At 41.2% G+C, this 287000-nt stretch overlaps 11 protein-coding genes and 32 non-coding genes across 50 annotated transcripts; 17 read left to right on the top strand and 26 right to left on the bottom strand.

Moving 5' to 3' along the window:
• Positions 1 to 16118: 16118 nt before the first annotated feature.
• Positions 16119 to 28058, bottom strand: LOC115359734 (inter-alpha-trypsin inhibitor heavy chain H3-like). Its single transcript, XM_030052344.1, has 20 exons — positions 27915 to 28058; positions 25936 to 26093; positions 25753 to 25857; positions 25497 to 25659; positions 24831 to 24941; positions 24406 to 24534; positions 23999 to 24115; positions 23168 to 23336; positions 22884 to 23009; positions 22587 to 22768; positions 22269 to 22454; positions 21220 to 21359; positions 20931 to 21091; positions 20627 to 20671; positions 20488 to 20532; positions 20034 to 20147; positions 19754 to 19955; positions 18905 to 19080; positions 18600 to 18711; positions 16119 to 18470 (listed from the first exon to the last, which is right to left on the bottom strand). Exons 1-20 carry the CDS (start codon positions 28053 to 28055, stop codon positions 18332 to 18334), a joined length of 2721 nt encoding a protein of 906 aa, XP_029908204.1. The 5' UTR covers positions 28056 to 28058; the 3' UTR covers positions 16119 to 18331.
• A 782-nt stretch (positions 28059 to 28840) lies between these two features.
• LOC115359736 (inter-alpha-trypsin inhibitor heavy chain H3-like) lies at positions 28841 to 40970 on the bottom strand. Its single transcript, XM_030052349.1, has 21 exons — positions 40860 to 40970; positions 40394 to 40444; positions 39596 to 39750; positions 39140 to 39244; positions 38447 to 38609; positions 38191 to 38301; positions 37547 to 37675; positions 37140 to 37256; positions 36746 to 36914; positions 36477 to 36602; positions 36165 to 36346; positions 35735 to 35920; positions 35457 to 35596; positions 33798 to 33958; positions 33028 to 33054; positions 32887 to 32940; positions 32564 to 32677; positions 32081 to 32282; positions 31583 to 31755; positions 29233 to 29344; positions 28841 to 29064 (listed from the first exon to the last, which is right to left on the bottom strand). Exons 1-21 carry the CDS (start codon positions 40968 to 40970, stop codon positions 28926 to 28928), a joined length of 2727 nt encoding a protein of 908 aa, XP_029908209.1. The 3' UTR covers positions 28841 to 28925.
• Positions 40971 to 45110: 4140 nt separating this feature from the next.
• Positions 45111 to 56758, bottom strand: LOC115359738 (inter-alpha-trypsin inhibitor heavy chain H3-like). The gene is made up of 21 exons (XM_030052351.1): positions 56730 to 56758; positions 56320 to 56343; positions 55936 to 56090; positions 55448 to 55552; positions 54756 to 54918; positions 54478 to 54588; positions 53423 to 53551; positions 53016 to 53132; positions 52622 to 52790; positions 52332 to 52463; positions 52020 to 52201; positions 51607 to 51792; positions 51324 to 51463; positions 49704 to 49864; positions 49001 to 49027; positions 48851 to 48913; positions 48528 to 48641; positions 48038 to 48239; positions 47540 to 47712; positions 45666 to 45777; positions 45111 to 45508 (listed from the first exon to the last, which is right to left on the bottom strand). The coding sequence occupies exons 2-21, from the start codon at positions 56320 to 56322 to the stop codon at positions 45370 to 45372; spliced, it is 2583 nt and encodes an 860-aa protein (XP_029908211.1). The 5' UTR covers positions 56323 to 56343; positions 56730 to 56758; the 3' UTR covers positions 45111 to 45369.
• Positions 56759 to 61053: 4295 nt separating this feature from the next.
• LOC115359733 (inter-alpha-trypsin inhibitor heavy chain H3-like) lies at positions 61054 to 77625 on the bottom strand. The gene is made up of 22 exons (XM_030052343.1): positions 77515 to 77625; positions 77046 to 77096; positions 76641 to 76664; positions 76080 to 76234; positions 70701 to 70805; positions 70019 to 70181; positions 69767 to 69877; positions 68696 to 68824; positions 68288 to 68404; positions 67895 to 68063; positions 67611 to 67736; positions 67314 to 67495; positions 66871 to 67056; positions 66620 to 66759; positions 65793 to 65953; positions 64907 to 64933; positions 64755 to 64817; positions 64415 to 64528; positions 63932 to 64133; positions 63434 to 63606; positions 61568 to 61679; positions 61054 to 61410 (listed from the first exon to the last, which is right to left on the bottom strand). Exons 1-22 carry the CDS (start codon positions 77623 to 77625, stop codon positions 61272 to 61274), a joined length of 2760 nt encoding a protein of 919 aa, XP_029908203.1. The 3' UTR covers positions 61054 to 61271.
• A 6906-nt stretch (positions 77626 to 84531) lies between these two features.
• Positions 84532 to 84603, top strand: trnae-cuc (transfer RNA glutamic acid (anticodon CUC)). The gene has a single exon. It is a non-coding gene; the product is annotated as a tRNA-Glu (tRNA).
• Positions 84604 to 86953: 2350 nt separating this feature from the next.
• stimate (STIM activating enhance) lies at positions 86954 to 102114 on the bottom strand. The gene is made up of 9 exons (XM_030052350.1): positions 101528 to 102114; positions 101019 to 101437; positions 99096 to 99144; positions 98897 to 98992; positions 98459 to 98580; positions 97417 to 97529; positions 95352 to 95429; positions 94960 to 95103; positions 86954 to 89110 (listed from the first exon to the last, which is right to left on the bottom strand). The coding sequence occupies exons 2-9, from the start codon at positions 101239 to 101241 to the stop codon at positions 88997 to 88999; spliced, it is 939 nt and encodes a 312-aa protein (XP_029908210.1). The 5' UTR covers positions 101242 to 101437; positions 101528 to 102114; the 3' UTR covers positions 86954 to 88996.
• Positions 90208 to 90280, bottom strand: trnar-acg (transfer RNA arginine (anticodon ACG)). Its single transcript has one exon. It is a non-coding gene; the product is annotated as a tRNA-Arg (tRNA).
• trnar-acg (transfer RNA arginine (anticodon ACG)) lies at positions 91333 to 91405 on the bottom strand. The gene has a single exon. It is a non-coding gene; the product is annotated as a tRNA-Arg (tRNA).
• On the top strand, positions 93597 to 93668 carry trnae-cuc (transfer RNA glutamic acid (anticodon CUC)). Its single transcript has one exon. It is a non-coding gene; the product is annotated as a tRNA-Glu (tRNA).
• Positions 102115 to 103005: 891 nt separating the features above from the next.
• Positions 103006 to 125845, bottom strand: sfmbt1 (Scm like with four mbt domains 1). Of its 3 annotated transcripts, none has more exons than XM_030052345.1 (22): positions 125691 to 125845; positions 120912 to 120969; positions 120548 to 120642; positions 120174 to 120417; positions 119109 to 119197; positions 117989 to 118241; positions 116687 to 116784; positions 116393 to 116494; positions 115828 to 115987; positions 115143 to 115225; positions 114587 to 114713; positions 112890 to 113003; positions 111623 to 111665; positions 111443 to 111510; positions 111157 to 111296; positions 109778 to 109887; positions 109201 to 109376; positions 108913 to 108951; positions 107718 to 107896; positions 106877 to 107101; positions 106567 to 106695; positions 103006 to 104841 (listed from the first exon to the last, which is right to left on the bottom strand). In XM_030052345.1, the coding sequence occupies exons 2-22, from the start codon at positions 120934 to 120936 to the stop codon at positions 104701 to 104703; spliced, it is 2640 nt and encodes an 879-aa protein (XP_029908205.1). In that variant the 5' UTR covers positions 120937 to 120969; positions 125691 to 125845; the 3' UTR covers positions 103006 to 104700. The 3 variants fall into 3 exon arrangements, with proteins under 3 accessions (XP_029908205.1, XP_029908207.1, XP_029908208.1); XM_030052347.1 differs by having other exon boundaries at positions 111443 to 111507; XM_030052348.1 differs by lacking the exon at positions 108913 to 108951.
• Positions 125846 to 128076: 2231 nt separating this feature from the next.
• Positions 128077 to 153155, bottom strand: LOC115359441 (protein kinase C delta type-like). Of its 2 annotated transcripts, none has more exons than XM_030051942.1 (17): positions 152993 to 153155; positions 140428 to 140557; positions 139391 to 139663; positions 137095 to 137263; positions 135649 to 135680; positions 135465 to 135550; positions 134598 to 134727; positions 134321 to 134421; positions 134092 to 134176; positions 133758 to 133897; positions 132899 to 133072; positions 132533 to 132624; positions 132302 to 132364; positions 131516 to 131654; positions 130877 to 131065; positions 130504 to 130632; positions 128077 to 129517 (listed from the first exon to the last, which is right to left on the bottom strand). In XM_030051942.1, the coding sequence occupies exons 2-17, from the start codon at positions 140534 to 140536 to the stop codon at positions 129359 to 129361; spliced, it is 2070 nt and encodes a 689-aa protein (XP_029907802.1). In that variant the 5' UTR covers positions 140537 to 140557; positions 152993 to 153155; the 3' UTR covers positions 128077 to 129358. The 2 variants fall into 2 exon arrangements, with proteins under 2 accessions (XP_029907802.1, XP_029907803.1); XM_030051943.1 differs by having other exon boundaries at positions 140428 to 140554.
• On the top strand, positions 132786 to 132857 carry trnae-cuc (transfer RNA glutamic acid (anticodon CUC)). Its single transcript has one exon. It is a non-coding gene; the product is annotated as a tRNA-Glu (tRNA).
• On the top strand, positions 139268 to 139339 carry trnae-cuc (transfer RNA glutamic acid (anticodon CUC)). The gene has a single exon. It is a non-coding gene; the product is annotated as a tRNA-Glu (tRNA).
• Positions 153156 to 162123: 8968 nt separating the features above from the next.
• fgd5a (FYVE, RhoGEF and PH domain containing 5a) lies at positions 162124 to 202779 on the bottom strand. Of its 2 annotated transcripts, none has more exons than XM_030052353.1 (21): positions 202562 to 202779; positions 197523 to 200322; positions 190538 to 190655; positions 189137 to 189195; positions 188634 to 188664; positions 185521 to 185672; positions 183954 to 184110; positions 178461 to 178554; positions 178203 to 178253; positions 177443 to 177501; positions 176483 to 176554; positions 175230 to 175298; positions 173079 to 173162; positions 172913 to 172992; positions 171873 to 171969; positions 170286 to 170423; positions 169629 to 169731; positions 169372 to 169508; positions 166587 to 166715; positions 165989 to 166143; positions 162124 to 163054 (listed from the first exon to the last, which is right to left on the bottom strand). In XM_030052353.1, exons 1-21 carry the CDS (start codon positions 202569 to 202571, stop codon positions 163018 to 163020), a joined length of 4632 nt encoding a protein of 1543 aa, XP_029908213.1. In that variant the 5' UTR covers positions 202572 to 202779; the 3' UTR covers positions 162124 to 163017. The 2 variants fall into 2 exon arrangements, with proteins under 2 accessions (XP_029908213.1, XP_029908214.1); XM_030052354.1 differs by having other exon boundaries at positions 166614 to 166715.
• Positions 164753 to 164824, top strand: trnae-cuc (transfer RNA glutamic acid (anticodon CUC)). The gene has a single exon. It is a non-coding gene; the product is annotated as a tRNA-Glu (tRNA).
• Positions 165071 to 165142, bottom strand: trnae-cuc (transfer RNA glutamic acid (anticodon CUC)). Its single transcript has one exon. It is a non-coding gene; the product is annotated as a tRNA-Glu (tRNA).
• trnae-cuc (transfer RNA glutamic acid (anticodon CUC)) lies at positions 165439 to 165510 on the top strand. Its single transcript has one exon. It is a non-coding gene; the product is annotated as a tRNA-Glu (tRNA).
• On the top strand, positions 165823 to 165894 carry trnae-cuc (transfer RNA glutamic acid (anticodon CUC)). The gene has a single exon. It is a non-coding gene; the product is annotated as a tRNA-Glu (tRNA).
• Positions 167401 to 167472, top strand: trnae-cuc (transfer RNA glutamic acid (anticodon CUC)). The gene has a single exon. It is a non-coding gene; the product is annotated as a tRNA-Glu (tRNA).
• On the top strand, positions 168331 to 168402 carry trnae-cuc (transfer RNA glutamic acid (anticodon CUC)). Its single transcript has one exon. It is a non-coding gene; the product is annotated as a tRNA-Glu (tRNA).
• On the top strand, positions 170613 to 170684 carry trnae-cuc (transfer RNA glutamic acid (anticodon CUC)). Its single transcript has one exon. It is a non-coding gene; the product is annotated as a tRNA-Glu (tRNA).
• Positions 171158 to 171229, top strand: trnae-cuc (transfer RNA glutamic acid (anticodon CUC)). The gene has a single exon. It is a non-coding gene; the product is annotated as a tRNA-Glu (tRNA).
• Positions 202780 to 226392: 23613 nt separating the features above from the next.
• On the top strand, positions 226393 to 231538 carry uba3 (ubiquitin-like modifier activating enzyme 3). Of its 3 annotated transcripts, XM_030052318.1 has the most exons (18): positions 226393 to 226441; positions 226565 to 226603; positions 227321 to 227441; positions 227529 to 227609; positions 227722 to 227804; positions 227913 to 227993; positions 228312 to 228355; positions 228456 to 228520; positions 228685 to 228840; positions 228937 to 229039; positions 229212 to 229325; positions 229639 to 229692; positions 230001 to 230037; positions 230143 to 230224; positions 230316 to 230416; positions 230566 to 230629; positions 230768 to 230822; positions 230953 to 231538. In XM_030052318.1, exons 1-18 carry the CDS (start codon positions 226422 to 226424, stop codon positions 231039 to 231041), a joined length of 1389 nt encoding a protein of 462 aa, XP_029908178.1. In that variant the 5' UTR covers positions 226393 to 226421; the 3' UTR covers positions 231042 to 231538. The 3 variants fall into 3 exon arrangements, with proteins under 3 accessions (XP_029908178.1, XP_029908180.1, XP_029908177.1); XM_030052320.1 differs by lacking the exon at positions 226565 to 226603; XM_030052317.1 differs by lacking the exon at positions 226393 to 226441 and having other exon boundaries at positions 226448 to 226603.
• A 1584-nt stretch (positions 231539 to 233122) lies between these two features.
• tmf1 (TATA element modulatory factor 1) lies at positions 233123 to 244226 on the top strand. The gene is made up of 17 exons (XM_030051789.1): positions 233123 to 233258; positions 233355 to 234745; positions 234993 to 235096; positions 235799 to 235925; positions 236164 to 236269; positions 236854 to 236996; positions 237789 to 237955; positions 238070 to 238226; positions 238379 to 238471; positions 238621 to 238777; positions 238920 to 239112; positions 241071 to 241140; positions 241223 to 241315; positions 241494 to 241616; positions 242030 to 242182; positions 242626 to 242751; positions 243051 to 244226. Exons 1-17 carry the CDS (start codon positions 233123 to 233125, stop codon positions 243189 to 243191), a joined length of 3480 nt encoding a protein of 1159 aa, XP_029907649.1. The 3' UTR covers positions 243192 to 244226.
• On the bottom strand, positions 240010 to 240081 carry trnae-cuc (transfer RNA glutamic acid (anticodon CUC)). Its single transcript has one exon. It is a non-coding gene; the product is annotated as a tRNA-Glu (tRNA).
• On the top strand, positions 240570 to 240642 carry trnar-acg (transfer RNA arginine (anticodon ACG)). Its single transcript has one exon. It is a non-coding gene; the product is annotated as a tRNA-Arg (tRNA).
• Positions 244227 to 244687: 461 nt separating the features above from the next.
• Positions 244688 to 280796, top strand: eogt (EGF domain-specific O-linked N-acetylglucosamine (GlcNAc) transferase). Of its 2 annotated transcripts, XM_030052589.1 has the most exons (16): positions 244688 to 244773; positions 245973 to 246222; positions 247447 to 247547; positions 247815 to 247923; positions 248211 to 248305; positions 248398 to 248502; positions 251963 to 252069; positions 252898 to 253001; positions 253786 to 253878; positions 254380 to 254451; positions 255256 to 255342; positions 276858 to 276926; positions 277295 to 277356; positions 278037 to 278156; positions 278778 to 278880; positions 279248 to 280796. In XM_030052589.1, exons 2-16 carry the CDS (start codon positions 246022 to 246024, stop codon positions 279392 to 279394), a joined length of 1575 nt encoding a protein of 524 aa, XP_029908449.1. In that variant the 5' UTR covers positions 244688 to 244773; positions 245973 to 246021; the 3' UTR covers positions 279395 to 280796. The 2 variants fall into 2 exon arrangements, with proteins under 2 accessions (XP_029908449.1, XP_029908450.1); XM_030052590.1 differs by lacking the exon at positions 244688 to 244773 and having other exon boundaries at positions 245897 to 246222.
• Positions 248666 to 248737, bottom strand: trnae-cuc (transfer RNA glutamic acid (anticodon CUC)). The gene has a single exon. It is a non-coding gene; the product is annotated as a tRNA-Glu (tRNA).
• On the top strand, positions 250624 to 250696 carry trnar-acg (transfer RNA arginine (anticodon ACG)). The gene has a single exon. It is a non-coding gene; the product is annotated as a tRNA-Arg (tRNA).
• Positions 252241 to 252312, bottom strand: trnae-cuc (transfer RNA glutamic acid (anticodon CUC)). Its single transcript has one exon. It is a non-coding gene; the product is annotated as a tRNA-Glu (tRNA).
• On the top strand, positions 256014 to 256085 carry trnae-cuc (transfer RNA glutamic acid (anticodon CUC)). Its single transcript has one exon. It is a non-coding gene; the product is annotated as a tRNA-Glu (tRNA).
• On the bottom strand, positions 257158 to 257229 carry trnae-cuc (transfer RNA glutamic acid (anticodon CUC)). Its single transcript has one exon. It is a non-coding gene; the product is annotated as a tRNA-Glu (tRNA).
• Positions 261485 to 261556, bottom strand: trnae-cuc (transfer RNA glutamic acid (anticodon CUC)). Its single transcript has one exon. It is a non-coding gene; the product is annotated as a tRNA-Glu (tRNA).
• On the bottom strand, positions 263359 to 263430 carry trnae-cuc (transfer RNA glutamic acid (anticodon CUC)). Its single transcript has one exon. It is a non-coding gene; the product is annotated as a tRNA-Glu (tRNA).
• trnae-cuc (transfer RNA glutamic acid (anticodon CUC)) lies at positions 264438 to 264509 on the bottom strand. Its single transcript has one exon. It is a non-coding gene; the product is annotated as a tRNA-Glu (tRNA).
• trnae-cuc (transfer RNA glutamic acid (anticodon CUC)) lies at positions 265907 to 265978 on the bottom strand. The gene has a single exon. It is a non-coding gene; the product is annotated as a tRNA-Glu (tRNA).
• On the bottom strand, positions 266897 to 266968 carry trnae-cuc (transfer RNA glutamic acid (anticodon CUC)). The gene has a single exon. It is a non-coding gene; the product is annotated as a tRNA-Glu (tRNA).
• On the bottom strand, positions 267487 to 267558 carry trnae-cuc (transfer RNA glutamic acid (anticodon CUC)). The gene has a single exon. It is a non-coding gene; the product is annotated as a tRNA-Glu (tRNA).
• On the bottom strand, positions 269041 to 269112 carry trnae-cuc (transfer RNA glutamic acid (anticodon CUC)). The gene has a single exon. It is a non-coding gene; the product is annotated as a tRNA-Glu (tRNA).
• On the bottom strand, positions 271154 to 271225 carry trnae-cuc (transfer RNA glutamic acid (anticodon CUC)). The gene has a single exon. It is a non-coding gene; the product is annotated as a tRNA-Glu (tRNA).
• On the bottom strand, positions 272022 to 272090 carry trnae-cuc (transfer RNA glutamic acid (anticodon CUC)). The gene has a single exon. It is a non-coding gene; the product is annotated as a tRNA-Glu (tRNA).
• On the bottom strand, positions 273251 to 273322 carry trnae-cuc (transfer RNA glutamic acid (anticodon CUC)). Its single transcript has one exon. It is a non-coding gene; the product is annotated as a tRNA-Glu (tRNA).
• On the bottom strand, positions 274048 to 274119 carry trnae-cuc (transfer RNA glutamic acid (anticodon CUC)). The gene has a single exon. It is a non-coding gene; the product is annotated as a tRNA-Glu (tRNA).
• Positions 280797 to 287000: the final 6204 nt, after the last annotated feature.

The raw sequence follows: 287000 nt of genomic DNA, 5'->3' as shown, positions 1-287000 counted from the left end.
TTCCACCTGCCTTTGTTACTGTGATTGATTTGGAGACCTGAAATGTGCCTGTCACATTGATCGATCTGTCCACCTGATGGGGGGTTTATCCCTCTACCTGCTGGCACGGTAATAAATGGAGGGTGATGGACGGTTGACAGAGCAGCAGTTATGGCTTCCTTAATTTACCCGACGCCTCACACTGACAGAGACTCATAACAAGGTGACACAGCGCTGTAATGGTTACGCTCAGTCACCTCTTGTCGGGTGGAGAGAAAGGAGGGGGGTATATGGTGTGTGGGTTTTTAGGTTTGTGTGGTTCTTGTATGTTAGGCACTGTGTGTGTGTGTGTGTGTGTGTGTGTGGATAGGCTCACTGATTCGATGTCTCCTCTCCTCCCTCTGGTCAAGGTGTTATTGAGAGTGTGGCTGTTATCTCTCTCCATGAGCTCACCCGCCGCCTCGCTAACGGGAGTACAGCTGCCCTACCAATCCCAGCGAGCCGAGCGGCTTGTCCGGGTGGGTCGCTGTTCACCACGTCCTCCTGGGTGGGCTATAACTCATCTCCAGGCGGGGAAAAGGCCTTATCTCAGCGCCCCCTCTACACAGGCCTACCCCCTCACCCTCTCTGTCTTAAGGAAAAGATTTTCTGGTGCCCCTGTGTGTGAGTTATAGCTGGATTTAAGGTGACTGAATAGGCCTGTCTGTTTGGGGTGTCTTGGGCAATTTATGTGTGCAGGGGCATGTGGGATATGTGGGATATGTGGGCGCATCTGCATGTGTGTCTATGTACCAATAAGGTTTATCTAAATGTACGTCAGGGCATCCCGTAAGGTGCGACGCTATTGTCACAAGTTATTTAATCATGTGAAGGGCATCGCTACAGTTGCATCTGAGTGTGTGCCCCCCCCCGTGCCTCCACCACTGCACACACACATACACACACCCCCTCCACCCACCTACCCCATCCACACCGCCTCTCTCTGTCATCTCAGCCTATCAATCAAAAATGTATTAAGTCCGGAGTCGGGGCCGATCAAAGGCAGAATTCCTGGGAGGAGAGCAGATAAGGCCTATCTCATTAATAAGTGCTTTACCATCGGAGGGGCCTGCGCGCCTCGCCACACCCTGCCTGCCTCCTTTTGATATCTAATTATCCATCCGTTTCATTCTGTCAGAGAGGGAGGAGAGGGACGACTCACAGTGTCATCAGGACCAAATACTCAGGCATGTGTGTGTGTGTGAGTGTGTGTGAGTGTGTTTGTGTGTGTCGGGATCTGGGCACGGGGCTGCACCAAAACATCAGTGTGACATGCAGGAAATCCAAATGTGCAGAGAGTGGCACATGTAAACAAATGCAAATAAGATGTTCTTGCAAAAGGGAACGGGGGCCCACGTTGTATGGCACCCCTCCTTAGAAGCTGTCATGCATATAGCATGGGCTGGAGATGGATAGTGGGATCTATTTTACAGGACGTAGCACCAACAGCCCACTGCTGCTGAGACTCTAAGGCAGCTTACAACCTTCCCTTTTCCAATCTGTAGAAGCAATGAGCCTTAAGAGTGCTCCATAGAGCTGAAGACGGATAAGATAGTACTGGGCGAGGAGAGAAACAAGATATTAAAACATCAAGGTGAGATATTGAGGAAATGGTACAATGGAAGGAGTGCAAGGGTTAAGAGGATTTTTAAAGGAACGCCGGGTAAAGACGGATGGACAAAAGAAGAAGAAGAAATGAAGTAGGAAGGGAGAGGCAGACAGGAGAAATGAGAGAATGGGAAATGGGAGGGAGAGAAAGAGCGGGGCATTCTTTTCCCTTCTCTCCTTGGTTTTCTGTAAGAGTAGCTCAGGAAGATAAGGCTAAAAGGTCCGTCAGTCTGTTGTGGAACAATCCGTTCTGTGTCTCTCTCCCCTCTTTCTCTCTCTCTCTCTCCCTTTCTCTCTCTCTCTCTGCCTTTCTCTCTCTCTCAAGATACTGCCTTTCTCTCTGTCTAATGGCACAACTCAGATTTCGAGTGATGCCTCTTCTGATATGGCTCATCTCTGGTGGCATGGTTTACTGACATCACTTGTCCAATACAATATACTCTCATCTCATATATAGTAAACCAGCCTCAAGCCTAATGTGAAGGCAAAATACAGGAAACACTTCTGGATATTTCTCAAATGAGCCAACCTTGTATGCAGCTAATATTCAAACTAGTGTCATTTATTGATATGAAGGGAGAGTATTCAAAGCTACAATAAAGAGCTGAAATTATGTCTTCATTTAGCCAAGCTGTTCAAGCCCTCGTCCCTAATCACTCAAAGCAGAGCTCTGAGACAAACACAAACCGAGGAGGATTTAGAAGAACAAAACGGACACAAAACACAAGCCCACGTGCCTGACAAAGACTCCAAAGCCTGCCTCCCCAACCCATGTCCTCTTTTAAAAAGAGACCTTCATCTCTTGGCGTTCCTGCTACGAAGAGACTTTCTTTAAGAGGAGAAAGGAGGCGCGTCAAAGACATGGGTCACAATGTTTACAAAGACAACTTTTAATCCAATCACAGCATCCGCCTGCTTTTATTTCTTGTTTCATGGGATTAAAACTAAATGAAACATAATAAAAAAAAAAAAAATTAAAAAATTAAAAAAACAAAATTAATTTATGGCTGAATAACATATTTCCCTGTTTTAAAGTGATGGGTTTAAAGACTGAGCAGGAATCTACAAAGGAAACAATTAAAGTCAAAGCAGCAAATTGGTTTCTTGGACTTTTAAATTTTATTTTGTATTTTATTTAGGAACTTCTGATGCAAATCCACCAAACAATGCCCAAGAATTGTTCCATCCAAATATCCTTCAAAAAGACTTTGGACAAGCCCTGAGGTCATTCCGCTCAGAGGTAGACGCAGCTTCTGGATCCCACCATCTGAAGTTAAGACATCGGTTGATCAGTAAATCGTCAGCTGCTGAAACAACTCTCTCTCTTTCTCCTCTCCCTCTCTCTCTCTCTCTCTCTCTCTCTCTCTCTCTCTCTCTCTCTCTGACCTGTTGTGAAGCTGCCTGAGGGTTTGAATAACTGTCTGGTGCCAGGCTGCCTCACCCTGAGGCCTTGTGGGAGATGAAGAAGAGGTCAGCGAAGGGGGCGGGGGTGGGTTGTGTGTAAAAGTGTCTCTGTATTCATGTGTGTGTGTGTGTGTGCGTGAAGGTATACACCCTATGCCGTCTGTGTGAGGTGGGACGGACAGATGGATGGAAAGGCAGAGAAATGGGAAAAGTGTGTAGCTGGAAAGACATGGGAATAGATGGAGAGACAAGGGGGAGGAATGCAGTCATGGGACCAGAAAGCTCCACGGCAGAGCGTGAACAGCGGAAGAAAAGCATGAGAAAAGAAGGCAAAATGGCTAGTTTCACGTGATATATGTGAGTCTATGCTATGTTTTAATTACATCCCCAAAATGAGAGGTCATGGATATTATGGATTCATATCCATATCACGACTGTGAATGCGTTAACTCGAATACCTTTCATTTGAATCTTGTCACATACGCTGTGCACATTCATGACCCCTAGAGGAAGAATGAAATGAATGATTTTGGTGACCCAGTGACCTTTCCTCAAGCACAACAATCAGGCCAAACTTTCAACTTATGAACATAATAAATTTAGCACTAACGCTAGCAAACATGTGTGTTAGATGTGTTAGATGTGATGACGCATTGATGCTGTTGATTGACACTGTTGTTCACCCTTCAAGTCACTTATTTAATATTTATCCCATGACATGTTTCATTAAGCAGATCCATGGGTGGTAGCACCTCCACACATTTTAATACTGAAATCCAGGGTTTGTCTGATTCTTTGAGTTTTTTATTTGGAGAATATTTGCAAGCCCAAGGCAACCCCCAGCAACCCCATGGCTCCACCGTTGGCCGCTATCATACAAAATCAGAGAGGTTGGCCAAAAATTACTTTAAGTGGAAGCTCTTTGGATTGCTAGTATAACTACCTTGCTAATGGCACTTTGCTCCCCAACCCATGGTCATGATCTTACCCAGTCGAAATGTTTGATATCTGATATTGAGCGTGTCTCTCACCATGATTATAGCTACTGTCGGTTAGTAGACTATTGTCGAAAGGCAGCATCAGCCTACAAAATATTTCTATCATGATGGTCACTGTGTCAGATTAGCCGTTAACAGAGTAATAAATTGTTGCCATGTCTTGGCCAAGAGAGAGGTCATTCTAAATGTTTGACCCTGATCAATCAAAACGTGGCATCGTCCATGACGCAGTGCAATGTCCACGGTTGATCACGGACAAAGGGGGCAAGAAATTAACAATTTGACGGTAAAGTACATGTAGGAGTTGTAACACTAGTTAGGGTTATTGCGACATTGCGTACTCAAAGTAAGAGCGTCATGGGCTGTCCCAGATGACAAATCTCAGTTTTTGAAGTGTCACACTACATGTTTAAAGCTGCTGGACCATTGTTTACCAATTTCATATTCAGGCGTGATGCTGCAACTCTGTCAGCCACAACAAAACTATGTCAAAATCAGACTGAAACTGTGCACTCTGACCTATGTGTAATTTGACTCTGTGATCCAGATGAATAGTAACAAGCCTATTTATAACTGGAAAGAAGTCCCAGATTCCAGCATCAGGCTAAACAAAACAAAACCGCAAGAGTAGCTGCACTGATTACATAACAACACACACACAAAAAGTCTGCATATGCAATGGCCCTGGGTCATGTTCTCCACCTACTGGAGTTGAGACCTTTTCCTTCCAGGGTGTGAGTGGAGAGTGAGGACCCACAAGCAGATGAAAGGGGCATCACCCCGCTGGGATGAGCCTCTGCTGTGGCCGAGCAGGGCTGGAGGGGCTGCCTGCCTGGGTGGTGCTGCCTGGGTCCGTGGATGAAGTGGTCTGGTTGTGATTTGGGCCACTGGATGCTAAGCCATGGCAGTCTCTTCTTCTTTTTTCTTTCTTTTTTTTTTTTTGTTCCCAGGATGCTTGGCTAACACGGGTTAGGAAGGGGTGAGGGAGAGGTCAGAGGGGCTCCAGTCAACTGTGTGCCCTGAGGGGGAATCCTGGGGAGGGATAGGAGAGCGGTGGTTGGGGGGTGGCAGCATCCCTCAGGAGCCTGGCCCCTCCCAAATCAAAACAAACAAACAGAGTGGTGCTCTGATCTAATCTAGCTCGACTAAAGCCATCCAAACAGTCATCAGCAGGCTCCCTGGAGCAGCTACTACACAGGACAGTCCTGGGCTTGTTGCGGTCCCTGACTTACAGCACTGCGGCTACATTCAATTCATATAACTGTATTTCTCAGGGGGATTTCTATGACCCAGGTTCAGTGTGTTGATTTATTGGGGTTTGGGCCATTCTCTGAGAGCTGGACAGGACAACACTGCTAGGGAGCTCTGAGTTAAGCATACCGGTGCATACTGCAAGCACGTACTGTATACATGAGTTTATATTTACTGACATCCAGTCGTACTCACACACACACACACACACACACACACACACACACACACACACACACACATGGCTACTGCCTGGGAAAGCCACCATGTTTGGCATTTTTGAATTCTCACCCTAAACATTCCTTCAGTTTCTGTATTTTGAGGCTTTGCTATGGTTTAGACACTAGACTAAACTTCTCACTGGCTAACTGTTAACCCAACACAATGCTAAACAAATTCCTCTTCCTCAGTGGCGCACCCACCAATTGCAGGCCGGCGTTCTGTCAGCTGACCGACCAGAGACGATGATGGTGAGATTAGACCAATCAGGGGTCAGGCTGAGGTTATCACAACCACTCCAAAACTAAAACAGATGGAGAGCGGAGCGCTGCACGCCTCAACATCTACTGTCGGACTCATATCTTTAGGCAGTGTATTCTCCTGCTCCGGCGGACTGGAAGAATGTTAGACTTAGTTTGGTTTTGAATTCTAGGTCATGTTGTTTTAGCAAAGCAGAAGTGTGGATCAGTGAGTCCAAGGCGTGTGATACGACACATGATAAGACGTGTAAAAGTTATGCAGCAGTTAGTGCTCTCTCTCTCCCTAAGAGGAATGACTGCAGCAGAGATATAACGGAAAATGAGAAATAAAACAAAACAAACACCCTCACACATATGACCGCAAAGTTTATAATTAAGTCTGTAGACTTGTGCTTGTGTGCCTAAACCCAATTCACCCTCCTTTTTACTTGTAGAAATAATTACCCTTTTTTTTTTTTTTTGGCTGACATCAGTTTTTGGAGCCTATATTCACAGTTAGCAGTATCAGAATGTGTGAATATAAAATCTTATAAAGAAATAAAAGCAGAAATTGATGTTTTTAAAGTAAAACTTGATATTTGTTTGTATTTGCTGCTTACAATAATCACAGCTGACCACATTTTTATGAATCACTAGAAGACAGATAACACAACAAACACACACACACACAGCTCTCGCTGTCAGTCTCTTTAGCCCTGCCTCATACTATCTGGTGACATTGGGGAGTTGTCCTGCCTTCAACTGATAGGCCTCAGGGGATCAGAAATAAAACAGTAGAGCCTCCCTAGCATGCCCCAAACATCACTCCTGTCGTCCATCAGTCTGCTCTCGCTTTTTCTTTCATTCTTCCTATTTTAGCATTTTTGTTTGCTTGTTTTCTTCATTATCTTGGCATCTGGAATTCAACTCCCTGACAGTGATAAACATAAGGCCCCGCTCAGTCTCTCTCTCTCTCTCTCTCTCTCTCCCTCTCTCTCTCTCTCTCTCAGCCCTTACACCTAGATGAGATGCAATTGTGATTTAACAGCGGCATGACAGAGGACACAAGACTTACGTCTTGATGGGAAAACAAACAAACAGAACAGATGAGATTAAATGATGGAAATATGTACAGCATCTTATCAGGGATGCTAATTGTTTCCGTGTGGGAGGGTGGAAGGGTGGGGGGCGAGGGGGGTAGGTAATGGAGGGATGGTGTGAAGGAGGAGGGGGAAGAGGAACTTGAGAATATCTTCCTTGTGCCTTTGGCCTGTGCCTGACTTCAGAGCTAAGCCCTCTGCAGAGAGAGAGAAGGTCAACACCAGGTTCAACTTTTCACCTCGGCAGCCTGAGAGAACACACTAAATACCATGGATTACACCACAGTGCACTGCAATATCGCCCTGCCTCGCACTGTACTCCACAATATACCTACACAGCAGATTGAAAAACTGCTAAATTCAACAATGCACTTTCCAAATGCACGTCTGAACCACAATAAAATACCTTGTGCAAAAGTGTGGGTCAGAATAAAATTAAAGTTAGGCACAGATGAGGTTTGTTTTCTGAGGAAAATGTGAGCGCACTCGCTGAAGACGCAATGGTATGAACTAAACGTAATTAGTAGCAGCAGTGGCAGAAGTAATGGTAAACATTTTAGCTCATATAGCTCAGATAACAGTTTTCATTACATTTCTAACATTAGATTACTTGTAGAAAGCATTTACATTTGCATTTCTGCAATTAGATGAATCAGGATTACATTAAGATTACATTTCGGTGGTTCTATTCCTTGTGGATTACATTTTGATTACATTGCTGTGAGGCACCTTGACACACTAAGTCACCAGAACATGAAAAGACAACACCAAAGCCCCATGTCAGCCTTCCTCTGTACTGAGGGGAGTGAGCCGACTGTTGGTGAGGAGTCTGTGACCAGGGTCCTGGCTACTGGCTCTGTGTGTGTGTGTGTGTGTGTGTGTGTGTGTGTGTGTGTGAGAGAGAGAGAGAGAGAGAGAGAGAGAGAGAGAGAGAGAGAGAGAGAGAGAGAGAGAGAGAGCGCACTGGTCAGGTGTAACTGTACAGACGGACCGACCGACAGACGGGAAGGCAGGCGACCGGCTGGCGTCAGTGGCCACACGCTTGTCACGACACACCACACGCCGAGGAGCCGCATACCGCTGTGCCCACACTGCAGGCGCACAAAGAGCGCTCAGTGCCCCGCATCACGCACCAGCGGCAGCAGCAATGTGAAATATTCACACAGGGACAAAAGGTAGAAAAGCAGGCGGGGAAGGGGGAGACCTGGGGAGGTGAGGAAGGAGGCAGGAGGGGAGGAGGACGGGGAGGGGTGGGGTGGGGGGAATAGGGGGGTGGGGGGTCATAAAGCTGGTCAGGGAAAAACTTAAGGAGTGATGTGAGAAAATAATTTTGTGAGAAACTTGAGCGTTCAGACAAACAGCTCACTGCAGCGCACTGTTTGAGAATGGATGTTATGGCGATTTCAACTTTTGCAGACAACCTTGAAAAAAGGGAACATTTGTTCATCAGGCACGACATGACTTTTGGCTCAGTCCAAACGTATTATTATTATTATTATTATTATTATTATTGCCATCATTAGATTGATCCCGACAGGTAGCCACAATCATAATTTTAAATCAATGCACTTCCCTAATTGCAGCGTTATTACCTCCTAAATCCTTATGAAGACATTTTCTTTTTCTTTTTTTTTTTTTACCCTGGAGTAGAACACAAAACCATAATGCTCATATGCTTTATTCCATTAGAAAAATATCGCAAACTACAGTGATCATGGGGGAAATAATATGAACAACACCCAGAACCAGAGTTAATTCTGGGCCCTGAGTTTACAGACACAGCGTTAGATTTGAAGCTCTCTGCCGCCCTCTGGCGGTACAGAGAGAGACCTACATTGACACCTTGACAGGACAGCGCAACCCCGTGTTAAAAGTGCCATTAGGTTACATAGACCTGATGTTCCTTTAACCTTGTTGGGTTATGGGGGGATGAACACCAAAGATATTAATGTCAGGCATGTGTGAAGAAGTCGCTTGTGTGTTTTCTACAAGCGGAGCCCAGTGGAGTACAGTGGGGCCTCTCAAACCGTCGCAGACACCCTGAGCCCCTCACATCTGGTGTGAATCAGCAAGGCTTACACAAACACACACATACACACACAGGGACAGACACACACACACACACACGCAAACACTTTCCTAAAGATCCCCTTAAGAAAATCCCTCTCAACTCCTGAACTTCCGACATGACTGGGGTCAGCGCACTTGCCCTGGATCTATTAGTACACACACCACAGCCATGTAATAAGAGCTGGGGAGCTGTTACAGTACGACGGGTTCTCTCTTTCTCTCTCTCTCTCACACACACACACGCATGCACACGCGTGCGCACGTACGCACACACACACACACACACACACACACACACACACACACACACACACACACACAAATATGATTTAGGGTCATTGCATAGGAGTATGTAAATGTACAAAACCACCCATATAAAGAGAGACACAGGGAAATGACAGACAGAAATAAAAGCTGAATTTATGGATCTGTGTTGAAGTGTCGCTGAGACTCACATTGTAGTTGTCTTTGGTGGTGAAAGTATTTATGGTTCTGCATGGATGGGTCTGTGTATAGAGTGCTGCATAGTCTGTGTCCCAAAGCATTGATACATATGACTGATAAAAATTCAAGTAATCGTGTTTACATTACCAGAAATGATGAGTGTCCATTGTTGGACATGCTTATTGGCATCCAAACTGATATTATGGGAAATTTCTCACCATGAATTTAGTGTCATCTGGCAATCTTTAAAATTTGGGAATGAGTTGTCATACAAGTGAGCATTTGCAAATCTCCTCAGTGCGTCTCTCTCTCTCTGGCTCTATACTGCATACATACATACACTATGAGGAAAAAATCAACCTGAAACATGTGGGAGTGTGTGTCAAAACATGCAACTAACACTTCCCAGTCACTCTACTTAACTACATGCCCTGGATGCTGTGTTCTAAATTATTTGATGTAGTGTCTGACGAATGCTCTGTGGTGGCTTTATTTTTACTTGCTGTGTGTATGATCTGAACACTGTTTGGTTTGAACACAGGATAACTAGTTAAGAGGTGATAGTTTGATTTTGATAGAAAAGTCTGGGGTTTTGTGAATGTAGTTTGAGGCCACTAAATGTAGTTTGAGCCACTAAATATATAATATTTGTTGCATCGTTGTCTGATAGCTTGGAAGCCCAGCCAATGACAAAGGCATCTATGTGAAGAGTGAGAGCTTCAGGTTGTCAGCCTGCCAGTGATTTCTCTCTGCTAGAGGTCTGCTACTCGGACAGCATTGGAAGAATTGGAAGTGTGTTTGGCATGAATGGCTTACCTATAATATTTTATCATTTTCAGTGACATTATATTCTGGCTGCCTTGGCAGAACATCATGTGGCTGTTGATTCTTGTGAAAATCAGATGTGAATCTGCATGAAACTCAATCCAAAAAATAAAAGAGAGCAAAATGAACAGAGAAGTCACAATGTGTAACTGTAACTGTTGTTTTTCTATTTTGAAATATTACATAAAGCATTTCAGACTATTACCAAAATATAAACAAAGGCTAAGACTGGAACCCCCGGTATCGCAAGAGGTCAGACGCTGGTCTGCCCAATCAGAGGCCCCACTACAGGACGCGCTGAGTGACGTAGACTGGGACATGCTTCGGGGGAGCTCGGATGACGTCATCTATCTATCTATCTATCTATCTATCTATCTATCTATCTATCTATCTATCTATCTATAGAAAATCACACACTCATTACTGCAACAGCTTGTGATCATGAATATATTCAACATTTTCAAACTTTTTCAAGTAAGTTTCTCTCTCTCTCTCTCTCTCTCTCTCTCTCTCTCTGTGTGTGTGTGTGTGTGTGTGTGTGTGTGTGTGTGTGTGTGTGTGTGTGTGTGGAATATCTTTATCTGGTTTTGAAACCCATCTCGCTTCATTTATGTTTCCAGCAGGCCATGAAATGGTGGTAAATCCACCTGAATAGATGTGTGGAGACGGAGCTTCTGAGCACTTCGTAGGCTGCCAAGAGGATCATTGCGACCACGATGGAGCCAAAGCCCAAATAATGAACAAGCACCGTGATTCCTGCGTATATAAGAATGTGCTGACCAATTCTCTCCATGAACCTACTGAACGGCTTCGAGATGTTCCGCCACATTCGTGCCGCTGTGCCTTTTATTCGCTGCCACAGGCCGAGCCTCCGCTCGGCCTTGGGCTCCGGGCTGGCTGGGGGGGCGGCTGTGAGATGCGGGGCTTGGGCCTCACACATCTCACTGTTGGTGATGTCGGCCAGCTGCTTCTCATTTACTTCCACCTGTGCGACTTTGTGCAAAAAGGCGTTACAGTGGGCTTCGAGCTCATCGCAGCCCTGTGGGGGCTGTGATGCGGAGTTGGCTGCTGGGGCAGCGGGTCCTCCAGGGTCCTTCTCCATGTCGCTTTGCCCTGTGTCAGGGGGCCTGACAGCGGCTCCACCTGGGGAGGGAGTCCGCCAGGCTCTCCATCTGCCCAAAAGAAGAGGGAGCTTCGATCTCAGCCACTTGAACATTTTGGGTCAGTGAGGATTAGGGCTAGGGGGGACAAGACAAACCTTCCAACCCCTGTATTTATTGACTGTGGGGTGAAGACACCGCTATGATGTCACTGGGAGACGCCTTTACATAGGCGTTGGTCACTATTACCCCTTTTCCACCAAACCGGTTCCAGGGCTGGTTCGGCGCCCGTGCCTGACTTAGCACCAGTTTTTTGGTTTTCCACCGCCCAAGCACCGGCCAAACTGGTTCCAAACCGGTTCCAAGCAAGCACCAATGGCGAACAGGGGCTAAACAGGAGCCAGAGAAAAAAACGATGACGCGGCCCACCACGTCATTGGTGGGCGGACGGGAGCAGCGATCGCTATAAACGTATAAGTAAACATAGTCACCGTTCGTTCCAACCACGAATACGACGGGTAGCCGGCAATAATTGCGTTTTTCACCTCTGGACCGCAATGTAGGCTTGTAAACACACAAGCAGTATTTGCATCGCTACGGTGGGTCGTCCATGTTTGTTGTTGTGATTCCGAGCGAGCGTCTCGTACACCCACGTCATCACGTTTTATGATGACGTAATGACGTGGCTCTGACTTGGCTCCGCTTGGCTGTTGGCCGGTGGAAAAGCGAACCGGTTCTTTGTTGGCACTGGCTGGCTCTAGCACCAGCTCCGAACTAGCACCAGGTGTTTTTTGGTGGAAAAGGGGCATATGACGTCACTAGCAGCCAATGCCTATGTAAATACTCGAGGGCAATGATATCATCAGTGTGTGTGTGTGTGTGTGTGTGTGTGTGTGTGTGAGAGAGAGAGAGGGAGGGAGAGAGAGAGAGAGAGAGAGAGAGAGAGAGAGAGAGAGAGATGAACAGCCAAGTACATGAATGAATTAATAAAAAATTTTCACTTCAATTAAACTTCACTTTGCCTATTAACTCATTCAAAATTCATATGGTTTATGTGTATGCTTTTAACAAATCTAATTAACTCATAAAATAATTTTGCATAATATAATTGATAATTTGCTGATGAAATACTAATGTTGCATGCATTTTAGGAAATTATGGTGAGGCAGGAGCTGTCAGTGGATGAACGAAGGAGAAGAAACATCCTCGCCCTCCACGGCTTGGATACGATTCTCAACTCCCCACCACGGCTGCTCAAGTCTCGTCGAGCGTTAGCACTCCAGCTAATCTCTCGGCTTCGGATAGCATACCAGCTAGCCATCTCCGCTCCTGTCTGCACACCAGCTCGCAGGAATGGAAACCAAGAAAAATCCTCACACCACTTTCACTTTAGCTGCAACTTTTTTTTCCAGCACTAAGAAGAACAACTTAGTCCTGGACTGCTTCACTGTGCTCTTTTGACATTGTTACTAATAGCTGGAAAATTTACTGAAAATAAACAGAAATCCTTTTCAAAGACAAAGCACTAGGAGAAGAAGCAATAACACATTAAGGACTGTATTAATTTATTCCATGTCTGGTATTAGTTATTAAAAGACCAATAACATTTAGTGTCAAACAAAAGTCAATTTCATTAGGCATTTGTTTGAGATGGTGCACAACACCAACTTGTATGCTTTGCAGAAAAGGAAAGAAAATCTGGCAGTGACAACTGAAAAAATGCAGATTTTTCTAGGGATGCCTAAAGAAATCGACTGGTTCTCTTCCCTCAACATTCACTCTCCAGTCTCCTAGAAAAGGAGGCAAGTCTCCATCAAAGTCGTTGCCTTGGACTTTTCATACATATTTGCAGGCTTGAATGTGGGCACGCCGGGCAGGTACCATGTGAACATCTTCCACAGCGCCCTCATCATCCTGGTGTTAGCACCCAATTCTTTTGTTGAATGCCCAAGTACAGACCGGAGTCCATCTTCAGCTCTCAGATATAATATTTATTTGGTCACATATAAAGCAAGGCAAAGCTGGTCTCAAAGTGACAGGGCTCTCGCCGGATCTCTATCAGAATGAGCCCCGATATCAGGAAATGATGCACATTTATGTTCTTGGGCTCGGCCTGCCCCGTACATAGGTTGAACTTAAACGCAACCGAGAATAATTAGCCAGTTACCCGGACATGGACAGGCCAACCACTGTCCATGCCTTGTTTCTGGAATGTGCTATGCTATGTGTGTGAATGCTGACTGGGCGTGTATCTAATGCAACAGACCTAAATAACAAGATAGAGAAAGTACATCTGGCTTTTGCTTTGTCTGTCCTCTGCTTAGCAGTCAAGCTGTCCTGAACTATGTAATACATTGGATAATGCAAGAAACATTGAACTATAAGGCCAATTGTAACAATTGCCCTCATTATTCTGGCCCTCATCATCCTGACTCTCTGCATCTTCTTCATCATCCTCAGCTCCCATGTCTCTATTGTTTTCTGGCAGCCACTCATCATCACTGTCGTCACTATACTCATCATCACTGGAGTCGGAGGGAATTTCCTGAACTATTCTATAGGCTTCCGTATATTTTGCTGCTCTTGCGGTCTACAAAATATGACAAAATAATAAGTGTTACTAACATAAACTAAAACTAATCTGCACAAGAATGTATAATTTTAAATAACTCAAATATAAATGTACCAAAAATACAGTAAATTACAACCAAGATAGTCATAACCATAGGCAAAACAACTACATGACTTGTCCTGGAAATACACTTGGCAATGCATGATGTCTACTTCATTGGACACATGATTAATTGCAATTTACTACTTACATGAAATAAAATTTTCAAAACTAAAAGAAGACTATTGTTACTTAGATGTCCTGCATATCATCATATATATATATATTTTTTTTACCTCTCAGGTTCTCCTGGTATAGAAGGAATGACAGGATATTCCAGCAGTGGTCAACAAGTGTGGCTGTCTGTCGGCCATCTTGGATTCAAAGGAAGTTTACTTGTAGTTACAACAACTAACCACTGAATAAACCTCAATGGAGGGGAGCAGCAGAGAGCATTCTAATGGCTGATGTGCAATTCCACCATAGAAACCATTGCATTTAGGAGAAAATGACTTTTAAACAGCTGTCCACTGTAGTGACCGCTATGCACCAGAGGCTTAAGTGATTTCTTGATTCAACAGGTCTGGCAGTAATCAGGCCTGGGTGTGGCTTGAGAAATTGAACTCAGCTTTCCAAAAAAAAATGTTCTCAGTCACAGTTAAGTCATGATTTACAGTTTTTCTCAGCTGCTAAAACACTAAACTCCATTCTCTAAACCAAATTCTCAGTGGCCTAAACTCATTTTTCCAATCAAACACTCTTTTGGCCAAACCTTAAACACTGTTCAGGTACTTGGACACAATTTGGACACAAATGGGCAGGATAAAAGTCAGTTCAGAGTGCACAGGTGGCACATGTGCATCCATCTACAATGGACAGAAACATACAGAGAGGCAGAGGAGGAAGAGTACGTATGAGAGGTGGTGGACGAGGAGGAAGGGGACGAGGAAGAGGCCAAGGAAGACCAAGAACTATCAGAAATTTGGGCAACTGTTGTGCACCATGTCCTTGTTTATGGGATGACAATGAGGGAAGCAGGACAAAGAGTCCAACCCAGTTTGAGTAAATATTGCCTGTGACGTGGATGAAGTCCTCTGGCCAGAACCCCAAGAAAGACATGATGTTGGAGAATGAATCTCAGTGACTTTGATTGTGCAGTAATGTTCTTGTCATTTAGTTTTATTTTTTTGTCATGAAAGTGCTGAATGTAGTCTAGATATTGCTTTGATTACAATATTATTTTGCTAAATGCATTTACAATAAACATTTTCTGTTAACATGTTTTGGAATTACCAGCTATCTGATCCCATTATTGTTGTTGCTGTCATGAACCAGTTTCCATATTCTTACAGGTACCTTAAAGCCATGACATTAATCGCCTACTAGTCCAAGGTGGGTGAGTTTTAAAGTAGTTTAGTCCAGAAAAGGGATCACAATTGAGCCTGGCTGGTGACTGCAAGTGGGCAGCAGATTCTCAATCCCCTGCTTGAGAAATCTACACCGTCATTTAGTTAAAGTGCCAGATGAATTTCATTGTTTCTCAGGGGTTAATCTGAATTGTTTTCCTTTGATTCCACAGTCCAAGGGCTCATCAGTGTAAATGATACTAACATTTGTGTTCCAAACAATTCTCATTCACAATCCAAATGCACTAACACGACCTCTGGAAAAAAAAAATCTGTCCTCCAAAAATTGCAAAGAAATGCAAAGAACTGCAAAGCCTGTGAGTTTTGTAGTCCAGCATGTGTCACCAGCGTTCTGCCCATAGCTTCCTCTCTCTCTCTCTGTCAGCTACCTAATGCAAAGGAAAGTTATACAAATGAGAACACAACACCATAGATGCGAAACACCACTCTTAATTTGCACCCATGTTCTGAAAAGCAAGATAAAATGCAGCCTGTTTATTACAGCGAGTGAAGGCACACCTCCAGTGCTGCTGGCATCTGCCGAGGAAGAGAGTGACTGAGTTTCATCACTGCACATAGGGTTACCTCGCACCCATAAAGTGTTAGAGGTTGTGATGCAAGCTGTGCAGTTTTAAAGCATGAGAGGCCTTCTGCCCAGGTTATTTTTTTTTTTTTCGATAACAGACCTACTTGGAGTAGATTATCCTGCATATTACACGGCTTTAATACATTGCATACTGTACACACCAACATCACAGCAAAGAAACTACAATAAAACAATGCAAGAGTGGGTGGTGCCAGTCCGTCTTTAGTGAGGTGCATTAATTTGGAACAAACAGGTGTGGTGGCGAGGTCGCAGATTGACCACAGCCTCGACGACAGTCAGAAATGATGGACTGTAGAATGTTTTAACTGAACAATCAGAGTCCAGTATCCAACATAGATGAGTCATAAACTTGGATATTACTTACACTGGGCTAGTAATATGATACAAAACCAAATTTCATCTTATGTCATATCATTTTTGGAGTACTGGGAGAAATCCTGGTGGGCTCCTGTGGGCCAGTGTGACAGTGTGGACAGAGACAAAATTTCTCTAGAGACAAAAGTTCACCTATTTATTTTATGTAATAAATTCTTTAAAGCTGTGATAATACAGTGGTTTGGATAATAAAGCAAAACATGACCACACTTGCTTCATTCATCAAACAATATATATTAGTGCTTAAAAATAATAATAATAATAATAATAAAAATAAAAAATAAATTTTCATGACATTGGCACTCAGTCATAAAATGAATCGCTTCCTTTTTAGGAATTGTCATAATATGTAATTATGGTGAATGAGCGCACAATGACTTATTTCTACAAAAGGGCGAAACAGCACCACCTGCTGGTCAAACTCGAAATGAGAGAATGTGGCTTCTACAGCATTATTTAATTTCAAACACAGAGCATAAACAACCATCAAATACAACCAACTGCCTACATAATGGGGAAACAACCAGTAGGTAATCAAGTGGGTGTCTTGACAGAGGTTTAAATATTTATGGCTTTTTTGACAAGGCCCAATATTCCAGATAAGGCGGTAACTGAGAAGCCCAATCATAATGGTTAAATCCTGAGTATGGCGCCATTCACACAAAAAAATGCAAGGCACACTGAAGACAGGCAACTAGGCATGGGCACAAGAGGGTGGAGGGGAGAGATGTGTTATGGCTGTTGTTTTTTAAGTTCCAGCCCCCTTGTTAATGATCGGTGTCCTGGTGTGCTCTATCCCCTCAAAAGTTTAAATAGTTTCAACTTTTCCAGCTCACACCCTGCAAAAAAAAAAAAAAAAAAAAAAAAAAAATTGCAGCTTTATTGCATTGCCTCACCTCTTTGGCCAGAAAGAGCACACCACTCCCTTGAAATGCATGGGGTTCAAAGCATTTCTATGTCACGACACTTTTCTATGTAAACAAACCCAACCCCCATTCCACTACAATCTAGCAGACAAACCCTGGGAGCTCACTTTTTACATTTTGGTTGTTCATTTTGGCTTACTGGTTAAGGTTAGGGTTGAGGTTGCGGTTAGGATAAGGTCAGGGATATGATTAGGGTTAGGAATAAGTTGGTTATAGGTAACATTATGGGAAAGGCTGTAGAGAATGAATGTAAGTTTACACCATGACCTGCTGACCCGCCTCATCCCAGCAGCCCTGCCCCGATACAAGCTGCCAAAAGGTTGCTGCAGTCAAAGTACACATGAAACACTTTAATAGATGAGAGAAAGTTAGTTTAGCCAAATAGCAATCAACAGAAGCTGGCCAGACACTAAGGTTGTTGCTTTTTATCAATAAAAATCATGATTACTGATGATTTTGTATACTCAAAGCTCGTAGACAGAAACGTGTCATTGTAACATTAATGATGAAAATGCCATAAAAACATGGTCGGAGAGAGAATAATAGATTTTGAGGGAGGTTCTTTCTTTCATTTTCAGGAAACATTCAAAAACAGAAAGATACAAAATAGAGGATTTTTTTTTTTTTTTTTTTTTAAGTGCAAAATCAATCATTGAGCTACTGACCCAATCTGTTTGTTTGTTTGTTTTTGATGGATTTTACTACAAAGTCTATCAAAATTACAAATGTGAACAAAATAAGCCCTGAAATACAGCAAATACAGTTCATTTTCTCATCTTTTTTTCATTGATGTGTTAATTATTCCTTAATGGCTCAATCAGTCAGCTAAAGAATGAAAATATGTCTCTATTCATGATTGTTGTTGTTGTGGCCCGGGCTGTTAATATGAAGTATGAATGCAGATGATGATAAACTTTGTGTTCATTTGCATCTGCTGCTTGGTACTCGGTAAAAGTAGTTGGCCTATTATTGTTCAGTAAATGTGTCCATTAGTGTGTATGTGCTGTGATGCAGACAGGTGGCAGTGTTAGGGGCGTCCATATCTTCCATATTTGACATTCTCATCCTGCACATAGCTCTGAGCCATGTGACCCTAGTGCAATACCATTGAGATTTTCAGTTTAAGAGATTTAAACAGTGTGAAAGAGGCCTGACACGATGTAGTCCGAGGCGCTTCCATCGATGAGGCCCGCTCCATTATTGTGAACGAACCAGCAGGGAACCTTCTCACCATTCTTCACATCCCTGCTGAATTCCCTCTGCAAGTGTCTGTGCAGGAGAGGGAAAGACAAAACCAACACCGAGGTGTGTATGTTTGCTTTTACTGTTTATTTAGTCAGATCTCAAGAAGTTATTACCTAGTGTGTGTTTGTGTGTATGTGTGCATTTAAGCTTTACCTGGTCACATTGAGCGCTTGTCCCTTCACATACATGGTGGCCCGTTGTTCCTCCAGGACTCCACCTGGATGCTGGTTTCCCACCTCAAACTGAATCCCGTGGTAAAACTGACCTGGATAGAAACACATCACCTTTTGAAAACTTAATTATAAAATAATAAGGAACCTCCAGAATTCTATGTGTGTATGGCCCCTGATTTTTTTTTTTTTTTTTTTTTTTTTTTGGTATTTCTTCCAAATAACAACAATAATAAATTGAATTTTGCTACTCCTGCCCCGTAGTGTCCACAACTGCACCATATCTACCTAGCAGGCCGTGAGCAACAGGGGACAGGAGGTGGCTGTCCAGGGTGTAGAAACCCAGGTAGTCCTGTTGGTAGTGGCGTTTCTGCCACACCTTTGTGTGTCGGATTATCATAAATTTGACCGAGTCCCTCATGGTCACTGTCAGGCTGCAGTTCTCAGTCAGTCTGAGGTCCATCCTGCAGGAGAGACCAAAAGGAGTGAGATCCATGACAGTGAGGAATTTCATAAAACAAAACACCTCACAGTCAAACACACCAGTTTAAGTTGTGATTGTTTTCTTTTCTCTTAATGCCACAAACAGGCAATGTGTAAACTTTCAAGCTAGGGAGATGCACAGGCCAGGGTGAGAAACTGCTTGTAAAAACTTTGTTGTATTTCTACGACGTAGACTTGGACAAGTGAGTGGGTCTTTTTTTATTGCCAATAATAATCTAATAATAAGTTAAAATGTTTAAAGTGTGTTTTTGTGAAGCTTTAGTCACTTTTCAGTGTGAACTTCATCATTTGTTTGGCTTTCATTTTTACTTAAAACAATAATAATACAAATATAATTATGATTATTATTATGTTAGTTATTATGATTATTCTTAGCATTATTAGGATTAAGCATTAGAATTAGTAGTATTTCAAGATTTTTTTTTAACACAAATTTTAACATCAAGTTTTACCATTTTTGGTAGGAGTGGTATTTTCATGTCATTCAGAATACGTTGTACAAAACAGTTTTAGTTCAGAATTAGCTTTTTTAAAAAGTCTTTGAAACTTATTTCAGTACATAACAATGTTTTAACAGTTTATTTAGTCTGATTAGTCTGTTTATGATAATAACTGGAAAGCATTGTTACTCACTTGGGCCCTTTCAGAGAGGCTGTATCAGACCACAGCAGCTTGACCTGTTTGCCGTCCTGGGACACTGAAATGTCCTCAGTCGTCACCTCCAGCCTCACCCCCAGAGTCTGATGGATGATGCCAAAACGGCCAAAATAGGTGCTGATTTTTCCATCAGGGTGCACCTTCTTTTTTTCAATGATCTGTCCATTGACCAAAATGCCTGGAAAGAGATGGGCATGGTGTCACCACAGCTGTTCATTCTTGTCTCTGGAAAACTTTGCAAAACAGTGGAACTGACCTGTTGTTGGGTCTCTGACCAGGTTGAAAATGGTTCCTGGTTTGTCATCAATATTGAAGCACAGCCCTTCCTCTCTGTCTGCCAGCTCTATCAAGAAGTGGGGATCTCCATCCACTGTACAGGCATATTCAGAGTAAGAAGTAGTATGCTTGATTTAAATAAAAACAGTGGCATTATTTCTCAATTGGGCCCTGGCTCTATTTGGAGAAAAATATGGGACACTTGATAAAAAGATACACAGCAAATACAATTCTAAAACAGAAAATATACAGATCAAAAAATGAGCAATGACAAAGCGACCAGGTCACTGATTTTTGTTCACCCACAAGGAATATATGTGCATACATCTCACAGTTCCTATCCAATCATATACATTAAGTGGAGAATTCAGGTAAAGCCAGTAGTGTGGAATGAATTCCTGTGATGCTTTAAATGATTATTACAGACAGCTTACCATCAAACTGATCATGGGGCATGGAAGCATGGCTTGAATGACCACCTGTATTCACAAATGGTAAACAATACAGTATGGCTGTAAGTGTAACCAGTCCAAAATCACGAGTGTGAGTATGTTCACTCTTACTCTTCCTTACCTTGCTTGACAAGTGCATGATTTCTCTCTTCACTCTGCCGCTGGTCTGTCAAACAACACAGAGGAAGAAACATTCAGAGAGCCTACAGTGTAAACTTAGATGCCGGACAGCTGGCACAAATCAGCAAAACACAGGCAGAACGTAAATCTTACAGTGCTAAAAAGACTACAGCTAATGTAACCATACATGCAGACAGGGAAAGATATTATCACTAGCTGCCAAATCCTGGGTTAACAAAAAAAAAAAAAAAAAAAAAAAAAAAAAAAATTCACTCCATGCCCTCAACCTGCTCCATCTGCCCTACCCTCGGTTAACTTGTCAGCGATGAGGGGGCTGCCTGGTCCGTCCTCAGCCTCAGGCTTGGTGACCACCATGGAGGTGAGAGGGGTGACGAAGCTGTACTGCAGGGATAAGTCCCGGGCCTTTGCTGTGGCATTTTCTTTATCCTGCTGAGTACCAATCTCACTAGGAAAGAAGAAAAAGGATGTAAACTGCCAATTATATTGCCTTGGTAAAAAAGTACATTAAGTTATCTTTTAATAATGACGTAGATAATCATGTAGATAAGATTGCCAGAGGCCCTTCAAATAAACCTCTTCGCCAGTAATTGTTGGATGGTGAGGTAAGCCCACAGACGCTCAGTGAAGTGTCCAAAAATGTACTTCTGCTCTGGGTAGGTTACATGCCAGTCCAAAGCCCTGGCCTGGCCCTGCACCTGGAAGTGCTCCTCAGGCTAGACGGGGAGAAAAGACAGGAGAAATAATAGAAACAGAAATAACATGAGAGGAAATGAGGAGGGAAAAGGAGAGGAGAAGAGATTTAAAAAAAAAAAAAAAACAGGTCTGGAGGAGAAATACAGTTATTTTGCATGTGGCTGTGCTTCTATGAGGGTGAGGGAGACACAACAGCCTTGGTCTTGGCTATACCTTTACCACCGTTATCTGGTCAAACTTTATGCTTTTAACTTTGCCACTGACTGACCTTACAACTGAGGACTGGTGTCATATGATGCTGAAGCTCATGCTCTGCAACTTTACCACTGGATGTTTGCAGGTGCTTTGTTTTTCCATCATTTTGACTTTTTTGAAAAACCTACTATTTCAGCCTCCTAATGCGCCATATGTCATTTATGTAACAACTGAGATGGGCAATTTTGCCTCTTAAACCAGTGGTATCCAATTCAGACAAATAGGGTCACTACATCATGATGTAAAATTATAAATTTGCACAGAAACTTATGACATGTGGCATATAATCAGGAAGCTAATACTCCATAATGTTCTTACAGGGAGCTTCAACCTCTCAGTTGGTGTTTGCAGCAATATTTGCATTCTGTGTTTGTCCTCTAAGCACAGTGAAAGACTTTTATCACAAATAGATACCACTCAATGTGTACAGCTCAGCACTCACCCATGCACTCAAGGCACTAAGAGGTGTTCTGCGTAAGAGAGGCACTTGAAAAAATGGCTGGACTTTAATTATCTATAAAAGCTTTCAATTGCAATAACATAATCACAGTTCAGTCAAAGGGACTGCCATAGATGCAAATAAAGAAAAAAAAAATTGTGTCAGTTAAGTCATTACCATAACTATATGCTGTATAACTCATGTTTAAATTGATCTCATGTTGTGCCTCTCGTACCCCGTTGGCGAACACTTCCACCAGGAAGTTGTCTATGTCATTGTCACTCAGTCGACCAGCCACCACGATCTCGGAGCCGTTGAACAACTGTCTGAAGTGGTTGGTGCTCACAAACTCCACTGTGTTGTCAGGATAACGCAGGTCCACTTCTGAGAGCAGAGGGCTGGCCACCTCCTCATAGAAACCCTGGATCACACACGCATGCAATAACATATTGAACTCCCTGATGTGAATAAATATCCCCAAACTTCTGCTGATACTCTCTTTGTGATTGACACATCAATATTCTGTGGAAGGTTTTCGGTCCTATTGCTCCACCTGCAGTTGAAGAGTTGCATCCGAGGCCTCGTAGATTCTGCGGGCCACTCCCTTGTTTTGTTTGGCCATGACATCCAGGAAGGAGTAGTCCACGTCGTTTCCAAAGCCCAGACAGAACAGAGACATGTTCCCATTGATAGCCCGACGCACGTTCTCTTGGATCTTTGGGAGACGGCTCTCTCCTTCACGTGCACAATGAAAAGCACATGGATGAAAGAGCACTCACAAATACTATGTGCTTTGGTATACTGTAATACAAATTACTGGACACTAAAATTCCTCAGTTCTCGTGCTCACCTGAATTTGGCATTCCATCAGTCAGTAAAATAATCATATCCAAGTTTCTCTCTGGGACATTATTGTTCTTCCTGTCGTTGATCAGCATCTTCACAGCTCTCAACACAGCGTCATTGATATTAGTTCCTACAGAAGGAAAACACAATGTGGCAGTGATTCTTACATTGGCATGTATGAGGCTGTGTAGTTTCAAAGCATCCATCTCAGTTTTCAATTATCATCTAAAAAAGGACGTGAACAGCGTTACTTGGCAGAAAAGCAAAAGTCTCAAGTTAAACTCTCACCTCCATTGTCACGTATCCTTCTGACATATTTCATGGCTTCAGCTACATTTTCCTTTGTTGCTTTCATAAGAGAAGGCTTCCAAGGAGTAATTTTATCATCAAAGGGGATAAGAGCAAAGTAGTCCTCCATATGGAGGTCTTTGAGGATCTCCAGCAATGCTTCCCGGGTCTACAAATAGTTACAAGGTCAGAGGTCAAAATGTGCACATATGCAAAAATACAAGTGAGCTTCTAAATCTGTTAAAAACACTGTGCAGTGGAGTCTTCTCTTTTCCACAGTGACTTCAAGTGATTCTGGGGTAGGACCAAACACTGAGCCAGCCTCTCTGATCATCTTGTTTATCCTATTTTATCATCCACAGTGATGCTGCCCCATCCGGCAGAGCAGAACATAGAAGAGGACACTAGCTAAGACTCCCTGATTTAAAAAATAAATAAATAAACAAAAACATGAAGAAGCTTCTTGCTGAAACCAAAGCATCTAAGCTTCCTCAAGAAGAAGAGTCTTCATAAAAATACAGCATCAGTGTTCTTTTTCCAGTTTAACTCATTATATTTGTAAGGCTGGACAATTTCTATCTGCTAACCCTTAATTATCTTTAGAGAGATGTCTTCCTTCAGTAATGAACTCTTTGTCTTGGTTAAGCGGACCAGCTACTTAACCAAGACAATAACCTGGCCTACTGGGCATAACCCATGCACTGACAAAAACATCTACTTAGAGATATTTGATCTAATTGAAACTGACTTCAGTGACTAAAGATGTGATTGATTTTTACAGCAATAAATCAGAAGCACATGGATTTTCAAAGATCAGTGTTATGTGCTCACCTGATGCATTTTTGTCCCACCCATTGAACCACTCCTGTCTATCACAAACACCACATTCTTAGGGACTCTGGGTAGATCGGGTGGAGAAAAGAAGTGCACAAAGTATCCGTTCACAATCTGAAGAGAGAAGAATCACATAGTATGACTGTATTTTGTCAAAGAAATTACACAAATCAACTTGAGAAATATAGAACCCGGAGAAAAATTTTTTTCAGAGCTAAACATTAATTTTATGTTTTTGGTCATCATGTTCTCCTTTATCTAAATCTTCACAAGAACTGCAAACTAATAAAGTATAGTTTAAGTGACTCAGCATAGTTTTAAAGTTATAGCCTGATTTAAAAGAGCAGCAGACACAGCTGATACTCCTGTGAGAGCTCATGTTGATGTTATTACTGACAACTGACCTGAATGTCTCCCAGACTTGTTGCCCGGTTCACGTCGTACTTGACGATGAAATCTCCATCGATCAATGTGCCATCACATCCTGGACACTTCCTCTGTTGTTCCAGCGTTGGTGAAAAAGATATGTGTGCCTAGCAGAGGGATTTTAATGCATTCAGTTTCAGCAGGTCAGCTGGGCTGCTTGGCCTCTTAATTTCACTGAGCATGGAGAAAGTGGGGATAACCAGGAACATTTTGAAAATTGGATTCAGGAATTGTGAGACATGGAGCTGAGATTAAAGGAAAATCTTCACCCTCTGCCTTTGTACTTACAACAGTCGTGTCACAAATGTTTCTGGACACTTCTTAAAGCTTAAGAACAAAAAGATAACATACTTTTATCCTTAAAAATATGTAAGTTGAGTAGGAGAGGCTTTTTGAACTGTACCTTGTTGTTTGTGACAGTTTTCTCCACTAGAGGGAGCAGCTCATTGGACAGGAAATTTCCATGGGCATCAACAAAGGCAATGCCCTGAGGCTCATAGATGTCGACCACAATCTGTGCGGACACATGCACGCACACACAAAATTAGGCTTCTTGTGGCAAACCAAATGTAGAGCTATTCTGGGTAGATGATGGCCAGAAATTGAAATGGCTCTTTAATACTGAAGTATTTAAGACTGCAATTTTTTATTTCTAAGGCCTGGAACAGAAGGCAGCGTATTTTGTTTAATTAATGCAAAACCTGAGGGGTATATTTTGTAGGTGTCTGGATTTGGATTTGACTTTGTATTCCTGATTTATTCTGATGTTTATTTTTGTTGTTGTTGTTGTTCTTGTTGTATGTTTGAGCATGGTTTGTAATGTGTACAACAGTGTCTTGTAAGTCCATATGGGCTGGGCTTCTATAATTGAAGCATGACACTTAAATAAAAGAATCAGTCAATCAATCAATCAATCATGTAGAGTCATGGTGGTACCAGATCTAACTTATGTTGTCACAAACCTGTCATAGTTCTCATGCCAAATTATGCAGATCCCAGAAGTTGCGAGTATTTCAAGATATGTATGTTATAACCAGTGGGGGAAAAAAATAATGAAAAGTTGTTCAACCTGAAAGTTCTGGACCAGCTGCTTGGGTTTTACCCGGGTCACAATCTCATACTGGCCCAGTTTCCTCTGGAGGAGCTCCTCATAGGTCAGAACAAAAGTCACGTTGCTATTAGCAGCAATGTTGACAGACACAGAAAACTTCTCCATGTTTCTTCCTGAAGCCCTTTGAAAATGCATCACTTACTTTAATATGACATTCATACCACTGCATCATGGCTACTGTAAGTCATCCTGTAATCTTTTAAGTCCAACATACTTGACCAGTCCAGCAGTTTTTCCTGATGAAACAGCCTTGTCATACTGCTTCTTGGCTTTCTCTTTCTCCTTCACCTCCCCAACATAGACCTGACCTTCAATCTCCCTGCAAGGGAAAAGAACAGTAAACCAAAATGGAGAAAAAACATATAGTATTTCCCCAAAATAAAGCATTTTGACTAACATGCTGAAGTTGGTGATGAAGGCAGTCTTAGGCAGCTCCACTTCAAAGAAGATTTCCTGTGAGGAATTCGCCTTGTTCATAGCCCTGGAGGTCAGAACGGTGTGAGCAAAACGAGATGCAACTGTGCAGGCTACGGTCAGACTGTGCACATCCACTGTCTGAAAGAACGGAAGGAAGCATGACAAGTAAGGACAGGCTTTTGACATTCTTCTACAGCCTGTAAGGGAATACACAGAGTAATGGTGCTATGTGTATCATTTTTACATCGATAAATAACTGCTACATTTATTGGAAATTGCTTTCAGTGTTTCCAGCATTGGCAGATGCAAATGAAAGGTGTGCAAGTGAAAGATCTGTGAGAAAGAGAAAACAAATGTTGTGTGGAAAATAACCTGGGTCACAACATCTGTTTGCCAAGAAGAAACAGATGTTCTTGTCCAGGCGCTGCAGTTGCAGGGTAACAATATAAAGCAACCTTTATGTGTCACCAAGGGCAGATGATGTCTATTAAAAACTGAATTCATGTTTCTGTGCATACTGAAAGGACCATGTTTTCCATATGTAATGGTGCACACTGAAACCTTTGTTTTGAATGACAGTGATTCAAACAATAGCAACATGAATCCACCCAGAAAAGGGACAGTCCTACCCGCAATGGATGACTCATGTGTAGTTGTGCAACTCTTTGAGAGTGGGCACCACATCCTACAAATTAAAAGCTGCAGATGGAACAACATACCCTGCCACCTTAAGATGACTATAAGAATTTGATCAGCTGAAAAGAAAGGGCCTCATACACCCTTCAAGCAATTGTGGATGACAGAAATTGTCAAAAAATAATCTCTTAATCTGTCTCATTACAGGCCCTGCCTCACTTGCATTGTTTCTTTGGTGGCATCATAATCTTGAAGTGCAAGTATACATGTGTACTCCTCTAAGAATTATAAGTGCATATGAGAACATAAGTTACATAATGTCCTGTTTATATGGTTTTATATGTTTTTTGTATGTTAGTTTGTTTGTTGTTTTAGGGTTCTCCTCTGTCAGCTAAGCCACAAGAATAGCACAGAATGACTGCCTCTGTGGTAAGATGTGGTGGAGAGGTGGAGGCGCAGGCATTTTGTGGGACACCAAAACCGGAATTGCACCACCCTACATGTAGCCAATTGAAACTGACCCCTGAGTGCACTTCTCGTCAGAAAAACTCCAAGGAATTACCATGACACACATACAGGCCCCGTGTTGTACGGTGATTTTATTTGTGGTATTTCAAGGCATCAGTTAATTTGACATTAACTGTGGGCTACACTGATGTTCCTAAATGTTACATGTAGCACCCTCAGAAGAGATTTTTCATCACTCTGATATTAATGCATCAGTTACTTCCTTACACTTTCACTGTTTGGACTCCTCTGAGGAGAAAAAGAAAAAAAAAAAAAGAAATTTAGTTTATGCCTATTCTTTCAACGTCAACATCTTTTTGGAGACATATGATGATGTTTGTTTGAGCCAAAAACTGAGTAGAAAACTTCCAATTACAGCACAGAATGAAACATCAACAGGGCAATAGCCTGTAATTGGTTAGATTAGATTAGATTACAGTAGCCTTGACTGTCGCCCTTAGGAACATTTGTCTTGGGTATTCTAAGAGAATGCAGTTGACATAGCAGCACACATAATATGTCTGTTTACATGTACAATCATACACAGATCCATATCCCCTTTTATCCACTGCACAGATGCCCTTCATCAAGATACTGTACAAAATGTCCTACACCAAGTTAGTTTTGTTTGTAAGTACAGTCTGATTCAAGCATGCTTGTATTGAACACAACAGTATCAGCCCAAGAAAGACATACACTCTCACAAAGGCTGGTGCAGAGAGCATTTGAGAGATGCCACCATTGAAAGCCTATGAGAAACGGTCAACAAGGAAACAGCCATTTATTGAAAATCTAGCCAAGGATTACTTTAAATACCTGTGTTGCAGCATTGCTCCCGGAGATGCTTGGAGCTGCCTCGGCCTGATTTGGATGGCAGAGGCAGATACTGAGGCACAGCAGCAGCACGTTCCATGACACAAGAATGCCTGAGAAACATGAAGGTCTTCTTCCCAGCATGGCTGAAACTGAAGTGTGCAGGGAATCTAAGGCATCCGAGCTGGTATCATAACAACTTTACTCCGCCCACATAATGGGCTTTGCTACGCTGTGTGTGTGTGTGTGTGTGCCTGTGTGTGTGTATATGTGTGTACGTCCGTGTGTAACAGGAATGTCTGGACATGCAGTGGATAATTTAATAAACAATGCAACTACTTCATGTTTTCTACATTTGGCTGCAGGCGTTACTATAACTAGTTTTGTTTGTGCGATCTGAACTTTCCCATTCCCTTTTTTCTTTTTCTTTTTTTTCCCAGGGATGTGATCGTGAGAGATTGTGTTTTGTGTGTACACTCACGCATGGTGTGTGTCACAGCATGCAAAGGCTTCCTACATGATGTTTTTTCCCACACTCTATATGTGGAAAATTGAATTGCATCATCAGGTGTTGCAGACATGCACCTTAAAATTGTACAGCATATTAACAAAAATCAATGAAGACATTTCCTGTAAAGAAAGAAAGAAAGAAAGAAAGAAAGAAAGAAAGAAAAAGACCACATGCAGAGCTATTTGGTGAACACAGGACTTCTTTATGTGAATCATTTAACCATGAAGTAAGTTTTCAGTAAGTTCAACAAATTGTGTCAAAGTGGGAGACACTTCTATTTTTTTTATTTGGTATCACCAGGTTCCTACCTTCTAATCTCAAAACTTTTCAAAAGTTCACATTAGCTTCAGTGCCATACTTTGATTTTAATCTATGTGTCTTTGGTAAATGATATTAGTGCATTCACAGTGTGTACCAAATCCAGGAATAATTTTAAACATTATATAAATTTGACATTGGTGATTTCTGTCATAGATACTGATGACATCGTCTGCTACCTATTCTCAGACTGTCTTAAACAGGCCTGACACGACGTAGTCTGAAGCGTCTCCATCTATGAGACCCGTTCCATTACTGTGAACGAACCAGCAGGGAACATTTTCTCCATTCTTCACATCCCATCTGTAATCTTTCTGCCAGCCTCTGTCGAACAAGGAGAGAGACACATCACACAGTGATTAAACTGTGCTAAAATTTGAATGCGATGCAATGTTTTTTTTTTTTTTTTTTTTATTGGAACACACTAGTACATCCAGCAAAACATTTCTCATTGATATGGACATATATGTTGGTAAGGGGCGTGTAGTGTACCTCGTCACATTGAGCGCCTGTCCCTTAATGTACATGGTGGCGTCTGGTTTCTCTTCGACCTCTCCTGGACGCAGGTCTGCCACCTCAAACTCAATCCCGTGGTAGAACTGACCTGGAGAGAGGCCCACCATTGTAAATAAACATCAGCTGCAAAAGCAGAGTCATTCTGGGCCTGCATGGTGGCCAGAGGTGATTTTACAGGGCAGACAGAGCAGGCATTTGCTTTGGGTCCCAGATGACTGACACTTTTGGGTCCACTCTGCTGTTTCAAAAAACTTAAGGGCCCTATCTTGCATCTGTCATTTGAAAACACTCCTGAAACAATTGACTGCAGCTTGCAGGAGTTTGTTTGGAAAAGCACCCAGCGTCAAAATGAAGAGACATTATCCCTCTGGCAGTGAGAAAAGAAAGAGAAAATGCAAAAAAGAGGAAGAGGAGATGAGAAAGCACGACAGCAGAAAAAGGAGCATGAAATGACAATTAAGGATGATAATTGGCATTGTTGTATTAGTAAACCCATTATCAAGGCCTTGAAAACATAGCAGGTGAACGTAGCCATTAACAGTATATTTCAGTAGGTCACATTGAGGCCCCTATTGTTTATAACTCTTTAGCAACTTGCAGATAAAATATTGGGTTTTTGCAATCTATTGCCTTTGCATTTATTTAAGCTACATTTCCCTAAACTGAAATTATGAGTCTTTGGTAAATAGTATACAACTTGTACACTATTTTTAAAAAATATTTGTACTAAGCAGTTATTTATTATTGAAGCTTTTTTATATTTTGTAAAGTAACATTTTATTTGCTATCTATATAAATATTGACATGAGAAAATAAAAATGTGTGCTGTTTGCAAAAGTTATTTGATGTGTGTTTAATTAAGTATGAGTTAGTAACATTAGTGCAATGTATGGCTGCCAGAAGGGCCCGGTGTGTTTTGTTTCTGCCTGGGGCCCAAACAGTGCCTAGAATAACCTCTAATGGTGGCCCTTCACTCCAGTTTGGTCTGAATTTCCCAATACTGGCATGGAAAAAAACTCTGAAAAAGCATATTCTAATGTCTAGTGCAAAACAGGGCCCATGTTATAGGAGTTCACATTTTACAATTGTTCAAATTTGGCTTAGTTCAAGACCTTCAAGGCTTGGGTGAATGAGCTGTTTGCTATCAAAGTCTGTACTGAAGATTTGTGCTAAATAAAAGTGAATATTTAGGTCTTTTACTCAGGATGTGACATTTTGGCTTTTGAGGACTTAAATAATGTTGGACAAATCCTAAGGAGTAATTCTGATGGAGGAGGCTGCCTTGGAGTTGCACTAGGTATCTCAAGGATGCTTCACCTGTGTTTTAACGCAAGGTTAAAAAGATAATAATTAACAACATTGTCATTTTTGAGTGAACTGGTCTTTCAGGTAACCACTCCTTTCTTTTTGTAAACTGCATGTCATTTTTTAATTAAACAGCCTAGTTACCCACCTGCAGCTATTCTTGCTAGCTAAAGTCAAGGAACGTATAGCCACCATGTCACATCAGCAATAGAAAACATTTTTCTGCCAGCCCACAGCTGAGTCGCTGTTAAGCTCTTTCATTAAAATCACCAATTGCAATCAAATTGAAACTCAAATTCAAAGACAAACTCTCTACTCTCCAACCCTGTACAGTGGGAGTGCCTCAAGGATCGATTCTCGGTCCTCTTTTGTTTTGCATATCAATGACCTCCCCACAGTCTGTGATAATGTAAAAACAATAATGTGTGCGGATGACACAGTCTTATTTGCCCATGGTAAAAATCACAATGAAGTTGCAGCCAAATTGTCTAAGGCTATGGACAGAGTGGTGGAGTGGCTTGACCAAGCGTGCCTTATGCTGAACATGGACAAGACAGTGGCTACATTTCTTAACAAACAAATCAAAAAAGGAGAGTATCCAAATATATTTGTGAAAGGTCAATCAATTAAAACTACTGATGAATTTAAGTTAATCTAAGAATTTAAGTTTGCAAATTTCTAAAAACAAAACAAAACAAATCAAAACAAAACAAACAAAAAAACGAATATATACAACTGTTAAAGAAAATCATCATCATAATCATTGGTGAAGAATCAGCTTCCAAAGAAAAGTTACCAACAAAATAAGCACTAACACCTGTTTTCAGTATGCAGATCATAACAATACTACCCCACTAAGGGGTGTCAAAGACCTGATTCCCAGGGGAGAGTAAAAGACACAGGCACTTTTGTAGTCTATTCCAATGACATGATGCTGCTCATTCTGAGGAAATGACATGTTTTGACACCACGACAGCATTTCTAAGGTATATTAACCCCAACCCCCGAGTGTGTAATATACCTAGCAGGCCGTGCACAGAAGGAGAGAGGAGGTGGCTGTCCAGGGTGTAGAAACCCAGATAGTTTTGGTGGTAGGGGTGCTTCTCCCACACTTTGTGTAGCAGGATCACAAACTTGACTGAATCTCTTAGAGTGACCGTCAGGCTGCGGTCCTTGGTCAACAGAAGATCCATACTGGAGGAGGGAGAGAAAGAAGGCAGGGGAGAGAGGAGACATGTGGCAGCCAAGTAGTCAGACTATGGATTTACTAATGCATATCAGCCTGACAGATTTTTTAAACATTAATGCAAGTGAACTGGGGTAAGTAAGCCTTAACTTCTAAGCTACCAAAGCATATTCTGTAGACAATTAAGCAACTAATATTTGTGGTGGACAGCTACAGTCACGGCTGTTGGTGAGAACTGATTGTTAGGGTCCCTCAGCATCAGATATCATAGTGATCTTGTCTGTATCATTGTCTATCACTGACGGAGCTGATGATCTCAAAGCCAGCACTCACTTGGCCCCTTTCAGAGAGGCTGCATCAGACCACAGCATCTTGACCCGTTTACCATCCTGGGACACCAAAATGTCCTTGGTTGTCACATCCAGTCTCACCCCGAGGCTCTGGTGGACGATGCCAAAACGACCAAAGTAGGTGTTGATTTTACCATCAGGAGGAATTTTCTTATCTCCAATAGTCTGACCGTTCACCAAAATACCTGAGCAAGCAACAGGGGATTCAGCATCTCACTTGAAAGTGTGGTCATGTATTACACAGGGGGCGTTATTAGTGTTAGAATGAGATCAAAATAAACACTTTACTAGAATGGCATTTGAATCTAAGTGTATATGATGCACAAATGTGTATTTAAAGCACTTTAGAGGAAAGGAACGTCAGAAAGATATCACCTGCTACTGTCACAACTTATGTATTCTGGTATCCAAAACCTATGATGACAAGGAGGGAATAAAAATATATCATGAATGATAATCTGCTGACCTGAGGTTAGATCTCTGACCAGGTTGAAAATGGTTCCTGGTGTGTCGTTGATATTGAAGCACAGGGAATCTTCTCTCTCTGGCAGCTCTATCATGAAATGGGGATCCCCATCCACTGTACAGGTGTTATCAGAGGATGAATACAATGAATAATACACAGACAAGGTGGACATGACAGCTATCATAGGGATTGGCTGTGTTTTTGGTAAATGGATACTTATATAGGGATAAGATAGTACTTTTTAATATATGACAATACAGTTAATGTATAAAATATGGCACATTACAACAGCACGACATCAAAAAGTACAAGAGAGGAATTACCAAAGTATGTGGGCGCGGATGCATAGACCGGTGGGTGAGTCCTGTGGTAATAACCTGACAAATAATATCCAAGTTACAAACGATCCACTGAATGGACTAGCCATTTTCCTGTTGTTATTCAACAGAAGTTGACTGGCTTACTTGTTTTCTCTGCCTGTTGTCTTTGTTCTGCCAAAACAAACATACAAACAAACAAACAAACATGGGAAATTACATTTAACAATCAGTTGTGGCCATAGTTGCACATAATTTTGTACAGATAGATATAAAGACTCACAACATTGTATGTATTGCTAATGTTTTTCACAGTGTTTCATAGATTTCTTCATTAATTACTTATAGAATAGAAATACAACTGTTTGAGCCATGACAGGCTTTTCATCAGGTGATCTTTGGGGAAAAAGCCATTGAATATGAGGCCAAAAAAATCATATATTTAGAGATGGTAAACAATGAATGGGGTAAAACCAACCCCATAGATCAACGGGTTACTATAATACATAAACGACAGAAACATTCATGGTTGACTGTATCAAGATTTACATAGTCAAGTGATTCATAAGGTGTACAGACAGTAAATGAGCTTAAATCTTTTGCCTTCATATGATTATGTTTCTGTGATGTTTGTATTATATTAAAATGGAGAAGATTAGGTGATGTCTTAAAAAGTTATAAGTTATAGTTTAATAAAGAAATCCATGAAATACATCCTGTTGAAGACTCAGCACACGGAGAAAGCTGTGTGTGTGTATACTGTGTTTGATATAACTTTGTACAACAATGTTGTTGTCATGCAGGGAATGGCTTGACCATATCCAGGTAGTAACAGACTGGGAAAAGCTTCCCTGGGCAGCTCAGTATCACTCTCTACAGCCTTATTTGTCATCCTCTTCTTTTCCATTTTTCCCTACCCTCAGTCAGCTTGTCAGCGATGAGGGGGCTGCCTGGTCCGTCCTCAGTCTCAGGCTTGGTGACCACCATGGAGGTGAGTGGGGTGACGAAGCTGTACTGCAGGGACAAGTCCAGGGCCTTGGCTGTGTTATTTTCTTTCTCTTCTGAGGGGCCACTCTTACTGGAAGAGGGAAAATAGATCATACACGTGGAGTTGTTCACAGCCAAGTTTGGCATTCAAAAAACCGGACTATTTCCAATTCCCTAACTGTCTGAAAACACAAGCTTGTGCTCAAAGACAATACAGTTTTTATCTGGGTTTAAAAATGTCCATACTGAGACAATTCAAATTTAAAACTCTAGCAGCTAGCAAAGGTAGACTGAAATTATAGCAGCTGCGCAGCAATGGTCAGGGCTGGGCAATTTTAGGCAATTCTGAGCAATAAGTGGAGAATAGGAAGATGGCATTCTAATGTGCATTTTACATTAGCTGAGGCTTGAACTCACTATTTCTGGAATGAAGGCCAAGGCTCTATGTCACTGAGCTAATTGGCAAGCACTGCCTCATGTGAGGCTTCACAAACTGACTAAACCAGTCACATGATAGCAGCCGCCTATGCATGGAAAGCCAGATTTCAAACCACTGTAAAAAAAAAAAAAAAAAAAAAAAAAATCAGACATTAAGACAAAAATCTGAAAATACACATATTGCAACTACACAGCATGAGGATGTTGGTAATTTGTTTTTAACAATGATTGATTTCTGTCATGTCATAGAAATTATGTTTTGTTTTGTTATGTCTTGTTCTTGTGTCTTGCCTCGTGACTTCCTGTTTTATTTTGAAATCCCACTCTCCTCTTGTGTCAGGTCACTTGCCCTTCCCCTTGTGTGTTTCCCAATGGTCTGATTGTCTGCCACGCCCTGATTGTTTCCACCTGTTTCCCATTACCTTGTGTGTGTATATATAGTCCATGTTTCCCATTGTCCTGTGCCATTTCGTCCTGCTTTGTCTTGTTTGGTCCTGCTATGTCAAGTGTTCGTCCATGCTTCATGTCACGTCACTTCAAGTCTCGTCAAGTCAAGTCACTTCAGGTTTTGAATTTCCTTTGCTACTTTGTTTTGTCATAGTTTTGTTCTCATGTTTCTATAATACTTTTGTCTTGCCTCTGTTTCCAGCCATTCCTCTTTAAGAGTGATTTTCTGTTGTTACTTTTGTATTGATATTTAAGTTGTTACTTTTCCTTGATATTAAAGGACTTAAGTTGAACTCTCGTCTGAGTTGTGCGTTTGGGTTCAGTCCCTGTAGTCAAAGTTGTGACAATTTCTTCCATAAGTGAATGACTGATGTTTAAGTGTAAAGTGTACAAAGGTTTCTTCGGTATTGGGGCTACATTTTGATGAAAGTTGCAAAGCTGTAGCACATATGGTTGATTCATTCAAAATTTTCAAAGTTTTGAAATTTAGAGGCTTGCTGTAGCACCACGATCAGGACTATTGGCTTGTGTTTGCATCTGAGGTAATCTGGCATGAGACTGGACCTTTGTGCAAAATTCTTTTTTTTTTTTTTTCTTCACACATGGGAAGTAGAACTTCCTCAGAGAAAAGAAAGAAGAACACGCAGGAATACAAGAGGGACCTGGCAGCTTAGGCTGCCTGGCCCCTAATGACCCAGACAGACCTCTTCTCCAGTAGCTGCTGGATGGTGAGGTAGGCCCACATGCGCTCTGTGAAGTCCCCAAAGATGTACTCCTGATCTGGGTAGATCACATCCCACTCCATAGCACTGGCCTGGCCCTGCACCTTGAAGTCCTCCTCAAACTACAGATGAGAACAAAGAAAGGAAAAACTGCATCTAAACAACTAATGAAAATCAGTTTATTTCTTGACCTCAGCATTATCTTTGCACTGTCTATCACAAGCACATGAATTGAATATTTTGCTGTTTTTGCCTCTAACCCCATTGGCGAACACTTCCACCAGGAAGTTGTTTATGTCATTGTCACTCAGCCGACCAGCCACCACGATCTCGGAGCCATTGAACAACTGTCTGAAGTGGTTGGTGGTCACAAACTCCACTGCATTGTCAGGATAACGCAGGTCCACTTCTGAGAGCAGAGGGCTGGACACCTCCTCATAGAAACCCTGCAGTAAATTCATACAGTATTTTCATGATTCCTGAGGAATGGGTTAGATGGTATGTGAGGTTAGTACCAGTTTGTTGGGGGGGGGGGACTCAATTTGAATACATCTTGGTACTTACTTTGTCTACAAACATGTAGGTAAATGAGTCTATACCAAACCAATCTATTTCAATAAGGATGCATCAAAAATGAAAGAAACTGAGAAGCCACCCGTAATTGTCATAATACAGGTGTCCTTCCTCCACCTGCAGTTGAAGAGTTGCATCCGAGGCCTCGTAGATTCTGCGGGCCACTCCCTTGTTTTGTCTGGCCATGACATCCAGGAAGGTGTAGTCCACGTTGTTTCCAAAGCCCAGACAGAACAGAGACATGTTCCCATCGATAGCACCACGTACATTCTCTTGGATCTTTGGAGGGCGGGTCTCTCCTTCACATGCACAGGTACGGGGTGCACAATGAAAAGCACATGGATGAAAGAGCACTCACAAATACTATGTGCTTTGGTATACTGTAATACAAATTACTGGACACTAAAATTCCTCAGTTCTCTTGCTCACCTGCTTCTGGAAGTCCATCAGTCAGTAAAATAATCATATCCAAGTTTCTGTCTGGGACATTATTGTTCTTCCTGTCATTGATCAGCATGTTCACAGCTCTCAACACAGCATCATTGATATTAGTTCCTACAGAAGGAAAACACAATGTGGCAGTGATTCTTACATCGGCATGTATGAGACAGTAGTTTCAAAGCATCCGTTTCGGCTTTCAATAGTCATCCAGAAAAGGACGTGAACAGGGACACTTGGCAGAAAAGCAAAAGTCTCACCTCCTCTGGCAAATAGCCCACTGACATATTTCATGGCTTCAGCTACATTTTCTTCTGTTGCTTTCATAAGAGAATTCTTCCAAGGAGTAATTTCATGATCAAAGGGGATTAGAGCAAAGTAGTCCTCCATATGGAGGTCTTTGAGGATCTCCAGCAATGCTTCCTGGGTCTACAATCAGTTATAAGGTCAGAGGTCAAAATGTGCACAAATGCAAAAAATATGATTGAGCATACAGACATACCCCATCCCCTAGTGCATGAACACACAAAAAAACATCTTCTTAGAGATATCTGATCTCACTTGAACTGACTTCAGTGACTAAAGATGTGATTTATTTTTACAGCAGTAAATCAGAAGCACATGGATTTTTAAAGATCAGTGTTGTGTCCTCACCTGATCCATTTTTGTCCCAGCCATTGAACCACTTCTGTCTATCACAAACACCACATTCTTAGGAACTCTGGGTAGATCGGGTGGAGCAAAGAAGTGCACAAAGTATCCGTTCACAATCTGAAGAGAGAAGAGTCACATAGTGTTACTGTATTTTGTGAAAGAAATGACACAAATCAACTTGAGAAATATAGAACCCGGAGAAAAAATGTTTTCAGAGCTAAACATTAATTTTATGTTTTTGGTCATCATGTTCTCCTTTATCTGAATCTTCACAAGCATTGCAAACTAATAAAGTATAGTTTAAGTGACTCAGCATAGTTTTAAAGTTATAGCCTGATTTAAACGAGCAGCAGACACAGCTGATACTCCTGTGAGAGCTCATGTTGATGTTATTACTGACAACTGACCTGAATGTCTCCCAGAGTTTTGGCCCGGTTCACGTCGTACTTAACAATGAAATCTCCATCGATCAATGTGCCATCACATCCTGGACACTTCCTCTGTTGTTCCAGCGTCGGTGAAAAAGATATGTGTGCCTAGCAGAGGGATTTTAATGCATTCAGTTTCAGTAGGTCAGCTGGGCTGGTTGGCCTCTTAATTTCATTGAGCATGGAGAAAGTGGGGATAACCAGGAACATTTAGAAAATTGAGATGGAGTCTGGATTCAGGAATTGTGAGACATACAGCTGAGATTAGAGGAAAATCACCCTATGCCTTTGTATTTACAACAGTCATGTCACAAATATATCTTGACACTTCTTAAAGTTTCGGGGGAAACAATATTTAAAAGTAGACATGCTGAAGGTAGGATTTGGATTTAATTTCACTGAACATGAAAAAGTGAGATAAACCAGGATCATTTTGAAAATTGAGATGGAGCCGGCATTCACGAATTGGGAGTCTTTGTATTCATGAACATCATGTCACAAATATTTTTAGGCACTTCCCTTAAGCTTAGCAATACAAAGCCAACATACATAAAGTACTTAAAAGTGTATCAGTCAAAGGTAGGATTTGGAAATCTGAGTAGGAGAGGCTTTTTGAACGGTACCTTGTTGTCTGTGACAGTTTTCTCCACTAGAGGGAGCAGCTCATTGGACAGGAAAGTTCCATAGGCATCAACAAAGGCAATGCCCTGAGGCTCATAGATGTCTACCTCAATCTGCACACACACATACACACACACACACACAGAGAGAGAGAGAGAGAGAGAGAGAGAGAGAGAGAGAGAGAGACATTTATCTTTTAGCATCCTCAAACCCAGGAATTCCCACAGAGGAATGGTGTAAACAAGAGCATGGAGTTACCTGAAAGTTCTGGACCAGCTGCTTGGGTTTTACCCGGGTCAGAATCTCATACTGGCCCAGTTTCCTCTGAAGGAGCTCCTGATAGGTCAGAACAAAAGTCACGTTGCTGTTCGCAGCAATGTTGACAGACACAGAAAACTTCTCCATCTTTCTTCCAGAAACCCTTTAAACACAGAGACACCAATGAGACTAATTCCTTCTAATCTTTAACAGCACAGTTCATAAAGAATTAGTACACACAGGAGTGAACTAGAAAATAACCTGCTTTATCTTTTCGACATGACAGCAAAGAATTGCAGAACTGATTGAGATGAATTGACTTGTTTGGAAAAATGGTGATATTTGTAGAGTTTCAAGTCAAAAGAGCTTTTTTGTCATTTCCACATACATAGAAACAAAATAGGGTACTCTGGGTTCAGCAGCAGCTGGATAGGTGATAGAAAATAAAATAAAATAAGATAAATAAATAAATAAAGTGACATGCCATAAAGTGACACTGTTCTAATAAATAGTGAAAAGTATAACAGCAGCAGCAGAGGTAGATTGTAAATGAATTACACATTGTATTGCGCATGTGTTTGTTCATACATGCAGCTGAGGTTGTATTTACATTGACACATGACAGGTTTTGCTTGTGCCTGCATGCAACTCTTTTGTCATGTATTCTCCTTGTTATTGTCCAGTCTGACTTACTTGACCAGTCCAGCAGTTTGTCCTGATGAAACAGCCTTCTCATACTGCTTCTTGGCTTTCTCTTTCTCCTTCACCTCCCCAACATAGGCCTGACCCTCAATCTCCCTGCAAGGGAAAAGAAGAGTCATCAAACACTGAGGGATTTAAATGGGAGTAGGTGTTTCTAAACTGATTGTAAGGTTGGAAAGGAAAGGAAAGGAAAGGAAACAAAACGAAACAAAATGTTAAGTAAAGAAGAACGGTTATTTGGCAGTGTTACATGACCCATATGATGGGGCAGATGTCGGGTAAGCACATACAACACATAGTTAAGTAATGAATGTCATTATTTGTGCCACACTCACACAAAACAATCTGCTTTCTAACCACAGAAAAATACCATTGCATACACAGACAGCCATAATAAAAGCAGGGATGCAGACAAAGTAACTGAAAGGAGGTGGAGAACAGACTAACATGCTGAAGTTGGTGATGAAGGCAGTCTTTGGCATCTCCACTTCAAAGAAGATTTCCTGTGAGGTGTTGGCCTTGTTAATAGCACTGGAGGTCAGAACGGTGTGGGCAAAACGAGATGCCACTGTACAGTCCACTGTAACGCTATACACCTCTACCTGTGATGAGAGAAACAGAGAGAGGGGTAGAGAAGGCACAAATAAAAAGACAAACAGTGACAGGGTAGAAAAATAGGGATCTCCTCCTATCATAAGCCCTGTAGATATATTGAATAAAGGCACATTATTTTTATGTCCTTAAACCCAGGAGCTTGGTTTTTCTATGTAGGATGGTGTGGATATTTCTCATCATCATTATGATCTGAGTTATAGAAGTTTTCTCTCTTACCATTGCATTTGGTATACTTCTTTTCTGTAAGAAAAAGTAAATACATAGATAAATAATAAATAAAAAATAAAAAAAATTAAAAAAAGATGTACTGTTGAGGTCTGAATAGAAGCACAACAATGCTGGTATTTCCATTCAACAGGCAGATTTATTAATAAGAAGATTAATAAATAAATGTTTTACACAGTGAAAAGATGTCAGAGTTTATCAAGTTTATTTGCAACAACAGAATGTTAAATCATCGTTAAACATCAAATTTGTATCGCTGTGGTTTGGAGTGAACATGAAGTTTATGCAATACTGCTATTTAACAATGACAAAAAAGTATAAGCAGCATGACTGCAACTTTGCAGCAAAGTAAGGTCAGCATAGAAACAACAGATTTTGTGTCTGTAAATAATTACTACAAAGCACCTGGATTAATCTGGCGGGTCTCTGGACTGATGTGGGGGCATGTTGTGTCTCCTGGAAGAAACATAAAGCAGGGTGGAAGAAATTAGAAAAGTAAGAAAACAAGAACAACATTATCAAGACCTGATGATGAACATGAAAAGCCACAGTCATAAACTGAAGTAGCTTGTAAATAAAAAAAGGGAAAAAAAAAAAAAAAAACATGCTTGGTTACACACTGCAGTCTGTACTACACACAGGGGAAGGATGAATGCATAGTAGTGATACAGCAGGCAGTGGAGAACAGAGGGTTTAAAGCTACTCTCCTTTTTTATCGTCTCCACAGCATTAGAGCCCATCAGGAAACAAAAAAAGAGCTGACTGAAAAAGCTGCAATTTCAAACTAATAGCAGAAATGATACAATGTCAAAATAAATACAGTGGCTGAATAGATCCAGTGGCTGAATAGATGCAGTGGCAGTGAAGTTACCTGTCCTGCAGCAAGGTGTTGGGAGATGACCAGAGCCCCGTTGGCCAGGCTGGACAGCCAGAGGCAGACGCAGCCCAACAGCAGCAGTCGAACACCCAACGCTCCAGACATGACCAAACTTCCACTAAACACTGGCTGACTTCACAACTGAGAAAAAAGCCCAATCTCCCTGCCCAGGAGGAGGGACAAAGTGTGTGTGTGTTGTGTGTTTTGACCAACAGACCTGACCTCAGCGTGCAGGAGGCCCTGTGGTGGAAATGTTCGTCTGTTGGTGCTTGCAAACCTCCAAGAAAATATCTGTGCTACTGAGGCTAACTGACACAATAAGTGTCAGTTAGACTCTTCACAGTAAAAAGCCTACCTTCTTCATTGCCAGCTATTAAAATCCCAGGAAGCCCCCTTAAGAAAAGGAAGTCGACTGCCCACCTGTGGGTAATTATTACTAAGATATGGAATATGCCTATACATAAAAAAATAATAATAATAAATAAAAAGTTAAATTGATAATCTCTAACTCAACTACAATGTGCTGCACCAGTTAAGTTGTATTCCAAATAGATATCTGTGTTGTTTATCTACATTTGTTTCCAAACCATTTGATTAAGAAGTCAAAGGTCAGTGTTAGTCCATGCAATCTGTTCAGACTGGTAAATAAACCAAGGGAACCACTGTTCTACATAGTAGGCTATCTGCATTAGACAATAATTTTTGGAAAACACAGAAGCATTGTCATCTAATAACGAAAGCCTACCATGGAGAACAGTGTACTGGTTCTCTTGTGTCATCCTCTGGACTTTCTTCCACCCAGCGGCTGTGCTGATGTGTGTGTGGACCAACCAGAACTAACTAACTTAACATATTCAGGCTGGTCACAAACTGAAATGTCAGAAATGATCTCATCAGTCAGAATTACAAATATGATCTACTTCTCTGAGATTAAAAACATTTCTTGTCCAGGTTTCTGTGCTGGTTTGTTGCACAGTAGAAGAAAAATTAATAACTCATTACTGATTTATGCAATGAATGAGACTATTGAGAATTCATTTGGATTGTGCTAACATGGTGCTTGGTTTGGCTAGCGCTGGATGTAGAGAGCGTATGATAGGGATAGAGTCCAAGTCAAGGAGGGCTTTGTGTATTCAATGAGAAACCTCTTTCTTGGCATGATCTGGGCAAGGCTGGCAGGGTCATGGATGAAGGTAATGCATCTGTGTTTGTTTGAGGTTGTGTGGGAGTGCATGTTTACTGATCTAAAAAGCCAGAAGCTTTTTTTTTTTTTTTTTTGCTAAAATTTTGCTCAAGGGGTTCTATTCATTCCTAACAATTAGGAACGGCTTTCATCAATACATGGTGACTGTGCTCTTGTTGTGGTGCACTGATGACACGGTCTCTACACAGAATTAGAAAGTAGTTCTTAAAGAAGAGTCCATTTTTTTTATTAAAAAAATAACATGTAAGACTGTTTTAACAATCAGCAGTGAAACTAAAGCCATCATCTGATTCACTGGCTGTGCAAACAGCAAAGTGCAGTTTCTTACACAACATTGTCAATATTGCACAAACTAGTCCATTTATTTTCACCAACATTCTTCCTTTTGGATTTGTAAGATGTGGTGGAGAGGTGGAGGCGCAGGCATTTTGTGGGACACCAAAACCGGAATTGCACCACCCTACATGTCGCCAATTGAAACTGACCCCTGACTGCACCTCTCGTCAGGAAAACTCCAAGGAATTACCATGGATGACACACATACAGGCCCCGTGTTGTATGGTGATTTTATTTGTGGTATTTCAAGGCATCATTTAATTTGACATTAACAGTGGGCTACACTGATGTTCCTAAATGTTACATGTAGCACCCTCAGAAGAGATTTTTCATCACTCTGATATTGTAATGCATCAGTTACTTCCTTACACTTTCATTGTTTGTACTCCTTCTCTGAGGAGAAACAGAAAAAGAAAAGAAATTTAGTTTATGCTTTTTCTTTCAACATCAAAATCTTTATCTTTGAGTTTTGGAGACATATGATGATGTTTGTTTGAGCCAAAAACTGAGTAGAAAACTTGCAATTACAGCACAGAATGAAACATCAACAGGGCAATAGCCTGTAATTGGTTAGATTGGATTAGATTAGATTAGATTACAGTAGCCTTGACTGTCGCCCTTAGGAACATTTGTCTTGGGTATTCTAAGAGAACGCAGTTGACGTAGCAGCACACATAATATGTCTGTTTACATGTACAATCAAACTACAGTTCACATGCAGTATCATACACAGATCCATATCCCCTTTTATCCACTGCACAGATGCCCTACATCAAGATACTGTACAAAATGTCCTACACCAAATGAGTTATGTTTGTAAGTACAGTCTGATTCAAACATGCTTGTATTGAACACAACATAGTATCAGCCTAAGAAAGACATACTGTTACAACCCTAAAGGATGGGAAATGTCTAGGGAATTTAAGGGAAGCAACAAAGGTGGTTGTACTGGCAAGTACAGACGTTTATTTGTAGTAAACAGGGGTAAATAAAGAGCACAAAAAGTGAAATGCAGGGGAATGGTTACACGATGTAAAACAAAATACACACAAAAGAAACAACACTGGCCTGCTCTATAACAAACAAAACAAAACAAAACAAAAACAAAAAACAAAACAAAACAAACAAACAAAAAAACAATAACCTACCTGGTCAACAGTTCAGCTTTTAGAAAACAGCTGAAAAGATAAACAAAAAGTGCCTACCTGGCTACACTAGTCTTATCTGATTAAAACTAATTTACATTTGGGTCAACACTCAAAACCCTACTACCTTTGAAAAAGAAATGATCAGTGGCTAAGAAAACAAAACAAACTGATGCCAAAATAAGTTCAACTAACAAAACAACGGCATCCAATCAAGTACAGATCGTGAAACAATCAGCCAAGCGAGTAAACACAGTTTACAATCATTCGAGTTAACAATGCATTAACATCCACAACCAGGTGTAACTTACACTAATCATAAAGCACAAAGTAGCCTACAAGGTACCGAGTCAAAAGACACAGAGGCGGACTGCTCACACTAAATCACAGCCGCCCCAGTGGCTGTCACAGGAACGCTTTTATGAGCAGGAGAAGGATGATTCGGCAGGCGATGATTGGACCAGCGACAAATGAGAGGCGGAGAAAACAGCAGGTGGGCAACGCAGGCAACAGCACCAGAGGGCATGGACCCGAGGAGGGAATCCCGGGGAATGCCGTGACGTCATTTCATTCAGAAAATAATACACTGATACGAGGAAAACACACCACAATGAACAGAAACTAAACAAGACAGCGAATGTATTAAATATACAATGAATGAAACTGTAAAATACTGTAAAATAATTAATGAATAATGAGGAGGCCGTAACACATACACTACCAGAAAGGCTGGTGCAGAGAACATTTGAGAGATGCCACCATTGAAAGCCTATGAGAAACGGTCAACAAGGAAACAGGAAACATTTATTGAAAATCTAGCCAAGGATTACTTTAAATACCTGTGTTGCAGCATTGCTCCCGGAGATGCTTGGAGCTGCCTCGGTCTGATTCGGATGGCAGAGGCAGATACCGAGGCAAAGCAGCAGCACGTTCCATGACACAAGAACGCCTGAGAAACATGAAGGTCTTCTTCCCAGCATGGCTGAAACTGAAGTGTGCAGGGAATCTAAGGCATCCGAGCTGGTATCATAACAACTTTACTCCGCCCACATAATGGGCTTTGCTACGCTGTGTGTGTGTGTGTGTGTGTGTCTGTCTGTCTCTGTGTGTGTATATGTGTGTACGTCTGTGTGTAACAGGAACGTCTGGACATGCAGTGGATAATTTAATAAACAATGCAACTACTTCATGTTTTCTACATTTGGCTGCAGGCGTTACTATAACTAGTTTTGTTTGTGCGATCTGAACTTTCCCATTCCCTTTTTTCATTTTCTTTTTCCCAGGGATGTGATGAGATTGTGTTTTGTGTGTGTGTCACAGCATGCAAAGGCTTCTTACATGATGTTTTTTCCTACACTCTACATGTGGAAAATTGAATTGCATCATCAGGTGTTACAGACATGCACCTTAAAATTGTACAGCATATTAACGAAATTCAATGAAGACATTTCCTGTAAAAAAAAAAAAAAAAAAAGACCACATGCAGAGCTATTTGGTAAACACAGGACTTCTTTATGTGAATCATTTAACCATGCACTGTTAACCAGGTTTTCAGCAAGTTCAACAAATTGTGTCAAAGTGGGAGACACTTCTATTCTTTTATTTGGTATCACCAGGTTCCTACCTTCCAATCTCAAAGCTTTTCAAAAGTTCACATTAGCTTCTGTGCCATACTTTGATTTTAATCTAAGTGTCTTTGGTAAATGATATTAGTGCATTCACAGTGTGTATCAAATCCAGGAATAATTTTAAACATTATATAAATTTGACATTGGTGATTTCTGTCATAGATACTGATGACATCGTCTGCTAACCATTCTCAGACAGTTTTAAACAGGCCTGACACGACGTAGTCTGAAGCGTCTCCATCTATGAGACCCGTTCCATTACTGTGAACGAACCAGCAGGGAACATTTTCTCCATTCTTCACATCCCATCTGTAATCTTTCTGCCAGCCTCTGTCGAACAAGGAAAGAGACACATCACACAGAGATCAAACTGCGCTAAAATTTGAAAACAGTACATGCAATGTTTTTATTGGAACACACTTGTACATCCAGCAAACCATTTCTCATTGATATGGACATATAGGTTGGTAAGGGGCGTGTTTTGTACCTCGTCACATTGAGCGCCTGTCCCTTAATGTACATGGTGGCGTCTGGTTTCTCTTCGACCTCTCCTGGACGCAGGTCTGCCACCTCAAACTCAATCCCGTGGTAGAACTGACCTGGAGAGAGGCCCACCATTGTAAATAAACATCAGCTGCAAAAGCAGAGTCATTCTGGGCCTGCATGGTGGCCGGAGGTGATTTTACAGGGCAGACAGAGCAGGCAATTGCTTTGGGTCCCAGACGGCTGACACTTTTGGGTCCACTCTGCTGTTTCAAAAAACTTAAGGGCCCTATCTTGCATCTGTAATTTGAAAACATTCCTGAAACAACGTTGGATTTTACAGTTGTTCAAATTTGGCTTAGTTCAATGAGTTGATTTTTGCACCCAAGCCTTGCACACCCACATTTAACTCAACAGGAACTTAGGAAAAACACACGTACTTTTAATATTTTTCAAAACATGGGTGCTGGTGATCAAAGCTACAACAGTTTGGTAGAAGACCAAACTCTTTCAGTTTGTGTGGGGTCAGCCAATAGCAGGGCCGCAGTGTGGCTCGACCAATATAAGATCTCCAAAGGCCCTCACAGCAGATACTGCATAAGTGCAAAAATGGAAACACGCAAGAATTCATGGTGAGTTTGCATTTTACGACAGAACTCTTGCAAATTCTTGTCAGGCAGAAGGTGGACCTTCAAGGCTTGGATGAATGAGCTGTTTTGCTATCAAAGTCTGTACTGAAGATTTGTGCTAAATAAAAGTGAATATTTAGGTCTTTTACTCAGGATGTGACATTTTGGCTTTTGAGGACTTAAATAATGTTGGACAAATTGTAAGGAGTAATTCTGATGGAGGAGGCTGCCTTGGAGTTGCACTAGGAATCTCAAGGATGCTTCACCTGTGTTTTAACTCAAGGTTAAAAAGATAATAATTAACAACATTGTCATTTCTGAGTGAACTGGTCCTTTAGGTAACCACTCCTTTCTTTTTGTAAACTGCATGTCAATTTTTAATAAAACGGCCTAGTTACCCGCCTGCAGCTATTATTGCTAGCTAAAGTCAGGGAACGTATAGCCACCATGTCACATCAGCAATAGAAAACATTTTTCTGCCAGCCCACAGCTGAGTCACTGTTAAGCTCTTTCATTAAAATTATCAATTGCAATCAAATTGAAACTCAAAATCAAAGACAAACTCTCTACTCTCCAACCCTGTACTATGGGAGTGCCCCAAGGATCGATTCTCGGTCCTCTTTTGTTTTGCATATCAATGACCTCCCCACAGTCTGTGATAATGTAAAAACAATAATGTGTGCGGATAACACAGTCTTATTTGCCCATGGTAAAAATCACAATGAAGTTGCAGCCAAATTGTCTAAGGCTATGGACAGAGTGGTGGAGTGGCTTGACCGAGCATGCCTGACACTGAACATGGACAAGACAGTGGCTACATTTCTTAACAAACAAAGCAAAAAGTATCCAAATATATTTGTGAAAGGTCAATCGATAAAAACTACTGATGAATTTAAGTTAATTTAAGAATTTAAGTTTGCAAATTTCTAAAACAAACAAGCAAAAAAAAAAACTAATATATACAACTGTTTAAGAAATTATCATCATAATCATTGGTGAAGAATCAGCTTCCAAAGAAAAGTACCAACAAGATAAGCACTAACACCTGTTTTCAGTATGCAGATCATAACAATACTACCCCACTAAGGGGTGTCAAAGACCTGATTCCCAGGGGAGAGTAAAAGACACAGGCACTTTTGTAGTCTATTCCAATGAGGTGATGCTGCTCATTCTGAGGGAGTGACATGTTTTGACACCACAACAGCATTTCTAAGGTATATTAACCCCAACCCCCGAGTGTGTAATATACCTAGCAGGCCGTGCACAGAAGGAGAGAGGAGGTGGCTGTCCAGGGTGTAGAAACCCAGATAGTTTTGGTGGTAGGGGTGCTTCTCCCACACTTTGTGTAGCAGGATCACAAACTTGACTGAATCTCTTAGAGTGACCGTCAGGCTGCGGTCCTTGGTCAACAGAAGATCCATACTGGAGGAGGGCGAGAAAGAAGGCAGGGGAGAGAGGAGACATGTGGCAGCCAAGTAGTCAGACTATGGATTTACTAATGCATATCAGCCTGACAGATTTTTTAAACATTAATGCAAGTGAACTGGGGTAAGTAAGCCTTAACCTCTAAGCTATCAAAGCATATTCTGTAGACAATTAAGAAACTAATATTTGTGGTGGACAGCTACAGTCACAGCTGTTGGTGAGAACTGATTGTTAGGGTCCCTCAGCATCAGATATCATAGTGATCTTGTCTGTATCATTGTCTATCACTGACGGAGCTGATGATCTCAAAGCCAGCACTCACTTGGCCCCTTTCAGAGAGGCTGCATCAGACCACAGCATCTTGACCCATTTACCATCCTGGGACACCAAAATGTCCTTGGTTGTCACATCCAGTCTCACCCCGAGGCTCTGGTGGACGATGCCAAAACGACCAAAGTAGGTGTTGATTTTGCCATCAGGGGGAATTTTCTTATCTCCAATAGTCTGACCGTTCACCAAAATACCTGAGCGAGCAACAGGGGATTCAGCATCTCACTGGAAAGTGTGGTATTGCACAGTGTATTACACAGGGGGCATTGTTAGTGTTAGAATGAGATCAAAATAAACACTTTACTAGAATGCCATTTGAATCTAATTGTATATGATGCACAAATGTGTATTTAAAACACTTTAGAGGAAAGGAACGTCAGAAAGATATCAACTGCTACTGTCACAATTTATGTATTCTGGTATCCAAAACCTATGATGACAAGGAGGGAATAAAAATATATCGTCAATGATAATCTGCTGACCTGAGGTTGGATCTCTGACCAGGTTAAAAATGGTTCCTGGTGTGTCGTTGATGTTGAAGCACAGGGAATCTTCTCTCTCTGGCAGCTCTATCATGAAATGGGGATCCCCATCCACTGTACAGGTGTTATCAGAGGATGAATACAATGAATAATACACAGACAAGGTGGACATGACAGCTATCATAGGGATTGGCTGTGTTTTTGGTAAATGGATACTTATATAGGGATAAGATAGTACTTTTTAATATATGACAGTGCAATTAATGTATAAAATATGGCACATTACAACAGCACTACATCAAAAAGTACAAGAGAGGAATTACCAAAGTATATGGGCGCGGATGCATAGACCGGTGGGTAATGTGCATGAGTCCTGTGGTGATAACCTGACAAATAATATCCAAGTTACAAACGATCCACTGAATGGACTAGCCATTTTCCTGTTGTTATTCAACAGAAGTTGACTGGCTTACTTGTTTTCTCTGCCTGTTGTCTTTGCTCTGCCAAAACAAACAAACAAACAAACAAACAAACATGGGACATTACACAATTCCAGCAGGTATCAAGAATTTAACAATCAGTTGTGGCCATAGGTGCACATAATTTTGTACAGATAGATATAAAGACTCACAACATTGTATATATTGCTAATGTTTTTCACAGTATTTCATAGATTTCTTCATTAATTACTTATGAATAGAAATACAACTTTTTGAGCCATGACAGGCTTTTCATCAGGTGATCTTTGGGGAAAAAGACATTGAATATGAGGCCAAAAAATCATATATTTAGAGATGGTAAACACTGAATGGGGTAAAACCAACCCCACAGATCAACAGGTTACTATAATACATAAACGACAGAAACGTTCATGGTTGACTGTATCAAAATTTACATAGTCAAGTGATTCATAAGGTGTACAGACAGTAAATGAGCTTAAATCTTTTGCCTTCATATGATTATGTTTCTGTGATGTTTGTATTATATTAAAATGGAGAAGATTAAGTGATGTCTTCTCGTTTGCCGCGCCCACAGGCAAGCCTGAGTGATTATTTCCAGTAAGAACACCTGCACTGGTTCCCCCCAAAGATCGCCTGATGAAAAGCCTGTCATGACTGGAAAAGTTATAAGTTATAGTTTAATAAAGAAATCTATGAAATACATCCCATTCCCTACCCTCAGTCAGCTTGTCAGCGATGAGGGGGCTGCCTGGTCCGTCCTCAGTCTCAGGCTTGGTGACCACCATGGAGGTGAGTGGGGTGACGAAGCTGTACTGCAGGGACAAGTCCAGGGCCTTGGCTGTGTTATTTTCTTTCTCGTTTGAGGAGCCACTCTTACTGGAAGAGGGAAAATAGATCATACACGTGGAGTTGTTCACAGCCAAGTTTGGCATTCAAAAAACCGGACTATTTCCAATTCCCTAACTGTCTGAAAACACAAGCTTGTGCTCAAAGACAATACAGTTTTTATCTGGGTTTAAAAATGTCCATACTGAGACAATTCAAATTTAAAACTCTAGCAGCTAGCAAAGGTAGACTGAAATTACAGCAGCTACGTAGCAATGGTCGGGGCTGGGCAATTTTAGGCAATTCTGAGCAATAAGTGGAGAATAGGAAGATGGCATTCTAATGTGCATTTTACATTAGCTGAGGCTTGAACTCACTATTTCTGGAATGAAGGACAAGGCTCTATGTCACTGAGCTAATTGGCAAGCACTGACTCGTGAGGCTTCACAAATTGACTAAACCAGTCACATGATAGCAGCCGCCTATGCATGGAAAGCCAGATTTCCAACCAAAAAAATAGAAAAAAGTCATCAAGACAAAAATCTGAAAATACACATATTGCAACTACACAGCATGGAGATGTTGGTAATTTGTTTTTAACAATGATTGATTTCTTCCATAAGTGAATGACTGATGTTTAAGTGTAAAGTGTACAAAGGTTTATTCGGCATTGGGGCTACATTTTGATGAAAGTTGCAAAGCTGTAGCACATATGGTTGATTTATTCTAAATTTTCAAAGTTTTGAAATTTAGAGGCTTCCTGTAGCGCCACCATCAGGACTATTGGCTTGTGTTTGCAGCTGAGGTAATCTGGCATAGGACTAGACCTTTGTGCAAAGTTTGGTGAGTTTTCACACATGGGAATGTTGCACAAGCTGAAGCTTGAACTCGCAATCTTTGACACCGAGGCCTGGCCTCTATCTCACTGAGCTAATTGGCAAGAAGAAATTTCATGTGTAGCTTCAAAAATGGATTAAGCCAATCACTGACGTGCAGGACAGCAGCCATCCATGCATGGAAAGGCAGATTTTAACAGCTGTCAAAAAGTCAGTTATTAAAACAAAAATCTGAAAAAACACATATTGCATCTAGACAGCATGGAGATGTTGGTTATTTGTTTTTAACAATGATTGATTTGCTCAATAAGTGAAAAACTGATGTATAAAAATACCATTCTTGCATTGACTCAAATTGTTCACGAGAGCAAAATTCAAAATGCTACATTTTGGTGAAAGTGCAAAGCTGTAGCACATATGGTTGATTTATTATGAATTTTTAAAGTTTTGAAATTTAGAGGCTTGCTGTAGCGCCACCATCAGGACTATTGGCTTGTGTTTGCATCTGAGGTAATCTGGCATGGGACTGGACCTTTGTGCAAAATTTGATTTTTCACACATGGGCAGTAGGACTTCTTCAGAGGAAAGAAAGAAAGAAGGAGAAGAAGAACACATAGGAATACAAGAGGGACCTGGCAGCTTAGGCTGCCCGGCCCCTAATGACCCAGACAGACCTCTTCTCCAGTAGCTGCTGGATGGTGAGGTAGGCCCACATGCGCTCTGTGAAGTCCCCAAAGATGTACTCCTGATCTGGGTAGATCACATCCCAGTCCATAGCACTGGCCTGGCCCTGCACCTGGAAGTCCTCCTCAAACTACAGATGAGAACAAAGGAGAAAGGAAAAACTGCATCTAAACAACAGTAATGAAAATCGGTTAATTTCTTGACCTCAGCATTATCTTTGCACTGTCTATCACAAGCACATGAATTGAATATTTTGCTGTTTTTGTCTCTAACCCCGTTGGCGAACACTTCCACCAGGAAGTTGTCTATGTCATTGTCACTCAGCCGACCAGCCACCACGATCTCGGAGCCATTGAACAACTGTCTGAAGTGGTTGGTGGTCACAAACTCCACTGCGTTGTCAGGATAACGCAGGTCCACTTCTGAGAGCAGAGGGCTGGACACCTCCTCATAGAAACCCTGCAGGAAATGTGTTGGATGGTATGTGAGGTTGGTACCAGTTTGTAGGAAAAAAAAAAAAAAAAACAACCTCAATTTGAATACATCTTGGTACTTACTTTGTGTACAAACATGTAGGTAAACCAGTCTATACCAAACCAATCTATTTTGATAAGGATGCATCAAAAATGAAAGAAACTGAGAAGCCACCCGTAATCATCATCATAATACAGGTGTCCTTCCTCCACCTGCAGTTGAAGAGTTGCATCCGAGGCCTCGTAGATTCTGCGGGCCACCCCCTTGTTTTGTTTGGCCATGACATCCAGGAAGGTGTAGTCCACGTCATTTCCAAAGCCCAGACAGAACAGAGACATGTTCCCATCGATAGCACCACGCACGTTCTCTTGGATCTTTGGGAGGCGGCTCTCTCCTTCACGTGCACAGGTACGGGGTGCACAATGAAAAGCACATGGATGAAAGAGCACTCACAAATACTATGTGCTTTGGTATACTGTAATACAAATTACTGGAGACTAAAATTCCTCAGTTCTCGTGCTCACCTGCTGCTGGATCTGGAATTCCATCAGTCAGTAAAATAATCATATCCAAGTTTCTGTCTGGGACATTATTGTTCTTCCTGTCGTTGATCAGCATTTTCACAGCTCTCAACACAGCGTCATTGATATTAGTTCCTACAGAAGGAAAACACAATGTGGCAGTGATTCTTACATCGGCATGTATGAGGCTGTGTAGTTTCAAAGCATCCATCTCAGTTTTCAATTATCATCTAAAAAAGGACGTGAACAGCGTCACTTGGCAGTAAAGCAAAAGTCTCAAGTTAAACTCTCACCTCCTCTGGAATTTATCCCTCTGACATATTTCATGGCTTCAGCTACATTTTCTTCTGTTGCTTTCATAAGAGAATTCTTCCAAGGAGTAATTTTATCATCGAAGGGGATTAGAGCAAAGTAGTCCTCCATATGGAGGTCTTTGAGGATCTCCAGCAATGCTTCGCGGGTCTACAAATAGTTATAAGGTCAGAGGTCAAAATATGCGCATATGAAAAAAATATGATTGAGCATACAGACATACCCCATCCCCTAGTGCATGAACACACAAAAAAACATCTTCTTAGAGATATTTGATCTAATTTGAACTGACTTCAGTGACTAAAGATCTGATTTATTTTTACAGCAATAAATCAGAAGCACATGGATTTTCAAAGATCAGTGTTATGTGCTCACCTGTCGCATTTTTGTCCAACCCATTGAACCACTCCTGTCTATCACAAACACCACATTCTTAGGGACTCTGGGTAGATCGGGTGGAGAAAAGAAGTGCACAAAGTATCCGTTCACAATCTGAAGAGAGAAGAGTCACATAGTATGACTGTATTTTGTGAAAGAAATGACACAAATCAACTTGAGAAATATAGAACCCGGAGAAAAAATGTTTTCAGAGCTAAACATTAATTTTATGTTTTTGGTCATCATGTTCTCCTTTATCTAAATCTTCACAAGAACTGCAAACTAATAAAGTATAGTTTAAGTGACTCAGCATAGTTTTAAAGTTATAGCCTGATTTAAATGAGCAGCAGACACAGTTGATACTCCTGTGAGAGCTCATGTTGATGTTATTACTGACAACTGACCTGAATGTCTCCCAGAGTTTTTGCCCGGTTCACGTCGTACTTAACAATGAAATCTCCATCGATCAGTGTGCCATCACATCCTGGACACTTCCTCTGTTGTTCCAGCGTTGGTGAAAAAGATATGTGTGCCTAGCAGAGGGATTTTAATGCATTCAGTTTCAGTAGGTCAGCTGGGCTGCTTGGCCTCTTAATTTCATTGAGCATGGAGAAAGTGGGGATAACCAGGAACATTTTGAAAATTGAGATGGAGTCTGGATTCAGGAATTGTGAGACATGCAGCTGAGATTAGAGGAAAATCACCCTATGCCTTTGTATTTACAACAGTCATGTCACAAATATATTTTGACACTTCTTAAAGCTTCGGGGGAAAGAATACTTAAAAGTAGACATGCTGAAGGTAGGATTTGGATTTAATTTCACTGAACATGGAGAAAGTGAGATAAACCAGGATCATTTTGAAAACTGAGATGGAGCCGGCATTCAGGAATTGAGAGTCTTTGTATTCATGAACATCATGTCACAAATATTTTTAGGCACTTCCCTTAAGCTTAGCAATACAAAGCCAACATACATAAAGTACTTAACCCTCCTATTATGTTTGGGGTCAATTTGGCCCCATTCAATGTTTAACGTCTCTAAATAAATGATTAGCATCATTTTTTTTTTTTTTTTGCTTCATATTTAATGACTTTTCCTAATTTAATGGGTACCACTGGGTAAACATGAAATTCACATGATGATATGTTTTCAATTTCCTGTACACACTTTGTATGCATCTATTATAAATAACAAAAATCTGTACTTAGAAATAATATTAAGCCATTAAAACACCAAACATTAATATTTCTTCCCAATTTTAGGTCAATCAGCGAGGTTTTTGGGTAACTGAAAGGAGGTGGAGAACAGACTAACATGCTGAAGTTGGTGATGAAGGCAGTCTTTGGCATCTCCACATAAAAGATGTTAGTAAATTTGAACATAACAGGAAGGTTAAAAGTGTATCAATCAAAAGTAGGATTTGGAAATCTGAGTAGGAGAGGCTTTTTGAACGGTACCTTGTTTTCTGTGACAGTTTTCTCCACTAGAGGGAGCAGCTCATTGGACAGGAAAGTTCCATGGGCATCAACAAAGGCAATGCCCTGAGGCTCATAGATGTCTACCTCAATCTGCACACACACACACACACACACACACACACACACACACAGAGAGAGAGAGAGAGAGAGAGAGAGAGAGAGAGAGAGAGAAAGAGAGAGAGAGAGAGAGATCTTTTAGCATCCTCAAACCCAGGAATTCCCACAGAGGAATGGTGTAAACAAGAACATGGAGTTACCTGAAAGTTCTGGACCAGCTGCTTGGGTTTTACCCGGGTCAGAATCTCATACTGGCCCAGTTTCCTCTGAAGGAGCTCCTCATAGGTCAGAACAAAAGTCACGTTGCTGTTCGCAGCAATGTTGACAGACACAGAAAACTTCTCCATCTTTCTTCCAGAAACCCTTTAAACACAGAGACACCAATGAGACTAATTCCTTCTGATCTTTAACAGCTTCACCAGTTCATAAAGAATTAGTACACACAGGAATGAACTAGAAAATAACCTGCTTTATCTTTGCAATGTGACAGCAAAGAATTGCAGAACTGATTGAGATGAATTGACTCAGGCTTGTTTGGAAGAATGGTGATATTTGAGCTTTATTGTCATTTCCACATGCATAGAAACAAACTAGGGTACTCGGGGTTCAGCAGCAGCTGGATAGGTAATAGAAAATAAAATAAAATAAGATCAATAAATAAATAAACAAATAAAGTGACATGCCATAAAGTGACACTGTTCTAATAAATAGTGAAAAGTATAGCAGCAGCAGCAGACGTAGATTGTAAATGAATTGCACATTGTATTGCACGTGTGTTTGTTCATGCATGCAGCTGAGGTTGTATTTACATTGACACATGACAGGTTTTGCTTGTGCCTGCATGCAACTCTTTTGTCATGTATTCTCCTTGTTATTGTCCAGTCTGACTTACTTGACCAGTCCAGCAGTTTGTCCTGATGAAACAGCCTTCTCATACTGCTTCTTGGCTTTCTCTTTCTCCTTCACCTCCCCAACATAGACCTGACCCTCAATCTCCCTGCAAGGGAAAAGAAGAGTCAGCAAACACCAAGAGGGATTTAAATGGGAGTAGGTGTTTCTAAACTGATTGTAAGGTTGGAAAGGAAAGGAAAGGAAAGGAAAGGAAAGGAAAGGAAAGGAAAGGAAAGGAAAGGAAACAAAACGAAATGTTAAGTAAAGAAGAACGGTTATTTGGCAGTGTTACATGACCCATATGATGGGCCAGATGTCGGGTAAACACATACAACACATAGTTAAGTAATGAATGTCATTATTTGTGCCACACTCACACAAAACAATCTGCTTTCTAACCACAGAAAAATACCATTGCATACACAGACAGCCATAACAAAAGCAGGGATGCAGACAAAGTAACTGAAAGGAGGTGGAGAACAGACTAACATGCTGAAGTTGGTGATGAAGGCAGTCTTTGGCATCTCCACTTCAAAGAAGATTTCCTGTGAGGCGTTGGCCTTGTTAATAGCGCTGGAGGTCATGACAGTGTGGGCAAAACGAGATGCCACTGTACAGTCCACTGTAACGCTATACACCTCTACCTGTGATGAGAGAAACAGAGAGAGGGGTAGAGAAGGCACAAATAAAAAGACAAACAGTGACAGGGTAGAAAAATAGGGATCTCCTCCTATCATAAGCCCTGTAGATATATTGAATAAAGGCACATTATTTTTATGTCCTTATGTCCAGGAGCTTGGTTTTTCTATGTAGGATGGTGTAGATATTTCTCATCATCATTATGATCTGAGTTATAGAAGTTTTCTCTCTTACCATTGCATTTGGTATACTTCTTTTCTGTAAAAAAAGTAAATACATAGATAAATAATAAATAAAAAATAAAAAAAAAATAAAAAAGATGTACTGTTGAGGTCTGAATAGAAGCACAACAATGCTGGTATTTCCATTCAACAGGCAGATTAATTAATAACATTAATAAATAAATGTCTTACACAGTGAAAAGATGTCAGAGTTTATCATGTTTATTTGCAACAACAGAATGTTAAATCATCGTTAAACATCAAATTTGTATCGCTGTGGTTTGGAGTGAACATGAAGTTTATGCAATACTGCTATTTAACAATGACAAAAAAGTATAAGCAGCATGACTGCAACTTTGCAGCAAAGTAAGGTCAGCATAGAAACAACAGATTTTGTGTCTGTAAATAATTACTACAAAGCACCTGGATTAATCTGGGGGGTCTCTGGACTGATGTGGGGGCATGTTGTGTCTCCTGGAAGAAACATAAAGCAGGGTGGAAGAAATTAGAAAGGTAAGAAAACAAGAAGAACATTATCAAGACCTGATGATGAACATGAGAAGCCACAGTCATAAACTGAGGTAGCTTGTAAATAAAAAAGGGGAAAAAAGAAAAAGAAAAAAAAACATGCTTGGTTACACACTGCAGTCTGTCCTACACACAGGGGAAGGATGAATGCATAGTAGTGATACAGCAGGCAGTGGAGAACAGAGGGTTTAAAGCTACTCTCCTTTTTTATCGTCTCCACAGCATTAGAGCCCATCAGGAAACAAAAAAAGAGCTGACTGAAAAAGCTGCAATTGCAAACTAATAGCAGAAATGATACAATGTCAAAATAAATACAGTGGCTGAATAGATGCAGTGGCAGTGAAGTTACCTGTGCTGCAGCAAGGTGTTGGGAGATGACCAGAGCCCCGTTGGCCAGGCTGGACAGCCAGAGGCAGACGCAGCCCAACAGCAGCAGTCGAACACCCAACGCTCCAGACATGACCAAACTTCCACTAAACACTGGCTGACTTCACAACTGAGAAAAAAGCCCAATCTCCCTGCCCAGGAGGAGGGACAAAGTGTGTGTGTGTTGTGTGTTTTGACCAACAGACCTGACCTCAGCGTGCAGGAGGCCCTGTGGTGGAAATGTTCGTCTGTTGGTGCTTGCAAACCTCCAAGAAAATATCTGTGCTACTGAGGCTAACTGACACAATAAGTGTCAGTTAGACTCTTCACAGTAAAAAGTCTACCTTCTTCATTGCCAGCTATTAAAATCCCAGGAAGCCCCCTTAAGAAAAGGAAGTCGACTGCCCACCTGTGGGTAATTATTACTATATGGAATATGCCTATACATAAAAAAATAAATAATAAATAAAAAGTTAAATTGATAATCTCTAATTCAACTACAATGTGCTGCACCAGTTAAGTTGTATTCCAAAATAGATATCTGTGTTGTTTATCTACATTTGTTTCCAAACCATTTGATTAAGAAGTCAAAGGTCAGTGTTAGTCCATGCAATCTGTTCAGACTGGTAAATAAACCAAGGGAACCACTGTTCTACATAGTAGGCTATCTGCATTAGACAATAATTTTTGGAGAACACAGAAGCATTGTCATCTAATAACGAAAGCCTACCATGGAGAACAGGGTCATGGATGAAGGTAATGCATCTGTGTTTGTTTGAAGTTGTGTGGGAGTGCATGTTTACTGATCTAAAAAGCCAGAAGCATTTTTTTTTTTTTTTTTGCTACTTTTTGCTAAAATTTTGCTCAAGGGGTTCTATTCATTCCTAACAATTAGGAATGGCTTTCATCAACACATGGTGACTGTGCTCTTGTTGTGGTGCACTGATGACACGGTCTCTACACAGAATTAGAAAGTAGTTCTTAAAGAAGAGTCCATTTTTTAATTAAAAAATAACATGTAAGACTGTTTTAACAATCAGCAGTGAAACTAAAGCCATCATCTGATTCACTGGCTGTGCAAACAGCAAAGTGTAGTTTCTTACACAACATTGTCAATATTGCACAAACGGGTCCATTTATTTTCACCAACATTCTTCCTTTTGGAGATGTAAGATGTGGTGGAGAGGTGGAGGCGCAGGCATTTTGTGGGACACCAAAACCGGAATTGCACCACCCTACATGTCGCCAATTGAAACTGACCCCTGACTGCACCTCTCGTCAGCAAAACTCCATTACCATGGATGACACACATACAGGCCCCGTGTTGTATGGTGATTTTATTTGTGGTATTTCAAGGCATCATTTAATTTGACATTAACAGTGGGCTACACTGATGTTCCTAAATGTTACATGTAGCACCCTCAGAAGAGATTTTTCATCACTCTGATATTGTAATGCATCAGTTACTTCCTTACACTTTCATTGTTTGTACTCCTTCTCTGAGGAGAAACAGAAAAAGAAAAGAAATTTAGTTTATGCTTTTTCTTTCAACATCAAAATCTTTATCTTTGAGTTTTGGAGACATATGATGATGTTTGTTTGAGCCAAAAACTGAGTAGAAAACTTGCAATTACAGCACAGAATGAAACATCAACAGGGCAATAGCCTGTAATTGGTTAGATTGGATTAGATTAGATTAGATTACAGTAGCCTTGACTGTCGCCCTTAGGAACATTTGTCTTGGGTATTCTAAGAGAACGCAGTTGACGTAGCAGCACACATAATATGTCTTTTACATGTACAATCAAACTACAGTTCACATGCAGTATCATACACAGATCCATATCCCCTTTTATCCACTGCACAGATGCCCTACATCAAGATACTGTACAAAATGTCCTACACCAAATGAGTTATGTTTGTAAGTACAGTCTGATTCAAACATGCTTGTATTGAACACAACATAGTATCAGCCTAAGAAAGACATACTGTTACAACCCTAAAGGATGGGAAGTGTCTAGGGAATTTAAGGGAAGCAACAAAGGTGGTTGTACTGGCAAGTACAGACGTTTATTTGTAGTAAACAGGGGTAAATAAAGAGCACAAAAAGTGAAATGCAGGGGAATGGTTACACGATGTAAAACAAAATACACACAAAAGAAACAACACTGGCCTGCTCTATAACAAACAAAACAAAACAAAGCAAAACAAAAAAACAAAACAAAAACAAAAAACAAAACAAAACAAACAAAAACAATAACCTACCTGGTCAACAGTTCAGCTGTTAGAAAACAGCTGAAAAGATAAACAAAAAGTGCCTACCTGGCTACACTAGTCTTATCTGATTAAAACAAATTTACATTTGGGTCAACACTCAAAACCCTACTACCTTTGAAAAAGAAATGATCAGTGGCTAAGAAAACAAAACAAACTGATGCCAAAATAAGTTCAACTAACAAAACAACGGCATCCAATCAAGTACAGATCGTGAAACAATCAGCCAAGCGAGTAAACACAGTTTACAATCATTCGAGTTAACAATGCATTCATATCCATAACCAGGTGTAGCTTACACAAATCACAAAGCACAAAGTAGCCTACAAGGTACCGAGTCAAAAGACACAGAGGCGGACTGCTCACACTAAATCACAGCCGCCCCAGTGGCTGTCACAGGAACGCTTTTATGAGCAGGAGAAGGATGATTCGGCAGGCGACGATTGGACCAGCGACAAATGAAAGGCGGGGAAAACAGCAGGTGGGCAACGCAGGCAACAGCACCAGAGGGCATGGACCCGAGGAGGGAATCCCGGGGAATGCCGTGTCATTTCATTCAGAAAATAATACACTGATACGAGGAAAACACACCACAATGAACAGAAACTAAACAAGACAGCGAATGTATTAAATATACAATGAATGAAACTGTAAAATACTGTAAAATAATTAATGAATAATGAGGAGGCCGTAACACATACACTACCAGAAAGGCTGGTGCAGAGAACATTTGAGAGATGCCACCATTGAAAGCCTATGAGAAACGGTCAACAAGGAAACAGGAAACATTTATTGAAAATCTAGCCAAGGATTACTTTAAATACCTGTGTTGCAGCATTGCTCCCGGAGATGCTTGGAGCTGCCTCGGTCTGATTCGGATGGCAGAGGCAGATACCGAGGCAAAGCAGCAGCACGTTCCATGACACAAGAACGCCTGAGAAACATGAAGGTCTTCTTCCCAGCATGGCTGAAACTGAAGTGTGCAGGGAATCTAAGGCATCCGAGCTGGTATCATAACAACTTTACTCCGCCCACATAATGGGCTTTGCTACGCTGTGTGTGTGTGTGTGTGTGTGTGTGTGTCTGTGTGTGTGTGTATATGTGTGTACGTCTGTGTGTAACAGGAATGTCTGGACATGCAGTGGATAATTTAATAAACAATGCAACTACTTCATGTTTTCTACATTTGGCTGCAGGCGTTACTACAACTAGTTTTGTTTGTGCGATCTGAACTTTCCCATTCCCTTTTTTCTTTTTCTTTTTCCCAGGGATGTGATGAGATTGTGTTTTGTGTGTACACTCACGCATGGTGTGTGTCACAGCATGCAAAGGCTTCCTACATGATGTTTTTTCCCACACTCTACATGTGGAAAATTGAATTGCATCATCAGGTGTTACAGACATGCACCTTAAAATTGTACAGCATATTAACGAAATTCAATGAAGACATTTCCTGTAAAAAAAAAAAAAAAAAAAAGACCACATGCAGAGCTATTTGGTAAACACAGGACTTCTTTATGTGAATCATTTAACCATGAAGTAAGTTTTCAGCAAGTTCAACAAATTGTGTCAAAGTGGGATTTGGTATCACCAGGTTCCTACCTTCCAATCTCAAAGCTTTTCAAAAGTTCACATTAGCTTCTGTGCCATACTTTGATTTTAATCTAAGTGTCTTTGGTAAATGATGTTAGTGCATTCACAGTGTGTATCAAATCCAGGAATAATTTTTAACATTATATAAATTTGGCATTGGTGATTTCTCTCATAGATACTGATGACATCGTCTGCTACCTATTCTCAGACAGTCTTAAACAGGCCTGACACGACGTAGTCTGAAGCGTCTCCATCTATGAGACCCGTTCCATTACTGTGAACGAACCAGCAGGGAACATTTTCTCCATTCTTCACATCCCATCTGTAATCTTTCTGCCAGCCTCTGTCGAACAAGGAAAGAGACACATCACACAGAGATCAAACTGTGCTAAAATTTCAAAACAGTACATGCGATGTTTTTATTGGAATACACTAGTACATCCAGCAAACCATTTCTCATTGATATGGACATATAGGTTGGTAAGGGGTGTGTAGTGTACCTCGTCACATTGAGCGCCTGTCCCTTAATGTACATGGTGGCGTCTGGTTTCTCTTCAACCTCTCCTGGACGCAGGTCTGCCACCTCAAACTCAATCCCGTGGTAGAACTGACCTGGAGAGAGGCCCACCATTGTAAATAAACATCAGCTGCAAAAGCAGAGTCATTCTGGGCCTGCATGGTGGCCGGAGGTGATTTTACAGGGCAGACAGAGCAGGCAATTGCTTTGGGTCCGAGACGGCTGACACTTTTGGGTCCACTCTGCTGTTTCAAAAAACTTAAGGGCCCTATCTTGCATCTGTAATTTGAAAACATTCCTGAAACAACGTTGGATTTTACAGTTGTTCAAATTTGGCTTAGTTCAATGAGTTGATTTTTGCACCCAAGCCTTGCACACCCACATTTGACTCAACAGGAATTTATGAAAAACACACATGCTTTTAATATTTTTCAAAACATGGGTGCTGGTGATCAAAGCTACAACAGCTTGGTAGAAGACCAAACTCTTTCAGTTTGTGTGGGGTCAGCCAATAGCAGGGCCGCAGTGTGGCTCGACCAATATAAGATCTCCAAAGGCCCTCACAACAGATACTGCATAAGTGCAAAAATGGAAACACGCAAGAATTCATGGTGAGTTTGCATTTTACGACAGAACTCTTGCAAATTCTTGTCAGGCAGAAGGTGGACCTTCAAGGCTTGGATGAATGAGCTGTTTTGCTATCAAAGTCTGTACTGAAGATTTGTGCTAAATAAAAGTGAATATTTAGGTCTTTTACTCAGGATGTGACATTTTGGCTTTTGAGGACTTAAATAATGTTGGACAAATCCTAAGGAGTAATTCTGATGGAGGAGGCTGCCTTGGAGTTGCACTAGGAATCTCAAGGATGCTTCACCTGTGTTTTAACGCAAGGTTAAAAAGATAATAATTAACAACATTGTCATTTCTGAGTGAACTGGTCCTTTAGGTAACCACTCCTTTCTTTTTGTAAACTGCATGTCATTTTTTAATTAAACAGCCTAGTTACCCACCTGCAGCTATTCTTGCTAGCTAAAGTCAGGGAACGTATAGCCACCATGTCACATCAGCAATAGAAAACATTTTGCTGCCAGCCCACAGCTGAGTCGCTGTTAAGCTCTTTCATTAAAATCATCAATTGCAATCAAATTGAAACTCAAAATCAAAGACAAACTCTTTACTCTCCAACCCTGTACAATGGGAGTGCCTCAAGGATCGATTCTCGGTCCTCTTTTGTTTTGCATATCAATGACCTCCCCACAGTCTGTGATAATGTAAAAACAATAATGTGTGCGGATGACACAGTCTTATTTGCCCATGGTAAAAATCACAATGAAGTTGCAGCCAAATTGTCTGAGGCTATGGACAGAGTGGTGGAGTGGCTTGACCGAGTGTGCCTTACACTGAACATGGACAAGACAGTGGCTACAAACAAAGCAAAAAAGGAGAGTATCCAAATATATTTGTGAAAGGTCAATCGATAAAAACTACTGATGAATTTGTTAATTTAAGAATTTAAGTTTGCAAATTTCTAAAACAAACAAACAAAAAAACGAATATATACAACTGTTTAAGAAAATCATCATCATAATCATTGGTGAAGAATCAGCTTCCAAAGAAAAGTTACCAACAAGATAAGCACTAACACCTGTTTTCAGTATGCAGATCATAACAATACTACCCCACTAAGGGGTGTCAAAGACCTGATTCCCAGGGGAGAGTAAAAGACACAGGCACTTTTGTAGTCTATTCCAATGACATGATGCTGCTCATTCTGAGGGAGTGACATGTTTTGACACCACCACAGCATTTCTAAGGTATATTAACCCCAACCCCCGAGTGTGTAATATACCTAGCAGGCCGTGCACAGAAGGAGAGAGGAGGTGGCTGTCCAGGGTGTAGAAACCCAGATAGTTTTGGTGGTAGGGGTGCTTCTCCCACACTTTGTGTAGCAGGATCACAAACTTGACTGAATCTCTTAGAGTGACCGTCAGGCTGCGGTCCTTGGTCAACAGAAGATCCATACTGGAGGAGGGAGAGAAAGAAGGCAGGGGAGAGAGGAGACATGTGGCAGCCAAGTAGTCAGACTATGGATTTACTAATGCATATCAGCCTGACAGATTTTTTAAACATTAATGCAAGTGAACTGGGGTAAGTAAGCCTTAACCTCTAAGCTATCAAAGCATATTCTGTAGACAATTAAGCAACTAATATTTGTGGTGGACAGCTACAGTCACAGCTGTTGGTGAGAACTGATTGTTAGGGTCCCTCAGCATCAGATATCATAGTGATCTTGTCTGTATCATTGTCTATCACTGACGGAGCTGATGATCTCAAAGCCAGCACTCACTTGGCCCCTTTCAGAGAGGCTGCATCAGACCACAGCATCTTGACCCGTTTACCATCCTGGGACACCAAAATGTCCTTGGTTGTCACATCCAGTCTCACCCCGAGACTCTGGTGGACGATGCCAAAACGACCAAAGTAGGTGTTGATTTTACCATCAGGAGGAATTTTCTTATCTCCAATAGTCTGCCCGTTGACCAAAATACCTGAGGAAGCAACAGGGGATTCAGCATCTCACTGGAAAGTGTGGTCATGTATTACACAGGAGGCATTGTTATTGTTAGAATGAGATCAAAATAAACACTTTACTAGAATGGCATTTGAATCTAAGTGTATATGATGCACAAATGTGTATTTAAAACACTTTAGAGGAAAGGAACATCAGAAAGATATCAACTGCTACTGTCACAACTTATGTATTCTGGTATCCAAAACCTATGATGACAAGGAGGGAATAAAAATATATTGTTAATGATAATCTGCTGACCTGAGGTTGGATCTCTGACCAGGTTGAAAATGGTTCCTGGTGTGTCGTTGATATTGAAGCACAGGGAATCTTCTCTCTCTGGCAGCTCTATCATGAAATGGGGATCCCCATCCACTGTACAGGTGTTATCAGAGGATGAATACAATGAATAATACACAGACAAGGTGGACATGACAACTATTATAGGGATTGGCTTTGTGCCACTTGTTAGTGTTTTTGGTAAATGGATACTTATATAGGGATAAGACAGTACTTTTTAATATATGACAGTGCAGTTAAATATGGCAAATATGGCACATTACAACAACACTACATCAAAAAAGTACAAGAGAGGAATTACCAAAGTATGTTGGCGCGGATGCATAGACCGGTGGGTAATGTGCATGAGTCCTGTGGTAAAAACCTGACAAATAATATCCAAGTTACAAACGATCCACTGAATGGACTAGTCATTTTCAATTTCAGTTATTCAACAGAAGTTGACTGGCTTACTTGTTTTCTCTGCCTGTTGTCTTTGCTCTGTCAAAACAAACAAACAAACAAACATGGGACATCACACAATTCCAGCAGGTATCAAAAATTTAACACTCAGTTGTGGCCATAGTTGCACATAATTTTGTACAAATAGATATAAAGACTCACAACATTGTATGTATTGCCAATGTTTTTCACAGTATTTCATAGATTTCTTCATTAATTACTTACAGGATAGAAATACAACTGTTTGAGCCATGACAGGCTTTTCATCAGGTGATCTTTGGGGAAAAAGCCATTGAATATGAGGCCAAAAAAATCATATATTTAGAGATGGTAAGCATTGAATGCGGTAAAACCGACCCCACAGATCAACAGGTTACTATAATACATAAAGGACAGAAGCGTTCATGGTTAACTGTATCAAGATTTACATAGTCAAGTGATTTATAAGGTGTACAGACAGTAAATTAGCTTAAATCTTTTGCCTTCATATGATTATGTTTCTGTGATTTTTGTATTATATTAAAATGGAGAAATTAGGTGATGTCTTCTCGTTTGCCACGCCCACAGGCAAGCCTGAGTGATTATTTCCAGTAAGAACACCTGCACTGGTTCCCCCCAAAGATCGCCTGATGAAAAGCCTGTCATGGCTTGAAAAGTTATAAGTTATAGTTTAATAAAGAAATCTATGAAATACATCCTGTTGAAGACTCAGCACACGGAGAAAGCTGTGTGTGTGTATACTGTGTTTGATCTAACTTTGTACAACAATGTTGTTGTCATGCAGGGAATGGCTTGACCATATCCAGGTAGTAACAGACTGGGAAAAACTTCCCTGGGCAGCTCAGTATCACTCTCTACAGCCTTATTTGTCATCCTCTTCTTTTCCATTTTTCCCTACCCTCAGTCAGCTTGTCAGCGATGAGGGGACTGCCTGGTCCGTCCTCAGTCTCAGGCTTGGTGACCACCATGGAGGTGAGTGGGGTGACGAAGCTGTACTGCAGGGACAAGTCCAGGGCCTTGGCTGTGTTATTTTCTTTCTCTTCTGAGGGGCCACTCTTACTGGAAGAGGGAAAATAGATCATACACGTGTAGTTGTTCACAGCCAAGTTTGGCATTCAAAAAACCGGACTATTTCCTATTCCCTAACTGTCTGAAAACACAAGCTTGTGCTCAAAGACAATACAGTTTTTATCTGGGTTTAAAAATGTTAAAAATGGGTTTAAAAATTTTCATACAGAGACAATTCAAAAGCAGGGTGCAAAGGTAGACTGAAATTATAGCTGCTGCGCAGCAATGATCAGGGCTGGGTAATTTTAGGCAATTCTGAGCAACAAGTGGAGAATAGGACGATGAGAAGAAAGATGGCATTCTAATGTGCATTTTACATCAGTTGAGGCTTGAACTCAATTTCTGGAATGAAGGACAAGTCTCTATGTCACTGAGCTAATTGGCAAGTATTGACTTATTTTTTTCAGACAAATATGTGAAAATACACAACTACACCGCATGGAGATGTTGGTAATTTGTTTTTAACAATCTGGCATGGGACTGGACCCGCGTGCAAAATTTGGTGATTTGTCGCACATTGGAAGTAGGACTTCCTCAGAAGAAAGAAAGAAAGGAAGGAAGAAGAAAAAGAAGAAGAAGACGAAGAAGAAGAACACGCAGGAATACAAGAGGGATCTGGCAGCTTAGGCTGCCCGGCCCCTAATGACCCAGACAGACCTCTTCTCCAGTAGCTGCTGGATGGTGAGGTAGGCCCACATGCGCTCTGTGAAGTCCCCAAAGATGTACTCCTGATCTGGGTAGATCACATCCCAGTCCATAGCACTGGCCTGGCCCTGCACCTGGAAGTCCTCCTCAAACTACAGATGAGAACAAAGGAGAAAAAAAAACTGCATCTTGACCTCAGCATTATCTTTGCACTGTCTATCGCAAGCACATGAATTGAATATTTTGCTGTTTTTGCCTCTAACCCCATTGGCGAACACTTCCACCAGGAAGTTGTTTATGTCATTGTCACTCAGCCGACCAGCCACCACGATCTCGGAGCCATTGAACAACTGTCTGAAGTGGTTGGTGGTCACATACTCCACTGCGTTGTCAGGATAACGCAGGTCCACTTCTGAGAGCAGAGGGCTGGACACCTCCTCATAGAAACCCTGCAGTAAATTCATACACAGTATTTTCATGATTCCTGAGGAATGGGTTAGATGGTATGTGAGGTTAGTACCAGTTTGTTGGAAAAAAAAAAAAAACAACCTCAATTTGAATACATCTTGGTACTTACTTTGTCTACAAACATGTAGGTAAATGAGTCTATACCAAACCAATCTATTTTGATAAGGATGCATCAAAAATGAAAGAAACTGAGAAGCCACCCGTAATCGTCATCATAATACAGGTGTCCTTCCTCCACCTGCAGTTGAAGAGTTGCATCCGAGGCCTCGTAGATTCTGCGGGCCACTCCCTTGTTTTGTTTGGCCATGACATCCAGGAAGGAGTAGTCCACGTCGTTTCCAAAGCCCAGACAGAACAGAGACATGTTCCCATCGATAGCACCACGTACGTTCTCTTGGATCCTTGGGAGGTGGCTCTCTCCTTCACGTGCACAATGAAAAGCACATGGATGAAAGTGCACACACAAATACTATGTGCTTTGGTATACTGTAATACAAATTACTGGACACTAAAATTCCTCAGTTCTCGTGCTCACCTGAATTTGGCATTCCATCAGTCAGTAAAATAATCATATCCAAGTTTCTCTCTGGGACATTATTGTTCTTCCTGTCATTGATCAGCATTTTCACAGCTCTCAACACAGCATCATTGATATTAGTTCCTACAGAAGGAAAACACAATGTGGCAGTGATTCTTACATCGGCATGTATGAGGCTGTGTAGTTTCAAAGCATCTATCTCGGTTTTCAATTATCATCTAAAAAAGGACGTGAACAGGGACACTTGGCAGAAAAGCAAAAGTCTTAAGTTAAACTCTCACCTCCATTGTCATTTATCCTTCTAACATATTTCATGGCTTCAGCTACATTTTCTTCTGTTGCTTTCATAAGAGAATTCTTCCAAGGAGTAATTTCATGATCAAAGGGGATTAGAGCAAAGTAGTCCTCCATATGGAGGTCTTTGAGGATCTCCAGCAATGCTTCCCGGGTCTACAAAGAGTTACAATGTCAGAGGTCAAAATGTGCACATATGCAAAAAATATGAATGAGCATACAGACATACCCCATCCCCTAGTGCATGAACACACAAAAAACATCTACTTAGAGATATTTGATCTCACTTGAACAGACTTCAGTGACTAAAGATGTGATTTATTTTTACAGCAATAAATCAGAAGCACATGGATTTTGAAAGATCAGTGTTATGTGCTCACCTGTTGCATTTTTGTCCCACCCATTGAACCACTCCTGTCTATCACAAACACCACATTCTTAGGGACTCTGGGTAGATCGGGTGGAGCAAAGAAGTGCACAAAGTATCCGTTCACAATCTGAAGAGAGAAGAGTCACATAGTGTTACTGTATTTTGTGAAAGAAATGACACAAATCAACTTGAGAAATATAGAACCCGGAGAAAAAAATGTTTTCAGAGCTAAACATTAATTTTATGTTTTTGGTCATCATGTTCTCCTTTATCTGAATCTTCACAAGCATTGCAAACTAAAAAAGTATAGTTTAAGTGACTCAGCATAGTTTTAAAGTTATAGCCTGATTTAAATGAGCAGCAGACACAGTTGATACTCCTGTGAGAGCTCATGTTGATGTAAATACTGGCAACTGACCTGAATGTCTCCCAGAGTTGTTGCCCGGTTCACGTCGTACTTAACAATGAAATCTCCATCGATCAGTGTGCCATCACATCCTGGACACTTCCTCTGTTGTTCCAGCGTCGGTGAAAAAGATATGTGTGCCTAGCAGAGGGATTTTAATGCATTCAGTTTCAGTAGGTCAGCTGGGCTGGTTGGCCTCTTAATTTCATTGAGCATGGAGAAAGTGGGGATAACCAGGAACATTTTGAAAATATATCTTGACACTTCTTAAAGCTTCGGGGGAAAAAATACTTAAAAGTAGACATGCTGAAGGTAGGATTTGGATTTAATTTCACTGAACATGGAGAAAGTGAGATAGACCAGGATCATTTTGAAAATTGAGATGGAGCCGGCATTCAGGAATTGAGAGTCTTTGTATTCATGAACATCATGTCACAAATATTTTTAGGCACTTCCCTTAAGCTTAGCAATAAAAAGCCACCATACATAAAGTACTTAACCCTCCTATTATGTTTGGGGTCAATTTGCCCCCATTCAATGTTTAACGTCTCTAAATAAATGATTAGCATCATTTTTTTTGCTTCATATTTAATGACTTTTCCTAATTTAATGGGTACCACCGGGTAAACATGAAATTCACATGATGATATGTTTTCAATGTCCTGTACACACTTTGTATGCATCGGTTATAAATAAAAATATGTAATTAGAAATAATATTAAGCCATTAAAACACCAAAAATTTATATTTCATTCCAAATTTAGGTCAATCAGTGAGATTTTATGGTGATTTGCATATTTTTCCATAGTCGCATAATAGGAAAACTGGATGTATAAGTGTGGGTGTGGGGGGGGTTATGTTTTATTTAAAGGGCTATTTAGGTAGTCAAACATAAAGTTCCTGACACATAAACTTTGGTAACAATTTTAATTATAATAATTTTGTGGAGGTTTAAACTGCTGGGGTCAAATTGACCCCAAACATAAAAGATGTTAGTAAATTTGAACATGACAGGAGGGTTAAAAGTGTATCATCAAAAGTAGGATTTGGAAATCTGAGTAGGAGAGGCTTTTTGAACGGTACCTTGTTGTCTGTGACAGTTTTCTCCACTAGAGGGAGCAGCTCATTGGACAGGAAAGTTCCATAGGCATCAACAAAGGCAATGCCCTGAGGCTCATAGATGTCTACCTCAATCTGCACACACACACACACACACACACACACACACAGAGAGAGAGAGAGAGAGAGAGAGAGAGAGAGAGACATTAATCTTTTAGCATCCTCAAACCCAGGAATTCCCACAGAGGAATGGTGTAAACAAGAACATGGAGTTACCTGAAAGTTCTGGACCAGCTGCTTGGGTTTTACCCGGGTCAGAATCTCATACTGGCCCAGTTTCCTCTGAAGGAGCTCCTGATAGGTCAGAACAAAAGTCACGTTGCTGTTCGCAGCAATGTTGACAGACACGGAAAACTTCTCCATCTTTCTTCCAGAAACCCTTTAAACACAGAGACACCAATGAGACTAATTCCTTCTGATCTTTAACAGCACAGTTCATAAAGAATTAGTACACACAGGAGTGAACTAGAAAATAACCTGCTTTATCTTTTCGACATGACAGCAAAGAATTGCAGAACTGATTGAGATGAATTGACTTGTTTGGAAAAATGGTGATATTTGTAGAGTTTCAAGTCAAAAGAGCTTTTTTGTCATTTCCACATGCATAGAAACAAAATAGGGTACTCGGGGTTCAGCAGCAGCTGGATAGGTAATAGAAAATAAAATAAAATAAGATAAATAAATAAATAAATAAATAAAGTGACATGCCATAGAGTGACACTGTTCTAATAAATAGTGCAAAAGTATAGCAGCAGCAGCAGCAGCAGAGGTAGATTGTAAATGAATTGCACATTGTATTGCGCGTGTGTTTGTTCATACATGCAGCTGAGGTTGTATTTACATTGACACATGACTCTTTTGTCATGTATTCTCCTTGTTATTGTCCAGTCTGACTTACTTGACCAGTCCAGCAGTTTGTCCTGATGAAACAGCCTTCTCATACTGCTTCTTGGCTTTCTCTTTCTCCTTCACCTCCCCAACATAGATCTGACCCTCAATCTCCCTGCAAGGGAAAAGAAGAGTCATCAAACACTGAGGGATTTAAATGGGAGTAGGTGTTTCTAAAATGATTGTAAGGTTAGAAAGGGAAGGAAAGGAAAGGAAATGTTAAGTAAAGAAGAACGGCTATTTGGCAGTGTTACATGACCCATATGATGGGCCAGATGCACATACAACACATAGTTAAGTAATGAATGTCATTATTTGTGCCACACTCATACAACCACTAGGGCCCGACTGATATGGATTTTTTGGGGCTGATGCCGATTCCAATATTAGGGGGGAAAAAAATCTGATAACCGATACATCGGCCGATTAAATTTTTACATTTTTCAATAAAAAAAAAAAGACAAAATACCTGCTTTGGATGGCTTAAACATAGTTCTAAACACTTGTTACAAAGATATTAATTGAAGGGAGAACATTTTACTATTTTCAAATACTTTTATTATCAGAAATTGTGTGGAACAAGCAGCATATGAACAATTTGAACATAAAACAAATCAAAAATATGATGTGCAAAAAGGCAGTATCATCATGTCATCATGTTTAGCTTTAAGGTGCTGCCATAGGTTGGTTGTGTTTTTTGCTTTTAGCTTGCTTGATCCCTGGTTTACAGAAGCTGCACAAATATTACAGACAGCTTCACCAGTGACATCCTTGGTGAAGTAGTCCCACACCATACTGCATCCACCTTCTTTTGCCATCTGTAAAAAAACAGTAAGACATAATACACATTAGTTAAAAAAAAGCGTTACAAATCTGTCTAGTTACGTGGGCCATTTTGAAACTCAGACATTAAGCATTTGTCTTACTTGTGTTCATATGAATATGACGTGTACGGGTAATTCTTCAATTTGGGTAACTTTTCAGTCCCTGGCCTAAAATTTCATGAAAAAAATTAAAATCATATTAGGTTTTGTCACATTTGCTAAGTAGCAATAAAATTAACCCTGAACTTTTTTTATTGTCTCTTTGTCATGTATTTTTATACTTTTTTAAATGTGTTTTATGTCAAATTTTCAGTGCTTTGGCCATGTCCCTAGCCCAGAGTGTGGTACTTCAACTATGTTATAAAGTGAAAAAAAGTTTAAAAATAACTAAATTTTTACATTATAATTCTTCAAAACAAGTTGAATAAATACATTTCACATAGATATTTCATTTTAATGTGCCATATGTGGGTTTTCTCAAACAAAATATGGCTGTCCCTAAGTACTGTGGTCATTACCATCACTTTGAACAAATCACAGAATAATTAAGTTTTTCCAAAATCAGTTCACTTCACTCATCTGCATATGTGAAGAGGCAGATGAGCACATGGCTGTCAAGAGGAAAGTTTGACATTTTGATCATCAGAAGTGTAAGTAAATTCAAGATTTATATAGGGTGACAGTAGAGTATGTTTATTACACGTCATTACCAAATAAGCTTCAATGTTGTTATTTTAGTGTAGTTTTATGAAAATTTGCTCTGTTTGTGTGTAACTAGAGTGCATTTTATGCTAGCTGTTGGGTTAGCCTTGCCAAGTCATACAATGAGCTATTTTTTACCAGGAAAGTAAGAAATGTCATTACCATCACACGTCATTACCACCACACAATAAGCTGTGATGGTAAAGACAAACTGTGGTGGTAATGACATTTCTTTTTTTTCTTGCCTCATACTCAATGATTTTTCCTTATTTAATGGAGATAACTGAGTAAAGATAAAATTCACAGATATACAGTACAGGCCAAAAGTTTGGACACACCTCATTCAATGCGTTTTCTTTATTTTCATGACTATTTACATTGTAGATTCTCACTGAAGGAATCAAAACTATGAATGAACACGTGGAGTTATGTACTTAACAAAAAAAGGTGAAATAACTCAAAACATGTTTTATATTCTAGTTTCTTCAAAATAGCCACCCTTTGCTCTGATTACTGTTTTGCACACTCTTGGCATTCTCTCGATGAGCTTCAAGAGGTAGTCACCTGAAATGGTTCAATTTTGAATAAATCCCCAACAGTGTCACCAGCAAAACAGCCCCCACACCATCACACCTCCTCCTCCATGCTTCACAGTGGGAACCAGGCATGTGGAATCCATCCGTTCACCTTTTCTGCATCTCAAAAAGACACGGCGGTTGGAACCAAAGATCTCAAATTTGGACTCATCAGACCAAAGCACAGATTTCCACTGGTCTAATGTCCATTGCTTGTGTTTCTTGGCCCAAACAAATCTCTTCTGCTTGTTGCCTTTCCTTAGCAGTGGTTTCCTAGCAGCTATTTGACCATGAAGGCCTGATTGGCGCAGTCTCCTCTTAACAGTTGTTCTAGAGATGGGTCTGCTGCTAGAACTCTGTGTGCCATTTATCTGGTCTCTGATCTGAGCTGCTGTTAACTTGCGATTTCTGAGGCTGGTGACTCGGATGAACTTGTCCTCAGAAGCAGAGGTGACTCTTGGTCTTCCTTTCCTGGGTCGGTTCTCATGTGTGCCAGTTTCGTTGTAGCGCTTGATGGTTTTTGCGACTCCACTTGGGGACACATTTAAAGTTTTTGCAATTTTCCGGACTGACTGACCTTCATTTCTTAAAGTAATGATGGCCACTCGTTTTTCTTTAGTTAGCTGATTGGTTCTTGCCATAATATGAATTTTAACAGTTGTCCAATAGGGCTGTCGGCTGTGTAGTAACCTGACTTCTGCACAACACAACTGATGGTCCCAACCCCATTGATAAAGCAAGAAATTCCACTAATTAACCCTGATAAGGCACACCTGTGAAGTGAAAACCATTTCAGGTGACTACCTCTTGAAGCTCATCGAGAGAATGCCAAGAGTGTGCAAAGCAGTAATCAGAGCAAAGGGTGGCTATTTTGAAGAAACTAGAATATAAAACATGTTTTCAGTTATTTCACCTTTTTTTGTTAAGTACATAACTCCACATGTGTTCATTCATAGTTTTGATTCCTTCAGTGAGAATCTACAATGTAAATAGTCATGAAAATAAAGAAAACGCATTGAATGAGAAGGTGTGTCCAAACTTTTGGCCTGTACTGTATTATCAATGTCTAGTACACATTTTGACTATTTTGACACTGGGGTTTTAGATGCGGTCAATTTGGGCCCTGGCTTCTATAAAACATATGTGTCTGTCTTTGTCTGTGTGTGTGTGTGTGTGTGTGTGTGTGTGTGTGTGATTTTCTGGAGGTTTAACCCCAAGGATAATATGTGTTAAAATTTTAAAATAACAGCTGTGTTAAATAACATTATTGAATAACATTTTTCTGCACCAATTCATAAATATTATGTCTGAATATTTTATAAAGGCCTCACGTGTCATTTAAAATAAATTCATACATTTTCTCTTAATAGGCTACAGTTAATTCAACATGGCACCAAAAACAACTGTGCAAAGGTCAAAAACATTAACGTTAACTGTTTTTGTTTTGTAACAAGGTAATAAACATTTTCTATTTCAAAAGGTGGATTTGATTCATTTTTACATTAGCTGTTTGTATCAAATGTCATTACCAAAACATTTTGTCATTACCGCAACACACAGTCATTACCAACACAGCGCATATTTTTTGAGAAAAACAAATTTATTAAATAATTTCTATATATTTATTTTGTATTTGTGAGAATTTAACATTTTTTCTTAACATTTTATCCAAAAAATATATAAATTATTAATGTACTGAAAGCATAAATTTAATTGTCGGAGTAGCATCTAACATAATATTGAAATATCAGAACAAACAACTCCTATAAATATGTTTAAAATGAAATAAAAATCATTCTCAGCACAGCTTAGTCAAAATTAATGTTTGAAATTACATGCAATGTTTTAAAAACACCATATTTTCATGTTGTTTTGAAAAATAATTCACTATTTGATGATGTGATGGTAATGACGTTTTGTCCTGACATCTTGGAAAAACCTATAAATATATTAATATATCTGAAATAAATGGTCACAACCATCCACAAGAATGAATTCCTGAGAAAATAAAAGCAATATTCAGATGGATAAAAATATGTTTCTACAAGTTGTATTTTCTTACAATTTAAGAAGTCAAAAGTTCCCTTAATTGAAGAATTACCCGTACACTCCTGGCCAATTCATTAGACTAAACCTATTACTTTTAAAATGTTGTTGACTGTAAGAAATCTGATCATTCTTCTTTTATGGTTATTAGTGAGGTGGTAGTGGGTGTTGGTGTGAGGAGCATCATATTGAGGTGTCTGATATTTTGTCAAAACCACTTACATGTATCAGAGGGTCAAAATACTCTGAACTCCTCTCAATATACTGCTCTCCACACCAACAGCAACACCCACTATCATCTCAGTAAACATAAAGAAGTCTCTCTGACAGTGTCAACATTTACAAAGTAATACATTTATTAAAGTAGAATTCATCGTAGGGCTGTTATTGGTGTGCAATACATTGCACAGTGTCTAATTAAGTGGTCAGTCAGTGTAATAAATTACAAATTATTAATAAATTATTATCTGTAGGTAATAGGTAGGTGGATAAACAGCGTCATAAACTAGTAAAACATGATTTGAAATGCCCCTCTCTGATGTTCTCTAAACGTGCGTTCACATTTTCTTTCCTCCATGAAGTTATAACTTGGACCAGAAACGCTTTTTTCTTCCTCAACGCCATAAGTTAAAAAACACAGTTGGTGCGCTGCTGTAAATAAATGCAGCCCACAAGCACGGCGAAGACGCGTTATCCTAATGTGCTCCGGTCTTATCTAGTCTGTTAGCATGCAAAGTGCTTAACAAGGTAATATTTAAACTAGGTTATCCTAACTTTAGCTTGCTAACATATCAGTCAAGCGTGACAGACACAACGAGGCACGCCATGGGGAATAGGAAACTTATGGAGGTATTGTTTATTTCACAAACTAGTTATAAACTTACCATTGAGGCAAACCGCTCGGCTCAGTAAATGCGCTGTGGGCTCTTCAGGCTTCTCTCTACTTCACTCTGCTGTGGGGTGACTGTGGAGCGGGACGTGAAAGGAGTCGGAGCGCCCTCTACTGGATACGTAACGCACATTACTTCTAAGAAAACACCATATTCCCTGCATTTTACTAGTGGAAAAATAAGTGTTAACATCGGCGTCAATCGGCCAACTTTTGGCCGATTACCGATTATTCCCTAATCATTAATCATTAATCGGTCGGGCCCTAGAAAAATACCATTGCATACACAGACAGCCATAACAAAAGCAGGGATGCAGACAAAGTAACTGAAAGGAGGTGGAGAACAGACTAACATGCTGAAGTTGGTGATGAAGGCAGTCTTTGGCATCTCCACTTCAAAGAAGATTTCCTGTGAGGCGTTGGCCTTGTTAATAGCGCTGGAGGTCATGACTGTGTGGGCAAAACGAGATGCCACTGTACAGTCCACTGTAACGCTATACACCTCTACCTGTGATGAGAGAAACAGAGAGAGGGGTAGAGAAGGCACAAATAAAAAGACAAACAGTGACAGGGTAGAAAAATAGGGACCTCCTCCTATCATAAGCCCTGTAGATATATTGAATAAAGGCACATTATTTTTATGTCCTTACAAACTTATGCCTCCTTTTGCTACTTGGTACAGCCCAGAACATGTTGCCCTAAATGGTGCCAAAGAAAATTGTTTCAGCTTTGCTCATAAAAAAAAAGAAAAAAAAAAAAAAAAGAAAAAACATTATGTCATTAATTCCATGTCTGGGCTGATGTGATGAGACTTTTTTGGCGCCTAAACCCAGGAGCTTGGTTCTTCTGTGTAGGATGGTGTGGATATTTCTCATCATCATTATGATCTGAGTTATAGAAGTTTTCTCACTTACCATTGCATTTGGTATACTTCTTTTCTGTAAGAAAAAGTAAATACATAGATAAATAATAACTAAAAAATAAAAATAAAAAAAAGATGTACTGTTGAGGTCTGAATAGAAGCACAACAATGCTGGTATTCAACAGGCAGATTAATTAATAAGAAGATTAATAAATAAATGTTTTACACAGTGAAAAGATGTCAGAGTTTATCAAGTTTATTTGCAACAACAGAACGTTAAATAATCGTTAAACATCAAATTTGTATCGCTGTGGTTTGGAGTGAACATGAAGTTTATGCAATACTGCTATTTAACAATGACAAAAATGTATAAGCAGCATGACTGCAACTTTGCAGCAAAGTAAGGTCAGCATAGAAACAACAGGTTTTGTGTCTGTAAATAATTACTACAAAGCACCTGGATTAATCTGGGGGGTCTCTGGACTGATGTGGGGGCATGTTGTGTCTCCTGGAAGAAACATAAAGCAGGGTGGAAGAAATTAGAAAAGTAAGAAAACAGGAACATTATCAAGACCTGATGATGAACATGAAAAGCCACAGTCATAAACTGAGGTAGCTTGTAAATAAAAAAGGGGAAAAAAGAAAAAGAAAAAAAAAACATGCTTGGTTACACACTGCAGTCTGTACTACACACAGGGGAAGGATGAATGCATAGTAGTGATACAGCAGGCAGTGGAGAACAGAGGGTTTAAAGCTACTCTCCTTTTTTATCGTCTCCACAGCATTAGAGCCCATCAGGAAACAAAAAAAGAGCTGACTGAAAAAGCTGCAATTGCGAACTAATAGCAGAAATGATACAATGTCAAAATAAATACAGTGGCTGAATAGATCCAGTGGCTGAATAGATGCAGTGGCAGTGAAGTTACCTGTCCTGCAGCAAGGTGTTGGGAGATGACCAGAGCCCCGTTGGCCAGGCTGGACAGCCAGAGGCAGACGCAGCCCAACAGCAGCAGTCGAACACCCAACGCTCCAGACATGACCAAACTTCCACTAAACACTGGCTGACTTCACAACTGAGAAAAAAGCCCAATCTCCCTGCCCAGGAGGAGGGACAAAGTGTGTGTGTGTTGTGTGTTTTGACCAACAGACCTGACCTCAGCGTGCAGGAGGCCCAGTGGTGGAAATGTTCGTCTGTTGGTGCTTGCAAACCTCCAAGAAAATATCTGTGCTACTGAGGCTTTACAGTAAGTGTGTGACCATTAAATTGGCTTTGTGTAACCCCTCTCAGATGTAATTAACTCAGTTAGACTCTTAGTAAAAAGCCTACCTTCTTCATTGCCAGCTATTAAAATCCCAGGAAGCCCCCTTAAGAAAAGGGAGTGGACTGCCCACCTGTGGGTAATTATTACTATATGGAATATGCTTATACATAAAAATAATAATAATAATAAAAAGTTAAATTGATAATCTCTAATTCAACTACAATGTGCTGCACCAGTTAAGTTGTATTCCAAATAGATATCTGTGTTATCTACATTTGTTTCCAAACCATTTGATTAAGAAGTCAAAGGTCACTGTTAGTGCATGCAGTCTGTTCAGACTGGTAAATAAACCAAGGGAACCACTGTTCTACATAGTAGGCTATCTGCATTAGACAATAATTTTTGGAGAACACAGAAGCATTGTCATCTAATAATGAAAGCCTACCATGGAGAACAGTGTGCGGGTTCTCTTGTGCCATCCTCTGGACTTTCTTCCACCCAGCGGCTGTGCTGATGTGTGTGTGGACCAACCAGAACTAACTTGGACATATTCAGGCTGGTCACACATTGAAATGTCAGAAATGATCTCATCAGTCAGAATTACAAATATGATCTACTTCTCTGAGATTAAAAACATTTCTTGTCCAGGTTTCTGTGCTGGTTTGTTGCACAGTAGAAGAAAATTTAATAACTCATTACCGGTTTATGCAATGAATGAGACTATTGAGAATTAATTTGGATCGTGCTAACATGGTGCTTGGTTTGGCTAGCGCTGGATGTAGAGAGCGTATGATAGGGATAGAGTCCAAGTCAAGGAGGGCTTTGTGTATTCAATGAGAAACCTCTTTCTTGGCATGATCTGGGCAAGGCTGGCAGGGTCATGGTTGAAGGTAATGCATCTGTGTTTGTTTGAAGTTGTGTGGGAGTGCATGTTTACTTATCTAAAAAGCCAGAAGCATTTATTTATTTTGCTACTTTTTGCTAAAATTTTGCTCAAGGGGTTCTATTCATTCCTAACAATTAGGAATGGCTTCCATCAACACATGGTGACTGTGCTCTTGTTGTGGTGCACTGATGACACGGTCTCTACACAGAATTAGAAAGTAGTTCTTAAAGAAGAGTCCATTTTCTTTTATTAAAAAATAACATGTAAGACTGTTTTAACAATCAGCAATGAAACTAAAGCCATCATCTGATTCACTGGCTGCGCAAACAGCAAAGTGCAGTTTCTTGCACAACATTGTCAATATTGCACAAACTAGTCCATTTATTTTCCCCAACATTCTTCCTTTTGGAGACAACTGTTTGGGGTACAATGCCCTTTTTTGCCATCCATGTTATATTTACATTAAAACCCACACAGTCATACACATACAGATTACAAAATTCCAGTTCATCTTCCAGCGTGTTTCCTGCTTTTTCGCTGTGCCTACTTGTTGAACACACTGGCCCCAGGAGCTTGTGCAGGAGGCTGTGTCAGGGCCGTCTCTGATCCTGATCTCACATTGCTGAAGACTGACGGAGCCACTTTGCCCATGCGTTCTGGAAAGATAAAGAGAGACACACAAAATGTCCTTATGAAATGTGTTAAAAATAGGAGAGTGGTCCCTCTCACCACCTCCCAGGAATAACCTTCCCAGATTCTTATCTTACGCCTGTTTCATCTCACATCTTGGACTGGACATTTTGTGTGCTTGCAGTAACAGTGTATTCCCACTCACTTCAAGCTCACACATTCACCATTTCACCATTCACTGGAATGTAGCAAGTGACCCAGTGAAGCTGTATTTGCAAAATAAAATGAATTATCTGGATGGTTCAATTTATAGGAACAGTACTCCAAAAAGGCTACCTGAGAGACCTGAGCACCATGGCTATTTCTACTGTGAAACGCTAAATATGGATAGGAGTTGCACAAACTGACCAGTGGAAAGGCCACTGGTGTTAATGAATGCAAGTCATTCAAGGCCAGCAGCAGATTACTCGGTATTTGTGAAGTGAGCAAGAAAATAACAAAGATGAAGGGATAATATTGTAATGCGGGCAAGACTGGACTTGAGTTGTGAGCTTATTTATTAACTTAGTAGCGTTTGAATAGCGTAGGGGAAAAAAAATGTTATGTATTACGCTGCCATCTAAGTTCAGTCATTTCAACAGCCAGATCCATGGTGCAGCCTGCTTACTACCAACAAATCTGCACAGCTAGTGTAAACATTAGGCCATCTGGCCGGTTTGTTTTACTGTTACTTCCTTGAAGGCTACATGTTTTGCTGGGCTTATCACTCTCTAAAATGTAGTCCATCCCTATTGTGGACTTTACTTTGTCTGGAGCTTCGACTCCATCAGGATGGACTAGAAGTTAGTATGGGAGTAGGAGAAACGTCAACATGGCAGGCCAGCACATAAGTCAGTTTCTCATGTTCTCATGCTACTTTTAAACTGGTGGGTGGCACTACAAACAACGTTAATAATCCCGCCTGTTTCTAGGTCGCATGAAGTTAACATTAGAGAGCACAGCCATCAGGAAAGTTATAGGGAACTACCTCAGGTATACTATAGTTCCCTGGCACTGTTGTAGCAGAGGCTCATCATGGGACAGAGGCAGTTGCTGATGGATATCTCACAGGAGGAGAGGTGTGCAAGCTGGAGATGTAAAGAAAGTCAGTGCCAAGCTGCACAGAGCTGCAGTTTAACCAAAAAGATGTTTTTGTTGTTGTTTCGCCCCCCCCCCCCCCCCCCCCCCCCCCCCCCCCCCTGCCACTTTTCAGAGCCCTGATTACTTCATTTCTTAAATCTTGGACCATTTTCAGTGCTTTGGGTCATCAGTGCTTCCTGTTTAGAGCCAGGTGGGGAGCAGGAACACACTGAATACACTGAGCAATCTCATATGGCAACTTCTGCTGATTTTTTATCAGCCAACAGCTACGTTCTTATGGGGGGGAAGCCAGTGCCAGCTTAAGACAATGGCTGATGTGCTCAAGTAAAATAAAATAAAATAAAATAAAATAAAATAAATTTAAATAACCAAATAAATAAATTTCAGATTATTTCAGGCATTTTTGTGAGACTAAGACAGATTATTTGAATAAAATGAGGCAAATATTACAAAGTAAACAGCGTAGACTGGAATAACAAAAAGAAACAGCCATTAGTGCATCAGGCTTTGTAGTTCGTTCTGGAAAAATCTCAGAGATGTCAATCCAGATAATTCATTCAGGCAAACTCAAATAGGGGCAACACAAACACAACATGCCCAGACCGGAGCCATCCTGGTGTGTGGAATTGTGCTGTTGGCATCTGAATTGTGTTCATCACTACCCGCTGAACAGCAATTTGAATTTCATGAGACGTTTTGTGATATGATGTTTTTCACAATATCATTCTCAGTCATTTAGTACTGTACGGTAATGCGTTATCACATGTTTGCAACACTTCAGTGTGACAGTTTTCTTGTGTGTCTGGTGGTTAGGTTTCAGCGATTTTACCCCTGTGTTGATTCCAAATAGAGAACTACTTTTAAAAAGCCAATATCCTGGTGCCATTATTAAAAACACAGGATCAGTATTGTATCATAATGACATAAGAAATAAACAGAATGTCAGATGATTACTGCTGGTCCCCCTTCTCTCACTATAGAAGGAATGGAAAATAAAGCAGAGCAAGCAGTGGCAGGCGCTCAGCTGGTCACACTACAGATAGCCTTTTAAAAAGGTGGAAGATATCCTTCATATCACATGACTGAATGCTTTGGTCCACTCCCATTACACTTGTTTACTGGCCAGTGATGAGTCTGACAACCTCAGGCAGCATGATCTTCTGTTACCATCTGATCACGCAGCAATAGACACATTATCTGGGTCTGTAGGCCCAGAAGGAGCATAAAAAAGAAATTATCTATCAAGCAAAGAATAAAATTATAGGGAGGAAAGGCACTACTGTCCCTACCCTAACACTGTACATTATGTTCTATCACTGTGTTCCCAGGCTCACAGGAAACAATAATAAAAAAGGTTTTTACTCACCACACTCCACCATGACTTCATAAGTCTTACTCTTGACCTCGCCCTTCAGCCCCAGCTTACTGCGGGCCCCTTTCAGGTCCTCCTCCTTCATCACTGGACGCTTCTTCTTCTTCACCTCGCCTGGCTGAAGCAAAGTAAGGAAAATGGGGGAGAAGGTGACTGATTTATGAAAAAGAAAATAAGAGGGGAAATAAAGGGTGAAATTTCATATACTTTTAACATTGTCATTTGTATAAAACTCTCTGAACTCAAGGTTTGAGGCACTGTGTAATGCTATACCACACTAAAATCAAAGCAGCATATTGGTCCTTAAATAACTCACCTGTGACATGGTGAAAGGGGTTGGTGTGATAATCCCAGAGTCACTAAGTCCCCGTGTGATAACGTGGCTTTTTGTTACTCTGCTCTGTGTCTTTGTGCCCCAGCCCCCCAGCAGGATTGATCATTATATAGGCCGGGGCCAGACCCTCACACACATTTCCTGTCAGTGAGTCAGTTAGAGCCCCTGCCCTCTGTCCCTCTCTGTCTGTTGTCAGTGTGTATTATTAGGTGTGATGTGAGGGCTGATGCAGCTGGAATGGGTCTCCCGTGCTTTACGATGGGCTTAAGGAGCCAACAGCTGATAATTCACAACACAAGGCGCCAAGTTACTACGTTCCCTAAACACCGACTGCGGGCTGGTGAAGGCCACGCCACCTCCCTGACGTTCCAGTGGCTGGGACTCTGACTCCTTTGCTGCAACATGGATTTAATCCAGTTTAATCCAAGTTTTTTTTTTTTTTTTTTTTTTTTTTTTTTTTTTGGTGGGTGGGGGTGTGTGTGTGTAGGGGGGGGCGGTTCTTATAAAAAGCATCGCAGGACTGTTAACTGTTGTGTTTGTTTCTTAATACTTTCTAGAGTTATAATGAGCAATATGTATTCCTATCAGTGATGGCACCACATTCTGTAAGACCCTTTATCACTGGGCAGAACAATTATAATGTAATTAGTAAATGCAATGTATTGGCAAGGCAGGGCCACATTATAACAAGGCACATGCACAAGAAAATGAATTAAGATTTCTCAACTATGACTGGCATCAAATACCCAGGATCCCTGTCATGTTTTTTTTATTTGTTTGTTTTGTTTTGTTTTTGTTTTGTTTTTTGGTCATTGCCTGTTTTTACATGGATGTTTTCCCCCCTCTGGTTTATATGGGTTATTGTTACCTGTATCAGACAAAGTAGTGCAATGCTTCGTTTTGGTCCATGAAATCTTACAATTACACCAATTAGACACCTTGCTTTAAATGTTACACTGTTTATGCAACTGCTAAAGATTACTGTAACATTAATATTCATATAAAGAATGTTTTGGTCATTCAAGCACACCTAAATTATTACTTTTTCATCACTGTCATTATTTTTCCATTTGCATTTCCAGTTGAATTTAGTCTAATCTTTCTGTAGTTCCTACATTAGATTGTCATGTTGTTTATTGCATTTTTGTTACATGGTATTATGGTGTGGTTTGGAAAAAAAGAGGGTTGAAGAGAGAGTAAGTAAGCAAACAGTTTAGTTGATACTTAGTCAGAAAGCATGGCATCATAATCTGAAATCAGTGCATGGGTGTTACCATGTCTGAAAGAGATGGAGAAATTGACTCAGTATTTTAAATAAGAAGCAGTGATACAGAGAGAATCCCAATGCAATGCCAGCAGTGGCTCGGGCCTCATTCACATTCACATTCTAGACAATCTTAAGGTCTGAGTATAGGTGCTGAATTAAGAACATATATAAAAAAAACATGATCACTTTAGAGGAATGACTAAGAACTGACACTTTAGTCTTCATCTGGATGATTATACCTGGTGATTCTCATCAAGAGCTGTTAAAAAAAAAAAAAAAAAAAAAAAAAAGTTCTGTGTCTGTAATGGCCATCTGTGACACCGCAAGTAAATGTATGTTTGTGTGGGTGCAGGAGCTTTGTAAGTACAGTATGTAGTACAAAATGAGCCTCTGGCAGACCTGACTAATGCATGATTGGCAGGCTCAAGGTAGCGCCCTTGTTGGCAGGGGTGGACATTTACTTACATAACTGGTTATAAACATCCTAATAGCCTTAAGGGAATTCATAACACCACAGCCCTTGTGTATAGTTAGGGCTCCTCTGGTGCCATTTGTAATCATACTACAGGAGTTCATGGTTACTGGGGATAAACCAAAAAAGCAATCAACAAAGCAAATGATATGTTTTGCGTCAGGCGGGGTATGAAAACACAGCATGCACGGTGAAAGTGACAAATGGAAAATGGGCGTTCTGGTGTGTATGAGCGCTCAGTGAAAGCTGAGTGAGGCTGCTTCCCAAGAGCCACACTTCTTACTGAGTTCGTCTCTTACTGGCATCACTAAATATGTGTTTGTGTATGGATGCTTAGGATTTTACAGTGGATCTATTTCACATCTCATAATCATAATTGCTGTTAACTTAGATGAGACTAAGGTCAAATAATCTGGATGAGCCTTTCTCCGAATCTGAGTCAAAGTGCTGCGTCAAGTGGCAGGAAATAGACGATACACTAAATCATGCCCAGAGAGACTTCTTTTCAAAACACATTCTTCCACACCCCAAGGCGGTGCCAGAAACTTCTTAAGCAGACACAAAATGGCAATGAACAAGATCCCTGGTGGTCTAGTGGTTAGGATTCGGCGCTCTCACCGCCGCGGCCCGGGTTCGATTCCCGGTCAGGGAACAGACCTTTTGATCGCTAAACACTCCGTGAAATATCTGTTTAATTAAAGATGGATTACGAACTGGACCCGTCGGACCTGAAGTCAGGCGATTCATGTGGCTTCAGCCTGTACTCCCAGAAGACAGTCCACTGTGATTGGGCAGAGTGAAAGGAGCCCTCTGAAATATGAGAGGGACAAAATAAACAAAAGGCTGGCATGTATAAAGCTGCGCCTGAAGTGCACGTCACACTCTGTTACTTGGCGATACACAGATCAGCTGTACTGCACTCAGAAAATGCTTATTTTAAAACGAAAAGTGAAACTTAAAATTCTACAATAGTATCTAATGCTCCAAACACAAACTTTTTTTTTAATCATAGATATGTGGGTAGGGTTTGAGTTATGTGGGAGCTGAGTTCCCACAAAAAAGTAAATGTCAAACACTGTAGACCTACCCTGGTGACCTCTCTGATCCCTATCTTGTATTCCATTATTTTAATCTCTGTGATGGCCACATGCAGCCACACATGGTAACACTGCCGCATAACTCACACTTTCTCACCAAATTAGTTTCAGTATAGTCATTATTTTGTTACTCGCACAGGTTTATTTCATTTGCAGGTAACACCTCAACAAAGTTTGTTGGATTTAGGATCTCTTTATTTATTTTATAACCGCACATTGTTCTATATGGAGCGCACACTTTTACAGTGTAGGGTTATGAAAAGCAGTAATTCGTTATATTAATCATTTGTTTCTTTGTTTGAATTACCGTGCTGCTGATGGAGGATGCTTCCTGGTAGAGGAAAAGGTGTGGCGCGCATTAGTCGATGTAAGGGTACCAAAAATGGCGCAACATACACCCGAGATCAGTTGATCGAATCCCGTTCGACCCGAGCGCGTTGCGGTCTCTTATTATGACCACAGTACACCCATATTTTTACTACTAAAGCATTATAAGGGAGTGATACATGCTGTCACTAGTATTAGCCATAAAATACAGCAAGGTACAACAGTAGGCCTACAACAAATACTACGCTACAGTATATGTCTAGTATATTATACCATAATATATAGATATATTTTACAGTAGGTATTAGCTGCACCATTATACACAGCTTTTGTCCCACCAGGGTCAAAGAAAAAATTTTTCAAGTAAGTAAGGGGTAACTTTAATAGTGGATGAGGGGAAGGGGACCTGGACTGGAGCGGCCACCTTCCTTTAAAAACTTCTTTTTGTCTGCTAACATATTATTCATCGAACTATTTATTCATTCATTTACAATAAACACAACAACTTCAGGAGAAGAAATAAAACGAAACAGTAAAAGTGAGCCGGGACTTTTGCCCCAATGGCGGCCACTGATTGGTCAATTCTTGGTAGTCGCTGGGGCAAATCTTGGTAGCGATACGGGCTGCGATTGGCCGCAGCCTCCAATTCCTGGTAGATTCTTGGTAGCGATAGGAGCACTGATTGGCTGTCGCTACCAAGAATGCGCTTGACTCACGGGAGGCTGTTAATTGTTGAAGCCAGCTGATTGGACACAACCATGAGCTGCAAATTTCAGGAGGAGGGTTTGGGGTTTTGTTGGTTTGCTTTGCATTTAGATATAGTTGATGTTACTTGTGTTCACCCCCTTGTCTGTTATTTGGTTTGGCCAAGCCACTATATATGTTCCCTCATGCATTATGTTAGGTCCGTTTTTTTTTTTTTTAGTTAACATCTGGTTTAGTTGCAGTTATTTAGTTATGTTTTGTGGCCCTCTTTTATAGGACTAGTGTTTAAAATCTTTGGTTTGTAATTAGTTGCATTTTTGGGGGGGGTAAATAAAACCCATCTTTTCATTTACAAATCGTGTTTCCTCATGGCTTTACTGCTTGGTCCTTCACAATCTCAATCAATGCATTTTTCAGTGTAATGAGTGTTATTTACGTTAACAAGATAAATAGGCTAAAAGAAATGTTTTCCAAAAGAACTAAACACATCATATTTTGTCTTTCTTCAATTTTCCCTGTTCAGCTGAGAGGGTGTCGTCCTGTTTGTTGTAAACATGTTGTGCAAGGCGCAGTGCAAGGACTTGGATTCCCCTGCATACAGCTATAGATTATACATAGAAATAAATTAATTAGATAGATACAGATATGTAGAAATACATTATTGAACTTAATACCCATGACAAGCATTAGTGGTCTTGTGTGTGCTTTTAAATGGAGGGGGGCTGGCCTGAAAAAAATGCTTGTGCCCTGGGCCTCCATCAAACCATGACACATCCTTGGGTATAGTTATGTGAAATATTTGTTAAAAAAAAAAAAAAAAAAAAAAAAAAAATGACAACAAATAAATAAATAAATCAACCTGCCACTCCAAACTGTTTTACATACTTTATTGGAAAAGCATATATAATGATAATTTACGTCCATCATTTGTAAGTAATTTTAATTGTTTATTAGTTTTATTTTGCAAAATACTAAAAGCCCTCGTTGTACTGCTCGAGCTGAGGGTTACCATAACTATTTCATGATGCTGTACCTTCCTCCTGTGAGATACACACCGTCATTTATTCCTTACTAATATGTCAAGAACATCATACTGAAATCATTACCAGCACCACAGTCATCGCAGTCACAGTTTATGCCACCCTCCCTTTACGTTTAAGGACCAGTATGGTATTCAACCACACACACGCACACACATACATACAGGTGTATACATTATATATCTATATTCTATATATCTATATCTATCTATCTATCTATTGAGCCGACCTATTTTTATCTATACACATACACACACACACACTCACACTTTTACTCTCCCATGTCTGGTCCACAGTCACTAACAGTTTAGAGGTCTGTGCTTCTGTCACATTCTCAACATCAGAGCCTGCTGAATGCTGCTTCATGCCTGAAGATCTGGGGCTCTGGTTGAACAGTCAAAAAAACCCAAAACAAACAAACAAACAAACCAACAAAAAAACAACACTAGTTAATTCCACTCAGGCACGTTATTGGAACAAAGAGCAAATGGAATAAACCGCAAAAACACAGGAACGTCACACAAACAAAAACAAAACAAAACACTAACAAAGCCGTGATGAATGGGAAACTGTTTAAGAAATGTGAGCATCCCATATCTATTCTGTGTGACAGAATAAAGACCACTTTTGGAGCAAGCTTTGTCACCTTTTTGGCCCGAAAGTAACATTCAAAATGTACAAAACAAAATAAAATAGGAGTAGAAACATTCAAAGACGAAGAATACACAGACAATCAGAGCACATCAGGAAAACGGTCACGGACAAATAGAGAGAGAGAGAGACCGCGGTCTTATGCCTACAGAGACGGACAGCGCTGGCTGAGCTGATGTTGATGATCTTGCTGTGGTGTTTGTAATCCTTTAACCTACAGGTTTAACAGGGGGAAAGGACACTACAAGAAGAAGGGTTACGATTAAAATTGTTGTTACCCAGCATTGCTGCTCTCCCTCTGCAGCCATAACACAGGCTTTGACATGATTAGCATCACATACAAGATATACTGTATAGTGTATAACTGTGCTGGAAAGAGATAGGGTCACATCTATACAGCAATTCAAACTTTTGGAAATAATGCTCCCCAACATAGAGCATGCACGCATGTTCACAGGCACTCTCGCACACAAACACACACACACACACACACACACCAGAGGCCATGGTGGTTAAGCCGACATGAGGAAACAAACAAGACATACAGTTTATATGGAATCTGCATTATTAGGAATACAATCGTTTTTGGGAAAGGAGAGGCGGCGTTTCAGAGTATCAAACGTATCAAACTGTTTGGATAGCAGGGCTTTATATGATGCTTTGTCTCTGTTGTGGCCATTTGCATTTGTCAGACCGACATGACCCTAGACCACTGCATCACAAAACCATACTCATCGCCACAGAGTCCAACCATTATTAAAACTGTGTTAACGTTTTGTTTCTTTTATACTTACATAAGTGGTGCAATACAATTTTCTTTAATGAAAGGACTGCCTTTCCCAAACAGTGTCTTTGAACCGACACTCGTAAACTGAGTGCCATGTCAAAATGCAACAAAGAGCCACGGTGCGAGGTTAGCTGCAACAAAAATGCCTCCCAGTGTCTTAAATCTCAGCTTGTGCATGAGTCCTCTGGGAGTCAACAATAAAGGGAATTTGATGCGTTTCATTATGTGTTCAAATACTCCACACCTCCTTACTCCCCCACACAGATATCCATCCACCAGCAATGGACACCCACTGTAAGCTTTGGGGTTTCAGAGGATTGGGGTCGACTCCTGCGGCTGAAATCAGAATCTGTGGAGGAACAGGGAATGTGCGTGGGACTATGAGGTGAATGGCTACCAGAGCGGATTAGACCAAAACAGTCAAGCGAGGCACACAGGTCAGACGGGGATCCCCATGCGATGCTTCTTCTTCTTCACCGTCTTCAGGCCCGTGAGCCGACGAACATCATCCTCATCTGAGTCATCCATCTCATCGTCTGCTGAGAAAAGGATCTGAGAAACAGAAGCGAAAGGGGATTATTGATTATTATGGCACTAAAAAATTAAGAGACAACTGAATTAAGTTTTATACACCCAGTTCAAGTGCTCGGCACTCCAGGAATAACTGTACATACATGTAAAATCTGAAGTCAGAAAATTCAGTTTAGATCATTTTAGTGAGTACTTCAGTACCAGAAAGTATGAAAACACCAGTGGAGCTGAAACATTTCACCTCACCATACCTCAACCAATCAGCAGTACTATTAAAAGAGGAAACAAAATAGTACTTCTCCCCACTGAAAGCATGCCCCTTAAACTGTATTAAACTTAGTTGACTTCTGTACATTTTGCATTGCAATAAAATTTATTTTGTTGTTTCCTAGTAATCCCAAAACATTTTGTATTTTATATTTTAATGAGGCTTTTTTTCCCCCCATATCAAATTAGGGCATGAGGTAAAATTGCCTGACTTTTAGCATAACTGCACCCTACATGTGGTGGCTCATCTGTGTTCTTTCAGCTCAGAGGAGTCCTGAATTAATAATAAAAAATAAAAAAAATCAAAGCCAGCCTGGGATTATATCACTTTAATTCCTCCTTTTACCTAACTAACAGAGACTTGATTTATCAGAAGCACAGTGTTTTCCACCAAATAAATTGCTTGATGCTGCTCTCATTCAAGGTAAACTCCATTTTGCCCTGCTGTGGAAAATGGCCACTGCCTGCAAGAGTGGTTGATAACCACCATTAAATGCGTTCATTATGTGTGAAACACGCTGGAACATGCATGCCTGTAGATATCAGGTCAGTGACCCGTTCGTGACATTCCAAGATAATTGCTGACTTCAGAGAATTTATAAAGTGGAATTCAGCTTTTAAAATTAAATATTCCAGAAATTCTATGAGTAATGCTCAAAGGCACATAACTATGCTGTCATTGTACCATGCATGTCAGCATGCAATATCAAACAAGATCTTTCCAGTATGGCTGAATGACTAATGCTTGTACTTTCTTTTAGTCGGTGAACAAAGTGAATGTGATCCTTAGTCTCTGCAGGACAAAACTCACAGTCTTTCTCTAATGCAAACAGAGCGGCTAGAAAAACGAACGAGCCAGCCAGGAGTCGAACCTAGAATCTTCTGATCCGTAGTCAGACGCGTTATCCATTGCGCCACTGGCCCGCTGTGCTTCAACTGCTGCTACTGCAACCAATAAATATGCTGCTGCAGCCGCGCAGCCCAACCCCCACACACGTGTCAGCAGCCTGAAGCAAGCACTTCCCTGAGCGCAAGAGCACGTGGTGTGACAAACTATGAAGCTGGCTTTTCTCAGCACTGTTTACACTGTTCAAACGTTAGAGTCCAAGGAAAACAAGTCTTGCATTTCTTCAAATACCTACTAACAAATGGGCCATTGACAAAGAAAGAGTTCTGTTACTTAGGAAAGGTACAAATTGTGTTCAGAAAAGGTAACCAAGCTGTAAACAAACAAACAATGCAGATTTCACATGACATTCCCATCAGTCCTAATTCCAGAAAACATTTTGGGGCGATTTCCCAGACAGGGAAGCTTATTATTATTAAGCTTAGCTGCCCTTTTAAACTGGGATTACTACAATTCACTTTGTGAGTCATGGATTGAAAAAAAGATGACCCAAAAATGAGCAAGAAATTAGTAACAAATTACAAGAGAACCAGTGGTATAACTTTAAATTTATAAAATATCACACAACTGGAACTCGTATTCAACAGATGCGTTTTAATGCCTCTTGAATGCCCTCATGAATACGAAGGTGGGTGCAAATGGCTTGAGGTCATCAGGGCTCTGTTCTTTTCTTTTGGGGCGTGTGACACTGTACTTGTGTTTTCTTTAAGGCAGCACAAATGTGCTTTGTCTGTTAATGTGAGTACACATTGCATTTTCTGTGATTTACTCTCGATTATTCTATGCTTTACTCACAAAAAGAGAACTGATAAATGCATAAATGCATAAACAACCAAATGAGTGCTTAGGGGGAAAAGGGACAAACACCTAAATAAATCTTAACAAAAACAAACGAGCACAAAGTTAGCAAATAAATCAGAGGAACACAAATCCTTGTTCTAGCAGTCATCTTCCTAAGCCCACAGTTTGGTAGGTTTGTTGTTGCTGCAGCCCTACAACTGGAGTATTTAATATAAGGGCAGCCATAACCCTCTTACCAGAGGAAAAAAAGGAATGAAAAAAGCAGAGACGAGCCAGCCAGGAGTCGAACCTAGAATCTTCTGATCCGTAGTCAGACGCGTTATCCATTGCGCCACTGGCCCGCTGTGCAGCTGCAGGCTTCACACAAAAGACAAGTGTGGTGCACAAAAGCCAACCTCGCATACCTAATTACTTCCTCTTCACCTCTCTCTGGCCCACGCTTCTAATCTGTGACTCATTACCCCAACACAGGAGGGACAGAACACAGCGTCAAAGCTCATTCAAAAGCATTTAGAGACCAGTGAAGCATATTTGACTCATCATATTTATAAATAGCCTGTAATAAGTGAGGACATGCCTGTGCGGTTGCAGTACAATTTATTACCATGGAAGCCAGCCACTTCTCAATCTCCAACTATGTCTCATACTGAAATGGCCCTGATGACAGCCTCTCACTCCATGCACCTAATTTCATTACATTTAATTTGCAAATATTTCAATATTCATGTTTTATGAAGCAGCATGAACTCCCCTACCAAGTTACTGATGAAGGCACATGCCATAGTCATATTGAGCCTATTGTTACAACTCCATAATACTGGTTTTAGACTGAATTTAAAATTACACTGATGACTTCATTATATCACAGATATTTTAACCCTTCATGAGCCACATGACAGCCTGAAAAAAAGGAGAAAAAAAAACACAGCAGATGACATGGCAGCCACAGCACAAGTCTGGAGTCAACGCAGCCGTCTACCAAGAGATTTTAGAGCCCTTCATGTTTCTGCCCCCTGAGAAGCTTCATGGAAATGCTAATTTCCTTTTCCAGCAGGACTTGGCAGCTGCCCACAGTGCCGAAACTACTAGTAACTGGTTTGCTGACCATAGTATTACTGTGCTTGACTGGCCAGCCAACTCGCCTGACCTGAACCCCATACAGAATCTGTGGGGGTCAAGAGGAAGATGAGAGACACCAGACCCAACAATACAGACGAGCTGAAAGCTGCTATCGAGGCAACCTGGGCTTCCATAACACCTCAGCAGGCTGATCACCTCAGTGCCACGCCACACTGACACAGTCATTTGTGCAAAAGGAGCCCCGGCCAAGTATTGAGAGCATAAATGAACATACTTTTCAGAATGTCACATTTCTGTGTTATAAATCCTATTTTTGATTGGTCTTATGTAATATTCTAATACTCTGAGAGACTGAATTTTTGATTTTTCATGAGCTGTAACCAGTAATCATCAAAATTAAAACAAAAAAGCTTTCAATATTTCACTTTATATATAATGAATCTAGAATAGATGAAAGTTTCACTTTTTGAATTAAGTTGCAGAAAAAAATGAACTTTTCCACAATTTTCTTATTTTTGAGATGCACCTGTATACACACACACACACACACACACACACACACACACACACACACACACACACACACACACACACACACACACACGTATAGGCTATACATAGACACACCACACATATATTTATATATGAAATGTCAAAGATTGTATACATTTTTGTAGATTGCATTTATATTTTTTTCCTCATGTCCTGTTTTGCAGGTTTTCCTCTATGTAAATTTTTATTAATAAACAATTTCAGCTACTTAGTCATTCGCATGGTAGTGGAGCATTCTCTATATGAAGGCTCACTTTGGATTACAGAATGAGAGGCAGTAACATCATATCCTGTGTACTGATCAGTGCCATATTATCCCAACATGTCCTCACTGCCTGCCGCGCACTTTTCACTTCTACAAGGTAAATCTAATTTCAAGCTCCTGCAGAAAGTTGGCAGCCCTGGTTCTGACTCTCAATTTAAGTTGCCAACTCTTCTCCCACAGACATAAATACAGCTCAAATTGATATGAGGAAATGCCTGCCTAAAGCTCAGTGCCTGAGTGAGTTATGAATCTAGAACACATTTTTATTCATGGATTCTGAAGTGAGCAGCTATAATCTATTCAAGCAAATGGAAAACAGATAGGTAGTGTCAGAGGAAGGGAAGTTACTCTGCAGCTGTACAATATGTTGGCTAGACACTGCTATAAAATCAGACTCCTTCATGCTGTCAGCCCCACTTGATTCCTTAGTGCCTCATGAAAAGGTCTTCACCTCAGTTATTAGGAAATTTGTAAAAACAAGCATGACAACACATCAGTAGATACTGGTGGTGCTCATGTTGGAAAAAAAAAAACAAAACAAAAAAACTTTACCCTAGAGGAAGTGTGGGGCACAAAACTCTTTCAAAGCGTCTCTCTCTTGTCACAAGAGCATGCCTCTGCAGACACCCCACACCTCCCTGGTGGTCTAGTGGTTAGGATTCGGCGCTCTCACCGCCGCGGCCCGGGTTCGATTCCCGGTCAGGGAACAAGGTTTTTCACAACATATTCTACAATTCAGCAAAAATGGGAAAGCTCCACAAAGTCAACTACTGCAACTTAGACACAAAGAACTATAAAAACATCAACAATCTAATCAAGCACAAACACTCATCAAAGAAACAATGAGAGTTGTTTGAAACCATAATGCAGTGCAAATAAAAAAAAAACTAACCAATACTGACTCCATTCTATTAACTTCTGCTCAACAAAAAAGGTCCTACTAATCACCCAGAAGTACCCCTCAAAGTGCTCAGTTACCTAAAGGTACTCAAAAGTTCCCCAAAGTACCAGAAGCAGCTCAGATACCCAAATGTACAGACCCAAATTACAGACAATAATTCAAATGTACCCAAAAGTACATTTAAGTACCCACTTTGTCATACTTATGGATAACTGTCTGATCACTTTGGGGTACTTTTGGGTGGTTACTAGGATGCATATTAAAAGGTCCCCTTGTTCAAAGCTGACTGGCCTTATGACATCATCTGTCGTGGACGAGTGGTGTGGCTGTCTGAGCTCTGTGGAGCGGAGCACTGCGTAAGACCCAGCTGCTTTACAGGGCTATAATGTCACAGGGCATGGCCACCACCTAGGCTGACTAACGGCTCCTGCTCAGTCCGTGTGAATGTGAGTGTGTGTGTGTGTGTGTGTGTTGAAACTGTACTAAGTTTATCCATGCCAGGTGTTAGTCAGTAGAGCCAAAGGAGGCCAAGAACAGTAGACAGCTGAACGGTTGTTTCGTGCTGAGACAACACGCACAGCCTCAGCAGCTCAAAAGAGGGAATTTGGGAGACGGCTGTGCCATATTCAAGGGGTATTTACTCTGAGCTCACTCCTCAGGGATATTTTCTTCATATAGGTCATCTTTAAATGTGCACTGAACTCAGTAAAGCTGGGCGTTACAGTTGAAATCAAAACCATGATACTCATAAGAATTATTTTCTGCATCAATGTGTGACATGATGTATATCATGATATAACTCAATATGTGAAAATTATGTTAATTATCAAACTAATGTTAGTTCCAATAAACCATTTTAATATTAGGTCTGATGTCCAACTAAAGTAAAATTCTCAAATATTTCTTACAATGTTCCTTGCCTGTTCTTAAATAAAGGATATGCTTGTTGCCATCTGTTTGATTTTGTCAAGATATGAAAAACAAATACATGATAACACTGAATTATCACCCAGCACATGCCTCAAAAATTAAAAGGGACAGTGTGTTGCTTGGCACCGGTCCTGGTGTCTACAACAATAGAGTCGCTGTGGCCTTACCTCTGACTCAGAGTCTTCATGGGAGAGAGCCCGTCTGTAGCGCACTTTGCTGTTCCCCCGTGAGTCCTCCTCCCTCTCCTCCAGCTTGGCTTTTGTCCTGTGTTTCTTCATTAGGAAATTATCAACTACCCAGAACATGAGGGCCTGAGGGAAACAGAGAAAAGGCCTTGGTGACTGATTTTTGCCTCATGTGCAATTAACAAAGGCAGTTTTAATATTTTTCCATGAGAGACAGAATTTGTCACATTCATACACATTAGACATCAACAATGGTATAAACAAAGCAGACTGACTGGGGTCACCAATGATGGATTCTCACTGAGAAAGGCATATTATGTTGTGCTGCATAATCAAGAGGGCATAACAGAGACATATAGGAACAGCAGACTTACGTTGATGAAGAATGGAACGATGAGCATGACGATGGCCAGTTCCAGGTCAGGATTTTCTATGGGGTTGAGGAGAGCCAGCTGCGACACACACCCACGCCGACACACAGACACGTACAGACGTAAGCATACATGCAATACCTTCAGCCCGAAACACAGACATTAGGCCTTGCCTTAGACTAAAAATTAAGCTCAATGGAGGTCTGCAGTGTAAAAGAGAAATTAAAAAGACTACACAATCAAAGCCTAGGCTTGCTCCACGCATTGAAACCAGTCCTTTGGGGTAGGAGGTTTTAAAAAAGACTCAGGTTAAAGCTGCAGTAATCAAAATTGTCAAGGGATGTCAACATAATGCATGTAACTTAATGACCAAGTCACGCCAGTCACATTGTTACTCTTCTTTAAAAACCAACATAAAAGAAAATGGCTGAGCAGAAATAAGAGGCCTAATTTACACATGGCATTAAAGGGATAATCCATCAAAAATTTTAACTTTTGTCATATACTCAAGATCACTGCATTTGAAACAGCTGTGATACTACTATGTCAATGTAACACAGCGCAGAGGCATCACCAGCCAGCTTCTATGTAACCCTCTCAAAAACAAATGGAGAGAATGGAAACATTTCTTTAGAGCTCCAAGAAAGGTACAAAAGTCACCATAAAATTACTTCAAACAGCACAATCCAAGTGTTCTGAAGCCAAAAGATTTCACCGGTTCAAAAGTCTGTTATTGACCTCACAATCTCGTTGACTTTTCCCATTTGCTCTTTGTTTTGCACTACACCAAATGTGGCTACGGCAGCAAGCAGATAAACTTGCTAAACTATCAATTACAACACCGATGTGAATGTTCTCTTCATTCTGCTGGTGTAGCAAAAAGGAGGTACCACCTGGTTTCTAAAACAAAGTCTTAAAAAAAAAAAAACAAAAAAAAAAAACAGCGTATTTTGTTTCAGGGTACATTTTGTTATTCTTGACTAAAAACTGCCTGAACACACCAGTATTCCCAACAGCATCTGAGAGCAACGTCTGCATACTAACTGTGGTGATTGTTGGTGTGGTGCAAAATATGAGCAGAAAATCAAAGAGATAATCAAATAAATAGTGGACTTCAGGACACTTATTATATGTTTTTAAGTAATTTGAATGGCAATTTTTCCTCTTTTTAGGACTATAAAGCAAAGGTCTCCACTCACTCTAGCTGTTTTGGTAGAAGCTGATATGGACCAGCACCAGAAAAAAACCTCACTTGCTTTGTAACTTCCATGTGAATTATTATATTATTTATATATATATATATATATATATATATATATATATATATATATATATATATATATATATATATATATATATATATATATATATATATATATATTTTATTCTTAGAAGGGATAGCAATCCATTCACACATATTCACATAAAAATCAAGGTGCAAATGCAGCTTATGTCAAACCACAACACAGGAGCCAGGCAGTTTGACATACAGTGGCCCTAAGTTAGCCAGATGGAAATGGAAATTTTTCTGCAAGCCACATATATTTAATCCCTATACTCCTCCAAAAATGGAAAAAAAAAAGTGAGGAGGCAAACACTGTAAGGCAACAGGTAAAACCTCTACCATTGCAAATGAAACAGATGTTTACTGCTGTCCTCGGATCCTTTTAAGTACTGCAGCTGGTTTCTCTCTCCAACTTTAATTAGATCCAACAAAAAAAAAATCTGCAATTCTAGGACCTACTATCTATCCAGATTGCCAAAGAGGGAAAAGGTAAAAATACACCAAATACCTACTGTCTTGCCGTTAGTTAAAAGACAAAAAGGATGAGTAAAAACAAGGCCTACATTCAGGAAAATACATTTGCATATTGTAAGAGAAATTGCAGGGGGAGGAAAATTGGATTTTGGCTGCCGGAGATGCATTTTTGATAACAACTGTGGATAAATCGACTCAGAGTTCAATTTGGATACACGTCACATGAAATGCCAGGTGTAAATAGGGTCTCTTTATCTGTCTGCTGCCGTTCCCCTCTGTACCATCTGGCCAAGCCTTAGTGATGCTGACCTTTTTCCACTGGGGGATGAGGAGGACCAGAATGATCAGGACTTTCTCAAACATCATGATGAGGATGTAGAGGGCACACTGGCCCACCCATGCTGTGCACTGCACTGGCTCTCCTACACACACACACACACACACACACACACACACACACACACACACACACACACACACACACACACACACATACAAGAAAGCAAAAAGACAGAGGACTGACAGTTAAATATCTGCTTAGTTTTATATTTATGGATGGCAGCACATTATTAGATTTGTTTCACCTCTAAACAAACTGTTTTGGGACAAACAAAAACACTGGCAGTGCAAGAAAACAAACTGTATTACGCTGCAGCATTTCAGTGGTTAGGGCAGCCACTGCCCCCCGTTGGACATTACAGGTACCACCATGTAGACGGTGCTTGAGCAAAGAGGATTCAGGGAGAGGGTAGAGGTGTAAGTGAGGTCAAAAGTATTGAGATGTGATATCCTCAACAAATTAGCTGCTGCCCATTATGCACCTCATATACAAAACCAATGTTAGCTATTCATGCTGTGGGCATAATTCTGTTACCTTATATAAATTTAGTAACAGGTGATGATATATATCGTACATATTGTTGTGCTTATTGTTATTATTAGGAAAAGCAAATGCATCCCCTTCATACATGACACAGAAAACACTTTTACACCAAAATGCTTACTAACTCACTGTTTAAAGACCAGTGGCTTAATCATCAAGTCACACACACTGATTTTTTTTTTTTTTTTTAAAAGATCCACAGAGTGAAGGCCTGAGTAAAAACAGCCTGCAACATTGATGGGATCATACATACTTCAAATATGCTGCTCAAACATAAAAGCCACATACACTTTAACTGGTAGAACAAAAAAGTACATCCAACACAGCTAAGTTTTGGTGCTGAGGTCTGCTCATTTTCTCAAGACATAATCATGGAAAAGGTCAGTGAGTGAAGCGCCTCAGTGGCTTTGCGTCTCTAACACACAAAAATACACACACACACACACACACACAAATAAAGGTCCTCACCATATTCTCCAAAACGCAGAGAGTCCCACTGCCTCCATTCCACTATAGCACTGACGGCTCTAACTCCGGCATAGATCAGCAACATGCCCAGAGACGCATCCAGCAGGAAGTTAATGAGGTATCTAGAGGACAGAGAGAAGCGAGTGAATTCTGGATGGGGGTGCACAGAGTGTAGGAGGGGCCTGACCACTGGCCAAGCAGCCATCCTCCTGCACTCTCACTACCACATCAGATTCAGCTCCCAGACAGCCAGTCTACTTTATCATGCTGTATGAGTTCAGATTTAAATAATGAAGAAATGAGGTAGACTAATTAGCTCATCCTCTTGGAATAAGGTGGTGTACACAGAAGTCACTCTGCAAGTGTATCTGTAACATGCTGCAGACTCAGGCATGGTCAAAAACATATGACCACACACAATCAGCAGGATGGACTCACAGTGAGCAGGGGTCCTCCTCTGTCAGGTCGGACAGGTAGACATTGGCAAAGTGGATGAACAGCATCCCTATGGCCTGTTTGGAGGTGTCCAGGAACCTGCGGAGGAACGGGAAAGTTGATGCGTCTCCAAGTGGAATTCCCACAGGATGCATTTGAAGCATTACGGAGAAATGAATTTGAGCCGTCTCTGCCGCCTTACCAGATCCTCCAGGGTCTCCTCTCATGCTTGGGCTCCCTGAAGCGCTTCACTGTGGAGGAAACAGCATGTCTTATTATAATGATGGGGATTTACAGCAGTGCATGCAGCGCAGGAACACTCAGGCACACACTGATCAAACAGCATCGCTGTGCTTTTCATTCAACTGAATTACAACGCTCCTGAGCTGTCCACGGTCCAGTCTACATTTTAATACAGTTTTGTAATAGCTTCTTTCTACCAGATAGATGGAAACTGAGTTGATTTCCTTCACAGTCTGATTAAAAGTCTTGTCTTGAATTACCATAATATATTTATGACTGGAAATGTCAGCGGACTTCCTCTTTCTGAGTATTAAACTGTCTCACAACCAAGCTCACATGTGACATATCAACAAGTTCCTTATCTGATCTACAATAAACTGTTGTTTACATATTTGAGTTAAAATGAGTAAGAGATTTATTGCCTGATACAGGCCAAATCTGCGACTGTGTAGCTGGCATGAAGAGGAAGCAGAACTAGCAGACCAGTACCTAAAAACTGCTGATAGTACACAAAACAATCGTGATATGAAAAATCTGATATTCTAATTTTCAGCTTGGCAAGGCAAAGGAAGAGCATGGAAATGTTTCTTTCAGACTTGGCAATGGAGAGATGTGGAAGCAGGAAATAGATTCTCAAGTGTTTGAAGTCACGGATCTACCCTGTCATGTACGAGATCAAGAAATCTACAGTGTTAGAAAGTAGTAACACAGTGGTAAAAGTAGAATATAAAGCTGTCTTGACCAGAATCAACATGGCAGTCACAAAAACGTGCAAAGCTCCGGCTCCCCAGGTATAACAAAAGATTGCAGCTACCTGTCAGTGTGATTGCTACGCTGGGCCTGTGAGTTACAGGCTTTTTAGGAGTCTTCTCTTTAATTAATCCCTGTGTGTATGAGTGTCTGTGGGGTGTGATGCAAGAAGGCTCGACTCTGAAAGCAGAGTAATGTCTAACACAAATAAAGCTCGTGCTGTTCCTCACAATAGTGGCTTGTTTTCTATGGACCCCCCCCACCACCACTACCACCACCACCACCACCACCACCGCCATCATAACTCCGCTGACACAGGGCTGCCTGCAGGGTGAGAGAAGTGCTTCAATGCTTTATGCCTTCGCTGATTTAGTTCTCTTATATTCATTTTGTTAGTCAAAGCTGTGATGCCTCTGTTGGACAGTTACCCGTTACTTCTATATAAGTTCTATTAGAGCGCCAGAGACCACATCAAACATCATCTTAACAGTGGGTTCCCTTCCTCAGTGGCGCTATGTTGCCAAAACAGGAATACACTAAGGGCTTTTTTTGTATTTTTTATATGGGACTGTTATACCGCAAGCTGTGACCTCTTTCTGTCCTGAGCACAAGCATGACTTCAGACTAGACACACCCAGAGTACAGTTGGGTGTGATGCAGGCACGGACAGAGGCCTCAGCCTGCTCTTCTGCCAAGACAGCTGCCTCAGGGCAAACAGCTCCAAAGTGCAGAACATTCCTCACCGCCGTGAGGATGCACTCTGCTCAGCCAAAGCCGGCAAGACCTGAGACACTCAAGCTGAAGCTGTAGTCATTACAAAGGTCAAACAGCTGATGCTTTTGTGTCAAAACCTGACTGGACAATGGAAAATGGTTCAATTTTGAGTGCTTTTGTTAATCTTCTTTGCAATGTTGTGCACAAACTCTGCCACTTGCAAACTGAAAAACCCTTTGAGAGAGCCACAACATTCATCTCTAAGGTATTTCCACAAGGACAAAGAGGGTTTTCTTAAGAGGTGGCAGCGGCTTCTCCCAGCTGTGATCAATACTGCTGTGATTACCAGAGTGATGTGATTGGATAATTGCACAGTTTACATCGTCAGCTATCTGACGTCACCTCTTGACATACTCACACATCAACGTGCTGAAGGCGACGACAGCCAGAAGCCCTTGTAGGAAAATCCCGAAGGAGTCCATCAGGGCGCCGTTCTCGCAGCCCCGGGCATCTGGACCTGTCGTGGGGCTGCTGGACACCGACGTGTTGGCTGAGGACATGGCGGGCAGCGCTGCTCCTCCGGGACCTCCTAATGCCACGTCTCCGACCTGGTAAAGCAAATTCACCCCACTTACTGACATGGGGCTGGCCACTCTCACGAAATGTGGAGTGGAGTGGAAAGTAAAGCTGAGGTCAGTTGTTTGCTGCACACAGACTCTGTGGGCGCCCCAGTCCTCTCCAGCAGATAATGGTCAGCTAGCAATCAATATGTTGAGCAGGACAGTCTTCTGAGAAAAGTAGTGACATCCTCCGGCTGGCAAGTGCGGACTCATTCTCCTGGTGTAGACATCCAAAGAGCCATGATGCACTTGATATTAAGAGGCAGAGGGGTCAAAACGGATACTGGAAGCTGAAATTACGTTTTACCTCACTGCAAGTGGCTCCTCTACTCGGTCTGAACCCGAGCCGCAGCATTAAAAATCCCTGGCTGGTTTGCAAGGGGGAAGCAAAAAATTTCCTAGGTCATCCCGGAATTTTCTTCTCTGCAGGCGAAGCTAGTCCGCACGCAAATACACAAGCTAGCGTTAGTTAGCCCGTGTCAGATATTATAAACTTGAACCACTCGCATACACACAAAGACACTTTCCAGTATTGTAACTTCTGCTAAACGCTGTCCTGCTGTGCGGGCTAATAAATGGGAAATTGTTTATTCAGCCGACCAGCCACCATAGTAAAGCGGCATCAGCGGCCAGGATGCTGCTAATTTTACCTACCTAGCTTACAAGCTACATAGTTCGCCGTAGCTAACGCCAGGCTCGTAAGTTTCAGTTCCAAGTACAGGCAAAATATTTTTGGCATGGACAAAATGCATGACACCGGGTTCTCACCGGGTCTGGAACAATACTCGGTTTATGTGCCAAAGGCGGATATGAAATAAAATCTGCAGGTCGCGAATAGCGCACATCCAGCTGCTTCTCTGCCCAGCAGTGCCCACTCATGTTGACAGACGCACTGTCATGTGATCGACGTATTACAGAGGAATGCTGGGAAATGTAGGCCTATTGTGGGGGACCCTTTCACAGTCAGTGGCGTATCTAGGGGGTAGTAAGAGGTGGCAGGTGCAATCCTAAAAAAGGCCTGGGTTTTTTTCGCTGCTACCCCAGTTTTGGGCAAACGAAAAAAGAAAATGTGATACCACCAAAAGTCCAATGTCCGAGTGCAAGTGAACGCAGCATGGTGTGTGGTGATGAGATTGTGGTTCTGCATTTTTCTAAATTCTAAATTATTAGAATGGAGAAAGGAACTGACATTAATTGATAACATAGCAATGGAATGGGAATCAATCATTTTCTATGAGTGACACATTGTATATGCAATGGATCAGTTCATGCAAAGCCTATGATCATAAAATTTGAGTCCAAAGATGTACGAGTGACTGGACTATTACTGTTGTATCACCGCTCAATAATTATAATGAAAACATTAATATAAGATAACATGAAACTGATGGTTGTAAAATGATGGCAATCCTTTTAGATTTCCACTCACGTTGAAAATAAGTGCTGTTGACTTGTGGCATTACTAGAGGAAAAATGTGTGTGTGTGTGTGTGTGTGTGTATAAACCCTGAGTGATTCTATTACTAATTATGACTGCTGTAACACCAGCTCTTGGTCCTGGTTTGCATTCTTTGCGCCTCAAGCTTTCTGTAAAGAGGTTCTCCAAGTCTGTCTTTCATTGAGAGGATTTCTTGTGTAGAGCTGTAGGTAGTTTTTATTATTGCGCCTCTCAATCTAAGTAAATGAAATTAATTTACATTACGTTGCTTCATCTACCCACCACACCGAGGCACTCTGTCAAAACTCCATCCCACCACTTCGCAAAAATTTCGAGATCCAACACTGGTTTACATTTTGTTGTTCACCGGTTTTATTGCAGTTTTCTCTTAAATAACAATTCCCAAAGATGAAATAAAAATCAGTTCCATTGTTTTTGAGTATAGCTTCTACTAAACAGGCAAATGAGCAACAAATACTGCAGTTTTCTCACACAAAATCAATCACATCACAGACTACAATAAATTGGCAAAAGAAAAATCAGATGAATTGATTCACAGAAGCATTTTATGTAGATCCATTTGCTTTTAAGACTGCCCATTTACCATTACAACCCAAATGGTCTCTATAATTAAGTTAACTGTTATAAACAGACAATTCTTTTATATTGCCTACTTTAAAAATTAGTAAATGATCTTAAACTGCTGAAACAGTATTACTCAAATGTGGGATTATGCTTCATTATGGTTATGATGCAGCAGATTTATTATTATTATTTTTTTTAACCCCTGCTAAAGATAGCCTGTCCCGAAGCAGAGGCTGGGAAATGCTCTGTCAAGTCTGCATCCAAATTAAAACATTTAGGCCTATGCTTTGCAAATATATGCCTAGGGCATTACACAATGCTTATGGAGAAAGTTAATTGCTCAATAGAAAAATCTTTTTAATCACCCTGTTGCACTAGAAGATATTTGACTATGTACACTATATACAAACACATGCACTGTTATATACACGTTGCATACCACCATACAGTACATGGTTTTGCTTGTGCTTACATTATAGAATCCTTGCATTGTCAGCCGCTCTGGAGTCGAAGAGGCCTTATTAACTAACTCCTCTGATCCCTTTTAAAAGAGTAAGGCCCCTTTCACATCGGACAGTGACGTGTCTGGACAACATTTACACCCGGCATCAACAAACATCTCCGCTGTACACACTGAAATGGCTAGTTTTAGGACAACTCAGGAAATCGCACTGTTACATATACATACAAAACATTTTGATGTCCACTTTTGATAATCCACCATTAAATTCTCCTTTCACTGGATTTTGGGAGCATTTCCCGCTGGATTTTTATGTGGTTCAGCTCTATACAAATCAAATTACAGCCATGTATAAAGGGTGGGCTGTGTACGTTAATTTGACATGGACTCAATGAAAAATATAGCAACAGTATTCCTCTTAAAAGCAATTTTTAGACTGTTACGTCTTCGATCCAGGACTGACCAGTCTGCATGTGACTATAAACTGCTCTCCAAAACCAAGAAACCACAGAAATATATATTCTTTAGATACTGTATTGATAATAATGAATGAATTGATAATGATGTGCCCTAATCCCCACTGAAAATCATTGTTGCCGTTTCTCAGGCCATCTGGTTTTAAATATATTTCTATGGCTCCAGGGGGAAATAATGAATATTGACAAATCAAATGTTCTATGTCATGGAATAGTGACTATTAAAAACTGCAATTTAGTGATTCCCTGTTTAAGACGGCGCGACAGGTGGAAAACAATGGAGGGACACAATGTCAGACCACTGGAGCTGTAGTACTGGTGTTCACGTCACTCTGCACAAATGGATAAGTCATGTTGCTCCATCCATCTCGTGTCCATGCATGACGCTCCCTCGCTGTGGTGTATGCAGGATTCTAAAGGATGTCCAGTGGTAGAAAAGTGAGATGACTTTTTTCCCCCTCCCCCGCACAGGATTGATACAGTGAGCAGGATGTAGTAATGTCTCTTTTCATTCCCCATCAGCTACGTAGCAAACTGCTGATAGAACGCCAGCTTGACCCTCTCGATGTGGTGGCACAGTTTGATGGCCGGTCCCAGCTTCAGGTCCATGCACTCCTGCACCGTCGGCAGGTTCAGCAGGAGCAGGGCCTGCCCGTCAATCTCCTGCAGGTTACAATCAGTATGTGAAATTAGCTTTACGGCTCACCTGCCAATACCTGATAAATTAAACTTTTATTTTTCATATAAATAGAGTAGGAAAGTGCGTTATGAACACGTTTTGGAAGACATGCTCAATTCACAAACTTTGAAATGCACATTTTAGGTATTTCTACAGATCTGTGGTTTGCCATTGACTCCTACATTATATACTGAAAGGCAGTATAGCCAGATATATTTTCTCATTGAGTTTTGCCAGTTGTTTTGGAAGCAACCAGTGATGATGACGCTACTTTCTCACTCTTTATGTCAACATGAATGCTTTTTTATGATACACAATTAGGTGCTACATATGTGATTCATTAAATTAACAGGCAAAAGCATATATCAGGAGTGATGCACTCAATTCAGAATTTGTTCTGCTTCACGATAACAGGGTTTGGGGTTTGACGTTCTCACCATGTTTTGAACAAAGTGTTAATTAAGAAGCTTGCAGCCACTATTACAACTTGCTACTTGCATTGTTGCGCTTTATTTTTTTAGTTCTGTAGATGGTTTAATAAACTGAATGCAGCTCTCCACAATGTGCACTGTGACACGTGATAACACACATTGCCAGATTTTATTTTAAGTATATTGTTACACCCGTAATATCTAGTGATTCATTTAAAACTTGCTCATTGACTTTACGGGCATTTTTTATTTTTTTTGTCTTATATTTTTCGTTTTGGTGTCATAACTACTTTCTGATGCCACAGGGCAGTAACATTAAGTTTCAACTATTGTTAGGCTGGTTAACATCCAGGCAGTGGTGAAAAAGAAGTTAATATGCTTTCTCTTCAATGAAGTAACCCAAGAACTCATCTGCCGACGAGATTATTGCTCTCTCAGAGCTAATTATCTATTAGTCTTGTTCTGCAGATAACTAACGTTTCCCCTTGTCTCTGTGTGAGTGTGTGTGAATGGTTGATGTGTGTTTTTCCGAGTGCGTGCTCTGTCTTTTATTGACCCAGGTCATCATGGTGTTGGTGGTTGTGTGGCTCAGGTCCTTGGCTGCTCCAGTACATCTGGCTTCCCTCGGCATCCTCATTCCTCATCTGCCAACTGTTTTTACCCTACTTCCTTTACATTATGCATATATATCTTTTGTTGTTTTGTTTTCTGTGCTTACAACATCTATTGCACGTCTGTCTGTCCTGGGGAGGGATCCCTCCTCTGTTGCTCCCCTGAGGTTTCTTCCTATCTTTCTCCCTGTTAAAGGGTTTTTTAGGGAGTTGTTCCTCATCCGATGTGAGGGTCCAAGGACTCTCACATCGGATGAGGGTCCATGTTGTATTTCCTGTAAAGCCCTTTGAGACAAATTTGTAATTTGTGATTCTGGGCTATATAAATAAATAAAATTGAATTGAAATTGAATTTCTCTTCTTAATGAACCTTGTTTGTTACAGAGCCATTATTTTTGATTTGACTGGCTCATGGTCAGAGAGTGCAGTGGTCCGCAAAGACATTTTTGTGAACATGCAAAGAGAAAATATTGTTTGTAATCCAAGCTTCACTTGAAATAGTTCCCAGCCAGCGTGTGGTGGCTGACCCTTTCTGATTTGTCCAGTAAACACACATTTTTACCAGCATGTGGCACTTGGCAGTTCAATTTCAGTCCCTGGATGCAATGCAAGTGTATCAGGCACTTTCTGCATGGAGACATATGTCTGTTTGTGTTGTATTTGCTACCTGATCCAGGAAGATCCGTGCAAGAGGAGCACAGTCAGTGGTCCTAATGAAACGAACCACATCAGTAACGCTCCACTCCAGGGGGCTGGTGTCCAAACACAGCTTCTGAGGAGTCTCCGTCTTTGAGGTCTATAAACACACAGAGTGACAGTCAGACAGGCATCTCCAAGCCACAATGGCACAGCTAGCAGCTTATTTTATTCCTGACAACTAATGCTGAGTGGGGGATTAGACGTAAACATGTAATGAACTGAACACTCATCTGAGCTGCTAATTTCCTCATTATTTTCTTCTACATGCACATAAATACCTTTGGTGAAGGAGGACGGTTCTCATCATCAGAGAAAGAGGGAGAGCGGGGTTTCCGGCGCCGGCGTGTAGGCCTGGGTGTTGCTGGTGGGGAGGGGGACGGCGTTGTGGGCTGAGACTTCCCAACAGAATATTCCGAGTCATCCTGGAGGTCGTCCTGCAGCTCAGAGCCAGAGTCTTCACTGAGGGAATCATCCTCGTCCAGATCTTCCTCCTCTCCACTGCCCTGTGGTCCAGAAAAGGATGGAATACAGTCCATGAGTGCAGAATCAAGTAAAGTCTGCTGGGCGATAATACAACTTTGACCTTGTTTAATTTGTTAGATACGGAATAGAAGACAGGCATGATTCGAAGAAAAGTTGCTGGATGCTGTTAACCACAATTAAAGTAAATTTCAAATATCATACATTATGCCATGCGATAAGCTTTACAAAGAATTTTGTAAAGGTTACAAAGTTTTTGAAATTTCATGAATCAAACAGTTACATTTTTGATCAATTAATTGCTTATTAAATCTATATTGTTATGAATGTAAACATAAAACTTTTTTTTTTTTTTTTACATTTGAGATCTCTGATGGAAAATTACAACCAACTTAAGATCTGAAGGGTCTAATATTTAGTAATGAGATGGACACAGCGTGCAAAACTGTTCTTGTCCCACTGTAATTTAGCCAATAATCAACATTAGAGGGTTAGGGTTAGGGTTAGGGTTAAACAGGTTTGACTGAAAAATAAATATACTAAATATCCAACATTTCTATTATTGATCTTTGATTAATCATTAATATCCCATGTGTGTGTGTGTGTGTGTGTGTGTGTGTGTGTGTGTGTGTGTGGTACCTGTGGAGACCCGGCAGGGGTGTTGTCCAATGAAGCAGAGGAGCGTCTCTTTTTGTGGACAAACAGCTGTTTCCTCCTCTTCCGCCTCCTCCCTCTCCTCTTCACGCCTCCCTCCAGGTTGGAGTGGCCCCCGGGTGGGCGGCCCACACGTCTGGACTTCTTCTTGCCATAGTAATACGCTGGTGAGAAGACAACAGGTGTACTGTGTTATGTTGCACCTGACAGGTCTGATATGCTATCAAGTATATTCAACACCGAAACATTCTTAAGGATTTTTAACAATATTGTGATGGATGGACGTTTGTATTATGTATAAATTCTACAAATCAAGTATTTATGAACATGTGTGAACATATGAACATGTTTTTTTCTTTTTAATATGGGAGCACTGATTATTAATAGGGTGTGAGCGCATCTGAGGGTAGGATATATACTGTCTAACACGATATGAAAACAAAATAGACAGAAGAGAAAAGAGAATCATTAGCCTGTTGCTATCAAATTGCATCAGTTCAATAAGCAGAACACTGTAATGCAGCAGCAACAAGCAAACATCTCTCAACAAATCCGTGACTGTGTGTCAACTGAGTAGTTCAGAAGAGAGTTGAAAAGGCCAATTTCTGGAACTGATTTTTTGCCAACCCCACCTGCTTATGCATTGCCTGTGGCAGATTATACCAGTTTATAAATTGCTTTTCTACCCGTCTACTTCACAGAATTCCTGTTTTTCTTCAGAGAGCATTTACATAATAACTGATCATTTCTACATCCAAGGAAAGTTCAGGAATTACTTTTAAAGTGTACAATTTCTTATCAAGGGATTTCCAGATTCGTTTATCCTTCATATCCACATTTCCATATCGAAATCCATAAATGCATACTATGTAACAGGGACATCTTGGGTTAAAATCTGCCTTGAGACCTTTGTTTAACTCCACAGTTGAATATCTTTCTGTTCATCTTTTATGACACTAGACAGAAAATGGACTGCTTTTGATTATGTATGCCTGTATTTTTTCAATGTATTATGGCATGAAGAGAAAAAAAACTACATTTTCATGTAGATGTTATTGGAATTAATGACTGATGCTCTCTTATTCTGCAATTAGTGAATCTAAAGGGCTAAAACGCTGCAAAGTCCCAAATAATCTGGAATCAGAGTGAAGTGAGAAGCGAGCGGGAGATATTTTCCTACCAGTAAACCCACTGTCCGACGAGGTCTGTTTCCTTGAGCCTGTCGGCAGCATAAGTACAGCGGCAGTTGTAAGTTCATAAAATTGTACGAATGTACGTAAATTACATACACACAAGCAAAATAGTGATAAATGAGGCTCAATGTTTGTTTTCCATGAGGCAAGTAATCAGTTTATCATGTCCACCCATTATCATCCGATAAAACATTTATTTTGAAAGAGGAAATATCTATTTCACCGAAGCCTTATGGGTTGACTCATAGTGAGACAGAGTACTCCAAGCCACCTACTGTATTTGGTTTTGGTGAGGACGGAGCAGTTTTCCGAGCAGCGCTCCAGAACCATGCGAGGTCCGAACAGGTTTGGGCAGCACTCAAGCTTGATGCAGGTTTTCCTGCAGAACTCGGCCACTCGGTCTGCAGTGCGGACGATCTCCACAGTAGCCCGGTAACTCTTCCCTTTGTACCTGATATTCACAGAGAAGTATTGTTGAGCTGATCATGTACATATTAACAATCAAAAAGATGCAGCCAACAGAGAGACATGAGTTAAAAAAAAGGAATATTTGAAGTCATTCTCAAACTAATTCATTCCAGCTCCCGTTATTTTATTAAAACAATGTTATATCCAAGAGGAATAATTCAGTTTGTAAGGTCTCTGTTCAACAAGTGACCAAGAGACCCTGCCGGCTCAAACATTGCTTTTATCAAGTATCAAGAGCTGGCACTGGGATCCAGTGTGCAGATATCTCTTTCTATTTGTGCTTCAAGTGCATTTTTAGTTCAGCGTCTGGCCCACAACAGGCTGTTTGTGCACACTTCTGCAGGTTTTCAACGGGCCTCAGGATTAAACGGTGCTTCCCCTCACTTGGCTTTGAGTGTCTCTCCATGGCCTTGCCAGCGGCCTTCCTGGTCCAGCTGCAGCTCTCTCAGCACACGGCTGGGCTTGTAGGCTGAGTTTATCAGCAGAGTCAACACCTACATACACACAGCACAGAAAACCATATCAGCTTAGAGCTTATTTAGTGCATTGATGTTTTAATATAATGAAGCACAAAACAGTGAGGAGAATCATGTATACACACAGTGGCCACTTCCGTCAGTCCACCTGTACAATCTAATGCAGTTCAGAGCAACAGCTCTGCCATAAATTCTACCTTTAAGAAAGTTTATAATGCTCAGTTTTTGTTGACATTGTGGAGAATGTGTAAATTTAATTCAGTGTTTATTATTGAGGTTGTAGTTTGCAGAGGTCTTATACTGGACTATGTTATACTGAGAGGTGTTTCTATTTTTTTGTTCTCCCTATTTATGTACATGAGGGGGGCAGAATAGTGGAAACACCTCTCAATAAAATGCAGTCCAGTACAACAGCAGCACTAACTATAACCTCAGTGTCAAACATAGAACTGAATGAACACCTCTCTTACTGTGACAAAAAGAAAACCTGAGCATTATAGGCTTCATAAAAGTAAACTTTATGGTAGAGCAGTTGTACTGGACTGAATTACACTGTGCAGGTGTACCTAATAAAGTGACCACTGAGTGCATGTGTGCTACATGTTGGATTATATTGTCGATAAAACCATTGCCATGTTAATTCTGAAAAATTTCTATAATCACTGTAAGAAAATGAGACCATCATCTAGAAGCTGGGCTGCCTGTACACTGTATTTGTTTGTAAGGGATGATACAATTTGATACCAGTGGGTATCAAAATGGATTTCACGATTTGTTACAACCACAATACGATATTATAGATAAAAGTCTGATGACAATAAAGTACGACTGTGAAAGATTGTTGCTAGAATGTAAACAGTTTTGTGTTATTACAAAGCATGAATGACAATTCTGATGGAGAGCTTGTGAAACTGTAATGGGTGCGCACTCTCATTTGTGATTGCAACAGCGGAATAAAACATAGCTAATTAGGATTCATTTTTCTGCACCACGATAGGTATTGTCACATTTCTTGGACTGAAATATACTAAAATTCGATGTATTTTCCCATCCCTAATCCTGTCACAAAGAAAATGTTGCTACTTGTGCAAATTCTCCTTCCTGTGTTTGTTTTGAACAGTAAGCAGGATAAATGCCGATTGCTGACAGTTTTACCAATTAATTTGACAATGATGTATCGATGCTTAAAAATGTGGCATGTAGCACCATTAACCTTTTAAAAAGACATTATGCATGTGTTTGCACTGGTTTTATTCATAGAGTGAATGGCTGCTCTAGCTCCCTGACCTCTTTGAGAACGAGGACACAGTTCCCAGGGCCAATAAACTGAGGCAGCTCGGCGATGCGCCCCTTGTTGAGGTAAGGCCCAGAGAAACAGCGGTGGTTGAAGTAGATCTTGGGACAGCAGTACTTCCCGTTCCCCTGTCCTGCACATGGACACATAATATGACACCAGTAATGTGCTTTGGAACGACAAATTAAAGAGACAACACAGACTGTCAGTACCACAATGTGGGATCACAGGAGTATCACTACCACAAATGTCTTCAACAAGACCAGCCACACCACTCACCTGTCTCCGACTGGCTGGCCACCTGCTGCTTCACAGTATCAGGTGATGAAGACTTGGGTGGGGTTCTGCTGTGGGAACCAGTGATGATTATTCAGGGGGTGTAGGTCATAGGATTTTATGCAGACAAACCACTGAACCAATGAAACCGCCCCCTACCCCTTCCTCCACGCTCATACTCACTGTTTCTCAGGCTGCACCACAGCGATCTTCCTCTGCTTCTCAACTAAAAGAGAAGTAAAGATTAAAGACACAGTTCACCTAAAATACAAATCAAGACGTTTTCCCACTAGTGCAACCTGTCCATTTAAACAGTTTGTGTAATATGCAGCTCTGGGACAAGATGCCATTTTGAAAAACTGACATATTGGGATTAGATTATCACTAATTATCAATATTTGTGTTGCATTTACAGTGTTAAGTCATTAAACCAAGTGTGTTCAATTTCAGTTTTGAAAACAGAACTTCCTTGCTCTTCTGGTACAAGTGAAATATTAAATGGCTTTCTATCCGCAACATTAATGGACAACCTATCTACTACAACGGTTTGCTTCTGTTTAGTTTCCTTTTGCATAAATTTTAGTTCCAAATGACATATTTATTGATACAAAATAATATGAACAAAACTATATGTTTTGTTTATTGATTCACTTATCCACATGTTATCAGTAAGTGGTCCCAGCCCTATTGATCTGATGAGGTTTCCACTCTGCTGTGATCTTCCATGTATCCCTTCACGTCAATATAATGGGGCTGGATGAGTATTTGTGGGGCCGGATATTATAATACACAATCAAATATCATCTGGAATTTCGGATTCATCATGATATGATACGGATGTAATTTTCTTAACTTCTTATCCTGCTGTTGCTGTTCTCTTACCTGTCTCCACCTGCTTGGTCAGCATATCCATGTCACTAATGACTGTTTATCAAATCTCGTGAATATAAATATCTTATGAAAGCAGCAATAGCCACCCCTTTGATACTGTCACAATATTGATACCGAGGGATTCAGTCAAAGAAATCTTTTTTATTATCAAATTAAATTTTATTAAATTTTGTTCTTAATGCCCAGTCCTGGGTATTCCTTTGTGAGGATCAAACCATCAAAAATTTACAATACCCATCCAGCCCCACTGCACTGAGGTGCTGGGAAACAGGGAAGACGGCAGACTGGAAACCTAACAGACACAAACTGGATGGGTAGACTGCACGAGGTTTAAATGGGAAAATATGTTTTTTGGTATTCTGTTTGAACTGCTCCTTTAAAGCAACATAACACAGTAAGTGTAATCAACATCTTGGCAGCTTGGAGATTAGAGTCATAAAACAGCACTAGTAACGGTAGCATGCAGTATCGTCAAGATCATCATGTGACGTGTGTCTGAGTTGAATTTAATTACTCCATTCTACAGTGATTCAGTGTGGGCAGAGGCTGTGTGGTATACCCGAGGGCTTGATCGGGTAGACCAGAGGATATCCATTTGTCTCACACCAGCTGACAGGGAAAATGTCCAGGGAGTCCACATGAACAATCAGCTCTGGCATGGGCTGCTTCAGTCCTAGAGACAGACAGACACACACACAGAGATTCGACAATCATATCCACTTCACATTCGATGAAACAACAGCTAAAAACGGATCCCATATAGACAAACATACATCTGAAATAATAACAAATTCGACAAACTGCTCTCTATAAGACAGCAAAGATGCCAAATTCAGGTTGAGCGAGTAGAAGTAAGATACAGTAAAACTTTAACAAGCTGACTCCCAATTAAACACCAAGTCCCTTTTATTGACTGAGTATGACTACATGTTTTGATGCCAATAAACGCCAGTCTCTAATAGAGGCTGGGTTACAAATAAACACATAAAATCTCAAAACCGTTGTGGTGCGTCAGGCTGTTTAACCACCGCTGCAGATGTGGGTTTTCCCCATCACATCCTGCTCACTTCCCTGGGACAGAGACATCACCAGCTGAGGTAACAGGATGATTTAGAGCTCATAATTCTCAAGCCAAACCCTGCCAAGCTCAGATGATGTCATTATTCCAACAGGTATGAAGGGTTGGGCTCTGTGCTGCAGACCGCAGGCGGGCGACGTCACACTCGGCAGCGCACTTCCACACTTCCAGAGTGTGGGTCTGATGTGTTATAGAGTGAAATACAGAGGGAAACGAGAAAAAGCTAGACTCTGTATTTTTTTTCTGAGCAACAATTCTGTGCAAATGGAAATAAAGGCAGGTCTCAAATACAGGCTGGTTGCTTTTAATGATTAAAAGGAAATAAAAGTCAAGGCTAATACTGATGTTTTATGGTAGTTCACTCCTCTACACCAAAAATTACAAATCTTTTATTGTAACTACAATTTCAATCTGAAATATCCTTATGCAACTGAACTGATAATTTCACAAGACAACTTATTTACTTACTTGGTTCTTCATTCATCTAAACAGAAATTTTCTGCCATATCATGATTTATGCCCATAGTCCATATATACGGTTATACAACACCTGCTCTGACATTTTATAATGCAGAGTGTTGCTTAAGCAGTGCATGGAGATCACAGTCTTGTAAGAAGGTAAAACCAAATGTCACACGATGCACAAGTATATGTCAGGCACCACATTATCACCGTGAACTGTATCTGTCACAGCCCGTGTTAAAGACGTCCACTAATTTCTAATTGTGTAATCTAATAAATGCTTTTCAGTCTCGATTAATATCTCATGATTTGAACAAATACACAAATATTTTAAAAGTGTTTAATATTTTCACACGTATTTCCATTTGCATAATCATATAACCTTAAATGGTAACTTATTAACATGGCATCTGACATGTTATTTGCTGCACTGTCCTAATATTTGTTTTTTTTTCCTTCCTTTTCGTTATGTTCTATGTGGCAATGCTTTTATTTCTATATCTCATGTAATGTTATGTTATCTGTATTATTCCTGTTTTCAGACTAATGGTTAGTTGGGTTTTAATGCAATGGAATTACTGGTTAATTTTAAACTAATTGACAGCTTTTTAAAAGTGTTGGTGCTCCATGTATTATCTTTTTTTTTCTTTCTTTCTTTTTTTTTTTTTTTTTTTAATATGTACTGCACAGACACATCCTGCCGCCTCCCTTCTCACCTTCCAGGCTGAGCCAAACGTATTGCCCTTTGACCTTGGTGACTGTTGCCACGTGAATGTTCTCAGGTGACAGCGGGTTGACAGCCTCCAGTTTCATGGCCTCTTTGAAGCTGTGGTCTGACTGCTCCTGGATGGAAAACAGAAATGACTCTTTCAAGGACAGAAAAACTTCATTCAAGAAACTTTCACAGCTTAGGATCTTTGTGCTGTGTGATTTTTGTTTTGTTTTGTTTTGTTCTCTTCTCTGGTAAAAGGAAACAAATGCCGATAGGTGAACCACCTATTTCTAAGCCAGCACATTGCAGAGACACCCTGTCATCACTGGTGAGACGTGTGGCACTCTGTTATGCTGACAGTCAAACACACTGCATGCCATTGTTTATGGCAGACAGGTGTAACAGGCAACAGTAAAAACACTTCTCATCGCACAGCAAGATTTTTCTCTACTAAAGTGACAAAGTTACAAAGTCACTACCAAAACCTCCAACAGTAATCCATACATGTGTGCTGTATTACAGGGTGTTAACAGTTTCAAGGGCAACAGTGGGTAACCTACAGTGGGGAAGCAATGCTGGGGAGCCGCCTCGGCCTCACACTGTTTCAGGTAGTCGGCCCAGTCAAAGTCTGGACCCTGGTATCCTGTACAGAATAAATACAATAGGCAGTGGTAAACAGACTGGGAGATAAGGGCAGATGAAATAAATAAAATACGGAGAAGGTATGAGTGATTTCATCAGTGTCACAGCATTTCCTGATAGCCTCAATATGAGGGGATTAGGATTGCCAAGTCAGTTTCTTCTACTAAATCTCATATAAAAAAATCACTTTTGTTGGGCTCCTCCTTTCTATGACATTAACTTACCCTGTCCTACGCTTTATCTGTTGTTGTTGCATCTCTTGTTTGCTGTTTTTATCTGTTCATCTCCTTTTTTTTTATTTTAAATCTATCTTTTCCATTTGTTTTATTGTATTGCTACTATTTGTTAGGACTAGCAAAATAACCCCCAAAATTTGATTTTATAATGATTAAAAAATGTGAAAAAGCAAGCAAAACGTAGTATCTGTGGGTTATAACACGCAGTTGTTTGGCATTTTTACTTGATAAATGGCTACATCGAAAACTCAGTTATCAAAATTATAATAATTTTCTATTAATCAACTAATCTAGTCTTACAATGAAAAGCTCTCTAAAAGGTTTATCATTCCTCTTATTATCATAATTATTATTAGACACAGCTGACCTGGTGGGGGGCTGAGTGTGACCCCGTTCTTGAGGCTCCACTGAGTGGGGAAGATCCCTGGACTGTCCCTGTGGCACAGGAACGACCGGCCTGCACTCTCTGGCTCATCAAAACCACAAAGATCGTCCATCTTGACCAGGAAGTACTGCTCGTTGAACACCTGAAGTGGAGAAGAGGCAGTTTTGAGTCACCTCCAGTCATGCTCAATTAGTTCAACGGCTCTGAAGTGGTCTGGGAAACCCTCTGTTCACCATCTGTTTCCTTTCTCCAAGTCACACTCGAGGCAGTGTCAAGCCTTCCAGACAGGTGTCAGCTGCTGGTAAAAGTCTGGGAGATCTGCTGGGCTGTGCAGTTCAACTGCAAAAATCTAAAGGATAGAGTTTCAGCTATGTTCACATTTCTCCAAGTCTTTTTCTTAGCTATTGAACTGACTAATGAGAAAGGTAAAGACAATTTGGTAAACAGAAACCGGGCAAAACTAAGGAAAATAATCAGCAACTAGAGCAAAACCATTCAGACAACTGCAGAGCTGGAGAGACAGAGATTCGATGGGGAAGCCTGTTACCTTGGTGACAGTGGCAGGTCTGATAGAAATGGGAGCAGCAGGGTCAACAGCCTCCAGTTTCATCCCTTCCTTAAAACAATGAGGAGTGATGGCAGGGTGATCCTGAAACACATAACACACACACACACACACACACACACACACACACACACACACACGGTCAAATAGCTTCAAATAATGTTTCAGCATCCAATTCAGAGGAAGATGCCATAACTCTGTGACATGATTACCAAATCTAACCTACTGGATAAACAATGACATTTTTGGATCAGGAAGAACAAATACGAGCTCTACCTTACTGAACTCCTCAGTAAGAGCATCATCCTGAGGCAGCTCACTGATCCTCTGTCTCACTTTCTCCCACTCTTCCTCTGTCCGCAGCGCCAGCAGCTCTGGAAAAAAAAAAAAAAATACAAGCAAATCAGCTGATAAAGAGCAAAACCCGATTCCCTGCTGATTGAGTGTATTTGTATAATTTGAATATCAAAGGGCAATCTAATCCAACCAAACACAAATATGATCAAATTCTACACTGCATGATATTCTTATTTGAATGCACTAACCCTTTAAGCCATAACAGGCAAGATAGTCTGTGAGCAAAGTAGCAGACTGGGCCCAAAATAGGCCGACACAATAAATCAGGGAAGAAATTGTAATTTCATTGTCCTCCTCTATGAATTCCAAAGCACAAAAGGAGGAACCTGTCAGTGCATTTAAACTGAGCATTAGCATTTCCCTCTCATCCCCCTTTTTTTAATGATGAAATACATATTGACTAACTCGCTTATTCTAACCCTAACTGTCAAAAGAAAGTCAGAGTTACAGCGAGCACAACTTGGCAATACAAGTCCTGCATAAGTTGTTGGTGGGGCTTGTCATTGAAATTAATTAGCAGTGCTGGATGATCAGCTGCAACAGGAGAGAGAAGCGGTTTATGCTTAATAAGCTGCTTCTTAATATCTTACATATTAACAAATTTTATTGAGTGGCAGTCTTTCAGCAAATACCGGCCACAAAAATAATGATCTATCCAATCCTATGTGGAAAACCAATGTTAAAATCCTAAGGGCTTCCATGACATTTTGAATTCTAGCTCCTTATGTTTCATCCCTGGGCACTTGTCACAATACAACAAAAATGTTTCTGCTGTGACAAATGGCAAAATGGAAATTTGTCACAAATGATAAAATTCATCTCATGTCATCTTTAGCTATGGTTACAAATTCATTACATCTGAACCAATGACTGATTGTGGATGATGCAGTACAGTGCACTCTAAAAATGAAAGGTCCTCTGTCTGTCAGATTATTGCTGCTGGTTTCTGGTAATGGTGACATAATTTTAAATTTTAAGCAAAGGGTTACACTACATGAAAGGACATGAAAAAACTTGATAAGGAAAAAAAACAAAGGAAAAAATAACACCAACACACATGCAGCTGTGAGTTTTTCATGTCGTCTTCAATTTAAAATGATTACTCATGTCTACTCTGGCAGTGAAACTCCAACAGACAAGATATCATTTCCGTAAAAAAAGAAAAAAAGAAAAAAGGCCTTGTTTCTAAATATAAATCCGACCCATGTCAGTGCCGCTGACCTGCGGGGGGGCTGAGGGTGTAGCCGTGCTCTTTGGCCCAGCCGAGTGGGTGGAGGCGTGGGTGCAGGTAGTAGAGCCAGAGGGTGGCGGGTGTGTCCGGGAGGCCCTCGGTGCCCACCAGGCGCAGCTTCAGCCGGCCTCCGACGTTCTCCTCCACCTCAGCGGCCCAGGCCAGCGCCGGGTCGGCGTTGTCCTGCAGCTCCACATAGCAGCCAGCACACAGGAGCTCCACGGGGTCCCTGCCACGCTGAGGCTGAGGGGGGGAGGGGCAGCGATGAGGGGCAAAGGAAAAGTTGATAACACACACACGCCCTAGCAAACACAAATGAATACACGCCTAGGCAAGAAAAGGAATTTGTATTGGTGAGAGAGTGCGCTGCATGACTAAGTGGCAGAAGTGAAGCATAGTCATTGAGAGCTAACTGATGGCTCCAAAGAATTTCACACACTGTTCCTAGGGTGACTTTACTTTCAATAGCATCCCTGGGTACGGTAAACAAAAGCACACAGCTGCTTACACTTTAGATGTGGGGCTTCATGCAACATATCCATTGTTGCCTTGATTTTTTTTCCATTTCTGTCACGCCAAATTTTCTTGTCATGTGCATTAAAAAAAGTCAGCACATCTGTGGCCTGGCTCTTTCTTATGTAAAATAGGGCACATACACACAAAAATGTAGATTAAATGCTTGATGCTTTACACCTGCTTCACAAGGACATTAAAAAACAGTAAAAAAAATAATAATAATAAATAAATAAATAAACAACAGAACAGTCCTACTGTGTGTGTGTGTGTGTGTGTGCCAGACTGCACTACACACACTGTTCATGATTCTGGCAGCCTTAAGGTAAAAACTGTCAAGTGGGTGTCACCTCTGTTTACCAAACTTACACCGCCATCTTAACCATAATGGGAAAAGTCTGACCTTACTCTGGCATTCTCAATGATTTTATGTACACTGTATGTGTTGATGTCAAATAAATCAAAACAAGACGGTGATACAGCAGATTGTTCTTGGCACAGACACTTGAAAAAGAGACAGCCAGAGCCTCATGTTCAAAGAGGCCCCACCCTTGGTGTGAGTTTCATAAGGAACAGGGCTCTCTACCCTGACCTTACCAATTCCAGCAGGTTGGCGGGCACACTGCACTCCTCAGCCAGGGCCTTTTCCAGCAGAGCCTCCCAGTCCTGGTGCTTCTCACGCACACCTGAGGTGCAGCAGATAGACACAGTTCAGTTTATCAACCAGGTCAGGCCGGGCTGATGGTTAGACAGGCCGTCTCTCAGCAACCACATCTCCTGCTGTCCTTGTTTGAGACACTGAAACCCTCTCAAAGTTCCCCGGACTCAGCCAAATGCCTAAAATGGATATCAGCTTTTTCAAGCACGATGGAGAAAATGGACATAATTTGTGGCCTGTGTGTTATGATGCCAGATAGTGTTTTTTACAAAGACCACCAACTAAATTTCAAATTAGTTTTGATGAAGTTGTAATCAATATCTTACATGTCTCACACATCTAGTAAATGTGGTATATCATTAAGCTAAATGAAACAGTAGTGGAGGAGGAGAGTTACAGGAAAGCTGAAAATCAGTTAAACAAAACAACAGCTAATAACAACATTTCATCACCAAAAACCAGGTGGAATGCCCTGGACGACACAGATTTAGGATTTGACATGACTTTCATACTAAGAGCAACAGGTAAAGCTTAGACAGATCTGTCTTAAGATAACTGTTTTTTTTTTTTTTTTTTTTTTTTAAACAAAAGACCATGTTAGTTTAACTTGTTAATTTTACAGCTGTATTAAGTGACACTCTCTCAGAGAAAAATGTGCCAATTTCAACATCAGAATCCATGGCAAAAATAATGCTGAACCAACAACGAATATTCATTTTTATGATCATCTTGTCCCATACCGACAGTCTGCCAACTTCTCTATCCATACCTAATTTCTGTAGTTTCTCTGATGATGTGTACAGATTTAGGAAACTTTAAATGGCCATTGTTCATGAGATAAAACAAAGTTACTTCTGGTGACTTGCTGACTTGTTGCTCGCAGCCTGAACACCTGATCATGGTGCGAGGATATCCGAGGATGGATTATCATTCTAATGACACCTTTCACACCTAACAGAGGTCAGCTAAATAAAGCACCACGCTCGTCCCCAGCCATGCCTCACCCTCAGGGGCTCTCATGGTCTTGCCATGCTGGCGGCTCCAGCCTAGAGGGTGGAGGTCTGCCGTCATGATGTCACACCAGAAGTCTGTGCGCCGGTCATCCTGGTAGCCCTCGTAGCGCAGCAGCAGCAGCTGGCCGCACGTGGTGATGATGTTGGCCACCCAGTAGGGACTGTCAGACTCAGAGCGCACACACACCTCCAGCTTCATACCTGGAGTCAGGCCCGTCTGCAAGCCCTGGTCCACCTGAGACAGGGAGGTGAGGAGAGAGACACTTGAACACTGCTACCCGGATGTGAAAACTCACAAATAAACTGCATTTTTTTTAATTCATGCATGGCAGTGAGAGTGAGCTGTGCAAGTTGCCAAAACTCACATGCTTGAAGGCGTGATGGGGCACAGACACAGCTCCGTTCTCCTCCAGGTAATCATCCCAGTTAAAGTCAGACACATCCTGACCAGAGTCCCCATCTGGAACACACACACACACACACACACACACACACACACACACACACACACACACAGTTTTCCAGCCTGCTTTCCAATATTTTATGCAACTCATTTCAGCCTTGTGATAGACTGGTGACCTGTCCAGGGTGTTTTCCTGCCTTCTTTCCAATGGCTGCTAGGTTACACTGAACAGACACCCCCCCATGACCACCACTGCCACCACCAAAAAGAAAAACAGAATGGATGAATGGATGGATTTCATGCAGGATTCATAAAATAGGTCTTACCAGACTCCAGCGACTCCTGACTCATGTTGCCGCCTTCTAAAGGCCAAGTCTAGATGCTCTATGGAGAAACAGAGGAAGAAAATTATTACTTAGCAAAAACAAATGAATGAGCACTGTTCCACAACTGTGGCAACAAGCAAAGATACCAGGATATGAAGGGAGCAAAAGCGAGAAATGAAACTGGTGTCAATGAGGAAGCTGATATGACATCAGCTGTAACTGATAAAGTATATTAAAAAAAAAAAAAAAAATACATTTACCAATGCCAGGGATTTGATGTTGCAATAGTGTCACAATCGCAGAAGCATGAGCATTCATACCAATTCAGATCTTAAAAGGGATGATGAACTGAGGCACAGATGGTGACTATACACGATATCAGGCGACGTCTTCATGAAGGGCCATCAGCACCGTTTACCAACCACATAATCTAACTTTAAAAAGGGTTGAGCGTCTGAGTGTGGGAATGTCACTCGAGTTGTCAAGTGGTTGCCTCACATTGCAGATGCTTCGTTAAATATGGCCCACAACACCTTCAAAAGGCTCGACAGCACACTAAGATGCTGAAACAATTAGCTGGTTAATATTTGTGTCGATCAACAGAAAATTAATCAGACGCAATTCTGACAATCAAGTGATCATGTCAGACATTTACCAAGTAACAACTTGCTGGTTGCAGCTACACAGATGGTATGGTTTTGCTTTTTTCCCCATTTCATGTCAATGATTTTTTTTTTTGACCAATGGTCAGAAGAAGGAAGCAACTTAAAGGCATCACTTTGGGCACTGCTAACTTGTGATGGGAATCATTTTTGATACTAATTAATAAAAACCTCAACAGCTTAATCAACAGTGAAGGTAACTGTTAGTTACAGATTCATTATATATGCTCAGGCTTACGCTTCCCAGGATTATTCAATAATTTCTGAACCTGCTGTTCATTGAATACATAAACTGATGGGATGGCTGACCATGGGAGCTCCAGTCCAACTCAGCAGGTTACAAATTGTATCAGCAGGTAATGATACCAAGAGCTGGGAACAGTGCAACACACTTTGTCATCGCATCTATACCATCTATTTCACTTCAGTTAATGTCTATCTGCAAGCAGGATATCAGCTGGCATACTGGACAGCCAAGAAAGACACCCATACTGCTTCCAAAGTCCAATTATTTCTGAGAGGAAAAATAATGAATTTTAACAAGCCTAATCTGAAACTTACCGACAGCAACAAACCCTGCTTCAAGGCCACAAGGATTTTTTTTTTCCAGATTCTTGAGCCACACTAATTCTAAAATTAACATTAGCTGGCTCTCTCTGAACTTAATAATAAAACAGCCCAGAAACCAGAAGCTTCGGGGAAAAAAAAAAAGTTCATCCATTAATATTCAAGCTCCCCCATCCAGCCGAGAACTCAAATCAATAAAAAAAAGATCTGAAGCAGCTAATAAACTCAGAAATTACACGGTGCATATCTATCATTCATTAGGGAGGCATAGGCTACCACCTAAGTGACACAGCAGATGGTTTGTAGCTGGGAACCACATTAAACCATGTTAATCTCATCCAGCTCCGGAGCATGTAGCATTTCTACTTGTGAAGCTTATTTGGGCTGAAAACTTGCCTCTGCATTGATTTTTGGAGCGAGTAACCTGGCTTTTAAACATAAGCTAGTACCTAACACTACCCCGGAGTAAAGATTTCAAGCGGTTCCCCGCCATGAATGCAGATACACATTGAGGTTTGACACATCGAAGTCACTCCCCACCCTCAGCAGCCCCCCAGCGCCGTGAAAAGACGATGAAATAAGTTAATGCAACAAGAGAGACGGCATTTGTAAAGTGTCTAGGAGGGAGCGCTGGGTGTGACAATGGTCCAGAGTTCGGTGTGTGGGATGCTGAGGGTAGCCGCTCTGTCACGGCAGCTCCATTCAGCCAACCTGTCAGGCCTGTCTTTGTCATGTCTGACGGCTCTATTAAAGACGGGGCCGCCATCAGATGGGACCCCCCTACACACACACACAACCCACCCCTCCTCCTCCTCCTCCTCTGGCCACCGGACAGCCGCCACAACCCCCATGCTCCACCAGGATCAGCGCCGCCTTTCACCCACGACCCTGACGCCCTGCCCCAGGCTCGCTCTCCCGCTCCCTCTCTCACTCTCTCTACAGCACACAAACACAAACCAGAGGGCCTCATTGTCCTTGGGGTCACACTCACAAACATAAGAGCGAGGGAAAAAAAAAAGAAAGGAGGAAAAAAAAAAAAAGAGCAACGCAGACAATCCCAAAAGCCCAGACCGTGAGTTAGGAGGCTGCATTCTAACACCTGATGCTGAGCTTTACATATATTTTACCATTCGTGACAGCATGATCGGATTTTGAGTTGACTCTGTCGCCTTCTTCATCTTGGATAGTAGGTTTAGCCACAAGCCCTGTGGAAGCTTTTTCCAACTGCACGATCCTTTTTCATTCCTTTCTCTATTTGTGCATGTTTTTGTGCAAAATCAACAAAATTAAACCAAATTTGTCTTTAAGATATTCATAAAGGAGTAAAACTGTGTCTGGTCGTTATATGTGGTGGTAAATATCATAACATTCTGGTGATTCTCATTCCAAATTTCTGGGGATGAGCTTTTGAGATCTGGTCTCCCATATAAGCTTTCTGGTATTGCAGCACTAAACTGAATATAATCGCATGGCCCCAGCTAGCCTTGTACAGACAGGAAGACAAGCAACTTCCCCTGTTTCACACAAATGGGCTGCGCAGACCACAGCCACCAGCAGTCTGCCCAACTCTTTCTTCACTGACTGAACCTGAAAGAGAAAGGGCCAAACATGCACACACCCACGCAAATGTACACAGACAACTGAGATCCTCGCTGCATCCTCCTTACATGCACTTATTGAAATCACATTTTCATCAGCACTTAGCGCGCTGTCGAGCCTTTCTGCACCGCTGAGGTTCCTGGGCAGGAAATGCAATCTGACAAAATATACATTCACAAACAAGAAGGGCATCTCCAAGAAATAGAAATCCAGGCAATTTGGATTTCAATGCAAACTACGCTGAGGACAATGTTCACTCAGTTTGGCACTTAGTCATGGCATTGCCTTGCAAAAATAATGAAAGCAGCACTGACAGGCTGACATTTCCCACTTGGTTCTCTCTTAAACACAAGTTTATGGCTTAATCACCCACTGATGATATTACATAATAATTGACTGTGTAGTGGGGGAAAAAAAACAGTGGTTGAACTGTGACTTCCAGATGGTGATCACCATAAGGCAGGCATCCACTGACATAAACAAACATCCATTATATTTTCAGAAAAAATGTTTATTTCTGTTTTTTTTTTTCCCCTTTCATATAACTTATCATCAACCTGCTACAACTTTGTGTGGTGTATGTTTGAATGAATGAATGTATGCAACATGTCAGCCAAAACAGGTGGGTACACAGCATTTAGGTGGGTTTACTCTTCACTACATACCCAATATCAACATGATAAAGTTGAGGACACGGTGGCAACTCTGTGGCTGTCAAAGAGGAAGACTACTCAACCTCTGGTGCTGGGTTCTTGGTTTCAACACACATTGCCTTTTTTTTTTAAGTCAATTTAAATAAAAGAAACAGCAATAATATGGGTTGGGGTGTTTTTGTTGAGGGTGCCAACAAAGAGTAGCATTGTAGCCAGTGTCAAATAGAGGGAGCCCACTACTTGGCCTGCTCAGTGGATAGTAATCCACCAGGCTGACCTCTACTTCTGTCAACCTTGCTCAACCGAAAGCAAATGAGATGCCGAGAAAAAAAATAATAATAATGAAACAAAAATCCACATGTCGTGCACACATAATTAGAAAACACTATCCCATCGCATCGCTCCTTAGTCAATTGCAAAAACGCTGGTTGTTGCCATTGCACAGCGGCACGTCAACCGGAGCAGCGCTGCCAGGATCACTCAACTTGCACAATAGGGAAGTTAAGAGCCAGCAGAAAAATAGGTTGCAATAAGCCAGCGTGGAAAATGGCAACAAATAAGTGACAACCTTCTGAGCATCACCCACCGACACCTGCCCTTTCAATTACACTAAAACCAACGGCGTTTATGTGAACGACGGAGTTTATGTCGCGTATTTATTGAACGACATAAAAAAAAAAAAAAAAAATTAAAAAAGAAAGAAAAGAAAAGAAAAAAAAAAACACGAATCGGCTGAGGTCGAGCAACCTTTATTATGTAAGACTTTGACATGTTGGAAATATAGCGAGTTATTCAAGGGCAAATGAATGGAAATTTCCACGTAACATTAATCCTTGAACGATAGCTTAAGATTGCTTGGCTTGTACAGTTACTGACTAACCGCAGCATTCAGCAATAGAGATGGGCCATCAACGCAATGGCTTTGCAGAGAGACTACAGCGCCAGCGGTCCAACTTTCACACTGAGGAGAGCATGTCAAATCTCGACAAGGGGGGAAACAAATAAATAACCGTCTAAGGGATGTAAATGCGGTGCCTGATGCATATCGCTTGTAAGGGGACTCACCGGGCACATGGTAAAAACCGCCTGTGTCCAAGTCAAGTTACTGAACGTCACGGCTTGAGCAATAAGAGCAGGCTGGCGAGCAATAAGGGCGCTTACACTCGACCGAGCCCGACTCATCTTTTTGAGAGACGGGAAAAAAGACGAACGCAGCACCAAAATGCAAAACACCGCGCGCAATCCATAACAAACAACATGCAGCATGTGAATATTTGGTCGCAAAATTCGTCTCTTACCGGTAAATAGTTTTTCCAAGTCGGTTTTTAGATGCCGTTCTTCTCCGCCTGCTCGTTCATGGCAGCGTCAAGTCAGCCCGAGTTAAAACCAGCATTTCCGGCGGGGCGTTTCAAAATAAAAAGACGGTTGGTGAGCGCGAGCCGCAGCGGTGGTCTAGGCGACAGCGGGGGTTTTCTTTTGAAGGTAAAATCGCGATACTTCCGTTAGGCGCGTGGCTGCCTCGTGTTGGCTTGACGCAGTCCTCGTTCACGACCTCATTCCAATATGGCACAAATGGCCACTGCGCATGTTCTGCCGCCTATATGCTCTGAGCCCGGCTACATCACACTGCCGACTTCCATCTTCACACACACAATAAAATATCACACATCAAAAATAAAGACTAGCATTTATAATCTGCGTGAGGTGAAAAGAAAGAGAAAAATGAGGGGAATCCCTACTTTCTGTTATTCTAACAGGAGAATATTGTCCCGATGAGTCGTTGCAAGGTTTTATTTTGTCCAATTCCCAGTGGATTCAACACTTAGTTAATGGTTCAACTAGAATAGATTGCACATATAATCGACCCACTTTGGTTAATTGGCTTTTTTGCCATTGAAATGAAATTCGATTTGACAGTGAATGCATCTTAATGCCGTCCGAGTTGCTTAATTTTTCTTCCCGGTATTATTTATAACTAAATACAATAGCCATACAATGCGCAATCCAAAAGGATGAAATTTTAAAAAAGGTTAGTTTTTAAATAAGTGCCTGTGGTGCATGTTCAAGGCTGGAAAATAAATGAATATTTCACTGCTCGGACTTCATGTTGTTAAATCTCACTGACCAGGATCACAAGTGAATTTTTTTTTTTTTTTTTTTTTTTTAGGAATGGGGGAGGGTGGGGGGCGAAACTGCTAGAAATATGCGCTGACAGTGTGTTTGTAAAATGCCCAGAGTCTGTCTCTTGTTCATTAAGACGCATTACCTTTGTGACAGAAACACATTCTCGTTTTAGGAAGCGTTTCTAAAAGCCTACAAGGCTAATCCGTTGTCTGAAACAGGTTTTGCCTCTCACTTGGACCATGTAGGCTTCTGCTTCAGATAATCCCCCACAATAGACCAACCCTTCGCATGGCTATTATAACAAAAGAAAAAAAAATATCCACATGTCCTGCATTCTGCACTCGCTCAGATGGAAATAATTCAATAAAAACGGGCTACAGACAAGCGATCGGAGCTTGCTTGAATAGTCGAAACATTACGAGATCTATGAATAAATCAAAAGGAGGGCAGGCATTTACTCCCGAATTCACACTGTCGCTTTACTTGCCGAAGTGTAGGTGCAGGGCTGGCTATACGTTTTCATATAGGAGACTGTAAAACTGGTAGTCGGCAGTTACCGCTTGGCAAGTAAACACCTACGAATGACACAAGCAGCCTATATTTGAAGACAGGATTTTTTCCCCCCTCACACGGACAGAATTATTTCATCAGGCAAACAGATAAATGAGCGAGCAATTTATTCTAAAAAGGTCTACAACTTTAAACCTGCGTCGTGCAAAAAAAAAAAAAAAAAAATCGATTTGCATACAGGCAAATGTCCCAACTACTTGAAGAGGTTTATCGCGCAGGTGTAGGCTTTTGTCTGTTGCACCAGCGGGGGTTTGCTCACTTTCCATGTCCCGCAAGCTGACGGGGCAGCTGGGCGGCTGGGGTGGACGGAGGACGGGGACAGGACACAGACCGTGCGCACTGCAGGAATGTCTCCTCGCTTCTGTCACACACACAATGCACGGGAGGTGCAGTTCTCCTACCTGACCCCTAGATGGCAGTAAAGTCCGGTACCTCCCATAAGCTACTACAAGAATCAGTACAGGCAATTGTTCCTGTGGTAGTCTCGTGGTACTTGAAGAATGACAGGGCAGCTAAATTATGTGGAAATGTACTGCTAACGCTAACACATAAAAACAAACACTGACATATTAATCATAAAAAAATACCATAGAAATATCACAGCAAAGTGGTAACAGCACAGGAAACACAATGACTTCTGCAGAAATGTCTATGGCATGTGATCTTTTTCAAAAAATTAAAACATGTTTCAGATTTAGAGGGCTTACTAAAGTTTAGTAGTCTGTTTTATGCCATTGGGAAGTGAACATGTATTTGTACACAATAGAGCATGAACATGATTTTTTTTTTTTTTTTTTTTTTAAATCAAGGCAAGCAAATTCCCATGATATTCCATTTGTCCCAAGAATTTATTAAATTCCCTCATGTTCCCCTGTGTGGAATAATCTTACCAAAATTTCATGACCTGAGGGAAACCTGTTAAATCTAAGAAAACCCAAATCTAAATGTATGATTAAATGTAAGGCTCGACTATGTGGACACAAAGCATTTAAGTTTAAATGCATTTATTTATAATCAGATGTAAAAGATGGGGAGAGTAAAAAAAGTACACCCATAACTCACCAATAATTCAGGGTAATATACATAGTAATTTTCATACACAGCACTATTATTTTCATGTTAAAATACCTACATTCAAGTAATATAACACATTTCATTACCCTTAGGTTGACATGCCCCTCCCTCTTACAAATAATAATATCCTTCAACATGTACATGTACAGGCAGAGTACCATACCACTGCTACAAGTCCTTCCAGTACGCCTGATATGGTACCAAATAACTGTGGTGAAACAGGAATTCAATGTGTTGCTTGTGCTACGCATCAGTTGGATGTAGGGCATGAGAATTGACACCAGTGGCACACAAAATGAAGCATGTTGACTGTCATGAAGTAATCCATGCTAAATATAAAACAGATTGTCTTGTTTGAGGATAGGTGAGCCTCCTGGGCTTGCGACATCTCCAGTTTCCCAAGACAGTGCTGTCAGTGTGGAGAAAAAAAAAACCTATTCAGTGCCAAATTCACCTCTCTTCCACTGAAAGGGATTTAAATTCGCCCTGCCTTCCTACTACAAATCTCTCTCTGGTACCTATATCTGGCTGGCTGAGGGATCAACCGGGGATTCATTCACCAACAGACGAAGTTAGTTAAATACAGTAGCACCATTTGCATCTAAAAATGCCTGCACACACCCACACACTCATATGCATGTGGTAACACACGCAGACACAGACACGCAAATGGGATGCAGGAGGCAAAACACACATGGAGCTAGTGTGGATCTGTACCACTGTGTGCAGGTGTTGCTGTGCATGGGTGTGTGACAAAATAAGGGTGGCATCGTGCGTATTAAAATTTCAAGCTACAGTACATTCTATGATTTCTATAGATTCAAGGTGTGATCACAAGGAAAACAAAAGAGAAAACTAACAAAAGAAAGATTGTACTATTGACTATCCTTTCAGCAGTGATTAATGTAACACTGGTTTCTTAAGTATCTCCCTTCATTTCCTGGAGGTTTATACATGTTAACGTTTAGACAGTTGAGGCAGGGTTTATCGGCCAACCATTCCAAGCAAACATCCTGGTATCCATTCTTGTATCCTCCCATCTTTTCATCTCCTTAAAGGCCTGGAGGAGTCATAGTGGTAAAGGAGCCTGAACCTGTTTTCATTTTACCCATCCAGTTTGAGCTTAAATCACACGAAGAAGGAAATAGGATAGGAGTGCTGAACTTTGACCCTGTGCTCGGGAGGCCATTTTGTCCCTTCATTTGTCTAGCATGCGTTCCAGTTTGGGGTTGATGAAGGAGAAGCCAGCGAAAGCCGCCTGGTCCATGGAGTCGATGAGGTTCTTGTCAGCGTGGGAGAGGCGCGGCTTCTCGCTCAGGAACTCCCGGTCAAAGTTGCTGCAGTCGTTGGGGGCTTTCTGTAATTGTTAGAAATATTAGTAATAACATTATCAGTTAACAACATAAAACCTACATTCACCTTCACATTATGACATTTGCACTTTCCATCAATATTCCTGCCTACTGTTTTGTATATATCATACTATAACACTTGGCATAATTTTGTACTATTGGCACTATAGTATTTTGCACACTATACTTGCACATTTTACAGCATAGATAAGCTATTCTGCACCTCCAACACCTAATCGTGTTTCATCAGCTCTGTATTTGTACTCTGCACAGCGACAATAAAGATGAATGTAATCTAATCTAATCTAAACGTACAGTATATGTACTAGAGGTGAGCTGGCTGTTCAGATAATCTGACTATCTGACTGCAAATGGTGCTTTATAGCAAGTTTTATTTAGCATTTATGACAATACATTTCCTTAAACACCCACATCGTTCTGCTGCTGGATTACTAATGCTGCGTTCACTGGAAAATGGACCTTGGAATATCCATCTTATAAATTTGAGACCTGTGACAACATGGTGTTCAATGAGTCAACTCGGGATAAATTAATGTTTATAAGAAGAGCAAACTCTGAATTTTTCCTCCACAGGGGTATGCCAAAGAAAAGATCATCCATTTCTCTGAGCTGACATCATGAACGTCACGTTGTCGAAATTACCAAAATGGTCCAACTTCCTGTGAGCACGCCTTCGCTGTTTAGCTGCACAACAGTGTGGGCATGAATTTATTAGGAGTCAGATGAACTCATCTCCGCTACAAAACAAACTAAAAAGCATGGCGTTGTCGTGTCTGCTCCCTTTAAGTGCCAACTAGAAATACACACCACCCAATCTGTCCCCAACTACGCATACCAACTTATCAATCGGGGCGGGGCTTCCTGATACAGATCCAATTACAACTGTGACGTCGTTGGCTCAGGCCTGATATTTACACAGTTTGATATGAGTGCAGCTACTCTTTAGTTAAACAGGATCACAGGCTCGTACCACTTTGGGCTTGAAGGGGGGTTCCACCTCTCTCTTTTCCAACACCGGCCAGTTGACAGTCTTGAAGAAGGAGTGTGCGCGGATGTTGCCCACCACACCTAACCTGCGACTGGGGTCTCGCTCAAACAGCTGGAGTGAGGGTGGAGGGAAAGAACACTGACAGTGTCAAAACATTTCCATTACAGAAAATAGCAACAACATAGTGGCTAAGCTGTGGATGGGTGTGTGAGGTTAACTTTTGTGTTGTCACCAGGAAGAATGCAACTGACATGTCGTGTATATAATGTGAACACAGTCTTGATGAATGTGAACGAATGTGTCCTTGACAATGTATTTTATTTATTTATTTATTTATTTTTGTTGTTGACTGCACCTTTTCAAGGAGGTCTTTGGACTCCTTGGTGATCCAGCGAGGGTAGTGAGGTACATCCATCCTGATGGACTCAAACAGCTCATCCTCATCATCACCTTGGAACGGCGACTGGCCAATCAGCATCTCATAGACCAGCACGCCAAAAGACCACCAGTCCACCGAGAAGGTGTACTTCTGTCCTAGCAGGATCTGAGAACAGACGGATGAACATCAGCCATGTGGGATCGCGCGGGCAGATAGAGAATAATTAAAAACAGAATACCGAGTTACAGTAAACAAAAAACATCCAATCTCTTATAGATAAACAAAAGAAATGTGGCCTAAACTTTACGCCAATGTGTTGATGTTGCCCTTTCAAATAATATTATTTCTACCACAGATACAAAATGGGATATAGACAAAGGAAAGAAATTCTGCACTACAGATTAAAATTAGCCTCTCTGGCTAACTCCGGCATATTTTCAGAAATGAAAATATGCGCGGTCCCTCTCAAATCAGATAAACTGATGAAAATTTCTGATTCTATTATTTGAGGAAAGAAGTTACTGATCACAATACACATATGTTGTTCAGGATTTTTGTGGAGAATTATTGGTATTAAAGCACAAACTCCGGTGCCGGTCAGGTCCTGAAGCTAACCTCTGGTGCGATATAGTCTGGTGTCCCACAGAAGGTGGTGGCTCTGGTGTCTCCAAACACGTTCTCTTTGCACATGCCAAAGTCTGCTATCTTTATGTGTCCGTCCTTGTCCAGCATGACGTTGTCCAGCTTCAGATCTCTGAGGCAAGATGGGGGAAAAGACCAATGTAATGTTCATACTATGTTCTATGAAATCTCAAGTTTTTATCCCAAAGAAGGCAATATGTGCCAAAATGTTGATGTTATTTAAAGAATAAACAGCTTCGGATTAGTTTTAAGTGTGCAGCTTCCCTCTTCTCCTTATCAATCCAATAAGCCATCACCTCACTAATTCAGGTGTGTGTTTTTCCTCTCCTCTTCTATGCATTCTAAGGCCCATGTACAGGCTCTTTTTTTTTTTAAAACATTAAACATGAGCAAAATCAGTATTTTCTTTTAAGCCACTTCTTAAACCACACTTTTTATGTTAAAGCTTTTTAAAACTAGATTTACTGACTTTTCTAAATTTCATTTTTTTTCTATCCAATTATCTTTGATTATTTTATTCTTTTTTTTAATTTTATCGATGACAATTTTTATTCAGTCACGGCTTAATCAGTATGCTGTTGTTTTATCTCTGTCCTATAATTTAATCATGTCCTCTTGTGATGTATGTCTTACTGCTACAACTACTTTACTGTACTTTTTATCACCACTGTGTGAGGAACTCTTTAAGCTCTGTTTCTGCACTATAAGTAAGGTTTATACTATTATTACTATAAGTATTATCATTAGAGGGTGGCTTACCTGTAGATAATGCCCTTGGAGTGGAGGAACTGCAGTCCCACTATTATCTCAGCAGCATAAAATCTGAGGCATGAGAGGTGCAAAACAACCCGTAAACATGGTGCCATTATAATGAAAAACAAACGTTTCCAAAACTGAAAAAAAAAAAAAAAAAATTGTTATGGGCATATTACAATGTTCCTCAGGGGCAGTGAGCCAGTAGTTGTGTGTATAGCAGCCCAATATACTCACGTGGCTCTGTTGAGATCGAAGCGGCCTTTGTCCTGAATGTGGAACATCAGGTCTCCTCCATTCAGGTACTCCATTACAAAGAACAGGTGCTCCTAGGCAACAACACACCGCTGTCAGCTCATTATATCATAGACAAATGAACACAGAGAGAGAGAGAGAGGGAGAGAGAGAGAGAGAGAGAGAGAGAGAGAGAGAGAGAGTCATAGGAAGAGTGCAGGGTGAGGGGGAGGGAAAGTGGGACATGGGACACCACTCCCTGGTGGTCTAGTGGTTAGGATTCGGCGCTCTCACCGCCGCGGCCCGGGTTCGATTCCCGGTCAGGGAACATCTTTTAAAACCTTAACACTAAGACGTGTGTGTACTTACTTTGCTCTGGAAGGTGGAATAGAGGTGTGTGAGGAAGGGGTTGTCCCAGGCCAGGGCCAGGACTCTCTTCTCCACCATGGTGCACTCCACATCGTCATCCATCAGAACCACATCCTTCTTCAGAGCCTTCACTGCAAAGTACTCTCCCTTCCCCTTCAGCTCTGCCAGCAGGACCTGGGGTGTCAGAGTTAGTTTCACTGAGTACACTGATGATGTATCAAATATCAAATGTCTTAAGATAACATATCTTTATGTGTTAACAGGAAATTTCCCTAAACCTGAAAACTCTTTCCCATTCCAACCTGGGTGAACACCAGAGATGTTTTAAAGTATGGCTGCATCGGTTCAAACAGCCTTTACTTGGCTGGGAAAGAATCTGTTAAATCAATGCAAGGCCAATATTCTTCTTAAGCACCTAATAATATCTAGGGTTGCAAAAAACATCTATTTTCATTGTCTTCACTGAATGCATTAACTTCAATGCCACATCTTTTCTCTTTTCCTTGATAGCTTCATTAAGACATTTACAGATATCCCTAAATCAGAAAGGAGCAACATTTGTGCATATAATGAAATCTGAAGTGAAATTTCATAGTAATTACAGCACATTACATTACAGCACTGCATACTGACATGCAGTGATGGTTTTGGTGCTGCTGGAATTTTCTTATTAGTTCCTTATCATAATTGATAGGTTGTAAAACAATTTCAGAAGTGTGATTTATTACTGGAAACATATGGTAACATAAGCAAAGTTTATAAATCTCAGAAGGGCACACAGTTTTCCGTTTTAGTGAATACAGAATCATTTCATGTTGAATTCGGGAAAGGTTTTCCACATGACGACTATGGGGCCTACCTTGCCAAAGCTGCCTTTGCCGAGCACTTTGTGGAACACCAAGTGGTTGATGGTGAGGTGTCTCTGCTGGGTATGGTTTGTAGGCGTGGGCTGGGCTGGGCTTGGGCTGGAGCTTTCGCGCACAGTCCCATTTCCCTGTGCTGCAAACACATGCACAGACAGACAAGTTTGCACATGTAAAAAATATGCAAATATGAAGTAAACATGCATGCAAACTCTTACAACAGTGGGTGAAAAATTAAGGATGGGAATGAAGTTGGACTGTGCCAACAGTATTGATACAGGTGTGAAGTAAAACTTGTTCTGACTATGTCAAACAGTGAACACTTCTCACCACTAGGGTCTGCTCCTGCACTTCGGATGTCTTGGTAGATCCCTATATCAGATGCATTGGAGTTGTCAGACTTCTTCAGGGATTTCTAAGGTGGAAAAAAGGTCTTGTTGAAAAACTGATAACATACATGTATCATCCACATATTTTAACACAGACTGGTGTGAAACAAATTAATATCATTATATTTCATAAAAACTGAAATAAATTGTCAGTTTGTCACTGTACAGACCTGAGTGACTTGAGACAGCGCCTCTGCCAGTAGTTTCTGGTTGATCCCACACAGGTTGGCTACTTTCTTTTGACAGTAACTATGGACGTTCATGCCACAATCTGGACAGAAGTGTGAAAATGGACCAGATAATTGTCATGGAGAAAGAGTACACCAGTACAATTAAAGGGTGAAATGTCAATGGCATGGGACAGTTAAGAAGACAGCAATAATATTACAAAGAAAGGAAAAAAGGAGCATAATCAAAGAAAAGAAAGAATCAACGCATTGGACTCACCTTCACATTTAAGGCCCTGTCTGTAGAGACCCCACAGCAGACTGCCACAGTGGTCACAGAAGGTGGGGCTTTTATAGTTATAGTACTTGAAGCGGTGTGGCATATCAATCTTGAAGCGCTCTTTCTGGAACTGCAAACACACAGAAATCCATCATTCTGATAAAACAGCAAGCCACACACATGTGGGTCTTCTTCAGCTGACACACAGATCTCTCTCAGCTACTTTTGGCCGGCAAGGAAAAGTCAAAACAGAATTCCACAGCTTCTATGTCAGCACACGTCTCTTGATTTCAGCAGATCAGCTGACCTGATGTCTGACAGACCATGTTATTTACTCTGCCTGCAACCTTGGGCCTGACCCCATTTAGGTGGATCTTTCACCTGGATTGTAAATGTCCTACACACATCATATCAAATAATGAATCAAAATGAGACAAATAATGAATCAAATGAGACAGATAAGGAGGCCCTCACGCCTCTCTTCCAACAAGGCAAGGAGAGAGGATGCAAAGAGCCTGGGAAAGACTTTGGAGATATTCTCAGGTGAACTCTCGGGTGACTGTCCTTGAATAGAGGCAGACTAAGAAAACCAAGTCTTCAGAGACAGGCTTGGGAGAGCTCTGTTAACTATGGAGTAGTATGACAAAAAAATGTGCATTTTCTGAGGAAGGAAAAACAAATATATTGACCAAATTATTGATTAGCGGAGGCTGTTACTAACAACAGTGGTCTGAGTCAGCCACAATTTAGAGCATTAAATAAAAATGAAAAATAAAATGAAATGAAAATGAAAGAACCAAAAATACTAAAAGTGTCAGATCAGAGATGAAGTTTTGCATAAAAATTTGTAAACTCCACAATGCTCACCACAGTGTCTCGACTGTTGGCTGCTGTTCCGGTGCATTTGCCAATGATTTTGTCGATGCATTTCTTGTGAATTGCTGCATTGCATTCTGGAACAAAGACATTACAGAACATTGCATCAATCATGATGTTTTGATTGGGTGAACTTAAAAACGTGTTTCAGGGTATATACTTGTCAATCACTTACGTCTGCACTTGTAGCCTTGCTTGTTGAGCCCCCTACATGGTAGATAAGCAACTGAATTAAACACTTGTAACAGATGATTAACAATGAAAACATGTTCCCTTTGCCTGGTACTATAATGAATGACTGCTGACGTTACAGAAAAATGTATTTTTGCAGGTATAACAGTGACGCAGCTGGGTTTCACAGTAAAGAACTGAAGTTTATTCTGGTCTTTGTGCAACAATTACCAGCCTATCAAGTCCGTGTGAAAGATTTTCTTCAAAGTAGTCTTGATACAGTAGATAAAAAAAGGAGAGAGCAAGAAAGAATGCTACCTAGTTCCTTGGTTACCACAAGAGTTGGCATAGCAACAAATAAAAAGCTTTATGGTAATTATGAGCACGGCTGGAACGTTCAACCAATCAGATAGTGTGACTGAAACTGTCCTTTGTAAAGATGTTTGGACAAAAAGTGAACGAACACACACACACACACACACACACACAAAGTGACATCAGTTTTCCTCCAGCCAGTCTCGAGAGGAGACTGATAATAGTTTGGGAGGGAGGGGAGGGGCTTGGGCAACAGGCGAGCGCAGCCGACATTGTTGGAACATAACAAGACGGCTCTGTGGGTTTTCCCAAGACAGTGACTCATTCTTGCAATAACAGTCCTGCCTCCATTACAGTTACTGACCCCACTGGACTGCTCCATTTAGGAAACTAGAGACTCTACTAATTGGTCTACGGAGATGGGCCCTGCGGGAGCGTTCTTATTGGACAGCTGATGTTTTTGTCTAATTTGGTACCCAGAAAACGAAAGTGACAACAAAATAGCGGGGAACTATTACATCTGCTACACATGAGTAGCATCTTAATCGAAATGCACAATGCTGAATTCTAATGACAGTGTAGAAAAACAGGCAAATACGTTGGTTCTGGGTAATTCATACTTAACCAGGGTTATATCAAAAACTGCTGTGTCACTGTCACCCACTGGAAATCAGCATGTTAACTCACAAGAGTGAAAACTGAATCTGAAAATCCTGGCAACACAAGGTTTTGAGAGAGTAACACACAAAGAGCATAACACAGAAGTAATGACATCAACATCATGGACATCTGGATATACCTTCTTGTAAACCAATCTGTTTTTTGTTTTTTTTCGTTTTGCTTTTGCTTTCTCTTTGTCTTAATTTGAACTTTTTCTTCTTCTTTTTTTAGGACATGTTAGTTTGTTTAGTACACAGTATGTAATGTTTTTGTATCTATTCTGTGATTCTTGATGTTTTTGGGGGCACATCCACTGCATAGGCCTTCGACTGCTTGACCTCTTCTGTCACACTGGTTATCCCTTTATTTTTTGTCTGATTTTGCCTGTACAAACTAACTAAACTAAAACTAAACTGAAGATATAGTGACAGTGAGAGCTGGTGTGGTGCAATGCAGGATCGACTTGGCATCTCACCAGAGGAACTCCCTGCAGACGGAGCAGAAGGTGGGCTGACCAAAGAAGGTGGCGGTGAACTCGTGGTTCCTGATGAAGTGAACCTTGGGCTGTTTGAAAGCTCCTCTCCTCCGGTTGAGGGTGGTAAGCCCTTCCTCTTGAGCAGCCTTCACAGATGGCTTGCATGCCGCTGAGAAAAGAGAGATTCATTTACATCATGTATAAATCAAACGACTGCACTTTTATTACTTCACACTATTAGAGCGCAGTACGAACCAAATGTATTTATGTTATTTATTTCCAACGGCAACAGAAAATGAGAATGTGAGCTGGGAGTTCTACACCCTGGGGAAATTTTGTTAAATTAAATCTCTTTTTTTTTTTACCTGCCTGCTTTTTTTTTTTTTTTTTAACTTTCCAGCTTGTGTGATGTTATTGAGTTACAGAGAGCTGTAAATCAATCATCAGGCAAAAAAGCCGAGGGGCATTTATTTAAAAAGCCTTATGTTTGCTACAGTTTGCTAGAAGGAGGCCACAGGCTGTCCAGTGCTAAATGGAGGGTAAACACAGAAAAAAATGTCCTCTGGGATATGTGGCTCCGGCTGACGTAAGACAAGGGGGTGGGGTCAAAGGTCACCCGGAGAGGACGGCGAAAGAGGCGTGAGAGAAGTAAACAAAGAAGGAACAAACTCTGTACTGGGAGAGGACCAAAATATACGGTGGTGGGTGGTGGGAGGGTGACAGGGTGGGCTGAGATGAGGGGTGATGGGTGTTTAAAAGGGTGGGGTGGTTTGACAGGACAGTATAAAATAGGCACAGGAGTCTTAAAGAGACAAGTGACAGACAGGGCAAGGAGGGAAGACTGATGAGGTGAAGGAGATAAACTAATTTCCTCTCTGTCACTCTACTGACAGATGTTTATGTTTGGACAGTGCTTCACTGAGCCATGCCAAGACAGTGGGTGCAAGACATGGAGGGGGAGGGAGGGAAAGCAAATCGGCAGACAGAGTTGGGGGGGCTGTTCATGCAAGCCTAAAAATATTCAGGGCTGCTTTTCAGGAAATGTGGCGTGTGTAGGAGGAGCTGATGGATGCAAGGGCTCTTTTAACACGGTAGCCAACTCCTCTCGCCTGACCCCGTCTGACCCAGAACAGAAGACCCTGACTGGGCTACTCCCATGCAGAAACTTCCTGTGAACAACACGAGGTTGTAAAGCTCAGCCACTCCCTTTCCCCCTTGGCAGACAGCAGCTACTCGCGTGGGCTGGCTTCAATATCTGTGGTGGCGAGCTGGTAGGTGAACACAGCCAGGCGAGCCAAAACTGCCCTGCTCCAGTTCTGCTTGTAATTGCTGCACAATGTGTCTGACGGATTAATGGCCGACACTGATAGTTTTATTTTTTTAGACTGATGCTGCCAATTGCTGACGTTATGTACCAATATTCATTACAATTAAAATTTGACCATTTCAATACCAAAAAAAAACAAAAAAAAAACATGGATTCAGTGTTTGTTTTTTACATTTGGTTGAGTGTAAAAGCATCTAAAATGACTCTGAGGCTCTAAAATTGCCCACTGAAACCCAGATACTGTATATAAAGGGGAAAAAAGACAAAAAATGAATGACTGACAGTTGTGTTTTTACACTGTTCTTCAATTACTCATATTCTTAGTTATTTTTATTCATAAGATCATCGTGGTTGCTGGTTGCTCTCAGTGTTTTAGTTGCTTATTGTAACTGCAACGTGTCCTGAGGCCAAATTCCTCCCTGTGACCGAGAGGGAATCCTTCTTCAGATGCATGATCACACATGACAAGCTCAATAGGAGCTATAATGACACGTGAAACAGCACACAAGTTAACCAGTAACCTGTGACAGCCAGCAGGTAGACAGTTTATTGCCGGGCAACTGGACTTGAAGATCACAATTCCACAGTCGTCAGTGAGATCTTCGATGATAGGGTGAGCTGTGCAAGGGGGTGCTGCATTTTTACAACCAGTAGAGGGAACTATTTACTAACAGTGGTACAGTTAGGAACGAGGAGCTTGAAAGTGCTTTCTCTTTGGGAGAGAGAGAGAGAGAGAGAGTGAGAGTGAGAGGTTTGTACACTAAGAAGAAGGGTTCAGGGAGTGGGGGAGGGGTATTTCCCAGGCACTCTGGCCAGCAGGCTATCTTCTTTCAAGTGTTGCACCACTCCCTGGTGGTCTAGTGGTTAGGATTCGGCGCTCTCACCGCCGCGGCCCGGGTTCGATTCCCGGTCAGGGAACAAGCTTTTCGAGACCTTAAGATGGACATCAGTGTGAACCTGGAGTTTTACCTGAATCACAATCTTCCAGGAAGAACTGCACAGCCATCTGGACCTTCCCAGAAGGCTGCAGGTCCACCCAGAATTCAGCTCGTCCGTTGTTCTTGGCCTTCTTACAGCGTTCTGCCAGCACGGACACGCCCACTGTGGCCTCAGCCAGTGGCTCCTCGGCGGTCTGCATGAGGACCACCTGTAGGACACGCCCCTCATAGATGTGGGCATCGAAGGTGGAATTCCAGGCTGGGTACATGGTGGGCTTCCGCTGGACCAAGGTCTTTCCTCGCTCTGTGAAATGGAAGAGGGGTGAGGTTGGAGATACTGTAAACAATAACAAAAATATAACAGACACCTGAAAAGCTTTCACTTTTCTCACATTACAAGATCCAGCCTACATGTGACACAGATCTATTTCTTTCTGAGCAGTGTGAACACAACAATCAAATCTTTCATATGTGTTTCATGGCCGTTGTACGAATGGTCAAATCAGAATTGTTAGTTTTAGTTTGTTTTTTGTTTTTTTTTTCCACTACACACACGCACATCACTATTAGCTTGTCATCATTCAGTGTTGCCAGTGGCGGGCCAAAACAAACGGAGAACAATAGCAACAACAGAGGACAGTACAAATAATGAGGTTGCAAAACGAACAGATACACAAGAATTGTGTCAATCCAAGCCCTTTTTCACTTTCTCACCCTCAACACCTGACAAACTGTCCTCCGATTTGTTCATACCATTCATATCAGACATGGATCATACATAAACATGGGTGTGAACAGTCAAGGTGAGAAATGTGATCGGAGATTTGGTAAGAACTGAGCGCTAAGGTCTGGAATGTGAACATAACCTTAGAGCACAGGGTCAGCGATGGTGCAATGCCCCTGGAGTTAGAGCGTCAGTGTTGCTCAAGGACAACTGAGCAGAGCAGATGCTTGTTGTTACGGCCATTAAACAAGAGTCCAGCTGACACACACTCTCCCTACTCACTTCACCACCCTTCTGTCAAGATACATTTATGTGTGTGTGCGTGTGTGTGTTGCTGTACATACCTGTGTTGACAGACTCCTTCATCTTAATGGCACAGATGGGCGGGGCAGAGAGAGGAGGCAGTGCCCCCACATCATAAGCATTGAAGGCGATGCGCAGGAAGGGAGCCATGGTGACCACTCACCCGGCCTGCTGAAACACAGACACAGACCGACAGTTAGACCATCTCCCTCTCTCTCTCTCTCTCTCACACACACACACACACACACTCAGACAGACAGACGTCCTGTACTTGCAATTGCTCAAGGTCTGTACTTGAAACAAGAAGGAAGAGAGCCACCAGCTCACAGTGGCCTCAGCTGGGCAAGGCAGAGGAAGTAGGATTTTCCAACACAAAACACACACACACAACTTCAGAAACTACCTGTCATTAGCAGGAAAATAAAACAGGAAGTGGTCATAACGCACTGTGTGGATAAAATCAAGATGAGAGAGAAAGAGAGTGAGGAAACAAGACAGAGAAACGAAACAAAAAGTCAAAAAGATTAAATTTCATGACATAAAAATTAAGACAATAAAAGTAGCAATGAAATACAAATAAAATTAGAGTTAGATGAGAGAGATGGAGGCGAACAGAGATGGAAAGAAACAACGTGAAGACTCCATATTATGCTGATGTCTTCTGTGGTGATTTAGGTTTAAATTCTGTTTCATTTTAAATGTGTTGTTATGCACCTTTATCCTGTTTGTCCATTTTAAGCCCTAGCTGTGCCCCCTTAGTTGGCTATAAACAGTATCTGTGCCTGTCACCGCCTTTACCCGCTTTTTGTTTAGCTGAATATTCTGTGTAGTATTTTTCTTTTGGGGACGGAGGCAGGTAGTCCAGTTTTCACTTTGTTTGGTTTGGTGTAGTATTTCCCTTATCTTTGGTGGTTTGGTCCAGTGGCCAAGTGCATGGTTGGCCCAGACACTTCCAAATCCTTTGTTTTGTTTGGCTGTTACTGACCCTTCAGGTATTTTTGTTTTCTTTAGTGTTCCTGAGCTATGTGTTTGTAAAATAAAATAATGGCTTTCTATGTCACTGACCTCATATGTTGAGCCTTGGGTTGCAGAAGTAACCACATATTGTATGTTTATAGAGTCTATTTTTATTTGCAAATGCATTCATCTGTGCTGATTAATTTATCTTCATTTATGAGCTATATCTGGTACATCTGGCATTGCAACAAAGGTAAAATACAAGTCTACAGTCACATTAAAGTAGAAGACATGAAGTAGTCACAGTCTTTCAACCTTCCCCTGTGGGGAATTCTACAACTTGTCAAAGTCAAAGAGTTCATTTCAAACAGAAAATGCTTTTTACAAAAGCACTGACCCCCTTGCTTCATCTGAGCTACATTGCTAAACTAGCAAATTTGTTCAGCATTTCTTTCGGAGTCCTTTACACTTCCTCTTTGGGTGATGCTTTGAGGTTTTGGACAGTACTGCTCTCAGAGTCACTTTTCATCTGCCTTTCCTCACTAACAGGTCTGTCTTCTACACATTTTAATAAAATTACGAGGTGGACGGGCACAGTGTTATTAGATGATTTCCTTATAGATTCCATTTATGTCAGTTTGTGAGATGTATGATTGATCATGATTATGCAACACCAAAAAATGCGTACAGAGTCAAAAGAAGTGAGTTCTTTTTTGGGGGACAATGCCAATATTGTTTCTTTACACTTTACACAATCAGTGCATTCACTTCCGCGGTCTCTGATGATGCATCACAGCATTCAGTACGGCAGAGTTCACTGATGCACATTTGCCTGTCATATGGTGCAACAACAGCACAACTGAAAGTTCAGGGGAATTTCCCTTTAAGAGGGATTGGCAATAACAGGGATTATGATGGAAGAAGTATGTACTTGAATGTCTTAGGGGAAAGCCAGTCATGTTGCATAAGGGAACTGTAGTCCCAAACATTAATCAGTGAACCTTTCATATTATCAAGGCTGTTAAACACCAAAGAGGGCCACATCTGCTACGTCACACAAGCCAGCGGGACCAAGAGGGTGAATTAGCCTACATCCTAATTCCCAAAGCAGCAATAAAGCCGCACCGAATTCCTTCAAGAATTTCCACACAGCACTTTTTGTTAGCTTAACTTGATCTCTTGTAGCTCTAGCGTCTTGCTCTATTAACATAATCTTGGCTTAGCAGTCATTTCAGAAGCATGCTACTACTGTGATTTAAGGCAAATACAACCTCAGTTTAACTACATAATGACGTATGGCTGCTCTATAAAAATGACATTTCTCGACAGTAATCTCCAAATGCAAAACAGACACGCACACAGAGATGTCATCTTCTTATACGTGAGCATTGGAACACACAGAGAATGGTGCATCCTCGCTGTTTGTGTTGAAAAGGTTAATCGTTTGGAAGGCAAGACATGTTTTGTTTGTCTTTACGCTCTCTTTCACATTACTGCACGAGGGCCTGAGCAGCTGGAACAACGTGCGCTGTCTTGATATGTACTGTTCGGCCTGCACAGGTAGACCTGACATGATGCTGAGCTCTGGTTGGATCCAGATCACATTGGCTGGTTTATGATTTCTAACTCCCCCGACTGGATGTACTCAATGCCATGGAAGAGTTTTGGGGGAACAGAGGAAACCACCACCTTTCTGAAGCTTTCCCACAGTGAACAATGACATACTGTAAGTATAATTGCACCAGTGGAGCTGTTTAATATAATAACAAAAAGGATTTTTCATTAAAATATCCATTTCACCATTGGGATTGCAGCAGGGGCTGTGGCCTAACACCCTTAATGGACCACACGCCCCTGTATGCAACATATATAAGCACATTATGTAGGGTGTCACAGTGACTCAGCAGGTAGCACCATCGCCTTACAGTAAGCCCTTTCAGTGCAAATTTTGCATGTTGTCCCTGTGTGTGACTGGTGGTTACTCCCACATTCCTATTACCTGGACGTCAGATGAAGTGGAAACTTTAAACTGCTTGTGGGTGTTGTTAATTGTTTGCGGTGTGATTGATTGACATGGGTGTCGTCCTTCTGTCTTACAAATGTTTGCTGGAATAGGCTCCATTTGAGCAGGAATAGTTGGATAAAGGAAATAAACAAGGAAGGCATCAATAAAAAACATTAGGGAAAGTATGTTGTGGAAAGTAACTGCAGTGAACTAACTGAGATTTAAAAAAAAAAAAAAAAAAAAAAAAGGATGAATGCAGAATATCACCACTGTCAGGTGGAAACTTTGCACCTGAACTTTTCAGGAAGAAAAACAAGCTTGCTTTTAGCTTGAGGACTATGTGCTTTAGAGGTTTTAATGGGTTTCATAAACCCTAGAGTTCCCTATATGAAAAGTGTCTAGTTATGTACACATGTTTATAAAAACAAAGATACACCTTGTTAACATATTTATTAAACAGATTAAGGTAACATGCATAACATACATAAGGTGCCAGTTCGGATATGTGATTAGCCAGCAGACTTGCATGTTGTGATATCGCGAAATCACAATATTGTCAAAATATTATACCGGTTATACTGAATTAGCACCCAGTTCTGGTGCAAATGCACAGAAACAGACAATGTAGAAAACATGCGTTACTATTTGCCTAGCACATGAAAGGAGGTAGAGTATGGACAGAAAAAGTTGTTTATTTGCTGCCACATACAAAGAAAATACAAAGAAATGCGTACAAACCAGAAAACTGTGTGAGCCAATGCTGTTGGAGCTGACTGGCCTGTTCAAAGGCTCCAAAAGAAATGACGTTTTTGAGCAAGGTCAAGAGGGTTAAACAACTATTAAAACTCCCACACTGCCTGCGCGCGCGCACACACACACGCACACACACACACACACACACACACACACACACACACACAAACTGATCGAAGTCATGATGCTTACAAAAGCAGTTGATGTACAACTTTACAAGATCACGCACACACAAACACACAGACACTTATATAGACACACACATGCACACACATACAGACATAAATACACAGAAAAAGAGAGGCCTTGTTTCCCTGGAGAGAGTGGAAAAAATGAGCACAGGCAGCTGGGGAAGGGGTGGGCAGAGGAAAAGAGGGAGAGAGAGAGAGAGAGAGGGAACGAGAGGAGATGGACAGCAACCTGGAAGGCAGAGCAGTGGACATGAGGGGGGAATCAAACTCAATGATAGAAGCAGACTCCATTCGCTTTGGCTGGATCTCACCATGGTGGAGCCAACTTCCAGGGAGCAGGGGTTGGATGTGAGTGTGTGTGAGAGAGAAAAAGAGTGTGTGATCTTAAGGGAACCGGCTTTAAGAGCAACAGGCCTCAAGGAGCTATTTAGTTGCTCTCAAGTGAGCCTTTAGTGTTTTGTCCTGTAATGAAAGAGCTGAAAACTGCCAGTAAATGTGAGACTGGAATGTGTCCCTGAGGTGGATGTGTTAACTTTTTGCAACACACACAATACAAGTATTCATAAATTAGGCTATACAGTAACTGGAAAGAATTTACAGTATGGGGAAATCTACACAATGACAGCAGTGTCACTGTGGATGAACTTAAACACGATATGAAGCTAAAACCAACGTTCAACTTCAACACCGGACTCCTCTTCGGTATTTCAACCTCACGAGAAGAATGTCAACGCTGAGGAAGTTGAGACCCGCGTAATCCCCGAAATGTATGTTGAAGGAAATCCATTTCAGAGTCAATGTTTTAGTTCCTGGATCCATTTAGCCCAGCACGTGCAGGAGAGCAGATTGTAGATCGTAGCAATTAACAACAGAAGTTTTTAAATTGATATGGAAAAACTGAAGAAGAGCTGCAACACCTGGCATTCATGACGTAAAAGAAATCTTCTCCACCCTACCTTGCAATCAGAGGACAACAACAGCAGCAGCAGCAGTAGGCAATACGTGAGAGACTACAAGAGATAACTATCATTAAAGGCACACTCAGTGGTGCATCACAAACAAGTTTAATGTTTGGTATGCGGTGTGACCAAGCAGGCCCGGCAGGTTGGACAGCTTGTCTATGCGATCCTTTTATCAACCGGCTTGGGACGGAAACAATGACAGTGCCAGAAACCATCCATCATGTAATGATCAAGAATGGGTATATTGAGTCAGACTATGTTCTACTAGGCTAATGGCAGCGCATTTACATGTTTAATCAACTATACCAGTGATTCTGCAGTTTTATCGTGATAGCTACAAAACGTATATACTTCACGTTTCTCATCTTTTCCCGATGCAAACTTGATATCATTTCAATAGCATTCAGATTCCATTCATTTCACTATGAAATGAAAATTAACTTTCAGGGAGTTCAAACGCCAACACGGTTAACATGTCTTCCTAAAAGCAGCAGCACTGTTGAGTGTTTTGGATGATTGGAAATTGCATGGGGGGAAACCTGAAAACAGTCCCCAGGGAAATGTTTGCTGTGCACAGCAAATTAGGAATTCCACGGTTTATGAATGGCAGCAACTTTGTTAACCGCAGAAGCAGAAAATTATAAAAAGGTGGGTGTTTCAACTAAAAATTCTAATTTGAAAATGGAGGGAGATATGTTACATGTTGAGAAATCTCTGCGTAATTTGCAAAATGGTTTGCTGCAATGTAAAACATGGGCAAACTATAATAAATAAGCCAAAAATTCAAAATCACTGGTATGGCCTTTTAAAACTGGGGAAATCCAGAAAGCAACAGAAATGAAGTAATGTGACATGTCATTCATCCCTGTGGGGAAATTCTTCTTCTTTAGTCAAAGGAACAGGGTCAGCTGCAGAAAAGCTCACAGGGATACAGTGTCTTGCTCAATGACACTTACGCTGGGTGGATGCTTACCAACACGGGTTTTGAACCCAGGACATCTTGAAACCAGTCTTTTTAACCACTAGGCCAACATACTCCCAACAGCATAAAAAAAATGTTGATGTAGAAGTAACTAAGAGGGTTTTCAAATGAACAAAGGACACAGAATAAGGTCTGTGTAAATAAATAAATAAATATCAATGGACATGGAAAGTTGTCCACTGATTAAAAACTTCTCCAATGAAAATCAAGTTTTTAACCTTTTAATGTTTTCATACGCTAAAAGACATCAGGAGTGAAATAAGCAGTCAACACCATGGGTTTTTTCGTCTTTGAAAATGCAGTGTACCAAGGACGGTCTAAAAAAGCCGGATTCAGACAGACACGATTTATGACGTCATCAACCGAAGGAGCCAATCCTGTCAACAGACGGGGTGGTGGTTTCCAGATTATTAGCACCAGCCCTACCGGTGGCTTTGAGTGTTTTATTTTCAAAAACTCAACGGGACCAACTCGAAATGGCTGCTTCACATGAACAATATTAGTGATTCACTGAAAAAAAAAAAAAAATACATTTATATTTTTAGATGGATAGCTTAGCAAATACAATAGAAGGTATGTGCTGGTGTGCGGGCAAGCTTAGGGTGGATGGGGGCTATGTGCATATTCATACGTGCATTTTTAGCTAGCTGTAGAGTTACAGCGTTAAGGGATGTTTTTTCATGGAAAAATGCCTTAATATGTAATATTGATAAACAGAGATTATTTTTTAGGGCAGTTAATAAATGGCTGGAGGGAAACTTTAAAAATAGTTCATGGCACTCTGGTACAACAATTAGAGCTTACCGTAAGCCTCTGCCTTCACTTGGAAATAATGTCAGCCTTTAAGTGACAGAACAAGGCCTAGGGCAATGAAAACTGGCCAGACAAGATGCTAAATAAATTGAGAAGTGGAAAAGTAGAACTACGGGAACGGATTAACCTGTTCCGATTGTTGACATCATCTATCCGTCTATATAATGGAAATGCAAAAACAACATTCTGCTGGTTAAAACCCCTGTCAAACAGACATGCTGTATTATTCTGTGTGACTGGCTGCAACTAGGAGCAGGTTTCAGTCTCTCTTACCGGTACCCTGAGGATGAGGTACACCCACACCAGGAAGCGTGTGACACGTTCCCACACAAGACATTGACTGTAAGCAGTTTCAGGAGAAATGGATACGACAGGTTTGACCTTGTGGAGTCTTTCTAGTGGCTTTGTCGATAAAACGCTCCATCACACGCTCACGCAAACATTTTTAAGAGCTGTCACACAAGGTATGTCTTTCTGCCACAATCCATGCATCCCTGTGCCTGTATGATGTTGGGTACACTTGAAAAATCTCCGTCTTAACAAGCCATTTGGTCTCCTATTCAGTGTTACAATCTTGTTTTTTCTTAGAGTAAGTAGAAAAAAAATCTGCCAGTGTTTCCAGTGGTAATAAACTTGTTTCCAGAATTTTCTTGAATCAAGCGTCATTTTCTTGATACTAGTGGCCTGATCTCTGCCTTACTCTGCCTTGTTGCAATGTACTATGAAAAAAAATGCTGAAAGTAGAAGTGGAAAACCAGTGGAAACAAGTGGAATTATCTTACTCAACTGATTTTTTTTTTCATTTCATTTTTTTTTTGTTTTAAGAACAACAACATTTTAATACTGAATGATATTAAATAAGACTTGTATTTTTTTTTTTTTTTTTTTTTGCAGAGCATCCTTTACTACAACTTCATTTGGTTGTGAGTACTTACTTGTACTGAGTGCATCATCACCAAAATTAAGCGTAAAATTGAATGTAAACAGCAGACCTACACCCAGGTAAATTGTGAGCAGCAAGGTGCAAGCACAACTCAGCATTTCTTTACTTCTTTAGAAATGTGTTAAAGAACATTTTCCCCGCTTTACACTCTAAAGAGCCAGTCTGACTGAGAGACCCAGAGGTCCACAACAGCTCTCAGATCAAGCTGCGCCGATGGAGCCAGGCCAGTCAGTGGCCAGCAATTAGAGCTGAACAAACACACTCCACACGACTATAATGAACCTGAACAAGCATAGCCGGTTTCAGACAGGCCTAGTTTATCCCTAAAGCTAATAACCTGGTGTGTGGCTGTGTGTGCAAACAGGTACTGCATCATGAAACTCTGCTTTATTATAGCTCAAAGAGGAAAAATATCCCTCCACGGTAACTGCTGATTGTGACCTCTTACTGAGATCATGGATCATGGAGTCCACATCAAAGGGTAATCACTTAAAAGAGTAACACAACTGTGGTTTAACTACTGATTGTATAATATCACCCTTTGACCGGTGAAATACTACTTTCCACGATACAAAGCTCATATTGTACATACTGTGAATAACACATATGGGGCATAACTATATCTTCTAAATCTTCTAAATTTGCACATTGACCTACCTCTATGCACATTTTATACACCCATACACACGTTTTTTTCTGGTTTTTTTGTTGCACATTGCTTTTTGCACACTGGGTTGTACTTAGGTTATTCTGTTGTACTCAGATCTTATTCTGTTATACTTAGATCTTATTCTTTATTTCTATTTTTTTTTTTTTTTTACTTAATCTGTAATCTGTGGATACTGCTGAAGAAAATGTGAATTTCCTGCGGGATGAATAAAGTATCTACCTACCTACCTACCTAACTTTTGAGGCTGACAAATCACTTGATTTTCACTTTCACTTGAAACTTTGACAGACAAATTCATGCAAACAATGTTGTTCTCCTTTGCTGCAGAAGAAATGCAGTAGATTTACAACAAGGAATACCAAAACTATCACGGATTCTCCCACTGATGTACAGTGGTATGTAATATTACCACATTAACACCGTCTCTCAGGCTCAAGCACACAAATGTACACACACACACACACACACACACACACACACACACACACACACACACACACACACACACTAATAACCTTGAACAAAGCGGCCTTTAATGAATTTCAGTAGAGACTAGCTTGAAGGAATCAAAGCCTTCCTTTCTTTCCCTAACCAAGGTTAATGTCTAACCCCCAACATACACACACACACTCACACACAGATACACATGCACACAGAGGTCATGTCAACAGACAGACATGGTGTACATAACTCTGTTTGGGCACACACCAACAGAGACAAGAACAAACCGAGAAAAGGTGCTTTGAGCTGCTCTTATGTGGTGTACAGTACAAACACACACACAAGCATAGACAGCCACACATACACATATCTGGTCAAAGTATGACAGGCAGAGGAAACTGAGAGAGATCTGAGTCAGAGCGAGAACAGAGCTGGGGTTACTGGTTCAAGGTCAGGGCCAGATGAATGTCTGCTGTGATACATTTTATTCCTCCAATATTGATCGCTAATTTCACTTGGCGGCCAGAACCAGTCCACGGTGAAATCAATACCGACTGTTTCTGAATGCTTGTAGAATGCCAACTACAGCAAACACTCACACAATCCTTCAAACTTCGGCATAACTGAGCCTGAGTGATGACCTTTTGTTCATGTAAGGAGGAACGGGCTCAAATGAGCGCAGGGTGTCTGTCTCCAGGGTTCGTTGAGCCTTTTGGCACCGCTTCAAACCTGCTATACCTGCAGCCAGCAGGGAATGAATCCCACCTCTGTGTGTGTGTGTGTGTGTGTGTGTGTGTGTGTGTGTGTGTACCCTTTCCCCATGCAGAACGGTGTCCATTTCTGCCTAGCTCACAGTTCACAAAGCCTTGGTTAACACAAGACAAAATACAGTAGCACCCAAACAGAAAGAGCCACACAGGATAACTTGATGTGGGGAGTAAGTGTGTGTGTTTGTGTGTGAGAGAGAGATACTGAGCTGAGGCCAGATGTAAGCAATGCACCAAACTGTCACCAACCTAATAAATAATAGAAAACCAGAGCTGGTTTATCAAATTCATGCCAATTACCCATGTGTTTGTGTGCCTGTGTATGTGTGGTGTGTAAGGCAGGAGTCCTCTGAGAGAATAAGCATATTCCCTCTGTTATAATAGACAACAAAAACAAGAGAACTGTAGCGCAGAAATGGAGTGTATTAAACAGCACTGGAGAATATCTCAATAGGTTTGGTGATTAGTGGACAATATTTAACTTGACGTTTTATTTCCATGAGGTAAACCTTAGTCATACTCCCTATGCTGCGTGTCTGCTTGGTCTATGCTAGATCGACCTCTGCAATCCTGTCTGGGATTTTGTATGTCGTAAAGTTGTGATATGACATATGTGTTGTCTTTTTCTTTGTTTTAAAGGCTTCATGAGTAAAGGGATGAAACTTTCTGAACTTACTGACTGTTCTAGCTGTTGTAGTATTTGCTTCGACCTGCTTGGTTGTCATATTCACGACTGTGTCAGAAAATCTCTTGTGGGTAAATATCTTATGACAGAACCGATAGTCATCCCTACAATATTGTCACAATATAGATGAAGGTATTCATTCAAAGATATTGTAATATTTGATGCTGCCCTCCTTTGCCACACCATATGCTGTGAACGAAGCGCCCCCAAAAATGTGGTTTTGGGAATTGTCGAAATTAAGTTCTCAGAGATCACACAGACAAGATAATTCATACACTTGAGTACATTAGTCTCTGTTCTGTGTGTGTGTTGCGTATTCTACATGCACACACACAGTAGTGCATGGGGAACTCTTCACTGAGCAGATGTCACAACCATGTCTTGTAAGCAGCTCACGACACCACAGCCAATATTGACACACCGGCAACTGCAGCCAATGCGGATAGACTTACCCGTTCCACAGAGCTGCATTTGCTCCATAGGAAAACAATGGGATACACAGTCTTAAAACAAAATGCATTAATTGTTTTCTAGGGCGTGAAACGAGACTTTGGTGAGCGGTGGCTTTCTGCAAGGAGTATTTCAAAATAGGATCATTTGCTTGGTGTACCTGAGGAGCGATGGTTACATCAGGCGCTGCGGAGGCAGAGGGCCGGGTTGTTTTCTGCCACAAGAATGCAGGCTAATCTTCACACACGCTTGCTTTTATCAAAACACAACCATGATGGCATGTCTTCTTCATGAAGAACAAAAGACGCCATGGTCCATGACGCATGCTGGGTCAAGTCAGTGACTGTGACACACATACCAGTTGTAAAACACAATGTCAGACAACATATTGTGCCAAAACAAAGAAAGAGACAAAAAAAACAAGAGCTTATGTGTGTCAGTAATAGAAGGGTGACTAAGTGCAACTTCAGTGCCATTAATCGTGAGACAGATTGCAGTGAGAGAACGAACACTATATAATTTCAGTGTAATGGACTTTGGTCCTCCACTGAACAAGACACACACACACACACACACACACAAATCCGCTTCCATTCAAGACACAGAGTGCTGTTGTTCATCATCTGTATTGTCTTTTTTATGACCACGACACTGACAGCCTTCTGTCAAACCAGACCACAAACACATGATGGAGAGGGAGATTTGGTGCAGCGAGAACCCACCAAAACTCTGTTTATCCTCTTTCCTTATTTGAAGAGAAGTTATCCACCTTTAAAAACCTTAAATCTTTATGATGTAAATTCATAGTGAAACCCTAACAAAACCCCACTATGTCAACTATGGTGTGTCTGTGATTGGAACGTCATTAAAATTTGTGCACTGCAAAAATACACGTTAAGAAGTCATTTGGTCTCACATTCAGTCTTCACATTTTGTTTGTCAAGAGAAAAAAAATCCACCAGTGGGTTGAGACAATCCCACTTGTTTCCAGTGCAGTTTCACATGCATTCAGTTTTGTTTTTTTTTTTCAAAGGAACAATAGCAATACAAATGCTGACACTGGGCAGAATAAGGCACGTCAGCCCACTAAGATCAAGAAAATGACACTTGATTCAAGAAAAATCTGGAAAGAAAGATTTTTTTAAAAAGCAAGATTTAAACACTGAAAGTGCTGAATGTGAGATGCGTTATATAAAATGGAGACTTATTTATTTATTTTGCAGGGTTCGTTAGATCCATACACTATTACAACAGAGGTGCGTTTTCCCATGATATCTCTCCTTATGTGATAACTATTGGCATCGCATGGAGAAACAAACTGAAACAAGTCGTAGACTGTGAAGGCAGCATCTCCGTTAGGGGCTTCACAGTCTAAACTAATGCTGTTTCTCAAAACACTGTTTATTCTTGCTGGTGGTCAGTTTAAGCCTGTTTGTTTTATTTCCTAGGCTAAATGCTTCTTGATGGAACTGCTATCCTTTCGGCTGCTGTTTTTCTGGTCTACAACACTTCCTTATGAGCATTTATCAAGCACACAAACTGGCTTTCCGGCGGCAGTGTGGAGATAGAAAAGTTTGTCACGACCGGATCTGCAGGCACACACTAACTTATCGAGAAACATGGCTTACATAACGACAACACAGCGCGAGGAGAGGGGAGACATTCCGCGAGAGGCAGTCGAGTAATGCAGCCTCTCTCTCTCACACACACATGCACACACACACACACAGGACAGGACACCCATCACCTCCAACCGAGCCCGTCCCTTACTACTTCTGCTATCAGCTGACGTTTGCAATAGCTCTTCTTTTCTTAGGTTTTCTTAGCTGTTGGAAAATGTTAGCGAAGCAAAGCCGGGTGACTTTTGCACACACTGCCCTTGAAAGGCTGTCCCTGCCGCTGTCACAGCGAGTTCAAGTTTTTTTTTTTTTTTTTTTTTCCAGGCGTGGAACAAGTTTAACCCCCTCCAAAAGAAACTCTCACTTACCTCTTCCGGCGAGTTAGAAACTGTCTTCTTGTTTTGTTGCGAGTTTTATACCGGCTGGAGTTGGAACCGCGGCGTCCTCGAGTTAAAATCTTTAAAGGATTTGAGGAAGTGTTCAAGTCGGCTGCTGCTGTTATTCTCTCCCTCCCTCTCCCTCTCCCTCTCTCTCGCTCCTCTGTCTGGCTATGTACTGCGACTCTATGGCAGCGCGATGCGGAGGAGTGAATGTGTGACGTCGACCAGGTGAATTCCCCAAATAGAGAGAGAGAGAGAGAGAGAGAGAGAGAGAGAGAGAGCGCTCAAAAATGACATTTGATAAAGTCTTTGATCGTATTTACTAATGGGATTTGCTTTAAGAACAGCTTTTCTCTTTGTATTTTGCTGCTATTGTCACAGCCTAATGATTTTGTAATAGGCCTAATCATTTTTAAACAGTACAAATGAATAGCGGTACTTTATATGAGCTTTGGCAATAAGTATGTTTGAATTTCATACGCCCATTTGAATCATAGAAACGGAACTGAATTCAATTCAAACCTGTGTATAAATTCAAGCGAGATGAGGGGCTTTGTGGTCCTTTACTTTTTCTCTGCTCTGTCTCACAGCGGTCAGTGGCCTTTCATGAACCCTGATACACTGTATCATTAGAATGCAACATGAGACACACATGAACTGATGCATCATATAAGCACTGTATCAATTCACACAAAGCTTAGAGAAAGACAGCTGTGAGACAGAAAAAGGTGTGCAGTACTGTCTTGTGGACATCAGGGGCAGTACTGAGCACTTGCTAAATAAAGCAGAATACATGGTTATCAATGGGGCTAAATTGCTATGTAATGATCTCTACATTTTATTCCAAGTATTTATGATTTATAACTGGACTTTTACTATTAATGTTATACAGCCCAAATGCTTGTAATGAGGACATAATTATAAGTTGACATGAAACTGATGGTTGCAAAATGATGGCAATTTCAGACGATTTTGGCTGAATTTAGACAGAATTCAGTAATCCAGTAGAAATGGACCCGGCAGAGATCTGTAGGGTGCCGGCAGTGCATGCCTCAGGGTGATCTGCCAAACAAACAAACAAACAAACAAACAAACAAAAACAAAGCTGTTATCTGGGAAGAAGTTGAGCCAAATTCAACTTTTCCTGAAATGCAACTTAACCTCACACTCTGGTGACCAATCACATTAGCCAGCAATCGGACCGAATGGGCAGAAAGCAGACAGACAGTTCATGAAGCGATATACACACACACTGCTTGACAACATTGTGGCAAATTTGCCGGATTCTGTGTGAATTCTACCTTCCACTAGCACGCAGGATATGTGCTGTTGACTGGTGGCATAACCAGAATAAAAATATTTGTTTTTCCTAGATGGTTTGGTATTTCATTCATCTAAAATTTTGAATATCTTCTTAACCACAGTCCAGACCAGTTTTTCTGCTCTATGTTGTCCCCTGCAGGTGGCCTCAGATATTCTTACAGCGTTTCCATTTTAGTGTTTGTAATCCAAATTAAAGATCTGCACTGCCAGACAAAGACAAAAAAAAACGGTGTCCTGTCCTGATAGTTTAGGCTTATCAGAGGTAACACACAGCATTATGTCACATTGTCTGTCATGTCACTCACTGCTCTACATTTTATTTTCAAATATGTTGCCCTGATCTGTTGTTACCGTCAATATACTACGTGCCCGTCCCTGATATCATCGTTCACATCAGTGTTGAAATGCAAAACAAGGAAGTTAGCAGTTGGTGTTCTGCAGTTGCACTCAATGTTAATGGTATTCGTTTCTCTCCAGGAAAATGTGGATTTGGCGGGAGGATCAGCACACCAGGAAATCAAGGCAATGTGTGTGTTATACACAGTTGGCCGTGCACACAGACACACACTCTCTCTCTCTCGCTCTCTCTCTCTCTCTCACACACACACATTATCTGTGTCTCTCTCTTTATCTCTCCATGTCTCTTTCTCTGACACACAGACAGACAGGTTTGGTGAGAAACAGTCATGTATTTACACATTGGCCCTGCCCACTGTTAGTCCATGTATGCTGTCAGTCCCTGGTGTATGGCCCCATTCCCAGCCATCCCTTCCTTTCCTGCCTTCCTCCTCTCTCCCCTCTCCTGTCTCTTCTCTTCTCTTTTCTCCTCTTCTTTTCTTTTCTTTTCTCTTCTCTCCTCTTCTTTTCTGTTCTCTTCTGTTCTCTTCTCTCCTCTTTTTCTCCTCTCCTCTCTTTCCCCCCCTCTCCTCCTTCTCCTCCCCTCACCCACACATGGCAAATAGATCCACGTGGTGCTGAATCATCAGCCCCCGCCCTGCTTCTGAGGCTATAAGAGAGAATGGACCGGTAAATTTAGACAATCCGTCTCACCTCCTATAGGGCTATTTATAGCTCTAATCAAAGTGTCGCCGGCACACACAATGTATGAACTGGTCTGAATGCTGATAGACAGTTAATGAGTCAGAATAGAAAGAGTTACTCATCACCTCATCACAACCACAAACCATCACGTCATCGTGACCACAAACATTTGGAACATGGTATTATTATTGAGGCATGTTGGGGACCAAAAAGCAAATGAACCCTTTCCCCCAACACACACACACACACACACACACACACACACATACACACACACACCACCACCACCAATATTTCAACTCTAACTCCAACTGAAGTACAATATTCAACATTCAAGAGACTCACAATCGTTTATCATTTCTCAATACACAGGTATATTGAAGGAGAATGAAATAGTACAGACTACTTAGTGGCAGCAATTGAGAGATTAAGAGAAAAGGCACAAAAAACTAGTGCAATAAAACAGCAACTAAAAGCACACAGCATTAAAATAAGCATTCACATAAAGTACGTAAAAATGTATATATACTCCAATAACTGTTGAGGAAACCAATGAAACCACTGCACTCTGACATATTAAGTTTCTCCTCTGACACGTGGTGCAGTAAGTAAATAAGTAAGTGTAAATATACCCACGAAATGAAAATACTCGAAGCTGTACTAAACCACTTGAGTAAATGTACTTAGCTGCTTTCCGACTTTACAGCTTGATAATTTCAAGGTGTACTAGGAAAGAGTTTTGTGTAACCATACAAGGCAAGCCCAGCAGTGGTTGGACTTCCACTGTAGCTTGCATCATCAAAACTGAGCAACCTCTAACATTAGTCAGAAATTGTTCAGTCACGTCCCCGCAGTTAAAGTCCATCAGCAGTTTTTGCTTGAGGTTCAGTCCCGGGAGCAGCGGGAAAACGACACAACACTGACTCCTAGCTCCCAGAATGCAGCATTTCATCTTCCACGGGCTCCTGAGACTGGAGTTTTAAAGGAGATTTTCCATTAGAGCTGTAGTGACGCTGTTTTAACGCTGTTGGAGTGTTTATTTGGCTTGGCTCTGCTTTCAGCACCAGTTGTTGCCTGACCAGTTTGTTCACTTTTAAAATGGATAACTATGACTGCTGTTGGCACTCCCATGGTTATATCATTTTAATATAAGAAAAAATGGTAGTAAGTCGTTATGTATTTAGTGTGTGAGTCAGACAGTTTGTTGTATCTTTTGTGTGAATAAAGTTTGTATGATCATACAATGCTGTCACCGTGAGTCTATTGGCAGCAGTTGACAGGGCAGGGTACCCAGACGGTTCCTGTCGTGATGCCCGTTTCTGCCATCCCAGTGGTGCCAGGGCAAACATCAGAGTGAGTAATGAGAGGAACAGAGGGACGGAGGGAGGGAGGGAGGGTGGAATGAAAAAACAACCCCCTAAAAAAGGAGAGAAATAGTGCTTTCATCAAGAGACATGCCACAGACTAAATCTGCCTTTCTCTATCTGTCCTCATTTTTCTCTGGGTCTCCCTCTCCCTCTTCGGCTTTTAGCTCTTACGCTGCCTTTCTTCAGCCTCCTCTTCGCTGTTTGCCTTTTCATGTTTCAAGGCTAAGGATTGCAGGCACTCAAACAAGTATACTTCAGCATTGAACAGTTTGTTTACTCAACAGTTTACTGGCCAGCAATAGGGCTGATTTTACCCATAAATGGTGACATGAAGCTGGTAAACCATTGGGTGGGTTATCTTATTATCTTTTCCTTTTTAGCCACTATCAAAGTGCATTTCTTCTCAAGCTGTGATTAAAAACACTAAAAGCATATCTACAAGTGTTTTCACAAAGTATTTTTTTTCTGACTTAAAATGTTTCTCCAGCCATCAAAACAGATAAGACACATCGGCGGCGGATCAGCAGGGCATGGGTACATTCTGTTTTGAAACAAAGAATGTTTACCAGGATATTTCCAGCTGCTTATTTCACACTGGCATTTGTATTCATCCCTTGCAGAGTAATGTATCCTACATTTCAGCATCCTGAATTGGAACATTTCACAAAAAAGAGAAATCAGATGACATGTTTCCTGTTCAAATATCCCCAGACTCCAAAGTTTGGTCAGGTGTTTCCTGTCTACGGCATCCAAATGGAACAAGATTTTAGATTACAGCATGGAAAGTTACTAACCTAGCCGACACTGGCCCTGTGTATAGACTCCTAGTCAATGTAGGCTACTCAGCCGGGGAAGAATGATCCCATTGACATTCTAGCAAAAGTATCACTTGAGGGACCTTTTAATGTAATTAAAACATTAATCAGTTTTTCCAATTAAATCTCACCTCGCTCTCTTTGTCCTCTTGGCCTTCTTCATCCAGTGAGTTCCCCATTATCCGTTTTCTCGGTGCTTTCCTAAGTCTGAATATTATTGTCTGCATAGGCTTGGAGTTTTTGGCGCTGCAATGAAGCCACACTTTATTCAATTCTTGATTTATTTTAGGTCTCCTGGATGACGATTTGAAACTTTCCAAGGATGGATAAGAAGGATTTGTCTTTCCCTATTTTTAGAAGTCCTTCTATTACCTTTTGCCGAGCCTACAAAAAATGAGGCCTATTGATTTGAGCACGATGGCGGCAATCTAATCACCCCTTGCATCTCTGGTTCCCTGTTCCCTGCCTACTCAAGGAGAGGTTTTGTGTTTGTGTGTGTATGTGTGTTTGAGTGACTGTATGATTGAGCAAGCGCAAAGTGGAACAAGGTGCCTTTAACTTTCAGGTACTTAAAGGGAATTAACAACTTTCCCTGCTTTGAGTGTCTCTTCTGTCACGCTCCTCTCTCTCTTTATTGCTACTAACTTATTGGGTCATTGACGCTCCTGGGATTGTGTAATTGGAGCAACCCCAATTTTCCTATTTTTTGTTCTGCCTATTTTTTATCTGACATGCCATCCCTTCATCCTGATTCATCCATTTGGACATGATCTTTTAATCTTCATTTCTGTGTACAAAAACAGTGTCCTCCCCGAGCCTTCTCCTCTATGTTTTCTAGCGTTCCCTTTGTTTATTGGTTTATTTTTGAGGGGCAATACATATTAATGAACAGTTAAACTGTAAGTGAGTCAAAGTTAGGCGGAGAGGCTTGTTTTCACATGCTGTCACTGGCCAGAGTTTTAAAAGGCAACCTAAATACAGATTAAAATGCATGTGTTACAGAGATTAAAATCTACATAATTATCTTCAGAGGTACAGTAACACATACAAGGCATTCAGCAGATATGTCAGTTAGTCTATAGTTAGTGGTCCATAATTGCTAATGTTCAAATCAAATGTCAGTTTTTTAGGTTTTAGGGGACCTGTCGTGGCCACTACATTAAAATGAAGGCTTTTATTTCATTCTTCAGTAAGTTCTCACTTTGGGCCTGCTCTCTTTAACTCATGGTCATTAATATTGCATCTGTCGAAAAAGAAATAGGCCAAAATGTTTTGTGCTGTTTCTTTATCTTTAATTATTCATGCCAGCCACTGCCTTACTGGACGCGCTCCGCTGCCATCTTACTTGGTTGTTTCGGCGCTGTGGATCTCTTTGATATAACTAATTAACTTATCTGACCTGGGTTGTATTACCCAGCTGGCTGGGTGTAGCCAGGAAGCGGAGACTGGAGAGATAAAGGACTAATGATGGCCTCAATTTGAATATGTGTTACACGTTGGGCCATGTGCTCGGGCTACTTATCAACAAAACACATTTAAAACAAGGCAACAATAAACATGCCATCCCCATGAGTGATGCAGACTCCCTTTGGGCCAGTCAGCAACAAATATGTCACCTTGATATGATATCTGTGTAAATTTGCTGGATGTTTCTTTAACCCAGGAAGCAGTTGTAATTTTGTGGTATGGGTGCGCACGTATGGGTGTTAGTTCACCAATAACATGTTACAACTTTTCTGAGAAATGACGTTCATCAGTCTCTCCAAAAGCTGAAACAGTAATCTCTTGCTGCAACAAAGGTTCGCTGCTGTGCACAATTGCTGAGGGCAGCTTTAATCTTTAATCTTTAAATTAGAAGCAGCATTGTCTACCATTTGAATTCCAGGTCTGTTTGTTTGATTGATTGATTAATCTGGGATGGCACCAGTTTTTCCACTTGTAAAAGGGATAACGTTGATTACTGTTGTAATTTCAGTGTGATAGTGGTAGTATGTCACCACTCATTTAGAAAATGAGTCACACAGTTGGGCTCATATCTGCTGCATGACGTGGGTAAGGCCTATAATCCTCTGACAATTTTCCTGATAAAGGGTATTGTAAACTTTGTAGTGCAGAACTTGGTGAGGTGATTGTACTCCAAAATGGTGTATTGATTGCTACCTGGTCAGGTGACCACTTGTTAACCAAAACATAACGTCATTCATAGATCTTTCTGTAAATAAGTACAGTGGGCAGGACACCATTCAAGAGGTATTCTACTTTGATTTGACCTAGAATTACAGCACCTCTCCTGGGCCAAGCAGTGTAATTTTGAATATGATGGACGGTAGTGGAGAGACATGCCTCCCAATGGTGGAAATATGGCCCTGTTGAATTCTTTATTACATTAGCAAAGTTTTATTCAAATATCATTTAACTGTGGTGTCTCGTGACAGCCTTGGACCCTCTGACTACAGGACAGTCCAGCCAGTCTATGTCACCATCTCTCCTTCTCTCCCCAGACCTTTTCTCCTGATAACCTCACCACACCATAAAATGCTCTTAAAAGCAAAAGTACTTAAGGCCTGTGTTTTGATGGAGTCTTCTAAACTGCTTCCAAAATTAAATTTAAAAAATCTGAATTTCTAGGCAAAGCAGCCTTGCCCATGGGATGTCCAAGAGGGTAAGATTCCTCCATTATACCAAAAAGGCTACTGTGCTCATCAAACATAACATAACCATAATGGCATCTAAATTGAAAACATGTAACAAATGTAGGTCTTTAATCAAATCATTTACTTGGTATCAACGATAATATTTCAAGAAATACAGGCTAAGAAAACTTTAGAGTCAATGATCAGGAGCTTTTTTGAGAATAGTTGGGTTACGGTCTGAAATCTCTGCAGTAAAACTGTCTGCTGAGTTATGACAGGCTGTGTCAGGGTTATCCATTTTAGAAAAAAAAAGTTTTCTAAAAAAGTCAGTGAATTTAACTTAAACAGAGTTCATTTTCGTATAAACTGATGTGTATCTTGAATAAGATTCCTGATCATTCCAACATTTTCACACTTCTGTCTTTAGATATTGCAGTTTTATTACTTTGCTTTATTCCCATGACAGCCTTTGACCACAGGTTTGATCATCACTGTGTGTGTTTTTGTATATATGTATAAAGTGTGAGTTCCAGTGCTGCTGCAGGATAATAATGATGGATTTGAACATGTAAATGATCACACCACAACACTAGAGTCCATTATTGCATTCACGATCCAATTCATCCATCAAACAGCATGCATTAGATTTAACATTTCTTCCTAACTTTTCTAACTGTCTTGCATCTTGAATTTATCAATTTATAACACACCAATCAATGACTCCAGTTGCATTGTGGGTGACAACTGCAGGTATGCAAAGAGAACGAACATGAATGAAATCAGCCCCAGACACTTTCTGATAGACATGCCAGTCAGGAAAAGAGGTTGAAGTTATAATCAGGATTAGGGATAGGCTTTGTCTTATGGGAACCTCGAGTGCCAGATACAGTATGTGTGAAATGATGCGCTGCTGCCCCCTGTTGGACAAAAGACACGTGGAGCAATACTGTGTCACCGCTTAATGACAGCACAGAAATGGAGGTATGCTTTTATTTCAGGGACATCCTAATGTTTTTCCACTTATCTTTCACTTGTCAAATACAGAGAGAGAGAAAAAAAAACACTTTCTTGTAAAGTAAAAAGCATCTTTGTGCCTGTTGTTTGATGGGGAGCCTTATTGTGGAATCACAGATTAAATAAACTTTTCCAAAGAGTTTATTTTTTTTAATATGTATCTATATACATAAACATTTACATTTACAATGCACTATATGCAAGAGGTACAATCCATAATATCACTACAGGTATGCCCCATAATTAACACAGGTGAAATGCCAAATAGTACTTGATGGACAAAAGAAAGTATGCTTCAGAAATTACGAAATTTAAAAGTGTATAGCTGCATTCTCAGTGGAGCATATACTGTTTTTGCGTAGGTTATTTAGGAGAAATTGCTGATGTCTAATGTTAGATCATTGGATGGATGAAACTCTTTTGGCTTCCCGGTTAATACTGCTGAGGAGACAAGTGGCTCAGTTGGCACTAACACCCAAAGGTCATAGGTAGTTTGACAGTAGCTTTTTTTCAGCAGTTGTCATTGGGTCCTCGTGGTTCCAAGTACAATTTCACACAGCAGTATACTGTATGTACATCATGAAAAAGGCATTAATAAACAACGGCACGATAGTATATTCTTATGAGACTGTAACTGAAATAGTAAGCTCTCACTTTTCAACATAGCATAAGTTTAAAGGATATAAGAACAGGAGGAAAGCAAATGTTAGCATGGTCTCTTCTGGGACATGACAGTGATACAGTACTGTGATGACATAAAAATTTATGAGGAGTACAATTTCATGTCAGGCACATTCATCTCTACAATTGCAAACTGCGTTGCATTTGATTGGAGAAAGAAATAAATTGGCACTTCAAAAACTGTATGACAAATTCTGAAAACGTTTGAAAACCTACAGATTTGAATACAAACTTTTTTTTTTTTTAACTTGTCAACATCGTAGAAATACTGTACTGTTAGTTTGCATGCTGAGGGTCATTTCAATACAAGAGTAACATTGTGTAAAACTACACAAGAAGTATAATGTACACACACCGTGATGATTAAATGACCTGTTACTCAAAACATCATGTAACATCATTTATGTACAAATAAATCATATAACTGACCTCAATATCTGCATTGCGTACTTAACAATATATATTCAAAATACCTAATATCTCTTAGATATTCTAAAATGGTGGCAATTAATTTTCCCTTATACTAGCTGTAAATACTAATATGGAGCAATGTTTTTTCTAATATTTTTGCATTTGTGCTGCAGCAAAATGCAGTTAAATCTGTCACAGGACATAAAATGACGTTGCATGTACAAACGTGAAGGACGTGAAGTTTTCTTCCAGGGGAAAAAAAGACGCAGAGCATCCTTAGTAGCAGCTGCATATGTGAGACCGATATCGAAAAAAAAAAGAAATGCAGCTATGGCACTAAAATTTACTAATCACAGGATGTTTGATGAAACATGCAGTATGTCCACGCTGATCCTGTAGCAGTGCATCTGAACCAAAAAGGTATTATGTGGTAGATCACACTCCAATAATAAATTTCCATAAAACACTTTCCTCTCCACTCAGTTGCATCCACAGGGCTCCCTCCACCATGGTGTGTTCACCACCCTTCTACCACTAGGCGGCAGGTGTGGCAGGCGTGGTCATTTAATCCTCACATAGTAATCCACAGCAGGGCAGACTCTGTATCCTTACTGATGTTCTCGTTTCAGGTGCAGCAGGTAGCTATGTTGTACTCCACAGGGGAGAGGGGTTGAGTTCAAGCAGTCATGGACAGCAGGGCTTGTGCATTTAATTGGATACTGTAGGTGCTATAAAACGGTCGCCTCCTCCATGGCATTGACCCATCTGAAAAACAAGAGAAAAGAAACGTGAATGCTGCTCAGAAAATGATAAATGGGATATATTAGCTGCGAGAGAGTATCTAAAGCACATACAAATCACTTGATTTTACAAAGCAACCTTGAAAGGAAGGGAAAGGTATTGAGCTACAAAAGTGTGACAAATCACTGCATGTTTCAAATGGGGTTTTAAATTAGCTTGTGTGAGGATAGCAATTTCCTGAAAGCCATTTCAAAGATCCCGTATGCCTGAAAATAAAAAGCTATGAAATAAAGCATTTTTGTGCCAACAATAATTGCAGAGGGCTATGAATTACAAATGACATGTTGATCTTCGGCGATACTTTAATGACAACTAAATAAACAATGTCATTTAAAAGCAGAGTGTGTGGGTGAACTCAGTGTCCATATACAGGTACCTGGACAGAAAATACAGTAATAGGAAATGTGTTGGCTAAAAATGCTCTGTAAATGATACAAGCTGGCCTCAGCATATTTCACCTCACTTTACCACTATGATACATTATAAAGTAGCATGGATAAAACTCACAAAATATAGCCCATCTTGTGTTTGCAATTTGCTCCATAATAATTTACCAGGACAATCAAGACCTCAGTGCGCTCCTTTCAGATGGTGACGACAGTAAGTGATAAATCATTCCACACTTATTGTGATGGTTGGCACTTTTTGTGTAGGTTAGATTCAGTTGGAACAGATAAACATGCCCTTACATAAGAATTATTCTGTCAGCTTGATGGTTTACCAGCAAAATTTGAATGCCACTATTGATTAAAAAAGTACAGAGTCAGAGGCTTATAAAAATTTTTATACAGCTACAGACTTTCAACTTGATTCTGTCAAATCAAATCAAATCAAATCAAAGTGTTTCTAACAAAAGCGTCCCAGTATAAAACAACAACACCACCAAACAATACCAATGGAAAAGAGTAAGAATAAAAAAAACAACAACTCAAATTTCAACATGTGGGACCTGAGGAGGAAATTAAAAACTGCAGCAATTTTGCTTTTTGTCTTGAGAAATCCGTCTTGGAAGATGAGGAGGCCAGTGGAGTGATGAGTACAGCCACAGCTGCTCAAACCCCAAATGGAGCACATTACGTGGCTCCATTTACAAACTAAAGGTGTTATGAATATCGTCGTATCATAAAGATGCATTCTCATGACATGATGACAGTCACTTTCCCTAAATTACACAGGGTATTGGCATGGGGGAATTTGCACTATAATGGCACGCAATGTGTCATACACCAAATAGTTTAAAGGAACAGTTCATACAAAATATAGAGTATGATATTTTCCCCAATTTTTACTCATTGGGGACAGATAAGTAGAGTCTGCTGGTGCTCCTCAGCAAGAAACAGTTTGCCTCCAAGGACCGTGGATTATCCCAGGTATCTGCGTCATTGTTTTTGGAAAGAGGTGTTGTGAGGTGTTGCTGTGGTTGAGTTTTTCACATAAACATTGATGGCAGCTCCACAAAAGAAAACCCATCCAGCCTCTTTGTACTGGAATGCCAGGAAATTTCATGGCAGACTACAACCCTCACCAAATTGCACAGATCTGGATGGATTGAGGAAATATATTCTTTTTGTATGTTGGGGGTACTATTTCTTTTAACCTGTCTACCTGCTGGCACACATAACAGGCATGCCAGGCATCAAGCTCCAGAAACTCCCTCACCTCTCCCTGGTGGTCTAGTGGTTAGGATTCGGCGCTCTCACCGCCGCGGCCCGGGTTCGATTCCCGGTCAGGGAAAATAGTTTGTTTGTAGACAGATGATAAACCCCTTTGTTCATAAGAATCTGGGCTCTTAGAGCAGGGGTGCCAAACTGGTGCCCTCGAGGGCCAAAAGGCTGCAGGTTTTCATTCCAACTGAAAACTCCACCAGGTGAATCAATGAAATCACCTGGAATGAAAACCCGCAGCCTTTTGGCCCTCCAGCGAAAGAATCCAGCCTCTTATGAGTAAAGGGGTTTATGGTGTGTGTACAAACAAACTATTTTCCCTGACCGGGAATCGAACCCGGGCCGCGGCGGTGAGAGCGCCGAATCCTAACCACTAGACCACCAGGGAATGGTGTGGAGGTTTCTGGAGCTTAATACCTGCCATACCTGTTATGTGTGACAGCAGCTAGGCAAGTTTAAGGAATAGTACACCCAATATACAATAAGAATATTTTTCCACCTAGCCCCAGTGCAATCTCGCCATCCAGAACGTGAAATATCAATTCTGGATGGCGAGATTGCACTGGGGCTAGGTGGAAATATATTCTTATTGTATGTTGGGTGTGCTATTTCTTTTAACCTGTCTACCTGCTGTCACACATAACAGGTATGGCAGGTATTAAGCTCCAGAAACCTCCTCACCTCTCCCTGGTGGTCTAGTGGTTAGGATTCGGCGCTCTCACCGCCGCGGCCCGGGTTCGATTCCCGGTCAGGGAACATACCTTTTTAGAATTAGTTTGCAGCTCTACCATACAAAAATAAAAAAAAAATGCTATGCTTATATCTATATATAAAGACTTAATTAAAAAAAAAATGCTTATACTCACAGAGTATAAAAGTCTTGAAAAAACTGAAAAACTGGGGATTACTGGGCTGAATTACATTAACTTTATCCCTGTTGTCATTTGAAGGGGAGCCTCTGACAGCAGGTGTCATCAGGATCAGTGGTAGGACTTTTATCACAGTATGTCTTAATACAAAGGTGTAACAGGTATGGCAGGTATTAAGCTCCAGAAACCTCCTCACCTCTCCCTGGTGGTCTAGTGGTTAGGATTCGGCGCTCTCACCGCCGCGGCCCGGGTTCGATTCCCGGTCAGGGAACACACCTTTTAAAAGCTCTAGGACCCTAATATACAAAGATAAAAAACTCTGTGCTTTTATCTATCTGTATACTCTAATGAGTGTCATTACTAACCTGCGTGCAGTGTGTTGATCGTCTGCTCTGAAGGTGTAGTAGAGTGTTTTTTTGTGGTAGAGCTGGAACACATTGCTGCTCTCCTCTCCCTCTGGCCTTTCAGACAGCTTGACAGTGAAACCCTGCAGAGGGAGACTCTCTGAAGCCACTTTATCCTGAGGAGACCAGGGAAGAGTACAGACATCAAGTACGGGCCTGACATATAAATTTAGAAATCATGTTATGTATACAGCATGTCAGTTACAAGTATTTCATGCTTACAAAAAGAATAAATAAAAGAAAAGAGCAGTGCATGATTTCAAAAACATACTTGCTAAAAAACAGAGAGAGCACAGAGATTCCCCTAATTAGGAAAGTAATTAGTGTTCTGCCCAGAGGGAAGGAAAAGACAATTGGGTTGTGGATGAAACTGCAGAAGTGTGAATATTAAAAGTGTTTTCAGTTTTGTGCTGTATTAGGCAGATTTCAAAGTAAAGTAGGAAAAGGGATAGACAGAAGTTGTGTCAGTAAGCGAGTGTGTGCAAATGCCTCCCTGAGTCAGTGATTATGAGTGAGAATATTTTTTGGGGCTGGTGTGGGAGACTCTGTGCCCCCTCACCTCACGGGCTGTGAAGGTGTAGAGCACCTTGTCTTTGAGGAGGAACCACAACCGCTTCCACTTCCTCTTGCTCTTCTTTCGGCGCTGTAGGCTGCCGCTCATGGTGGAGCCCTCGGCCCCCAGTGACACCTGGTGTTGTACATGACAGATCAGATATATGAGCAGATATAAACCCAGAGAGATATCTAAATAAATCGACAGATGGTGCACGCAACAGGCAGTAGTTTTTCGCCACACACTGGGATCATTACTTCTTCCTTGCTGCTATACATGCCTGAAATTCCAGGACAAAAGCTAACTGGTTAGGATTTGGTACGCTCACTGCCATGGCCTTGTTTCAGTTCCTTTACTTTGGTTGAACAGGCAAAAACTTATTTGTTCGTACAAGACAAGTTGTTGGATTTACATTGATTCACCCCACACTGACTGTTTCAACTGCAACCTGTTATCAGAGGCTTGGTTGGGACCAGTGATGGGACCATTGTCTTAAGCACCCAAACCATCTCAGACTGACCTGATAATACATCCAACATGTTTGACTTTCACAACTTGAAAAATGGAGTGACCAGTTGAGTCAATGCATGCGGCTCCATTTACAAAGCAAAGGCTTAATTAATATAAACTCACGTGGATGCCTTCTCTCCAAAAACTATGTCAACCATTTTCCCGAAATTATACAGGTCATGTGAGACTGGGAGGAGAGTTCACTCTGGTGGCAGAGTCCTACATGACACACCAAATAATTCAACCTTCCTGCATGCATAGCAGGAATGCCAGCCAGCAAGCTCTCAAGCTCCCCTCACCTCCTCACCTCTCCCTGGTGGTCTAGTGGTTAGGATTCGGCGCTCTCACCGCCGCGGCCCGGGTTCGATTCCCGGTCAGGGAAAATAGTTTGTTTGTCCACACACAGTTGGCTGAATTAGACCAGGTTTGCTGACACTGTGAAATGGAAAGGGAACCCCTGATTTCAGGCCTTGGCAGGGCCACCTGTTGGTCTAGTACAGTGCTTAGTAGCATGTGCCCTTATGCAGGAGCAAACCTGGTGGCTTACAAACACACCTTATTATCATTGTATGTTACAGTGACTTTAATTTCCTGGCAATGAAGTGCTATTTGAGCAATTCTTCTCTTATAAGCTAATTTTTTTTAAAAAATCTTATTTTCGTCCAATAACTCCAGACTATCTCCAGCCAGTGATGTAGTTGTGTTTCTCTTTGATTTGATACAGGTCATAGAAACATGCAGGCTCCCTGGTGGACTAAAGCTTTGGCATTCTCACTGTTATAGCCTGGAAAGAACTGTGATAACAGGGAAAAAAATGTTGTTTGTGCAAAACTAGAGCAAACTTGGGGACAACATCCTGACAACTAGACTTCATGTGAAAGCTTGTTTGGGACAAATAATTGATTGAACACTAAGCTGACATGTTTGATCTTCTTCAGTGCTATCTAACATGTTGACCAGTGGAGTCACCGCTCACACCTTGGATCCACCGGTGCTGAGAGAACTCATGTGGCTCCATTTACAAAGCAAAGGCATAATTTATGTAAACTCACATGGATGCATTCTCTCCAAAAACTATGACAACCATTTTCTATAAATTATACAGGTCATTAAGAGACTGGAAGTAAAGCGCACTCTAGTGGCAGAAAGCAACACTACACACCAAATAATTCAACCCTCCTGCCTGCTGTCATGCATAGCAGGAATGCCAACCAGCAAGCCCCAAAGACCCCCTCACCTCTCCCTGGTGGTCTAGTGGTTAGGATTCGGCGCTCTCACCGCCGCGGCCCGGGTTCGATTCCCGGTCAGGGAACAGGCCTTTTTAGAATTATTATTTTTTTTATTTTTTTTTTTTAAATGCTTATACTCACAGAGTATAAAAGTCTTGAAAAACTGAAAAACTGGGGATTACTGGGCTTAACTTTATCCCTGTTGTCATTTGAAGGGGAACCTCTAACAGCAGGTGTCATCAGGATCAGTGGTAGGACTTTTATCACAGTATGTCTTGATACACAGGAACAAAGCTGGGGCTCACAAACTTGTTACAAACTTATTATCTTTCTTTCTTTCTCAGTTACAGTAATATTACTTTTAATGAATCGCTAAGTCATTTTTAAAATACTATTATTATTTTTTACCCAAAAGGTATTAATTTCATTTATTTCAAACCTGAGTATCCCCGCTCAGGTAAATTTAGTCATTTCTCTTTTATCATTGAAGGTGATTGAAACACACAGCCGAGTGGTTAGGAATGTCACCGCCAGGACCCTGATTCAATTCCTGGTCAGGCAGAATGTCGTTATTTACATATGAAGACAAAGCCCATATTCGTTCATAAAACACAGGGAATGTTTGAGGATTATGCATTAGGGTTGATGTACACCGGGTTTTCCCACATTGACAACTGGAAGGGAAAACCCTGGTTGAAGGCTTATTCAGGCTTATTGACCAACAATAGTCAACAACAACTGAGATTACATAAAATGAGGTGCAAGTATTGTACTAAAAAGTTAGGTCCTTCAGGCCTTCAGGCCTTTTATTTTCCTGGTAAGACCTTTTCAGCACAGGTCATGTTGACTGCAGCCATGGCTTCAACCTAACTCTCTTTTACATTTATTTTGTTTTTGTTTTTAGTCATATGTCACATAGATATGTGGAGTTTAGGTTCATGTTTCAGGAGTCATCAGGAAAATCCCAGTTGCCATGCGCAGTTTTTGATACCTCAAAAATTAAACGTGTATGGATCATAAGTAAGTGTATGACTTTTGGAAATGTAGTTCACCTGGTTGAGAGGTGAAGTGCTCTTTCTGCTCTTCCACAGACTTGGGGGCTGCAGACTCTGGAAGACAGCGGAGAGAGGACGGCTGGCCCGGTGAGACCGAGGGCTGGAGTTACCACAGGCCCCCGACACACTGCCACCTACAGAAACACAGACACGCACACACACACACACACACACACACACAGTTACATAACATAACAAAAAGAAGAGTTTCTAGAGAAGAGGAGGACTGAAACTGAACTCAGACACTGACTCACCTCTTTTCCTGAGCTCAGCGTAACAGTGGTCACACACTTTGACCACCCTGTCTTTGAGGTACTTCAGTGGGTATCTGTTCCTGGAACAAGCACGGCACACCACCTGCTCAGAGAGAGAGAGAGAGAGAATACAAGGAAATTTGTAAACCACAGTGAGGCAAGTTTCAGTTTCCTAAATAAAATTATCAAAAGTACAAACTAAAACACAGTATGGCCTATTTAAAAGGTGAGTAGGTCACTTTTTGGCTAACAGAAAATATTTTACTAACCTGATAAGCAATATTTAAGTGTGTCTGTTCAACTTCATATTATGATTTTATTCCAAAACAATGTATATAGCATTTTTTAAATTTAAGCTCTATTACAATGGCTCTGATTATGCTATAAATAATGTGAATTGCATACATTAGACTGAAAGAAAACTAATAAATATAATTTAGAAAGAGTTGGTTCTATTCTGCATATTCTTACTGTGATGTGTATGACCTTGAGTAAGCTACATGTGACACAATGGTTATTATATCTTATAAATCTTGCAGACTGAAATATCAAAGAACACCGGTACGATTAACTGCAGTTTAAGCCTCCAGCCTCTTTCTCATTTATGGATTTTTTAGCCCCGTTTAGAGGCATGAAGGATTGGCTATGATGTTTGACCTTGCCACAGGCGTTGCAGTGGTGTCTTCTCAGTGTGAGGCTAAAGTCGGAGGTACAGTTCATGCACATCATCACATGGGACACTGGCACCAGGACTGGAGCTGCCTCGCCCAGAGCCATCCACAGCTTCTCACGGGCCTACAGACACAAAGTGGACACCAAGTCAGCATGATGATAAGATATGAAAACCACACACTGATAGACACACAGACAGACAGTGCACCCTAGTGGCAGTACTTTGCACTACACACTGGGATCTGTACATCTTCCTTGCTTCCATACATGCCAGACATTCCAGAAGACAAGTCTGCCATGGAAGTGACCAGGTCCCTGGTGGTCTAGTGGTTAGGATTCGGCGCTCTCACCGCCGCGGCCCGGGTTCGATTCCCGGTCAGGGAACAAATCTTTGTTTACATAAATAAAATCACTTGCTCAAAAAGACTTCTTGATGATTACTGGGTTGAATTACACTAGATTCACCCACATTGCCAACAAAAGGAGGAACCCCTGACTGAAGGACTAGCTGGGATCGTTGACTGGACAGTAGTTTGTGTCAATACCAACAAAGCAGGAGCTTGAAAAATGCACATCTTATTATCATTGTAAGTTACAGTTAATTTCAGCAATAACTGCTCTTGTTCACTAATTAAAAAGTATTCATTTCCACAATCAATAATCCACAATTAATCCATCCATCCATCCATTGTCCAAACCGCTTATCCTCACAAGGGTCGCGGGGGGTTGCTGGAGCCTATCCCAGCGCTCATTGGGCGGAAGGCAGGGAAACACCCTGGACAGGTCCCACAATTATTCATATCTACCAATTTAGTCATTTTTTCTTTCAGCTGATGCAGGCCTGACAAGTAACCAGTTCCCTGGTGGTCTAGTGGTTAGGATTCGGCGCTCTCACCGCCGCGGCCCGGGTTCGATTCCCGGTCAGGGAAAGAGTCCTTGTTTACATACACGGGATTAGAGGCTGAGCATACAAGGGTTGGGTTGAATTACACTGAATAACAAAACTGACCAACCATTGCATGGCCCCTTATGGTAGTGTGTGCCAATACTGGGTCAACAACATAAAGCCTTGTGTTGGTTTCTAATAATGAATAGTTCTTTCAGTCTCAGAAATAACATTGTTGTTGACTGCTCAAAAAATACTGAGTCATCTCACTTTCACTGGATGCAGGCCAATATGAAACAGCTCAGGTGAAAAAAAAAAAACATTTCTACTAGTGTGATTTAAACAAGCAAAAAGAATGACAAAAATATTTGACATCAACGCTATTTAGTTGCCCTGATCATTCCCACAGAGTCCAAAAGGAGTTGTCTTGATTTTTTTTAATTAAAAGATGATACAACCACCAATTTTAGTGTGTAACAGAAAAGTAATATTTTATCTACTGTAAAAACTTACTGCTTACCAGAGTGTAAGAGGTAAAGAAATAAAGTAAAGGCTGAAATGAGTATCAAATCATAATAAGTCATAAGCTGCTTGTTATCATCTAGCAGGTTAAATGGACTGTTTTAATTTTGGAGCTACAGCATTTTTTTTTAAATCATAATCTACTTAACATTTCTCTCTCTTACCTCACTGCAGGGTCCACCAAACGTACAGAGTCCTGCAGCGTGGTCCGCTATGGCTCGACTCAGCGTGTGGAACCAGTCTTCCCTCTCTCCGACTGAGCTAAAGAGGGACACACAAACAGTGTTGGATCTGATGCCTCTGAAAAGCTTGAGACATAACGTGTGAGCCCTTTGCACAACAGTAGGGGTAAAGGAGTCCAATACCAAAAGGGACAGCCAGCTGCATCAGTGAGTAAATGCACACAGATCTTTGAATTCAGTGACTTGGCAGTCAACCAGTCTATGGAGAGGAATTATGGCCTTGTTGAAAAGCAGTCATTACAGTGGAGTAAAGGGAAATGCAATGCACAAATGACATTACTTTTCATTAGTGATATGCAGAAAAAGTGACAAAATGAAAAGCAAAATCATTATTGTTTTATTTAATCTCATCTCTGTGGATTTGCTTTTAAAGAATTAAATATGAGATCATTTCAAACTTGAAAGCAAGCCACCTTGAAATGTGATCTACTGCTTTAACCATGATCGAAACTAAATACTAAGCTCATCGTTGCATTTCTGCAAATGTTTTAGTTGTCCTCACTGCATTTCACTCAAACCAATGCAGCAGTTGAGCCAAAATGCAATGCAATCACAGTTGCATCACAGTTTTCTACCAAACTATGGGTGTGGTTGGGGTTACAGGGCTTGCAGAGGTTCCCTCTGCGGCTAACTGAGCTGTCTCTTGTTGGCTTCAGAGACATTACACATCTGAGAAAATAATCAAATTTGATGAAATGCTATGAGGATAGTTATTTTTACTGAAAGTTATGTCACCAGTAGACAGGAGTAGATGTTTAAAAAAATCCCCTCAGATTGTTTTTCAAGGTAGAGATAAAGTGACATGTAAAACAATGTAAAGAAGATTTTGCTATTCATTTTTAGCCCATTTTCTGCACATCAGTATTGAAAAGCAGTTCCATGTGTGCATTATAATGCCTCTTGTTCCACTCTAATGACTGTAATTCAGTGTGAATCCCTCAACCTCACAGTCAGATGCTCACCTGGCAGAGAGTGTGATGGTGATGTCAGACATCTCGATCCTCAGACAGTTCAGCACGTTGTCCAGGACGGGTTTGCTCACCTGGGGGTGGCAGGGCAGAGAAGATGAAGGGTCAGAGGTCATGTGATTAGTCACGTTTATCAGAGAGGTGAGAGGTCGGTGTCTACCTTCATCCCGGATAGAGACAGGGTGTTCTTCAGCCTGTATTTCCCATCCTGCTGAGGGTAGGTGTACAGCATTATGTCATTCATCTGATGGGGGAAACAGAAGAGAAGACGAGACAATTCATTCATTCAGTCATGCATTCATTTTTACATTCAAACGCGCTTCCACACTCATGCGCGCACACACGCTACCTGCTTAATGCCTATAAATGAGATTAAGCCTATTTTTACAAAACAATCCTAGAGAATGTAATAAACTAATATCACCACAAGGGGGCGGTGTTACCCTGAGCAAAATATTGTAAACCCGCTTTGGTCTACAAATCTCCGTGTTTAATCCTTGAAAATTACTTGTTGGGCCCGGCTACTGGGATTATGTTTCCTTTCACACACCACTGTGCCCTGGTGCAGCTACTGATTCCCATGTAAGCACACAACAAAGTCAGGCTTTCAAAAAAAAAAAAAAGCCCCACGTTTATTTGCTTGTTAGACCAAAACTATTGTGATCCCCAGAACATACTTAGAGTCCATTGTGTTCTGAGAGGTATTTTATTTTGGCCCAGACAAAAGAGATGACATCATTGGTCACACCTAATGTGTGCTCTAAACATCCGCTGGGGCCGTAGACGCAGCATCCAGGAATTCTCCACCCTGCTCCAGGCCTCTGGCTCCGGGCCGCCCCTCGCCCTCCCAGCCTTCCAAGGCTGCTGTGCTCTCAGCTCAGCTGCTGTGAGAACCAGAGCTGGGTGGACCCGCTCTCCTCCACCACAACAACAACACAAACAGCCACAGTTACTGGTTCACTTGCTGGCTGGCTGGAGACAAAACAGCACATGATCACCAGGCCTCCCAGCTCCGACCACGACCTCTGGGCTGTGGCCGCCACTTTTCGTCTGGTCTGCCCGACGCTACTCATTTACTCTAAAACTCTTTTCACCGAGTGCCAACAAAATTCACAAATTACTTTTCCAGAGACACAAAATGTACCTTCTTGACCCCATGGCGCATAAGACATTTATTTTTTCAGCAATGCCTTTTTATGTCAGCCAACAACCCTTCACCTCCTTCACCTGCCTCTCTTACTCATTCTCTGTTTCTCCTGGCAGTTTTCTCAATCTCCCTTGCATCCTCCCTTTAATCCCTTTCTTCACTCACTTATCCTTTCTCCCTTGCTTCTATGAGGCCAGGCCCTGACAGTGGTGTGAGATGGGTGTAAAGTTGTAGCTTCTTTCTGTTGTTGAGGTGAATAATGGCTTTCATCTTCGCAGTTGTTTGGATTCCCTTTCCTTAAAAGCCCATAAATTACACCTGACCCTCAGAAGCCATACACTTCAAGGGAGCAAATGGCTATATAACTCTTATAGGCTGGGAGTATCAACCAGCCGCCGTTTTCAGCTATTGCTCCACTATGAATGAAGACAAGGATTGTGAGAAGGATGGAGTGGAACACAATAAAAAAAAAAAGAAACCACAGAGCACCTTGATGTTGTTTTATATTAATTATAACACCCAAATCATAACCCATATATACCTCAAATGTAATTCATAATATGTGACAGCACAGCTTTTGCATGTAACAATAGAGTGTGCTTGTCCATTTCACATTATGTGTTTGTGTAACACCACACCTACACACACACACACACACACACACACACACATCCACCTCCTCCTCCCTGCATTCTACAGGGTGTCTGGCCTTCACTTTGCTGTCAGTCCCCTCCCTCATACACAGGAAGCCGGCATCCAGTGACCCACACCAAACATCCTGTAAGGAAGTGGGGCCCTGGAAAACAAGTCCTGAGAGAGGAGGAGAGGAGAGGAGAAGAGAGGAGAGGAGAGGGAGGCCCATGCTGGATGGGTGTGGTGTGTAGTGCAGCTCTACGGCCTTGGCCTCCTGCCCCCACCCCACCTACCTCACAGGGTGACCTCCACCCAACATTCCCCATATTTTCATGTGTTTGCGCTATTGTTTCGAAATGATGGCAGGTGTTTTTTCTTTCTTTCTTTTTCCTTTTTTTTTTTTGTTGTGCTGCTGTACTCGCTGACCACTTAAAACCCGCAGATGTAACAGTGACATAACAGCAACTTTATGGCTTGGCGACACCTCTGGAGGTTATAGCAATACATCAGCGATAAAGTAAATAATATTACCAGAAACAGATGTCGGGGCTGCCTGCTTTTTCTTGAGACCTTCATGAGCGTGCCCTCTTTGACAAACACCTGCCAAAAGATTGCAAAAACAGAGAGAAATGTAGAAAAAAAACAATCAATACTTAGAGACCAAGTCAATACTAAAAGTTTGAGAACAACACCAACACCAACACTTTTTAGTATTGACTCAACTTGCTACCTCACTCTGTAACTCAGTTACTCGAATATAGCCTTAGACTGTGTGCATAAATACTGATCTCTCTAACACTGCATTTGTTGTTACAGCAGTACATTTCATGCAGGTCGTCTAATTTGACATTAGTACTTTGTTGGGCTGTTTTGTTTCCTACTACTTGAAGGCTAAGGGCCATATTTCCAGTTTCCAGTTTCAATCTATTATATTCTACATTCTATTTTATTGTTTTTCATCTTGTTTTTTTTTTTTATATTTTATTCAGTATCTTATTCTTGAGTTATTTTATTATTGCTGTGTCTTTATTGTTTTAAATAATTTCATATTGTTTTTACATTTTTATTCAGTATCTTATTCTTGAGTTATTTTATTATTGCTGTGTTTTTACTGTTTTAAATCATTTCATATTGTTTTTAGATTTTTATTTGGTATCTTATTCTTGAGTTATTTTATTATTTCTGTGTCTTTATTGTTTTAAATCGTTCCATATTGTTTTTTATATTTTATTCCGTATTTTTTTTTTTTTTTTTTAAATTAACTATATTTTATCAGCATGCATCGGTCTCCTTGTCCTTTCACTTCTTATTTTATGCGTATTTGTCAATCAAGATGTAAAGCACCTTGAATATCATGCATTTGTTTGAAAGGTGCTATATAAATAAAATTTGATTGATTGATTGATTGATTGATTGATATTGCACCTGTAACTTAGTCTAATGCAGCCTCAATATAACATGTTTATTAAATTGATAATGTTTAAAGTTTTTAAATAAACAAGTGTATGCTGGGATGGGATTTCTGTTACTGCCATGGTATCGAATCAGATGCCGAGATTCGTGGGATTTCACTGCGATTGGTATCAGCTGCCAAAATACTAGTATCGTGACACGTACGTGTTATGCACACGGTCAAAATGCGTTCAGCATGCGCTCTGGGTCATCAGATCCTTCGTAAGCCTATAAGGACTGCCACTCAGACAGCGTTCGAGAAACGTGCTGTTGTGTTTTGATAGTAAAACAGAGTGACACTGTCCAGACACAGCCAGCTGGGGCTCACTCACCCTTCCAGGCTTCAGGAGGTCCCTCTTGCCTTTGACACTGTACTCTATGTGCACCAGACGCAGCAAGTTCTCCTGAGAATGAGAAAGAGCGGGGTTGGAGGTTTGGGCAGAGAGATGGAGGGTGATTTCCCGGTGATGTGACAGACACAAGGAGAGAGAGAGAGAGAGAGGGAGAGAGAGAGAGAGAGAGAGAGAGAGAGAGAGAGAGAGAGAGAGAGAGAGAGAGAGAGAGACTGTCCCTGTTTGTTTGTGAATGAAAGGGAGGGAGGCCGAAAGGGATGTGATACTGGAAACTGAATAGGGGAGACAGAGATAGAGGGAGCCTGTGTTTCCACTGTTTGTTAGTCTGTGTGTGTGTGTGTGTGTGTGTCAGCAGTGCGTGTGCAGAGACGAGTGCACATTTTAAGAGAAAGACAGAGAGTGTGATCAACAAAAGAGCCAAGTGACTTGAGGCAAGGGGGATCTTGACAGTGAGAGGCGAGACAGAAAGGCTGCATGCATGTGTGTGTGTGTGTGTGCATGCATGTGCATGTGATTGCGTGTGAGTTATCTCAATCTGCGTCAACTGTGCATGTGTGAGGGGAGTGTAAGTCTTATGCACCCTCTCACACTGCACCCTTTGTGTGATGATGCACCTGGGACGTTTTGATGACATCATCTTTCCTCGCCCTTGCATTAATCAGCAGGCTTCAGAGGCCAGTGAGAGAGAGAGAGAGAGAAGAGGGATAGAGCTCTCCTTCACTTCACCACAGACGGCCATCCAGAAGAGGGATTTGTGCACAGAAAAATCTCTGCTGTCTAACTTCTTCATGCTTGAATGACATCCTCAAATTGCTCAGTCATTTCCAAGCAAAAAATAAAGATATGTCTCAATAACGTCAACGCCATGTCGTGAGCAGATCAAACTGGAGCTAAACAGCCTGAATCTGAACAAATGGGGTGTATCCAGGCTCAGCTTACCCCCTGTTTTAGATTGTCATTGGCCTGGTCTGCCACTTCAGAGACGATCACCAAGGCAGCTGCAACACAAACACAGACAGAGAGAAAGAAAGACAGACAGAGAGAGGGGGAGGAGGGACAGATTTATGTGCAGCCCTGTTTAATGAAGACAATCTGTGACTGTGTCTCAACAACTGGCCCCTCATACACGTCTAGCAGCTGCAGTGTTTGCGTTTGTGTGTGTGTGTATCTTTAGTTACTGAAAAATATCAGTGTTATGACAACTTATGACAGAACACTGCAGTGTTCCTAATAGTCCAGAAATTTTAGGCCAAAATTGGGGTCAACCTAGGACAAATTGCAAGAGAAGCAAACTCAACTCATTTTGTATCCTCAGTTTGTCCTGAGTGAGGGGAAAAAAAGTCCCAAGAAATCCCATTGGTGAAAAGTTTTGAAAATCACCTATTTATGACCATATAATACCAAAAAAACGCCCTTTTTAACACACAGGGGAAAGAGGTTCAAAATTTTGCTTTCAGATATCACTATAAAAATTCACAAGTTGATTACACACACAAAGACAAAAAAAAAAAAAAAGTCAATTACAAGTTCTTTGAATTATTCTGTTTACACACATATTATCTGATTTTTCCCTCACTCAGGACACACTTAGGATACAAAATCAGTTGAGTTTACTTCTCTTGCAATTTGTCCCAGGTTTTTTCATAAAATGACTGGACTCTAAAGCAGAAAAGTAAAAGGCTCAATCCCACAGGCTTACCTTGTGTGTCCTCATATTCTTTTGAATCAGGAGAGAGGTTGTTCAGGTAATCTGAATAAAGAGGGCGACAAGTGAGTCAAGTTGTGAAAATATAGTAGTCAAACTGATGCCATCCAATGCAGTCCCACTGTTTCATGTGGAAAAACAAACTGACTTCATGTTTAAGCTGAAGCTAAAGATTTTCTCATCACACACACACACGTGCCCCTCCCAGGGCATGTGTGTGTGTGTGTGTGTGTGTGTGTGTGTGTGTTATACCTGTAAGCAGCATGCGGTATTGGAGCACTCTCACTATAACCTGCAGCAGCTGGTGTTTCAGTGGGACTGGGTCAGCTCCATCTGGACCCTGTGTCTACACACACACACACACACATACACACACATACACCATCAGTTTGATATAAAATGAAGAGTACACAAACGTGCCCTTAAGCAAATATCTGTTTGAAAGGTGTTACAAAATCACACTTGCACAGGACATACGCAACATGAATGGTTGACACTGTTGGGGAAAGTCACTTTTAAGGATAACCGATTACCACTTTTTACTGAAAGTAGCTCATTAGAGCACTTTTAACCCTTTGGCGCATAGCGGTCACTACAGTGGACAGCTGTTTAAAGTCATTTTCTCCTAAATGCAATGGTGGAATTGCATATCAGCTGTTAGAGTGATCTCTGCTGTGCTCCTCCATTGAGGTTTATGCAGAGACTGTCAATTCTTGTTGCTGAAAACATATTAATACTAGTATCATGACATGGTAATACCAGTCCTCCATCCTTAAAGAAGTATGGAGACTCACAAAAGTGTTCATGCCCTAAGAAGAGTAAAAACACATAAGAAAAAAATCTTGACTCAGGCTTTCATAATTCATGCATCAAAGGGTTAAGTTACCCACACTAAACAGGGATTTTTAAATATACATTTTGGTGATTTCATCGTTGCTGTTGAGACAGAAAGTGCACTATCAATTCTCGGGAAGACACACTGAATATGCATAGAGTAAATACTATGTGGCACAAGTTGCTGCATGAACCCCATTTCTTTTTTTCTTTAATTGGTGTTGAATAACAACTGAAACCTAAGATTAGAAAAACCATTTTTCATTTGCCCAACTGGGAACCATCCTAGTGAATAAAATTATGGAGACATTAAACTATTCCTCATTTTGCTGAGGATCTCACAAAATGCTCTCATGGACCTCTGGGTGTCCCTGAGCCCCACTTTGAAAACCGCTGCTCTATATAGAGTCTAAATGAGGGTGACCTCTACTTAAATGCTGTGTGTCAAGGTCAGAGAGGACAAAGGCAATGTGAAGATAACCTTGGCAGGCTTAGTTGACCTTCACACATTTCTCCTCCGCACAAAAACCTCCACAACTCCCATTGTTCATTTGCCAGGTGAAAGGGGACAGAAATCGGCACAATAAAAGAGAGATCTGGAAAATCAATCACAATCTAATTGTCTCTGACAGGTATTTATGCCCCAAGCGGCTGCGTAGTGATGGGGGACCAGGCACACACACGTACGTGCACATGCACACACACACACACACACACACACACACACACAGGCAGAGTGTTTTCTAATCCAATAAAGTCGTATCCTTCATTAGAGAACCACAGATAGCACCCGGCGGGAAACAGCATCTTCATCTCATTTATACAGCACAAATACACACACACACACACACACACACACACACAAGGACCCACATGTACATGCACACATGATAGCTATGACATTCAATCCCACACACATTCACAAAAACTCACAACACTGAAGTGATGTTCACAAATACATGCACACACGCACACACACGCGCACACACACACACACACACACACACACACACACTTGCACGCACTGAGACTCCAAGCTGCTGATGAGATAACACTGATGGCCCTGTGAAGAGGAAGGATGGGATGTGAGTTAAACACAGCATTCTTTGTCTTCATTATCACAGCAGATAGTCAAAAATAAAACAGTCTGGGGGGCCTCTAGGAACAACTGTTGCCTCTTTTAATGAATAAGCCTCTGTGAAACTTTATTCGCACTTCTTGTTAAGCTCTGTGTTTTTTTTTTCCACTTGCCATCATCACTCTCTCCTCACAGTGCTGTATCTCCACTGGACTCCTCCTCCGCCTCTGTTTGAGTGCCCTCTCAACTCTTTTCTTCCCTCTTCCCTCTCTCTTTCTTGCTCTCTCCTGATCGGTGAGTGATTCACAATAGTACAATAATAACAAGCTCTACATCATTAAGCATCCTCCCTCTGCTGGAGCATCCACTCTCCTCAAGTATGGCTTGTAAATTGTCATCCAATTGACACTTGTTCACAGGAAGTGGCATTCTGAGGCACGCCAGAGATGATAATTACAGTGGGGTTTGTTTGGGTTAGTGAGCCAAGGAGAGGAGAGAGGAGAGCGAGCGCGATGCCTCATACCAGGAGACGAACGCACACACACACACACGTGCACGCACAAACAAACACACTTCTCAGTCACGGCCAGCACGCACAACTGATCTAATTGGGGAGTTGTAAAGGAGACTGCTTCTCTAATTAGCTTCTGTCTGCCTCATTGCCCAGCTGCCTTTACAGGGAATTCACTCCATTCCTCTCTCACTCTATCTCTCGCTGTCCACCTGCTGCACAGCGAACTAACCCCCAAACACCCCCCCCGCCGACCCACAATCCACCTCCCCCGCTCTTCCTCGGCTTCTTGCACAAGGGAACATATACAGGCTTTACACAAACATGGGCCATGACATGAATATAAATCCACACTGAAGTGGTTTGTCAAGATATCGATATCAACCCTTTCACACAGACCCACACCATTTGTGTATGAACATATCAATGCAGAGGAAATCTCAAAAAAAAGGGCAATTCCACACAAACACACTCATGCTTACTTCAATCATACACACACACACACACACACTCTCCACTATGTATTGGCCGGTGTTTATAGATGGCCCAGTAAACAAGCAACTGGCTGTGGAGAGGAGGCTTTAATCCTGTAAGGGTCTAACGGTGATCTGATCAGGGGCCACGGCTACTTCATCACTGTCATCACCACATCCACAATGAAATTACTACCCACTACACCGCTGGACCCCATCTTATAGCACAAAGAGAGGGTGGGGAAGAAGGAAGGAGTGAGATGGAGAGACTGGGAAGGAGAGCGAGGTTTGAGGGATTGCAAGAGAGAATAAGGGGGAAAAAATGATCACGAAAATGAACTTTTTCACAGCAAACGAAACATCGAAATTGCCTATTTATGAGCAAAAAAAAAAATTGCTTGCAATGATATTAAGACCGGTGAAAGTGACTCAGCCAGCACATAAACGGCCGTTGTCCCGCTCAGTGGTAGGTATGTTGTATCCAGTGACCTGTGTGAACCCCCTCGCTTTCCCTCGGCTCTCCTTCCCCCTCATTACAGCAGGGTCACACACACACACACACACACACCACAGAACTCCCAAAGCAGTGCTCTGATACAGCACCGCATCCATCACATACTTCCAGCTCACACACAATGCCCTGGTGTGAGAGGAAAGGCAGGCTGCTAGTTTATTTGCAGTGTGGGAAACTTAAATGCATTATGCAGCATGAGGTAGTAAATATGGGGGATGTGTTGGTAGACTGAGAAAAGGTTCTGCTATTGAACACCCTCTGGGCGTTTTGATATTTGTTTCTTATATAACCCACGCTCAGTCGTAAGATGGATCGTTATTTATTAGAATTCACCTCAACTTCTCTTAAATAAAAAACAAAACAAATGCGTATCCTTTGCTGGTTCAGTTCAGCTCAGATGAGATTAGATCCTTCAACACCTTTATCTTCCCTTGCAGGTCAACCCATTTGTGGCAATTATAGGCAGCAATTACTGTAGTGTTTTATGATGTGAAAAGGTGCTAATTTCAATGTCATGAGGCTAAATCGGATAGGCACATCACCGACTTTGATCAAGGTTATCATGAGGCATATCTAATCACTTTTAATGGCTGAAACAGACCAGGTGTAAAACGCCGTCTGTTATACATGCGTTAAGATACTAAAGGTCAGTGTTTACTGAACATGGCAGAGGCTTTGAGGCATCATCTCTCACCTCCTCTCTCTTCTTCACACTGGTTGAACTAAAGTCTGGCAAAGCCAAAGTTTTTTTTTTTTCTTTTTCTGGGAAGGGCAGCTGCTATTGAATATTCATAAGAGAAGACAGTTGGTGCCTTGTCCGTTCGCTTTTCTGATCAATATAGAAACGCCTGGAACCATTGTGTCAGCCACTCACATTGGCTCAAAGGGCAACATGGAGCTGTTAACTTGCGAATTTGGGCAAGGGGGGTGTGTGATACAGGTCTCACTTTGCAACCCAAAAAAGCCTATTTTAACAGCATATGAGCCTCGCCAATACTGTTAATGATTCTTTGGACGTATGCCACATCAGTGAAGGTGAGCCTTAAACAATTTAAAATAGAGCCTATATATTTTTTTAAACTAGTTTTAATCCCAAAATAAGGCTAAAAAGAGAAAACTATCTTCCATTCAGTGTCTATTTTTCTAATCAATGTGACCTGTGTGCTGCTAACAAATAGTTTAATAGTTAAGAGAAGGACATCGATGCATGGAAATGAGAAATCTATCACTGCATCTCTGTGGTGTTATCTAAAGGCTCCCCCTTGTCCTTTAGGTATTAATCAACCACCATCTTTATCGTTAGCGGCTTTGACCATGCGCACTCCAGTTCAGTGTAAAGATAAAGGGCGAAACAGAGAACAAGGTGCTGAATTTATGGACCGCTACTATCATATAAGGAAAAAAAGCCCTGCTGAATTTTGATTCCCACTCAATCCTCCCAGATCCCACTTCCCCATCTTCAGGGAGGAGTAGGGATGAAGAGATCCAGGCTGTACAAAGAATGGGTGTTAGGTGTTGGGTGGGTCTAAAATATGACAGCATGACAGCGGAAAGGTCAGTCCCATGGAGAGGAGGAGGATGGAGAGGGTTTAGAAAGGACATTATCTCCCCATGGAAGCAGGGTGACAAAACTTAAGCTGAAAGCTGCTCAGTGAATGCCAGGGGAAAAACCTGGCTCGATCTCTGCTGCGGTAGGAAAACCAACAAAGCTTTAGTTTCCCTCCACAAACAACGAGAGGTGAACCCGAGATTTTCTGTGTAAATAGCTCCTCCAGTTGCTTTTGCAAAAGAGGATGTTTTGGTATCAAATGCCTTAACCACAAAACCCCCGCTTAATGAACACATGATATGATCAGAAAAATATCACAACAAGTAAGACAATGGGGAATGCAGCAAGTTAGTTACTAGATAGAGGCAATTGAAGGAGAGTCAAAAGCAGACAGTGCAACACAGAAATCAGCATCAATCCCTGGCTCTCCAGACTCTTAACGCTGGAACAGCTCAACACTGTAAAAATCTCCATGTTATTTAATTATTTAGTCCGATATTCAGTGTTCAAATCTTGTTTTCCTTCAAGCAAGTAAAAAAATGCCACTGGGATAAGATATTCTCACTTGCTTACAGAATTTTCTTGATTCAAGCATCATTTTCATTCCTTGTTTCAACATATTTACACTTGAAAATATCCCTGAACCAAGTGAAACTCCAAGTTACCTCATCCTACCGGCAGATTTTTTCACTTGTTTGAAGAAAAACAAGATTTTATGACTCAACTGTGACTTGTTAAGATGCAGTGAGTTACTGGTCAGGTTGTAGCCTTGAGAAAGTATTTTACCTCAAACTTCTTGACGATGCTGGCGAAGGCAGGGTTGCTCCTGCAGCTTTCCTCCAGCAAGCTCATGCTGCGATCATACTCAGAGATGTAGGTGTCAAACACGCCAAAGTCCTCGCGACGTGACAGGATCACATCGACCACCCTCGGGCTCTCCTCCCTACACAGACCAGGACATGACAGAGCTGATAAGTCCACTTGGAAAGTTTAATATAGAGAGTAATTTTTTGGGATTTAAAGGAAAAGTCCACCAGCAAAGACTTTTTACACTGTTCTGTGATGTTCAGTGCATTTAAGGATTTATTTTGTGATGGAGAGTTGTAATTTAGTTTTTAGCTATAACCACCTTCCCTCAACCTTGCTGGTCTATTTTGATTTCAGTTTCCTAGTCTTCAGCTGTGGGCTGAAAGAGTAGGTGGAATAAGTATAGCGATATAATGAAGTAGGATTTTTTTGCAGTCAAAAAAGAGCTGGAGTTGTGTTGCTTAAAATTCAACATGTCATATGTCAGCATTAAATTCTGGCCTATTGAGACTACTGTTACTGGCAGGGCAGAAGTAACTAATTACATTTCCACATGTTGCTGTAATTAAATATCTTTTGCTTTTTTGAGTATTTTTTAACATTAATTTACTTCTACTTAAGTACATTTTAACTGGAGTATTGCACTGGGACACATCTTTAAATCACACCAGTTACAAAGTACAAATTTCATAAACTCTCTGCAAGCATCAGAAATTGTACAATCGTAAACTGAAAACCTGTGGAACCAGTAAGTCAGCAGAGATGAGAGGAGCAATTTGGCTTTACTTTGTTGGTTCACTCTGTAATTGCCAAATACTCACTTAAAAGAATCTAGTTTGAAGTTCATGCGGTCACTATTTTAGACATGAATGGAAAATATCATGAAACATCTAACTTTTAATATAAGTACATTTTAAGTTAGATACATTTTACTTTTATGTAAGTCAGTTGTTACAGTGGAATTTTTACTGAAGAAAAATATCAGCAAAGTAATAATACTTCTAATTTGGTAGCAATTTCAAGTGGTATTTCCACCACTGGTTAGTTCTCAGTTCAGTTCACCTCATTTATATCTCTCTGTTTGACTGCTGAACATCAGTGAAAGGCAGTCAGTCCAGAAAAGAGTCTTTATTCTTTAATTGCCAAAATCTGGCATTTATTATTGATATTTTAGATCTCTGAAGAGAGTATGGTGTCAAACCCAGCAGGAGTAAAAGGAACACATCACCAATGAACAAAATGCAAGGTATGGAATGCAAGGTACGATGTCAGTAATTGTGGGTTTTCTTTTTGTGTGTTTTTTCCTTTACATTTCACAGTGCATTTTCCTTCAAGGACAGAGAGGACAGCCAATTATGCTGTGGAAGCTTCAGCTTGAGCAGGTAGCATTTTATTTATTTTATTATATTTTGTTTTCTTTATGATATTGATCCCCCAAAAGAGAAATTCATCTTATATTATTAGAACAGCACCACTAAACTTGGCAGGGATTGGATCAGTGTCTTGCTGAAGGACACTTTGTCAGTCCATGTCTGGTGTTTCTTACCACTGACTGATGTGTTCCTCCAGCTCAGTGAGGATGTTGCTGTGGAGAGTGTAGACCTGAGGGAGCACGCCCAGAATCTCCTCCAGCCTGTGCTCCTCCAACACCGGCTCCCCTTCCTCACTCACTGCCTCCACCACCGCTGACCTGAAGTCCTACACCAGAAAAGCAGGGAGAGAAGAAGATGTAGGATTAGGAGGGAAGAGATAACAATATTTTTAAGAAGAAGCTTGTGGGAGAAAGTGTGTCCAAATTCAGAGAGAGGAACAGAAAGGAGTAGATGAAAGGTTGCAAAAGATGATAGAAGGGGGGAAAAGGGAGAGAAACAGACAACAGGAGAAGTGAAAGGGGTACAGGAATGAGGAATGAATGGGGAGAGATGAAAGGAAGGAAGGAAGGAAGGTCAGATCCTCCTAAACATCCTTCCTGCCACCCTCCCTTCAAATTAACTATCACCTCAATGCCTTGCCTCTACTCCCCTCCCACTTTGGGCTCTGTCCAGGCATTCAGGAAAGGCAGGACTGCCTGTACACGAGTTACATGCCAGGTGCAGTTGCATAATGACCTTGGTACTCAATGATACAACGTTTTGCAGCTACTCATTTTTGCACAGAGAAACATCTGAATTGATACACTGATACAACTAAGTTTATTGTGTGGCATAAACCATGTTCAGCTGCCAAGTAGGACAGTCCTTAATGGATGCAGTGTCAGTGACCATGAGGACTAAAATATGAGGAGTTATGGCAACTCGGAGAGAATACCTGGCAGAGAGGTTTTTAATCTACACGGCGACTGGAGAGAGAGAAAAAAATGAAATGATGAAAGCTTGCAAATCATTAGGACAAGTCAAAAAAGCTTTAAAGAATAGCAGTTGTCTCTGTGGGTGAAGTCGTCAGGCTACATAACATCATATATAATGTGAAGCTGCAGGACAAGTGTCTGGGGCCCATCCATCCCAGTTCTGAGCAAAGCACAGACATAAAACAAACAGAGATGTCCCAACCAGCTGTGAGATGATGTGGTGACACCGGCCGCTTCAGAGCCCGCCGTCCATCATGTGCAATCGATCGCGTCTGAGTTAGCATCTATCACTTCTGCTGCGGATCTCAGTGGCTCTGACTGGCTCTTTCTCCAGGGTTACACATACACACTCACACACTGTATACACACGGCATACTCTTCACTCTCCAATGAGCCCACCACCTTCTCCCCAGTTTCCTCAGGTAAGGCAGGTCAAGCAGCTACATTAAACAGCTGTTTGAGCAGGCAGTCATGCTTGGTCAGGAGGAATCCGGTCTGAGGTCATGAGTTACAGTATAGATGAGAAAAAAAAAAAAAAGAACAGGTCCGCGCCTCACATGTTGAAGCTCTTAATGGGAGAGTCCTGTCAAAGAGGAGCCTCACTTCCCATGTGGAGAGAGGGTCTGGAAATTCTTTATATTCTTGTTATTCCTTATCAAACAATGGAACAATAGCCTGTGTGCGCCTCTCACTAACAGTGGTCTTGCTTTTTTCCCCCAACTCTGTGTGTGCTTGTGTGTGTGTGTGTGTGTGTGTGTGTGTGTGTGTGTGTTGTAGCAACAGAGTGTCTCCCAGCTGCAATACTTTGACATCTCCAGTCCTGTAATGCTGACTTTGTGTTTGTCAAACAGGAACTAATTTTTCAAGTACTGTTATGCTAATTATGATGTCAGTATTTTTGAAACAGTGACTAACATCTTCACAGATCTCTGAAACTTAATAGAAAAATACAAACACAGTATGCATTATGCAAAAAAACAACATTCAATGTCACCTCTGGAAGGAAGCAAAAAAGATTAAAGCAACTGAAGAACAGCAAACCAAGGTCACTCAGGCGCTTTCAAAGTAACCGTGCATCTTAACAAACGCTTATGTAGAAATTTATGAAAACAGATGAAGTGAAACAAAGGAAAGAGTTCGAGCTGCACATGAAAATTACTGTCAAAACATTTTTTGATAACCATATCGACTTGTGGTGCATGAATAGGCCTGTGCTTTGACACACAAGAACTAATTAATGTAATTTAGCATCAGTCTATAATATATTCACTACTCAGCTGTTGAATAATGTCAAATTACATAAATCGGCTGCTTTTGTATTCAAACCAGGCAATCATAAATCACGGCGAGGGGGGCACACATAAGTAATTCAGGTTATGACCTTGCTCAAGGGTAAAATGGTACAGCTGACTGATGGCTTTCCCTGGATTCTGGAAAACTACCTGTCAGATTTGTACAGGCCAACCACACACACACACACACAGACACACACACAGACACACATAAAAACACACATCATCCCCTGGTTGGAAAAATAACAACAGCTTAATAGCAACTATTTTGCTGTTCTTGAAAAGGTGTATCTGTCATTTTTGATCAAAATGAAATCATCGTTTCTATATCCATGAGGTGAGGGTCATTTTTAAGTGTTTTTTTTTCTTTATTTCTGGTAAATATCCATCTTTCCACCTAGCTCTGCAGGGATGGAGCCTGGGCGCTTGTTTTGACAGGCGGTAAATGAAGAATGATGGAAACAGATGACAACAGCTGGCTGTGATGCATGGCTAACCTCTAGCACCTAACCATAGCTCACCTCTAGAGCCTGTGCCCTGCTTTAACAACACCAAATGTGCTCTCTCAGGGAAACCTCTCCTGTTCACAGCCTGTTTAGCCATAAGGAGCTAAGTCTTTGAATCCCTGACCCATGTAAAAGTCTCCAAAAGCTTGTTCATGACCTTTGGGTGCCAGATACATACAAGCGATGACCCTGTACGCTTGTGAAAGGACATTAGGGACAGCGTCAACAAGAGAGCCTACTGTGTCCACCCTGCATCATTCTACAGCTGACTACCTCGGAGTCCAGTGTGTCAACTTTGTCAAGACCAGGAAGTGGACTTTGCTGCAACAACATTGATAAACCTGAATGCAGCCTGGCAGCAGGGGGAGGAGGAGGAGGAGGAGGAGACAGAGACTGGGGAGCAGACACACAGGATGTGATGTTATCTGGAGGTTTTCAAGAACCTTTAAATGGCCTGGGCACGGGAGGCTTTTCAAGAAAAACCAAATTGTGGTTGAATTTGATGTTTTCCTACCTCTTGAAGCTGCTTGAGGGCACTGACATGTCTGGAAAAACAAGCAGAGAGAGAGAGAGAGAGAGAGACATTAGACATGCTAAAAATGTGAAAAGGCATTCATGGGTTGTTAATAATGACGTTAACCTTTTTAAAGAGGGTTTAAAATATTTAAATTGTTCAAGGGCTTTTTGATGAGCAAACTACATGAGAAGAGTCTTTAAGTGTGTAGAGGGGGCAGAACTGGGCTCGATAACTTATGCAAGACACTCTTGTAATTGGCTGTCAGCTGCTGTGCGTGCAGCCCAGTGAATTAGTTTGGACAGTGATGAAGAGGAGGAGAGGGAGAGATACAGTTGGAACAAGAGAGAAATAGGCAAACAGAAATATGGGCAAAACAAGAGTGGATTTAAAGGCATCAAATGACTGCGCCAAACCCCAGACAGGGTTATAGGGAATGTTTGTGTGTGAGGCTGCGCAGGATAATAGTGCAAATGGGGAAATCCATTAGAGCCGATACTCACAGTCTCTCTGTGTCGACGAGCTCTTTGGCGACGTAGAACGCTCGGGATCGCCCATCAATCTGGGTGACAGAGAGGGAGAGCAGCAGGAGATGAATGAACACAGCTAATGTTTAAAGGCTCTCTGTGGGCACTTATTCCTCTCAAACATTCGCAGCAACAGCTACGCAGCAGCTGAGGAGAATGAGGAAAAAGCAAATTCACTTTTTTTTTTCTGCGCTGTCAAAATAAGACTGATTATTTCATTAAAGTGCAGGAAGGATCTGAAAGCTTTCTCAAATGCGGGATTTTTAAATTCAGATGCATTATGTATGAGGAGCCGTGTGTGTGGTGACAACAGTGCAGCCCATTGATATAGAGGCTAATCACAGGCCTCAAAACACACTAGCCAAAACATAACATCAAAGCCATTTAGGGATTTAGTGGCAAGACTGCAGCGCTTTGTCAGCGTTCATTTCAGTTCAGTTCAGTTTCTTTACAAATCAGTTAAAATATAAGTACAATCACACAAGACATAATGGAGATACGTCAAATTATTTGTTATTTTTTCCTATCTGGGACATTTCACAAATACAGCGTTACTAGAACACTGATCCTCATTTCCTCAAAATGAAACCAAAACACCCTTCGATCCAACTCAAGTATCTCTCTCTCTCTTTCATCACCTCTTTCTAAGCCCCCCTCTCTCCCATTCTTTCTCCTTTATTGTTTTTTTCTTTTGAAGAAGAAAACAAGGAAGTGCGCGTCACATGATGGGAGCGGGGGCCTGATATTATTGTGGCAGAGGGATGGGTGGGGTTCCATCTCTGAGCCACTGCAAAATGGTTGCCTGTGATTGTAAGGAAGGCTGGGACGCTGAGGGGAGGTGGGGCGGGGGGGGGGGGGGGGGGGGGGGGGGGGGGGGGGGGGGGGGTTTGAGGGGAGTGGATACAAGCCAGCTGATGCATTTCAACCGCCACATTCTACAGTAAATCAGGGGGAAAAGGTCATGTAGCTACTTACTTGCAAGTGTCAAACAGATAGCGTGTGTCCCCACCACATGAACTGTCTCTTGAATTCAAGCCAAACAGTTTTTGCAGTACATCACACAAAACAATATTAATCAGGAGCCCATTCTGTTTTCTTGTTCACCTGTTTCAGTTTTTAGCAGAGCCTCATTTTTGTTTGCATCCACCGAATGCAGCACTAAAATACACTGAAACTACAAGCCAAAGCCTGTTACAAAGATTAAAAATGCATGCACACATGTTCAATAGGATCCAGTAGGATTTTCTCACAGCAATTTTTATTTATTTATTTATTTTTTTACTCACCACAGCCATTTGGTAGAGCAGTTGGTAGCTGAGAAAATAGGATTAACAAGGTTCCACTGTAGTTTAATTTGTGTGTGCCTCTCAAATTTACCTGTCGGTCATAACCTTGCTCTGTACCGCCCTCCTCTTCCTCTGACGTTCGCCCATGGTCCTCCTCAGCTGACAGGCCGGCGGAGATAGAGCTCATTGGGAAAGGCTCTGTGTAAGCACTGCCGTGAACAAGGCCAGGAGAGAGAAGACATTATGGTTACAATAGCACAGCTTTGCCATAGGCACTGAAACGACAGAAACATGAATATTTAATATTACAGCAGTGTCCACACTATAGCATAGCTTTAATAGCACTGCATAGAACTGCAACATGGTGTGAATGGGAAACACAATGTATGTAGCAAAGAGGACACAAAGGCCAACCTGTGCATTCACGGGAGAAGGGCCTTTGCTGCGTGGGTACAGCAGTAATAGAAAGTTATTGAGTGGAAAGAAACAACCATTGTATATGCAGAGCCACAGACTCACAAAATTGACCTAAATCCTGCTGACCAACAATTTGCAACTGTTTTCTCCAAATATATATGCTTGGAGGTTTCTGTTTCGGCAACCTGCTTCTTTGAATCTTTTTTTTTTTTTTTTTTAGCTTTACACTGCCACTCCTCACTCAGAGCCCTCCAGTAATGCTCTATAATCTCTCTCATGATTCATTCTGCGCACAGATGGCACAGTTGTGTACTTACACTGGTAATCCTTTTGTCTGCTGTAGTGCCGGAGGGGGGCATGCTTTAGGTCAGCTCTCGTGTAATCCCTTTAAAAGCTACCTGTGATACATATTAATATTCTTTGGCCCATTAACACCCAATCAACATGTTGCACCAAACTCAGAGTGCAGGATCATAACTAGACAGCTCTTTTTCTTATGTTTTTTAGAACAGCTGAAAACATAGCATAGTAGACTTTGAGAACTGCCATGAAAACAGTTGGCGGGTGTGGTGGTAAAATACATATATGAACCTCGGTTATACAATATGTGCTCTACTTATTTATGCTGAAATAGAAGCATCGCTGTCTGAAGCAGTGCACGTCAAAAAGTGACCTGAACTGAACAAAGAGAGAAAGCTTTTGCTGACCAAAAGACTGCCTTACCTGAGGTACATATATGTATTTTTTACACCACAGTGGGTTTCACCTTTTAGTCTTGTGGAAAGGTTTCATCTGATTATTTTTTAAGTTCTATCTGTTGATTCATCCCAGGATTGGACATAAAAGATGGCTGTTCAGGTGAGTTCAGTTGAGTTCAGTATACTTTATTATTCCCAAAGGGCAATTCTTTTCTACAGCCTAATCCATTCATGTACATAAAAATAAATAAACAAGTACATTAGTGGTAACAGTCAGACATAAACATCCACATCAACAACAACATCACCATAGTAGTGACAAATGCACAGATCAGTGGGCTAGAGCATCACAAACCAGACCTCAGTCTATAGAAAAAAGATAAGGAAGAGGACATGGTGGTGTGGAGGGTTGGTTCCGATATTTGCAGTTGGCTGCTACTGGCATTTAGCAGCCTGGTAGCAGAAGGTTGAAATGAATTCATGCAGCAATTTATAGTTGTACGGCTGTCACATGGCATGGAACATAAATAAGCTATAGCGCATAAGGCATAGAAAACATACTCAGTAGAGACTATTTTTACCATTCTGCATGCCTGCAGGTTATATTGCAGAGATATTAGCAGTGGGAGTGTTGCCATTACCTGGTTGATTACAAACAAAACTGCCACAGGGATATTAAAATGTCTCATTTTTGAATGTATGTGCTCTAGAGAGATGAAACATAGATTCACTGTAAACCATGAGATAAACCACAAATCTGTATGTCTGAACAGACATGCTAGTTATGTGTTTGCAGCAATGTATGATAAAAGTCTGGTGTGTGACAGTGAAGGAAGGATCCACCTCTGGGTACTCTCATGAATTTTGTAAACACTTGTTACAGCTGAAATTTTCCCCATTTCAACTTCATTCCTGCTTCAGATAGTGATTTTAGTTAGTCATTCCCAGAGTTACTCTCTGCCTCCACTAAGACTGATTTCCCCAGTATGATTGCTAAGCGCATCAGTACATAATGGTCAAGCTAGACAGAAGCCTTTGCTGAGGGGGTAACACCAAAAGCAAACATTTATCACTCATGTTTTAGAGCTGAAATGTTTTCTGCCATCAAACTCCATTGTGGCTGCACTGGAAATATCTAAAAATGATGGCATTATGTCTACATGAGTCTGGCTATCCACAGAAATAATAAATACACACCACCAAACAACTCAATGGATGCATAATTTGTTTCAACAGTTAATATTTAATAGTATTTTAGTGTGTACTGTGACTGCATGTTAATAGGCCTCTCTTCTCAATTGTTCCCATTACTCTCTGTGCTGTCTGCTATCTAATAAAGCAGAAAATGCCATAAACGTAATGTAAAAAAAAAAAAAAAGTACAAACCCCAATGAACACCGTTCACACAAACTCTCAATCATCTTCTTAAGCATGCACAGACACACACACACACCCAATCTCATAATGAGTGTTTGTATTGATGCCTCAAACAGTCCCTAGTGTGTATAGAGAGCAGCAGGCGATTAGAGGACTCTCTTAGAATCAAAGGTTAACAGAGTTCCCTGCTGAACTTCATCTTCATTCAGACATACTCATCCTTCATCAGTCTCACACACACACAAACACACACACACACACACCTCAGATCTATTGGGTGGGCTGAAGGAAGCACCTAGAGTCATTACTCATGGTTGACCTCAGGGAGGACAGGTCAACCTGGCCAGGGCTCTCGGGTGATGGTGGGAAAGAAACAGAACAGGAGGGATGGCACATCTTTGAACTCACTCTTCTTTTAAGCTCTGATTTATTGTATTAGAAATCAGAGAATTCCTCCAGGTGCCCAAAAGCAACTTATAGCCATGAAGCTATATGGGATCCTAGGTCCTTAACAAACAACAGCAACCTCATTTCTGAATGTCTCTGTTGGGATTAGCCACTTGAACTGTAATGGCGAGTTATGATCAAACCATATTACTGTAATATCAACTGGAAAGGACCTACACAAAACAACAACAGCGACTGCCATAAATAGATAGACTGAAGTCCTTTCCTCTTTGAATTACATGTTCATCTGTGTTGAACATAAGCAATTTACTTTTCAACCTGCTCTAGACGGAAGCCCCGAGTGCTATAAAGTCGCCAACCTAATCCGTTATTCCACAATAAAAACTCTAACAAGGCTCTTGCAGCTAAAATCAGCTTCATATATGCCATATGTAAAACTGGGAACATAAACAATATATGAAGCCCTTTAACAAGGCCATTAGGATAATGCTATTACACCAGCCAACTGCAATATCTTTTATAATAAGGCCAAGTTAAATCTACTGTGTCAAATTCACAGGAGCACACAATGACTCTCTGTTAAAAGAGCTGCATGGCACCCATTTCCTCCGAATTTGATGATGCTTGTAATATGTAATTCACTTGAACTAAACATTGAGTATTAAAATATATATTAGGTTCAATCAGGAAAGCCTTTTTTCACTTGTAATGGCACTATTACAGGAAATAGGAGTAGCTGAATAGGTCCATTAGCCTATTCAGCATAGAAGATTGGGATACTGATGGGGGGGATAAACACAATGGGAGCAGTTTTAAGCTGTTTGCTGCTGTTTGGGATGATGGTTATGTGTAGCCTGTGGCGGCTGCGGCGCAGTCGTTGTGACAATGTGTGATGAGGTAGTTTGCTAAGAGTCTGGCCTTCTGACTGCTGCTGCCCTCCGTGTGACACAACGGAGGGGTGCTTTGTATAATTATAACCCAACATCATCTGACAGGCTCGTCCTGTGCTTCAGGGCCACATATATGCAAACGTGTTATGACCTCCGCTCACTCGGCTTAAATCAATTTATCCTTTTTGTCACTGCATTAGAGCAGCCATGTGAGTAAGCAACTTACTTTACAGTAGACTATAGTGGATATAAACAGTGACAGACTGCAGGCATTCCTGACAAACTGGAACAACAATAACAGCAGACCTGGTATTCCTGACAGCACCACACCTCATCTTGTTCGAGGGGGAGTCTGGAAACCTCCACCCCGCCACAGTGACCCCCTTCTCCTTCCATCGTCCTCCCCATCCTCCTTTCTGTCTCCACCTTCTGACAGACCCCCCACCCACCCTTGCATTTCCTGTAAACAAGCTGGTGGGTAGCTCCTAGGCTGGACGCTTCCTCCCTGGGGATGACCTGGCAATGACCTCAGAGAGCCTGGCACCAGTCCTGGCAAGCCAGAGGCACACCCTGCCCACCACCTCGCCACACAGCACACAGCCACCACCCAGTACAACAATGTACTTAAGATGGCTCCCTCATCACTACTAACACTAACATAACAGTGGGTGGAGGAACTGTTTTAGAGGCTGTGGTAGGGCTTTGTCATCACATTGAAGAAGTTCATGTTCTGCTGTTTGGGGTAAAATTGGTGCCAAAGGGTCAAGAAAAGTCTCACAATTTTGCACACATTTGCAGTACATGGTTGAAGATACTGCTATGGTGCTATTTAGTTAAAGTAAAGGGACAACTGCACCATCAGCATTATAGGAGTAAGTCTTTGTGGAACTACTTAGAGTTGTCGCAGAGATTAGTGAATGTTCTCTAAATTTAATACAATCACACATTGTTGGCTGCTGTTGCTCAGATGTGTGTTTTTTCAACACTCATTTGTTGCTACAGTGCTTTTTGGGAAGGGCAGTTTTGCTGAGACAACATTCTTTGTAAAACCTTCATCTTTGATAAAGTGATACTGAATTACTTCATAGGTGCATATATGCATGCCCAAGCACTCACACACTCACACACACACACACACACACACACACACACACACACACACACACACACACACACACACATACTAATTAGCAATGCCTTGGCTAGGCTTGGAATTAATCATCAGTTTGCCGTGTCTTTATCCATGGTAGCCTGTGGTTGCTTGCTAATGAACATGTCTCTTTGCTGAGACTAAAACCTTGTGTTGAAGTAGTGCTTGAATAGTGCTATACATTAATCACAGCAATGAAAACAAACCAAGCCTACTGGCACAGCAGCTTTTTAAGTTCTCTGGAAACGTTTGTCTGCTTCTGTAGGCATGATCCTTTGTGTGCAGTACACTGTGGCTTACGGTCATTCTGCTCACCACAATAATCCAGTTTTTCTCTTTGAGTCTGCTACAGAGAGTGTTGACTGTTCAATGTGTTCTCCATAAATCACTTCTACCAACAGCTAGGCAGACTGGGAAGGTGCCAGTGTCAAACTCTGAACGGAGTTCAGTGGAAGATATACAGACACATCTGAATACTGCATACAAAGGCATGGACAAACAGCCACAAAAACTACATGCACAATAGAGACACACACTTGCACACACATATACACTCACACCTGTACAAACATACAACCTTCTATACACACACACCTAGCAAGCGCAAGAGCTGCCTTAGCAACAGAGGCATCTCCAGGGAGGACGCAATGGAAGTGAGGTGACAGGACAGATAGTTTTTTGCATCATTGTGAGCGGATTGAGGTTTGAGATTTCCGCCACACAATGAGCCAGATCGATACTGTCACTGAGAGAAAAAGAGCCCATGATGAGGGCAATTGTCGGGGGGATGGAAGAGTTCAAATGTGGAGATGTGTATTAGTTTAAAGATAAACAGTGGCGATGTATTACGATATCTTATCCACTCATGCACAAAATACTTGCAATAAGAAGCAATCTTAATTTTGTGTGAATAGCTGTAGAAATGATATGTTGTACCATTTATACTCCTACAGAGGCAAACAGTTATGAAAGTCAGTAACTGCAAAATAGGAACAGTGAAACAAATGAGAGTTTGCTGCACATAAATTGAACTACAAAGGGCACCACAAAATATAAAAATAAACTGCGGCAGAGGCATTCTGGCCCAACCATCTAGAGCCTTTTAGGGAGCTCCTGGTAATGGCCTGTCTCTTTGACTATATGCGGGTCATCAAGCACAACTATTTTATTAAGACTGGGGGAAGATTGTGGCCCTTGTGGCTGAAGCAGTGGCACAGGCTGGGGTAATTTGGTACGAACTGGCTGCAGGGATTCCTCACTGTATCGCACACTGTGGTAAATCCTTCTGCCCCTCCAGGGTCTAATGAAAGAGAAGCACTCAGGAGAACGCTACTTTAATAAAAGCCCCCCTAAACTTTAACCACAAGTGTCAGGTACAGGAGAACAATTACACCATAAATGCTTTCACTCCTTTTCTTTTGTCCCCCCAGCCCCCTTCTCCCTTTGTTTTAATTGTTACACCCCCTCTTTTTCTTGCTATTCTTTCTGTTCTTTGAAAATTCTCTATCAACATAGCCTGCTTTTACTCTCACCTTTACCTCACCTACCTCAAGCTCCCTATTAAAAAAAACCCTGTCTTTGACACCACTGTGCTTGCTCACTTATAATTGCAACCCATAATGACTTCTATTGTGCACAAACCTGCACTCGGTGAGTCACACAATTGCCATGAGCTGTTCTACTCCTTCAGACTTGCATAGGAAGCAGCAGCACCAGATGTGACCTCTAAATCCACTAAATGAAAAACAGTTATAGGCTCTCCCACAAGCATTGTCCATCTTTCCAAAGTTGGTGATGCTTGACACAGCAAGCTGCTGTGCTCACTGAAAACGCTACTAGAGGAGGGGGATCCTGTCTTGCTCATCCAGCTGCCCAGTGCTCATCTCAGCTGTAGTGTAGGACTATTTGTCAGATGTTCAGGACACAAGATTTCATTTCTGAACTGCTGAGCCCTCGTCTAATGACTCAAATATGAGAGCAGTTCAAGGAACAAGCACTTGTACTTATTTTTTAGACAAGAAAGCAGTAAATGCTCAGGATCCTGCAATCTACAATTAAAAAAAGACTAGTAAGACAAGCTAAGACAAGTGTAATTTCCATTCCACTTTGTATTAACTAAATGAGCTATTACTGTACCTTTCTGTCTCCTCTTTAGGTGACTGGGGTTTGCTGTCGATTCCAGGGAAACTGTTCATGTCAACGTAGCCATCGTTCTCATTACAGGGTATTGTCATACGATTTTGGTCCTCAAAAAACTCAGTTACAGTGAGGGCTCTGGAGGGTCTGCCTGGGATTTGAATGTTCTCATAGTCAGAGCTCATGGCTGGAATGTTTTCATAGTCTGAGGTGTCTGCACTGGGGAAAGAGATGGAGCGAGGTTTGGTCAAAGGCAGTGGTACAAGGGGGCGGCAAGAGCGCTCCTCGAAAGACTCCACTCTGGAAACGCCCCTGCCACTGTAGGCTTTGAGGTCTCCTTTCCTCTTCTGGTGGTCTTTGTAGAGAAGAAAAGTGGATGGCAGATCTGGAGGACGCTGCTGGGGCTTCACTACATGGGACTGGAGCTGAGGAGAGCTGCTGGTGCTTCTGTGGTCCAGCTCTATGACTCTGACTGGGCCATGGTGGCTAGACTCAGAGGAAGAGCGTGAAGAGCGGACACTGCCATCACTGAAACCTTTTGAATCTGTCTTCCTTTTGAACTTGAGGGCCAGGAAGCGCTTGAATGAGGTCTTCTTCTTTTTAGGTTTATCACTGGTTTCATGCTGGATAAGAAGGGAAGGGGAGCTTTTGGTGACTGGTCTCTTTGTGATGTATGCCAGCTCAAAGGGTGGTGGGATGTCCACTAGAGAGGTTGGTGTGGAAACACCACTGGATGACTGATGGCTTCGCTGGGAGAAGCTTCCAGATGAAGTTATGACACATGGGAGCGAGAGAGTATCATCCTTCCTCTTCATCCTGCCCTCTCCAATAAGGGATTGACCAGTCTCTGTGGGACTGGTCAAGGACAATTCTGGACCCTCTGCAGAGCGTGAGTATAAAAGGAAGCGACGAGGCTTCAGAGATGGGATCAAACGGTTGACCACCTGCTCCTCTGAACGACTGAGAGGTTGACCATTCTGATCCAAAGCCACTGTGCAGTAGTCATGAGTCTGGTATTCAGTCCCTGTTTCCTCTGGAACAGTCTCAGGAACATAACCTGGAACTTTACCAGAGTAAGAACGTGATCGTGTGACTATGGTCTTCCGGTCAAGTGCCATAAAGTTCTCCCCTTCTGAGTCAAACCCTGCCTCTTCATATATATGCTCTTCGCTGTCTGAGTCTGTGTCTTCATAATAAGGCACAATATGGCAGTCCAGTTCCTCTATATCTTCTTCAAAGGCCTCAGTGGTATGGGCAAACACCACCCTGTTGGTGAGCTCGGGGGTCCGGCCCAGGTCCAGGTCTGCAGGCACTGTGATATTGCACAGCCTGAGGCGTGGCTGGCAGCTGCTCCTCTGGCTGAGGAAAGCCTGCTCTCGTCTGGCTGTTCTCTCTTTTGCACTCTTTCCTTTGACTTGTTTCTTTTCACTGTCCTCCTCTTCATCCTCATCCCCAATTTCGACATAATCCTCTGAGGAAACACACTCCAACTGCTGGAAGTCATCAGCCTCAAGATTGAGAGAATCATCAATGTCCGCATACTCATCCACTGACTCACTATCCTTTTCTTTGTCTTTGTACTGACTGGACTGCTCTGTGCCCTCCTGAGTTTCACCCTGCCCTGAGAAGGCTTGTTTATCCTCTAGCTTGTCCACATCATCTGATGACACATAGTAAGGCTCTTGGTTAGAAGCACCAGCAGTCTCCAGATCATTTGATGGTTTGCTGTCAGTGTCATCCTCAACCCATTCAGGGTCAGCAGTGCTGGCTGGATCAGATGGCACAGCTTCAATGACGGAGTAAGGCCCGAACACATCCTCAGTGCTGGCTGTGAATCGAAAACGCCCAGAGGGATCCTTAGTGGCCCGTTCTGGTTGCCATGCTTCTGTATCCCCTGTTTCAGTCGGGTCACATGACTCACATGTATCGCTGGCATCATCTGTGGGGCCAATTACATCATATGGATACTCTTCATTCACAGTTGGAAGCATGCTAAAATGAGCTCCAAATGTGAATACTCTGGCTTCCATCTCAGTCTCACCAGTGAGCAATTCACATTGCAAACAATCTGCATTAAGTCCACTGTCATTCTCTTTGACACACTGATTGAGAAGATGCCTTTGATCCAGGCTTTGTTCTTCTACATGTTCATCTAGTGTTTCTGTCAGAGTTCCAGATTTTTCAGTCTGTTCACTAACACTATATTCATCCTCTTCCTCCTTCTCTCTCTCATCCCCAGTTTCATTTTGAACAAGTGAAGATGTTGATTTATTGTCATTATCTGTGTGATCAGTGCACGTTAACGTGTCATTCCTGTCGTCTTGGTGTTGGTTCAAGTCATCGTCAGTATTTTCATCCTCAGTAGTGTCAACAATAGATTCAGCTGCTTTGACTGTGTCCTCAGAGCCAACACTCTCTGTCTCAGCAGCATAACTTAATGACTCTCCTTCCTCCCCCATTTCTTCTACAATATCTTTCTCTGTTACATCGTCCCAGTTATCTCTGCCATTGTCTGTGGTCCCATTGTCATTAACTTTGTCCTGTGCCTCCCTTTTCTCCTTTTTCTCCTGCTCCTCCTCAGCCAATTCGTGAAGGTCTTCAGTTTCCCCATCAGAATGAGTCAGGTCTCCGTTACTGAGGGTTTGTGGTTGAAGCTCAGACAGGGGTCTGGGTTTGGGGGCAACAGGAGGTTTTGGACCACGGACAGGAGGACAAGGCTTTGACATCAGCTTGGACTGCACCTTGATGGTCAGATGACTGCGGACCTTTGGTCGAGGAACTTGCAGTGGATTTTGAAAATCTGTACAAAGAGAAAAAATTATCATGACACAGCTGTAAAAGGAACAAAACACTAATTATGTGTTGTTGTTGTTGTTGTTGTTGTTGTTGTTGTTTAAGTTTCTTGAGTTCTTATGCTATATAGCCAAGTTTACACAGGATTAAAAAATGTCCCAGGTTAAGTCTGCTCCTTTTTCTGTATAGAATGCAAAGAGGCCTTGTACAAGTCATATGCAAACTACTGTGTGGGATATTATCTGCAAAAGAAACAGTCACAGGTTATTTAGGGGAAAACATTAAAATCTCCCAGTCTGGCATATGATATGTATTCGTTCAACCTTCACAGAAGTTTGACAACAGGAATGGTGTCAACCACTTATTCATTTATGATGCTGTAACACTAAGAATGATTTTGTCACCTCACTTAATTCCTTAAATGCACTGAAACAGCAACATTTATATAACCTAAATCTGATCCGTAATCACAGCACAGTACTGTTTAGTAATGATCTAACGTTGACATTGTTAGATGGCCTCTGTGCAGCCTCATGTTTTGCTTTTAAATCTCTCCCTGAGTGCTTATTAATGTTCAGTTAAGTCTAAAAAATGGTGAAGTCATTGAAGAGCACGACTTATGAAATTTAGTATTGTCATGGATCACACCCGTACTTAACAAAGCGTGTACACCCCTGTCTCTTCCTGTTATTTAGTACCTGCCCTGACGCACATCCTATTAAACCCTGTGTGCACTCTGGCTATCTGTGTGTGCTCGCGATGCTCTCTCTCACTCTCTCTCTTCATCTGTCTTGCTCTCACTCTGTCTCTCTCTCTTGACATGATTCTCTCTGAATGTGACTGATGTGAATCTGAATAATTGTCCTTCAGTGCTGTATGTCTTTATCTGCCCACACCATATGCTCTCTCTCCTACTTAAACACCACTTTGCTCTTTCTGGTAAGTCATTGTATTCCCATCTCACTAACTCTTCCAGCAGAGCCTCCTTGAAGGACTCCGCACAGGATGTCCATGGGGGGAAGGACATTAACAGCATGGCCTCCCATCACTCCTCCATGAACCCCTGCAGGAGTGCACATTTTCACAACACAAATGGACTTCCTTCTCGTCATTCTTCCCTGATTCTCACGAAAGACACACACACACAAACACAGACACACAAAAACACACACAAACACACACACACACACACACACACACACACACACACACACACACACACACTTTTTTGCTGAAAAGGTCCTTTGAGTGTGTCAAAGAACAATAAAACAGGGAGAGAAAACAAGGGTCCCAGTCTGACAAAGTACCCAACTGCAAACAACAGGATATGAATTATGCAACAAGAATTCAATTAAAACAAATGTTTGAAAAACAAAGGAAGAGATAGACACTGGGACCTTGACTGTGCCAAGCTCACAGGATATGATTTCAGACTGTGCTGCTGATCATGAAATGTCACCATCATGGTCAGCCCTAACAATATGCTTAAAATCAAAAGTGACAGGACTATGGGATAAAATTTATGGGTAATGCTGAGATTTGCTTTGACACATGTTAAAAAATACAAGTGCATACAAAAGGACCAGCACAGTTTGCCATGGGCAAGTGTAAATAACTAGTCTACAGAGGAAAAAAGTTTGTTTCGTGGTTATTTTATTTAATTAATTTATTTTTTTTTTATTCATAGGCAACATTACAGTACCTTTGCAAGACACGTAGCCTACTACATAACACATACTACATAACATGTCTCTGGCCAATTTTACATCCATGAATAATGTTTTATCCTGGAACTGAGCGTTTTTCCAATGGAGACATCCACTGAAAACAACTTTCTGTAGGGCTCACCCAAATCAGTGGTCAACGGGTTTAGATATTAAATTTTTCATCCCACTTACATTGTTATAATGTGAAAAAGGTGGTATTGTTTTTGCTCATATGAAAACTATAATGGTGATTTCATGAAAATTGCAATATAGCCTGGTCGTACGATTAGTCGGTCTAAATAGGTTCGCCTTCTATAATCCATCTAATCATCAACAGATTTCTCCTGAAAACCTGGAACTAAATAGGGTCAATGCATATTTTCTGATGGATTTAATGAATTTCAGATAGGTTAAAGAATTAACACGGTCACTCACACACAGCCCAATCTCAAGCCACAGAGCCACGAACCACTCAGACTAGTTATAAATACAACATTTTAACTTTGAACTTAACCTGAACATTAGTGATTTACAACAAACCTGCGTTCATTGTGGGACATCATCCGCCATGGAAACCGATGGTCATCCTCATATTTTCACACCCGCTGTGTCCATCCAAACGAAGTGGAAACTTAGTCCAAAAACAAACACAGTACGGGAAAAAAAATCAAGTTGTAAAGGAGGAATTGTACAACATGTCGTCTTCGTTCTCTCCTATGCTGAAAGCTTGTAGAGGACACTTCTTTTTGCAGGGGTGCAACTGTGCGTCCAGCCGGCGTGCATCTCCAGTGCTGATGCGAGAGTAAACTGGTGCGCATCTGTGTGGAGACGGGAGGTGCTGCCTGGCGCTTCCTGAGGCAGACCATACAGCGCAGACATGGTCCGCTGACCAAACCCACTCACTGTGAACAGATTCAAAAAAATATGATGATCGAACAAATCACATTTCTTTTCATATGTTTCATTTTTGCAATGCACAGCGTTACTGCATCTCAGCAAGGGTCAGATTTTGCACTGACAGTATTATTGTCTCCTGTGATCACATCTTATTATATTTTGGTGCAGGACACATATTCATCTGTGCAGGGTAACGCTGTCTTTTGCAGGTGGGCTAGATCTGCACATGACCAGATCTGGACTAAAATTATATGATGGTTGAATAAGCCACAATTCACCTTTTAAAGTTTTCATTGTGGTAATGGACAGCATTACGTACCACCTACTGTGGAGCTTATGCACAGAGCACATATTTTGCTCTGTGCAAATTTTGTCATGTTTTGGTGCAGGACACAGGTCTATACACTGTGTATGGAGTGCAGTGCGAAGGCAAGACACACATCCATTGTATCATAAGACATTTTACTGTGTCTTGTCACTCTTCTCAGGTCTGGAAAGAATTCGCCCAGCGGGGAAGATTTTATTTACCAGGTACTCAGATTTCAGATAAAGATTCCACTCACTATTTTTATCCAGCGTATTTTGTTCATACTTTGTTTCCTGACAAACCTGCACAGAAAATTTCCTAAAAGCAGTTTCCAAAAACAGTTTCTCTAGGACACCAAAAGCTTGTGCTATTGGCTGGGCTTCCTGGCCCTGCATCTGTTGCATGATTGAATGAAACCCTTTAAAAACCTCTCTTCATAACAGGAAACTGCTCTCCCTGTTTCCTGCACAACAGGCAACACTTCCTTAGCAACAGATGGATGAAGTTGGTGATGTTAACCCCTTAGGTAGACCTTCATGGAGCTGATTGACTGGTGCTGTTTTGAGCCTGATGCTTCGAGGAAAAGACAAACTTTGACCAACTTCAATCTGGGACATATGGAGGTGGGAGCTTTTCAAGGACATAGACACCTCATGAAACATAGGGGAGGAGGGTATAGACAGCCACTCGGGGCTCATGATTTGACAGCTCCCAATGCAGGTTAAAGTCCCACACGCTGGGATGGGAATATCTCACCTCGTCTCTTCCTGCCTTGCACGCATTCGAAGGTCAAACAATGCAGCATACCTTGGGGATTTTACATCAGAGTTGAAGTGGATAGTGATGGAGGAGAAAAGCACAATAAAAGAATCACCTCTGCTGTATCGCTGCAGGGCACTGGTTCCTGTAGACTGCAGTGGCATACAGACCCATACATTACACACACAGCAAAATTCCCATTCCAGATGGTTTGGTGCAGGAAGGATTAAGCTGCTGCAGGTGCACAGCTCCATCAGCCTTAGAGAGGTGGTTTGAGAGCATTTATATAATAATTACCTCTCGTTACCTTGATCAGCTGCATTATGATCATTACATTAAATATTAAAAGTGTTGTGGTACTGTAACTATACAGTTAATGAATTTTTAAGCAGGTCACTTAAGAGGATATCAAAATGTAACAATTCCTGTTGAAGATTTAATGGGATCATTGTGCCTGCTGCTGTAAGCAAATTGTTCATTTGCTTAAGTAGGATGCTGACTAATGTATTTTGCAGTATGCTACACCAAAACAATACAACCACAGTGACTCAATTGTTTTCTTTCCATGGAATAATGGTGTGACAATAACCAAGACGGAGTGTTGAAGCCAGGGCAGTTTTGAATGTGTCAGTAGTAGCACAGCTGCCGTAAGTAACCTTTTGTTCTTGAAATGGATAGCTAAAGATAGCTCTGGTCTGGTCCTTTGGCAGTGCCAATTGTGTTTCTCTCGAGAGCATTCTATTCACTATTGCTATATCTGACCTTTTTTGGTTTCACTTGTGCAAAATATGTTTTGCCTTTGCAGGGTGTGCAAACAGAACCTGTCAAGAGTATTGTGTCATGTGTGCAGAGAAAAGAATGGCTTTAGGAGTAAATATCCCTCCAGATGTGGCACAGACGGTCAAAACATGTTTTTGGATGGAGGACACAAATTTCCTGGACCGCCTGTGGCTGTGTGCTTTGCTCTGTCACCCCACCTGGAACACAACTTGGCTGGAAGAGTTAGCTGGAGATATTAGGAAAAACATGCCATAGTACTAGAGAACAAACTGACTCTCTCTCCCCTCCTCTCCCTTGTACACACTACGCCAAACAGGAAAGGGAACAGGGAAAGGGGTCAGTAACTTGTTCCCAGAGCTGAGACAATCCATAACACCTGTTTTGCCAGTGACTGGACACTGGGCTGAATGGATGTGCTGAGTGTTTTTATCCCCCGCTGAGAGTAAAGCTATGTGACAGTGCAGTGTAATGCAGCCGATTACTGGAGAGCACTTGTTTTGTCACTTGATTTGCCTTACTCTGGCACAACGTGTCCCTGTGCAGGATTATGTCATTGGCATGTTTCCTCTGATACTTATTTCTAAGAAAAGAGGGCACTTGATTATCCTGCAATGCAAACTGGGTGTAGTGTATTAAGTGCAAGAATTGATCTCAGTGATATTCAAGTGCAATCAGACAGAGGTCTTTAACTCTTTAAAATGACCTGAACACCTTTGTAATTAGTGGGTGGCAAAGAGCTGGACTGCTGTAATGGATCGAAGCATTATTGACACGCTTCATTGATTCTGAACCTGTGCACAACCAATAAGGAGAACGGCGGTCTTCTGAGACCTGCGTATGTGCCTCGAGCTTTACATTCTGATTAAGAGACTTCAGAGCAAGGAGATGTGTATAACGTTACAGCAGACTTTATTAGATTCAGAAAATTCAAGTAGTGCGGAGATTATGTTAGGATTAATGGGAGTTTGGTCTGTTTTGATGAACAACTGTGACAAGCTAGAAATGCATTACTGAACAGAGCCAGAGGCACTGCAACCACCGATGCCCAAGAAACACAGGTGTTTCTATGCATAAAAATAGTTTGTATAACCCAAGTGAAATAAGAAAACCCTGTTGTCAGCAGTGTATACTCCACTCTCCCAGCAATATGAAGCCAAACACAGCCTTCACTCCCCCCGCCTCCCAGTGACACAGCCTGAAGCGGAGATTTGCAGTAAACAGGTGGACCAGGGAAGTCAGCACTTCATCAAAAAACATCAAATACAGGCCAAAATCCCCACAGGCCCCTCAGAGCCCCACACAAAATCAATGAAACCGCCCTGTGTTACTGTTGCCATTACAATGACAAAAATATATTATGAGAAATACAAGAATGCATAATGTATTTAATGTTGCAGTGGTTGCTGAAAAGTGTGTTTTGAATCCTCCCATTTATGAGCAATTTTCTTACAATGACACAAAGCTTATCCAAACAATTTTCTCCATTTGTTACCTTTAAGTGACTGAGTGCTGTGTCAGGGGCTCATTAAGTTACATTATGTTGTAATTTTTGGCAATGTTGTTTGTGTTTAGTCTAGCCTAACATAAAGATAAAATGGCAGTGCTGCTCCATTAGAAAATAACAAGGTATTATTGATGTCTGCTATAAAGGGCATAGCTACTGCACAATAGCTATCACATCACTGATAATTAGCCTCAAGCCTAGAGAGTAAGAGGTCGACCCCTGATAACAGACAACTTTGTTATTCTTTTTTTTTAATCTATTAACAGACGGACAATCATCCATGCCGAACTGTAAAACAATGATTTATTGCTTAAAATAATAACAACCCCCTCCCCCAAGATGGCCTGAAAAAGAGGTTGTGTGTACTGTATGTCCTTTCAAATAAAGCACAATAGCACATTCAAGACATTAGGCACTGGCCTCTTGTGCCATAGATTAATGAGCTCTGTAAAGGCCCTATCCTTATGAGAAGGTATAGAGATTGTGCACTTTGTGTGTCTCCATTTTTTACCGCATTATAACCTCTGTGGTGTATTTTTCTTTATCATTGTAATAGCCATGAACACTCAGGTCCCATGGCCTTTGATGCAATTTTCCATGACTTCCCCACATAAGATGTGCAGCGGGTGTGTGCGTGTGTTTCAGCTGCATGTATGTGTGTGCTGCGTGAGATTGTGTCTCCAGGTACATGCAGGCATATAAGAGTGTGTAAGCAACTGTGTATGTTATCAGCCACCAGCACTGTGATTGTGTATGGAAATAAGGGATCAAGAAGGAAAACAATAGGATCACAAAAAAGCCCAGGGCCTGAATTTACTCTTTCTGTGCCAGGAAAAGGGGAATGGGAGGATTCAGATACTACTGCTATTCAGACACATGTTACTGGCACTGCTTTTACATTATACTGACCTTACTCCAGTTCAGCTATAGGTCTATGCACTGTACATTATGTACTGTAAACACATACAATACACATTAAGGTTAAAGTGCATCCAATCCAAGAATGTGTTATTAGTCAGAGTGTACATTCAGTATAACCATATGGTAGTGCAATTTATTGTTTTGTAAACTGTTACCTGTTTTATGATTCCTCTGAGAATGAAAATAAAACTTTTCCCCTGAAAGTTTTTCACACTGAATTTGAAAAACTCCCATGTCATTATTTCAGCACAAATTGTATGCCAAACCCCTGAATTAATCAGCACTACTTGCGCTGAGCAACACCATGATAAAATGCACACAATATGTAAACAATAACACCCAAAACACAAACATAAAACAATGATAACATATTTGGGGGGTTTCCAACATGCAGTGACAATGCATCATGCCGCCTGTGTGCAGATATGAGTGAGCACTGTGACGTCTTTGTGTATGTGTGTGTGCTCAGTCAGCCTGGCTCTCAGTGGTCTAGATAGCTGCACTAGAGCGTGTAGAAAACAGAACACACAGATGGTTGTTGCTTTTGGTTCTTCCGCCAGACCTGTGTGACCTTTACACAAAGATAACAGGGCAGTCTCTTATCCCTAGAACCCCCCCTCCCAAAAACAGCCAGGCCTGGCAGCTCAGACAGAGGACTTCCTCCCTTCAAGCTGTCTGATAGAACAATATCAACAGCCAGCGCCACAACCTCTCTTTTGTGTCTCCACAAGCTTTTGTTTTGCATTAATTAAGTCCTTTCTAATCAAGACAGGACTCTGTCAGACAGGAAATGAGAGATCTGGGTTAAAATAACACGATTTTTGTGGGAGGCTATGCAACAAAGTGAAAGCACTGCTTACTCATGAGCCATGCATATTTTGCATTCAGATAAGACCCTGTTGATCATTCATTGTATCAATCCATCGATTGTAAGTTTTGCTGATTCAACTGATTTGATCTGCTGCAAGAAATAAACAGAATAACAGAAGAATATTGCTCTGACCTTGGCATGAATTAGTATGAGATGCTTTGAATCGGTCCATTAATGTCTTGGGGGAAAAAAGACATTGTGGTGATTTAACAGAATACGATGAACTGCAAGTTTTTTGTCATTATTATTATTATTATTATTATTATTATTATTATTATTATTTAGAATAAATCAAGTTAAAGTAATTCTGTTATCTGATTTTTTTCACATTTCAGAAAAAAAGTCTTGCATTATTGCATGAGTTTATCAATGGATATAAAATTTGGCTAAAAGTGTTGTTTTGAATTGTTGACTTGAATCATGGTTCACAAACTTTAATCAAATTGAATTGTTGCAAAAACAGAAAAATAATTTTTAAACCAAACTGCAAGCTAGTGAACTTTAAACTGAACCATATCAATGTTTAGCCAAAGATCCAGACCCCTGCTGCTGATATCTGTGCGGTACATTCAGTCATACTGCAAATTACATCATGTGTGTGTGACCATATCCTAGAAGTCAATTCAGAGAAACAGTTTTGTTTATATGAAAGGTCCTCTCTCACTCTGTGTTTGTGATGGTAATTGTGGATGACAAAAATTACTTCACCTTGAGTGTTAATAAAATAAAATAAAATAATGGGTTAATACATTTTTATTTTTTTATGTATTATTATTATTTATTTATTATTTATTTTCATTTGACTTTATATGAGGAATGGGCACAAAGTGGCACCAAACCTCCAAGTTGTAGGCATTCAATTGTTCAACTGGACTCAAGTTAAATATGTATGTGACTATGTGTTCCATGTTCTATAAAGGCACTGAGGATAAAATCACCAACCTGATGCATATTGAACAGATTTAATTTATTAAACCTATGGTTCATCCATCATTTGGTTAGATCTGGTAGCTCAATAATTGTTTTGACTTTTGGCATAAATGAACTCCAAAGCAATTTGTTTTGTCCTTTTGTTAGACTGCGACATGCCCTTTCCATCTCCATGCTGTGCCAGTTGATGCTCAGGTTCTCGACATTCTGTTTGACAGGGTGTTTGTTCCCCTGAGAACGTGGGTGTCCCTTAGGTGAACACAAGGTGACCCTGATATGGCTGTAACAACACAAGGTAAAAGCTTTTTCATATGTTCAGAATATATTCCACAGAGTCTCTGTGAATACCTCTCTTCCGTCCATTCTTCTTCTTCTTTATCTCACTTTTCTTTTCTTCTCTAGTCACACCCTCATTTTCTCTTTTGCCATTTACTTTCTCTTTCTACACACACACAGACACACACAAACACACACATATACATACGTAGTGACACTCAAGGGAGTGGACTGGTGCTGTTGTCCTGTCTTCAGTCAGGCGTTTGCTAAGGTGGTCTTAGCAAGGGCTCTCCTGTATTCACAAACACAGCGAGCCCCATGGGACGAAGAGGAGGGGCAACACTCTATATACAAACTCAAGGCTTTCTACAGACATCAGCACAAATGGCATGGTCAATTTTCATTTATGGTAGCTGCAAAACCACCAAAGTGTGGAATATGCTTTAGCATGTATCTTTGATCATGTGATTCAATGACCATATAGATCACAACATTACTCGCCTGGCAATGTGATAAATCTGTGATAAACCTTTTTATATGTGCATGAATGCTCATCTGTCTCTTGGTGTGAGACCTCGGATGGAGTGGACACCTAATAATAGTAATATCATTTATATGTAATATCTGCCTAGATGATGAGTGTCATTCTCAAATGTATTTCAGCTGCCGTCAATCAACAAAAGTCACTTATACCGCATTGTCATGGCAACACAAAGGCCAAAAAGGTCAATTTTGATACAATGGCCCACAACTGATCGTTACTATCTTGCAAACACTGGCAGGGTGATATTGCCTGAGTCGTCATTATTTGGTGCAATGAAAATCCCTCTCACTCATTCTCTAGAGACTCACTTGCTCCCCTCACCCCTCATTGACCCAACGGCCATTGTTTTTAATGCCCACACTAGGTTTCTTGAGCTATATCTTGGCTCTGCTGTGTCATATTGGTCTATGTAGTCACCGCTGTGGCGCCAGTGCAATAACAGAGATTTAAATGTCAGATGACAGAGGCACTTTCCACTCAAGGGGGTAATAAAGAGATATTACTGTTGAGAGAGTATCTTAAGTATTTAATATGCAAAGAGTAAAATGTTTGTTTAAACTGCAAATGTGTAAGCTCGTGCACATTGGAACACAAATATATATTTTGGATGTTTCTTCATTTTCCTCTTATGAGTTTAAGTGGCATCTGAAGGTGAAGCACAGCTGGGGCCATCACCAGACGACCAGACAAAATAATTTTTAGCATTACTGTCCTGCTTTATTCAATTCAGTTCGCCTCCCCAGCAGTGAAGTCAAATTCATCCCAACTACTGAGCCATGGCAAAATATATCAGACTGTTATTGAGGAATAGATGTGGCAATAGGACTGGAGCAATTCAGACTAAGCTAATCAAATGTGGCTGATTAGATAGACTAGATGTATTCAGATGGCACTGCTGTCAATGAACTGAGTTAGCCAGCAGACTGTCATGAAGCACGACTGCCATCATCATTACTGTCTCTCTCTCTCTCTCTCTTTCTCTGTATTTTGCTGGCTCTTTCTCTGTTTCAGCTGCACACCCAAAGACTACACTGTCACGGTACACTAAATTAGTTTTACTGTGGCATTTGTTGTATAAGATCTCAATGTTGCAGCATGGCAAATATTCACAGGACAATGTTGCTGATCAGTTGTATAACTTTTTAGCTGCAGTAGCTGCAGTATCAAGCCAGAGGATTGCGATCAAAAACATATCGCATTACACAAAATAGTGCCACGGTGTACATGAACAATGAAGCACAGAAATAAAACCCAGAAAGTACAAGCATCAGTGATCCTTTCATTGTGGCAGCTATAGGTTCCCACTGTAGAAAATCTGTACCTTCAAGCAGTATGCACATTTTATGAGCTCCATTATGAAGTTTGTGCTAACACAGACATAAACAGGCCATAAAACAGGAGATATCATCCTTGGGGCAAACCTTGCTATTGGATTCCCGCTCTCCTTAGGATGGACACATGCTTATTTTGCTAAACAAATCCCGGCTCTCTTTTGCAACCCACCTTTCAGCATTTTTCCCTTGCTGCCTACGTGAGGTCTGAGTCTGTGTGTGTGCATGGAGGTGGCCTACATTTATCCACAGATGCACTTTTCATTCCTCTCCTTAAGAAAAGGTCAAGAGGTGAGGCTGGCTTAGGTGTAATGTGTAGGTGTACGACCAATGTCAATGAAATGAGATGTAAAGCGTGCGAGCAGTGGCTTTTATCAAACGGTGTGTCCTTGCAGCAGACTGTGAGAGGAGTGGACGTTGACAGGCAGGGAAATGAAGCTTTCGGTGGCCGCTGAGATGGAACAGGAGATGTCTCAGTCAGATAGATAGCAGCAGGCTAATTAAGTCCTCTATTGGTAGCAGAGCCTCCAAGCACCCTGCAGAGGTTGTCAGCACAACACAAACATAACACGAATACATTTGCACTAGTGCGCTTCAGTGACTTGGGGCAAACAGGGTGCGCATAAACCAAAACACTTCTAAATTAGGATATTTCCATCAGTCAAATTTCAATAAAAATCTGATGAGATTAAAGTACACATATAAAACTGATTTTGTCTTGTGCAGCTGTGACCACTGCTGTTTTATCTAACCTGTGGAGGACAAGGCTGTCACAATCTCATCTGCTATGTGCATCCATTACTGTGTGGAATAATAATGGCACAGAGCCATTACAAGGGCAGTCACTCAGTCAGAGCCAAACACTAACATGATTATGGTAATGACTGCCAATGGCCATTCCTCTAAGCACCAGGGAGATGCACACTCAAATAGCAGCTCCTAACAATTAATCAATACCCATAAATAGACATAATATCATTGACTTTCACTCCTGGCAGACAAGCGATTGGTGAATGGTGTTGATATCTCTAAAGCTGGTCAGTCACTGTGATGCATAGTGTTGGAGCCTGGGGAATTTTCACAAGCCATGGTAATATATTATGCCAACATCCAGTTTACACTTCATCAGCAAAATGTAATTAGCCAGTATAGCATTTATTTACATATATGAGACTTGTAGTGGATATCTCTTCTCAGAAGCCTGCAGAGATTGTTAGTTGAGTGGTTTAATTCAATTTTATTTCTGATCTTTGGCCAAATTTGGATTAATTTCTTGCTGCTTCATGTTCCCCTGCATCACATATTCTTGTCTTGTCTTGTTCATGTTGCTGTTTATGTGACTGTCCTGTTGGCTGCCACTGCAAGTCATCTTTTTGGGGGATCCTGCTCTGCCTTTTGCTCACTCAAGGTTTCTTCAATTTCTTTCCTAATAAGGTTATCTTGGGAGTTTTTTTCTTGTATGCTGTGAGTGTCTAAAGCTGGTGGTGCCTGATAGGCTAGGCTATATAGGATCAGTAGGCCTGTTCTATCCATGCCATTGTCTCTCATGTGTTTGCTTCTGTCTTTTCCTTTCTTGGGTTTTTCTTTGCAATAATGAGTGCATTGTTTACTTATTATCTATTTTTTAATGTCCTCTGAGATATTTTTGTAATGAAGGACTATAGGCCCTATAATGAAATTGAACTTGGACTTGATCAAACTGGGATTTCCCTCAGTGATGGCACACTGTACAGAGGAAGACTGTGATTATTTTCTGATATGATGAATATTTAGAGGACAGTGCAATGTAATTGCATGACATGAAAGGACATGTTGAGAGACGTCCGGGCATGAAAAATTGTGTGATTAAAAAAAATTGATTAAACTGACATTCTGTTTAATTAGGGCCAAAAATGATGAGGCAAAAATGCTGACAATATTTCCCTTGGCATGTTATCCAATTTAGCACTAATCACATTAATATCATATAAATCCATGTTTTGATCGTGAGACAAGCTATATTTTAGTCATGAAATATTGGATGGACTGGGCTATGATATGGGTTGGGCTGGGATATACAATGTAGAAGGTAATCATTAGCTTAAGCAGGCCCTGGGTGAGGTTTAAAGCATATTACAACAATATGGCTGACATCCCATTGACTGCCACTAAATGTGATTGTGTCTTCTATCGCTGAGGAGAGCGGCAGCCCCCACACAAGGCATAAATCTCAACGCCTACTCTGAGTCTCCTGCCTTTCACAGGAACGCCCTGCATCAGCACAAACGGTTAAATGATCTAATGTGTGTGTGATCAGCCAAGCATACGTTAAAATGCAAGTGTTCGGTGATACTTGCTCCCCAGAGACAGATGGTGAACTCCCAACTGCCTCTTCCCTCCCATTCAAAAATACATGAGTTTGATTTATGCTCTGCTCTGATTAGCTCTGTCTGTGGCTCTTTTTCTTATTTCAATTGGCACAATTGTTTTCTGTCTCTCTCCTCTTCCGTTGCATGCACAAAAGCGTTTGGCTTGGATGTGATAAGAGAAGGTGCAGCCACTTTATGGGAGAGAGGGTGTGGTGATATTGTGGTATAGGCCAATATGGCTGGAGGCTTAGAATGAAGAGAGGACTAGATTAAGTATATCATGTTGGTGCTGAACCACCTGGGACCAGACCCACTGGCAGAACTGTAGGAGAAGAGGTTATATACTGTATGTTTCATATAAACTACCACATCCGCAAAATCTCAAGGGATACCTGTTTATATTAGTGGGCTTTGGCAATATGAAGATCCCAAAACCATGATAAAGAATGTTGTTTTGCTTTTTTACCCCCATTTATACTTTTATTGCTTTCCATCTGACACGTGGTATGATTTTTCAACCTGAGTATCACCATGGGAAGTATATAATTATGACAAACATACTGCTTTTATCAAACAATACCTTAAGGGTCTCAGTATGTCAAGGAGGGCAGGCACTCACATTATGAAAAATATGCCATTCAAATAGGTAGACCTGTTTGATGTGTCACATTTCATATCAAGATGCATATATTTTCCTATTTTACAACTGAATGGTTTAAATTTCCCTTATATTGGAAATTGGATGCAGAGGGTGCATTAGTTCAAAACTCACTGAATTCATGCCGATGATATGGAGTCGATAAATATAGCTGTAGGCAATACATGCAGACAGTAATGCTAGAGCTATTTTTGTTTACATGGAGCAGAAAAAGCAGTATGTGCAACTGTGATGTGTGTGAGCACATTCCAGCTACAAGAGACTGCAGCCTCCCCCACTGTTTTATGTCTCTGTGTTAATCTCCTGGATTTTGTGAGCTGAATTTGGGTTGGACATTAACATCATCATAAAGTGGTGAAGAAGCCTTTTTTTTTTTTTTTTTATTAGTGATGAGAGGATGACCAAGCCATAATAGGGTTGTATTGATCCTCCTGATACACCCGCATGCTAAATCCTTATTTTGACACCTGTGATTGAGGGCTTCTTGGCTGTGGGTGGATATGCGACTGTGTTTGCCTGTGGTAGGCTTCACATTAGAAAAACACAATCTGGAGTGAACTAAAATTTCTTCGCTATGCATTTGTTTTTTAAATGTTATATTATTTCATTTATAGCCTTTCCCATGTTCCCTAATATTTTACTCTCCAAATGAACAGTATTGAAATTTGTTTTCCTAATGTTTCTTCAGATTTGTGAAGTCATATATCAAGAGCACAAGTTTTGCATCTCATTTGCTTATGAAGTTCAACTACAGTATATGCTGTTTGTGGAAGATTACTCTGTAATTATTGCTGCTGCATAAATATAGCTAGGCTGATATGACAGACTAGTGCATGAGCGACAGTCGCCAGGACAGCTTTCTGGACTTTTCCAAAAAGGCTGACTGACCTGGTCGACTGCCTGTATTGGATTATGATGTTCCCTTAACTGCTTTTTCACTGCCACCGCCTTTTAACTCACGAGACAGGGATGAAGCCTATGGTCACAGACTGAAATGTCCCCATGAACCGGAATAACTAATGCACTGTCTGAGTCTGGAAATAGTCCTGTGATTTCCAGCTCTAACATTAGAGTTAGTCTTGATCTGACCATGTTCAGATCGTGTCTTACCACCACTGACAAAGCTGTCCCTGCACGGTGGTGTCGTAGTGTCGAAAATATTTGCTATACGTATCTCACCTGGTAGTTATGTGCATTCTGTACTAATTGCTCCCCAGGTACTCTAATTGGAAAACTGAGACTGACTTGATTTGAATGCACTGTCTGAGTCTGGAAATAGTCCTGTGATTTCCAGCTCTAACATTAGAGTTAGTCTTGAAGTCAAAGAAAGTTTAAATATTAAAGATCCAAGACAGCAGGTTTATCTTCAGATTACTGATGTCAAGGTTTTATGACCATTATCAGGTTTTGAAATTAAAGTAATAATCTACAACTTTGTCATATAAATAAATGTCCATTTTGATGCACTTTATGTATGGCACCTTATAACAGTGATTCAACCTGTAGAGAGTTAATGAAAACTATAACATTTGATATTCAAAACTTCTGTGAGGGTAGGTGAGCTTTCCCTGGAAAAAAACTGGTGAGTGATGTGTGTTTATGGAAGCAACAGAGGTGGATATCTTCATGATAAATGACAGTAGAATAAATATTAGAGACTTTGAGTGAGAGTCTTTGCTGAAAGTCTTTATTATTGGGTACAAAACACTAAAAAAATCATCACTTCTCAGCAAAAAACAAGAAAAATATGGATGTGGTGGACGCTCACTTAGTTCAGTTAGTCTGAAGTTAAGATGTGTTTGTGAAAGTCACCTTTTATGCCATGATTAGCTGTTAAGGGCAAATCCTGTTTTAATTTAATCACTGTCTGCAAAACCGCCCCTACATGGGTTGATTTCTTCAATATTGGTATAATTACACAGAAATCCATAATTCGGTTTGTTTGATAATGCATGTTTCTGTTACCAAGATACTGTAGATTATTTTTTTCTTTTTATTGTCAAAGCCTAATGTAAACTTCCACTTGCTTAGATAAATTCATTATGTGTTCAAAACATTATAGGCTAATCCTAATGATAACTATTAGCTCCCTGCTGTGTCAGTAGATTTCTTTGAAAACTGAATGACAATAGACATTTTGTAAAATGTCAACAGATACACCAACACACACCAACTGAGGGCCCTAGGCTATTTACTAAGAGGCCACATTAGTGTGTTTGCAAGCGTAAAAAAGTGCCAATTCTTATCTGCTAAGCCTGTCACACAAGCATTTTGCTGCAGAAATGAGGTGGAAACTTGTCAGAGGACTTAAAGTGTGTTTGAGTCAATATGTATTTTGAAGAAGGAAATGGCAGCGCATGAAAATAGAGGAGAGGATTACTGGTATCGCTCCAATTGATTTGCTGAACCACTTTTTTGCAGAGTTTTTGGAGGAAAAAACTTCTCACTCTGCAAATCCATGGCATCTGCAATGTTATTTTTCCAAAAAATGTTCAAGGGGTCTAAGGGAAGAGAGGATAACAAATCAAAGAGCAGTCGGAGAAAAACATTAAAAGAAATGCTAGATTGTTGTGCCATTAGTATTATCATTATTAATAAGAATTCCTTATTTTATCACTGCTTAATGTTCAGATCGTGTCTTACCACCACTGACAAAGCTGTCCTCGCACGGTGGTGTCATAGTGTCGAAAATATTTGCTATACGTTTCTCACCTGGTAGTTATGTGCGCTCTGTACTAATTGCTCCCCAGGTACTCTAATTGGAAAACTGAGACTGACTTGATTTGAATCAGTGGTTTGTAATACATCAGATGCTATGCTAGAAGCTCCAGCAGTTAGGTTTTTCTGCATTGTAGTAATTTCTGCACCTCACTGATAATTGTTCTGAGATATTTTGAATGTTAATTGTGATTAAAAAATAAAAAGACTGAAAAATAAGGTTTCAAAAAGGTGAAAAAGTCACAAAAACTGGATAATAGTGTAATCTGGAAGATGATTTCTATATGGCACATTACACAAGAACTCATTTGCAGGATTAGTTAAATTATACTTCCAAAACCATAACAATAACCATGAGTCCCTGAGGGGCTTGTCACTTCACTAAACTAAATCTTAAGCTATGGGCGACATCTAATATAACTTACTGTCAAATCTTCCTGTATTACCATAATGTTTATAGACAAGGGGACTGATTACTGACAAAATATTATTGGTCAAAGTTAAAAAACACACAAACTATGTAACCAGAATATTTGAAAGTTAAGAGATCATTCAGTGTGTTTTAATATTTTATTCTTGTTGTAATTTTTACTTAAGAACGAGGCAGTACTTTCAATGTTGCCTTGGAGGGAATTCATTGTCTGTTCACTTTTCCTTCTATAGACATAAATCATTTTGTAGCCTCATTAAAGAGTTATCTGGCCCTCAGTGGTGTAAGATCTCAGGAACTTCATATATAAGTAAATATTCTGCTGCCTTTTTGCCAATAATTATGTTCGCTCAAAGAACCATTATCTACTTCTACAGAGAGCTGTAAACTTAATGACTCAGCATAATCTAATTTTCTACCTCATTATTAATTTGTTCCTCAGCAGCTGTTGTCAGGAGGGACAACCAGTTCAAAGTGAAAGATTCTCATCACAGTTGTTGCACTCGCTGAGCCGAGGCGTTCATATTGAAGGGCTTACTGTGACTGAACAGACAGGGATACTGTTTGATGACAGTTATAAGGAAGATATCCCCATCAGGGGATATTTGTGGGAAATATTCTAGTGTACGATGCAGTGTCCCAGGAGGAAGAATTGTTTCAAAAAGACCATGCAGTATCTTTCCAGATCTTGTTGTTTCTGCCTTTTTAATGGACCATTCTCTGGCCAAGATGTTTAGATTGCTCCTAATGCCCTTGCCTTACAAGATGCCTTTGTGATATATATCCTCCTTCCCCTTTGTGTACCCTGTAATCCAAAAGAGATGAGAATGTCTACATTTAACATAAAATGTAATGTTTTTATATCTGCATTTTGATATGATATGTTGATTTATAAATGTGCTTTGAAATGTCTCCTAACCCTATGGCTGAACATACACTCTTGCTTGGTGGACAGCTAATTCAGGTGACTTATGATCATATAAATATGCTGTGCAATGTATTTTTGGCATAAGAGGACAGAGAGGCAGTAAGAAATAGAACAAATCTGTGGATGGATAAAAACTTGTTTTACTGTTAATAATTATGCCTTTATGACTATAGGTGGGTTTCAGTGTCATGTATGGAACAGAGTTTGGTTAGTTTCTCTCATGATTATTGCTCATGATAATTGAGATGACATCCTAAACTGATATAAAAACACATTTCGGTTGCTTTTGCCAAGTTAATGAGCTTTAAAACAATAGGATTAACACTACTTAGCGCTATGGAAACGTATTTTGATAAATTTTCACTTACAGTTAATGAGTTGTGGAGACAGCATCCTGTTCATGAGTGAGTAATTGCACTCAAACATGATCATGCTCCAAGACGCTGTGTGCTCACAGCTTTGGTCAAAGACTACAGCTGTTGGGCAAGCTGGCTTTGAACAGCACTAAATCCCCACAAGATGAGGTGTAATGAGGGAGTGCTGGACTGTGATCCCTGCTGCCCTGGCTTAATATGGTAATACCTGCCCCCACACCGCCCCAACCATCAGCAGACACACAACCAGGATTTACTCTCTTTATTACCTCAGTGGAGCGTTTAATTTCCTGCACATTTTTGGTGCGTTAGTGCTACAAGCAGGCAGGTGTCAGGGCTGGCAATCACTCAGGGTGATGCTGGGAGACAGTGACACACTGCAGCATCATTACCACAGTTAGGGGAGAGAGAGAGAGAGAGAGAGAGAGAGAGAGAGAGAGACATTGCTTGGTATGATGAGGGCTGAGGGTGAAGAGGAGGGATATGAGCATGTGTATGACTGTATGTGGCTGAAAGTGTTGAGTGTTTGCGTGTGTGTGTGTGTGTGTGTGTGTGTGTGTGTGTTTGTGTGTGTGCTTCTCTGTCCATCTGTGGGTATTGTGTTGTAATATGATGGCCATAACACCACTGATTGGTCCACGGGAACTCATGAGCACCACTTGGCTGCTGTGTTGATGAATACGTTGCCACCCAAATTGTTTTTAATCAAGATCTAATTTCTGCTGCTGTTAATGAATTCATCATGATGGGTTAGGGACAATGAGCCCAATACTCGATGACAAGATGCACACATCCGCAGCGGGAAATCCCTTGCTGTATCTTTCAGTTGTCAAACAGAATTGAACTGATGAAAATCAAAAGTCACAACTATATGTGTCAGCTTTCCTGCTAATTAGAGAGAGGAAGGATGTAAAACCAGCTTTCGCAAAGGTAGTCATCTGCTTGTAAAAGGCTCATATAGTACAAAATATTATCATTATGGTTGTTATACAGTATGTGGTCATATGGATGCATGTTTATGCATAAACGGATGTATTTAAGTGATTAGATTGTGAAACCTACGCGTGATGTTTGCATGCAGACCTCTAGCCTCCATAAAGATTAAACAAAGAGAAAAACAAATGAATCATCTTTTAATTCATTCACATGTGACACGTCAGGATGAGCGGTACTGCACATACTGTACACTCAACTAACGCTCTTAGCAGTTATGTTTATAGTAGGCCACTTTGAATAAATCTGAATGGAAAAGACATAAAAACCCCATTACAACTCTTTTCATTTCAGGGCATAGCGGGTATTAAATTCCATTATATGTGCATATAAAAATGACTCATTCTTTTAGTTGATGGGACATCTGAATTTCACTGTACTGATCCTCTGTGAATGAACTGGAATATTACAAGGCTAAAATACATTTGCAAAGTCATATTTTACTGTAATTAAGATGAGGTGAGAGAACAACGTGCTTTCAACGGTTCTACCCTCATAGGCAATTTGAATGGCAAAGGTTGCCATTTGCCAGCCACACTCAGCATGGTTAAAGAAAGATCTCACGATGCAGTGTCTCCAGTTATTGTTTCGTATATGAACTATACATTTAAGTCTAGACAGATGAGATAAACCATGGGAGTCATATCTACGACCCTATCACAGGTTCAGGGCTGCAGCCAGGCCTCGAGCCTCTCCCTCCTCAGTCATGTCCTCAGCAGAGAGGAAGGATATACCCCACTTCCTAAGGCTCCACCCTGCCCTGTGCACTGCAAAGGAAAGAGGAGAGAATAAAATGCAACACTCAAGGACTCCCTGGGGGTTAAACCTGAGGGTGGGAACAACACAGACAAAACATGGAAGATCCACCGGTATAGCCTCCTCCGCTGCAAACCACGGACATCAGTTGGGTATGGCAAAGTGCTGCAATCGCCTTACCTTAGCCTGATTGAGCTCATATTTGATCTTGTAGCTTTGTCAAGCGAGGCTTTCCAGAAATGTATCTGACAGACATACCTCAGAAAAAACGATGTTCCTGCTAAGATGATGTTTTGCTGGCAAAGGACATTAGCTATTCAGACATGGCCACACTTTAATGTTTACTGAGCTGATGGCCTTGGAGTTGCATTTTGGACGTGCACTTTTTCTGTCTAGTTTTGGATTCTTCAGGAATAGAGACTCTCAGCCTTGATTGCCACCGTTCTATTCCGAGGAGCGTTTTACTCATCTAAGGAAATTCTTGGGTGACTGCTGACAGAATGGATATTGTCTCCACAATGCACAATGTCTCTTTTCAGCAAAGAGGGGACAATAGTGATGGAGGAACCGAAGGAATGGCAGAACAGGAAGCATGCTGAGGAGGACAGGAAATAGGAAGTGCAGGCAGGAATAAACGCTGTTGAAATAGCCAGAGAGGAAATTTCCGTTGCGGTGTCTTAAGGCTCTCCTGTAGTAATATTCCTATGATGTCCTTGAAGGACTCAGACAGGGAGCCTCTCCTGCAGATGAAATATTTGATAGGAAAACACATCACGGTTGATATTAACACCACAGCGATACACATCAGCGCTGGGGAGACATGGGTCCATGGGGACATGCAGTTGTTTGTCTTGTCACGTTGGACTAGTCTGTTCTATGAGCAATAACTGTAAACAAGCCTTGCAGTGCCAAAGCCATAAGCACCAGTAATTGCTCCACAATCAATCCATGTATCACGTACAGCTAGTGGCTGTAAGGAAACAGGTCCCCTGCCGATGTAACTGAGGACTTGAGTTGGACTTTTCATGACTTAATCTTGACAACATAAGATGAAACTGAAATACGATTTGTATTTTCATTACTAGAGGCTAGCCGCTATGGGGTCGAAATAACTAAAATAAGATTTGCCTTACTGTGTTTCATTATGGTTTTTACTTGCTCAGCTTTTTCATGCACCATGCATCCAAAGAACTCAGCGTCCATCTCTCTCCCCTAATAACAACACTTGTCTGTAGAAATACGACTTGCCGGCAAATTAATTCTTTTATTTTAAGTAAGTCTTTCCTTTTCTGTCCTTTACTGTTGACAAAGTGCTCTCTCCCTTCATATAATGCTTAGACTGCTGGTAATTATATCAGGCAAAACGTTACAAGGTGATTGTAAGCTCTCAATCTCATTACATCCAGTAAGTGCAGAGGGAATTGAACTGGAATTGATCAGTGTATAAAAGGAACACTGGCATTTCACAAAACAATTTTTAAAAATATATGTGCATGGCAAACTAAATTCAATATCAAACACCTAAAATCCAAAGTGTGGCTACCAAGTGTACTAAAGGTTTTTGTGGTAAGAGGTGAATATAGCCTTCACTGACACCTGTTGCCAGTGGTTTGTTACCCTCACAGTTATACTCAGACCACAGTAAGTAATGACAGTGTGTCAGTGTGAGATGCAACTTTGGGATTTGCCTCAGACTTGATTCAAACATTTGCTTTGATAACTGGAGTCTGACTTAACATGGTGTAACTACAGCACTCGCATCTTCAATACAGTGGGGCAATTGCTCCAAAGCCATCACGTGATCCGTATTTTTGGTCCAAATCTTTAGCCTTTCCTCCATCTTAGAAGAGCTCTTAAGGACCAAACAGCGGGAAAAAAACATGCAAGGCAAGGTCACAGCAAGCCCTCCACCCCTTCAGGCAGGAAGTGCCGAGCACAAATCGCCTGTGGGGCCCTGCCCATCAGAAACAGGAAGTACAAAGTGCAAACTAGCAGTGACGCCCCACCTCTCACACTAGAAAGATGGATTGTACTATTGAACACCTTAGTTTTGTTCCTGCAACCTGAATTAAGGTCTAACCTATGCACTGTGGAGCTGGTGGCCATGCTACGAGTTAGGTTTATTTTGGTAGACAAAGACATTACAATAACATTGCAACTTTAACATATTTTGCACAAGCACCACATGCATTGTTTAACTTTCTAGCAAAATGATAATTCACAGCATCAGTCCACATTCACAACACCAGTCCACTGTTAGAATGTCACAATGACAATAGTGACTTGAGGTTGCCAAACTATTTCCCATTTCAAGTGAATTTAATATGCATTAGAAGAAGCCATGTGAAGAAAATCATTTTCATCTAAAGGATGTGAAGGGTCTTCATTAGGGAAAGGGTAAACAAATCCAGATTTTTTTTCCCATTATGAGTGCTTGTTTTTGGCATGAGATAAACACATTTTAGATTGAATCCCAGGCCTGCGTGCACTTGCCGCTATCTTGCCTCTTCCACTCTGTCATACCAGCGACACCGAGACAAACGAAAACCCACAGACCTGAACCGAACGCAACAAGGATGCATTTTCACGGCAGATAAGATCTATTTACAGAGCTTCTAAGCAACAGTGAAGTGAATACACTCCAGGCAATTTCAGTTAAAAGTAAACACATCCATCACATATTAAATAATTTAATAAGTGCCTCGTGCAACAAGGGATATTTCCTGCTTTAAAAAAGAAAAAAAGTCAACAGAGGAGGGAGGGAGGGCATTTCCCTGGGAATTTACTCAGACAGACTTGGCAAGCATTTACATCTACACCTTCACAATCTAATGCAATAATGGAGGACACACACACACACACACACACACACACACACACACACACACACACACACACACACAAATATGGTGGCATCATATAGACAACAAGACAACACTTTTTGCGAAGTGTATATCAAGAGTCTAATTGCATTGTAAGCAGTGGCGATAAATCACTGGAGTCTTAATCAAAGCACCACAACAGCGAGCGTCATCAATCACTCACTGCAACACAACACAACATTGCCCTGTAGTGTCTCCCTGTCTTCTAGCTGACAGCCCTGCTCTGCGCCCAACACGGGACATCACGGTGACACATTATCATTATCACGATCAACACCTCTTTGGAAGTCCTATGGAAAGCCAACAAGCTGGGTAATGGAATGAAATATATAGGACAATAAAGCTGCCAAATCCCAGTGGCCGTATCAATGCATTGCCTGGGAATAAAAGAGGAAACGTTGAGGAGAAAAGGAGGTTCTCCTCTATGTTGTTGTATCTTCAAGACTGTGGGAGAGTCAGATGATCACATAGGACTGACACAAAATATCAATTGCTCCTCTCAGGTTCCTCTTCTCAGCTGGTTGTCATATGACTGATTGCCTGTGATGATCAAATATTTCAAGTTATGCACTGGTCCACCTCTGGTCCCTTCAATACCTTCATGGTAAACTAGCGGTCTTTGATGGATAGCAGAGGGCTGGGTCAGCTCAAAGGCATGGCAGTGACATTCACAGTGTCCCTTCACATCATGGGGGAATGATAGATGGCATTTCAATGGAATCTATAAAAATGTGTCAGCACTGGAAGGTATTTCTACATCCAACATACAGCTGACCTACTTTGGAAAAGGTATGCTTCGTATGTCACTTGATGATTCGGTAGCCGCTCAGGATTTCGATCAAAAATATTGAGGGTGGCCTCGTGAAATGTGAGATTGTTTTTCAACCTGATGATCCAGGTGCGGTTCCCCACGATGACAGCGTCCTCTCTGCTGTGTCCATGAGCAAGACAGCGAATCACAACCAGTGTCTGAGATGCTGCTTGGATGCTGATCCCAAACAAAAGAGGAATTTCTCCTTGGACATCTCATGAAGTAGAGATAATAATATTACTCCTCCTCCTCCTCCTCCTCCTCCTCCTACTACTACTTATAGTGAAAATAACAAAAGTAATAATAATAAGATGATGATTGTAATGGCTTCTCACAGTAATGGGTCTCTTTGACTATTAAATAGCACTAAATAGTATTTTCACCGCATAATTGTTTTTGATGGAATTCTTGTCACATTGCTCTGTTGTTTAACGTATGGGCATAATTGAGATCAATTGAAAGAGAACAAGACAGACAGGACAAATAGAAAGAGAAGGAGCTGGGCCGAGGTGGCAGGCAATCAGCTATGAAGGACATCGTTGGGGTAGTTATTTTTAGTTATCAGTTTTCAGAGGCTGTCACTCGGAACATCTCATTATGTTCAGAAAAAAAAAAAGATGAAAAAAAAAAAAAAAAAAACCTGATGCTTCATCCAGCCGTCCAAATATCATCCAGGGAGTGAGTGCTTTATATTGCATGAATACACAATGCACAGGACACTCATGTCCCGCCTTTTCCCTACCCTTTCTTCACACACATGCACACACACATGCACACACACACACACACACACACACAACCACAAACACACACATACACACACATAGTATAGTCTGTATCAGCATCAAGTAATTGAAGGGAACCCGGCTATCAGCAGATACATTAGGCAGATTTTTGGTGACCTCTGCAGAAGGTAACTACCCCACATTTCCTTTAATATAGGTAGGGGTGTGGACAGATGGATTAATGATGTTAATGTGCCCATAGGCATGTCTCTTAAAATGCACTAAGGCACATCCGGGGTTTATTAATCATTCTGTGATGAGAGATTAAACACCAAGATTCATTAGCACAATGTGGACACAGTAAATCAGATACTTGGGGGAGAAGTCCTCACTAGTAAAGTCATTAAACTTAATAGTAGGATCGCGATTTCATGTGTTATTCATGATATTCCTGTTAAGTGCCCTGTGAAGCAATTTGCAGTAGGAGCACAATGCATTATACTGATAATATCATTAAATTTCCAACAATAGTTTTTTTTTTTTTTTTTTTTCTGTGTACTATTATAGATGTTATTTGTTTCAAGACATCCAAAACAACAACACCAACAGGGATGAGGTGAATATGTTTGAGGCTTCTGAATTATTGATCCGGCTACAGATTGCATCCAGGCTAATCAGTGCACCTAAGACTAATTACCACTCTCAAGGACTCTTTCTTCTTGAAACGGATTTACTCTTCTCATACAGGCCATTTTCTCTTTCCCTCCTTGACTGTTAACTGGTTTTATAGATAATTGCAAATTTTACAGGGCTGAACCCTACAGAGCAGAGTAATTATAAAGTAATTACCACAGAGTCACTTTAACCCGCTTTGCCACTGTTAAACTTTGCAGTCCAATATCCCCCAAATATTGTATAAAGTTTGTTACAGAAACTCACACTGAAGAAAAAGTGGAAACATTTGCACAACTGTGACCATGAACCAAATCCCCTGCTTGAGCACTGCCATGCGCTGCACACACAGATATAGACTGAAGTATAACTGAATTAGTTAACGTGTCATACTTGAAGGTGGCTAGAGCATTGTAGTCCTGTGAATTAAAGGATAAATGCTGCCATCTGTTGGATCATCAGTGTATTTTTTTTTTTTTTTAATTTTGTACGGCTGATCTCTTTGCAATGCATTGTTGATAATGCTGCCTTCTCGTACTGTCGGAATAGTTTCGAAATAATGAGCGCACTTGAACCACAAAAAAAAAAAAAAAAAAAAAAAAAAAAAAAAAAAGCAAATAATCATAAAAAAGTTGTGTTTTATGATTGTTTACTATAATGTCAAAATATCATTGTGTGAGGTTTAGATGATGGAAAGTATGGGAGCCGTATCAACAGGTGAAACATTTGAGATTGATATACACAACTTTTGATTACTAAAGTGCTTAAAACTTTAATTACATGCATGAAGCACCGTTTCTCTTTTTCATTTTGTCGGTGCAGGTCGTAACATCTCCGTGAGTTAAATTAAAACAAGAGCGTCCAAAAACATGACTGTTTTGAACGCGAACGCAGGACACGCCGTACCGAACAAGTAAATACGGCGCACAAACAAATGCAAGTAAATACGAGGCGCACTTGAAGGCAACTATGACTAACCAAAAACATGGCGGACTTGGATGAGCCGTAAGTAGCTGCCGAAGAGACAAGCAAGAAACACAGTCATTAACTGCCCGAAAGATGCTTTCAAATCTCATTAACCTACGAAAGCAGAGCATGAATGAACCTTCTTTTATTCTCTCTTTTTAGGGAGAAGAAAAGAAGGAGAGTAGTGGAGCTGACTGAGAAGTTAGTGATGAATTGCTAGAAGTGGCGGAAGGTTTGAGGTTACCAGAAAGGAGGAAGGTTAACGTTAGCTACTAGCTAAATTAGCTAACCCTACCGGTAATAAAGTGCCTTGGCAGCTAGGCTAAGCACGGAAATACACAGAGCTAGACAGCAAACCTGACTAGCTAACAACACTACAATGGGTACTTTGTAGTGATCATGTGACTTTACCTCTCAACCCACCTAACATTACACAAAGGAGAGGTTATTTATTCCTAAAAGATTACTTACTGTTGACAGGTTAGCTAGAAATTTAGCCTAGCTAGACTGAGCTGACTGACGGTAGACAACAGAGGTGCCACAGGGTTAGAAACGCCCACTTGTCATTTTGCAACTTGCATCTTTACAATCATTTAATGCCTAAAAATGTCAGCTAAATTGCTAGTCCTTTGACTGGCATCAAAACACAACTGATCGTATATGTTTTAATTCAGTTTATCTGGCTTGTACATACTCTTGCATGATCTTGTGTGACCTTTATCCAGCCCAGCACCCTGATGAGGTGAAAGTTACTCACAGAATTGAGTTTAGGTTTGAGCTGATCTGTTTTGCACGTCCTCACTAGCTCTAAAAACAAATTCCCTTGTCTTGTGAAAGCGTCCCATGCATGTTTCATGGATACTTTGGAGACCGGTGCTGTTGACTGATGTTAAATGGAGGTGTGTGTGTTGTCTTCAGGATGGTGGTGGATGGAGGCACGGGAACCAGATGTGAGTGGGAGGGACGATGGAACCATGTCAGAAAGTTCCTGGAAAGATCGGGGCCTTTCACGCATCCTGATTTCGAAGCCAGCACAGAGGTGAGTTTTAATGTGATTTGCCACCTTTAAGGCTGCGTTATATTGTCATGAAAATATTGATCATTTCCTATTCGCCTTTTATCACAGTCCTTGCAGTTTATGTTGGACACCTGCAAAATCCTCGTCATTGGTGCTGGTGGCCTGGGGTGTGAACTTCTTAAAGACCTGGTATGAACCAGTAATTAATGTTATAAGAATATCTGGAAGGTATTAAACCATAGCTGTAAATGATGGCTTATGTCTTGTTGTTTTTTTCTCTTTCACTCATGCTATGGATTAGGCTTTGTCAGGTTTTTGCAACATTCATGTTGTTGACATGGACACCATCGATGTTTCCAACCTGAATAGACAGTTTCTCTTCAGGTCAGTGCACTTATATCATTTAGTTCATATTCATTTCTGACATGTATTACTGCTTCTTACATGTAGCAAGCATTTACTTTCTTTTAATATGTGCTGTGTATTCTCCAGGCCTAAAGATGTAGGTCGGCCCAAGGCAGATGTTGCAGCTGAATTTATTAACAGCCGCATCCCTGGATGCTGTGTAGTCCCGTATCCTTTTGAGAGTAATGCATTCTGTGTTGGTGATTCAGTTTTGAGGTTTTAGGTGCTGGCTATTAAGAAGATTGTCTAAAAGACCCAGTTTGGAGTACCCCGGTGGCTCTCCGTTTTTTGCCAACAAAAAATAATCTTCAAAGGCCCAGTTCATCAGCTACACATTAAAAGCAAGATACCTCTGCCTTTGCACCTGACAGATCCTTAAAATTGTGAGAGCAAAATGTTAAAGATGTGATGAGAAACTATTTTCCATCGCTAAATGTTATTACACATAATGCTTAAACGTGAACTTCTCCTTAATGCTTTGTGCAGTCATTGTAAGAAAATTCAAGATTTTGATGAGACATTTTACAGACGTAAGTGCCATGATAGTGTTTTATTCCCAATTTTCCTCACATCTCGCAATCTGATAGACATACGATTGAAAATTGCTCATCTCTCACTGTCTTCATCTAGAATTCCACATAATTGTCTGTGGACTGGACTCTATAGTTGCCAGAAGGTGGATGAATGGTATGCTGGTAAGCCATTTTCTTATTATTTTGGCCAAAGATATTGTCAAAAATACTTTTTCTGAGTGTCAGTGAATAATCTAGTATTTTAAGACAGTAAAGCTGTTAGTTGTGCCAAAGGCAACATGTTTTACTTGAAAATATACAGTCTATCTTTCTGTCTGTCTGTACAGCTGTCTCTGCTGGTGTATGAGGATGGCGTCCTGGACCCAAGCTCCATCATTCCTCTGATTGATGGAGGGACTGAAGGCTTTAAAGGAAACGCCCGAGTCATTTTGCCTGGCATGACCGCTTGCATTGACTGTACTCTTGAGCTTTACCCACCTCAGGTGAGCTAGCCTTTTTTATAAAAGCTAAGACAACCCAAGGACAAAAACAGTGCCAGTGTCACTTTTTGTCTCTGATACACATCTTTGTCTTTTCAGATCAACTTCCCTATGTGTACGATAGCCTCGATGCCACGTTTACCAGAACATTGCATTGAGTATGTCCGCATTCTGCTGTGGCCCAAAGAGAAGCCCTTCGGAGGTATAATCACTTTTTTGTTAGTTTTCATTTCTAAATTGTCTTTGTTAGGATGTAAAACAGAAAAAAACTGTGACATCAGGATCTATATATCCTCTCTCATTTGCAAGACCTGTGAAAATATTGAAGTAAACTTTTGTATTTGTTTCTGTCTATGTGTGTTTGTGTGTGGTAGACGGTGTGGGGCTGGATGGAGACGATCCAGACCACATCCAGTGGGTGTACCAGAAGTCTCTGGAGAGGGCAGCAGAGTTCAGCATAACAGGAGTCACATACAGACTAACCCAGGGTGAGTGCACACTGCACCTCTGTCAGAAGCAGAACACTGCTCCTTTTCTTGCAGCTCCACTGGGAGACAGCCCAGAATAAACAAAATGGAGCAAGCTGTTGCCATCCGAATGGTGTTAGCACCCTGGTAACTTACTCTGTTGCTGTAAAGCCTATATCTTTTTATGTAAAAAAACAAAACAACAAAAACCCCATTCAAACAGTGAAGTTGCAGTGTTACAAGACAGTTAATGTCTTGTATACCTGTGGTGTTTGTTTGATAATTTTTTCTTAGGAATTAGAAGTTTGACATTTATTTTGTTTAAATGCTGCAGGTGTTGTGAAGAGGATCATCCCAGCTGTGGCATCTACAAATGCAGTCATAGCAGGTAAAGGACAAAATCCAGGAATTGTAAAATTGTCTCTGTACAGACCTTTAAAAATCAAGTGTCTTCTGCACGGCTTGAGCTTCTTAGGGGTGCTGGCAAAATACAGGAGAAGAATAGAGTCTATAAGGGAACAGGTATGCCGTGCACAAAAAGCAAATAGACTGACACATGTTAGCCTTTATGGGAGGTTGTATACCCTGCTGTATTAGTGTTATCACTATCTAGGCGGCATTATTAGTCTGTTGACTTTGTGAAGACACATGTCAACCTGGATTTAAAAGCCTGTTTCTCTTCCTTATTTGATTCAGCTGCTTGCGCAACAGAGGTTTTCAAAATAGCATCAAGGTGAGTTTTCTGTTTCTGTTCTGCAGCCAAGTGTACAAAGTGCACATGAGTGTGAACTGCATGTGCCCTCGCTGTTTTTCCTGATCAAACCCTTTTCATCTGCAGTGCCTATATTCCACTGAACAACTACATGGTCTTCAATGATGTTGACGGCCTGTACACCTACACTTTTGAGGCTGAACGAAAGGTTAGTCCCCGAAACTAATCTGTCTGTTCACATTTACTGCAATGATCAAGTCGCCCGTTTGTAAAATATGTTATATCCACTCCTGATGCAGGAAAACTGTTCAGCCTGCAGCCAAGTACCTCAGGACTTGCACTTCTCCCCATCCTCTAAGCTACAAGAGGTGCTGGACTACCTAACTGAGAGTGCCTCCCTGTAGGTTTACCTGTCTTGCTCTCATTAGAATTTATTACCAGTTTTTATGCTCTAACTAACCTGTTGAACCTCTGTTCTGTGTCATATTTGTTTTATATTAAGTAATGTGTCTGACTTCAAGAATCGCTAAATATGATGTACTTTTTCAGACAAATGAAATCACCTGCTATAACAGCGACAGTCGAAGGAAAGAACAAAACTTTATATTTACAGGTAAATAACCTCTGGGTTCTCATGATTTCGTTTTTTCGATTCTGTCTCAGCCCTAAATGTGACTAAGTGGTGTGTCTTAATGACGATTAGTAATACAGGCCTCGGTGTGAAAAGACTCACTGTGTATTTTGTTGACAGAGTGTGGCTTCAATTGAACAGAGGACACGGCCAAATCTCTCTAAAACACTGAAAGGTGAGGCGCATTACTTACTGAGTATTTTTCCAGGATTGACTCTTTCTACTGTCTGAATTTGTCAGGTCAATACACTGTGAATACACTGTCTTACATGTGTTGTGAACATGTTTTGTTTTTTCTTCCCCAGAGCTGGGACTGAGTGACGGGCAGGAGTTGGCCATAGCTGATGTCACTACACCTCAGACCATGCTCTTCAGACTCAGCTTTACCTCATAGGATAAACCCATGCACTCCAACCACAACCATCTGATGTCATTGTTGTTATTACTGGGCCAGCCATGACTTGGTGCAGAATATTTAGAAATGGCTTTAAAACTAGAATGGTTTACAGTGTATTCGGTCACAATCATGTGAACGAGTTGAGCTTATTTCGTTGTTTTAATGTACCAGTTCACTAAAAGTCCATATTTTGCACGTGAAAGCCAAGCTAGTTCACACCGTGTCATGTTTTGGTGATGCAGTGTCTACAGATGTTAAGGATTTCTCTCGCAAGTGTTACCTGCACTACAACCTACAAGTCTGTTCTGTGCAAACCATTAGAGAACTAATGGTTACTTGATATAACGTTACTCTCTACTTGTCCTAGTTCTTATGTTTATTTATTCAGACGCTGTTTTCATTTAGTTGCAGTAACCACTGCAGTGGTCCCCGACCAGACTCTGATATTGATGTGAACTGGAATAAAATGTTTTTGTTTTTTTTTTTCATACAAAGGACTGTTTCTGTTGTTTTTGCAGAGTGGATAGATTATATAACAAGAAACATTTGAAAATGTATTTGTGGGAAAATAATTGACATTCTCCCAATGTGTTCAGTGGTATGCAGGATTTAGATGATGTATGATAAAACGTGTTGCACTATGAAGGATGTACATTTAATTCAGCAGCCTCTCCCAGGCAAATATGCCGTCCACTATGAAGGACAGACTGTTAAGTAATATGACATTTAGATAGATAGATAGATAGATAGATACTTTATTCATCCCGCAGGAAATTCGCAGTTTTTCAGCAGTATTCACAGATTACAGATTAATTAAATAAAAAATAAAGAATAACATCTAAGTACAACAGAATAAGATCTGAGTACAACAGAATAAGATCTAAATTTAACTGTTTTATCATATGTTCTGTGAACACACAAATCAACATAACACTTAAACCAAAATCTTATTCCAACAGAACAAAGGATCAGTGCATACAGCTTTTAAAAAATTACAAAACAGTCAGAGGAAATCAAGTTGTGTTGATCATGCATTAAGTTTAGGATACTTGTTTAGTATTGATCAGTTTCATGGGGGTCAAATTTACATTGTTGAGCATGTACAGTCTTATTCTCCACATTTGATATTAGGATTAAAAAAAAAAAAAAAGACAAGTACAATCCCTTTAGGTGTAATTCGGTCATGCATTTACTGTGCAACTAAAAGTGCAACTGTGGAGGCAGTTATGGAATAAATGATGTGTTGCCCCTATAGCTTTGTTACAAAATGCCTTTTTGTTGAAATCCAGGTGTAGTCTCAGAAATGCCCCAGAGGGATATATATTTAAACTTTTAAAGTGCAATTCTTTGAAATGTGAAGGATCTGGTAACGAAATATATTTTGGTCCAGTTTTCTGAGAAGCTATATGCATTCTGCTTTCACACATAATACTTAATCTCTTAATCTTATCTTAATACATTCAGCAAAATGTTCTGGCATTCATAATCATGGTATTCCTTACATTAGACAGCTCCTGAAGCCTGGAAACTGAGTCACAGCAGCATCGTGCTGCACTGTCACTGGATGATTATTTAGGTCAGGCAGAGACAGACCACCATGATCATGACGTCAAGGTGCTACGTGGACAGGAAGTAGCAGGCAGGCTAATGCTAGCTGGGCTACAAGTTGGGAGCGACCAAAACAAACGGTGATGGCCGAGGAAAGGAGGCGAAAATACACCTAAATATGAGAACAAACGTGCTTTCGTTGCGGCGGTGCTTCAGCTGCGGTGCTACAAGTGCCTGCCTGGCTTTTCCCATGACTGACCTGTGATGAATTTGCGATTTTGACCACCGACTGATCAGATCGGCTGGGACTGATGCTGCCCCGTTGTGCTAATTAGCTAGCTGGCTATCAACAGACCTAGCTTGGACAGGACAAAATCCAGAGTTTCGACTTGTAGTTTTATCATATATAGTTAAACTCGAGAATGCAGAGGCAGGTGAAGTGGACTGGTTGGTTTGGATGTTGACTTCCTCGCTGAGTTCGTAACACACAGTGGATGTACGTTTAGCAGACTGCTGGGGAATTAGCCAAAATGAGTTGGTTCAACGCTGCTCACCTGTCCAGCTTCGCTAAACAAGCTCTGACAACAGCTCAGAAGTCCATCGACCGAGTGCTGGACATAAAAGAAGAGGACCAATGGAGTGACACAGTTGTGATGCCTTATGATGGTAAGTTATGTAACGCAGCAGCTCATGTTGGCCCCTCTCAGACTATTGCCACCACCGCATATGAGATTAAAGATGATTTTGTTCACTCTCTAACAGATTTGCCAGGAAAAACACCGTTAAGCGGAGGATGGGGGATGACACAATGGGATGAACCTCCAGAGGAGAAGACCAAGATCCCTCCTCCTTCATCAGAAGCCATCACTACTCCTGTCACCCGCACCGTTGTTGATGAATCAGAAAACTTTTTCAGTGCCTTTCTGTCCCCTGGAGATGTACAGGGCGTCAAAAAAACCCAGGTAGTATCTGTGCCTCCTGCCAAGTCTCACAGGAGGCCACAGGAGAAGGAGAAGAAAAGCAAAGAGACAGTGGTCAACACTGATGTGGAGCCTCCAAAGTCAGGAGCTGCTGATCAGAGTCAAGAGGATCAGGAAGATACCGAGAGCCAGTCGGTTGAGTCAGAGTCGTCTTCCCCTGCAGCACCATATCCAAACACCATTCTTCTGCAGCCAGTTTCTCCTGTTTCATCTCACAGTGATCATCCTTGTGACTCAGACGGCAAAACAACTGGTGAGAGAGTGGAAATAGATGCCAGCTCAACAGTTTGCAAGGATTCAGAAACGGAAGAATCGTCCTCTCCCTTGCAACATCAAGCGGAGCAGGATGTCACTGACTCTGAAACTTCGGGCGTCACCTCTGAACCCAAGAGCTCTGTTCCTTCAGACCCGTCACCTTCCCCGCCCTCTAAGGAGGTACTGTTGGAGCCTAAAGACCCAAAGATGGAGGACCGTCAAAATGATACCCCCTCCCCTCCAGTCAGTGCCTTCTCCTCAGGCACCTCCACCACCAGTGACATTGAGGTACTCGACCATGAGAGTGTGCTGAGTGAGAGCTCGGCCAGTTCCAGGCAAGAGACGGGGGAGGGAAAAGCTGGCCTTCACCTAATGCAGGGCTCCTTCCAGCTCCTTTCAGTCTCTACCTGTGGAGATTTCCCCCGTCTAGAGGACTACCCCAAGCTCACAGAAAGCTGCGGCTCCTCCTCGGACGCTTTTGAGCGCATCGATTCATTCAGCGTGCAGTCGCTGGATAGCCGGAGTGTCAGTGAGGTTAACTCGGACGATGAGATCCCTGGCAGTCGGACGCTAGCATCCGTAACTGCAGGGCCTGCCCCCATGGCAGTCGTGTCATCCACCGTATGTCAAAGTCAGGAAGAGGGAGCTGTAGGGAAGGAGGAAGAGGAAGAGGAAGAGGAGGAAGAGGGGTTCAATGAAAGTATGAGGGAGCAGTCTGTGGATGAGATGGAGGAGAGTGGACGCAGTGCCACGCCTGTGAATAGTGAGCAGCCTGAGGACTTGACAGAGCAGGAACAGGAATCTGAGGCTAATGTCACACTGTCCGGGCCCACCCCCGAGCCTGAAGAGCAGCCGAACCTGCCAATCACAGAGGAGATGAAGAGTGTTTCAACTTGTCAGATTTTGGAGCTTCAAAAGGTAGCAGCTGTTAGTGTGTTGCTTTGTAGCTGGTAGCACCAACACTTAATAGTTGCATCTTGTTTGACATCAGTCAAGAAAGTAATGGTAAAATAAATAAATACATAAATAAACTTTAATATGAATACTACCCCCTACCTTAAAGTGTTTTCCAGGTGCTTTAATTTTCTCTTTTTATGCTTTTCGGTGTGACTGTCTTTGTATATAAAACAAAAAAAAGATCAAATATGTTTGGGGCCTCTTGTAGGTCATTGATGAGTTGTCAAGCCGCCTTGAGAAGAGAGAATCTCAGCTGCTGGCTGTCAGCAAGGATAAGGCCAAGCTGGAGGAGGAATGTGACAACCTCAAAGAGTGAGTATATGGCATGCACGCCTGCTTTTCAGTAGCACTCTGAATAGTGACCAAAAAACTGTTTTGACCAAGCCCTTTTGTGAGATTATTGCTGTTGCAAGACGTATGATATGCCGATGTATGACTGTTGCAGCATAGCACAAATGCAAATTTGATTTATCACATGCAGTGCTCAGCATTTCTAGCACTGTTAATACTGTAGCTCTTACAGAAAGCAACACGGAGGAGTCAAGAACTCAGGGGTTAAATGGAAACCATTGTAGTTTATTAGGAAAACAATTAATGAAGATAAGGAAATAGCAGATAAGATGGCTGTCCACACTGTTCCCACAGTGCAAGCTGAGACCGTGAGGGTTTGACGGTGGAGGAGGGGCTTTTGTAGCTGTGCAGGTTGTTTGTCAATTAGGTTGAGGTAATTCCAGTACACCTGAAATGAACAAAAACGCCACAGCAAAATACAATGGTCACAACAAGAACTAATGAAAAACAAGTGCCAGTTATACCTAAACAACCTGAATTAATACTGAATACTGAGTTATTGAGGCTGTGGGACCTTTGTTTTTGAAAGTCACCTGCCTGAAACTGACCCTTTTGCATTTGCATGTAGTCGCTCTATACGACGAATGCTCAAAGTTAAATACTTACTCACATTAAGGTTTTCAGTAGTGAGCTGTTACACTAATGAATCTGTTTATCCTTCAGTGAAGTGATAAGCCTGAAGGAGGAGAGCTCCACCGTTCAGTCTCTTAAGGATGAATTCACCCAGCGCATAGCAGACGCAGAGAGGAAGGCTCAGCTTGCCTGCAAGGAGCGGGACATTGCCAAGAAGGTAACACGCAAATCAGCTCTCTGCAGCTGTGCTGCCTTCATCTGTGCTCAAGTAGAAATAATTTCCAAAGACTTCTAGAGGCCTTTTTTGTTCAAGTCATTTTTGGATGACAAACTCAAATTTATCCTGTTGATTGTAGAACTTCTTATTACATGATTGTAGCTATTTATATATAAACCACATTGTAACTCCCTCAGGCTGTTGCTTCAAAGATGTCATGCATTTTTATGTGCCACAGGAGATAAAGGGCATGCGAGAGGAACTGTCCACTCGGCTGAATTCAAATGAGACAATGGAAATCATCAAGGAGAAAGAGGAGCAGATCAGAGGCCTGCTTGAAGAAGGTAAGACTTGTTATATGGTTGACCATTGTGCTTTTTTGACTCTTTTACCAGACCAGCCCCTGTCCCACTCACTTAGAACAGGTTGCAATATAAAGAGAACTATAATATAACACGTTGTTGACTATATTTAATATCTTAGTGTTGCTTCAGACAAGACACAAAAGGTGACACACACAAAACAGATGTTTGCTGGTTTCGGGTGACCCCCGAGGCAACACATCCACAGTTTAAATACCACTCGCCAAGTAAGATCACTGGTTGACAGAAAGCCTGAGGGCATAACCAGGAGTGTTCACTGGATAGCAATAAGTGTGAGTCACTGTGTGTGCAAAGAGAAAAACATAATAAAAGGGGTTGTGTTCCTACATGATCATAAAAGCTTAATTTTATACAACCTCTCAGAAAGCTGAAATAGAGAAATTAAAAAAAAAAAAAACAAAACATATTTTAGCAGAAAATAATGCAGGCATGTGTAGAATTCCATACCATTTTACAGTACGTGTGTTCGTCAGAATGGGCATAATCTTAACATCAGTTTTTAGCTGTCAAGTGTCTGAGGAGTTTTTTTTTTCTGCTACTTCCAGGTGAGAAGCTGTCCAAGCAGCAACTGCAGCACTGCAACATCATTAAGAAACTGCGTGTAAAAGAGAAGGACAGTGACACAAAAATCACTAAGCAGAGCAAGAAGATCAAGGAACAGGAGGACGAGCTCAAGCACCTGCAGCAGGTGAGCAACTTGGTGAATGCTAATTTAAAAATGGTAGGAGTGTTTCACCTTGCCACTTGTACTCAGAGACAAGGTTATTTTTACTTTTGCAGTGTCGTATCCATTTTATCCATATATCTTTGTGTGTGTGTGTGTGTGTGTGTATATATACAATCAGTGGCCACTTCATTAGGTACACCTGTTCAATCTAATGCATTTCAGTGCAACAGCTCTGGCATGAATTCTACCTTTTTAAGGAAGTTTATAATGTTTAGTTTTTGTTGACATTGTGGAGAATGTGTTCATTTAATTATGTTTATTAATTATATGTTTATTGTTGAGGTTGTAGTTTTCAGAAGTTTGTACTGGACTACATTATACTGAGAGCACAACAGCACCACTAACTATGAGCTCAGTGCCAAACACATAATTGAATGAACCCCTCTATCACTGTAACAAAACAGTTGTATTGGATTGTATGAGTGCAGGTGTTCCTATTGTACAGGTGTACTTAATGTACCTAAGAGGCCACAGAGTGTGTGTGCATGTGTGTTTGTGAGTCTATGTGTGTATACACACACACACACACACACACACACTAGTTTTATTGCCAGTAGGCTCTGCCTTCACAGTGTGCCAATATTTTAAAAAAGTCATACTGAAGAGATTGTAATCATAACCACTGTCGTCCATGCTAAGATTATAGTTTAGGTTTGTTTTGTTTTTTTCACAGTATTTTTCACTAGTCAACTGTAATAACACGAGCATAACACTGAACATAACCATGTCCTGTCTATGTTTCTGTTTGTTTAGGTTCTTGATGGGAAGGAAGAAGTGGAAAAGCAGCACAGGGAGAACATCAAGAAGCTGAATGCCGTGGTGGAGCGCCAGGAGAAGGAGCTGAGCCGGCTGCAGACAGACTCCGAGGAGCTGCAAGAGAAAAACAGGAGCCTACAGGCTGCTCTGGACAACTCTTACAAGTAAACATATCACCTTGGGTCGAGAGTTAACATCTGACCTCACAACTATACTTCAACTTGTTTTATTTCACTGTTGAAAGAATATAATTAATCTTTTTCTACCTCACTGTCTAGGGAGCTGGCAGAGCTCCACAAGACCAACGCTAGCAGGGCCAGTGAAGCCCAAGAGGCAGCTCTGAGCAGGGAGACCCAGGCTAAGGAGCAGCTGAGCCTGGCCCTGGAGAAGGCCCAGGAGGAGGCCCGGATACAGCAGGAGGCTCTAGCCAACCAGGTAACACTCACACTGTAGCTGTGGTTACAGGCTATTAATGCAGCAGCAATAATACTGTACTAATTTTGGTGCAGTATTATTTGTAGATGGCAGGAATACGTTGAGTTGTAGCTGGACTTTTCTTTACCAAATCTCTCTAACTGCGTGTCCAGGTAGCTGACCTGCGGCTGGCTATACAGAGAGCTGAGCAGCAACAGGCCAGGAAAGAGGATTACCTGAGGGAGGAGATCAGTGAGCTTCAGCAGGTAACAGATGCAGAGGGAGCTCCACCAAGTCAGCTCACTTCTATAAGGAACAATGGCAACCATAATTTGGAGAATTTGGAGTTTTTGACGAAGGCACATGTTTCACACATGGTCATGGGATCTTTTTGCTGTTTTTTTGTTTTCCACAGAGGCTTCAGGAGGCAGAGACTAGGAATCAGGAACTCAGTCAAAGCGTTACCTCAGCAACACGGCCCCTACTGCGACAGATTGAAAACCTACAGGCTTCACTGGGGGGTCAGACGGCATCCTGGGAAAAACTGGAGAAGAACATCTCTGATAGGCTAGGTGAGCGACAGGAGACTCAGCTGTATCCTAATCCTTATAAAAACATGAAAAATCAATATGTGGTAGTCTGCTCAGTGGAAAAAAAAAGTTGCACCTTTTTTCCTGTCTTGATTTTGCTCTTTTATTCTTTTCTTTTCAACAGCGGATGCTCAGGCACAGCTGGCCATTGCTGTAGAGAAAGAGCGTTCGGCATCAGAGGAGCTGCTCGCCATCAAGTCTCAGCTCGCCTCCCTGGAGTCCCAGAATTCCCTGCTTCGTCAGGAGAAGGGCCGTCTCCTGGGACAACTAGATGCTGAGAAAAGCAAGAGAGAGAAGCTAGAGGACGAGAGTAGCAGGTAATGTGCCAGAACTGCTACCAATGTGTGCCTAAAATAAAATAGCTAGTCCCTCTTGTTTTGTAGTTTAATAAAGACAAGCCCTTCTGTGACATTGGTGTACATATAAAAAAATGTACAACACAAAATACATGAGGCAAAAAAAATTAGGCTAAGTACTACATCCCATAATGTCATGAATCATAGGGAAGCTCCTCCCCCTCCTCTTAGTTTAGAAAAGTGCATTACAGTTTCAAACTTCTCAAAGCTGGTGTTAAACAGCTGCCAAAACACCTAGTGTGTATCTTGTTTTGCCATAGGCATCCATGTAGAGGTAGTAACACCAGTTTTCACAAAACTGTCTGCAGCTTTCTGTCTTTTTTGCCCTATATTAAGGCTTTGCACAGCCACCTGGAAGAACAGTGGCAGTGACATTGTTTAAATCCAGTAGCTAAGTTCTCTGAGAAAATTAAATTGTTGTTGTCTCCCATCAAATTCTGATGTTGCACATACATCCACATTTTTGTCATTAATTTCACCATGAAGCTATGTAGAGCAGGACACTTTTTAATTGCAGGACCCTTTCATCAGAATGGGAGATGAGCTTGTAATGTCTTAGCTGAAAGTTATCATCAGGTCCTTTTTGTTTTCATGACATTAAAACAAGGTATTTCTGTTAATACTAGTTGTTAAGCTGTTAACTTTCTCCTGAGAAACGCAATAGGAATTTCTGCCTACAGTCAAGTAGCACATTTTTGTGTCAGCAGACTCAGCATACTTGATGAAATGATTGGCCTTTAGTCACTTTGGGTATTTGTGTGCAAATGTTGTATCTGGACAAGAGAAACTAGAAAAAAATTCTAGTTTCACTCTTAATTTGGCTGTGCCAAAAAAAAAAAAAAACGGTTTAAAAAGATGTTCCCTGACCGGGAATCGAACCCGGGCCGCGGCGGTGAGAGCGCCGAATCCTAACCACTAGACCACCAGGGAAGTGTGTAAAGTAGCAGACTTACACCCCCCCTCCACTTCCCCTGCCAACAGGAAGAGTAGCTTCCTGTCTCTTCTACCATGCTACTGATCTCATTTTATTCTGATTGTATGTTTATTCATCATGAGTCTGGAAACATTGATTTGAATTCTCTGTGGAAAACTTTTTGCTTTGTGTATTAAAAAGTAAACTTTGAATAATTCAGTCCTTAAATTAGAAACAGAGTGCTTTAGCTGAGCTCTTTTGAGGTACTTGAGGTATTTGTTTTCCTGGACAAGATAAAACTAGAGGTGCTCGAGAAACTTCTCCAATCATCAGACCTCTCATATTATGCCAATGCTGCCTGCAGAGTACTATTGCGTAAGGCTTTGTGTGAGGAGAGGGCGGAGCAAAGCCTCTGGGGAACATCCTGTGGAAAGCAGTCATGCATGCAGCAGTTGGCCTTTGTGCCTCAGGCTTGTCTTTTGTGTGAAGCCTGCAGCTGCACAGCGGGCCAGTGGCGCAATGGATAACGCGTCTGACTACGGATCAGAAGATTCTAGGTTCGACTCCTGGCTGGCTCGGCAACACTTTTTCTCTCAGTTTGTCTGTGTGGGGGACCATAGATGTGACTATCGAGGACACCAGTCTTGCCCTACGGCAAACATAATCTTTGATTCTGACTGTTTCTTGAAAGGAGGAGAATGTTTTCTCCTGTAGTGCAATAAACAGCCACGAGGTTACCTTTACTTCCTGTACCAGCATGAGCAAACACAATAACTTGCACAGGGCAGCAAAGAGTTTGCTGAGAATGTCTATTTGAGCTGATATGAATATCTTTGTTTATAAAGCCCTTAGCTGTCCCCTCCACTCAAACCACACAATTAAAGTGCTCTCAGTGGACTAAAAACATGTCAGAAAGGTATCCCTAAAAGTCCTTGATTGAATTTTGAGCCTCTTTATTACTGTTGATTGTTTGCAATGACTCCATGTTGTTTATCTCTCAATGTAGGGAGCACGTTGAACTGGAGAACCTGCAAGGAGAGCACAGTCGAATGCTGGAGGAGGCTAAGAAAGAAAAGGTACCGTATGCTCTTTCCTACTACTATCGTTGTCCACTGTAAAACAACTTGCTCATATACCTCTGTCTGCTCTTTGCACCAGCTGCTGCTCACCAATCAGCTTGAGATGGAGAAGATGAAGGTGGAGCAAGAGAAGAAGAAATGCTACCTAGCACAAGAAACCCTCAAGGAAAAGGTAACATATATTACAGTGAATATTAATGAGCATATTTTCTGTCACACTCAGTTCCACACAACAATTTTAGCTTAAATGCAAACTGTTAATATTTTTTTCATTCTGTTTAATAGATGTTGTAAGTCTGTTTGCATGATGTAAGTGATCTTATTTGAAGTTTTTATTTTTCCCACATTAGGAGCGGAAGGCTATGACCCACTCTGTAGGCGAGCCTCCAGCCTCCTCCACACCCTCCCTGTCCCGCTCCAGCTCCATCAGTGGAGTGGACAACGCTGGTCTGCACACCTCTATGCTTTCCCAGGTACACAGCCCATGAACTCTGCTCCCTGTCTTCATTCACTCAACTTTGAAGTAAAATCTATAAATTACAATTAATAAAGTCTATAAATCAAGGAAATTGAAATTGACACATCTTATATCTCTGGGGGAATTCAAGTCAATTATAAAAGACAGGGAAATGAGCTCAATAGGATCGTGTGATTGTATTATGTGATTGTATTTTATTTGTGTCTTGTGTGTAACCATTCTGCTTTTGTGCTGCCGTCTTGGCCAGGTCGCTCTTGGAAAAGAGATTTTAAATCTCAATGAGTTTTTTACCTGGTTAAATAAAGGATATTATTATTATTATTATTATTATTATTCAGGAGACCTGGTACATACTTTGAACTTTTGTGCTTGATTGGTCATACAACTTGTTATTTTATTTCTCTCCAGGATGACCCTCTGGACCACTCGCTGGGCTCCATGTCCATGTCTTTGACCGGGACCAACCTGTACGAGGTTGCCAGGCTGTCTGGTGGCTCCAGCATCATCGAGAACCTCCAGTCTCAGCTCAAATTGAGAGAAGGAGAGATTGCACAGCTACAGGTAGCAGTTCAAGCCACATGCAAATAAGGCCGGATACTGCCAAAGCTACAAGTCACAAGTCACTAATATCACTACCCTTGGTCTGAGTGTAGTGGTTGTCTGACTGGGTTTTGAATTTATTTGATTTTAGCAATTCTTTTGAGGGCTTTGCTACATCTTAGAGAAAATGAAGCAGCAGCCTTTTAGCCATCCTAAGTTTGAGGCTATATACCAAAGATAAATGAACATTTCCTGTTTATAACCCAAGGTTTTAGCACTGCCTGGTGATGGACCTAAATATGGCAGTTTTAGTATAGTTGTTTGAATCACATTTTTTGAAGTCAGGCTTTAGTTTGTACATACTACATGTTGTTACAATATTTGTACACACAGATATACAGTGAATACTACTGTTTGCCGCGGCTAACGTTTTCACCATCTTCTTTTCCCTTGTCCCCTGTCAGCTTGAGATCTCCAGTCTGGAGAGGAGTCGGTCTGTCATGGCAGAGGAGCTGGTGCGGCTCACCAATCAGAATGATGAGATGGAGGACAAAGTGAAGGAGATCCCCAAGCTGAGAATTCAGCTCAAGGTAAGGAATCTCAAATACAAATGAAAACGGCACAACAAAGCTTCTGTGTTGCAAAGCAAAGTACTAGAGAAAGGAAATCAAATCTTGATGTCAACACGATACCCTATGAAGGTGTTCCACTGACACACTATTGTAGGCTCACTTTGTGGACTCAAGCAGCAGATGTTGCTTGATTGCATCACAAGTTTTTACATGTTTACATTCATAGATTGACTAAAGTGTCCAAGCTCAGAAAAGTACTTTATGAATTGTAGTCAGCATAGGTTCTTCTCCCATTTTCTTGTGGTTGTGCATTTCAGGATCTTGAGCAGAGGCACAACACCATCCTGCAGATGTACGGAGAGAAGGCTGAGGAGGCAGAGGAGCTGAGGCTGGACCTAGAAGATGTCAAGAATATGTACAAAACCCAGATCGATGAACTCCTCCAGAACCAGAAATAGACTCGCTTTCCTGCTCTGTCGTGCATTTGGGACACCCATGAAAAACAAAGTACAGCAACAACAAAAAATAAATAAATAAATAAATAAAGACAAGACACAATAAACCAACTTAGGTAGACATGCATTCACTGCAGCAGATTTAAGAGAGAGTTTGATATTGTGTTTCATCACTGTCTCAAAAGAAAATTGATCTATCTTTTATGTTTATTTTATTTTAATTATCAGATACTTTAGCTATTTAAGTGGGGGTATTGGGAATGTGGGAACAGTACAAATACAGTACAGTTTACTGAACCAATATGAAGGATATTCAGTTGATTGAGTTATAGTTGTTAATTATTGGGAATCTTTGGGGAGTTTTTACACATTGTTTTAGGTATAATTTCTCCTAATCATACCTTTGAGAGAGTATTATAAGGGCAGTTTTTAACTGTAGGAACTGATAAGGATGTTTGCACTATTCAATTTCATCCTTGTTTAATTCATCGCAGATTGATATATAATCAGAATGGTTAAAGATATATATTGAAAATTATTGCACAGTGGATTACATGCTTTGATTGCAACTCCTTACAAATCACAAAATGTGTAGACTTTGGGGGGTAACCTATGCGGAGAATCCTGAAGATTGGGTTTTGCGTTGTATATAAATGTGTAAATGAATAAACATTTATTTGGGTGGTGAAAAGTAGTGGTTGATATGTAATTTTAATTGTGTGGAAATCATTGTGAATAAATTTGAAGTGTAAAGAAAAAATCTCTGACACTGTATTAGTCCCCTCTGGCAGGATAGGCCAAGGACCTGAGACTAAAGACCCCTGTTTGATAAAATTTTATCCCAAGAAACCCTATCTTGGAAGATGGTGTAATTGTGATTTTGTATAGATATACATATCTCCATACTGTTGGTGGTTTGATAACAGGTGGCAGTGAGATAATTGGGATACTTACCTCTCTAGGCCCTGGGAGGCCCTTTTACTACTAACCAAACTGGAAAGAATTTGCACATGGAAAATGAAACTGTTCAGTACCTCAGCTCAGTCTCGTGTTTTTTTGATTTAACACATTCCCCAAACCAAGACTAATGTTCTCAAAACAGCTCACACGACCATGTAAAGCCTTCGTAATGCTGCAAGATGACCTGTAGGTACATTCCCACTGATTTTCCACAAACTACAACATCTACATATTTTTTTCCTAAGCATGATACACAAAACTCTCCAATCGAAACTCCATGTTCTCTGAATAGTTGCCATGATTTTGTTAGTGCTACACTTTTGCCATAACAATAATCCATTAAGCCTTTATTTTGCAACCCTGCTGCAAATCAAATGTTCCTCAGACTGATAATAAAATTGCCAACTAATGCAGTAACAGCCTGTCTTGAGATGTGTGTGTGTGTATACATATATACATTTGGCACTTAACTGTTTTGGGAGAGGAGCCTTATAAATTGTAGCCTAATACACAACTCCACCTTGTGTCTATTGGCATACATTGCATGCCGGTATGAGGTTTCCGGTGTTATGGCGACCAGCTACATCAACGCTTCAGTGAGGAGAATAGCAAGCAGTGAATTCAGGTACATTGCATCTTCATTAAACTCATATCAAGCCTATTTAAGATGTGCTTTTCCCTGCGCATTTTGTGCCATGGCCTGTGCTGCGAATTTCCTGTTGAGCGGTGCTGGAATTTCCTCCCTTCTCTCAGTTTTGTAACAGTACAAGCTTAAGTTACCGATGCCTTGGTCAAGAATTAAATACAGCATATGTTTTTACAGTCATAAGGCTTGTCATATGTATTTTGTTTTAAGTGATCGTGATAAAGAATACAGTAGGTAATGCGTTGTTACCTCCTGAGTCTCGTCGTAATTCCAGTCAAGGCATGCTGAGGGTTTAATTCTCCCCTCTCACGCTTTACTGTTAGCGGTTACTTTACTTGTTATCTTACAGTCTGGACTTCATCAGCCAGCCACAAGTAGACAAAGTATCACCTTAATGACTTTTATCAAAGCTTTCCTTTGATGTGCAATACGAGCCAATAGGGCAAATGAAAATCCACCTTGAGCTTCCATAAACAAAACTGTGTTTATTCAACTGTTTAAAAACTGAATTGGAGGTGGTTGGTGGAACTTGCCTGGACTGTGTTTTTCCATGCACTAAGTCAGTGTCTCATTAATGGAGCCCTTGCCTTGCAGTGGTATCAGTCCCCCAGCACAGTGAGGATTAGCTTAATTTCACTGTTCTTCCACTGCCAAGGAATATGTTTAATGTGCGCATCCATAAGGATTACTGCTGAGCATGCACATCTCTCCCCACTGGTATAGATAGTTTTGTAATCATGTAAAAACTGTATGAATGTATGCATATGAAAAGGTTTGGGAACCCCAGAATACTGCATGAGTTATCGTTTTACACAGCTTGAAGAAGTTTGTTGGCCTTAAGGCTTTTTGTTAACTGAGACTTTTTTATAGCATGGATCATGGAAATATGACTCTTTGTTATGCATTGACATAGATACTGGTTCGGCCACCTGGAACTGCACGGATCACATGTCAAACCGACCAGCACTTGTTTGTAATGTCAGTTCCCCCGTCTCAGACAATGGAAGGAAAAAGGTCACTAATATTTCCTGCAGCAGGACCTCTCCTATGTGGTGCTCAGATCTGCTTGCAGTGCAGTTCCCACACACTAACATGTGCCCACATGCTTGTAAACTGCGGTATTGAGCTTTCAACCAAGATTACAGAGTGCAAGTCTGACTCTGTCTCTCTCCGCTCAGGGTGCTGTGAAGAGAGGCGATTATCTCACATGTCTGTGTGATTCTGACTATGCTGCTGCTGGTAGCGCTGGGCATAGTCGTTTCTTCCACTGTGGTCGCCGCTGAGGAGGCTGAGAACGCTGACCACAAACCAGCACCGCTGCTCAACTACAGCAGCCTCTCCCTGCCGCCAGAGCACATACCCTACTTCCTCCACAACAACAAGAGAGTGGCCAAGCACTGTCGCCAGGACCCACTCTGCCCATTTAAAGTAAGATATGCATTTTTTTTCCCACCAGAGAGTGAGATCATATGTTATTTATTCCTGCAGTGACTTTAATAGTTTTTCAGCACAGTGTAATACCAAGTTAGTTTCTTTGAGTCTTAACTGGGGACCTGGGGAAAGAAGCTTATTTGACCCCTTGAACTATGTCAGCCTTTTTTTTTTGAAAGGAAGCTCTTTGATGTAGAGAATGAAGCCCTGTGTTGATCCAGTGTCAAGTGATTTGGGATTTATCTTGAAAGTTGTGACAGCCTCCAACTTTTGTTTGTCAAAGTTGAATTTACTTTTTTACTTTTTGTGTTGGCTAGGATGGTGCATTGGTGCATTGCTGAGTTGTCAGAATGGACAGAAGATGGTGAAATGGAAACAGCAGTCAGATTCAGATTTGAACTAGCCTATGCCATTTCTATGTAATTTGGCAGATTTGTCTCTATAGCTCAACAGTGGTCCCCTGTTGCTACCAGCAAGATGCAAAAGTTTCTCCTGCCCTCTAAATCTGTGAAGAAAGTAGAAACTATTGGGGAAAGTAACTAATGCTTTACTCACAAAAAGATGAGAAGGGAGGATGAGAAGACAAGAACATATTTTCTGGTTTTAACTAATAGCACTTCTGTAACTCGAAACTTATTTGCATCAAACATTGGTCAGATAGTACTTGCATATTTATAGCATTGGTTTTAATCTGCTCGGAGAACCAGATGATTAGGGTTTACTTTTGTAATGTAGTTCAGGAGGAAAGTTTTCATTTATCAAATCATACTAAACTGACTTTCCAAATACTTCAATATGACTATCTAAACTTAAACACCAAGTATGAGTAAATGTCATGGCTGTCATGTTCAGGAAAATGATTGTATGTCCACAAAATCAGGTTTTTGTCAACAGTCTGTGAAGGAACTCCCCTCAGGGATCAATAAAGTGTTTTCTGATTCTGATTCACATGAGACAGGTTATAGTTTTGTTTCTTTGTTTTCTAGATTGGGCCAGATTTTATGATGTTGTACATCCACAGTGTCAAATAACAACATTTCTGAATTCTTAAATTGAGTGGTACTTCCCTTGAAGCGATAATGCCATCCTCTCTTTTACATTCCCCTTTCCCCGTCCCCCTTTCTCTTCTCTCTCTCTCTCTCTCTCTCTCTCTCTCTCTCTCTCTCACACACATACACACACACACACACACACACACACACACACTTGTTTTCACAACAGGATGCACTTGTGGATGTGTCTGCCTGCTGGGGTTATGAGAAAAACTGTGATCCAGAAAAGCGATTTGGCTATCCTGTCTGCACCAAAGCTGACTCTGGATGGTATATTTCCTCACATTATGTTTTTAAAGCACTTTATTTTTGCAGTTTGTCTTCTGTAGCAATAGAGCAGAGTTTTTATCTCGAATTTTTCATAATCTAAGCATCATAAAACTGCTTATTTATTCATAGGTATTGAATTTGCTGTGTTTTTTTAATATTAGAACTACAATGAGAATTCTTTCAGAAGTAAAAGTGTAAGATCATGTATTATTGATATGCCTTTGTGGATTTGGCTTTGTTGATCTGCCTAAATCTCTGGTCTCTCAGGGCCCGTTCAGTGGAGGCAGCCCAGGAGCTGTTCTGGAAGCAAGCTGATTTTGGTTATGTCAAGGAGCGCCTCTCTGAGATGAAAACACTCTGCAAGGCCAGCGAGCCAGTAAGTCCTTTCATTTCCTTCTTTCCCACGGGCCCTCTGAGTCAACAGGAAGAAACAACAGGTAGAAGCACGCATAGTGTTTTACATAAATATTCATTGTATTACAATACAAACTTCTGAGACAATGGGCCTGAGCTGGACTTACAAATCACAAGATTTTAATCCACTTAGGCTAGTTTTCAGACACTCTGTCAGTCTAGTGTAGAAATATCTTAAACTTTCCAAAGCCCAGAGTTTATTTGAGGTGGAGTGTTTTTTTTTTTTATTTCTAATTCTTTTTTGTCCAGGGGGACTCATCGTTGAAATGCAGTAGCCACACTCGGTTCTGTAAGGCCACAAACCTTTACCTGGACTTGCGGAAGCCTCGCAGAAGTCATGAGAGGTCAGTACATCTGCAAGTGGCTGCGACCTTCCTAGAGGCAGAGGATTACACTGATCTTTATCTTGTGAAACTTATCCACATTTCTGCTGCAGATACAAGGAGGACTTCATTCAAAAGGGGGAGATTGGTGGTCATTGCAGTCTCAACAAGCGAGCGCTGGCGGCCGAGGGAGAGCACAAGAGTCCCTTGCAGTCTTGGTGAGGCGGGACATTCACGTTAGCACAACTCAACTCGACACATGTATGCATGCACACATGCTGTTACCGGCCTTCAGGCAATAGTTTGAGATTGTTATGTTCCTTAGTAGAAAATTGTCATAACTATCTTGGTTTATGACTATTAAAGAGGCCCAAAAAGACGTTCCCTGACCGGGAATCGAACCCGGGCCGCGGCGGTGAGAGCGCCGAATCCTAACCACTAGACCACCAGGGAGCTGCTAGTGAGTCCTCAGAGATTGTTTTCTGGAATGTGTGGCATGCATGACAACTGGCAGGACTGGATTTTGTAGATGCAGTAACACAGTCAGTCACTGAGAGGTGCTTTTCCCTAACACCAATCTACACTTTGTACATAGTTTTATTGCTCTGTCAGAATTTTGCTGAAAATGTGTCCATGTGTATTTCTGGCTGATGCCTTTGGTTGGCTGGAGAGCCTCGACAATCTTTTTCCATGTGGCAGACTGCCTGCCTGTTGAGGACTGTCTGAGGACTTGGTGGCTAGGATAATAACAGTATGTTTTGATGCATCTGCTATCCTGATGAATCCTAGTGGTCCTATATGTCAGGAGTCCTAAAACACCATTTCTTACAGGTATCTGCTCAGTTTCTGGTGGTTTGCTGACCAAACCCAAGTCAATAGACTGCTTGCCTTTGGTCCATTAGCATTATACATATGAAAGAGAGAAGGAGCTCCTGCAATGACTCAACTTTGCAACTCAACAGAGGGCTCAACAAGAGACTCAACAGAAGTCTTTATCATTCACACCATCAAGGATTTCTTGTGCATTCACATGGAGAGAGAATACATGCCTCATGGCCAATGGCTTTTAAGAGTTTGTTTCAACCAACGTTTTTTTTTTTTTTTTTTCCAACCTAAGGTGTCCACTACATGGAGGAGTGGTTTGAGTCACCCTTGTGTTACTGCCCGGCTGTGATCAAGCATTTGTTTGCATCGTGCAGTGTGTATCATATTTATTCTCAGTCAGGCCAGGCACTCCTTAGAGGAACAATGTGGGTAAATAAGATATACAAAATTAAACCCCGCAGAGGCAGCTGACACAACACACAGTGGGAGGTTTGAGTATGATGTTGCTGAATTTGTTAGAGCCGTCCATAAGAGAAGCAGACTGCCAGCAGGAAGAGTAGCTTCTTCCCCCTCCTCCCAAACCGAGCAACTTGACAAGTGAATGATTAAGAAATTGGCAGTCATGTTATTTTAAACGATGAAACAATGATGTGGAGCAGTGACCTTGCTTTGAAATGGCAGACAGGCTTCATGAACTCACTCAATCATATTTTGGCAGGCATCTTTCCTGTGATAAAAATTTAATGAAATGAATGACATTAGTCGCAGGTCATGGAGTGCAGCCTGTGTATTCAGAATCGTGTTTGTTCAAGAAATCAATGCTTTTATTGCTGATGGTACCATTAAATTAATCAAGAGAAAAAACAGCCAAGACAGTTATAATGCTGCAAATTATAATTTCTTTTTTTTATGCAAATCCTCATTATCTGCAGCCATTAACTCAGTGTACAAACAGCACACTGTGTTAACCTAATGCTTAAGTAATCGTACTAATGTGCTAATTTGGTACGAGAGAATCCACTCCAATCACATTAAGTGCCACTGAAAACAACTGTCCTGTTTAATGAAGCCAAAAATAGCTTTCTTTCAGTTGCCACAGTGTCTAGTATGCTGGCATTTCTAAAGTTTAGATTTGGTTTAAAGAAACTGAAGATCTCACACAAAGATGAGAGAATTGGAAGGCCAAGATGCACAACTGAGCAAGAGAACAAGTAAATCTGTGTCTCCGGTTCACCTTGTAGATCCTCAGCTGGCAGCTTTATTGAACACATCCCTCTGTATGCAATTACATAGCAGTATTTGTGCCACCCTTAAGTGATTGCACCATGTCTCAGGTTTCTTTTTTATTGCATTGACGTTACTTCAGGGCTTAGCGAAATGCTTTTGCTCCCCCTCAGCCCTGTGTTAAAGGGGGAGGGAGAGGTGTGGAGGCACAGAGGGGCCTCAAGCAAAGCAGTGGAGAGTGTGGGGGTTGGTGCCTCAGCTTGTCTATTGTGAGAACTGCAGCATGCAGCGGGCCAGTGGCGCAATGGATAACGCGTCTGACTACGGATCAGAAGATTCTAGGTTCGACTCCTGGCTGGCTCGTCTCTGCTTTTTTCTTTGTTTTCTTTTAGAAAAAAGACTGCTACATGGCTGCCCTGTCTGCCTCAAGCATGATAACTATGATCAGGATCATGAAGTCTGAATGGAAAGCATAGATCTTGTTTTTAAGGGGTTCTTAAAGGATCTCAAATTTTCAAATTCCCATCATGTTGACAATTTAAATTATGGATTTTGTTGTTGTGATTAAATTGAAAGTGATTTCATTCAGCCACTCTTTTTACAGGCAGTTTCAGACTAACTTCAGTATACACCCTCACTTTGTTTTCATTTCCTCCACTCAGTAAATAATGACTGAGATTCTCCTAGTGAAGCCAGTTTGCATGATCTGAACTGACACACCCACTGGAAAGCCTCCAGTCAGCAAAATTACCTCATTCGATTTATTTTAGAGGAGCTAGTATTGTCAGACAGTCAAACTGCAGTATGCTGGCTGGTCGGCCTGTGCATCTGCAGATTCAATCAATCTCATTCATTCAATCCAGCTTTTGAATTCATTACATTTATCTGAAAACATCATGAATAATGTTTTTCTTATTCATAGCCATCATATATTTTAAAACAAAAATCATGGATCTGAATAATATGGGGTTTCAAGCGAAACAGAGGTATTTTTACATTTTTAATAGTATTCAGAGGGCAATAGAATGTAATACAAGAGTCACTGTTCTACATTCATGCTTGCACATTTATTTAGGATGTGCAGCAAAACCACTAGATGGCTCATTTTGCCATTGGAGCTCTATAGTTTTATTCTGAAATTTTGCAGTCATCTCATGGATTTAATTATGTATGTATGCATTATGTCATTTCCCAAGTCGTGGTCACAATCTAATGTAATATTAGTTTTTTGTTTTGTTTTGTTTTAAAAACTGTTCTCCCACTCTCATACCCAAGATCAATTCAGTTAAGTTGTTGTAAATTGCTTTGAACAAAGCACAGCACAGGGAGGGTAGATAGAAAAAAAAAATCATATTTATTGTTTTTACTTCTTCTATTTAAATCGGATTACACAGCATAGGCTCCATACACTTTGTCATATTCATTAAAACAAGAGACACACACACACACACACACACACACACACACACACACACACACACACACACAACAGAGCAGTTGTAAAGTAATAAGTGGTTATAGATTGTCATATTCCCCATCCCTATATTGTGGCTCCTGCACCATGGTAATGCAATAATTATTATAGTTGCGTTTATAGCACTACACTGATAAGAGGTCTTGTTGTTGTAGGTATGCTGAACTGCAGACATACACAGAGCTGGACTTCCATCCCATTGAGGATGGACACTGTGATCTCATCATAGAAAAACCTACTGTGTTCATGAAACTGGATGCAGGTAAGGATGGAGGATATTCTCATCTTACTTAGTTTAGAGCCCTATAATCTAAACAGGCCGCCAATCATTTACAGCAACACCCTAACCTAACCTAACTTGTTGGACTCTACATGCACTACATACTTCTTAATGAACAAACTTGGTAGGTTGTGGTACAGACATAAGTAGATGTTCCCTGACCGGGAATCGAACCCGGGCCGCGGCGGTGAGAGCGCCGAATCCTAACCACTAGACCACCAGGGACTTGTCCTTAACTTTTACCCAGGGATGTCTTGCTCCCATGACAGCACAGGACTCATCCATTGATCGTTGTAGCTGTGTGTGACAGTACACACACATTCACAGTCCATTTGGCTGTACAGGAATGCATCCCTCATATGATGGGCAAAAGGGTCACTAACGTATACATTGCATATTATAGAAATTGGTCGGCTTTGGTTACCAAAAAGGTAGTGCACACACACTTTCCCATTCACCCTCATCTCTGCGCTTCAACCTGATTTAGTTTATTTTCCATTACTTTACCAAAACGTGACAGAAACACAGCACTGTTTATTTGGTGTTGTTTGAAAGTACTGGGGAGAAATGTTCGTGTATCATACAGCACAGATAGTGAATAAAAGAGAAGATATAACCTATATGATCCCTGTGGAGAAAGTGTGCTTGTTGCAGTGGCAAATGGTGGTCACGTTTAGTAATGTATATGTACTGAACAACTTTGAGCGCAAAGTGGTTCCACTGTTTTCCATTTGCAATTGTGCATGGAAGTCATTTGTGCAGCGTCAAAGTGTAAGAATGACACAAAATGACAGTGTGCCTTTCTGACAGGGGTGAACATGTACCACCACTTCTGTGACTTTGTCAACCTGTACATCTCCCAGCACATTAACAATTCCTTCAGCTCAGACATCAACATCCTCATGTGGGACACGGTGAGTACACAATGCTGCCTCTAATGCGAGGGTATAACTTATATAATGATCCATAGGCTGGGACTGACACAGGGTTGATTAAACTGGTTCATAGGTACTGCTTACCATCTAAGTCTTCAAGTCATGTTATGTTTCATCGAAGAGATTATGGGGCATAGTCTGTTTTTTAAGTTCACTAGCTCATATTGTAAGTCAAAGACAGCAAGTGACAGAAGTAGGTGTTTTGTTTGAGAGCAAACAGGGTTTTTTTTTGTCAGAGTTGTGTAGATTTGGAGTCACACTGTTTGTTGAACAAGTCAGTGGAATATGTGCCAGTGGAAGACATCAAGGGGAAGCACTGGGTGAAAAACAGAATGATTTACAGGCGACCTTATCCTGCTTATTGTTCCACCCACTGCGTACAGAGGTGCAAGGAAAAAAAAGAGGAAAGAGACAAAAAGAAAGCAGAGGGAGGGAAAAAAACCTGACAAAATCAAGGAAAGCAGTGGACTTTCATCACAAACAGCACACTGCCAGCCAAATGGGGGGAGGCTGTCAGAGAATACTGTGATAACAGATTTTCTTATGAAACCTAACCTAAAGGAAAACGCAGGTGTACCCAGCAGACTTTGAAAAGAGATGCCTGTAACTCAGGCGATGATAAAAAGCTGTGGTTGATTGTGAAAGAAGTAATATCTCTTGGTATTGAGTCATTGCGATGTCTCTCATTTTGAATATAACATTGCATAACCAAATAATTTTCTTCTCCTCTGATGTTTTTTTTTTTTTTTTTTTTTTTTCTCAGAGTTTTTATGGGTATGGAGATCTGTTCAGTGAAACATGGAAGGCCTTCTCAGAGTATGACATCATCCATCTGAAAACTTATGACTCTAAAAGAGTAGGTATCATGTCGCCTTTGGGCGTTTCTTGCAAGCCTGTGTATTGGAAAGATGTTGAAGTGGTTACTAACCCAAATGTTCTTGTTTGGAAAACACAATAAAATTAATATTGTAAGAAAAGTAGTTAATTTACATTGTTGTTCTACACAACCAGTGGAGGGTCAGGCCTTCCTCAAAAAAATCCTCTGGTACATAAGAAGTGATGCATTTAGCGTTTGCATTTCTTGCAGCAGCAACAGTGGTTTGTTTGTATTACTGTAAACAGAGGAACAACCAGGTGGGTAAAATGAGCAGCAACAGCCACAGCGATGACCACGTACTGTCAAAAATAATATTACAAATTAATGGTCTTGCACATGCATCATGTACACCCATTTCATCAGTACCAAATGAGTGTTTGTGTGTTTTACAGTACGACATATACACAGACACTTTTTTTTTTTTTTTTTTTTACCATGATATACAGTATACTTAACAACCTTTTCATCAACTGCACATAGGTGTGTTTCAAAGATGTCTTCTTCTCCCTCCTCCCAAGAATGAGATATGGCTTGTTTTACAACACTCCTCTGGTAAGTTACTGCTGTGTGTGTGTGTGTGTGTGTGTGTGTGTGTGTGTGTGTGCATAGCCTCTAATATAATGAGCACACAGCTCTTGCAACAGTGACTCTCTTCAGTTTTCTTAGTTTTCTCCTAATTCATTTTTCATTGCTCATTTTGTCACAGTCATTTTCTTGTATTGATTGGCCTTTTCCCTTCTCACACACTGATATCCTGTATGGCTGTAAACATGCATTTGGGGTCAAATATTTAAGTGATTCAATTGCCCAACCAGTGCTTTTGTGATTTAAATTCCATGGAGATTTTTGTCATGATGATGATGTAAATGTGAGTTGTCATAGGGCTGCAGCCTTGAGGTGTGAAATGTTGATAGGTTTGCCTCATAGATGATTGCACTTGCTGCATATTTCATGTTCGTATTCATATACTCACATTTACGGCTGCCGTGCCCTGGTGTATGTGAGAGATTTAACAGTCCTGAGATTTGCATAGGCTTGTATGAAGCTCATTCCAGAGAGACTGTAGAATACTGCATCTTTGAAATTGACAGATTCCCATTGGATTACACATCGTACATCGTTGAGTTTTCATTACGTCAATGAACGTGTGACTAGATTCAATTCACCTTCAATTTGGTCATTTCAGAAAGCAGATTTTCTAAAAACACTGAAACACTGAATTTGGCAAAGTGATCATATCTGACCAATTAGGAAGTAATCAGGAATAGATATAATGTTGTGAACTGAATGAATGGAAAATAAACTGAACTGCTCATGTGTGAAACTGATGTTTTTTCTGTCTTGTGTTGGTGTTAGATCTCAGACTGCCACAGTGAAGGGATGTTCAGGGCATTCTCCCAGCATGTCCTTCATCGACTCCACATCCCACAGGAGGGACCCAAGGTAGGAACTCCCAGCAGTGAAGACAAAGACAGACAGGCAAACAGAGCTACAAGCTCGCATCAGCCACTTGCATGCCTGGCCTTGTCTGTCTCCTGTCTCCACTTTCTGGTTTTTCAGGGGCACTAAGGAGCTAGAGTTAATCTTTCTCAGTGCAGTCACTGCTAAGTGGAAATTGTAATGATAGATGATTCTTTATAAATGATTAATTAGTAGGCTGGATATCACTTTTTGCTCATGCAAAACTACATCAATATTTCAGTTTGTAAGAAAGTCCACCCCAATCTTGACTGAGTTCAGCCCAGTCCATAAAGTGTCCATTATGTGCCACCATCTCAAATAGATTCTTCCAGTCCAATCCAAATATAGACGCTTAAGAGAATAAATGTTTATTTTATGTTTATTGACCAGCGAGTAAATAGTCTCTAATTTAGATCTAAAGACCCTGTGTTCTGGCTGTGTTTGTAAGAATAACCATCATTCTAATGTTGCACCCTGAATGTATATATTTTTTAGGAAAAAAACGAACAAACTTTTTTTCACACACATGCACACTCACACGCATAAAGACGCACACATACACACACTGTTACTAGTCTCGGTCAACTACAGATATTGATGACTCCTTCACTGTCATGGCAGTACCACATCCCTGTACAAAAGCTTTGCACCACTCCCTGGTGGTCTAGTGGTTAGGATTTGGCGCTCTCACCGCCACGGCCCGGGTTCGATTCCCGGTCAGGGAAAGCTTTTATATATCTTACATACTTACGCATGAAAACAATATTTATGCATAGCAATGTAATTACTAGTATCTATGCTTAATGCAAATATAAAAGTAATCATTTCAAAATACGTTTCGTGCTGGATTATCCTGTCGAGATGCTGGTACAAGTGACCGAGTTGGTGCCGTATTTCTGACATCCATTGACCAACAATGCTGGACAAAAGTCATGTGCCAGATGTAACAATATGTAAGTCATAAATAAGCTTTCTCTGATTGGGAATTGAACTGTGGCCACAAGGGTGAGAGAACCAAAGAATAACCACTGGACCACCAGCAAGTTACACAAGGTGTTTATTCAGTTATTCAGTGAAAGCTATTGCTGACTAAGAATGGGAACAATACACACACACATACACACACACACACACATACACATACACACACTCACACATTCACTGTGAAGTCAATAGATCTTAGGTGGGATGTCAACCAAACACAGAATGAAGTTGATTTTAACTGCCTGAATTTTTTTTAATTGTACGATGCCACTCCCTTTTTGTATCAAGTCCTTACAAGAAGGGCTGAATGAAATGGTACAAAAAAAAAAAAAAAAAAAAAAAATATATATATATATATATATATATAGAGAGAGAGAGAGAGAGAGATTTATTTCACAGATGTTTATTCACAATTTTGGTAGAAATGATCCTTTTTGCTTTGTAATTTTCATATACACTGAAAATACTATTTAATGGATAACTCTCTGATTGTTGATTGAGGTCTGTTTCAAACACATTTTTCTTAACATTTTGTAATGTTTGGAAATGCCAATTATTTTATTCACACTTCTACCACTTCCCAGAATGTTGAGTCAGATGTGCACTGAACAGAAATCACATCCTATTTGATCCTGATCGGCTTTCGTTTCTGATTGGAAATTTCAAACTGCTTTAGTGAATGAATCAGGTGTTTACCTGAACAAAGATTGTTAAGTTCTGCACATGGAGGGAGTTGTCATACTTAATAGCTTCTGCCCTCTGTACATCTGAATGAACAAACTTGGTAGATCCTGGCACAAACATAAGCAAATGTTCCCTGACCGGGAATCGAACCCGGGCCGCGGCGGTGAGAGCGCCGAATCCTAACCACTAGACCACCAGGGACTTGTCCTTAACCTTTACGCAGGGATGTCCTGCTCCCATGACAGCAAAGGACTCATCACTTGATCACCCTGTCACTCTCAGCACTGCCCTTCAGCCTGGTTTAGTTTATTCTCCATTACTTTACAACTACTTACAAAGAAGTAGCTGAAAAAATATACGCAGTACTGTTCATTCAGTGTTGTTTGAAAGTACTGTAGAGCCAACTTTTTTATGCCAACTTACAGCCAAGCAGTATGATAGGAAAACTGGAGTCTGTCTGCAGTGAAGAGTTTAAGCTTTATATATGCTGACTACGTTTGCCAAGCTGCCACTCACAGCTTTGTGGGCAGCAGCAGTAGTTTTTCGAGCATTCTATTGATGGACAATTAAGAGAAGCAGGCTGCGACAGATTTGCTTTTTAGTTTCGTATTTTCATCAGTGGTAACAGTGGCAGAAATTATTTACACTCTTTCATGACCATGACAGTGAAGTTTTTATTCATCATTCAGCATTGTACATTGGATGTTGATTGTGTCAGTTTACGTATATGCTCTCTTTTCTTCCGCAAGCATGCAGATCAGAAACCCTCCTACTCAGAAATCTGAGTAGGAGTTTACATGGCCAAGGAATTGGTTTCTCCAGCAGAAACCAGGCTTTGTTACGCGGGTGTCTCTTAATCCTTTAAACCAGTTACAGAAATCTGTTACTCATTCATATGGAATTTATGAAATCAGATAACTGCCGTTGGTAGGGAATAATCCAGTGACTGAAGTGCATGTAAATGAAATTCAGCAACATAGTAAAGCAGTAAACAACCATTCCCTGACTGTGACTCCAGACCACGACACTGGTCTTTACCACTCCTAGACCGCCAGTGATTTTACATATGTAGGCTACTTTGCAAGAAGACTGCAATTGTCTGTGTTCAATACATATGTACCCATGACTGACAGTGAATAATTATCATTTGTACTAGTTATTTATCATTATTTTATACTGCACTATGTGTGTAAATACGCAGTCGTCCTTAGAATCCCATGCATTAAATGCATGATGACATATATGACACATATTAAATAGTCATGTCAATAGTCATGACATATAGACTATTCTTGTAATACAAAATTTTAATCTTAGTTGTTTTTTACTCTATTGCCTCATCAGCAAGAAGCATTTGGGCATTTGTCATACACAGTTAATATCAATGTCTTGCTTACTGGCTCACAGTATATAATAGATAAACAGATTTTACATGACCAGCAATCAAACACAGCCACAATAATGAGAGCACCAAATCCACTAGACCACCAGGGAATTGTACCGGGCTGTTATACAGAAATGCATTGCTCATTTGACAATAAAGCAGTCATTCAATGATATAGCACAGCCTCTTTGGTTGTCAGTGAATCAGGGCATGAGAGGAAATGCAGAAACTAGGTTGTGTTGGTATTATGCTAATTGGGTAGTGAGCTACTAGCTACTTCTCTTCATCTTCTAAAAGTTGTCCACAAGATGCAGATGACAGCTGATGGTTGACAGCACCTGCACATCCTGCACCTGTTTGAAAGAAAACGACTGCAAATGCTAGGAGGGGGCAGTAAGGGGGCAGTCTGCAAAAAACAAAATAACATAAGCTTTAGGATCGTGTGAAGATAAAATAACAAATTGCTTGTTTCACAACTAGGTCTCTGGTTATCTGTCTGTCATTAGCTGCATTTACATGGACCCTAATATCCCACTAATAAATGGAATAATGGCCCAATCACAATAAAATGCCTCATGTAACCATCTCAATTGGAAGAGACTGGCCTGATCTGGCCTGATCAGAAGGAATTTTCAGTTGGGTTGAGAGGGATGGTGTAAACCTTTGATAATGCATTCAATTGGAAATTAGTGCCTAATAACCATGTAAATGCTTAAATCTGATTGTTTCTGTCTAGTTGGAGTAAATATGTTCTTTCTCTGCCCCATGTTGGAGTAACATTCGGTGACCTAATGAGTTTTCAGGAGGGACATAAATGTAGCAGTAGCAAAACACAACTGGTCTGTGGCTGATAAAACATTTCTTGTTGAGAAGATTAAATCTTTAAAGGACTGTTGAATGCCTTGATGGTTGAAAGGCTCAGAACCACAAGTTATTCAAGCAAGGGTTTGAAAAGATAAATGGAGCCGCAGTCCACCTGTCCGTTGATCAAATCAAAAACCACTTGAAAAATTTGAAGGCTGGCTATTACAAGGCTGACAGTCAAAACAGCCAAAGTGGTTGCTGCCCAGCCAGTTTTGTTTTTTTTTTTCAGTCGTCATTCGATGACTTCTGTAGCTTATGGGCACTGGGAGCACGACTTACACACGCACGCATTCACAGTCCCATTTGCCTTTTCCAGGAATGCATGGCTTAGATGATGGGTTAAGTGGCCACTGATATACTGAGAAAAACTGGAACCTTGGCCAAAGAGGAGTTAAGTTGTAACAATACTAACAAAGCTTGTGGCAACCCTTCATCTCATGGCCTCTGCCTCAGCTGCAGCGAGTTAGGTTTCTGATTATAATATCACCAGTAATTTAATTTGCATGAGGTATCTAAATCAAGTGTTGTAGAAACAGTGGAAACAGTTTGCCTCTTAGGAATTTATGTACAAAGGCCACTGTTGCTTAATGCTGGCACATAATACATGGACAACAGGTTGTCACATTCAGCACAAAGGGATAGAGTCAGGCACACAGTAAATAGAGCACCATACGTATTATCCTGCATATATACATTCAACATTTCATCATCCACTTGCATATATTATGGGTGCAGCTGTAGAGATGGATGGTGGGGCTCTAGCAGTGCCTTGCAGCAGTGTTTTGTAATTGCATGAAATAATCTCTGTGCAAGCTGTTATATTTGTATACCTTTTTTATTGCTTTGATTCTGCAACCATTAAATTAGTTCGTTTTCTCTCAGTGGAAGATGATTGTCAGATACTGTACGGTTTTATTATTTGTTCTGCTTTGAGGACAAATTAAAATGGCAATACTGAGTTATGATATATATTGGCATCTTTTTCAGCTTCTACATACTTTGTCTGTTTTAAACTCCCATGCCCATCAGACAGCTCTGTTGGGCCCCTTGTGCCAGACAACTGTGTTATGGATAGATCTTGCTGTACATGATGTCCTAGGTGCTTTATAAGAAATTTGTGTTCTTGTTATAGCATCTGGGTGTGCAGTTCCAAAGAAAGTAGAGAGTTTTCCAGAACTACTTAATGCCCTCTTGGCCTGTATGTTTGGATACTGGTGGTTAATAAGTGTTGTGTATTTATTTCAATCATTAGGCTGCCCTCCAGTTTCATTCCTAGTACTGGCTGGACATGATAGCAGTGTATTCCCTTGGTAGTGCAGATTCACTTTGATTTAAACACAAATTCAGGTGCAGTAATTAGGCCAGAATCTGTTTGCTTCTCTTGTGTGACGCCAACAACCCACTAGGATTCCTACATCAGCACAAAGCAAAATTTGTTTCATGGCACAGCTCTCAGGACATTGATGTCAGGTCAGTCTGACAGGAATTTTTGGAGTATAATATACGTTAAAGGCCATAAAGCTACACTGCCTGACCTTGAATCAAACCCAGGCCACAGCAGTGAGAGTGCCAAGTCCTAACCACTGTACCACTAGTGAGCTGTGCTGTTTCTGTCAAAGCTGTTGCACAGGAAGTTGTGGTTCATTGCCAGTACATGAGTCATTCATTGATATGTATAGCCGAATGGGATGTAGAACAGTACATGTGCACATCGCTAACACCAGATACAACACTACTTAAAACGAAACTAGAAACTTGGAAAAAAACGTGTACTGACAAAGCTCGTGGCAACTCCTCATCTCCTGGCCTTGGCCTCAGCTGCATTGCCTAAAGGTTCCTGGTTGAAAAACTGCAATTTAACTAATTTGCACAAGTTTTCTCGACCTTTACAAAGCTGTGTTTTTGCAGGTCAACTATAATGAGTTGTTTACCGACCAGGAGGCAAATGGGGAGACTGAACATGTCTGCAGTTTTACTGTAGAGTGTATTACTATACAGAGCATTTCATTTCTGACATGTAGATCAAATGCTCTGAACTGCTCTCTTTGAATTTATAAAGATGTAGCTTGACATTTGCCATCTTGAACTATTATTGTTTAGTAACTTGTAAGCCTTACGATCGGGTGACAAGACTGACTGTTTTGAACTCTCGTGTTGAGTTTAACTTTTCTCATACTTGGAATTCACTGTTGCAAGCATAAAGAGCTCTTCCCTGACCGGGAATCGAACCCGGGCCGCGGCGGTGAGAGCGCCGAATCCTAACCACTAGACCACCAGGGACTCAAACCCCTCCCTTACATAGAGATGTCTTGATGACATGACAGTAAAGGCTGTCTTGTATAAAGTATTTGAAAGCAATACTTGAGTAAAAGTACAAGTATCTTACCAGAAAATGACTTTGGTAGAAGTTAAAGTCACCTTTTAGAATATTACTTGAGTAAAAGTCTTAAAGTACCTGACATTTAATGTGCTTAAGTATCAAAAGTAATTTTCTGATATTTTCTGTACTTAAATATTAGAAGTAAAAGTAAAAGTATTTAAACAAAGTGAGCGGTTAGAATTTTGCGAATGAATTTATTGTGGTTTCCTTACAGTAAAAGCAACCTGGGGAACCTGGGGGGTACAGGGGAAAAAAGCTTCAAATTTTTAACATTACCATTTCACTTATGCCACCATTAACAGCTCTCTCTGTCTCTCAGCCTCCCTGTTTGGACAAACTGAACTTGGCAACTGGCAACAACTGTCATGAGAGCAAGTTATTATTTGAAATTATAAAACTGGTGCTTCCCATCCTTAAATGTGATTGGCTGAGCCGCGTTCCATGCCGTTGTAAAATCAGTGTAACCCGCAGCACAAAATATCCCTGCGCCAGTGTTAACGGACATAGCGTTGCCTAGCAACCAACTACTCTGCGCTCAACTTACTCGTTAGGTTCCATTTGTTTCAAGACTTTTGTAAACAAAATATCAGACTTTGTAGTCAGTTTTGATTTGCTGGGTGGCCTGAGCCTGGATGAGCTGTTGGAGGAGGTGCTTGGTGTCTGTTAAAAGACGCTGAATTCACCACCAGCAACAATGTTTTCACCGGTGTGGTAAAGAAACTCCGCCGAGAAGGACGTAACAAATCTTCCCACCACCAAGCCATAACAGACTGCCAGAAGATTAAGCACTTTCAGGCACGAAGTTCAAGCAGACCTTGGGGGCTTGTCTGTAAAGTCTGGTTGACGTGCACCTTCATATGGGACGCCGGCCGAATGAGGGCAACCGCGAATTAAAGCCCGACTCTTCAGCATTCACCACAACGAAAATGGCCTAAATATGTCACCCTGTCTTTCAACGAATGCACAAAAAAACCACAAAGATGCTGCCGAAAAATAGAAAGCCTGCGGGGATTCATATATGAGCAGCCGGGTAACCCAATGTGTCCGGTGGCGGAGCTCCTTGGCACTTGGCGGCCGCGGTTAAAATGATAACAAACAGGAATTACGTCACCAACTCAACTTTTATTTTGTAGTAACGAGTAACGAAGATGGTTAAGAGAAATGTATCGGAGTAAAAGTACACATTTTATTTCGGAAATGTAGTGGAGTAAAAGTAAAAGTTGTCAGAAATATAAATAACCAAGTAAAGTACAGATATGTGAAAATTCTACTTAAGTACAGTAACAAAGTATTTGTACTTTGTTACATTACAACACTGAGTAAAGGATTTGTGAATTTTGTGACAGGTTTGCGAAGCAGGTTTGTCTTAATCTCTTACCAGAAACCTTGTTCCTCGGTCATATGCAATTGATGAAATAAGGCGACTTTATGGAGAGAGTAATCCAATGACTGAAGTGCGTGTAGATAGAATAGAATAGAATATATTGTCATTATACATGTACAACAAAATTGAATTCAATGGTCTCAGTTCATCATCTAAGTTCAAGCTTATAAAAAGCTGTAAACCTGTGCTTTTGTTTCATGCCTTTAAGCCCCTATCTTCTTGACTAGAGCTTTGCACATGGCTGGCTCTTTTGTTTCTCTATAGTTTTGAGCTTAACTTTGTTGAAATTCAGCACTCTGATGAAAGCATAAAGAGCCTTTCCCTGACCGGGAATCGAACCCGGGCCGCGGCGGTGAGAGCGCCGAATCCTAACCACTAGACCATCAGGGACTCAAAAACAGTCCTCACATAGGCATGTCTTGATGACATGACAGTAAAGGACCCATCCATTGATCATTATAGCTGTGTGTGACAGTACATACATATTCACGGTCCATTTGGCTGCACAGGAATGCTGGAATGGAATGGCTCATGCTGGGCAAAAGGGTCACTAATAATGTATACGTTACATGTGTAGAAATTGGTTGGTTTTGGTTACAAATAAAGTAGTGCACACACACACACACACTTTCCCTTTCACTCTCAACTCTGCCCTTCAACCTGGTCTAGTTTATTTTTCATTATTTTACAAAGAAGTAGCTGCATAGTATGCACAATACTGTTCATTCAGTGTTAAAGTACTGTAGAGAAATTTTCATGTATCATACAGCACAGATATGAAAGGAAAAACAAAATAAAACTTGAATGATCCCTGCAGAGAAAAAAAAAGGCCTATGGCTAGAGAATGCGAATTGTACATCAGGGTATCTCTGTAACGTCACAATGCTTAATTTATAACAGTATATTTTACCTTTATGAAAAAAAAAACAAAACTGCACCTCATGCAGTTTGGATATTCCACTCAGCCATAAAATGATTTTGGTAATATTTCAATTAATTGTTCACCCCTACTTCCAAGAATAGGGGAAACACAAGGTGTGTGTTAGCACCACGTATGTGTATATATGCATATGTACATGATACTGTTCAGTTTGTATGTGTTGTAATGTTTGGTAACGGCAATTATTTTGTGCACACTTCCACCAGTTACTGGAGTGTTGAGTTGGATGTGTGCTGAACAGAAATCACATCCTGATCAACTGCGCCTTTTTTCGTCATTAGAAATTTAAAACAGATGTAATTAGTCTTAGTGAAAGAACCAGGTGTTAATCTGGACAAAGCTTTGTTCATGACACTCTGCACATGTAAGGCGTTTTCATGCTTTCTCTCTGAAATTCTGACCTCCATGCCTCTGAAGTAACTAACTTGGTAGGTTGTGGTACAGACATAAGTAGATGTTCCCTGACCGGGAATCGAACCCGGGCCGCGGCGGTGAGAGCGCCGAATCCTAACCACTAGACCACCAGGGACTTGTGCTCAGCTGTTACACAGGAATGTCCTGCTCCCATGACAGCACAGGACTCATGACTTGATCATTGTGGCTAAGTGTGACAGTACACACTCACTCACAGTCTGTTTGGCTGTACAGGAATGCATTTCTCATATCATGGGCAAAAAGGTCACTAATATATACGTTACATGTATAAAATCTTGTAAAATGGAAGTCCCCAAGAAAGTAGTGCAAACACACTCACCCCTCACCCTCATTGCTTCCCCTCAATCTGGTTTAGTTTATTCTGCATCAGAAATTATTAAACACTCTTTAATGACCATGTCAAGCAGACAGTGACGTTTCAGTTTATGTATCTGCTCATTTTTCTTGCATGTGCATGCACATCAAAGGCCCATCAGAAATCTGCATAGGAGTTTACATGGCCAAGTAGTTTTGTTTCTCCACAATAAACCCTGGTTTGTGAAGCAGGTTTCTCTTAATCCCTTACCAGAAACCTTGTTCCTTGGTCATATGGAATTGATGGAATAAGGTGACTTTATGGAGGGAGTAATACAGTGACTGAAGTGTGTGTAGATAGAATAGAATAGAATATATTGTCATTATACATGTAAAACAAAATTGAATGTGGTCGTCTCATTGCAAAGTTCAAGCTCATAAAATTCTGTAAAAATCCATGAATAAATACATAGTAAAAAAAATAGTAAAAAATAAATAAATAGTAAAAATGCACTGAATGTTAGAAATTCAGCAACACAACAAAGCCATAAACAACCATTGTGCAATGGGGAGTTGAGCTCTGGCCGTGGTGGTGAGAGAACCAACTCCTGACCACTAGACCACCAGGGACTCTTACATAAAACCATGACTGCAGTTGTCTGTGCTGATTCTATACGTATCCATGACTGACAGTGAATAAATCTCATTTGTACTCGTTATGTATTATTGTTTGATACTGTACTATGAACGTAAATGTGCTACTACTAGACAACTAGTGAGTTTTTTGTCATAACCATTGCATAGTAAGTTGTGGTTCATTGGCAGTACATGCATGCCAGTGATTGCATGAGTTTTCTCAACCTTTTGAGAAGTTGTGTTAAGTATGTTTTGCTGGTGACCTATAATGAGTTGGTTGCTGACCAGGAATCAAATGTGAAGCCAGAAGTCTAATGTCTGCAGGCTTATTGCGGAGTACAGTACAGTATATTAGATCATTTGTGACAAATGCTCTAATTTACTCTGTCTTTGAATTTATGGAACTGCATTATGACATGCGACACCTGTGCTTTTGTTTCATGCCTTTAAGCCCCTATCTTCTTGACTAGAGCTTTGCACATGGCTGACTCTTTTGTTTCTCTATAGTTTTGAGCTTAACTTTGTTGCAATTCAGCACTCTGATGAAAGCATAAAGAGCCTTTCCCTGACCGGGAATCGAACCCGGGCCGCGGCGGTGAGAGCGCCGAATCCTAACCACTAGACCATCAGGGACTCAAACCCAGCGCTTACATAGGGATGCCTTGATGACATGACAGTAAAGGACCCATCCATTGATCATTATAAACATTGCACAAAAAGTAAGGAAATTTGTGTTTAGAAGATTATTTCTTTGTTGTAACAATGCTTCTTGGCAATAAATCTTATACTGTTGGAAAGCCTATTTATTTCCCTTTTAAATGGTGCCACATTTGTGAGGTATGCATTTGTGGGATGAGCAGCAGAGCTGAGTATGTGGGCTGCACCCATGAAAAATTTGCCAGATCTTCTCTGCCAAAGCCAAACAGCTTATTCTGCCATTGACTCTTGTTTGGTGTTTGGTGGATTGGATGATTGAAGTTTGAAGAAACAAGAGATATTAGCAGTTTAACAATTTATTCATTTAACAAACAAGAGCCTCAGTAGCATGTGGAAGAACCATACACAGCCACAACAGCCTGACACCTCCTCCTCATGCTGGTCACCAGCCTGGTCAGAGAAGATTTGGCAAATTTTTCATGGGCACAACCCACATACTCAGCTCTGCTGCTCATCCCACAAATGCATGTTTCTGACAAATGTGGCAATGTGGAAATACGAGGTGTGTTTTAACAGCATTTATGTGTGTATATGCATATGTACATGATACCGTTCAGTTTGTATGTGCTGTAATGTTTTGTAACGGCAATTATTTTGTGCACACTTCCACCAGTTACTGGAGTGTTGAGTTGGATGTGTGCTGAACAGAAATCACATCTGATCAAGTGTGCCTTTTTTTGTTATTTGAAATTTCAAACACTTAACAAGCTTTAGTGAATGAATCAGGTGTTAACCTGCACATGGAAAGTGTTTTCATGCTTCTTTCTAAAGTTCTGCCCTCCATACTTTTGAAGTAGTTAACTTGGTAGATTGTGGTACAGACATAAGTAGATGTTCCCTGACCAGGAATCGAACCCGGGCCGCGGCGGTGAGAGCGCCGAATCCTAACCACTAGACCACCAGGGACTTGCTCTTAACCTTCACACAAGGATGTCCTGCTCCCATGACAGCACAGGACTCATGGACAGGACTCTGCTCATTTTTCTTGCATGTGCGTGCACATCAAAGGCCCGTCAGAAATCGGAGTTTACATGGCCAAGTAGTTTTGTTTCTCCAACAGAAACCCAGGTTTGTGAAGCAGGTTTGTCTTAATCTCTTACCAGAAACCTTGTTCCTTGGTCATATGCAATTGATGAAATAAGGTGACTTTATGGAGGGAGTAATCCAGTGACTGAAGTGCGTGTAGATAGAATAGAATAGAATATATTGTCATTATACATATATAACAAAATTGAATTCAATGGTCTCAGTTCATCGTCTAAGTTCAAGCTTATAAAAATCAGTAAACCTGTGCTTTTGTTTCATGCCTTTAAGCCCCTATCTTCTTGACTAGGGCTTTGCACATGGCTGACTCTTTTGTTTCTCTATAGTTTTGAGCTTAACTTTGTTGAAATTCAGCACTCTGATGAAAGCATAAAGAGCCTTTCCCTGACCGGGAATCGAACCCGGGCCGCGGCGGTGAGAGCGCCGAATCCTAACCACTAGACCATCAGGGACTCAAACCGAGCCCTTACATAGGGATGTCTTGATCACATGACAGTAAAGGACCCATCCATTGATCATTATAGCTGTGTGTGACAGCACACACATATTCGCAGTCCATTTGGCTGCACAGGAATGCTGGAATGGAATGGCTCATATTTTGGGCAAAAGGGTCACCAATAATGTATATGTTATGTTAGCTACCGATTCTTTTGTTGAAAGCCCAGGAAAAGACCGGAGTCAGTCCTCAATTTTCTGATGCAATATTTATTATGGTCACATATAAAACAAGGCAGCGCTGGTCTCAGGGTGACAGAGCTCTCGCAGGATCTCAGTCAGAATGAGCCCCTATATTAGGAAATGATACACATTTATGTTCTTGGGCTGGGCCTGCCCTGTACATAGGTTGGACTTTAACGCAACCAAGAATAATTGGCCAGTTACCCGGACATGGACAGGCCAACCACTGTCCATGCCTTGTTTCTGGAATGTGCTATGCTATGTGTGTGAATGTTGACTGGGCGTGTATCTAATGCAACAGACCTAAATAACAAGATAGAGAAAGTACATCTGGCTTTTGCTTTGTCTGTCCTCTGCTTAGCAGTCAAGCTGTCCTGAACTATGTAATACAATGGATAATGCAAGAAACATTGAACTATAAGGCCAATTGTAACAGTTACATGTATAGAAATTGGTTGGTTTTGGTCACCAAGAAAGTAGTGCACACACACAATTTCCCTTTCACTCTCAACTCTGCCCTTCAACCTGGTCTAGTTCATTTTCCGTTATTTTACAAAGAAGTAGCTGAAAAAAAATATTCACAATAGTGTTCATTTAGTGTTGTTGTTAAAGTACTGTAGAGAAATTTTCATGTATCATACAGCACACATATTAAAGGAAAAACAAAATAAAACTTGAATGATCCCTGCAGAGAAAAAAATGGACCTATGGCTGGAGAATAGGAATTGTACGTCAGGGTATCTCTGTAACGTCACGATACTTAATTTATAACAGTATATTTTACCTTTATGAAAAAAACTGCACCTCATGCAGTTTGGATATTGCACTCGGCCATAATGTGATTTTGATAATATTTTGATTAATTGTTCAGCCCTACTTCCAAGAATAGTGGAAAGACATTTCCAACCAAGTGGAAATACGAGGTGTGTTTTAACAGCATGTATGTGTGTATATGCATATGTACATGATACCGTTCAGTTTGTATGTGCTGTAATGTTTTGTAAGGCCAATTATTTTGTGCACACTTCCACCAGTTACTGGAGTGTTGAGTTGGATGTGTGCTGAACAGAAATCACATCCGGATCAAGTGTGCCTTTTTTTGTTATTTGAAATTTCAAACACTTAACAAGCTTTAGTGAATGAATCAGGCGTTAACCTGCACATGGAAAGTGTTTTCATGCTTCTTTCTAAAGTTCTGCCCTCCATACTTCTGAAGTAACTAACTTGGTAGATTGTGGTACAGACATAAGTAGATGTTCCCTGACCGGGAATCGAACCCGGGCCGCGGCGGTGAGAGCGCCGAATCCTAACCACTAGACCATCAGGGACTCAAACCCAGCCCTTACATAGGTATGTCTTGATCACAGGACAGTAAAGGACCCATCCATCGATCATTATAGCTGTGTGTGACAGTACACACATATTCACAGTCCATTTGGCTGCACAGGAATGCTGGAATGGAATGGCTCATATGTTGGGCAAAAGGGTCACTAATGTATACATTGCATGTATAGAAATTGGTTGGTTTTGGTCACCAAGAAAGTAGTGCACACACACACTTTCCCTTTCACTCTCAAGTCTGCCCTTCAACCTGGTCTAGTTTATTTTCCATTATTTTACAAAGAAGTAGCTGAAAAAATATTCACAATAGTGTTCATTCAGTGTTGTTGTTAAAGTACTGTAGAGAAATTTTCATGTATCATACAGCACACATATTAAAGGAAAAACAAAATAAAACTTGAATGATCCCTGCAGAGAAAAAAATGGACCTATGGCTGGAGAATACGATTTGTACGTCAGGGTATCTCTGTAATGTCACAATGCTTAATTTATAACAGTATATTTTACCTTTATGAAAAAAACTGCACCTCATGCAGTTTGGATATTGCACTTGGCCATAATGTGATTTTGATAATATTTTGATTAATTGTTCAGCCCTACTTCCAAGAATAGTGGAAAGACATTTCCAACCAAGTGGAAATACGAGGTGTGTTTTAACAGCACTTATGTGTGTATATGCATATGTACATGATACCGTTCAGTTTGTATGTGCTGTAATGTTTTGTAAGGCCAATTATTTTGTGCACACTTCCACCAGTTACTGGAGTGTTGAGTTGGATGTGTGCTGAACAGAAATCACATCCTGATCAAGTGTGCCTTTTTTTGTCACTGGAAACTTCAAACACACTCAGTTAGCCTTAGTGAATGAACCAGAGGCCTGTATCACGAAGCGGGATTAAGGGGTTAGCGAGATAACTTCAGGCTCAACTCCGGATTTTCTGTATCACAAAGCTGGTTCACCTCTGATCGGGATAGAAAACCTGTCCTAATCCTATGCTGAACGCTAGCCTGCTCCGGGGCAGGCTAACTTTCAGGATAGGATTGAATCCTACATAAAGCACCGCCCCCTGGCCAATCAGCTGTTTGCCAAACCGTGGCCTGTCCAATCATTGAGGATCCCGGAGAGCATTACGGCGTGGAAGGATTTTCCTTGACCGATCAAACCCGTTAGATTTTGCCGACGACTCTCTGTATGAGAGAAAGGATGTAATGTAATGTATGTAATGTGAAGCAGCACTTCAGCCTGGCTAACAGCTGCCTGCTATACACAGCTGACACTCTGTAGGAGAGGAAAACACACGAGAGATCATTAAAGGAAATTTGATAATCAAAAGTATTTTTAGAGGTGTTTCACAACATTTTAGGGACATTTAAAATGGCACAATTAATTAGCTCTAAATATTTTTGGGGGACAAATTATTCCTGTGCTGAGGGGTTACACATGGGGGATTTCAATTATACTGGTCATACACGCAGCACATCTGTGCAGTGCAGTGCATGGATTTCAGCGTCAGATGTGGACTTGAGCCACTGATGTGTAATTTGCGCATTTATGCAGTCGGCAATTCGTTGCCAAGCATTCTGCCTTCTCTTCGTGGCAGCCACGGTGTTCGATTTACTATTTAAATTTTGTTTTTCCACCTCATACTTTTCCAGTATAATACGCTGCACCTCCGCCGTGAAATATGCTGTGCGTTTTTCCTTGTGGCTCATGTTTGTGATTGGTCGGCTGCCTCACACTCCGCCCCTTATACGTGCACGTTCACGGCTCCTGATGAGGCAAAGCTGGATCGAGTGAGCGAGTTGATAACCAGCGTCGTGATACCGCTTATCCCCGATCACCATGATCTCGATTAGTGTATCCTGATAGGTCTGGCTAATCCAGCGAAAACTAAGCTTGCTTCGTGATACAGGCCTCAGGTGTTAACCTGCACATGGAAAGAGTTTTCAGGCTTCTTTCTAAAGTTCTGCCCTCCATACTTCTGAAGTAACTAACTTGGTAGATTGTGGTACAGACATAATTAGATGTTCCCTGACCGGGAATCGAACCCGGGCCGCGGCGGTGAGAGCGCCGAATCCTAACCACTAGACCACCAGGGACTTGTGCTCAGCTGTTGCACAAGGATGTCCTGCTTCCATGACAGCACAGGATTCATGACTTGATCATTGTGGCTAAGTGTGAAAGTACACACTCATTCACAGTCCATTTGGCTGCACAGGAATGCATTTCTCATATGATGGGCAAAAGGGTCACTAATATATACGTTACATGTATAAAATTTTGTAAAATGGAGGTCCCCAAGAAAGTAGTGCAAACACACTCACCCCTCACCCTCATTGCTTCCCCTCAACCTGATTTAGTTTATTCTGCATCAGAAATTATTAAACACTCTTTAATGACCATGTCAAGCAGACAGTGACGTTGTGTTAGTTTATGTATCTGCTCATTTTTCTTGCATATGCGTGCACATCAAAGGCCCGTCAGAAATCTGCGTAGGAGTTTACATGGCCAAGTAGTTTTGTTTCTCCAACAGAAACCTAGGTTTGTGAAGCAGGTTTGTCTTAATCCCTTACCAGAAACCTTGTTCCTTGGTCATATGCAATTGATGAAATAAGGTGACTATGGAGGGAGTAATCCAGTGACTGAAGTGCGTGTAAATAGAATAGAATAGAATGTATTGTCATTATACATGTACAACAAAATTGAATGCAATGGTCTCAGTTCATCGTCTAAGTTCAAGCTTATAAAAAGCTGTAAACCTGTGCTTTTGTTTCATGCCTTTAAGCCCCTATCTTCTTGACTAGAGCTTTGCACATGGCTGACTCTTTTGTTTCTCTATGGTTTTGAGCTTAACTTTGTTGCAATTCAGCACTCTGATGAAAGCATAAAGAGCCTTTCCCTGACCGGGAATCGAACCCGGGCCGCGGCGGTGAGAGCGCCGAATCCTAACCACTAGACCAGGGGTCGGGAACCTATGGCTCGCGAGCCAGATGTGGCTCTTTTGATGATAACATCTGGCTCGCAGATTTCGGGTTTTAAAATATTATCGTTTGTTTAAATCCATCCATCGATTTTCTACTGCTCATGTCTTGTTCAGAGTTGCAGTTGCATGAGCGATTGTCTATTATTTTAATTGGATGATAATAGCCTACGTTGGCCGTTACTGGGCCGTTGCTGGGTGCACAGGTACACGCCCCCTTTTGCATCAGTTGGCTCGGTCATTAGCTCAAAGCTAACCCTTCGATGGAGAAGATGGCGAAAAGAAAAAAAAGATGACGAGTATCGGTGAGTATTATAACAACATTATTTAAAAGAATAAATTAAGACGCTTGTTATGCTCACATTTAATTGAATTCAGTCTTAAAATATATTATATGGCTCTCACTGAAACAAATTTCCAAAAATTGTGCTTTTATGGCTCTCTGAGTCAAAAAGGTTCCCGACCCCTGCACTAGACCATCAGGGACTCAAACCCAGCGCTTACATAGGGATGCCTTGATGACATGACAGTAAAGGACCCATCCATTGATCATTATAGCTGTGTGTGACAGCACACACATATTCGCAGTCCATTTGGCTGCACAGGAATGCTGGAATGGAATGGCTCATATTTTGGGCAAAAGGGTCACTAATGTATACGTTACATGTAAAGAAATTGGTTGGTTTTGGTCACCAAGAAAGTAGTGCACACACACACTTTCCCTTTCACTCTCAACTCTGCCCTTCAACCTGGTTTAGTTTATTTTCCATTATTTTACAAAGAAGTAGCTGCACAATATGCACAATACTGTTCATTCAGTGTTGTTGTAGAGAAGTTTACATGTATCGTACAGCACAAATATAAAAGGAAAAACAAAATAAAACTTGAATGATCCCTGCAGAGAAAAAAAGGCCTATGGCTGGAGAATATAATTTGTACGTCATGGTATCGCTGTAATGTCACAATACTTAATTTATAACAGTATGTTTTACCTTTATGAAAAAACTGCACCTCATGCAGTTTGGATATGCTCAGAATGTTACCCTGCACATGGAAAGAGTTTTCATGCTTCTTTCTAAAGTTCTGCCCTCCATACTTCTGAAGTAATTAACTTGGTAGATTGTGGTACAGACATAAGTAGATGTTCCCTGACCGGGAATCGAACCCGGGCCGCGGCGGTGAGAGCGCCGAATCCTAACCACTAGACCACCAGGGACTTCTGCTTCACTTTTACACAGGGATGTCCTGCTCCCATGACAGCAAAGGACTCATCACTTGATCATTGTAGTTAAGTGTGAAAGTACACACTCATTCACAGTCCATTTGGCTGCACAGGAATGCATTTCTCATACGATGGGCAAAGCTCTCACTAATGTATACGTTACATGTATACAATTTTGTTAAATGGAGATCACCAAGAATAAATAGTAAAAATGAACTAAATGTTAGAAATTCAGCAACGCCATACGCAACCATTGTACAACCGGGAGTTGAGCTCTGGCTGTGATGGTGAGAGAACCAAATCTTGACCACTAGACCACCAGTGACTCTTATATAAAACGATGACTGCAGTCTTTTCTGATTATACATGTATCCATAACTGACAGTGAATAATTCTCAGATTTACTAGTTATTTATCGTTGTTTGATATTGTACTATGTGCATAAAAATCTTACTACACTACTTGTGAGTTATTATTATTGTGTTTTTTTTTTTGTGTCATAACTATTGCATTGGACATTGTGGTTCATTGCCAGTAACTGCACGAGTTTTCTCAACCTTTTGAGAAATTGTGTTAAGTTTTGCTTCAACTTGCTCTGTTTTTTAATTGGAACTGCATTATGACATCATGTTGACTACAGGGCTCACTTCTTTTTCTCTCATTTTGAGGGGAACTTATTTTATTGCAATTCAGCACACAGACGAAAGTATAACGAGTGTTTCCCTGACCGGGAATCGAACCCGGGCCGCGGCGGTGAGAGCGCCGAATCCTAACCACTAGACCATCAGGGACCTGCATAGGGGCTGTTTTGGAAGATGCTGCATGGAACTCACATTGCCTTGTGAAACCACTATAAATAAATACAATTGATCGTGATTTTGTGTGACCGCGGTCATTGTTTTATTTTCAGTGAAGAATTGCCCTTGTCCATAAAGGCTAACTTTCAAATATCCAAGTGTTTGTTTACAAACAGGCCAGCTGTCCTGCCCTGTGATCCAGTAAATCATCACTTTGATTCACGGGAGTAGCTAAGAGACGATCGCATGCGTAAAAACCATTCTCCAAAGAAATACTGAGGTCTGCACTCAGTGCATGTGTGTTGGGAGGTAGACCAACATAAATGACTCAACTTTGTAGTTTTCACAGGTGTTGCATTGTGAGGTTTGAAGTTTGAAGTGAGGTCTGAATCAATTGAAAGTAAGCAGGGAAGCTGTCAAGTTGAGCAGGTCACAGTTGGATGTTTCTGACACTCCCCTTGTATGTGCATAAAATAAAGCATAGCTCCTCTCAAAGAAAGTCGAGTACTGGTCTGATAACATCTGTATCCGCAAGCCATTGCCATTACACATATGTGATTGGCCCACTGATTATTCACCACTATTATTTTCCACTACAGGTAAGGCATGCAATAAGTAAATAAATATAGGCTCTATATGAAATACATTTGTCGTGAATGTGCGCATAAAACACATTCTAAATATTCAGAATAGTACAGCAATGATTGGAGAAATTACTTGTACTATTTGCAAAATGGTATTTTGACAATGGCTTAAGCAATCGATTCAAGTACAACCACCAGTAAAGATTTATCTATGGTCAGATATTGTCCTCTAGCTGGATGGAATAATAGACGTCAATAGGGATATTTATTTTATTACACACACTGCAGCCTCGACACTGTAATAAACAAATCATAACAAAAAAATCAATAATTGAGTGAATTTATATAGTTAAAAAATATAAATATTTGCTGCACTTTATTTGCACTGTTTATGTTTAGAAGACAAACAGAATAAGCAATGTCATTTTGTCTTAAAGTGGAGTCATGCTCCACTTTTGCCATAATTATGTGCAAAGTTTAAGTGAGATGTGCAACAAGTTATTGATTTTTGTATGATACCACGACAAACAGGGAAACTTGCTGTAGTCCAAAGTTACATCTTTAAGTTTTGTTATTCAGCACAGAGGAAAAAACATAATTAACGTTCCCTAACCAGGAACTGAACCCAGAGAGCGGCTGTGAGAATGCCAAATCCCAAACACCAGACCACCAGGGAGATTTAGCATATATGAAATGTCTCAGACATATGACAATGTTGGATAATTATCTAGATTGGTATTTCACTATTCCAACAATTAATTAGTCAGTTCACCCTGTCATGTGTTCACGCATGACAGCTGTAATTTCTTGACCTTGCTACTACTATTAGTAACAACTGTTATAGTATATAGCACTTATCTAAATGCAGAGTTTATCAATTGATTTACAAATGTCTTCTCACCCTTTGACCTTTTTTATGCTGTTCTAATCCTGCAGCTGTTAGGAGACATTACTGGGGCGATGGTGCCAGATAACCGTGACAGTAGCTCACTGAACGCATTATACATAAAGACCCATAAAGTATATACATGAAATGATTGGACTAAGTGATACCAGCATCAAATCTTTAAACTAGGCCAACAGGGAAATGTACACTTGGAGTGAACACCATCTGTCCAGCAATGTGTGGGGTTTATATGTGTAGTTTAGCTTCAGGCGAGTCACCCAAGTCTCATAGTCATGCCCCACCTCCCTCTACATGTCCCAGGCCCATAACTCACCTCACAGGTGTTTTATGATCCCGCATTTGAAGCACTTGACTCTATCTTTACGACCAGCGAAGCTCGATAACCTCTTCGTTCCTGCGGATCTGCTCATTGGGTATTCATTGCCGTCTTTGGAAATATGCTAAGAGGCTTTTCAGTGGCATGTGGGGCTTCCAGCGATAGCAGGCCGACGACTGAATGAGAGGTCTTCTCAGCCCTGACCCCCTCCCCAGCTCCTTCTTTCATCCCTAGATTAATGGCACAGCCAGACACTCACACTGCTGCTCTCCTCCATTGTGCCCTGTTCATCTCCCTATCTCCCTCTCTTCATAAATTTGCTCTGGTCTGAGTCATAGAATTGCATCTCTTCAACACTTGTTTTTTTTTTTTCTTGTACAAGGGAAATTAGGTCTGAGCTGAATGCATTATGCTTATTGCTTGTAGTAAGGTATTGTAGTTTTGCTGATTTATTGTGTGCAGCAGCTTGCACAGGTTGTGGGTTGTTGTCATTGTCATCTTTTCGATTTTACCATAGTGAGGTTATGATCCTTACTGTTTACACCCATATGTCACAGCATTTTTTGGCAGAAACTGTGATACCTCAATATTGTTTGGGAACTTTTTTCAGACACAAGGTGGCAGTAGAGGAGTAGACATTGTGAAGATGCATGCATCTTTTGCTCACACCATAGAAACTCCAGTTAGGGCAAACCAGATTAGAAAACATTCTTTGATGACATTTTTAAAAATTATTTATTAATTGGTAAATCCCCTTGCAGTCAATTTACCCTTTGTCAGTATTCTGTTCTATAATAATCTCTGCAATATAGTAGATCTTTGTTGTAGAAGTATTGTAGTAATTGTGAATGAGCATCATGTTTTCCCAGCCACCTATTTTCTCTGTCCTTGGCTGATTGATTATTGGGTGCATTGCTGTTTTCAGGAGGGGCGTGTTCGTGTCACGCTGCTGGCACGCAGCACAGAATACAGAAGGATATTAAACCAAGTGGAGGTGAGTCCAGCACTACCCTCCTTCTCTCTCTATCTTTCTTTCTGTCTGTCTCTTTCTCTCTTACATCCCTTTAGCTATGGGATTTCCACCTTTTTCATTTGTTATTCTTTCTTTTGCTTTCCATACTCTTTCATCCTTCTCTTCCTGCTCTCCCTTTTCTCTTTGCATTTCTCTCTCCCTCACTCTTCCCCATTTTCTCACCCTCTCCTTCTTACCATTGATTTACTGCCCGCCTTTCTTAAGTGCCTATTTAAAATCTTATTTGCTATAAACAGTAGGAGTAAAAAAGGCTTGTGATTTATATGGCCACTGCCCATATTTGTTTGCTCGCTCATTGATCAGAGAACACATCCCACTTGTTCTTACAGCTGGTAAATGCCCTCAAGACCGTGCCTATACTGGAGGTCAATGTGGTGGACTACAAATACAAGTGAGTTATAGAGTGCTAACTGCACCACTCAGGAGCTGTGCAGCTTAATGCTCCCCTCTGGTGATTTCATGACCTAAGTCCTCCCTTTCAGAACTCTTCATCTAGTCATCAGGATTGTAGATGTAACACGGCTAGGCCCAGTTGTGACGTTTCAAAATGGCTGCCCACAGCACAGAGTTTTCTATGAATGATGATAAATTTTATCAGAAAATATCTTGCTTAGTTACTGCTGAAATTTTAAAACCTAAGTCATGTTTGACAGCATCTTTTCTGCTTCTGCATTCCTAAGCACATGAATATAACTGGAGTTTTTTTTTTTTTTCATGTCTGACTCTGCAAACCCACAAGTGGGAGCTTCCAAACTATCCATGAATCAAATGAATTTGTATATTATTGGTTTACATGGCAAAATGGCAATAACAACTAATTACCAATCCAGGCCCTGATTAACCTGCTCCACACCTAACCTAATCACACATCACTTTCCTTTCTGAGATGAAATGTTTCAGGATGAGTTTTGAAAATGACTGAGATCATGAAGTCACTTGGTCATGAATGTTACGATAGAAGAACGGTGTATATATTTTTTTTTATAACAGTGTCACAGTGGTACAGTGTGGACCAGTTTTACTGTGTAGGCCATGAGGATGATTGCTATATGCCTCCCTGTCTATCTTTAGGGATGTTCCGTTCCTGGAGCAGCTGAAGATCACCCACAACTCTGACATCTTTATAGGGATGCACGGGGCGGGCCTTACACACCTCCTCTTCCTCCCTGACTGGGCCGTCATCTTTGAGCTGTGAGTGACACTTCTTGGCAGCCTCTGTCTTTGTATCTGTGTGTGTGTGTGTGTGTGTGTGAGAGAGAGAGAGAGAGAGAGAGAGAGAGAGAGAGAGAGAGAGAAAGAAAGTGAAAGAGAGACAGAGAGAGTGATGGGCCTGGCAGCATACTGTGCCCCAATACCTCTTAGGCACTTGGTTTATGACTGTGAAATACTGCCTAATTAGCCAGGCATTCATCACACCTGGCTACCCTGGGTAGGGGAAGTAATTGGTGTGTGTGCGTGTGTGTGTGTATGTGTGTCTCTCTGTGTGTGTGTGTGTGTGTGTGTGTGTGCGTGTGTGTGCCTGTGTATGCACAGGTGTTCACACCCGTATTTCTGCAAGTGCATTTTTGTGAGTAACAGAGGGAGAGAGAGAGGGAAAGAGAGAGAGAGAGACAGAGAGAGAGAGAGAGAGAGAGAGAGAGAGAAAGAGAGAGAGAGAGGCATCGTGTATGGTGGGTGCACACTGCACAGAGCAAAAGAGAAAGAAAGAGAGATGGAGCAAGAGACAGAAAGTGAGTCAGACCTGGGAGAAAGAGGGAGAGAGAGTCAGAGAGAGAGAGAGAGAGATAAAGTGTCTGCATCTGTCCCTCCTAGATATAATTGTCAGGATGAGAGCTGCTATCGAGATTTGGCTCGGCTGCGGGGCATCCGATACGTGACTTGGCAGAAAATGGACAAAGTGCTCCCACAGGACAAGGTAGGGGAAACTCCCGCACCAGCCATTATCTCCCCAGCACCTCAGCCTCAGCTTTCTCACTTGTCTCACTTATCTCACAAACACACTAACACAGAAACACACACACACACACACTTACATGGACACATGTAAATGATGTGTCTACACAATTATAGGCCCACAAGCACACACTCAAATACATTTGTACTTCGTCACTTACTGATGTTATCACTTTATCTTGATGATACAAACATGAGAGACAACCGGGCGATACACACAAAGAAATGCACACACACACACTCCTGTTACTAGACTTAGTGTCTCCTGCGTTTTAAAAGTTTCTAAGTCAGTCAGTGCATGCCTCCCTTCTTCTCACCATTTTTCACAGGGTCACCACCCCACCCTTGGGGACCACCCGAAGTTTACCAACTACTCCTTCGAGGTGGAGGAGTTCATGCACCTGGTGCTGGAGGCAGCCAACTATGTCACACATCATCCCAAGTGGCAGTCTCGACCCCTTCACGTTGAGCTCTAGAGGCTCCAGAAGAAGCAGTGTGCTCAGCTGTAGAGGAACTTTAACACTCGACTGAAACAGAGCCGTCTACAAACATGAATTCAGCACGATCAAAAGACACTTTGACACTGCAGTGATGTGATGTTTTGAGTTTTATTAATTTTAAATATTGCTGGTGGATCTCATTGGTCCCTTGTCTGCTTCCTAACACTGTTTTGATTGGGCTGGATGACGTGAAGCAGCATGGCGGACACCTTGGTTTTTGAATCACTTCCACTGGTTCCATTAGTGTCAGATCAGCTAAAGAACGAGGTGTGTGCAGTCGAGGCATCTGGAGAGCAATGAGATGCGTCCTATGTTTCTTCATTACCTCCGCTGCGTCTACTTCATTCCACGCAGACAAAGTTAGCTAATGAGCAGCTGTTACGGCATCCCTTCACATGCGACATCTTGTCACATTTGATCAGTGTCACCTTGATGTGAGCCTCTTCAGAGCTGTTGACAAGCACGTTGGGGTTTGTGAGCGTATTCAGCCTGAAACACACTCCTATCCTATCCTACTACATCCAGTCCTTATATACTTCTACCTTTAGTTTATTGCAAAGGGTTTTATTGCAGTTCATGGACAAATAGCTCTTGGCGTTTAAAGGTGTACAAACTTGAAACTGAAAATTAAGTGACAACAGAACGTAAGAGAGACACTACTAGTGCCAAGGGACATTTTGTAATAGATCGGTGTTTGTGTGGGTGTGTGTATGCGCATCTGTGTGTGTGTGTGTTTCATTGTCCTCATACATTATCAAGTATTTGTTCACGAATTACAACACTCCATGGTGAGATCTCATGATGTTCATGATCATCAACAATCATTATGAACATGATGATCCTTTTGTTAGCTCCATCAGACTGTTAGTAAGGCCAGCTAGGCTTGTCAAACCCACCGTTTGTTATGTCTTCATCCAGTTAACATGGTGTTCTTTTACACTTTAACACTCCTCACAGTTCTAGTGGTTTGATAAAATATGTCAGTGATACAGATGTCTGTTTTATTAAGAGAGAATGTAAACTTCAGGGACCTCACCAGTCAAGGGAAATGCAATCTCAGTATAGCCTAATGATGATGCTGCCAGCTGTCACTTTGTCAAAAGTCTTTTCAGTGCATGTGCGTTTTATACTGTAAATTGGTCTGAAAGGAAATAAGCACAAATTGCATGCAATCTGATGCAATGCACAGGAGTGTGCTGAGAGATCAGAAGATCATTTTCTTGTTTCTTGGCCTCTCGTCAAGCTTGATGTTTTATTTATCAATGGAACCAAGTTCAACTGAATCAGACCTTTTTGGTCAGTGTATTACTAGACTTGTGGGTGATTTCATATTCAAAAGCCATGTAATATTTTGAAATAAATTCAAAAAAATGCTGAAGCAAGTCTTCGTGTCTCTATTTGCCATATTACACATCAGGGATCTGATTCATCTTAATTTTAATCAATCATCTTTTGAAGGCTGACCTTGGGGTGGGGGACACTGGAGCCTCTGTCTCGCCAGATCTTGCTGATGCCAGACAGCTCTTTGCTGTGGGTTTCATAATTTTAGTGAGTTCAGGTGTGAGGAGGGAAAGGGCTCTCCACAAAAGGGCACTAGTTCAGTTTTTACTGTCACCGCAATAAATCTGCGTGACCTCAAAAACCAACTCTGAGTGAACAGTGACGCGTCACAGCCACTTGATGGCAGTGCAACACCACACATGAAGCCAAATCACAGACGCGCAGCACGATCTTCTCTGATGCAGATGTGCTCTGAGACATTCAGTGTAAAGGGTGAGAAAATAAATTATCCTCAGATGTGTCCAGCGGGTCACAGGATGACAGATCTTGATTATAGACCACTGCTTGCTCCAATACACCAGGTTTCATGTCAGCAGTCGTGCCCCTGCCTGCTCTTTGCGGATGTTGTGGCTGAACTTTCTGAGTATTGACAGACACCGGGGCTGTCTGGGATGGACACTATTTATGGCCCTGCTCGGGTTACTGCCAGTGACCTCGTAAAGAAATGAAGAATCTCTATGCAGGGGGATCAAAAGCAGAGAAACCAAGATGTCTGTTCTCATTAACCTTCATGGCGACTCTAAATCGATGGCCAAGCCCTATTTTTCAGCGCAAAGGCCTCTGCTAAGGTGGTACCCAAAACGGACTACTGAGGCGAAGCGAGAACGGCATAGCAACGCAACATATATACCCAAACACCCCTCCTCCCCACCCCAGCTGGCCCCAAAGTCGTAAGTACAAAAACTCTCCCTCTGTGTAGGCCATGTGACGGGGACACAGTTACGGCAAATAGCCCTACGTGGTCCATTGGCAGACAAGGCGCAGCGTGTGTGAGCTCGCTGTGTAATTAGTTGGTGCATTTGCATCCACACACACACACACACACACACACACACACACACACACACACACACACACACACACACACACACAGTATCATTAACATTATCACTAACAAACAGGCCCACGCATTACTGCTTATGACAGCGGTTTTGGTATCTCTTCAGGATATATAAGTTCCCTAACAGGGCTGCTGCTTGGGTGGCCTTATTTTGTCGTGCCATAAGTAATAGTGTGTTTCTTCCCCAGAAATGTTGAATTACCTATCTCTGTCGCCCTTGATATGAGCCTTATGGGCTGAGGAAATGGGCTGGAGACGTGCAGGCACAGGAGAGCTCCTTGCAAGCAAACCCTATGGAGCTTAATCACCAAGACGTGAGCTGTGCGTAAAGTCATTAGATCACGTCTGAGCCAGTGATTCAGACGTCAAGATCTGGAGGAAGTTATTACGCCGCAGTTTTACGAGTTGGGCTTTCAAGTGTCTCGGCCCCACAGCTGCCGATGCAAGCCAAATAGTTTTGCTAAGTGCTGCTTTTTTCGCTTTGTCTGACGGTTAGTGGGAATGTTTTAGTCTGCCTGATATTTGCACTGGAGCAGCTCTGTCGGCTATAGTTTTCTAAAGTTTCTGGTCCATAATTTACTTAGCTATCGGTGCCTTATTGTAGAAAATTTCCACGTCCCCGACCGGCATAGATCTGATTTACTTCTTTCATTATGGTCGTCTAAAACTAATATCTCGACCATTTCCCTTTGTGTTTTGCACCGTGACCATTAGCTTAATCTAATTTATCTCAAAAGACAAATATTTCTCACCACTGAACACAGACGAATCAATTACAGTGCGCTCATCTTACCTTGGCCACTTTTCCGGGCGTCCCCCACACCAGGAAAACATTCTCTTTCAGGGAGATAAATGCAGGAATATCGATTGAAGAGGAAGAAATATTCCTCAAGTTATGACCAGATATTTCCCTAATGTTTTTCTCCCCGGGGCGGCGATTATGGGGGGAACAGTCCCAGAGGAGATCTTATAACCCTGGCCTGTGATACTTGAGACGCAAAGAAGCCAAGACGCCTTCAGTCTCTGTTCTTATCCGTTCAGCAATACGCGAGGACAATCCTGCAAACCCTTGCCTCGCCATTTAGGTTTACACTTTGGAGGCAAAAATGGAAACATATTGTGAACAGGGCTCCAGTTATGTGGGAGCCACTGCGAGTTTAGCTCCCATAAGGAGAGATTTGGGTTACAATGAAAGCAGTAAAATCATGCTGTGGGGGCCGCAAATACATAATATACGATCATTACTTGCATCACAAATAAGACATTTTTCAGTGTAGTGAGTGTTATTTACTTTGACCGTATAAAGTGGTGAAAAGAAACATGTTTTCCAAAAGAACTAAACGCACCATGATTTAATGTGAATAACAGTATGGCTGCACTTCACCAGAAAGCCACTAGGGTGCGCAGTGGAATATTGCACTAACTATGCCTTTTGAGAGCACATGAGCTGCAAATTTTGGAGCCCAACTGGAAGAAGAAGCCACTACATGTATCAGCCAATATTAACTTGATTATATATTGAAAAGAAAGTAGAAGTATTGACTAGCTACAATGGGGTCTAAATGCCTGCTTAGATTCGCTTTTTCACAAAACAACAAAAAACAGCTTTAGAAAACTGGAATTCACCTACCAGCATGACAGCTAGCACTAGCTTTACTACGGAGATTATGGCTTGGCTGTTGATGCAGAACAATCGATAAGGCCACTGTCGTTTCAGGACCATGGACAGCGCTCTTTGTTGGGTGTTGTCAGTCACTTCATCCTGCAGGCGCCCTTCCTTGGTTGGCATGTTTCAAGCTTATGAAACTTTTGAAACATTTTCGGGTTGTTGAAGGAGCTGAGGGTTGTGTGTTTAAGTGTTGGGTCACATAATGAAGTGAAGTCTCTCTCTCTCTCTCTCTCTCACACACACACACACACACACACACAGAAAGGGCACCCGTTAGGTTATTATTTATTTATTCATCTATGCTTCCAACATTAGTTGTAGCCTAGCCTCAGATTGTAACTCAAATCCTACTTGTGAAACAAACTGATGGTTCTGTTGCACCAACTGGGTTGGTTGGCTGCATTCAGTGTTATAGGGTGTAAATTGAATTTCACACCATTCAACCTCACACTTTAATGTCTAGCAAAGTGTTCTTATGATTTGGTTTCCTCTGATACTATCTGGTCCCTTTGTGGAGCATAGATGAGATAAGTGCAGTGGACAACAGCATGAATCCATTAGTTGCTTCACTTTAAGATAAAAGGCCTCAGATCCCCTCTGCCACCAAAGTTCACGGCTCTAGGCACAGCTTCTTGGTTCTTTGTGTTTTTATTTTATTTTTATTTTGACTCTTATATTTTGATTTATCTATGTATTTATTTAATATTTATGTGGGGGAAAAGCCCTACCTCACTCCTCTATTTATTTATTTAATTTCTTTATTTGTATATTTATTTTAAGTTGACTTAGCAATATGGAAGGAGCCAGAGCGCAGTGTCTTGGCAGTCTGGAGCTGTCCAAGGTTCTGAAGTTATGTGTTATACATCTGGCTCTGTCCTTGGTCCTGAAATCAGTTTAGGATGGGGCCATATTGGCGCTTCTGAAAGCACTGGACAAATATGGGAATTCTGCACATATGGTATTTTTGTTGCTCAAGCACAGCGACACTCCATCTCTGTTCAAACAGAGACAGGTCAGTTTTTAGTGGATTTATGCATAGCAATTCCACATGCAGAGGTTAGGCAAATGTTAACCACATCCTCCTTGGATATATAAAACTGAATGAAGTGCTGAGAGCTGAGAAAGGGAAACAAGGCCCTCAGTGTATTTGGCTAAGAGGTTGTACTGGCCATCCTGATTAAAGGTTATAAAGAGTTGAGGACAGAGTTGGGGGAGGTTACTTGTGGTTGCTGTTTCTGCATTTAGGGGGGTTTGGCTGGAGAAGCTCAAAGAAATTTCTTTTTAAACTTGTCAACAAAAATACCTCCACTGACTGTGTTTTTGACTACACCGGAGCCCTGTCATCTCCTTTGTCTGTTCCCAGGGACTGACGTCACGGGGTCCAATGTATGGCCCAGCATCCTGATAAGGAGGGGAGGCATATCGGATCCTCTTCACCTTGGGTCGTTAGCAGACATCGACCTCCTCTAAGTCTTAACAACTGCAAATACAGCGCAAAGCAATCAATCGCCATCAACTCACTAGAATATTCTAGGGATGGAATAATTGATAGGCTATCTCCTGGTGCGTAACGGAGAGGCGGCGGTGATTAAATTCTGTTTAACATCTCGGTGGGGGGTTTAGATTTACACCTCCTCGCGTATAGCCGGGCACAGAATCAAGTATTGATATCCAGACACCATTTGTAACATGATCGAAGGGTAGAAGCGATGTGGAGTATTATGTGATGAGGACGGTCATTGACTCGTCCACAGTCGAACAGCTGTCAATCAGGCAAAAGCCAGAAGAGTCATAAGAGACCCCCCCCAACCCCCCCGCACGCACAGACACGAACACACCTCACCCCCAAACCAACACACATGCACGAACATACGCACGGACATACACACATCCGCAGTGATGTAGTGGTAAGATGAATGGGTAAACTATGACCTTCAGTGGGCCATCGTCATCAGGCAAACAACCAGCAATTTAAACCAAACTCAATTATACTTTCAGAAAAGAATTTACTCCGGCTTGTGCGTTTTATAAATTAAAAGACCCTATAACCTCAGACCCACTGGTTTGACTTAGTGTACTATGGTATGTACTATGAATTTATTCCATCAATATTTAAAAGACAAGTCAGCTCTATTGCAGAAATTAAACGGCAGGCACATTGTGTTTAGGTTAGTTAACCCTCTTTAGCTTCACCTCAATTTACCCATATAAACAAGTCATTTAATCAACTACTAAGGCTGAACTAATACGGAGATAATTTAACTTGTTCACATTGCAAATCAGCTTGTTTCAAGTTTTTTTGAACCAAGTGTTCCTGATTCTAGTGGAGTGATCTACCTTATCCTGCTTTGTTTCGCGATAATGACATTTAGTCCACTCCTAATAAATAAATGAATGAATAAATAAATAAATAAATAAATCCTGAAACCTGAACCGAAAACAGCGTTTGACATGGAACTCGCAAAAAGTGGAAGCAAGTGGACATCTCAATTGGTAATGCTGTTTTAGGAAAAATAAGATTTTAAGGCTGCATATGAGACTGACTTGTTAAGATGAACTTTTTTTTGGAGTGTGTGTGATTGGCTGTCATTTTTTTCTCCTTGGACCGAGGTAGGCCTAGTTACCGTCATTAGAGCAACCTCCCCCCAGTTCACTCTCCTGGCTACTTGTAAACTATATGACATCAGAGGGGTTGGGGGAGGGGGTGATTGGGAGACGGTGAACGGGGCGGGCGCTGTTGCACGTGTTCTGAATGGGGAAGACGGGCTCGCATCGCATTTCTCACGTCCAATCGATCCCTGGTCGGGAGGAGCGACGGCAGCGCAACTATCACTCCTCCATCACTATACCATCACTCTCACCAGCATCTCTCCAGCGACTATAACGCACCTTGTCTGACAGCCGCTCGGCGGGGATGAACTTGTGTGGAGCACTCACCAAAACATTAATCCAGTGTCTCTCCTTGGGAATTACGTACTTTTGATGACTTTCTCTTCTGTCTGTTTTATTTTTGAGATGGGACGCGGTCAGATTATGACAGATAGGACCCCGTTGCTACCGCACAAGCTCAGGTTTCTCACCCGGCTCCAGAGGGGTGGTACTCCGGCTTGGCAGTAGCCCTCCTCACCCCCGCTTCCTGCATCAGTGTGTGTGTGTGCGTGTGTGTGTGCGTGCGTGTGTGTGTCTGTGTGTGTGTGTGTGTGTGTGTGTGTGTCCGGGCTCCTGGAACTGGACCGGAGGCTTGAAGGATTGCCCCGTATAGTGTGGAAAACGGAATCAGTGGAGTTGAGACAGAAAGTGACAAACAGCTAAAACGCTATTTCTCTCCCGGATCCTTTACAGTTCCCTGTGATCATGCCATCGAGTTTATAGATTTGGGGTAAGATGGTGTTTTTCACTCTAATTCAGCGAATTAATTAGTATAGATTTCTGTTTTAATTCCACAGACTCTTCTTGGTGCACGGTCATCTTAGACTAATGAAACGAGGATAGGGTCACAGGGAGACTTTGGC

The sequence above is a fragment of the Myripristis murdjan genome, chromosome 5, assembly GCF_902150065.1.
Source record: "Myripristis murdjan chromosome 5, fMyrMur1.1, whole genome shotgun sequence".
NCBI lineage: Eukaryota > Metazoa > Chordata > Actinopteri > Holocentriformes > Holocentridae > Myripristis > Myripristis murdjan.
Note: the sequence above shows the minus strand (reverse complement) of the source record. Positions and strands in the feature narration are given on the sequence as shown.

Coding starts and splice junctions, on each gene's coding strand:
- LOC115359441 (XM_030051942.1), bottom strand. CDS start 140,536: ATGGCTCCCTTCCTGCGCATCGCCTTCAATGCTTATGATGTGGGGGCA. Junction 134,728..135,464: donor CCAACAGTCGAGACACTGTG/GTGAGCATTGTG, acceptor GTGTGTTTGCAG/TTCCAGAAAGAGCGCTTCAA. Junction 130,633..130,876: donor CCAAAGACCTCCTTGAAAAG/GTGCAGTCAACA, acceptor CCCTCACTCCAG/CTGTTTGAGCGAGACCCCAG.
- sfmbt1 (XM_030052345.1), bottom strand. CDS start 120,936: ATGAGTCAGGAGTCGCTGGAGTCTG. Junction 120,643..120,911: donor TCAGGAGTCGCTGGAGTCTG/GTAAGACCTATT, acceptor TGTGTGTTCCAG/ATGGGGACTCTGGTCAGGAT. Junction 107,102..107,717: donor CCCCTGCCGGGTCTCCACAG/GTACCACACACA, acceptor TCTGGACCACAG/GGCAGTGGAGAGGAGGAAGA.
- stimate (XM_030052350.1), bottom strand. CDS start 101,241: ATGTCAGTAAGTGGGGTGAATTTGCTTTACCAGGTCGGAGACGTGGCA. Junction 98,993..99,095: donor AGGAGACCCTGGAGGATCTG/GTAAGGCGGCAG, acceptor GTTCCTCCGCAG/GTTCCTGGACACCTCCAAAC. Junction 97,530..98,458: donor TCTGCGTTTTGGAGAATATG/GTGAGGACCTTT, acceptor GTGTGTGTGTAG/GAGAGCCAGTGCAGTGCACA.
- uba3 (XM_030052317.1), top strand. CDS start 226,536: ATGAACCTTCTTTTATTCTCTCTTTTTAGGGAGAAGAAAAGAAGGAGA. Junction 227,442..227,528: donor ATTTCGAAGCCAGCACAGAG/GTGAGTTTTAAT, acceptor CTTTTATCACAG/TCCTTGCAGTTTATGTTGGA. Junction 230,225..230,315: donor CTTTTGAGGCTGAACGAAAG/GTTAGTCCCCGA, acceptor CTCCTGATGCAG/GAAAACTGTTCAGCCTGCAG.
- eogt (XM_030052589.1), top strand. CDS start 246,022: ATGCTGCTGCTGGTAGCGCTGGGCATAGTCGTTTCTTCCACTGTGGTC. Junction 248,306..248,397: donor CCTCGCAGAAGTCATGAGAG/GTCAGTACATCT, acceptor TTTCTGCTGCAG/ATACAAGGAGGACTTCATTC. Junction 278,881..279,247: donor AAGTGCTCCCACAGGACAAG/GTAGGGGAAACT, acceptor CATTTTTCACAG/GGTCACCACCCCACCCTTGG.
- LOC115359738 (XM_030052351.1), bottom strand. Junction 53,552..54,477: donor AAACTGTCACAGAAAACAAG/GTACCGTTCAAA, acceptor TCCCTCTGCTAG/GCACACATATCTTTTTCACC. Junction 47,713..48,037: donor GCCTCTCTGAAAGGGGCCAA/GTGAGTGCTGGC, acceptor GCCCTCCTCCAG/TATGGATCTTCTGTTGACCA.
- LOC115359734 (XM_030052344.1), bottom strand. CDS start 28,055: ATGCTGGGAAGAAGACCTTCATGTTTCTCAGGCATTCTTGTGTCATGG. Junction 25,858..25,935: donor TTCATCACCAACTTCAGCAT/GTTAGTCAAAAT, acceptor TTTCCCTTGCAG/GGAGATTGAAGGTCAGGTCT. Junction 20,672..20,930: donor CGCTGACAAGTTAACCGAGG/GTAGGGCAGATG, acceptor GTTGTTTGACAG/ACCAGCGGCAGAGTGAAGAG.
- tmf1 (XM_030051789.1), top strand. CDS start 233,123: ATGAGTTGGTTCAACGCTGCTCACCTGTCCAGCTTCGCTAAACAAGCT. Junction 241,141..241,222: donor AGGAGGCTAAGAAAGAAAAG/GTACCGTATGCT, acceptor TCTTTGCACCAG/CTGCTGCTCACCAATCAGCT. Junction 241,617..242,029: donor ACACCTCTATGCTTTCCCAG/GTACACAGCCCA, acceptor ATTTCTCTCCAG/GATGACCCTCTGGACCACTC.
- LOC115359736 (XM_030052349.1), bottom strand. CDS start 40,970: ATGTCTGGAGCGTTGGGTGTTCGACTGCTGCTGTTGGGCTGCGTCTGC. Junction 38,302..38,446: donor AGCTGGTCCAGAACTTTCAG/GTAACTCCATGC, acceptor GTGTGTGTGCAG/ATTGAGGTAGACATCTATGA. Junction 37,257..37,546: donor AAACTCTGGGAGACATTCAG/GTCAGTTGTCAG, acceptor TTCTCTCTTCAG/ATTGTGAACGGATACTTTGT.
- fgd5a (XM_030052353.1), bottom strand. Junction 185,673..188,633: donor CCCTCAAGCAGCTTCAAGAG/GTAGGAAAACAT, acceptor TTTCTGGTGTAG/GACTTCAGGTCAGCGGTGGT. Junction 178,555..183,953: donor GCATCGTCAAGAAGTTTGAG/GTAAAATACTTT, acceptor GTGTGTGTGTAG/ACACAGGGTCCAGATGGAGC.
- LOC115359733 (XM_030052343.1), bottom strand. CDS start 77,625: ATGTCTGGAGCGTTGGGTGTTCGACTGCTGCTGTTGGGCTGCGTCTGC. Junction 67,737..67,894: donor AAGGATAAATGACAATGGAG/GTGAGAGTTTAA, acceptor TTCCTTCTGTAG/GAACTAATATCAATGATGCT. Junction 61,680..63,433: donor TTCTGTGCACGGCCTGCTAG/GTATATTACACA, acceptor GCCTCTCTCCAG/GTCAGTTCTACCACGGGATT.